The 230,453-nt window shown below is 38.1% G+C and overlaps 2 protein-coding genes across 2 annotated transcripts; both read left to right on the top strand.

The window, feature by feature from the left end:
- The first annotated feature begins 3,608 nt into the window (after positions 1–3,608).
- On the top strand, positions 3,609–152,511 carry LOC140171059 (uncharacterized). The gene is made up of 6 exons (XM_072194235.1): positions 3,609–3,866; positions 16,945–17,370; positions 69,064–69,127; positions 76,476–76,658; positions 102,562–102,724; positions 152,328–152,511. Exons 2-6 carry the CDS (start codon positions 17,176–17,178, stop codon positions 152,509–152,511), a joined length of 789 nt encoding a protein of 262 aa, XP_072050336.1. The 5' UTR covers positions 3,609–3,866; positions 16,945–17,175.
- Positions 152,512–168,992: 16,481 nt separating this feature from the next.
- LOC140171859 (uncharacterized) lies at positions 168,993–226,163 on the top strand. Its single transcript, XM_072195191.1, has 8 exons — positions 168,993–169,117; positions 176,967–177,090; positions 214,616–214,654; positions 218,217–218,377; positions 219,471–219,569; positions 220,500–220,623; positions 221,205–221,378; positions 223,746–226,163. Exons 1-8 carry the CDS (start codon positions 169,010–169,012, stop codon positions 224,300–224,302), a joined length of 1,386 nt encoding a protein of 461 aa, XP_072051292.1. The 5' UTR covers positions 168,993–169,009; the 3' UTR covers positions 224,303–226,163.
- Positions 226,164–230,453: the final 4,290 nt, after the last annotated feature.

The following is a 230,453-nucleotide window of genomic DNA, read 5'->3' as shown; positions in this document are numbered from 1 at the left end:
TCTAAAGATATCATCAAAAAACTGACTAATTCGACAGTTTTTGATGATTTCTTTGAAATATACCGATCTGAGCGCCAATATCAATATGTTTATGAGAAAAATATGAGCTTTCATCTGATACCAAAATCAGCATTTTGATGGGGATGAGGTTGTCAATCAGGTTACCCACCTTTAATTTTGTTCTGACATTGTTTTCATGTTTCTAGGATTGTTTCTAATTTATACACCCTTGTTGTGATTTGATAGTATTCCTGGGGGTTGTATATACATGGAAGAAAGAGATGAGAAGGAACCACAACGACTTCGATCGGCCAAGTTTTAATCCGCTTATCTATTGACGCATGAAAAGAAAAGCTATCAATGGTACTTACTTTCATGTATGATCCATTTACCGCGATCGATGCTTGGCAAAATCATTACTGGAAAAAATTTATAACAAACCCATCCACGAACAAACAAACGCTACCCAGAAGTAAGATTATGGAATTTCACTGATGCTCTGAACATGTATAGTAGCTTTGTTTTGGGGTCTACAGTCAAACTGTTTTCTTGATCGTGTTGTGTAGAAAATGTCCTATAAAACATCGAAAAGGTAATCAAAATCGGCCGTTTTTTTGCTGAGTTTCATCTTTAGCAAATAAGGTAAGATTTTGGTGACTTTTTCGATGAAAAATAGATGTAAAATGTTCTTAAATAATGCACAATGTTCGGTTGAGTCCGGTACATAAAACCTGTTTAATTTAATAGTTTATATGTGTATAATCGTAACTAGCTAACTCATTTCAGTGCCAAAGACTGCCAACTCTGAGAAAAAAGTCATCAAAGTTCAGAAAAATTGGGCAAAATGGAAGAAAAAGATGTAGGCCATCAATGACCGATGATCACGTCACCAAAGAAAATCCTATAGGGTGCTTGCACGGAAGGTCATTAGTTCAAATCATCCTTCACACACGCTCCAGAAGACATGCAAATACATGGAATACAATACCAATCACCTATTTAACGCGGGTATTGATCAAAGTAAATCCTCATGAATAACAATGTCAACTAAATGTCGGTAAAGGGAGTGGACAAAGTGAATGCGTTCGTTGTGGTTCCTTCTTATCTCTTTCTTCCATGGTATATATATCACATCATTTATTGAGCGCTATATCAAAAATTACCACAGTGCTGTACAATAGCAAATAACATGGTTAAAAACACAATAATATAGAATTATACAGCAAAAATAAATATCACTTACATGTACAACAATAATTATTAAAAAGCAACACGATAAATCATCAATAGACCATAATAACATGATTAAAATACAATTTTAAAAACCCCAAAGCAAATATAATGATAAAATAAATGTAGGCAAATACCAAGGATGCATACAATGTATAAGGAACAAAACATTATTGAGATGGAAAAAGGTGAGTTTTTAACAATTTCTTGAAAATATTGACTGAGGGTGAAAGGCGGATATGGAGGGGGAGCAAGTTCCAAAGGCGTGGGGTAGCAACATTGAAGGCGTGGTGCCCTATTGACAGTCGAGTACGAGAAACTTGAAGTTGAAAATTACTACTGGAGCGCAAATTTTCCCTGCTTGATTTGTACTGAATGAGTAATGAGGACAGGTAACCAGGTGTGAGATTGTTGATACCTTTGAAGGTCAAAAGTAGCACTATTACTATTGAACTCGAATCGATCGGCATCGGTTTGATTTGATTGTTAGGGAGAGCGTGTCGCAACGGTTAGGGTACTTGCCTTTAGTGCATGAGGTCCCGGGTTCAATTCCCGGTGGTGGCGATTTGTTGGGATATTGACTAAAAAGTCTGAAATTAATTGGCAACTTCTGTAGATTAAATTCAGACTTCCGCTCTCCAGCTCCCCATGGTTCATTTAGAATTGGGCAAATGAATCATGAAAGTACTCCATCCTTCGGAGGGGACGTTAAGCCGTCGGTCCCGTGTGCAGAGAGCCATACCTGTACATGTATTTACGCAGCCAGTTTCGAAAAGAGTAGGGTGTTAACCCCTGACTGTTCCCAACCCGTCCCGGTGTTCAAATGGACCCCAATGGAAATAAGCTTCAATAGAGGCTTTCAGTCTTGGGTTATCCAGGGTTGTCAGAACCCGAACAAATCAAATCAAAATCAGTTCTCTATCGTGTTCCAAGAACTCCCGGCCCCCAGGCCATAAATTTTATTTTCATTGCTGTCAAATGCATTATTTATTCTAATCACATACTTTTAAACAAAACAAATGCAAATCTAGCAAAACCAAATTAAAGCAAAATGCAATTCCAATACAATATTGGGGCCCCTCCGTAGAGGGTGCCCAAATCTGATATTTTATCCAGGGCCTAGTTTTATCATAAGGGGGCTATCATTTTCTCGGAAGTGGGGGATCCCAAATATGTTGGTGACCATTGTCTAGTTTATGACCCCCCTATCGCAGACTAAATTTTATGACCCTGCCCCATCTTGGGTTGAAATTTTTTATCCCCCCCCTTCACAGACTCAAGACAAATTATTCATTGCTGGAACAAAGCGCGAAATGCACCCAAACTTACGAACAAAGCCGTGCGTAGAGTGCATTCAAATTTCGATCGTAAGTGTAAGGAAGGCACGTTCAGCGTGGAAAATTTTGCATTATATAACGAAAAGATTGTGCGCATATTATAATTGTTAAGCTAAAGAATGCGCGCGCGAAAATTTTGAGTCACTAGCCCTTAAAGGAGTATTTCGTGATCCTAGCATCCTCTTTTTATGACATTTTTCAGTACATATCCACGAAAAAGCATATTCCCAAAATTTTAGTTGATTCCGATATTGCGTTTGCGAGTTATGCATGATTATGTGTATTACATGCACTGCTCCATAGATAATACGTTGTAATTTCGTTCTGGTGCACCAGAACGAAATTCAAATTTCACGATATCTTTGCTAAACGAATTAATCTGCAAGAAATATTTTGTACATAAACATTAGGCCTATGTAGCCAGAGGTTACCAGTGATATAAAAATCTCAACTTTTTTTGCCAAGTGGGGGGATGAGGCTGTGGATCACGAAGTGCCCCTTTAATAATTTTATAACCGGTGTAAAAAAATTGTAGGGCCTAACTTATTTTTGGCCTAAAAATTCATCCCCGTATATTTGGGACCCCTCCCCTTCCGAAGAAATGATAGCCCCTAAATGCCAATGGTATGAACGGGGATGATGAATAAAGAACTTTATTATAGGTAAAAGCTAGTACAAGGAACTTATACGATGTCCTCATTCACAAACTGATACTATATTGGCGAGCGGTCCGAATTTTGAGCCATTAAGTTTACGTGGTGAACTAGGTAAAAGCTGAGACGAATAGGTATATTCGTCAGCTTTCGTCTCAGGGTAAAAGAGACATTCGCCCTGCCACCCTGCCCCCTCTGAACTTTAATATCCAATCAATTATTTAAAAACAGCGCGTGGGCCATCCAATAGTTAGACTCTAACACAACTTGATCATTTGCTGCAATAAAATGTGCAAAATCCCGCCACACATGATGCGAGTCACGTCCAGGTACGTGGGTTAAAGGTTAATCATCATAACAAATTTACTGCTGACGGAGTGGAGTGAACGCTTTCGCAGGAGGCACTGAACTTTTGAGCGACATTGGACCAATTATACAACGATTTATCCTTTCGGAAAGATCTCATGATTTAGCCAAGTTGTGTCATAAAATCAGTTGTATATATCAGAATGCACTGTGATGGTATTAACTGTAAATTGCCTGGCTGATTCGTCGGCATAAATTCGTGCTTTCTCGGACATATCGGAATAGCACGCTGGCAAGTGCAAATGACGATGGCTTTACTACAGTAATGCACATGCTGATAGTATTAAAGTATTATTGTGAAGTACGGTACGTACTATAAAATTCATGTGCACTGCACATACAGTGGTGCAATGCTAATGTGTGTATGTATGTGTATACATTATTCTATGTCTTGCAGCTGCTGTTTCATGAAAAGTTCACATGGTTTTCAGATTGTCATGATTGTTCATGTCAGCGTGTTAAGAAATTACTACACCCCTGTGGTAAATTGTGACTATTTTTGCATTTTCTCAAAACTAATAACACACTGGTAACAAAAGTTATGTATATTATTGGGGCAAGGAATCCAATTACTACACAGAAATTTCAGTGACTCAAGACAAGCGGTTCAGTATTTATGATAGGAAACGAGGTACCTTCTAGCGGTACCTCTTTTCTTATCATAACTAACAAACCGCTTGTCTTGGGTCACTGAAATTCCAGTGTAGCAATTGGATTCCTTGCCCCTATAATATACAAAACTTTTGTTACCACTGTGTTATTAGTTTTTGAGAAAAATGCAAAATATACAGAAATTTATCGAGGGGTGTAGTACCCCCTTAAACTTCCAGGGGGTCATGATAATCATGGCTGACGGAAAAAACATGACTGAAAACAACTCTCAGACTCAGTTGATCTTCATTTTATTTTCATTATCTAAATCAATATATTATTGAAACACAACTATGTTTTGCAAAAGCTACAAATAATACTAAGAAAACTTGCTTGATTTATTGTTATTTTAAATGAGTAACTGTATACATTTTACAAAAGTGTTGTTGTTTCAGCCCTCTTTACAACATAACTCAAGAACCACAGGACCTGCAAAATGAAATGCTCACTACCATTCGCAAGATGCTGTGAACTACCAAATTGCAACAGTTAAAAAAATATTTACCATACTAACCTTAAGTGCATTTTACATTTAAAGGGGCATTTACGTGATCCACAGCCTCATCCCCCACTTTTCCCAAAAAAGTTGAGATTTTTACACCACTGGATACCTCTGGCTACATAATGTTTATGTACCAAATATTTCTTGCAGATTAATTTGTTTAGCAAAAATAAGAACGAAATTACAACACATTGTCTATGGAGCAGTGTAATACACATATTAAATCATGCATAACTCGCAAACGCAAAATCGGAATCAACTGATATTTTGGAAATAAGCTTTTTTCGTGGATATCTACTGAAAAATGTCATAAAAAGAGGATGCTAGGATCACAAAATCCTCTTTTAAAGGAGGGTAACCCTATTGGTTATGGACAGGGTTCGAATTCAGTCCATTTTTTTGCATAGCTGGTTGTGCTATGCAAAACATAGGCCTATGTTTGCGTAGCAGTTTCCAAATTTGGCATCGCAGTTATTTTTTGCTATGCAAAAGGCAATATTTAAACTTTAAGAATTACTACACCTGCCCAATTTATGCCTATTTTTGCATTTTACTCAAAAATTATAGCACATTGGGGACAAGTAAGATATGTATATTATAGGGGCAAGGACTACAACTACTGCACTGGAAATCATATTTCAGCACAGACAACAGTTGTGGAGCTACAGTCAAAAATGAGGGAAAACCAATATTTGATCAATAAATCAATAACTACATACTTTGAGTTGCTGAATTTTTAGTACAGTAGTTGTAGTCCTTGCCCTATAATATACATATCTTACTTGTCACCAATGTGCTATAATTTTTGAGAAAAATGCAAAAATAGGCACAAAATTGAGCAGGGGTGTAGTACCCCCTTAAAGCAAAACAGAAATGCCCTGACGACAATGCTGCAAATGCCCGTATTGAACAGAAAATTTTTGTTTTTAAAATTTTTTTCGTACTGATTCAGAAAAAAAGGAAACAAAATATATTTCCCCTTGCAATATGTACATACCGTATTTAGTCAAATAGTCGCCGCCTCAAATAAACGCCCCCCCCGCCACTTTTTTCAACCAAGATGTTTCAAAAATTCCGATATTTCCATGCTATTTTGTGTAATAAGCTTACCAAGTTGCTCACATGGTCGGTAATAACAGCAATAAATGGCGAAAATCTGCATCAGAAACCCGGAAGTGAACCAAAAGTCAGTGTCAAAAGTTCATAGTTCGTCATTTTAGCGTGACTTTTAAGCTCACCTAATGATTTTAACGGGAATTGTCGTGCTAAAAATGACCTCTAATAAACTGACCAACATCATTGTAGGCCCCATAGGGCCTATATTACGAACTGAATGTTGTTTTTATCCCTTCTCTCCCCCTCCCTCCCCACCTATGGGGCCTATAATGATTTTCCCTTGGGAAAATGTAATGCCCCAGGGGCGTTTATTTGACGAAATACGGTATTTCTAATGAATGTAAAAGAATTTGGGTTGAAATGGAGAGGAAAAAGAAATCTGCCGCTACCGGGTATCGAACCGGGTACCTCTTGCACAAAAACACAACGCGCTTACCAACTGCGCCACGCAGCCAGCTACAACTATCTTTGAATTTTTAGAGCTTGATACTACCATCGTCGATTTGAAGTCTCCTCAGCAGTAAGTGTGGTTCGCTCATTTCACACAATGTGAATGATGCGAAAGCAAACTAGCTGTTGAGGAGACTAGATTATAATTATCTACGATAAACCTGCCCAGAATTCCAGAAATTGGTAGCCACCAAGGAAGCTATTTTTTGCACGGGGCCATCGCCATGGGGGGTGTAGGGGGTGCGACACCGCCCCTGGCGATCCCTGAAAAAAAGGAAAAAAGAAAGAAAAGAAAGGGAGAGAGAGAGAGGTGGGGGGGGAGGGGAGAGAAGGGATAAAAACAACATTCAGTTCGTAATATAGGCCCTATGGGGCCTACAATGATGTTGGTCAGGTGCGTTGAGGTGATGGGGACACAGAACTAATGATTTTGCAAGATCGAAGGGCGCGGTACAAATCATCAGCGCCAATGTAGATTAGCCATGGGCATAGGCGTAGATCCCAGATGGGTGATGGGGATAAATCTCCAATATATTGATAGGGGGATGGTCCATACAATCACCCCCATGTGGACACCTGTATGTGGGTTTCTGACCAAATTAACCTCATATTTGGCCATATAAACCAAAAAAGTGCAAATTTTTGCGCGCTTCACGCAAATTTGTTCCACTTTTGTACCACACTGTACCAATTTAGTTTCAATATGGTAAATTTTTCCGCACGCTGCGCGTGCATTTGTAGCACAAATTTATTTCTCGACACCCCCCTGGGAAAATGGTTTAGCGACGGGCCAACGGCCCTGTTTTTGCATGAATTCTCTGATTTCTCAGGAAATACATCGACTTGGAGCATCAAATTTCAGAATAGGAATGAGAAAAACATGATCTATTTTGTGATACCAAAAACTCATTGACAATGACAAAAATCGGGGGATGATGTTGTTAATTGGATTGCGGACCTTTAAGACATAAAACACAGGTTACACCAAAGTATTATAAAAACCTCAAGAGAAAAAAGTGATGCAACAAATTGGGCATGTTATGAGTTGTGCAAACCTCGTCCATATGAGCGCATGCTTTCTGCATGTATACACTGCATGCAAGAAATTCTAGGGGTGAGAAACAAACATGTTTGCTTTCTTTTGCACAGACAACCTTGTTAAAACTACATGTAGAGCGGTTACCGCATCATAGCTGAACCACGGTGCTTCGGCAGTTATGGTATACCCACTGTCACAAAATATAATCTGAATTTTGTTTAGCAAATAATATAATGAGGATTAAGCGAATTCTGCACTTACGATAAATTCAAGGTACATGTAAAATGATACTGCTAACAATGCTCACATAATCCTTCACCAATTTTATATCACCATAAAATAAATTAAGTAAAATAAGCTGATCTCTTGGTAATTTTAACAATGACACTGGGCATGCACAGTCGGAATCGTTTTAGAAGAGTCGTTGCGAGAATCAATCTTAGACAGAGAATTGATTCTCGCGAGGACTCTTCTAAAATTATTTTGTTTGCGAGAATTTTACTCTCCTATAAAATTCATCCCTATTCCAAACGAAGTAAGTTAGGTTGATTCTTTGCACATGCCAAATTTTTGGGATCCTAATTTTCAAATGTTAAATGCCCGGGGGAGGCACTCCCTATCTGAAATGGCAGGGACGTGCCTCGGCCATGTTAAAAGTAGGGAGCATTCAGGTCAAATGTACAATTACAAAAATATGGGGTCATTCAGTACACAATCTGAATAAAAATGGGGTCATTCGGTATGAAACTTTGAAAAAAGGATGGTCATTGGGGTAACAAAAAGTAAAATGGGAGTCAGGATTGCCAAAAGAGTATCATTAAGTACACATAAATAAGTGCCAAACTGTGTCAAAACAACTTGGCCACCTTGGAAATGTGAAAAACTCATTATTTCTGGAGGAAAACACAAATACCACCTAAATTTGGGAATTAAAAGGGGGTCATTGGGTATAGCAGGAAATAGAAAAAGGGGGTAATTGAGTACGGTACATGAATTTTTTAAAGGGGGTCATTGGGTAATACATGTAGGTACATGTAGGACTATAACACAAAAAAGGGGGTCATTGGGTACAAGCCGATTTGAAAAAGGGGGTCTATCCCGAGGCACATGATGCATCATGGAAGTGCCCCCCCTCCCCCCCCGGGTTAAATGGTCTAGATTTATATAGATATATGCTGCAAGCATATACATGTAAAGCGTTTCCATACTGTTTTCCTTTTTTTTTAAAGGCGCCCCATAAATGTGTGCCAAAAATTGCTTGGCCCCCTCTCTTGGTTTGCTAAAATTGCTTACCCTCTCCAATTTTACCCTCCCACCAGGGCTCATAATTATTGCACAGCCCCTCTGGACCTTGATTGAGGGCAAAATATATATGCAACATGTTATCTTGAATCAATTTTGTGTTATAAAAATTGTATTTTTTGTACTCTAGTTTACTGGTACCTATCTTACCACCCAACCCAATTGCTGACCTGTAATTTTGAATGGAATCATTGGTTCACTGGCTTTAACCCCATTTTGTACACAAGTATAAAATAAAAAGTTATTGAGTTCAGACAATTTATTTTCAACAATACAGACAATAAAATTTGTAGTCAATAGGAAAGTATTACCCATGTATTATATTGTATACAATGGAGAACCGCATGTACACAGATCCATAGTACACAGAAATCATAGTGCACAGTGCGCAGTAGGTATCACTATCAGGTCGAACTAACCTTGACCCCATAAATGTACTACATACATGAATTGAACCATTGAACATTGTTGCCTTGGGTGTTGAAGTTGATGTGTGCGTAATTCAGAGTTGATCATCATGGTAGGCTACATTGTACATGGTAATGTATTTCATATTGCATTAAGGGGGTACTACACCCCTGCCCAATTTTGTGCCTATTTTTGCATTTTTTCAAAAATTATAGCGCATTGGGGACAATTATTGATATGTATATTATAGGGGCAAGGACTACAACTACTGCACTGGAAATGGATATTTCAGCACAGCCAACAGTTGTGGAGTTACAGTCAAAAATGAGGGAAAACCAATATTTGATCAATAAATCAATAACTACCGGTACTTGCTTTAAGTTGCTCAGTTTCAGTGCAGTAGTTGTAGTCCTTGCCCAGGGCTATAATATACATATCAGGCATGATTGGGCTATATAGCAGAAAATTACCACGATTTTTTGTGAATTTAAATGCCAGTGAAAAATGTTTTTTTACCTACATCATATAGGCTCTATAATCGTGTACTGGAAAAACCACAAAATATACAAGAAACCTCAAAACCAGTGGCGGTAAAACTACTAGAGCAGTTGAAATCACAAAAAAAAAACTTATTCTATAAAACTCTCCTGCTACATGTATATACCAAACAGTCCAAACTTTGCTTTGGAAAGCGTGCCGCACATCAAATATTAGGCTATGTGTGAATGCAAGTTTCAAAGTGTGGTGCAGGCCAAGAAGAAATGGGGAATTCAGGAATCTCATTCCTGGGACATTGGGAAATTATATGCTTTTTTTTTTTGGATAAAAAATACATAATACCAGGCATAATACATAAGTTCGATTAAGCATCATTAATTTGATCTTTTGCGCTAGTCAGCCGGCCATTGGCCTGTAACTTTTTGGCCTGGTCGGTAACTTTTCTGACTGGCATCTAGTTGCCGGCCCGGCTGGCAGGTAACTTTTTAAGGTCAAGGGGGTCAAGCCCGGCTGGCCTGTAACTTTTTGAGGCATATTTCGAACACTGTATGTAATGTGTTGTTTGTACTTTTTACCCTGACTGCTCATATCCATAAGTACCAGACTTGAGTCCTGTTTATCAGGGACAGTCTGTGTACATGTAGCTCAGTGGTTGGAGCGCTCACCCGATAAGCAAAGTCCCTGCACAGGCAGGTATGTCCAGAGTTTTTACTCTGCTATATTTACCTATGAATGTCATGTTTCCATTTGTAAATTCATGTTTAATTGTGCTTGTGTGTGATGCGTAATTCTTCTTTCCCCTGGAAAAGGAATATTGGGAAATCCTGATATGTTGGAGGGAAATTTGTCTACATTCCTTGAAAATGAACACTTTTTCCAGTCCTTGGTGCGATGATCTCCTGGGGGGGTACTCAGTACAAATGACCATACGGGGACGTGCCGCAAACATGGGTAGCATTTTCGGCCTTCTGGTATATCAATGACCCCTTTTTCAAAGCCTATTTTGGTATATATGAATGGGTCCTTTTTTCAAATTTTTTTCGAAAAACAGCCCATTTTTTCCATAATCTAGCAAAAATTTTCAAAAATTCGGCTGAAAATTTTGCTTTTGGTATATCAATGGGTCCAAATTTCTTGAAAAATTGGTATATTTATGGGTCCACTTCCAAAATCTCACCGGCACGTCCCTACCAAAACCAAACTTGAATACCCACCCCCACCCGGATGTTCTATTTTGATTGTAAATGACTAAAACTCCTTGTCCAATACTTTGTGGTTGTGTAGTACTAAATCCAGCGACTACATCGACTGCGCTGCGTTAGCGTGTAGTGTACATGTAGCATGCGCCTCAGAAAGGGCATCACAGACCGTGGGTTCATACATGTACTTATATCATTTCTGCTATAAGTAGGCGATAATGTGGTTAAATTAGTTTTGTTTGACTAATTTTAGGGTTTCAAATGTGATGGATTGCCTGGTGTTTTCTAACCACTCTTCTTGTTGAAGTGCATGGACTCTGGAGTGTAATCAATCATGTAGGCATGCAGGCCAATTGGAATGACGAATTGTGTGACTTCGTTCTACATTGTAATATCAGTAACTGTGGCTAAAGAGGCCATTTAAATGATTAGAATTTTGGCAGTGATGGTGGTATCAATGTGGGTCTTTTTTTGGGGGAGGGGACAAAGTGAAATCTGGGGGGTTCTTAAAATTTTGTAACTTTTGCATCAAATAGTGCAGTATTTGTCCCCAATTTGTAGTGATATTTTGACGGGGATGTAAACTTAAATTTTTTTTGGTGAATCACTTCCCTTGCGGCCGTGGCCATTTTTGGTAAAAATATCATAATTTACCGTAAAATTTGCTAAAATAAAAAATGCCAAAGGAAGAAATATTCTTAAAACATGATGTATGGTTAGAAAATCAAAAGGTTTCTTTTAGAAAATTCTGTTTTACTTGGAATACATATTATACTAAATAAGATTGATCGCTACTAGATCTCAAAAACACAATGCACGGTTAGAAAATCAAAAGGTTTCCTTACACAATACATGCTGTTTTACTTGGAATACATACTTAATGAAGTTAAGGTGGTACTACACCCCTGCCCAAATTTGTGCCTATTTTTTGCATTTTTCGCAAAAATTATAGAGCATTGGTGACAAGTAGTATATTATAGGGGCAAGGACTACAACTACTGCACTGGACATTTTATTTCAGTACAGACAACAGTTGTGGAGTTACAGTCAAAAATGAGGGAAAACCAATATTTGATCAATAAATCAATAACTACTTGCCTTGAGTTGCTGAATTTTCAGTGCAGTAGTTGAAGTCCTTGCCCTATAATATACATATTTTACTTGTCACCAATGCGCTATAATTTTTGAGAAAAATTTAAAAATAGGCACAAATTTGGCCAGGGGTGTAGTACCCCCTTAAATGATTAGAATTTTGGCAGTGATGGTGGTATCAATGTGGGTCTTTTTTGGGGGGAGGGGACAAAGTGAAATCTGGGGGGGTTCTTAAAATTTTGTAACTTTTGCTTCAAATAGTGCATTTGTCCCCAATTTTGTAGTGCTATTTTGACGGGGGATATAAACCTAATTTTTTTGCTGAATCACCTCCCTTGAGGCCGTGGCCATTTTTGGTAAAAATATCATAATTTATCGTAAAATTTGGTAAAATAGAAGACACCAAAGGAAAAGATATTTTGGAGATGTCTTTTAAACATGATGTATGGTTAGAAAATCAAAAGGTTTCTTTGAGAAAATTCTGTTTTACTTGGAATACATATTACACTAAATAAGATTGATTGCTACTAGATCTCAAAAACACAATGCGTGGTTAGAAAATCAAAAGGTTTCCTTACACAATGCTGTTTTTAAGTGCTTTTAATAATAATAATAATAATAATGAACATTTTTAACGCGCATAAATCTGCAAAAAGCACTCATGGCGCAACAAAGAGCTCAAGCAAAAATAGCAATGAAACCATACAACAACAAAATATTATGAAAACAAGTATTCAGAATATCTTAATATCGTACCTTAACCTTTTGTTTTGATCAAAATTAATAGTTGCAAGAAATTCAGGAGAAGGACATGTTGTACTTTTATTCATCAAGTTATTACAACGTACAAGAGAGACTTTAAGAGTTTAGTGCATTTTACATTTAAGACTGATTACATTAAACACAGGTCACACCAAAAAAGTATTTAATAAAAAAAAACCTTGGATGTTAAAAATGATGCAACAAATTTGGCAAGTTTTGAGTTGTGCAAAAATATATAACATTTGGTCATGGCGTGCACGATATCAGATGAATTGTTTTTTTAATGCTTATTCTCAAACAGATCCTTTGAATAATAGGCTACATGTACATAATTACATATGCATGTAGGCCTGCTGGCTCTTTAAAAACAAAAGGTTTTTTTGGTCTGCTAGTAAAAACATCCAAAGTTTTTGTACATTGTATTTGTAAACAAGACATCTTACTCTTACAATGCACGTGACAGCACATCTCACAATAGATGAGTTAACCTCAATGTTTATCAATAAAGGCAAGGGACTGGTATATCGCTATGCTTGAGTAAACCTCATGCAATCACTACACTGTTCAATAGCCTTATTGTGATGTTGCGGGAGTTTTAAAAATACGAGCCCTGAACAAAATATGATGCAAAACAAAATATGAAATTGTGATGATGCGTGCGCAAATTGCCAGGCATTGACGTCAGAAGTCAATTCATCTATAGGCACATCAAATTGCAATTCATTCTAATCAACAAGATCATAGTTATATTAAACTCCAGCTTCAAAATCCAGCCTTTGGCCTTTTTCGAAAGATTTATTTCCATGAATCAATGATAAACTTCATACAAAGTATAGGGTACACTTTCAGGAATATTTTAAGAGAATTAAGAAAGTGTGTTTGAAGGCATAATATTGTCACACTTATCTGTCAATCTAATTTGAATATTTGCATAACTAATTTGTAAAACATTTTACTATCAAAATGTGTAAATTAGCATAATTGTTGTAAACACTAAATGCATTCTAAAAGATAAATAGGAATACACTGACTTTCAATTACTTTTCAACAAATTATTGGCAAATAAATAATAAATTTTCTATCAAATTAGCTCATTAACCATCGATAACTTGTAAGTTATAATAATTATCAGTACATGTAAAATTAGAGTGATTTGGGAGGTTTATGGTACTCTATCATGAATGCATTTACATACAATGTACCTGTAGCTGTTAAATTTGTCAACAATCAATCAAAACACAAAATATTGTAAAAAATGTAATATTAGAACATCAAGTTTATACAATGAATTTTGTACAAATTATGAAATTTGAGAATTGAAGTCTAGAAAAGACTAATTTTACCTTTTTAGTCAGTAAAATAAAATTTGGTAAATTACCTAGTAATTACTGATGTAAAATGCCGGTAATTTGCCAATTTAGAACACTGTATGGTACAATGTAAAAATAAGTCAAAATGGCCAAAAACAGAAAAAATTATGTGCGAAAATTCTACTTCGAAAGTATCTGATAGTATTATAACTGTACATACTAGTATCATAGTGCATGTTTTCCAGGTACATGTAGGTACTTGAGCCCTCTACATTATAGCACCGTTTGCCATATGTACCATTGACAACACTAGTCCCTATATGTCTATATCCATATATATATTTACTTCTACACTCATATTGCAAGTGTACATCTGTGTGTGAACAACTGTACATGTTTGTAAATTTGCTCTCTCTCTCTTTCCCTTAGCCTTAGAAGACCTGTGTGGATGAAAGGTTACTATAAAATTTAAAGTAGCCATGTAAGCGGACTTATTTAGCCTCAGGATATATTGTATTGTACTCTTCAGATATATATATTTAACCATCGAAATTGACTGTGTGTGTGTGTGTTTTTATTAAAAGTAGACATCAAAATAGTGTATTTCTATCTTAATATTGTGATATCTGCTTGGAATAGACATTCATTTATATGACAAAATTAAAGCATTTATATTTGCGTGGAATCGTGGACATCCGTTTGATATTGGAATATTGAATGCATAGTGGCTTCAAAAGTACTGTATTAACTTTGGAGGAGACAATTGCAACTTGTCCATCTTGTCTTTCTTAAATGCTTGATGTGGATAAGTCTATTTTATGAGTATATCCCAGTACTTTTGACTTTGAAGGAATACTCTGCAACACTTCTTTGAAGAAGCCAGGTACACCTGTGCACATTTGATGTACTTGCTATAAGATGATTGATAACTTCTGAGCAGGCTTTTTGAGTATATCTCAGTACTTTGACTTTGAAGGAAAACTCTGCAACACTTCTTTGAAGAAGTCTGGTGCATATGTGTGCATACTTGCTAGGGTGATTGATAACTTCTGAGTAGGCTTTTGAGTATATCTCAGTACTTTGACTTTGAAGGAAAACTCTGCAACACTTCTTTGAAGAAGTCTGGTGCATATGTGTGCATACTTGCTAAGGTGATTGATAACTTCTGAGTAGGCTTTTGAGTATATCTCAGTACTTTGACTTTGAAGGAAAACTCTGCAATACTTCTTTGAAGAAGCCTGCTGTGTGCATACTTGCTAAGGCGATTGATAACTTCTGAGCAGGCTTCTGAGTATATAGTACTTTGACTGTGAAGGAATACTTTGCAACACTTCTTTGAAGAAGCCAGGTGCATACATGTATGTGGGCATTTGATATATACTTGCTAAGGTGATTGATAACTTCTGAGTGGGCTTTTGAGTATACCTCAGTACTTTGACTTTGAAGGAAAACTCTGCAACACTTCTTTGAAGAAGCCTGCTGTGTGCATACTTGCTAAGGCGATTGATAACTTCTGAGCAGGCTTCTGAGTATATATAGTACTTTGACTGTGAAGGAATACTTTGCAATACTTCTTTGAAGAAGCCTGCTGTGTGCATACTTGCTAAGGCGATTGATAACTTCTGAGCAGGCTTCTGAGTATATATATAGTACTTTGACTGTGAAGGAATACTTTGCAACACTTCTTTGAAGAAGCCAGGTGCATACATGTATGTGGGCATTTGATATATACTTGCTAAGGTGATTGATAACTTCTGAGTGGGCTTTTGAATATACCTCAGTACTTTGACTTTGAAGGAATACTTTGCAACACTTCTCTGAAGAAGCCAGGTGCATATGTGTGCATACTTGCTAAGGTGATTGATAACTTCTGAGTGGGCTTTTGAGTATACCTCAGTACTTTGACTTTGAAGGAATACTCTGCAACACTTCTTTGAAGAAGCCAGGTGCAGCTGTGCACATTTGATATACTTGCTAAGGTGATTGATAACTTCTGAGCGGACTTCTGAGTATATCTCAGTACTTTGACTTTGAAGGAAAACTCTGCAATACTTCTTTGAAGAAGCCAGGTGCACATGCGTGCATTTGCTGTACTTGCTAAGGTGATTGATAACTTCTGAGTGGGCTTTTGAGTATACCTCAGTACTTTGACTTTGAAGGAATACTTTGCAACACTTCTCTGAAGAAGCCAGGTGCATATGTGGGCATACTTGCTAAGGTGATTGATAACTTCTGAGTGGGCTTTTGAGTATACCTCAGTACTTTGACTTTGAAGGAATACTTTGCAACACTTCTCTGAAGAAGCCAGGTGCATATGTGGGCATACTTGCTAAGGTGATTGATAACTTCTGAGTGGGCTTTAGAGTATATCTCAGTACTTTGACTTTGAAGGAAAACTCTGCAATACTTCTTTGAAGAAGCCTGGTGCATATGTGTGCATACTTGCTAAGGTGATTGATAACTTCTGAGCAGGCTTTTGAGTATACCTCAGTACTTTGACTTTGAAGGAATACTTTGCAACACTTCTCTGAAGAAGCCAGGTGCATACATGTATGTGGGCATTTGATACTTGCTAAGGTGATTGATAACTTCTGAGTGGGCTTTTGAGTATACCTCAGTACTTTGACTTTGAAGGAATACTTTGCAATACTTCTTTGAAGAAGCCTGCTGTGTGCATACTTGCTAAGGCGATTGATAACTTCTGAGCAGGCTTCTGAGTATATATAGTACTTTGACTGTGAAGGAATACTTTGCAACATTTCTTTGAAGAAGCCAGGTGCATTCATGTATGTGGGCATTTGATATATACTTGCTAAGGTGATTGATAACTTCTGAGTGGGCTTTTGAGTATACCTCAGTACTTTGACTTTGAAGGAATACTCTGCAACACTTCTGAAGAAGCCAGGTGCACATGCGTGCATTTGCTGTACTTGCTAAGGTGTTTGATAACCTCCAATTCAATTGAAATAAGTGTCAGTGTGAGCTGAAAGTTTAATACTGAAAACATTTTATCTTCTTAACATTTGCAGATCAATTCGCTACAGACTCGGATCAATTAGCTACAGACTCGGATCAATCCGCTGCAGATTCAGATCAATCCGCTGCAGACTTAGATTGATCCGCTACAGACTCTCTCCAAAGAAATGTTCTAAAAAGGTGCTCCAAACGGATGTACCAATTGGTACTATCACTTTTGTACTTTGTAGCCGTCCTCCTCACCTAACGCATGTAATCAAAAGTGGATCGGGTACTACACCATAATGTGTGATTTAAGCATCAGCCCACGTGTCGGGGAGAGATGGTACCTGTGCGTGATCTTCGCAGCAACTTTGGCGACATGTTCCTTGTCTGTATTGCCAGATGTCAGGGCATCTACTACGGATTTCAGTCTTGCTGATGAGCTGGCGCATTGCTGCGTGTTCGACCCTCCGGCTATCACCAACTGCTCTTGGAAGGTAAGTTATATTTACTCAAAAAAATCCTCCCATGCACATTGTATAGTGATCCAATTATAAATGTGCATTTAAGCTGTTGCGATGTTCAATAAAACATCGACCATTGACATCGAAATGAAAAACATCGAAAACATCGAATACGTTGATTGTTTGTGACCCACTCTAACATAATGAGCACAAAGCCAACAAAATTATTTTTTGAGATATAATATGTATATATTTCAAATCTTTACTTCCAAGCTTTAAAATCATACCAATCATGCACCAGCCACCAAGTAGCAATGACATATAATGTGATATCATTGATTTGGTTGTAAAAGTGTTAGAAAAGTACTATTCATTTCATTTTCATGTCAAAAACATTAACAATTTGATGATTTCAATGTTGGCAATGTTAAGGGATCTGGAATCAGCGTTTTGAGCGTTTCGACAGTATTGTTTGTGGGACATGAGAGCACATCAGACATATCGAATTGCATTCTGAATACAAAGAATGTCTTTCTGATATCAAATAATTTTCATTTTTGAAATTCACGATATAATACAAATTTTATGACAAATTATTAAAATTTGATATTTTTCAAATTTTTGATATATAACAGTCCTCGAAGTAAATTTTATAAACCTAATGATATAGTCTTAAAGTGTATGTAGCTGGGAGGAAAGGCCGACGATCAATTGAAAATTTTGACCTTTTATATTGAAGATATGGATTTTTTCCCAAAAAGACCTAATTTTTTTGGTGTTTTGGGAAAAAATCCATATCTTCAATACGAAAGGTCAAAATTTTCAATTGATCGTCGGCTTTTCATCCCACCTAGATACACTTTAAGTATAAATCATCAGATTTATAAAGTTTACTTTGAGTACTGTTAAATATCAAAAATATCAATTTTTAATCATTTGCCATAAAATGTGTATTACATTGCAATTTCAAAAAATCAAAATTATTTGATATCAGAAGGACATTCTTCGTATTCAGAATGTAATTTGATATGTCTGATGTGCTCTCATGTCCCACAAAAATGTTCATACCCCACCCTTAATAGATTGAAAACATTGACAAGTCTATGTTGGTAAAACATTGATATTTTTCAATACATTGAAACATCGCAACACCATACATGTATGTGCATACATTGATAATGTTAAATTATCTGCAGGATTTTTCTGCAGAAATTGATCTCAATGGAATTTACTGTTTTTAAAGCTAAAACACCCGATGTTTGGGTGCAAACTGCAGCCCAGTTTGCTTATGCAATCAGAGATAACATTACACCATTATAATTTGCATTTTTATGAGCATGTAATAATTTTACTTTTTCTCAAAAAGTTGACTATGGTACCAACATCTATAAAATATAAAGCTATACAATGTTCTCTTTCTTTGATTAAGTTGCCTAAAAATAAATCACTGCAAACTGGTAATAATCGCAGTTTAATGTATTGCAGGGCTGGCGATTTTTTTTTCCAATTTTTTTATATTCTTTTTATTGCAAGAACTGCTATACCCCACGATAAGCATGGAAATGGAATGCTAGATATATGTGCAGTCCTATCAGGTATTAAAATCAAAACATGTTTTTACATGTCAATTTAAAGAAAGGAAATGGTAAAATCATGGAGAAAATTCTGTTGATTTCTTCATCTTGAAGATAATTTTTAGCAATAGATAAATTAAAATGTCATCATCGGTATTTTAATTGTATCCGAAATTTATAGAAGCATTAGGAATGAAGTAAAATAGTCAATTTAAGAAAGAAATTACATCGTCAAAAGTGGTAAAAAAACTAAAAAAGTTGATTTAAATCAGTGATTTAAAACAAACCAGATAATTCCAATTAAAAAACATCGCATTACCATCTGGCAGTGCTCCACAAAAATATGGGATTTCTACAAATACTGTAAACGTTATCAATAACAATGGGCCTGCTGCCACATTGATATCATGAAACCGGTGATTGATTGTTCAAATTTTTGCAGTTGTGTTTGAGGCAATAAAATGAAGGCAAAGCATGTGAATATGTGGCCATAAAGCAAAATGTGCGATTTGCACGCATCTTCTGACACACACCCATCATCTAAAATCATTGTAGTGCCAATTATTAAAATAATAAAAGTTAATGAATTGAAAGAAAATAACAATATCTTGTGTAATGTATGCATCAGTAAATCTGTTGGCTCATTAATGCTGGGATCCAGCTGGATTGATTTTTTTAAAACAAATACAGCAGTATAATTAGACCACTTTGCAGGGTATTTTAAATAGTTTTATATTGCATAACCACTCATGTATAAATAAGCCCATCCCCTTACATGGGCGATTTGACACCAAAAATTTAGGTGGGCTTTATATAACTTGATATGAATTTTTTTTTAATCTTCCCAATTTGTAAAACATTTATGCCCAGTTATTTCTATTACCTATGTAAATGTTCTATTTTGAAAAAGCTATAATGTACAATCTTAATATGATTGAAATTGGACTAAACCCCTTCCAGACAATTTTTTTTTCAAATCTGATTTTTTTTGCTAGATTTGTAATCAGTAACTGTCTGGAATTTGCAGGAGAGCAATAAATAACTCTTCTGGATCCTTCAAGGAGAGCTGTACACATCTTAACAACCAAAAATCACATATAAATCAAACAACTTCAATTTTGTGAAACATAAACGCTCAAAATAGCCAGTAGTGTTTCTTTCACTTGACCTTGTTATTTTGACTTAAAACCAGAAACCCATCCTGGACGGAAACCTTTCCTGATGGTTATTACTAATTATTTCAGCTTGCATAAGGGCTCATATTGAAATACCCTACCACGTTTTCACACAGAAAGAAGGCAGGATTCCCCTCGCTAAGCGCGCGCCTCAGGAAAGCTTCGGTCATAAAGCGGATGGATTATATGCATCAGTGATACACCCTGCCCAGGATTTTAACAAAGAAGGCTAGCACAGGAAAGCTGCAGGATGGCGCACACCTTCCTGTGTAAGGGAATTTCAATATGAGCCCTAAAGAATAAACAAAATTCAAATTTGACGGAAGTCATACATTATGGTTGTAAGGGACCGTTCACAAACACTTGTAAGGGGGGGCTGATGCAAAAAAATTTCATCGTGAAAATTTTTCGGGGCCCACCTTTACAGACCTCAAAAATTTCATGCCCCCCCCCCTTTTTGACATGAAAATTATGGGTCAAAGCATATAAACTCAATTTTCCCAGGAAAATTTGTGGTCATTTTTTTCAGGGCCCCCCCTTAGGAGGGTCACCAATTTTCAGGGCCCCCTTGCATCAGGCCCCCCTAACAAGTGTTTGTGAACGGTCCCTAAGTTTGTAATGTCAATTTTAAACTGATATCTTTTTATGTATATGAGAAAAATTTGGCCAAAATTATTACTGGGATATTTGTTTACAGAATATTTTGATAAATACGGGTATAGGCTATCTACAATGTATAGGACTATGGTTAGGCTTAGAGAGAAAACGCAATCTCGCTTTTCTCACCGTGAATCTCGCTTTTTAGTGCTTTTCTCGCTTTTAAAAGATTCATTTCTATCACGAAAATCTATTTCTGTGGCGAAAGGTTGCAGAATTCGACAACCATTGCAACTAAAAAAGCTTAAGTTTGACCTGATTTTCCAGCCTGAATGTACAAAAACGGTCCATTTTCTGGCACATTCAAGCAACAACACAAGTAATATTCTTTATTTACTACTCAAACCTTTTAAGCTGATTTATGAGGACAAAATTTGTGTATTTTTGATAGTCCGGTCGGCAGTATCCATGCTTTGTTTTGGTATCACTCAGGGGTATGGAGTCAATGAAATACTGCCCTCACTCAATTGTTTTACCTTTTTCTGATTTTCGCCAATTTTTGGGCATAAATCTCGCTTTTTTCTCGCATTTTGAAGTTGCCATCTCTCATTTTTGGTCAAAAAATTATCTTTTTTCTCTAAGCCTAACTATGGTACATTGTACCCCAAGGTAGGATTTATGCCTGCATGGTTGTATATATTACAATAGTGTCTGACTCTTGAACAAATTTTACTGTATTGGTTCAAATGGAAAAAAACAGCCAAATTGTCAGGGGAATTTGAAAATCGGGTCAGGATACATGGAAATAGTCACCAATCAGTTCAAATTTAAGTTGATATTTGAATCAGTATAAATTTCCGTTGACAGTCTGTGTTTACTGTCACATACATGTAATTGGGAGACAGTTTGTTGTATAGTCATACACTAATATGTAGGGGTGTGTGTATGTGAACTTACTGCTAAATTTCGTGGAAAAACAGTGGCATGATCGACGGGAATTATATAAATAAACATAATTTTTCACCTGGTTTTACTGCTAAATTTCATGTCATTTCAGTTTTATTTTAAACCCTAACACGCCAGGTCCTACAAAATACTATTTGATATATTCGCTGTTCGTGCGTGCATCCCATGTGATTTGATGCCGCAATCGCCCTATTGTGACCAAGACCCATGGCAAAGTGTCGCCGACCTAGTGCTTGGCATGCGAGGGGTCTCGGGTTCGAATCCCACCCTGAGCATACAACTTCTTTCTTTTCTTTCTTTATTCCTTCCTTCTTTCCCTTCCTGTTGCCAAAAAGCTCCTGGGGTGTTAGGGTTTAAAGCTTTGTGGCTCTAGGGCCAAGTTGCACATACAGCTACATACATGTATATCAACAAATTTGATAAAATAAAGAGAAGAAGTAATTACCCCCAATTACCCCCTGTATTACAAAACAACTCAAAATCTATGCATCAAATTTTATAAACTGAAATAGTAAAAAGACACCCATTTTAGTTCTACAACTTTTGATACCTAATTTGTCTGGATTGCTCAAAATTTGTAGTCACTGGGACTCTTTGAATTAAAAAGAGGCAAATTTAAAAGTTGCACTAAAAAGCTGCTGAAGTCAGTGTACCATTTATACATTCAGCATGTGTCCCTCACGGACCAACCTGGGTAAACAAACAAACAAACTATATTTTGTACATGACTGATCAAGAATGGCCTGCCCTGTGTACTACCAGGCACTCTTTGAACAACAAAAGTACATTTTATCTTTTCAGTGGGTTCAGGTGCAACTTTTGAAAATTGTCACCATTGTACAAAATTTTAAGCTATAGTGAGACATTAAAATTAAGTTTCTTTTTGTTATTGTTCATGTAGTTTTAAAATTTGATACATGGATTTTGAGTTATTAATTATCTTGTAATAAACAGTGGCATTTTGAGATGCGTTTTAATATTCATAGCCAACAATCTCTAATGCTCTGCATGCTGTCAATAGGCTTCAACATAAAAAGCCTAGGTTTTGAGATATTTTCTCAAAATATCAAGAGCTATCTCAAGAACCACTGTACCCATACTAGGCTTGTTTGCACTCATTTTAATGCATTTTTCATGCTGATACCAACTATGGTCATGAAAATGTGAAATTCTGAAATTTTTATTGAATTTTTAATAAAAATATGAAACTTGTTGTCTGCAGTCGACACCCATGTGGAGGTGATTAAGAATCGAAGAAAGTAAACAATTTTGCACAAAGAGTTATGACCATTTTTGATGCAGGTGTGTGCATCGCCATGTTAAGGAGTGGATGCACTGCACAGGCACCAGAGCGATAAGAACATACCAATGATGAGCAGACTCACAGGTTTTGTACGACTCATTTGGGCATGTGTGCACACATGCTTGTACACCCCCCCCCCCCACACACACCGGCACGTCCATTGTTCGCCTTGTCAATGGTGAATGACAACAATTGGTCAACTATGGTCATGAAAATGTGAAATTCTGAAATTTTTATTGAATTTTTAATAAAATTTGAAACTTGTGCAGTCGACACCCATGTGGAGGTGATTAAGAATCGGGGAAAGTAAAAAATATTGCACTGCACAGGCACCAGAGCGATAAGAACATACTGGTGATGAGCAGACTCACAGGTTTTGTGCGACTCATTTGAGCATATGTGCGCACATGCTTGTACATCCACACACCTGCACGCCCATTGTTCACCTTGAATGACAACAAATGGCTTGATTAATCACAATTTTTTGTCTTTGTTTGTCTGTGGTCCATACAAGAAAATACAATTTTTCTGACTTATAATTTCTAAAGCTCATGAAATTGCCAGACAATATATACAGCTAGCCGGTGTCCTGATCGACAGCCTCATACCCCTCAATGTACCTCATTGTTGACTAGATTTTGTATCATCATATTTTTGTGATATTACCATCCTGAAATTTGACATTCCAAATCGATGTATTTCCAAAGAGATGAAAAAAAGATGTTGATTTGTGGTAACCATGTTAGTGAAATGTCATACACCTATGCAGTGGGGGCGCCAGGATTGCCCAGGAATTTTTCGGGGGATTGTGGGTAGCTCCAGGAATTTCACTTCAATGAAATTGGTATGAACAAACATCTCCCTTTACCTATTGCAATACATGTCAAATCATGGAAGTTAAAAGGGCATTTTGTGATCCACAGCCTCATCCCCCCACTTTTCTACAAAAAGTTGAGATTCTTAAATGACTGGAAACCTCTAGCTACATAATGTTTATGTACCAAAAATTCCTTGCAGATTAATTCGTTTGGCAAAAATATCGTCAAATTTGAATTTCGTTCTGGTATACCAGAACGAAATTACAACAGTGGCCTATGGAGCAGTGTAATACACATAAATCATGCATACTCGCAAACGCAAAATCGGAACCAACTGAAATTTTGGGAATAAGCTTTTTTCGTGGATATCTACTGAAAAATGTCATAAAAAGAGGATGCTACATGTAGGATCACGAAATCCTCCTTTAATTAAAGCCATATTATAACATTTGCTGAGGAGGACGCCCTCACTTATTTTTTTTAATTCATTTTTTTACACAATTATATTGTACTTTATTAAACCAATATACCCTGCAAAAATCAAGACTCGGGGTGCTGTAGTTTTGTCAAAATCCGAGATTTTGAATAAAACGATGGAACTGTCGTTTTATTATTACGATGGCAATATTAGTCGAACGCGTACACGATGTTCATAACACACAGTACGTACGTGGTGTGCGGGATGGATATACACATCAAAGGATAGTACCGTAACACAACCGACGGAATGTTACACATTGGCGACATCGGTAGCTGGTAGTAAATTCAATTTTCTTTGCTTTACCTCTGTCGTACGGCTCAAAATTAAAAGGGGACATATCTGATAATAAAAGCTAACATTTTTTGGCAAAGAAATACTCATCTAATTTTGTATGGAAATGTTATAATATGGCTTTAATTAAAGTAAACATCTAGATGGTAGGTATGGGGAAAATAATTAATTGAACCATTTTCTGTAAAAAAAAATATATCATCGATCAATACCTCTTTAAAAATGTGATGATCAAAGAGTAATTTTTTAATCATTAAATGAAATGTTTTTATTGATTGTGTGACCAAAGCATGCACTGGTCTATATTACATTACAATATGCTATTAATCCGCAATAATGCAAATGATGTTAACTAGTGTTACAGATGTTGAAAATCAATGGCCATAATTGTGGTTTCCTGTGAAACACATTTTTGCACGTAGAGCTGTGTGTGCAATAATTGTGAGCCCCCAGGGTGTAAAATTACCAAATGGTGTGCAAAAGATCTTTGCCCCCCCCTCAGCCTGCCAAAATTGCTTGCCCCTCCCCCTTCTCAGCCTGTCTAAAAATCTGTGTCCACCCCCCTTTGTATATATTATCATTATGCTAAATTTTGGGGGATCCCAATTTGCAAACATTGAATGGTCTACATATATACATGTATATTGCGAACACAGCGAGCAGGTAAATTTGTGACCTAGAATATATAATAGGGCCGATTACATATTCATTGTACATATTATTTTGTGGTTATCGCTCCAAATCTGCAGCGAAGCATTATATGATCGAGTGTAGCACATCCATTAAAATTTTTATCAAAGTTGCACAAACTTAACACAATGGCTGTGTTTCACTAAATTGTACTTGAACCATTTTTTGTGTGTAACTTCTATTGTGTTGCGATTCCAAAGATATGTACAATGAAATTCAAAAATATTAACCCTGCAGAACTACCTGCCGATTGAAGTTTTCATTATCAATTGGACCAATCAGGAACATTGTTAGAATAATTTCACCACCCAAAAAAATCGGGGTGAATTATAGCCCCATTCTGATTGGTGATTAAAATTAAGATATCATGTAATTGACCAATCAGAGGAAATGTTAGATCGGCAGGTAGTGCTCAGGGGTTAAGTACTGTAAAACCACTTAATTTCGCTAGGGATTTAATTTCACTAAATTAAATACCTGCAAATTTGACAGTTTTATATTGAATTGTAAACATGAATTGCTGGATTAGTGGAATTAAATGCCAACCAACACTATGGTCCACAATAGCCTCATCCCAATGGCATAGTCCAATACCCTCAATTACATAACCATAGTGCAAAATTTGACCTCAAGTTGCAGAGTATGAGTTTGTGTTCCCAAATTTTCAAAGGTCATTCAATGAATGTGCAACTGTATTTGGGTTTAAGAACTGTGCCCTGATAGATGAGCATGCTGTGGATCCTAGTGCAAGCTCAGATAAATCACATGTTCGATTGCCCGGCGCAATTAAAAATACTGTTGGGCAAGATAAATCATCAAACACCATGCCCGATTGGGCAATTGTATAATTATTGTGCAATGATGTGCATATAACAGCAATGCAGACAAACAAAATATATTTCCAGACAAGCCAGCAACTTATTTCCACTGTTATTGATCACAGGCTATTCCGCGAAGCATACCAGTATTACATGCTATTTACAATAATGATCGTGCAATTTAAAAAAATAAAATTTATCAGAGCCTGATACCCACAAACATGGTGATCACTGGCAATTAGCGATATTAAAGGGACATTTAAGTGATCCACAGCCTCATCCCCCACTTTTCCCAAAAAAGTTGAGATTTTTACACCACTGGATACCTCTGGCTACATAATGTTTATGTACCAAATATTTCTTGCAGATTAATTCGTTTAGCAAAAATATCGCTAAATGTGAATTTCGTTCTGGTGCACCAGAACGAAATTACAACACATTGTCTATGGAGCAGTGTAATACACATAATCATGCATAACTCGCAAGCATAAAATCGGAATCAACTGAAATTTTGGAAATAAGCTTTTTTCGTGCATATCTACTGAAAAATGTCATAAAAAGAGGATGTTAGGATCATGAAATCCTCCTTTAAGTACTAGCAAAATTAAATAGCTTTACAGTACTATCAGTATCAATTCAAAAGTGGACATTTGGGCAGGGTTATTTGCTAATAGTTTCTAACAGTTGATCAAATTTGTACTGCCTTTTTACAGTCTGACGAGTAGGACCTGTTTTTTTCTTAGTAACCAACTAGAGATACTCTGACTCTGATCACTCAAGAAAGATTAACCACAAAAATCACTAACCGCCCCTCCCGAAAAATTATTTTTTCTGTAAAATATTTTTTCGACACTATTTTTGGCAGGATTCTGTTTTTGCCAGTAAAGTGGCAATAACTGGCAAAAACCTGTAGTCATTCCATGCCAACTCAACATGAAAGTTAACACATACTCATGGAATTTTTTTGTGTACTGGTAGATACTATTGGGAAATGAAAAACCTGAAAATTTGAGGTCATAACTCTCTTTTGTTTCCACGCTACAGCAATTTGAAATTTAGGGGGGCCACGCAAAAATAACCCGTCGCGAGGTCTACTTTGCTTTTGCAGTCAATTCACAGTAGAAGTGACGTAATTAATCGGATTAACTACCATAGCAATAGAGGAATACAATTTTCAATATACCACCCTGCACTGCAACGTTCACACAGTACCTATGCTTTGAACCATAGATGTCAAAGAAAGGCTGATCACTCACACCTGTAAGATTAGTATCTTTGAAAAGAGCTGTATTGTATTCAATCTATGTTTGCTGACATATACGGGTGATTAGTGCAATCTGCTTGTAGTGCAGGGCAATCTACTCAAAAATTGTATTCCTCTATTGCTATGGTAGTTAATCCCATTATTACGTCACTTCTACAGCAAGTATAACTGTTGCTGGTTGGGGTAGGCAATGGTAGGGGTTACGGTTCATTTACAGAGTGCAACACTATCATAAGTGCAGTAGAATGTAATAGCTGCCTTTTGTAAAACACCTATTGTTTGCAGCACAATCCCCTCATCATGCTCATTATAAAGTGTTGGATGTTCTGTATACTTTCCTGATGGCCACTAAGCTAACCCCAAGATATCACCTTTACATGTAGTTGGGTGTTTTTTTCTAGTGTTATAGATTAAAAGTAAGTACATTTATTGAAATGTTGCAAATGGCAGCTATTGAATTCTACTGCACTTACGATAGTGTTGCACTCTGCCGACGGGTTGTGGTGACAAAAACTTTTTGCTAGGTCACACAGTGACATCGCCCCGATATCTTCATAGTAGAAATCGCCATGGTAGGGTGAATCCACAGCCACCTATGACCATTTTATTCGGACCTTATGAGATGCATATTATTAGCGAAGTGACTTGACTAAGGCTACTGTATAGACGGGGTAATTGATTTCTCGCTCTGTGAGCAAGCTTACGACATTGCGGTCAATGGTTATACTCTCTCCACTTGAGTGAGTGCCGCTATAGCTGCGCGCTGTAGTCCATATAGGACCAACGCAATATAAAATTGAGAGTTTTGGTCAAATTTTGACTTCAAAGCGCACGGCCAATTTTCAAAGCGCACGCTAACGACTATAATATCTGTTCAACACATATTTTCAAGTGTATGAGACCACATCTGGTTTCTTAAGAAAAATTCATTTACGGGAGATATTCATCATTTTGTAACCTAGTATCCGAAGATTTTCGTCTGATATCAAAATCGTGCATAGCAATTCACGTGTATGGATCCTGTGTATTCATTTTAATGTCTCTGCTGCACCAAATAATTATTAGCCAGGCGATGTCGGTGTGGGTCAGTACATAAAGCTAGTAGAAGAGATGGTGGTCAGTTCCCGGGGGGGGGGGGGTCACTCCCATTGTGGCCTGTACACCATCCGCGATAATCAACTTTTGAAAAGCACCCTAAACAAGGATTTAACCCTTGGCTAAAACAACACCCTAAACAGGGATTTCATTCCTAACATCAAATTTCATACCCTAAATTTCATTTCCGCGTATTTAGAAATTGCAATTTTGCTACCCTTTTTTCCAATTTTTCATGTTTTTGACACCCTAAACGCGATACGCTGCCAGCATATCGTGCCTGCCCACAAAAAAAACCCTTTTTACGCGTTTTCATTATCGCGGATGGTGTACAGGCCACAATGGGAGTGATCCCCCCGGGGGTCAGTTCAAATAGTATTCACAGAAACAGAAGTGAGACTATAGGACACAAATATTGCCTGATTGATATCAAGATTACATACAATGAAGGGAGCTGAAAGTTAGTTACCAAGTTTAACTCTCCCATGATGCGGGTGTTGACTGCAGACGACAAATTTCTGTCTTTTTTAAATTCAAAAATTTTAGAATTGTAAATTGTCATATCCATATTTGGAATCAGCATGAAAAATGCATTAAAATGAGTACAAACAAGCCTAGTATTGATTCAGTGGTTCTTAAGGTAGCTCTTGATATTTTGAGATAATATCGCAAAATTTGGGACTTATGTTGAAGCCTATGGCTACATTTGTAGCAGGCAGGGCATTAATATGGATGGTTCAACCTTTGGCAGTTTGTTAGACCTTTTTTTTATACTAGCTAATTATTTAAGTTCATAAACCTTTCTTATATTTATGGACAGGCCCGTACGCAAGGGGGGGTGATGCATCCCCCAAATTTGGAAAAGTATACAAAAAGTCCCAAAATTTAAGAATTTGCGAGCGTAGCGAGCAAAAAAATCAGGTTTTTTACACTTTTTTGGACAAAAAAGGTCCAAATTTTGTCACTTTTCACAAAATTGCCCCCCCCCCCTCGCTTGGAAAAAGGTCCACTTTTTCAAAATCAGCACCCCAAATGAAATCCTGCGTACAGGCCTGTTTATGGATCTGAAGTATGAATTTTTTTGTGCATGAAATTTCTGTGATTTTTGTGAAGTTTTCATGCTTGCGAATATTTCATTTTCCTACATGTATATAGGCATTCAAAGAAATTGAATAATTCGTGAAAATGTTATACTGCGATTTGTGACAATTTCAAACATATTGTGCTTCACCACTCATGAAATCCCATGACTTGTCAGTTGTCATATATGTTGTAGTTCAATTTTAACGTGGGAGGGGGCATGATGTAGGCAGGCATTTAGGGTGTCAAAAAACAGCATAAACCAGAAAAAGGTTATTTTTGACAGGATCTCGAATATGAAACTTCAAAAATTGCATCATTTCGGGTGTGACAAATGTGGAAAAATTAGAAGAAAAATAGGGCTTGATCAAGGAAATTAAGTTCAACATAAAATATCAAAATATTTCAAAATAATGACAGTTTTTCACTGTTTTAGGGATTTGAGTTTCCCGCCGGCCATCTGCACTTAAAGTTCAGGTTTGCACTTGAATTCATTATTTTTTGGGTCAAAAGTGGTTCAAATTTTGGGAAGAAAGTCCACTTTTCACAAAATTGCTCCCTCTCCCCTTGGAAAAAAGTCCACTTTTTCAAAATCTGCATACCCCCCCCCCCCCCCAATTAAAAAAATTCATACAGGCCTTTCAAAATCCTTATACTTGATTAACCAACTTTCTAGGATTTTAAATCAGCACCGAAAACCAAAAAACAACAACATCAGTATACATAATGTCTGAAAATATCCGATATTATTTATTTTGATTGAAAGGTAATTTTGACTCGTCAATGGCCCTTTGGATTTTGTAAAAACATCTATAACATGCTAGCATATGATATATGTAAGATAATAGATATTATGTTTCTGCTGAAATTGTGGAGGCAGAGAAACTTGATCGTTAAAATAACAAAATGTAAAAAAAAATCATCAGGGTTAGAATAATAAGATCAACGATGTATAGAATTTGTAAAATATTGTAAACTTACAGATGGGTGGTCCAACATTTTCACGATGCATTTTGTATCTCACATTGAGGCATATCACAAACAAGAAATGTGTTTAAAAACACATCAGGGGGATCAAAAAGGATCGCACTTTTGCGCAATTATTGTGTTAAATTCTAAAAACTGTGGTAAGCATAAAATAGGCAAAGAAAGGCGAAATGCATCTCACTTCCCCAATTTGGGTAAACAAAGTTTGATTTATTTGTGGTGCAATTTCCAAGTTGAAATTCAAAATGGCTGCACCCATGTCATTGTCACCCAAAGATCTTCTAGTAGTAGTAAAGCTAGATCAAAACTACTGTACATGTTCACGTTTACAACCTCCTTCAACTCATTTGCATAGAATTGGATACCAGGATCGTATTCTGATTAGTTGAACTTCTAATTAGCATACTTTTGGATACCTTATCATACCTCCATATTTGGGTTTACCTAATTAATTATTAATGACGAGTATGTTGTTTACATCATGACATCATTAGAGCTTGTCACTCGTCCGATTCGAAACAAGGAAAACATTTGCACATTTCTTTCCATTAAATAGCGGAGGTGTTAGTTTTTAATAAAAAAAAATTCCTGCCGATGACCCCATGTTGACAATGGCTAAATATGATGTATTTAGTTCTGGAAAGGGTCCGGCCATCCGCCATTTTTTTTTTCTTTTTTTTGAGGTCATTTAGTAGACTTGCTTACCAGTCGTTTTCATTATCCTAACTACTACAGTTTGCACATTGAAAAGTGAACTTAGACGTTAAGTGATGCTAAAAATTCTTGCCGTACCTTTTGTATTCATTTTCAGCTGGGACCATTACGCTTATGCCATGCGTTGGTACACGATGACCAGTTCTTTTATATATATTAGAATTCTGTGTTGTCACCGCATTATTTATCGGTAAATGGGCCATGCAGAAATGTGATTAAGTAGTCTTAGTGCATGCAGGGATGCAAATTGTGCGGGAGCGGGGAGCACCGCTCCTAGGAAATGACAGTCAAAATTGAGGAAATAATGCCTTTAGAAGAAAAAAAAAAGAGAGGGAAAAAGAGGAAGGAGAAAAAAAAGAGGAGAGGAAGAGGAAAGAAGAAGAGGAGGAGGAGGTAGAAGAGGAAAACAATCTCAGCAAACAGATAATAAGTAATAGGTGAAACAGTGAAGCTACTGAATGGAAGAGAGGAAGACACTTGTGCAAAATATTGAGGAATTCAAATGATTGTTCAAGAAATAAGAGCCTTAAGTATTAAAAGAGGAAGGTGTTGGTGTCAGAATATGGATATTAGTAACAATGCATATTTGAGGAAATCGGTGGCAGGTGGTAATAAGGCACAAGGAAATTTATAAAGTGAGGCAATGAGGATTGTATGGAAAAAAAAAGTCATAAAGGAATTCAATGTATCAATATTAAAAAATCAGAAGTGCCAGTGAGAAGATGACAACCTGGAAAATTTTGAGGGAATTTTAGAGAACATAAAGCACTGAACAAGATGTAAAGGATAGTGAAATGGGCTCATCAACATTAAGAGGTAAACATATCTGGTCACATATATGGAGATACAGCGGTCAGCAAGTGGCTGCTACTGACCAGCACGATTTGAGGAAATTAAAGGGAAACAAATTGAGAGGGCCAAATCAATCAAACATGATATGCAAATTTGATTCCCTATTGATGCAAAAATTGAGGATGTTAAAACTAAGGGCATGTTGCAAACAGATGCTAGTGCTAATAAAATAATTCAATCTTTGTACCTTTCAAATGATATTTCAAATGATACAGTGGAAACTCGTTATACGAGATCGCTTAATCGCGAGAAACCGCTTACTACGAACAGAAAGTCATGGTCCCGATTTTCCCCTATTATTTACTGTACAAAATAAACTGTTTAATACAAGGTAAATAATACGAAAATCCGCATAATACGAGCACTTGCTGTCAGTCAAAGCTTTTGTTTTCTATTGTTTTTATGATGGATAAAACGAGCTAATTTCCCAAGGTAAATTTATGATTTAAATCATGTGAGAAGTTGACAAAATACTCGCTCGAGACATCACTTTAGCGGCAAATGAGGATTCCCTTTCCTATTTTTAGATGTTATAAAATCAAGTCATGACGAAATTTGCCATATAAGGCCAATTATTGCTGACGACATATCAAACTAGCCAATCGCAAACGCGGAAGTCCGCCTTGGATCGAAAGTGGAAACCCTTCAAGGCATGTTTACTAGCTGCTGGAAGTAGGGGAAATCCCGATATCGCCGTAGGCATAATTGTTTTATTTGTTTACGATAATCAGCTTGAGAAAATCATCTGAATTTCATCAGAAAGCTGTGAGAAAAATGCCTCTTACCGAAAATCAAAAACAATTATTGGCCTATCATACCGATTGAGGGAATTTCAAACTGTGACATTGCTCGGAGGCTGCAAATCTAGTATAAAATAATGAAGACGGCTATGCAGACTCGACCAGTGAAGTTTTGCTTGTACAGCCCACTGAGCCGACTTAAACACATGCAGTCTTCCGACACATTTTGTACCTGACTTTTAAAAGCGAACTCCGCTTAATCTGAGCTAAACATGCCGACCCGGCGATCTCGTGATAACGAGTTTCCACTGTATTGTTAAAGAACACTTAGGCCTATAAGAAGAAAGATCATTCCAAACGCCAAAAAAAAAGATAATGAAAAGTTGTCAGAAGGGGGGGGGGCAGAGTGACAAAAATGAAAGAGAAAAGTGCTTCCTCCGAATGAAAAAAAAAAAATGAAGGGAGGCAACAGGAAAGGAGCCCATATGTCCCAGTGAATTCACACCAATCATTGGCCAAACTAGTATAAAATCCCAAATTTTTGCGCGCCACACGCGCACACTTTCCCAAATAAACCCCTTTTGAAATTTCAAGATTTTACTTGTTAGTCTCTTTAAAAACATCCTATGTAAAGTTACAATATTATTCTCATCTTTCGAAGTGCAGAACAAACCTATTTTATGTCTGGTATGATTGAGGAAATCTTGAGCCTAAAAACCTTGCTCCTGAGGAAGAAATCACAATTTGCACCCCTGAGTGCAAGTCTTGATTGTCACAGCATACACAAATACCCTTAAACATTAAAGGAAGGTGACCTGATATATTTGGAAAATCAAATTCTTTAAAACTTACATATAACATAAAATGTCATCCCTTTCAAGCACTCATGCAAAAAGAAAATGTAAATGTTTTTTGTAAATGTGACTAATTCCTAATGGAATTACTGACATTTATACAGTGTGATATTGGTAGTCTACAGTGTTTTTATTAATGATAATCATCATGATCTTGTAATAAACTAATATATTGATTTCAAGTGAAAGGCCCTATTTTTCTCATAAACATATTGAAATTAGAAGTTCCAGCTCAGTGTATTTCCCAAGATATCATCAAAAAACTGCCTAATTAGTCTCAACTACGGTATACCATATTTGAGACAAATTCAGCAGTTTTTTGATGATTTCTTCGGAAATACACCGATTTGGAACGCCAAATTTCAATATGTGAGAAAAATTAATGGGATAGGGCAATCAAACATACTACTAGTTTTCCCAAGCTGTTTAAACAGAGAGGGATAAGCAATTCCCATGATCCATGCACTAGGATCCACAACATGCTCATCTATAACTTTAACCCCAATACATGTGTACATTCATTGAATGACCTTTGACATTTTGGGTACAAAAACTCATACTCTGCAACTTGAGGTCAAATTTTGCACTATGATTGTTCAATTGAGGTTCTTGAACTGTGCCATTGGGATATGGCTATTGTGGTCCATAGTGATGTCTTGTCACCTGAGAATGGACCATTTTGTCAAGATTGCTAATATGTTTTTTACCTAGCTGGGGTTTACACCCCCAGCTAGGTATTGTATCGCTTGGTTCTTCCATGGGCAACAAACCACTGTAATCTTCCCGTTTTCTTCCGCTGGCAACAAAGTTAGTACGAGGAACCCATACCGTAGTAGCTCTGCACAATAGGTAGATAGATAGGGCATACCGATAAATGATGTGTCTGTTTTGCCCGCAATTAACATCTGTTCGTCATCCAAGCCCAGGGAATGTGTGTATGAGAGGATTGATGGCTAATATGATTTTGGAAGGGCTCAGTGGGAATTGAAAGGTTATTGCAAAAAACTTGAATAATAGTGACAGTGATTGGTGTACACTCTAAATTAGAAAGACTTGAAATATTAGTTGAGACATGTAAATTTTTAAGTCTTTACAATTGCAAATTTCCAATTTGCGAGTGTTCTGTTTTTGGTCAGTTCTTCTTTCTTTCTTTCTTTCTTTCTTTCTTTCTTTCTTCTGTCAAACTTTTAACGAGCCATTGTAGCCATATGCTTTAGGCCAATGTAACCATATTTGGTCACAAGGACCATTGGGTAGGGGCACAAATGTTACATGACCAACTCGAGGTCAAAGGTCATCCAAAGGTCATTATGGCCAAAATGTGATTTTCACTAAAAATGCTTCTTCCACAAATTACATAATACAATGACGCCTTGCATACCTGCATCGCCTTTAGCCAGTGTCTAAAAGTTGTACAAAGAATTGGGGTCAAAGGTCATTAAGGGGTAAAATCTTACAATTGCATTATCTCGACATCCATAAGGGATATGGGGCTCAAACTCGTTAACAGCAAAGATCATGGCCAGGGGAACATTTTACAGGGGTCAGGTCAAAGGTCAGCAGAGGTCATATTTTAGAAATGCATTTTCTGTACATCTGTAAAGGGTACGGGACTCACACTCTGTGACAACAAACTTGATGACCAGGGGAATATATTGGAACACTTTGCAGGGGTCAGGTTAAAGGTTATCTGGGGTCAAATCTTATAATTTCTTTTTCTGGACATCTGTAAGGGGTATGGGGCTCAAACTCAGTGATAACAGATCTCATGACCAGGGGAACATTTTGCAGGGTCAGGTCAAAGGTCATGCAGAGGTCAAATTTTAGAAATGCATTTTTGGACATCTGCAATGGGTACGAGGCTCAATTTTGATGACAACAAACCTCGTGACCTGTTAAACATTAAGGTTAAAGGTCAGATCAAAAGGTCATTAAAGGGTTACATGCCTTGCGATTGTCTACTCTCTGTGAGCGCAAATTATCCCTAGTTAAGATTTATTTTACGCGAGTTTGGATTTAAATTTTACTTTTGGGATCGGAAATGAAAATCTATTTTAAATCTTTCGAAAGACTTAAACATTAAACCAATCACAACGCGATGGTGCGTGCACGTGATCAAATCGAAACGTTTTCCTGGACTGCTCAGCCGCCATCTTTCTTTTGCGATTTTGTGTGGTGGCGAGCGAATGAATGAAGTGATATGGGCGAATTTGTTTTGCAGAATGGCATCCCAAATGCTGTAATTGCCAATGTCAGTGACTATATCTTCCATGAAAAAGCTTACATTGTTGTGCACGAAGGGCCAATGTGAACATTATCTTCAATCGCCAAGGTAGTAGCCTGTGCTTCTGCTGTATAAGCTTACCTATACACATATATAATTTATAAATGGGTAAGCTTATATCCATGATGGATCACACTCGGCCACTGCAGTGACACTGGAATTATCATGGCACTGCAGACTATTGCTTGAACTTTATGAAAGAAGTAGTCCTGACTTGGTATTACTTCTGTGAATAGACGTATTACTTGATAAGAATTCACACAGACTTGTAATTAATATCGATATTTAAATCCCCATAAAGATTTATATTATTTTGAAATAAATCCCAGATATGCTTAAAAGTAAATCTTAAAGGACTTGAATATTAAATCCAATGGACTTGCTGTCACATTTTTAATCTTTCAATGATTTGACATTTTAAGTCTAAGGATAGTCTTATTTTTTAATCCAAAGGTTTTGTCACTGATTACAGTCCGCCTTGGATTTAAAAATTAAATCTTTTAAACTTGAAAATAAGTCTTTAAAGTATTAACATTTGCTCTTTGTAAATTTAAACTTTTAATCTGAAAGTTTTATTTTTTAAATCCCTGTGGGACTGAAATTGATAAAACTTTGTAAAGACTTATTTTAATCCTATATTGATTGGTCCTAACTACAGTCTTTGAAAGTTTTGTAAGTAAGTCTTTTGGATTTGAATTCAAATCCCTGTAATTTAGAGTGTATAGTAAGCAATAGTTAAAATAATGGCAGGTGAAAGCAAAGCTACCAGAGTGCCCTATTTTACATCTCTGTACAGAAAATATGTCAGTTTACAACCATTATTATAATAAATTATACCAGATATAGTACACTCTTAGGGGCATATACTGTACCAGTTCATCGACCCATTATGCCTTTTAGTGGGTCACTACTGCTCTGAGCGAAGACAACAAATAAAAAAAGGAACATTTCTGACCAAATTTATGGTCCCCAAGAATTGTCTGGTCAATTATCCTTTTTATGATTGAAAGAAAAACACCACATTTTATAAACTCTTGTGATAAGAACGGGGTCAACAGTGAAATTGGTTTTGAAATAGAAACCAGATTTTGAATCATATATTGGGAGAGTGAGATTATTGGGATCACGTCCATTTTCAACTACACCAACACTCTCGTTTCAGTACCATACCATCTGCACAAGGACATTACTTTGTGAAATTTTTGTAACCAGTTTTAGTTCTGCTGTATTCTGTTCAAGTATCAGTATAGATGTAATCCCAAATCTGAAATGTTTTGAGTAAGGAGTTCACGATCTTTGAGCATTTGCTATTATAACTGTTTACATATTTAGTTGATGTAAACTTGTATTTTCTGTGTTTTGTCATCTTGAATGAGCAACAAACAAGGTAAGAAAATTATATCGATTTCATTGTATTAATTTTGTAATTCTAATATTGGGTGGATGACTTAAATTTAGATTAGATCAATACGTGTCGATATTCATAAATATGTCAATTCAACAATTTAAAATGAGTGCTGTAACTTGTAAGTCCAACCATCATAATGTGTGCATCTTTTTACATTTTGTGGTTTAGATATAAAAAATGTTTTAATTAATGCAGCTCCATTTCATATTATGTATTGTACTGTAATTATTTCAACATTGCTCTGTACATTTAGGTTTTTACCTAGCTGGGGGTTTACAACCCCCAAGCTAGGTCCTGTTTTTCTATCCGATCCTTTCCTTTCTTTCTTTCTTTCTTTCTTTAGGGGTGGTGCAATAATTATGTGTACCCGTGGGGGGTGAATTCTCAAAATGGTCTGCCAAAATCGCTTGCCGCCCCTTTGGCTGTGCCAAAAACCTTTGCCCCCCCTTTCGACGCGCCAAACCTTTGCCCCCCCTTTTGATGTGCCAAAAAATCTTTGCCCCCCCCCCCCTTACACATGCAAGATTTTGGGGAACCCGAATTTAAAACCTTAAATTGTCTTAACATCTCATGCGAGTGCAGCGAACAGGAAATTTTGCATATTTGAACGTGTTCGTAACGTTAGAAACGGTGCCCAAAATATCTGTGCCAAAAATTGCTTGCCCCCCCTTTCGACCTGCCAAAAATCGCTTGACCCCCTTTTCGACCTGCCAAAAATGCTTGCCCCCCCCTCCTTTTGGCCTGCCAAAAATCTTTGCCCCTATAACTCAGCCCCCAGGGTACACACAATTATTGCACCACCCCTTACCTAGCTGGGGTATTCTAATGCTATCCGATTCTGCTTTCTTCTTCTGGCAACAAAAACTAGGAAATTTCAAAATGCTTCTCCTCCAGGTTACACCCTACAATTACGTATCTTGCACATATGTATCAGCTATATCCAGTGCCCATAAGGTGCAAACAGAATTGGGGTCAAAGGTCATTAAGGGGCATTTCCGGTATATAACCAAATACCTTCAAATGCTCCTTCTGCCACATATTACATAGCACAATGACGTCACTTACACATGTGCATCGGCTTTACCCAGTGTCCATAACTTGCACACGGAATTGGGGTCAAAGGTCATTAAAGACCCATTCATGGATCCCAGCGAAAGTGTAAAAATTTAAAATTGTTCATAAATTGCTTAAAAGGAAGGATAAGTTATTCAAATTCAGGGTCAGGTCAAAGGTCATACAGAGGTCAAATTTAGAAATGCTTTTCCTGGACAACTTTAAGGGGTACGGGCTCAAACTTGGTGACAACAAACTTAATGATCAAAGGAACATTTGAAACACTTTGCAGGGGTCAGGTCAAAGGTTAACTGGGGTCAAATCTTATAATTTCATTTTCTGGATATCTGTAAGGGGTACGGGGCTCAAACTCAGTGACAACAAATCTCATGACCATGGGGAACATTTTGCAATGGTCAGGTCAAAGGTCATGCAGAGGTCAAATTCATTTTTGAAATGCATTTTCTTGACATCTGTAAGGGGTACGGGGCTCAAAATATGTGACAACAAACTTACTGACCAGGGGAACACTTTGGAACACTGTGCAGGGATCAGGTCAAAGGATATCTGGGGTCAAATCTTAGAATTATATTTTCTGGACATTTGTAAGGAGTACAAGACTCAAACTCGTGACAACAAACCTCATGACCAGGGGAACATTTTTGGAACATCTTTCAGGGGTCAGATACCTCCAAAATACTAACATGCCCCAGCTAGGTTTGTGGTCTATGACCACCATTTGCCTCTAGTTGTATCTGGGAATTAATGACTGGAAGGCTTTGCTCTTCGTCAATCTTCCATTTCAGTATTTTCACTCTCTCCTGTGTTGTTCACCTCCATGTAATGCGACCATATGTGACCGTCCACGTCGAAATGCTCGTAAAGTCGGCCCCTGGTCAATTTAGTTTTCTTCCGTGTTTAGAAAATATATATCAAAAGCTTTACAATGATATATCATTTGACTTCAAACAATATCCAGAAGTGGAGTTATGGCTTGTTAAACTTTGCTCCTTCAGTAAAAGGGTACATTATTTTGGTGCTACACTATTTCTCTTTTTCCACATCGCTGGTATTACATATAAAACTGTTATAATTGGCGGTCACTTCAAATCATCCCCCAAGTCAACGAGGTTCAGGAATGTCCTATCATTGTTGATTGTTAGTTAACCCACCACTTGAACAGGATTTGGCCAAAGCAAACAAAGACTAGAGCTATTTACTAACTCTATACATAAGTATAAGCTTATTATCCTCTTCAACAATAGGATTAAAGATTGGTGTTTGACTGACACTAATACGCTGGCGAAGTTACGTAATTAATCGGATTAATTACCATAGCAATAGGTGAAAACAATTTTGAACATATCGCGCTGCACTACAAGCAGGTTACACTCATCACCTGTGTATGTCTGCAATCATAGATTGAATACAATACTGGTCTTTTCAAAGATACTAATCTTACAGGTGCAAGTAATCAGCATGATATGGTTCAATGAAGAGGTACCGCGTGAACGTATCAGTGCAGCGCGGTATATTCAAAAATTGTTTTCACCTATTGCTATGGTAGTTAATCCGATTATTACGTAACTTCGCCAGCGTATAAAATGAGAAACATGTACATGTAGGACAAACATTAGGTAAATATGAATACAACCTTTATGCACATTTTGCACTGTAACTCGAAATACAATTTGCAGAGTGGTTTGAGATGGATGGTCAAATATTGCTCTTCATTTCATGATGTTCCTGGTGTCCAGTATGTTAATTTAGGAGTTCATCTATCATCTTGGACATGATAATGATATGCTAGTCTGATTTATAGCTGACCTGCCCATCTCCACTTTTTTCATTTTTTTTTCATTTTTTTGTTGTAATTTCTTGTCTGACATTTCTGCTGTATTCATTAGATTTGTGGGAGCACAGTGGTCAAGCGGAACGGGCTCTGACTCATAATCGGAAGGTTGCGGGTTCGAGCCCCGGCAATGCCATCGTGTTGTGCCCTTGAGTGAGGTACTTTATCTCGATTACTCTTCTCCACCCAGGTGTATAAATGGGTACCGGCGTTCTTAAATGCTGGGAAGGTAACAGACTCGCTGTGAAGGAGGTGTGGCGATCCCCCCACAGCAACATTTCATGGTGAAGTCTGGCCTTAATGGATCTAAAATGAGCGTTTATTGCGTTTCGACAGTATTTTTTGTAGCACATGAGAGCACCTCAGATCTATCGAATTGTATTCTGAATACGAAGCATGTCTTTCTGATATCAAATAATTTTCATTTTTTGAAAATCACAATATAATACAAATTTTATGACAAATTATAAAAATTTAATATTTTTTCGAATTTTGATATATAACAGTCCTCAAAGTAAATTATATAAATCTAATGATATATTCTTAAAGTGTATGTAGCAGGAGGAAAAAGCCGACGGTCAATTGAAAATTTTGACCTTTCATATTGAAGATATGGATTTTTTCCCAAAAGACCTAATTTTTTTGGTGTTTTGGGAAAAAATCCATATCTTCAATATGAAAGGTCAAAATTTTCAATTGATCGTCGGCTTTTCAACCCACCTACATACACTTTAAGTATAAATCATCAGATTTATAAAGTTTACTTCAAGTACTGTTAAATATCAAAAATATCAATTTTTAATGATTTGCCATAAAATGTGTATTAAATTGCAATTTCAAAAATTCAAAATTATTTGATATCAGAATGACATTCTTCGTATTCAGAATGCAATTCGATATGTCTGATGTGCTCTAATGTCCCAAAATAAATACTGTCCAAACGCTCATACCCCAGCCCTTAATCGTAGCAAAGAGAGATGGAAACTCTGTCCTGTAGGTTCGACTCCTTTACTTTTATTTCTTTTCATCAGATCCAGATTGCTAACCCTTCCTTTCTTGTATGACACCAATAGTGGTGGCACCAGGGGAGGGGGCAAAGTTAGGGGGAGGGGCAAACATTTGTATAATTTCCTAAAATAGGGCAACTTTGACCAAAAAGTGGATTTTTTGTCATTTTTCTGTCCTGACTTGGCAGGGGCAAAAATTAGAAACCTTTCCTAAGATAGGGCGATTTTGTCGACCAAAAATGGTGGATTGTTTTGTCCTGACTGGCCCGAGTCTAAGTATGGCTTTCATCTTCTTCTCTAACTTTTTAAATTGTGACCCATTCTGACAATACCAGGAACAGGTCGCATTTTTGACATTTCATGATTTGAATAAAAATGTAAGCACTAGACAATAAGCTTAAAAAATGACAACAAAATTATATAAATAGCGTAAATACTTTTCAAAATATGGATAATTTTGTTAATGATACCTTGATATTTTGCCAAATTGCTATTCGGAGTAATGGGCCAATTCGTTTCCTGCCTTAGACAGGATTGAATAGGGATTATCATAGCTAGTTCAAATGTTATTTATTGATTAGATAAACCTCTTTTTAATAAGTACTTTCAAGGATTGAAAGTCCACTTAGTCATACAGGCAAATGCCATGAATTCCAAAATTTCATTTTTATTATGAGAATGCCATCTTTAAAGGCATAACTCAAAAACATGTCTGGCGACTTTACCGGGTTTTGTTGGAGCTGGTCACAATTATGTTGTCCACCCCATATGACAGACAGTTTTACAGATTTATGCACTAATTGAATACTACGTTTTTTATTTGCTTTGTGTCAGCGAAGTGAAGTCTTCATGACAAAATAAAGCTGAATCATAGACCCTAGAAAGAGTCAAGGGTCTGTGGTTGAATTCACAAAATTTACCCACAACTGGAGATTGTTACTGGGCTGTTCCATTTGAAATTCTTACACCCCTATATGCTATTAAACTTCCACAAAGGGGGTGTAGATCTCAGTGGGAGCCGCCTCTTCAGGTAACCCCATTTAAAATTCACACTCCCTGTGTCAGGCCTTGTCTTTTGAAAATTGCTGGTGAGTGACAAATCACTCTCCTCAAAACTTGTAGGTGAGTGATTTTATTCACTTGTATTATTATATATATAAATCCACAATTTAATTTATTACACCAAATGTAGGCGAGTGATAAAAAGCTCTCCTCAGCTTCATTTTAGGTGAGTGATGGCGAGTGATCGCTCTCACTCGCCTCAAAAGACAAGGCCTGCTGTGTGGAAGATTAAGGTCATGTCTTCCATAGGGAGTGTGTGCCGTTTCAACTGGAATAGCTGTATGAACAAGAAGGTATTAAACATTCATGATAAAAACATACTTGAGTTCATGTTTATGACATGATGGCGCCAGTATTGCTTTCGTAGCGTGGACACCTATTAAAGATGTTAGCTGCAAGAAGGTCCTATCTGCATAGCTGCCCTATAGACATTTGACCATTTCTGCATTCTATATTGTGCATATCCAACAAATATGACACCTGGCAGCTATTGCAGATTGGGCCTTTTGCACTAATCCCTAATTTTTGTGAAAACATGAATATTCATGAGCTGCTGTGTTTATGATGATGCCCTATGTCTGAATATTCATGAGAGGATCACTACTCCTGATTCCAGAAAAATACAGTGCTAATTTTTTGGATTAAATAAATATTATCCTATTTTAGCAAATGAAACATAGCTAAATCCTAAATCCTTTAGCTTGTTCCATATGGTAATAAAAGTCCAATTTTAATATTTGGCCCAAGTTTTGGAAATATTTGGGCTAAAACATGCATTTTAAGGTGTTATCTTATGCTGTGACAATCAATCCAAAAGACCTTATTTTCAGGAAAAAAAACATATTTTCTAATATTTTTACAACCATATATCAAAATTAACATAAAATATTAAATTTAGTAGCAAACTCGTAGTCTGTACTCCAATCAATTATTGAATGCTTAGACTTGTGCCAAATCTTTAAATTTTGCGACTGTTGTAAGAAATCTTGAAAAAATTGCATGTTTTTGGCCCATTTCTCCTTAAATTGCAAAATATTCAATTTGACTTTTATTGCCAGTTAGAAATAACAAAAGAATTAAGATTAGCTATGTTTCATTTGGCTACTCAGGATAATATTTTTTTAATCCAAAAAAATGAGTGCTGTATTTTTCTGGAATCAGGAATAAGGAATTGATACCTGTATTGATGTATAGACAAGTCAATTTACGTATATGAGCTAGACAAAAATAGAATACCAATGTTTTTGCTTACTAGTGACTTTAAGCAGTAGCACCCTCCTGAACAACATCCAAAAAGGACAAAAAATGACACGGGAAACAAATAAATATAGTACTTTCTTACAAAAATCCCATCACATGAACAAGTGATTTCAAATAGATGCACAGGCGTATGATACATACATTTGGAAATCGCAAGCTCTCTAATACATGTTCCTGTAACGTGTAGTATGATGCGTGTCACATAAGGGATAATAATAGTAATACAAGCCTTGTTGCTAAATTATATTGTTTCACTCGTGAAGTATGAGAAGAGCTTTTGTTAGACCCGAGTCATATACCGTTTTTGGCTAGATTCAAGTATAAAATTGGGTTGAAATTTGAGGATTTTTGTGCATACAAAATTTTTCCATAAAATAATTTTTTTTCCTTCCGTCCTAATATTTTCAGAGCATGTTACCGGAAACATTTTATTTTTAGCAGGTCACATGTTCATTTTACCATATATCCCGCCTCCAAAACTAATTAAAAAATAACAACAAAGAAGTGCATGTTGCATTTTGTGTTTTCAGGAAATTTAAACCATATGCAAATACTAAATATTGATGAGTTGCGGTGAATATCTATATCTGAAGTATTATTACCGGTAATAATATCTGTCATGTAGCTTCATACATGTAACTATGTCAATTAAGCTTTCATGACACAGATGTGGTCACAATCTTGTCCATTGGGAAAGAATTCAGACTGCCGGCTTATATCTAATCTTACTGTACAACTTTTCAGCATTCTGATCTGATTTAGTCTTATAGTCTTAGCCCCCCTCTAATAAGTGCCCCTTGTGATTTTTCGATGAAAAAGTGACAGAATTGCACACATTTCATGCCATATTATAACCTCCCCCCCCCAAAAAAAGGGACAAATTATGGTCTCATTTTACTTCAATTATATATTGTACAATAATGCTTATTTAAGGTGGTATTTTAATAGAAAAATCGACCAATCTTGACAGCGAAAAAGACGTGAAATCAAAGACCTTAGTTTTGTTTATTATAGAGGGCAGTATTATTATTTTGGGCAGTGGGAAGCAGATATGTTTATGTAAATTTAGGCAATTTTAAATTTACACCAAAAATGTTGAAATTTCAGTTTGGAAGCCCATACAAAAGCCCCTATTTTGCCGGAACATCATCTCAGTTCCCAAAGTTTGGCGCACTGCCCTTTACCCCCACCCAAAAGAAAGATGAGTACCCCGAGATAATACAGGGTGGTCAAGGATAGAGCAAGTTCAAAAATTTAAAGGATGCAATTGATTTCCAAAGTTCTGAACTTTAAAAATTGTCAAATACCTTTTGTAAAAGCATTTTGTACTACTTATGCATGCGCAACCAGGAGTTGATGGTAAACTTATCAAGATCAATGTTATTGCGATGTTATTTTCATGATTTTGGAACACTCTATTCGGAAGATTTTTTAGGTTTTCTGTGTCATAAATTGTGGGGCCTTTTTTGTATCAACAATGACAAAATTTTATTATGAACAACTCGGCAAAGGAAGTCGATTTAAGCTTCCGTGTATCATAAAATTTAAGGGGTCCATGCAGGTTTTATCAGACCCATTGGTTAATTTCAACTTGAAATTTAAGGGGTCCAAACTGTTCAAAACAAAAAATAAGGGGTCCCAGGACGCGCAGAAGTGCATGAATGTGACCCCAGAGGGTGGTCCAAAATGAACTTGACCCAATTTGAAAGCTTATTATCTCGGTGTTAAGAGCAGTTATTCCCAATATTGTTACATATTTTAAATAAATATCTTTCTAAAAATGTGCGGTGAAAAATGAGAGAAAAATAAGCTAAATTTAAAACAAAATGTGTCAGATGGTCAAAAATCACTTTGTCCAGATGTAATTGAATGGGATGTAAAATCCAGTCTAGATATTCAGGCAGTCACAAAATGCATAAATTTCAAATAAAAAAATTGCACCAGGTGATACCAATAATGTTGTGTAATTATTACATTCAGAGCCAGTCTCCCTTATTATGTACATATGAATAAGAGGGGTTGTGCTACAAAAAAAAAAATAGAATTGTCTCTAAAAAATAATGTTGGTACATATTAGCACCAACAACTCACATGTAAAATATGAGTGAGCACAGCGCCCTCGTTCAGCTTAAAAAATTCTTGAAATTTCAGCCTCTCTGAGCCTTACTTGCAAATGGAAAACTTTGGAGGTGCATAACATCGTGCGCCATCATCATCCCAACCTGCATTTTGCATTTTTTTAAAGTACCAAATGGTTACATTACAAAAACCAAGAAAAAAATTGGGATCTTGATGGCGCACAAAATCAGCAAATCAATGATTTGATGAAAAGCGCCTCGTGCAAACTTCAAAGCATCATAACGGGCTGCGCCATCAAGATCCCAAGTCCGAACAAGTTTGAAATTAAAGACGTCAATGGTTCATTTTTCAGCAAAAAGTTTTTGGGATTTCGATGGCGCACGTAGTTAACAGAGGTCAAAGGTCAAAATTTCCTATTTTCGCACATTTTTACATGCCTGTATTAGTGCGCGCCAACGTCACCTGACTCTCCGAATAGCATTTCATCAAAGAAGAGGTAATTCTCTGCAAGTACTGAAAAAATTAGCTTGGGATCTCTTGATCTTCATATTTTTCTGATTTTTTGAAAATGGACTTAGCCTCATTATTGAACATATTAGAAACATGTTGACCAAGTTTCAAGGCAAAAGTATTCAAAATAAAAGTACCCTGAACATATATGCATGGATTTTTAGCAAAATATTGGCAAAAAATACATTTTAATGAGCTTCTCCAGTCAATTTAGCTCATTAACTTGATTGAATATTGTTAAAAACAATAAGATACAAAGAAAATATATTTTGATATATTTTGAAAACCGTATGCCCGATTTGCTCCAAACAAAAGGTATATGTGACCGTACACCACGAATGAGCCGTAAATGTCCTCAATTGTATTCTGAGTTACAGTGTAAAATGGGCATGAAGGTCGTATTCATAGGTACCTCAATTTGGTGTTACGTGTACCTCATTTAATGAGATACACGTAGCACCAAATTGAAATACCTATGAATATGACCTTCATGCCCATTTTACACTGTAACTCAGAATACAATTGAGGACATTTACGGCTCATTTGTGGTGTACGGTCACATATTGATAAGTGTGCTTTGCCCTACTCAACTGATCTGTTTAAAATATGCTTAGAGCTGACTTCCATAATGCTTCAAATACCATACAACTGGTTGGAAAATATTGTGATTCACAGTGCATAGAGAAAGATATGCCTCATTTACAATGGTTATCATGGTAATACTACCGTACTGACGCGAGTATAGTCCCACCTTCGAGTAAAGTCCCACCCCCAAATTTTCGAAAAATTTCAGTTATTTATTTTTTCGGCTTTGGAGTGTCCCAGGACCTAGACCTAAATGCTAGGATCATTCATGGTTGACCTAAAAAAAAAAAAATTCAAGATGTTTTGTATTTTTAATATGAAAATTGATACTTGGTATTCATGTCATAATCTATTAATGATTTCAAAATGCATTCAAATTCAATGCATTTTGAAATCATTAATAGACTATGACATGAATATAAATGCATTGAATTTTTTTTTTTTTTTTTTTTTTTTTTTTTTTTAGGTCAACCATGAATGATCCTAGCATTTTTATTTTTTTTGAAATTGAGTATAGTCCCACCCCCAATTTTGAAAAATGTTCACCCAAAAGCGGGTGGGACTATACTCAACGTCAGTACGGTATATTATAAATTGAACATGGTTCACACTCCTAAGTGCATGTCAGGTGGTTAATGATAAGAACTTGATTGTTAGAGGCCTATTCAGTGATTTGCTCATCCGAAGGATCGTAAAAATCATCATAAGTCATTCATTCATTTCATTCATTCATTTATTTATTTTTCACTCATCAAATAGCAAAAAACTTTTTTTGGGTACAGTAAATAGATATGCATTTTGTAGGATTGTAGATTAAATAATTAAACATTTTGCTAGGCAAATCCAATAAATAGTAACTCACTACTTTAGCTTTCGCCGTCTGGGCTGATGGCTTGATCACACGTGGCTTGGTCCACTGCTTTTCCCACGAAACGGCTTGTTGACATTTCCGGAAGTGATGTTGTTTTTGTTTTGAGCAGTGGATCGTATATCGTGATCGAGAGAGACGATACCTTCGTCGCGGTTGATAGCTTTGGCCCCCTTGTGGATAGCTTCCTTATTCTTCTGGTGAATGCGTTCGAGTCCCTGTCAAGTACTTTTGCCCTTCCCATTCAATGACATGGTTTTCCTGAGCGATGTGGTCAGTAATGGCTGATTTGTGTTGTTCAGAAGTTGATTCTTTTCGGTTTGCTCTTGTGAATTTTCTTTCGGCTATTGAGTCTTTCTTGTGTTCTTTGAGTCTTGTCCCAAACTGTCTTCCTGTCTCCCCTACGTAGGACTTGTCACACCCTTTACACGGAATATTGTAGACAACGTCACTTGTCTGCTCTATGTCCTTTTTGTCCTTAGGGTGGACTAGTAGGCTTTTTAGCGTGTTGGTAGGCCGCATCGCCGTGGAGATGTTGTGTTTTTAAATATTCTTTGCAGCCTCTCTGCCAAGCCTTCAACGTGAGGGTATCACCACCATTCCTTTTGATGGTGTGTCGTCTTTCTTTTTTCTCTCGCTTTCGGTTTCTTGTCCTTCATTTGCTGTTTAACTCTATCCAAAGACCATTTTGGATAGCCACACTCTGCTAGCGCTGTTCTGATCTTTATTTCCTCCTCTTTCTTGTCTTCTTCCTCTGTCACGATGTTATCCATCCTATCCATAAGAGTCCGGATGACCCCAAGTTTTTGGTGAAGGGGGTGCTGCGACTGAAAATTCAAATACTAGTCCGTAAACGCAAAAAGGGGGCCAAAGCAATCAACCGCGACGAAGGTATCGTCTCTCTCGATCACGTGTATCGATCCACTGCTCAAAACAAAAACAACATCACTTCCGGAAAAGTCAACCAGCCGTTTAGCGGGAAAAGCATTGGACCAATACACTTGTAATCAAGCCATCAGCCCAGATGGCGAAAGCTAAAGTAGTGAGTTGCTTTTTATTGGATTTGCCTAGCAAAATGTTAAATTATTTTTTTGGTACCATTGTTAGTGTTACATAGATTCTCTACTTTCAAATGCATGCAACTAATTTCTGTGCTTAAAAGTAGAAAATTAGTTGCATGCATTTGAATGTTGCTTTAACTTTATCAATACTGCTGTTTTCCCTGGTTTATGCTAAATTTTTTGTTTAAAAATACCTAATGACAATTTTAGTGACTTACCCTTCACTTTTTAGGCAATTTATACACAATTTTTATTTGTACTTTCACTGGGATCACTAAATAAGCCTTTAGAGGTTAGTAAGGTTCGAATCCTGGGGGTACCATGTGACTTCTTTGTTCATCTTCTCTCCTTGTTCATCTCTTCTTTAACTTCTAATGTTTAACTTTAACTTCTAATGTAACCAAAGCAACAAAAGGCTACAGCAGCAAAAAACTGTGAGTGCAAGTATTCCATGTAATGTGATTGCATCATCATGCGAAAGCATTTGGGCACGGAACGCTTGGCCATCCTAGGTTATCCCCCGTGGCACGGTATGGTCGTCTGTGTGTCTAACCCCGAGGGTCGAGGGTTCAAAACCGCACCTGAGAAAGTGAAAATTCTCTTCATCAGCGTATTGATTATTCCCGATACATATATCACACAGAGTTAGGGTTAAAATCTCTCAAGGTGATAAAGCTTTTATAACTTGCATTAAAATCTGGCGAGGTGGTTTAAAAATTAAACTTGCATTAAAATCTGCAGGTTATGACGCCCACATATCTTGGGTGATTAAGCTTTATAATTTATCAATTAACTAGACAGAAAGATGATGATACATGCATGTGCTTGTAAGCTGGTGATCCGTGTCTGACTATCTTACATTCTGCGAATTGCTAATGCGAAACATGCTCGACAGTCCGCGAATTTGATGATGTTCTACTATTTCTAGTGAATCTTACTACCATACTGATGCTAGAATCAAGTCCCACCTTCAAGTACAGTGTCACCTCAATTTCGGGAAAAAATGTTAAAACACAAAATCTGTGAATAGGCCTTTAATACCAGATGAATAAGCAAAAAATATATATTTTATTTTGTGCAAGTGAAATTTCAGAGGTGGCAAGATTTTCATATCACTTTGGACCACAATAACCTCATCCCAATGGCATAGTCCAATAACCTCAATTAAACAATCATAGTGTAAAATTTGACTTCAAGTTGCAGAGGATGAGTTTTTGCATCCAAAGGTCATTCATTGAATGTACAAATGTATTGGGGTTAAAGAACTGTGCACTACTAGATGAGAATGTTTTGGATCCTAGTGTATACAGCCCCTTTTTTCACCTGAAAATCGCACACATCGCTCAATCAGTCAATCAATATATCAATCAATAGTCATTTATTAAACATTAGAAAAATATTATTTCAGTGATTTGATTTGAAAACTCAATTTATACGGAAAATGAAAATTGCAGCCAAATTAAGTTTCATTTTAAAAACCGGCCTCTTTTCAACTGCAAGAGAATGCCTTCTTTGAGTCATACGAAAAATTGTGATTACTGTGTTTGTGCAAATAAATGACTGTGCAAAGCAAAGCAATATATACACTATGGACCACAATAGCCTCATCCAAATGGCATAGTTCAATAACCTCAATTAAACAATCATAGTACAAAACTTGACCTCAAGTTACAGAGTATGAGTTTTTGTACCCAAATTTTCAAAGGTCATTTAATGAATGTACAAATGTATTGGAGTTGAAGAACTGTGCCCTGATAGATGAGCATGTTGTGGATCCTATGAATTATTACTGTAAAGTACGGTATCCACTTAACTCAGCATCAATAGTCAATTGGTTGACAATGTAAAGCTGCAAAAAGCACTTTATAAAATGCCAATATTCCACTTGATACCGTTTTCATCGAAAGGTAAATGACTGCGGTATGTGTTATTAATGTTGTGATACGGACGGTGTCCGCTGATGATATAATATCCATCATCCAGTGCATTAGCTCTTGAGGTAGACTCAAAAGTTTACCGTTTTCTAAAATCCATTTTCCGTGTTGTAATCCATGTTGTAAGAATTTTAACCATGTTTTATGAATAAAGTTTAAAATGTATAAACAATGATTATGAATGATATTAATGTCACAATAAAGTGTTCAATATCGTGATCAATATGCTCTGATTGGTATATTCTCATGATTATAATAGGCCGACTGTTACAATGTTTGGATAGATAGGAGGTTCATGCCTTGGTAATAAACCTTTATTCGGTATTATTAAACATTATTTTTTATCATAAAAATTGACACACACAGCTTAAGATTGTTTTTAACATTTATTTCTCTTATCTTTTAACAATTTTCGTCACGTCATACAAAAATGCCATTTTCCGTGTTGTACCTCCAATTCCGTGATTTTTTACGTTTTCCGTAAAATGGAAAACTTCGGACTCTATCTTAAGGGTTTCAAACTCTAGCCCATTTCTAGGGGTAATTTTTGCTATAAAACTTCTAAATGCGCGATTGTACCCAAAATGCGCAATTTTCAGCATTTTTTACACATCACGCATTTTCCCTGTTTTTACCTATAGACCTTTTCAAACTGATCCATTCTGATGAAACTTGAAGCATGAAGTAATTCCAATTGAGCACGCATAAAGAACACCTCTTCAGCATCGTGTACAGTGCAAAGTTCCAATGTGTAACAGGCATCATAACCACAATGAACTTTCGATGGCCAATTATGGATGAGAGAGGTACTTTTGCCCTGGATACTCAATATGCAATCATGCATGTGGTGCTATGTCTTGTGTAAGAGATTGACTTGAAACTTGGTATGGGGATTGGATATGGTGGCCTGATGTGCTAGTTTTGTGTCATGTTATTTATATATTTATGAATATTAATGAGCTGATTTGCATATTTAGCGCTTGGAATATTTAACCGCTTAAATTTGTGGGTTTTTTCAAGAAATTAGGACCCATCAGTATACCAAAAGTCAAAATTTTTGCTCAAATTTACCCCAAATTGTCTTAGTTTTTACAAATTTTTCCAAGAGATTGAAGCAAAATTGGGCTATTTTCCAAAAAAAATTGAAAAAAAATGTTGGAAAAAGGACCCATCCATATACCAGAATTGGCTTAGAAAAAGGGGTCATTGATGTACCAAAAGGCCGAAAATGCTACCCATGTTTGCGGCATGTCCCCATATATGGTCATTTGTACTGAGTACCCACCTCCCCGGGAGCTGTAATTTGTAAATGCACATTGACATGTAAATATAATATGGCTTTGTTAAGTTTGCTTTTGCCAGGCTAGTACTAATCCTTATTGTATAAGTCACTTCCGAAGCGACTAGTATCAGTTTTGTCTGATTATAATAAATTTCTGTTAGCTCATTTCAGGGCACGAACATGAGATATGGATTATCTCTTGTCTCTAGAGGAGCTTGCACAGTTAAGGGATGTGGTATGAACGTTTGGACAGTATTTATTTTGGGACATTAGAGCACATCAGACATATTGAATTGCATTCTGAATACAAAGAATGTCCTTCTGATATCAAATAATTTTGATTTTTTGAAATTCGCAATGTATTACACATTTTATGGCAAATGATTAAAAATTGATATTTTTAATATTTAAAGGAGTATTTTGTGATCATAGCATCCTCGTTTTATGACATTTTTCAGTACATATCCACGAAAAAAGCATATTCCCATTAATTTCAGTTGATTCCGATATTGCGTTTGCGTGTTATGCATGATGATGTGAAGAAGATTACAATGCGCCGTAGACAATGCCTTGTAATTTCCTTCTGGTGCACCAGAACGAAATTCAAATTACTACGATATCTTTGCTAAGCGAATTAATCTGCAAGAAATATTTTGTACATAAACATTATGTAGCCAGAGGTTTCCAGTGATATAAAAATCTCAACTTTTTTGAGAAAAGTGGGGGATGAGGCTGTGGATCACGAAATGCCCTTTAACAGTACTTGAAGTAAATTGTATAAATCTGATGATTTATACTTAAAGTGTATGTAGGTGTGATGAAAAGCCGACGATCAATTGGAAAATTTTGACCTTTCGTATTGAAGATATGGATTTTTTTCCAAAAACACCAAAATAAATTAGGTCTTTTTGGGAAAAAATCCTATCTTCAATATGAAAGGTCAAAATTTTCAATTGATCGTCGGCTTTTCCTCCCAGCTACATACACTTTAAAATATATCATTAGATTTATAAAATTACTTCGAGGACTGTTATATATCAAAAATGTGAAAATATCAAATTTTAATATCGATATGTCTGATGTGCTCTCATGTCCCACAAAAATACTGTCAAAACACTCATTCCAGATCCCTTTAGGGCTCATATTGAAATACCCTACCACGTTTTCACACAGAAAGAAGGCAGGATTCCCCTCACTAAGCGCGCGTCTCAGGAAAGCTCGGTCATAAAACGGATGGATTATATGCATCAGTTGTACACCCTGCCCGGGATTTTAACAAAAGAAGGCTAGCACAGGAAAGCTGCAGGATGGCACACACCTTCCTGTGTAAGGGAATTTCAATAGGAGCCCTTAGTTGGCCTGCAGACTCACCAAGAGCATGGATGTAGAGTAGACTACTCTCACATCCCTGCCAAGAGCTAGCTTCTTAATCATTCGGGGCAAGCACCAGATCTGATTCGCAAAATTTGTTGATTTTGCCCCCCTGAAATTCACTCCCCCCATTGCCCCCTCCCCCAAAAAAAAAAATTTCCTGGCGCCGCCACTGCAAATGTCAAAAAGAAATCTATGCCACTGGAACTATCTACACAGAAATCCATATCTTGGGCAATTTATAAATAGAAAACATGGACTTCAGATAACTTGAGGAGTGTTTTCGAAAAACTGTTGAGTGTTGTTGCCTCCCGGATGTGCTTTGGCAACTTGGTCCACATACGTTGGCAATAAACATGAAAAGATGACTGATACACAATGGGCTATTGCAGTTGAAATCCACACTACCCCTGTGGAAGATTTTGGAATTATCTTCCACAGAGGGAGTATGTTTTTCAAATGTAATTGGTCAGGGTTAATCATTTTGAAACCCATACTCCCCCTGTATTATGGCTTTACCTATATCTTCCACAACTGGAGTGAGTATTTCAAATGGAAGTTACCCGATTGTCTATTCTATTCGAAACTCATACTCCCTCTGTGGAAGAGCTTAGCTGAATCTTCCACAGGGGGAGTGTGGATTCTAAATGGAATAAACAGCCCACAATACAGTATAACATATATGTGACCAGCTCCAATAAAACCGGAACAAGTGCGCGCCAGGCATGTTTTTTTAGTTTTAGGCCTTTGAAGATGACATTCCCATTAAAAAAAATCAAATTTTGGAATTCTTAATTTCATGGTATTTGACTGCATGGCACTTTAGACTTTCAAATCCTTGAAAGTTCTTATTAAAGAGAGGTTTATTTAATCAATAATTAAGAGTTGAACTATGATAATCCCTATTCAATCCTGCATAGGGCAGGAAACTAATTAGCACATTACAACAATTTGGGAAAAATATCAAGGTATCATTTACAAAATTATCCATATCTTAAAATGTATTGATCCTATATAATTTTGGTCTCATTTTAAAGCTTATTGTCTAGTGCTTATATTTTTATTCAAATCATGAAATGCCAAAAATGCGACTTGTTCCTGGTTTTGTCAGAACGGTTAACATATGGGGAATTCCCCGGCATTGTAATTAATGTATATTGTATAATTATGTGTATTGTGTAAGTCACAAATTGAAATCTAATGCAATTTTTGAAATTTGTTTTTGTGGATATCTATTGAACAGTACAGTCCCATAAAAAGAGAATGCTATTCTGTAATTGTTTTGCTTGTTTGAAAGTCGAAACATATACTTACATGCATGGATCATCACCCACACAAAACTAGGATTAAATTCATATCTGTTCTTTACATCTGTATCCACAAGGCCCTGCGGACCTGTTGAATCCTCTCGGCTGTTCCATTTGGAATCCATCATCCCTGTGGAAGACATGACTTTAAGCTCCCTCACAGAGAGTGTGAAGTTACCTGAATGGGCAGGGCAAGATTTACCTTTTTTGGGGCCCTGGGCCAGGCCAAAATTTGGAGGCTCCCAAACTCACCTGGAGGAAGGCATGTGCACTCAAGTGACCAAGTTGTTTTGTTTAGGTATAAGATCGACAGCTGTGGCCGGAACATATGTGACATGATCAAGGGGAATGAATCACATGTCGGCCCTGGTCGAAAATGGGTTTTACACATATTTCTAAAGAGGACATTTAGGGCTTTCAGAAACTGAAAACCCCATGTTGATACGAATTTCTTTTGTGAAGTTACGTCAATTTATCAATCGCTGAAAACAATATAAAACAAAAGAATTTTAACACTTTCTTTGCCAATATCTCAAAATCAATATTAGCGACATCCGACTCATTTCCCTTGATCGTGTCACATATACAATTTAGAGGGAGACGAGCAAAGATTTTACTCGGACATTTGCGCACCAAGCACATGAAAAATTGTTGATTTCAGACTATTATATTTTTACCATGAAGTTGAATTTTGTTATATAAATGGGCGAATGCGCACAAAGTGTGCAAAATTTTGCATTTTTACCTTATTTTGGCCCCAAACATAATGTTTTTGGGGCCAAAAAGGAAGATCCTCAGGGCAATTTCGACCCCTAAATTTTGGGGGCCCTGAACCCAGGCCCAAATCCGCCCTTTTGAATGGGTGACTCCATTTGAAATCTATACACCCTTTGTGTGGGATATTCAAGTCCTGTCTTCCATAGGGGTGATGGATTTCAACAGGAATAGTTAATTCCGTCTTCTGATGCTTATTGCGATATGCATTTCTTGTGTTGTGTAAAATTCATGCAATATTCAAGGGTGCGGTTATGGCATATTTCATCTCATATTTATATTTTGATTTGACTTTGCTATATCTCTTCTAGCATTTTATTTATTCATATTTTATACCCTTCGTATCAACAGGGTGATTAAAAAACAAGGACATTTCCTCATATTCAGAATGCAATTTGGTGTGTCTGATGTGCTCTCTGGCCCCACAAAAATACTGTACAAAGGTGGGTGACCGACCCCTAAAAACAGAAATTTGGAATTTTACCATTTGGTTATTTCACTCACACGATTTTTCAGTTTTTAAAATTAAGCTTTACCCATTTACATAGACCATTTCATATCAAGATCGGAAAATTTCGGAAAACTGTGTTATTTATCCAGTAAGCTAGGGTGTCAAATTGTACCCAAACTGGGGGACAAGAAATGTCATGAATAACGGTATCCTTTTGTGCCAAAATACAGCTTATTTAGCCAATGTGAACATGGGGTAATCAATTTAAATATTTTCCTAGCATTTTCAGTCAACACCTCACACACCGACACCGCCTGGCTAATAATTATTTGGTGCAGAAGGGACACTAAAATGAATACACGGGATCGATACACGTGAATTGCTATGCACGATTTTGATATCAGACGAAAATCTTCTGATACCGGGCTAGAAAATGATGAATATCTCCCGTCATGATTTTTTTCTCAAGAAACCAGATTTGGTCTCATAAACTTGGAAATACGTGTTGAACAGATATGATAGTCGCTAGAATGCGCTTTGAAAATTGGCCGTGCGCTTTGAACTCAAAATTTGACCATTTTATATTGCGTTGGTCCTGTTATGGACTACAGCGTGCAGCGTGTAGTACAGCTGCACTCACTGTAGGCAGTATAAAAGTCGATGACCATTGACCTCAATGGGGTATACAAGCTTAATCACGCACAACCAAGATCGATTACCCGGCTATTGTGAGTAGCCTTAGTTATGTCCCTCGACTAATTATTAGTTTAAAAGAGCTTTAAAGGTTTGAACCAAATGGCTAATCGTGGCTGTGGATTTAACCTACCATGGCGATTCCTGCCATGAAGATATAGGGTCGAAGACACTGTGCCTCAGCTACTTGGTTTTTCACAAAAAATACTAATGGAAAGAAATGATAAAATATTCATCAATTTTCATCAGTTAAAATTTGTTTACAGAACGATTTGTTTATGCATCACCTCTTCCACAGGTCAGTCTCTTACACAAGACATACCACCACACACGCTTGATTGCACATTGAGTATCCTTAGCAAAAGTACCTCACTTATCCATAATTGACCATCAAAAGTTCATCGTAGTTTATGATGCCTGTTACACATTGGAACTCCGCACTGTAAATGATGCTGAAGAGGTGCTTTTACAATGTATGTGCGCCCTTTAGGGGAAATTATTTCATACTTTGGGTTTTTTCAGAGTATGGAAAGGTCTATTCTGACATACAGAGATTTCAATTGTAGTGCAATTCTTTGTCATGCCTCTTGTGTGTAGAACTGTATGAGCTTTTTATTAATAATAAATGATATATGATGCTAAATACTGTCTTCATTTATTGCTTTCCTGTATCACTTACTCGAGAATTCTAGCTTTGAATTTGCACATGATAGTTACGCATTTGATGCTGGTGTACGTTGCATTGTCATCAGCGCACCCAAGACAGAATATATGACTGCAAACTGTAATGCCCAACCAGCACTGTGAAAAAATATGTCCTATATTTTCCACCACATGGGAATTGGAAATCGGGGCGACCACGCACACTGTACTTACAGTATGCCCAGCACCTCCTGGGAGATACTGAAGGGATGCTGCAGCCAAACAAAATTGTTTCGCTTGCCCAAGATCGCAATAGTTAGAGAAAGCTTGTAGTCGCCTGCTCCACAACCGACTGATGATGATGATGATGTACGTTGCTATCATTTTTCGGTCGGCTAGCAGTGACATTTTTTTGCAACAGATATGTTATTTATTCTGAATTATTTTGATGAGTCAACTGTATCTTTTGAGTAAAGATTGCCTATTTTGAATACTTGAACTTTTGTGGAAGTGCAATTTTAGCAAAATTTTGGATGCGATCACCTGTCGTGATCGGCTGTGTTTACTTATGAACTTCCATTGCTTAACACGGTGTCGTCTTGTAATTTCGAGACGAACAATTGAGGTAGATTATAGAAAATTGGAGTTAACTACCAGCGCCAGTCACTACAGTCACCAATGTGCCACTCTGTCGGTTGTGCTATGGTACGGTCCTTTGACGTGTGTATGACCGTCCCACACGCCATGTACGTAATTGTATTATGAACATCATGTACCCGTTCGAACAATATTTCCATCGTAATAATAAACTGTCTTGTTCAGATGGTGTATTCAAAATCCCGGATTTTGACAAAACGTGAAGTCTTGATTTTTGCAGGGTATGTTAGTTTACTAAAGTACATTACAATCAGGTAAAAAACAGAATTCTTAAAAAATATTGAGGGTGTCCTCCTCAGCAAATGTTACATGGCTTGAAGACTTTTACTTCTAGTATAATAAACAAGATTAAGTTTATCATAATCCTACAATCTTGAATAAATTAAATTTTGCAAAGTATTTATTGGCTTTTTGCAGTGGCGTAACCAGTGGGGTGGCCGGGGGGGCAAGCTGCCCCCGACACAAAAAAAACTGGGAAGAAGAGCAAAAATTGGGAAGGGAAAAGGGGGAAGGAGAGAAAAGAGGGAAGAAAAAAGGGAAGGAGAAGAAAAAAGGGGGAAAAAGAGGAAGAAGAAGAAAGAAGAAGAAAAGAAAAAGAGGGGAAAAGGGGAAGGAGAAGAGAAAAAGGGAAGGAGAAGAGAAAGGGAAAGAAAGAGGAATTTGAAATTTGTACTCTGAAACACTGCCAAAATGCCAAAAACCAGGAGCTTCTGGGGCTCCGCCCCCTTGACCCCCGCCGGGCTTTGCCCCTGGACCCCACCAGGGCCCTAAGGCGGCCCCTGGACCCCACCCGTTTAACGCTTCGCGGCAAGCCGCTCTCGACTTTTGGTCAAGAATTGGGAAATTTTTCAATCTTGCCCCCCCGGAAGGTCAGGTCTGGTTACGCCCCTGGCTTTTTGTGAAGTTGGGTGCTGATATTTTGAATTTTTGAATCACCCTATATAATTGCATGCGTCATTGGATTTATTGCCAGCGCACTTCATGGTCATGGGCATATTAAATTTTATAACATTTAATTTTTATTGTTTTAACATATGTTTCCTCAATCCATTTTCATCCATTTTTTGCATTTATTAATTTGTGATCCTGTTTTGCCAAATGACACAAAGCTAACTCCTAATTCTTAGTTTGTTCTAACTGGCAAATTTTATTATTCTCGAAATTTGAGTTAAAATAGGCCACAAACATGTAATTTTGCATATGTTTTCTAACAATTGTAGTCACAAAATTGTAAGACTTGGCTCAAGTCTAAGCAAGAGTTAGCTCATAATTTTGATATTTTATGTTATTTTTGATCATTAGTTTTAAAAAAGATTGGAAAATGTATTTTCCAAAAATTAGAATGAATAACTTGAAATTATAGTCTTTGTACAAGTCTTTGGGATTATTTGTCACAGCATACAAAAAAAATGCACGTTAATGACCCTTATTTCCCTAAATTTGCCAAATACTAAAATATAACTTTCATCAGGCCGCGACAAATTTTATTTTTTAGCTTGCCCAATCGGGCAGGCAATAGTTGAAAATTAGTTGCCCGAAATTGCCCAAAAATTACCCATATTCCCAGCAACAATTGTCAGCAAAGTCACATCATGCAGTGCATGTAACTAACTCGTAGTCAGAAGTACGTCGAATTTGGCAGTTTCATTCTTGTGGAAAGCCGATGCTTTCTCGGTTAAGTTGATACATAAATGAGTATTCATGAAACCACTATAAAAATAAACATTTCATATGCATTCAATACTGTTTGTTTCTTGTGGAAAAAATGTGCATTTTATGTGAAATTTTTTCAGTAAAGTCACGGTGATTTACGTATTTTGCCAACCACTAACACGTCTCAATCTTTATGTACATGCAAATACATGGCCAGCTGACATCATTGACGTCATAAAAACTCATTATATATGCACGAAACAGTTTCTATAATTGGCTAAACTATAGTTTACTATCAATATGTCACGAACGTCATTTCATTAGCATATATGTCTGGTATGGATATGGGTGCTACATGTAGAATCGGAAAAAATTGAGGGATGTTTCAAAAAGTTTCTTCTTGGTTTTGACTGTTTTTTACTTCTGTGAACACGCCAGATTTGACAGAAATACTCCGCTTTGCATCATCAAGCTTTAATTGGTACAAATTTAGTCTTGCCCGATCGGGCACAGCTCTTCAGAGTTTTAGTTGCCCGACAAAAAATTTGATTGCCCCGGGCTATCGGACAGGCGATTTGTCGCGGCCTGACTTTCATTGCAAGTTAGAACTAACTAAAGGATTATTGCAACAGTTTATTAGCAGGTATCAACAACAATTTCCTCAAAAGACTCCAGAACATTCAACGCACTGCAGCTAGGTTGATCACCAGAAAGCGAAAATACGACCCCATCTCTGACGATCTCATCAACTTGCATTGGTTGCCTGTTAAGCAAAGAATTGACTTTAAGATCATGGTTCTAACATACAAATCTCTCCACCAACAGGCTCCTGAATATCTATCAAGCATGCTCCAGATACAGACTGACCGCGAGGCCGTTCACGTTCCTCCTCTGCACCACTATTATTCAAACCCAGAACTCACCACGAACATTTGCAGACCGTGCTTTTACATGCTACGCACCTCGTCAATGGAACCGGCTACGAAACATATCAGAAATGCAAACTCTCTTCTCATTTTCAAAAGACTCTTGAAATGCCATTTGTTTAATGTTGCCTATGGACTGTAATTTTATTTGGTTTAAGTGTTTATCAGCGCCTTAGTACAATTGTTTGGTTTTAGGCGCTATATAAATTTCAGTTGTATTGTATTGTATTAGGATTTACCTATGTTTCATTTGGCAAAACAGGGTTTTGATGAAGAAAGTTGAACAATTGCTCAAAGATTATTTTACTCAGCTGAGAGCTTTGGGAATGTATCGCTATTCCTTGTTCACTTAGTTGATGGGATTCGTGAAAGATGAAACTTGTTACTGGTGAGAAACTGTCTGGCACTTAGCAGAGAGGAAGGAACAGTCACAAGACTTCTAGAAGATCTCCAATGGGGTGATCTAAGAGTACAGAGAAAAATCAAGAGATTGACCATGCTCTACAAAATACACAACAACCTTGTAGCCATCTCTCCAACATCTCATCTCAAGTTGAATACTAGAAATACTAGGGGCCATCAACAGAAATTTGTTGAGCACAGGGCCAACAAAGATGTGTTCAAGAACTCCTTCTTCCCTAAGACAATAGCTGAATGGAACAAAATGCCAGCTTATGTAATTAACTCTAAGACAGTGGAAGCCTTCAAAGTCAACGCAACAAAGCATTTCTCAAGTCACTAAATCTTCACGCGAGTCACCAGGTCATTTCAGTTGGTGTGATATGCACATGCATTGTGCACCTTAATTACCGACTTAACCAAAAGAAGAAGAAGAGGTTTGGAAGCTCCAGAAAGTCTATGGCAACCATGGTCCCTGTTCAAGTCACTTCTGTTAGTCCTGATGTGAATAGACTCCTTTAAAACACCCCTCCAGAACCAGTCCGTTTTTTTTAATTAAAATTTTAAAGATTTTGGTGAAATTTTAGGGTAATTTAAGCCTCCAGAAAAAAAAATCTAGACTGTCCAACCCTACTTGAAAGGTCTGTCCACCTGTGGGCATCACACTCATCACGCTCTGCGTTGCTTTTGTTTCTAATTATTATTATTTATCTTTATTATCATAAATAGTATTGTTATTATATTATACCTATATTATGACTTATGTCGTGCAATAAAATAAACTATGAACTAGAACAGGGTTTTGTTTTTTTAGTTACCTTATGACATTTTAACTTTTTGAGATCTTGACAGGCTAATTTTCCTCAGAACACACTTTTCAATGATCAATGTAACATGTTCATATTGCTGGTTTGCAAAGTAGTAAAAAAAAATTGGGAAATTTGTTGGGAAATTCTTTGTTTCTAATGTTTTTTGAGAGGTTCACTAGACCATATCTCTAAACTAACTCTGCCACATTAGGGAACAAACCAAAAGATCGATGGCGTCCTTTAAACTAAACTAGTTTCGTTTAGGGGAGTGGGTAAAAATACTGATTACGTTTGTACAAAAACATCTGAAGTATGTGTCATTATTATTATTATGTCAAAATTTTCATCATTCCATTATTATGTTCCTGGCAGGGAGGGAGGGGGTCGGCTGAGAAACGAAACTAGTTACGTTTATATAGGATGTCATCGATCTTTTCGCTTGTTCCCTAATGAATGTGGATGCATGGTTACATACTGTGTCAGTGTTGATATCCTCAATAGCAATTATAGTGTAAGAACTTTGTGGCGGTAGCTGCAATTTTATTGCCTGGACTAGGTACCGGTACTTCTAAATACGAGTATATAATATGCTATCTTCTATAGACAAGCAGCTGGCAGATGCATTCATTTTTATGTTAGCTTCTAAATAAATTAGAAAACAAATTCAAATATTTTTACACTACCGGATATAAATGTATATAAAACATGGATGAAACTTCTATTTTAAAAAATGTCCTTTTGTCCTTTGTAATGGTGTTTCTCATTAATTAATCCCAGTAGCGTAGCCAGTGGGGTGGCAAGGGGGCAGGGTGCCCCCTGACAAAAATGAAAGAGAAAAGTGCCCCTCTGACAAAAAATGAAAGAGAATATCAGGAGGGCAAAGCAAAAGAAAAGGGACAAGAAGCCTGTTTTCCACCAAAATTCATCCCGACCATGGGCTAAAATACGGTAGTGTAAAATACGCTCGCACGCCGCACATTGTCTCCAATGGGCCCTTTTACCCAGATCATGGAGCAAAATAGTGTAAAAACACAATTTTTGTGCGCTGCGCACGCACGCACATTGTCCCAATAAAGTCTTTTTACTCAAAGACTTGCTCATTCTCTCTTTAAAAACCGGTATATGCATAATAATATGAAATTGTTTGCCCCGAAAATTGTATTTTGCCCCCTCTGACCAAGAAAACTGGCTACGCCCTTGATCCCTGTTGATAGTGTACTGTGTGGTGAGCTATCTTCAGTAGACAGCAGTAGCTGACAGCTGTAGTGCGTGAATCACACCAAGATTTAGCAGCCTATGAGAATAAAATTCAAAAATATATGTAAAAAAATAAATAAATAAATAAAAGCAGGCACAAAGTGAGTTTATTTTGGTCTGGCAGAAGCGTGTGTGATTTATTTATTACAAATTAAAATATTTTATTTCTTTTTTAGATGTAGGCCTACATGTAAAGTAAAATGTCAAAGTTTATGTTTATGAAATAGTACCAGGTGTCCCAAGAAAAGTTTACATGCAGATTTTAGGAAACAATCCAAGTTAAGGGTAGACAAGGTACTGTTGGTCGAAGCAGCCCAAAAATATCGATTTTCATTATGTAAATCAATATATTATTGAAAAATAACTCTTTGATGTTTAGCAAAAGTTCATTCTACAAACCATATACTTTCAAACCTTGCTTGATTTATTGTTGTTAATGAGTTATGTACGTTTATGTAAGTGTTGCAGGTGTTTCAGCCCTCCTACAACATAACTCAAGAACCACTGGACCTACAAAAGTATATCTGTGATATTTGAATTCTTCTACACACTCGTTATGAAATGAGCAATGCGATTTTTGCCAAAGCTGAGTACCATTCGCAAGATGCTGTGAACTACCAAATCGCAACACTATAAAATAGTGTCAAACTTTAAATGCTAACAAATATAAAATTCCCTTTTCAAGACTTCTACCCTCTACTACATGTAGTACACCTGTGAATGTCAAGTTCACAACTGCATACCTAGCTCATGTTCCCCGCATTCCTGACCAAGCTGTTTGCATCACAGTAATGCAACACAACATAAATCTTGTTCAGATTTTTTTTCAAGAGTACTGAAAGAAATTGACAATATTCTTACAGTATAACTCAGCAAACCCAAACAAAGCCTATGCAAAGGAGATGACAGTGCTTCATGGAAAGGCGATTATACATAATCCGTGCAAATAAATAGGATTTATAAAGTGATTTTACATCAAAACACAGTGGGTGTAGTGTTGTATTTGGGAGTGTTTCAATATTTAAACAAAGTTTTAGTTTCACAAATGAACTGTTTTCAGTGGTAACGGCATTGAATAGGTGTTTTTTGAAAGTTAGAAACTCCTCTTGAACTCTTAAAGAACTGTTTTCCTTTACTTTATGTTGTCTGTGCCAGGCTGTACCTTACTTTTTATTTCAAATTCAAATGAAATCATAAAAATCAAAATATTAACATTTAAAGATAACAAATGCAAATAAGATGTGGGTCGGCGATGTGGGTTGTATTGCAAAGTTCACCTTGCAAGAACAGACCTTTCTTAAATTAAAAGACCTTTTGAACAGACCTTTCTTAAGCAAAGCAAAGCTTAACTCTAACTTCCCAGAGGCTTTTTGGCGGAGGGGAATGAAAGAAGATGAAGGAAGAAGATGAAGAGGATTTTCATTTTCTTTTGAACCCGCAACCTCTCTGGTGCTAGACACACTTACGGCCATTCCTTACCCCGGGGATTACCTTGGCTGGCCAAGCTTTCCATGCCCATGTGCTTGATGATGCTATCGCATCACGCTGTAGCTTTTTGTGGCTTTTTGGGTATTAGGGTTTGGGAACGCCCTGACGAGGGGAAAAAAGTGGTTGTAGAAAACTTTGCAGAGGCATTTTGGTGAAGGGGGAGGAAAGAAGGAAGGAAGGAAGGAGATGAAGAGAATTGGCATTTTCTCAGGTGCGGTTTTGAACCCGCAACCCCTCCTGTGCTAGACACATGGACAGCCATTCCTTGTCACTGGGGATTTCCTTGGAATGGCTAAGCTTTCCGTACCCATTACAGGGGCGGATCCAGGAATTTTCAATAAGGGGGGGGCGCCGAGCCACCGCCGCTGTGCAAAAGTATGCAGAGTCAAGCGCCGCTATGCAAAAATTAGAGGGGGCGAGTGCCGGGTGCGCACCCTCTAAATCCGCCCCTGCATTATGTGCTTTCGCATGATGCAATCACATCACATGGAATACTTGCGCTCCCAATGGATTCCAGAGGGGGCCACTCAGAATAAATGTGTGGTCATCCTCAAGCAGAAATCCGCGGGAAAGGGTACTTTTTTCATGCATCGTCGTGGACCGCGTTTAGGGTAGCAATTCCATGCTATTTTGGAAAAAAGGTATAGTCTACATTTTAGCACAGGTCAGCGTTTAGGGTATGAATTTGACAGCCATGAGGTCAGCTATTATTTTGACAGTGCGGTCACATCTCTGTGTTATGGAAATTAGGCAGTAAAGTGAAGTTGTTAAAACTACTGGCAAAGGGCTATTCTATTTGTAATACACCCCCTGTGAAGGAATTACCGTCATCATCACATGCCGTCTTTGAGACAGAGGTTGGCCACCATAGTTTGCCATCTCTCTCCCTGTTCTCTGTTATTCTGTTCAGTTCTGCATAGCTGTATGATGCTGCTGCACTCATTTGTGTGATATCATCACTCCACTTTCCACGGACGTAGCAAGGGGCGCTTGTTAGACCAGGTCATAGATTTTAAATACCAAAATCTATGGTTAGACCTGGTCTAACTTGTTATGCACAAAACAAGTTAGACCAGGTCTAACTTTAGACCTGGAGGTTAAATTTAGGAAGCGATCCCTCTACATGTTTAATCTTTTCTTTTTTACTTTACTCCTTGCAAAGTCCACAAATTTAATCTGCAGCCATCTAACATAATATTATTAAGCTGCATGTATTTGCAATTTTAAAACAAGATCTACAAAAATATGGAATAAGGTATGTAAATATTAAACAAAAGGTTCTTTCGTCATCCCCAATACTAGGACTAATCTCCATAGTTAGACAGGGTCTAAAGTTAGACCTGGTTTTGCTTTGTGCACATCTGATCCACTTTCCCATTTTCATTTATCATGCTCCCAAGGTACTGATAGTCATGAACTTGTTCTTGGTCTGTCATTTGCAGTTATTACAAATCCCTCAGGTGTGGGCTTACTAATACACATGATCTTGGGTCTGGGAATATATATGACCTTAATCTCCCACAAAGTGGGTGTAGATTTCCAATTTAGTCACCCATTCAGGAAACCCCATTTCAAATTCACACCCCCTGTGTGTAAGATTAAGGTCATGTCTTCCAGAGGGGGTGTATGGATTTCAACAGGAATAGCCTAATATCACTGATGTGGATGGATAGCTGGCAAGCCAAAATCAATGATCTCATGTCTGAAGGCAAAATTCAATAACCTTCATTCAAAAACCATAGCTCAAAAGTTGACTCTAAGCTATGGAGTATGAGTTTTTGTACCCAACATACTCAAAGGTCATTCTATGCATGTAGAAGTCTGTTGGGGTTAAAGAACTGTGTACTGACGAATGAGTTTGTGTGAGATATAATAACCTCATCCCTAATGGCATAGCTCAATGACCTCTATTAACAAACATAGCTCAAAATTTGACCTCAAAGTTGCGGAGTATGAGTTTTTGTACCCAACACACTCAAAGGTCATTTTATGCGTGCAGAAGCCTATTGGGGTTAACAAACTGTGTACTGACAGATGAGCATATTTGAGAGGCTAGTGTAATGTCGTCTGCTTTAAAAAAATTTCATTTGGAAATGCCAGAAAAAGGCATGAGATTAATCAATAGTACAAAGTATTGCTTCCTGTAGCCTTTGTTGATGTGTGGGTGAATAAAATGACAATTTAGTTTCCTGTTGTTTGGAGACTGAAGTGACATGCAACCCATGCAGTGACAAAAATGTAGCTATAAATTATGCAATTTGAAAAACCTTAGTTGTAAATTATGCAATTTGTTTTATAATTTAGTTGAAAATGCTATGCTATTGTTTGCCACCTCACAGCTGAATATCTTTTTTCTTTTTTCTTTTCTTTTCTTTTTTTTTTGGTGATGACTAAAAAAAAACCTTCAAAAGCTGGAAAGAAATGAATTGCGCTAAAATACAAATATTAAAATCCTTACACCCGGAAGACATTGCTTTTTTTTTTTTTTTTTTTTTGGTTATGATTAAAAAAAAAACTTCAAAAGCTGGAAAGAAATGAATTGCGCTAAAATACAAATATTAAAAGCTCTTTGTGCTGTCTTCAGAAGCAAACCTTTTAAAGGGCTATTTCATTATAAATGACACGTTCACAAAAATGGCTTTTATCATATCTGGTTGATATAATTAGGGTGATAATGCAGTGTTATTAACTTAATTCTAAGTATGCCACAAACTACAAGCTACATGAGCATTTTTACAGAATTCTGTCTATTTTTTTTATAAAAAAATTGCCAAAAGGTACATTTTTTAACCCAATTTTGGAGTCCCATTTCATTTTGCCCATGTATTCTGAATTAATTCTTTGAAAAATTAGGTACATTCTATGGCAATGTGCTTGTTGCAATGAAAATATGATATGTGTGGAACATCATGCAAGTTGAATGGTGAAAATTGGTGCAAAAATGTTAAAATTCTGTAGATTCTTGCAAAATTGGCATTTTATGTTAAATAAAAAAATGAGTGTCCTCTCCAATTCATGCCTCCATTTTTGTTAACATTAAAGAGGAAATATAAACCCTTACCCTACCTGTATAATCTGTGTTATATTACCAATTGATGGGACAGGGCACTGATTGAGGAATTCATTTATTTTACATACAGTAGACCACTTGTTCTTGATACCACAGTTCCGCGTTAAAAATTTGTCCTCTCCAGAACTGAAGTTAATTACTAATTGTTGAAATAAGAAGGATTATATCATAGAATGTGAAATTTGTAGAGGAAGAGTGGTCTTCCTTCTACCAAGGTGGCACATGATTTGGTATTTGTTGCATTTTTGCAAGCCTGGATCCACGATTCTGTTTGCAATTTAACAAATGTCCTCTCCAGCACAATTATGTCATTTCCATGAATTGGTAAACAAACTAAAAAATAAAAATTTCAAAGAGCCAAACCCACAAGAAATTTTTGCATTTTATTGCAAATTATGCTTACAAACCACTTTAGTGTTCAAATTATTGTCCAGTTGTTGAGAACACATATGATATTATTCTGCATTGAACTTCGGTTAGCTAAAAATTGCAATATTCCTAATTTAACCAGAATATTAACCCTGTTTGTAGTGGATTTTAAATGCTGGGGATCTTTTATGCAATAATATTGATGCAATAATATTGATGCAGCTATTTCTAAAAGTTAAAGTATGCTTTATTATGTGTTAAAAAATGTGTCCTATCCAGAACAAATGACACAGGAGGGGTCTTTTATTTTAGGTTTTCCATGACTAGTACAACAGATTGACGCAGAATACTCACTTATGCATCAGTGTAGCTATTGGGCAGGAGAAAATGACTATTTCATGAATTTTTCATGTGAAGATAAAGTTTATCCTTAAAATATGTAGTAATTTTGCACCATTTATCTGGATTAGTATCAATTTACTAATTGTTTTATATTGAAACTGGCATATTTAAGACACTGAAGTGTAAAGGAACATACAACAATTATTACAGACTAAATATGAATAAGTATGAACCCAATGTTGGTTACATATACTCTTTCAAAGTTGTGTATTAAATTGTTTAAAAAATGTCCCTCCAGACGGCAGCTATGTTTTACACAGCAAAAATTCAATTTAATTTTTTAATGGTTCCTGAGGGTTTGACGCTCTAATATTTTGAGAATTATTGACACACCATCTGAACTTTGAAATGATAATGAATTTGCATGAAATAAATGAGTTTGAATTTTGACCCCTTTTGGGACTCAATGTTGTCATTTATAATGAAATAGCCCAAAAATTGCGGGTGGGAGGAGGCTTATCAGTGGCTGCGGAACTTCCACCCGATAATAGTGGTGTGTTTGTGGGGGAGGGACCAAGTACCCACAGGGACCCAATTATTTTAGCCTCAGATGAATACCCCAATATTTAAAATCTTCTGGTGCCTGTGCTTATATGATATCACTAGGATCCAAAACATGCTCATCTATCAGGGGAACAGTTCTTTAACCCCAATACATTTGTACACTCATTGAATGACCTTTGAAGATTTGGGTACAATAACTCATACTCTGCAAGTTGAGGTCAAATTTTGCACTATGATTATGTAATTGAGGTTATTGGACTATGCCATTGGGATGAGGCTCTTGTGGTCCATATAAGTGTAGGTGCATAGATTTGTATTGATGTAATGAGCCTGCATTTATATTGTGATTTGCTGTAATATTTATTTTGTAATAATCACCATTAAATCTCTTCTTTTTTTTTCTTCTGCAGACTGCCAACAATACAGTGAGGCATTGCAATATCATTGCGAAATATAACGATGATGGAAATTTAAGTAAGTAGTAGCATTAGCTTGTATTATGCTAAGGAAACAATTAAATGTTTTTCCTAGATTGAGGCCCGGGGGATTGAGGCCTCCTTAACTCTAACAGAACTAAGTCTCACTAAAAAGCTCACTATTAAAACCACTGTATGTGTATGTGCATGCATTCCACGTAACTTGATGATGCAATCAACCTAAGTCACAGGGAATCGCTGCCTGTGGCTACTACAGGTCGGTGATCTTCTGCATGGCATGTGAAGGGGCCGAGGTTCCCGGGGGTACCAAGTGACTTCTTTCTTCACCTTCTCTCCTTTTTCCTTTCTTCTTTCCCTTCCGATAGCAAAAAAACCATGGGTTGAGTTAAATTAATTAACTGATTTCATAAATAATAAGGATCGAACAAGCATCGATGTTCGATTGAAAGATCGAACTAATTTGTTTCCCTTGCCTTAAGCATCAGTAATTATCTCCTGTACTCCTGTCTGTGTGTATTGTATACATTGACTGCCTACATCATAGTACCCAGTTTTAACCACCGTTTATCAGTGGAAGCTGGTAGTCCAATGGATAGGGCATCCGTCTAGTGATCGGAAGGTTGTGGGTTCGAATTCCATGCTGGCACATTCCCTATTTTTTTTTTCAAGTTGGGTTGTGTGCCGGTTGGGATTTGTGTTCATTTGTTGTAGTGATTAATCGTAACACTTTATGTTTAGTAACTGTTTTTTTCTTTCTAAGCAGCATTTAGAAAGTTTAAATACCATAGTTGACTGACCAGGGCTCAAATTTCTGGGAGGCCACCGTGGCCATTGCCTGCCCTTTTCAGTTTTGGCTTTGGTTCCCCAAATCTTCCTCAACTAAGGTATTCTAATTCACTTGTTGGCCTTGGTGCCCTTTTTTGTCTTTGCCCAGTGGCCTTGAAAATGGGTGCTCCCAAAAATTAATTTACGAGGCTTGGGACTGATCAATGTTTTTTGTGTATGTATGTTTGAATGATTGCGTAATCTGGTCTAATCCGCTTCATGCTAAGGCTGGCGTCGACATGCCAATTTTTTTTACAAAGTTGGATAAAGTTGTACATTTTGATTACCTTTGCTTCTATTGAACAGTCAGGGACACATTGAATTAGTATGGATTGCTAGCTGTTCAATACAAGCAAAAGTAATTAAGGCCAGTGTAATGGGAGAGAACATGGACCTTTTCGAGCATCATTATTTCTGAATTGTATGTCAAAAGTACATAAAACTATACATTTTTGGAAAGGAAATGAGTCAAGGAATCCCATGGTGACGTCAGATTTGTTAAAAAATCTCGAGTTTTTGAAAAAATCACAAAAATTCACCTTTTTACCCCATTTTTTTTGTGACAACTTAGAAAAAAATCCGTTCGGAGAAAAAAAGAATCAGTTAGCTTTTCATGAGGAAGAGACATGAACTTAGGGAAGGTTTTTTTAATTTTTTTGAAATTCGTCTCTTTTCGAAATATTGAAAAAACATGTGAAAAAAGCAATTTTGTCACTCTATTAAGCTAAAATTGCACATAATGGTGTATATTTTTGTTTAAAACAAATATTTAGAAAAATGAGAAAACCTTCCCTGTACTCTAAACGATAGTGCAAAAAGTTTACCTTTTGTTTGCATATTTTTATGCTCCAAATTTTTGGAAGGTCATTTTGGGGTCATCTGAGGTCATCCAGGGGTCATCTGAAGTCAAATATAAGTATAAACTGTCGTATGGGCATGAAACTTGGTGGGTACAGTTAACATTTAGAGCCAAATTTTTGGAAGGTCATTTTGGGGTCACCAGGGGTCATCTGAGGTGAAATTAGTATAATTACTATATGCGCATGAAACTTGGTGGGTACAGCCAACATATAGAGCCAAATTTTTGGGCGGTCATTTTGGGGTCACCCAGGAGTCATTGAAAGGTTGTTTTGGGGTCATCCAGGTGTCATCTAAGGTCAAATTCAGTCTCCTCTTTTAGGCTTGAAGCTTTGTATCAACTTGTGAATTCCAGATCACTCCCTTTGGTGGAGGCATCACGGTCGACGCTGTGCGTCGAAAACCGCGACATCCGAGAACCGCGGTCCATCTAGTTCGAGTTATCTTGTCACAAAAATCGTGCAATATTGTCAAAAGTGAACTTTGAGAAATCGACGTTTTAGTAAAAAAATGTCAATTATGCACAAAACGTCCTTATATTTTAAAACGGTACGACTTTCACGCTTGTAAAAGCTGTATCTGGTGCATGGTCTAAATATGCATCTTTTTGCACCAATAAATCTATAATGTCTGCTTTCAGTGCGCCAAAATTCAAAATAATTAAAAAATCCAAGTGGCATTTTGACTGCAAATTGTTGTTTTGTTTACACCACATTTGCTGGTGTGAACAACATACCGAATGCGACTTGACTGCGTTGGACAATGGACATACGTGCAGAGTTGCGCCGCGTCACATGGATCGCGCGCGTAATCGCATCCGCGCATTTCTGACTCATTATTTCCGCCAATTTACTAAGCTGTCTTGAGCCATGTGACTATTTAGAGTTGAAAAGAGTGAAACAAATCAAGTAAAAATACGAGTAAATATTAGCAAGTTGTATTTTATCAGTTTCAATTGAAAGAATACATGTTAGTGTTGATAAATATCAAGAAATCTCAAATTCGGGCGTGAACGAATGTGTCTTCCATTACTCTGGCCTTAAAATGTACAACTTGATCCAACTTTGTAAAAAAAAAATTGGCATTTTTATTTTTTGAGTAGCAGTATTTCTCTGGTTTCCAACCTTGAATAACAAGTCATTTTGGGCCTATAACTTGCTTCTCTGGCCAAAAGTTTTTTTGGAAAATTAAAAAAAAATTTTTTTTTAAGAATTCTTTTTATGTCGACACACTGTCGACGTCTGTATATGAATTATATCGACATGTCGACATTAAAAAAAAAGGTGCCGATGCCAGCCCTACTTCATGCTACAGGATTTTGTAGTATTTAGTGTAGCTAGATATTATGATACATTAGAACATATTAGAAACACTTTGACCAAGTTTTAAGGCAAAAAATGCAACTGAATAAAAGTACCCTGAACATTTTCTGCATGGATTTTTAGCAAAATATTGACAAAAATTACATGATATTAATGAGCCTTTACAGTCACTTTAGCTCATTTAACTACATTGATTATTGATAAAAACAATAAAATACAAAGAAAATATAAAATGGATGTAATTCAGCATTTTTTCTCTTTTTTATCATAATGACCTTGTTTCAGGTCTGTTATAATACCAAAATTGGCCTAGAAAAGGGGGTCATTGAAATTCCAAAAAGCCGAAAATGCTACCCATGTTTGCAGCAGCCCCCCCCCCGGCTTTCAACATATGGGATAGCAATAAGCTTAAAATTGGGGGTAGCTATACTAAAATTGTTTTACACTGCAAACAAATCCCATATAAAATCTTTGTGTATGTGTGGTCTTTGTTTCTACAAGATATTTTGTGTTTTTTATCAGTAATTAGCTGATTTTGTTCCCTGGGAAAGCCCAGTTTCTGTGCATCTAAACTGAGCTCAAAAAGAAACTTATAATTTTTCACACGGTCATATCTTAAAATCCTGTCCATCAAAATGAACCAAACTTACACACATGTTTATTTAATACTCTACTCTTAACACATGTCAGTAACCAAGCAGTTATCCAACTGACACAACAGGAAAATCCACTGACATGGAACAGCTTCCTGGACCACATTCACAACCCAATAATTGGCACCCAGCACAAGAAATCTGTGATAATGATTACAAGATCCTTGCACACATGATAATTCCCAAAGAGTAAGTGGAATAGTGTGGAACAAGACCTGTTTCATGAAAAAAGTGCATGAAAAGCAGAAAGCAGCACCCGTTTATCATCTGTGCAAAGATCTTGTGTGCATTATCACAGATTTGTTGTGCTGGGTGCCAAATGTTGTGCTGTAAAAGTGGTCCAGGAAGCTGTCCCATGTCAGTGCATTTTGCTGTTGTGTCAGTTGGACAACTGCTTGGTTACTGACATGTGTTTTGAGTAGAGTATTGAAGTAATCATGTGTGTAATTTTGGTTCATTTTGATGGACAGCATTTCAAAATATGTCCTTGTGATTCACAAGTTGTAAAAAAATATAAGTTTCTTTTTGAGCTCAGTTTATAACATTGCACTAACTACACTATCAAGATGTAATGTGAATGACCTTTTGGTTTCATCATCCCTGGTTTCATTGATTATGATATCCCTACAGTAGTCTACTCACTGCCTGTTGTATCTTGAAGTACTTTGAGAATAAACGATAGGAATTTTTGTTTTTACTATCCTCTACCGTGTGATAGACGACAGGCAGGTCCAATATTTTGAGTAGTGGATGCGGCGACTACGATAAAAATATTGGACCTGCCTGTTGTCTATCATAGGTAGAGGATAGTAAAAACAAAAATTCCTATCGTTTATTCTCATTCTTAGTCAGTTAAACATTATTTTGATAACTGTAATTTAATTATTTTTTAAAGCAAAAACAAAGTTACCGTCATAAAAACTCCCCTTATTATAAAATGAACAAAACTTGTTTACAACTTCACGTATTCTGTTGCGCGTACTGCTAGCACATTCACGTATCCCGCACTAGTCTACGCATACAACGTGATACATACGCGCACCTCTCCAAGCGTGTTACGCGTTATAAATGCTCATGATGATGTGGGGTCGTCTACGGCCTGATAGACGGCACCCGAAATCATGCGATTGTCCAATCAGATTATGTGTCTACGAACTATAGACCACTCCCCACTGACTACGAATGTGCAGTGCAGTGCAGCTCTTACCACACACCAGAAAGTCAACCCACAATGCAGTAGTGAAATCAATCGGGGTGTTAGCTACTAGCTAGCCACCCGTCCACCTGTCATTTGGACAGGCAGTTTGCTCCTGGGACAGGCAAAATTAATGCTTGTGACTGTGACATATTCGAAATTCTAAGAAATGATGCTTGAATAAGTTCTGTAAACTTCAAACAAGACCAGACTAATCAATCAAGCAGTGGCATTGCCAGGGGGCAAAGGGAGGCAACTGCCCCCTGTGAGAAGTCTTGCCCCCACCCCCCACTCCCCTGTGGGTTGCTGGCTGCCCTTTTATGTAAGATTTTTAGCCCTTTTTTGTACTTTTTGCCACCTTAAAAGTTGCTCCCCTTTCCTTGCCCACCCTCTGAAAAAGTGCTGGCTACACCATTGTAATCAAGTGCTCATAATTTTCACCAAAATTTCCTGTCCAAAATTTGATCCTGAAAACAAACAAAAATTCCTTTAAAAAAGGACTGATGCATGATGTGATGTGATGTGATGTACTGAAAGGAATTTCAGTACCAATTGGCTTCCGGTTCCGGTAGAAAAACCTAGGATCCACATATTGTTCATGGATCACCAACAAAGTCAAGTCAATTACACACACATTGCCAGGGCTATAGCAAGGTTGAAACAAATGGGGGCGGCCATCAAAATGTGGGCCAGCCAAAATACATATTTTTGCCAAAATTGGAATAAATCTATAAAGATAAGCATATAAATGTCCCCAAAACAGGAGTGGCCATGACCTGCCTGGTTGCCCCACTTGCAACTGTTTTCTCACACCTATAACATTTGTATTATATCGCAATTCTTCTTATTCAGAATGCATTTCGATATGTCTGATGTGCTATCATGTCCTACAAAACTGTCCAAATGCTCATACCAGAGTCCTTAACCCATATACCATCAGATTGGATCCCACAAATAATTCCCTGAAATAAGCCGCCCATAAATATAGGCTATTAAAGTAGCATAATGTGCCTACATGCATTTCATGATTCGTAGTAAATGATTGACAGGTAAGCTTTATTTAAGCTTTAAGCTCGAAATCCCCCCTCCTTATTCCGGAGTTTGTACAAAGATATATGAAGAGCTTGTTTCCAAACCATGGGTGTTTTGTCCTGATGATGATAACCACATGTTTCTCATTTACTTGTGTGATACAATCACAATTACTTTGACAAGTTTGACATTAGCAACAATGAGTTGTTCCATCAACAAGCCTTTATTTACCACAACAACTACTACTACTACTACTACAAAGTTCTTAGGGCGCAATTCGCAAAGAAAGCATCGTTGCGCTTACAAAAAAAAAACAAATACATAAGAAAACCAGTTCAGAATAAAACAGTTCAGAATAAATAAGTTTTGAGTCTCTGTTTGAAAAGAGTGACCGATGGCGAAAGTCTGATTTCTGTTGGTAATGAGTTCCAGCGCTTAACACCAGCTACAGGGAAACGACGATCACCGGCGACACTGATGGATCTATCAGCCAGGAGACGCGTGGTGTCATTACTTGATCTGAGAGTCCTTTGAGGAATATAAGGAGTCAGTTTGTTGGAGATGTACTTCGGAGCAAGGTTGTTGAGAGACTTGAAAATATACAGCAATGCTGCGTAACAATATGCAGACTATAGTTCTCATTTGGGAACCAAAGGCCTCGCACAGTATTGTTACTGTGCATCCACTGTTTGCTTTTTACTAATGGTGCATCCAACTGAAATTGCTTTACCTATATCATCACAACCCATTGCAATATTGCACAGGTAAATCAGTTGTTTTGTGGACTTAACATGGTTGGAAACAAACTCTTCAAGGAAATAGGAATTGAAACGGTGACGACCCACATACATAGATTTTGTTTATCTGACTCCAAAGGGATTTGATCGCAGTTTCACCATAGAAAACCATTGAGGAAGAAAATCTCAGTGTTTCCGATCGTGTGGGTTATAGATAAAAACAACTAGAATCGTTGCACGCTGTGGAAGTAAAAACTATATAAGACAGACACTTCTTGATGTCTCTCTCGTGGACAACATGCTGCTTGACACGGTTTTTGATAGATTTTCCATGAAATTTTCCATTACATACATACAGCCTGTCCCAATAATGAAAATTGAAATGGTCTCAAAAGGTTTAGTTTGTTGTTGATATTCATACCATGCTATAGCTAAGATGCGCATCTTTCCAATATTACACCTTGGGCAGGGCAATAAGAACTACAATCTGTTGAAAACAAAGGTAAAATCAATGGCCTCTGGAAAGACCTCGATTCAGAAGTAAATGCTCAAATTTTTCACTGCACCCTCAACACAAGCGATGAATATTCAGGCCCATAACTTCAAACTTGGTATGGTGATAGTATATGGTAGCCTGATGTGCGGTATAGTTTTGTGTCATGTTATTTGCATATTTATATTATTTGTATTTACAAACCTTGGCCACCTGAACTACGAACTGCATAATTCTAGTTTTTTTCTTGCTTTCTTTCTTCCTGTGCAGTGGGATGTGGCTTGGGAGATTATCGGCCTGCCAAGAACATCCAGTACCCCGCCCCACCGGTAAATTTGGACGCTAAGCCATTTACTATCAAGTGCCTTCCGAAGAATTTGACGGACACCTGTTCAAAGTATCACAACCAGTATTTCAATGGACTCAACATCACAGTGGCGTTGTCAGCATACAGTAAGTATCATGTGCCTGTCTGTAGAGTGTTTGGGTGTGTGTGTGTCTGGGTGTTTGTGTGTCTGTTTGTCTGAATATTTGATCACTGCGAAAAAAAGTGATGGTGAAGTGTTGAGGCAGCTATTTCACATAGTATCATCCGGGGCATTCAACTTTAGATAAGTGACGGGTATGTGCCTACGAGTCGTGAAGTAGGGGCCTATCGGGAAGAAAACGTTATTTAAAAGGGGGGGGGCTCATTGGGTACAAACAAAATAAAAAGGGGGGTCATTGGGGATATGATTTCAAAAAAGGGGTCATTGGGTATAAGATTTTAAAAAAGGGGGTCATCGGGTAGAAAAATTTTGAAAAAAGGGGGGTCATCGGGTATGACTTTTTTAAAAAGGGGGTCATCGGGTATAGTCGACTTCAAAAGAGGGGGCCTATTGACAGGCACATACCGTCACTTCCAAAGTTGAGTGCCCCCCTGGAGCATCATTAAACATAGATGTACACCAGCACTTTGAGCAAACGCTCATGATTTGAAGCTGCGCTCAATGAAATACGCACCCACTCGCTGAGAGTAAAATTACAACAAAAATATGGTAATCATTTAATACATGGCAGCTATTAAAGTTGAGTATTTCTTGCATAAACGACAACAAAATGGGGTCATATAGAATTGGTTGGTATTACCATTGACTTTGCATAAAACCATGCATTATAATAAATAAATAATAAATTTTGGATTTATAAAGCGCCTTTCTCCAGATCTTAGAGGACTCAAAGCGCTGTAATTTCGCTGCAATGGTGAATCATCACAATCAGATCGCATCAACTAGGTTGCTGCCGAACGGCGCACACCTATCCGCATTTAGATTGTAACATCCACCAATTATCTGCGCAGCTCCCCAAATTCCATTGGGTGAAGGAAGTTTTTGATAACCAAACAACTAATCACCGATTTTTTTGATACAGGAGGAAACCGGAGATCCCGGAGAAAACCTGCGAGAGCGAGCATGGAATCGGGATAAACCAAGTGCACATGAGTCCTTGGGCGCGCCAGGCTTGAACCCGGGACCTCAGTGGTGCAAAGCGAGGAATTACCGCTGCGCTAACTCACCCTCCCAATTCTTCAACGTCAATGGTTTCTATCTAAATATGCTCATTGCAATCAGATTGTGTTGATCTGACCCGGCCAGCAATCCAGTAATTGAGATTCTGTTGTGTCAATACACTGGTGTTGCCATGGTGGCAGTTTAGCAGCCCAATTGGGCTATTTGGCAATCTGGGGCATTCTTGATTTTTGATTGGATTAGGATGTGCAGAATATACCAAATTTCGTGATGAAAATGAGACCCAAAATTCTACTGATATTTTATTTTTTCTGTTAAAAATGACATAAAATTTGCCTAATTCTTAAAAAAATGAGCATATTTAGATAGAAACCATTGACGTTGAAGAATCTTCACTTTTTTTAGATTTTTGGACAAACCAATTTTTTGAAAATATGTGTCCCAAAGTTACTGTATTTCCTTGAATAGTCGCCCCCAGGGGCATTGCATTTTCCAAAAGGGGGCATTTATTAAAGGTCATTTTTAGAACGATAATTCACGTTAAAATCATTAGGTAAGATTAAAACCTCGCGCTGAAATGACGAACTATGAACTATTTGCCAACTACCGACACCATGTGTGCACCTTAGTAAGCTTACTACACAAGGTAGCATGGAAATATCAGTATTTTTGAAATATCCTGGTTGTGAAAAGTGGTGGGAGTGTTTATTTGAAGGGGGCGACTATTCAAGGAAATACGGTTACGTTATACCAAAGAGTCTGAAATGCACTCCAAATGTGCTGCACAAGCATAACATGCTCAGGCATGGAAAAAGATGAAAATATTAGGGTCTAGGTCTTTGGATGACAGATCTAAAGGAAAAATATGGGGTCTTTGGGTGACAGAGCATGTGCTGGTAATGGGGTCTTTGGGTGACAGAGCATGTGCTGGTAATGGGGTCTTAATAGCCCTACATACGCATCACCCCCCGGATTTCAGCACATCACATCATAGCTCCCATTGGGTGCCCCATTCCTTTATTAAAGAAAAAAGGGTGGACAAATTATGAATGAAAAAGGTTTAAAAAATTGTGAAACCAATAGAACTATACATCAAATTTGAGCTTTAAGTCGCTAGCACCCCGGGCTAGCACCTATAAACCCTTTTTATTTTGTCTTCATTTTATCAAACCATCGAGAAAAACAATTGGATCAACCTTTTGAGCTGTTGATGAAGGAAGCTGCAAAATTGACTTTTGTTGCAGGGCCCGGTAGGAGCGACCATGGTAAGCAACTGGTTCCGTTAACATTTTGGGCTACTTGAGATCTCTAAATTGTCGTGGCACCAACTGTTGGCAACACTGCCCATATGGCCGAAAGTACTGCAAATTGATCTATTTCCACAACAACTTCTGTTTCACTATGGGCCACAAAGGCCTCATCCCATTGGCATAGTTCAGTAACCTCAATTAAATAATCAAAGTGCAAAATTTGACCTCAAGTTGCAGAGTTTGAGTTTTTGTACCCAAATTTTCAAAGGTCAGCAATGAATGCACAAATGTATTGGGGTCAAAGAAGTGTGGCCTGATAGATGAGCATGTTGTGGATCCTAGTGTTTCTTTATATTTGCTCTTCTCACAAATTAGAGAATTATACAACTGCATAACGGAAGGTGTTGCTGAGATAGAAACCAGAGGAGATATCTCACCCTACCCAGAATCCTTTGCAACATAATAGATCCGCTCATTTCAACAAATTACGCTCCCAGTACTTTGTACAGGTTTCCTTTGTTTTCATTTTGAGAATAGACTGGCTGAACATGGGTTGTTAGTCAAGAAATAAAAAAATGTTCAAGATCTGGATGTGCTCTGTTCATTCACTGAGATATATTCCGTCACTATCAACCCATGTGGCACAACATAGCAAATCAGTACAGAAAATTGAAATGGAAGAAATGCATTTTGGGAAGTGCAAGATTGTCTTCTCTGGATAGAAACTGAGATTGAATTGATCTACTGACACACACTCTCCGCACCTGTGTGCCTAGCAAACACAAGAAATGTTTTTAAAACGTTATAGACAGGTTACAAACATGTTTTGGTTTTGGTCAAAATATTTTGATGACATTTTTAAAATGTTAGGGTATTTCAAAAGTCATGAACACGTTTAGAATTAAACTATTCAGCTGGACTCACGTTTTTGTTGATCTGGCGGCAATTGGTATTTGATCAGTGACAAGACGGCGTTCACCAGCGGTCAGCAGTCGGCCTGAAATGTCAAATGTTATTGAAAAATATTTTTGGCAAACATTTTTGTACTTGTATTTTGGTAATTCAAAATAAATATTATTGTTACCAAGGATGGGCCTTTCTGCGGCTTACAATTGCACTGAGAACAAAATGATAGGAATTCTAGTATTAATTAACATTGTCTCCCTTGGCCTTAAAGTTTATAATTAATTATTTAAGCATGTTTAATTATCTCGTTCGGAATTGTTCCATCTATTACACTTACCCATTTCTCACATATATCAAAGGGGACAGCCGGCACTCTCACAAAATCCCTATTTTTTTCAGTTCCAGTCAGCTTTCTCAGCATAGAAAATACCAATTTGCCATTTCTTTTGTATTTTATATTGGAAATTGATTTCCCTGATACAAAAAATTGAATTTTTGACAGAGGTAGGCTTACAATGTATTTATTTTTTATGTCTATTGATTTCCCCAATTGAGTGTAACATTAGAAGCGTCCCCTTCGTGTCAGAGGGTGCGAGATGAAATAACCAAATCCTGGCAAAAGTAACCAATGCAATGAAGCGATCTATCGCACTGACTGGCTGAGTCTATTTTTTTTTCAGAGCTGCCAACGAATAGACATGTTTTCCATTGTTTTGTTTTTTACTTAAGGGATCTAGAATGAGCGTTTATGGCGTTTCGACAGTATTTTTTGTGGGACATGAGAGCACCTCAGACGTATCGAATTACATTCTTTATGTACGAAGAATGTCTTTCTGATATCAAATAATTTTCATTTTTTGAAATTCACGATATAATACAAATTTTATGACAAATTATTAAAAGTTGATATTTTTCACATTTTTGATATATAACATTCCTCAAAGTAAATTTTATAAATCTAATGACATATTCTTAAAGTTATGTGGCTGGGAGGAAAAGCCAACAATCAATTGAAAATTTTGACCTTTCATATTGAAGATATGGATTTTTTTCTCCAAAAGACATAATTTATTTAGTGTTTTGGGAAAAAAATCCATATCTTCATGTTTCGACATTTTATGACAAATTATTAAAAGTTGATATTTTTCACATTTTTGATATATAACAGTCCTCAAAGTAAATTTTATAAATCTAATGACATATTCTTAAAGTGTATGTGGCTGGGAGGAAAAGCCAACAATCAATTGAAAATTTTGACCTTTCATATTGAAGATATGGATTTTTTCTCCAAAAGACATAATTTATTTAGTGTTTTGGGGAAAAAATCCATATCTTTAATCTGAAAAGTACAATTGATCGTCGGCTTTTCATCCCACCTACATACACTTTAAGTATAAATCATCAGATTTATAAAGTTTACTTCGAGTACTTTAAATATCAAAAATATCAATTTTTAATCATTTACCATAAAATGTGTATTACATTGCAAATTTCAAAAAATAAAAATTATTTGATATCAGAAGGACATTTCTTCGTATTCAGAATGCAATTCGATAGGTCTGATGTGCTCTAATGTCCCACAATAAATACTGTCCAAAAATTCATACGCCACCCCTTAAGAATGTACATGAAAAAAATTCCAAAGAGTACTGGAAATGCTAAAGAATAAGTTGATTATTTTGTACATATGTAATTGAGCAAATGTAATGATTTTATAAATGAAATTGATTCGGGGTGAAAGTTTTAGAAAGTTGACAGTTTATGGTATTCATTTCATATCCGACAACTTGACAGATATACATTTCTTGTACATATGCAGTCACTGCCTCAGTAAAGAATTTTTTTTTTTTTAAAGCTACTAAGGTTTTGATGACTTGAGTTTCCTGCCTTACATGTGAGCAGAGAGTTCTCAATGACAATTGATGACGGATTCTATACAGACAGCAGGAAATTTTGCCTTCCCATGATGCATTGTTGAAATTTTAAATCACACATGGAACTTAGTTGTAATCATAAGCCTTCAAATGCTGCCAAAACCTTGTAACTCCAATAGCTGCTATGTTCAATTATTAGTAGGCCCTACAGTACAATATTGTATTGTACATATTTAACACATAGCAGCTATTTGGAGTTACGAGATTTCACCAGAACAGGAGCAAAATGTGTTTGAAGGCTAGTGTATGCCGTAATAATGGTAATCAAATTATTTATTTCTCAATCAGGCAACAAAAAAAAATTTTCGCCGAAATAAAAATTTCTGCATTTCTTTTTTCAAATCACACAAGTTTACAAATGCGCGCTTACAAATACAACTTTGAGACAAACCTTTTTTTTGGCCTCATGAGAGCACTGCGTACACTGCGTCAAGCTCAGTTTTTTGTGGAACAACATAAAAACATAATCGCCACCTAGCCTTGACGGGTACTCGAAGTGATGACTGGCCGTTTCTAAAACAGTCGCACTTACTCTATAGCGTATGATCATTGCGTTGCATGCTCAACACAATTGTCTGCTGGCTCAGAATCTCAGGTGATCAAGAATTTAGGTATTTTGATTATAATTCTTTGCTTGAATACATGTTGGATGGCTGTTGTTCAGGGAACATTGATCAACAAAGTAAATATTTTTATCTCAAAACTAAGTCAAAGCAAATGTCAAAATCAGTCCTATGTGCTTGTTTATTCCAGTTTATTGCACTGGTTTATTCCAGTTTATTACATAGCCTGTGCTATTCCAGTTGAAATCCATACACCCCCTGTGCAAGATATAACCTTAATCTTCCACACAGGGAGTGTGAATTTCAAACTGGGTTACCTGAAAGGGTGACTTCATTTGAAATCTACACTCCCTGTGTGGAAGATTAATGTCATGTCTTGCACAGGTGGTGTATGGATTTCAATTAAAATAGCCCAATAGAGCATGATGGGAAGGCGTGCTCCTGTTCTTTGTATAAATGTCAAAGAGAAAATAGACAGAAAAATAAATGACGGATTATTATATCATATTTGTGTCTCAGCATTCACATGCCTGGATAAATAACACTTAACGGTCATTCATGCAAGGTTTGTCATAGTGGTGTTACATCTAGAGTGATACTTTCGTTGAGCTTTATGTATTTTTTATATAATTAGACCCTCAACACCATCCGGAAAGTCACAGATTACCTTACTTGAGCTAATAAGCAGTCGAGTTAGCTCAATCGATAAGACGTTCGACTATGGTGCGAGAGATTACTGGTTCAAACCCTGGCGGTGCCTAATACGCTTTTGTGGAAAAATTGAGTTAGCTTGAAATTCCCCTGGACAAGGAACTTACTGCTAATTGTCTTGTTGTAACCTGTACGAAACTCGGGAAGCTGATCCTGGTTGTGATGGTTATTTGTGGAATATCTAGGGTGTGCGCTCTTGAAGCAGCAAAGTCCCTGGTTTGTTGTTAAATTGTTTACGGAATGATGTGGGCCAACTTGTAAAGTGTGCTGAGGCTTGTGGATCAATGTCTAGGCATTGTGCCTGTATGTAGCGCACTATAAATCACTGCGTTTTTTTTTAAATAAGCACTTCTCCCATAGTAAGTGTACCCTATGGAAATTGTCAAATAACAACCTGTCTAAGAGCCCCGTTCCATTTCCAATGCACCTTTAGAAATAAATGTCGTAATAAAATAACCACTGTCTATTTCCTGCTTATATACAGGGTGTCCCAGAATGATTTGTACCGTGTTTGCAAAAATAACTAAAAATAGAAGACGGGCAGTGTATCTATTTTTGATACCAGCATTATAATGCTGGACATGTCTCCTACTTATTCTGTTTATTTCAGCACGCTACCTTTATTTGTTTTGGCGTGGCATACAATAATGTAAAATCGATGAAAAACGACTCGCATACCTTTGAAATATGGCACGATACGTATCTGCCGATTCCTGACAGTTCCGTCAAACTTCTTTCGTTATACACTATTGTCTAATGAATCTTCTTTATGCGTCTCAACATAGCTGCCGGTTTGCCAGTAAGTTTTTGAAAGAAATCCACGCTACTGTACAGTAAATTGAGGAGCCGTCTTTTCTGTACCACAACCAGTTTGATCTCTGCATGCATTTCAAATGAAACTACCGCCAAAGAGAGAATGGGATTAGGCCACAAATCCTTAATTCCATATAATGATTGCTTCAGTAACGTCATAAATAATAGATAGATATCGGCTATTTAGTGGAAATATGAACAGGGCACAACTAAAATACCTGCATAACTTTTTCCAAATAACTTTGTGCTGAACGGTTAGTAATGTTACAGATTTTCAAAATAGGTTGCGTTGTCAAAACTTAGAATTCACCATTTTTACGCAACCTTCTATAACTTCTACTAGAAACGTCCAATTTTAAAATCTAAAAAATCTGAGAAAGCTAAATATATGTAGAACTAAAATGCAAGACAATATGACCATTCAACATGCCCTTCATATCTAAAAAATTCCATCTTTCCCGGTACAGATCATTCTGGGACACCCTGTATTAGATTATGATGATTTTGCCTTCAGATACACTGTATTTTGATTGATTATGTGGTGTAAAGTTTTTACTTGCATTTCATCACTTGTATAGCTCCCCCACCAAAGTGACAGACTTAAAGTGCGGAGGTGCAAAGAAGGGCGAATGCAGTACTCAAGTTGTCAGTCTCTAAATTGGCATGAGAAACCAGATGAACACTAACTTGCGCTATTCGCTGTCGGAAAAAAAAAAAAAAAAAAAGGAAGGTTTTATTTCAACTCTAATGGTGACCCGCAGGTCAAATGGCTAGAATTGAACATTAAACACACCTAAACAGACACAATGCAATTTTGCAGGCAACAGTTTAATCAGCGCCAATATTGCAACATAGAAACAAACAACTATACAAACATCCAATCCAACCCAACCCCATCCCCAGTACGCAATGAGGATAAAGTGCCTTGCCCAAGGACACAACACATTGGCACGAGCAGGGCTCGAACTCGCAACCTATGGATTATGAGTCGGGCGCCTTATCCATTCGGCCACACGTGCTCCCAAAGCGATGTAATAATCGGATTAACTACCACCCGGGAACTACCATAGCAATAGGTTTAACCGATTTTTGAATATACCGTGCTGCACTAGTACGTTCACGCGGTACCTCTGCATTGAGCCATAGATGTCAAAGAGCAGGGATAAAGACCAGGATAGTAATTATATAGAATATTGAATATCATACTGATCACTCGCACCTGTAAGATTAGTATCTTTAAAAAGAGCGGTATTGTATTCAATCTATGATTGCAGACATACACAGGTGATGAGTGCAACCTGCTTGTAGTGCAATGCGATATATTCAAAAATTGTTTGAACCTATTGCTACGGTAGTTAATTTGATTATTACATCACTTAGTTAGCGAATAAAGGGTGTTGGCTCTCAAAAAGTTGTTCTTTGTTATGTAAATGAGAGAGTTTCAGGCTCTGCAGCTTTTACGCAGAATTTAAGGTATGCTCTTTTGTTATGCTAAAATATTTTCCTACTTTATGTGCTCAAGGTCATGAGCGTGAAAAGAGTATTATCACATGACTGTACGCTGTAGAAGTGACATCATAATTGGATTAACTACCATAGCAATAGATGAATACAATTTTTGACTATATTGCCCTGCACTACAAGCAGGTTGCACTCATCACCTGTGTATATCTGAAATCATAATACAATACCGCTCTTTTCAAAGATACTAATCTTACAGGTGCGAGTGAGCGGCATGATATGGTTCAATGCATAGGTACTGCATGGACGTTGTAGTGCAGGCGATAAGTCAAAAATTGTATTCATCTATTGCTATAATAGCTTTATCACTTCTACAGCGAATAGCAGATGACAAAATATCGCAGTAGTGCATGCACTCAGTCTATAATCGGATTAGTTTGAGCACTATGTCTGGGCAGCAGAATCACACTCACGTGTTGCGGTCATATTTTATCAATTTATGCGATGCAGCAAGGAGCCAATCATATTGCACAAATATTCTCAAGTAAATTTGTCAGAATCTCAAGTGTTTTTAAAAAATAAGTTGAAGTGCCAGTGGGCTATTACTGTTGAAATACATATACCCCCTGTGGAAAACATTCTAGAAAGGGAGTGCAAATTTCAAATGAATGACTGCTTGCATTTGAAATCTACACCCCTGTATGAGAGATTAAGGTCAATTGCAATTTCAGTTTTAGTACATACACCCTGTGTGGAAAACATTCTAGACAGGGAGTTTTAATTTCAAATGGATGAGCGACTGCATTTGAAATCTACACCCCCTGTATGATAGATTAAGGTCAATTGCAATTCCAGTTTTAGTACTTACACCCCCTGTGGAAGACATACTAGACAGGGAGTGCAAATTTCAAATGGATGACTGCCTCCATTTGAAATCTACACCCCCTGTATGAGATATTAAGGTCAATGTATTCCATAAGGGGTGTATGGATTTTAACTGGAATAGCCAGGATATGCTCACTTCACAGTTTAGGGGGAAAAAAAGCAAGTACTGCATACTGGAAAATGTTAATTTTGCATGCATTGCCAATTTTGAACTGTTTCCTTTTTTTTTAAAAGAGATATATTTGCGAGCTGTTATTTTTGAGGGACATTTATATTTGTTACCCCCCTCTGAGCACTACCTGCCGAACTAACATTGCCTCTGATTGGTCAATTACATGATATCATTGCTTTAATCACCAATCAGAATGGAGCTTTGCAAATAATTCACCCCAATGTTTTTGCATGGTGAAATTATTCTAACAATGTTAACGATTGGTCCAATTGATTATGAAAACTTCTTTTTGGCCAATCGGCAGGTAGTTCTCATGGGGTTAACATAATAAAATAATGTATTTTGGTGCTTTATGCGTACTGGCTATAGGCTTCAACATGAAAAGTCCAAGTTTTGAGATATACGTGCTGATTCTAAATACTGTCATGAAAATGTATATTTCGGAAATTGTTGAATTTTTAAAGAAAATTTGATGGAATACGTCGTCTGCACTCCGCAGTTGACACCCGCAAGGAGAGGGTGTACATAAGAACACTATAGACTGAAAATAATGATTACGTAAGGATACTCTAGACCTTTGTCAATTACTAGTGACAAAAATAAATGTTGCGGTGATACATGATAATGTTTTACACCTTGAGGTGCTGTCTACTGAAGAAAGCATCAACTGAAAAAAAATCTCATGTCAAAATTAGATGAAAATAAATCATTTCCACCAATGATAATGACTTTCTTGACAAGCACCAGCTTTTACAAGGTCCTTTTACAAAGAAATGCTTTGATTACTTATGGGTAGAAATTTCCGGTACCACTGCTAGGTGCTTGTTTTGACAAATGACAATAGTTTCTTTTGAGTTCTTAAATGTCAAATAGAAATAAAAGTTAAAAATAACGAAGGCTGAAACATTATATTATTAGTATTACATGTAAAACTGCAATATTGAGCACTTTTTGGGTGTTGTGCACTGCTCTATACTTTGATCAGCTCGTAATCGGTGGGAATTATCAAGCTTTTGCCCGCACTATGCCGAAAAGTGGACCCACGTTAAGAGTGATATAGTTGATCTGTCTGGTCCTATATTTTGCATGTTAATGAAAGTAGACAAAGTATAGGACTTCTATTGTCACAAGACAATTTTCCAAATGAAATATATTGATATTAATCCACAATGTTATAACTTCGCCCCCGCCGATTACGAGCTGATCAAACTATAAAGAGTACTTTAAAAAAATTTCGACAGGGTTCGGACTTGAGCTTACAAACCCATTTCTTTGGTAATTTTATCGAAAATAGGGACTGATCTGATGATGCACAGGATTTTAGTACATATTTTACATTTGTAGCATAAATCTACAGCCCACTGTTTGTCAGGGGGTCAAACCAAACCCCCACCCTTTTTATTTTTCTGCCACACTTTTTAGCCATACACCCTTTTTACCAGAAATTGAACCCCCACGCTTTTGTGCCCAAAGCTTACAAGATTATAGTTGTCAAATTCAGAAGCTTCGTCGCTACAGCAATTACATAGTCACTTCCGGGTTCTCACTTATTCCCTAGGTGCATAATGGGAATAATTATTACATCAAAATATCAAGAGCTATCTTAAGAACCACTGAACTAAATCACTGGCCGGGCCTAGCCCCCATGGCTAGAGGCTGGTGATCTTCTGTGTCACATGCGAGGGGTCTCAGGTTCAAATCCCGGGGGTACCAAGTGATTTCTTCTTTCCTTTTTCATTTCATCTTTCCCTTCCGATAGCAAAAAACCTTGGGCACGGTTAGGGTTAATGATATTATTTATTTATTTATTTGTATATTTTATTTTATTGTTTTACACTACTTGCTGGCGGAAATGTCAAATTGTGTTTGTGCAGGCAGGATATTTCCCCTATATATCTCAAATTCTTCGAATTGTGGCTTGCATCCAGGGGCCGCCATTAGCTGGTATGTGGGCGATGAAGCACTTAAAACCTTTGTCATTCTCCAGGATGAAACTGTACGAACTAGTAGGTGTGTCCATACAGAGCGCTTTTTGCTGACACTGTATTTCCTCGAATAGTCACCCCTTCAATTAAACGCCCCCCCCCCCACCACTTTTTTTCAACCAAGATGTTTAAAAAATGCTGATATTTCCATGCTATCTTGTGTAGTAAGCTTACCAAGGTGCACACATGGTGGCTATTAATGGCGTCGGTAATTGGCGAAAATCTGGTCGTACACCCGGAAGTGAACGTTCCTAAGTTCATAGTTTGTCATTTCAACGTGAGTTTTAAGCTTACCTAATGATTTTAACAGGAATTATTATTCTAAAAATGACCTCTAATAAACGTCCCCCTTTTGGAAAATGCAATGCCGCCGGGAGCGACTATTTGAGGAAATACGGTATTAAAGCAAGGCAGGTCTCAAGCAAGCATAACAAGTGAGCTGGTAATGTCTTGAGGATTCCAATATTGCTCTCCATGCTGATTGCTGGCCATATATTGTAGGCTTCAACATAAAAAGTCCTAAGTTTTGAGCTATTACATCAAAATATCAAGAGCTATCTTAAGAACCACTGAACCAATACTAGGCTTATTTGTACTCATTCTAATGCATTTTTCATGCCAATTCCAAAAATGGTCATAAAAATGTACAATTCTGACATTTTTGAATTTTTAAAGAAAAATTGAAGGTTGCCGCCTGCAGTCAACACCCGTGTAGAGAGAGTTAAAGAAGTGTTGCTATTCAACTGCGATTTGAATAGTCTCTTTGTAATATTTCTGAGGAGCATCATGTATTTTAATTGGATTTGACTGAAATGCTATCAAACTGCATGTTTTGTTAATTTAAACAGCCATAGTATTAACTTTGTGATTTTATATGTGTATCTGCTGAATAAACATTAAAATTGATATCAAATTTCCCCAAAGACAACCTGAAATTACTGAACATGTAAGTATTATAAACTGACACTTCAATAATGCTCTGCGTACGGGCCATAGCCTTCAGCATAAAAAGTCCCAGTTTGAGATATTTCTCAAAATATCAAGAGCTATCTCAAGAGTCTCTAAGCCAATACCAGGCTTGTTTGTACTCATTTTAATGCCTTTTTCATGCTGATTCCAAATATGGTCATGAAATTGTACAATTTTGAAATTTTTTGAATTAAAAAAATTTGAATTTTTATAGGAATTGCAATTCTCGAGTTTATGACCATCTGAATACAGCTACTGGGTAAATAAATAACATCACAGAAATGGAGATAGATGAGACATGTATTGTGTTTTGATACAATGTTTTCACAGGATGGTGACCTGGTTAAATAGATACAGACTGGATCATTAGGAAAAGTGGGTTAAAGAAGAGTCCCTACTTGATGCGACTTTAAAAATCTCTTTCTGATATTTGTAACTGAAATGCTATCAAACTGCACAAAAGATGTAGTGACATGCATTGGCAATATTGGCGCTGGTAGCAAATCCAATTTTCTTTGCTTTACCTCAGTTGTTCGGCTCAGAATTAAAAGGGGACAAAATCTGACAGTAATAGCTAACATTTTATGGAAAAGAAATACTAATCTATTTTTTATGGAAATTTTACAATATGGCTTTAAACAGCCATGTGATTTTATAAACACAGCCAAATTAAAAAGTCTCCACTAGTTCCATCCCCATTTAATCAGAGTCTGATGAGTTTATGGCAAAATAATTCATATAATAATTTTCTATACACTTTCCTTCAAAGGTTGATACCAAATTTGATATCAAAAGTTTAATCATCGTGAGCATAGGAAATTTGTGCAATTTTAAAAATGTCATATAGAGAATTGTATCACGTAGCGGAGCTACCGTGAGTGCCAAGAATTACGTCGCCTGAATAGGCCGGCAGGTTAAAGGATTACCCATGCATGTCAAATAACTAAAACTGTCGTATGGGCATGAAACTTGGTGGGTACAGTCAACATTTAGAGCCAAATTTTGGCATGTCATTTTAGGGTCATCAGGAGTCACCCAGGGGTCATCTGAGGGCAAATTACTAAAAATGGATTTGTACACATTTTAATCGCCCCATGGTGGAGGCATCCCATTCGACGCCTTGCAAATAACGGCGCCTATGCTCACGATGATTAAACTTTTGATATCAAATTTGGTATCAACCTTCAAAGGAAAGTGTATAGAAAATTATTCTATAAATTATTTTGCCATAAACTCATCTGATTCTGATTAAATGGGGATGGAACTAGTGGAGACTTTGTAATTTGGCTGTGATTATATGTCTGCTGAATAAGAGGTTAATGACTGTTCATGAGTTGTTTTGAGGGTATTGTGAAAAATCTAAACATTTTTCATTTGGAACCAAGGAATATCCTGAAGGGCGCTGCCCCGAAGGATATTCTGAAGTATATATAGATTTTTCAATACGCGGGAAATAACTGATGCAAAGTCGTTAACCTTGTTCAATCAAACCATCAGTATTTAATGTTATCAAAATTAATAAAGATACCTATAATAGTTACCAACTATTACTCGGGAGAGGCACATCATCAATTTATTTTTTTTTGGTGGGTATGCTCCCCCGGAATTTTGAGGTGGTGGGTCTTTGGGAATGGACAGCGTACCGGTAAAAGGGGGTCTTTCAGAAGTGCAAACATCAAAATCAAGAGGCTTTCTGGTTAAAAATCGCCTGAAAAAAACAGAAATGTGAAGAATGAGCAATATAGGGATCAATATTTTCAACCAGAAAGCCAAGAAAGACCCTTGATTTTTACTATTCGCAGCTCCAAATGTCCCCCATTTTACTTGTTCGCAGCACCCAAAAAGACCTACCACCTCAAAATTCTGGGGGAACATACCCACCCAATTTATTTTGATGTGCCTCCCCCGGGACCTTGATCTTCCACACAGGGAGTGTGAATTTCAAATGGGACAACCTGACTGGGTGTTTCCATGTGTAGGTGATTAAAGGCCATGTCTTCCATGGGGGTGTATGGATTTCAACTGGAATAGCCTGGGGAATAGCCTTGATGCTGAGAGCAATCTTTGGGTAAAATAGTACACAATAGAAGTCTTGTCCTTCCTTTGATTTCCAGATATACGAGGGGCAGTCAGTATGTTTTAAGAGTTGACTCGTTACGTCATATGTGGATTGTTTTCATGGCATTTCTCAATGATTACATAAACACTGTACCTTTGTCTTTCAAACAACACATGTAAAAATTATATCATACGCATGATTACGTAACAGCATTAGCATATAATCAATATACTAGGGACACTGCCAAATCACGCAAAAAGGCGGGCTTTTTAAATTACAGAAAAAACATGTGTTTACAATGTCCGAAAACAGCAAAAGTACAAGGTGCATTTGGCTAGTTTTGGGCAGGAATAAACACTAGGTCCTCCGTTGCATTTGGTAAAATATGAGACTTGCCATTAAACTTTGGTGGAAATGGGGCGTCTGGAAACTTCAACAACTTTAGGGCTTGAATGGAAGCAAAATTATTCTGCAAAAATGGCGAAAATGAAAAAGCAGTTATTACAAATGACATTAATTATCTCCAAAATGAAACAGACTAAAATATAATGACTGGTCACGTGTGAGAGCTGGTACTCAGTGCGATGATAACTGGTGCAAATGAAACAACAATCTGCGCATGCGCAGAGTGGGATGACCGATACAACATGGTGGAAATGCACGAAAATTGCTCAATTCCATGTAAATAGGGCCTAAAATATTACAAAATGCTATGAAAATTGTAATTTAAATATTCATATGAATTTTTATGGATTTTTTTTAAAAATAAATTTCTCATTCAAACGATGGCCTCTCTCTTTGTACCACTACTTTTTGTATAAATGTAACAGTGGTACAATAACAGTTATATTTTAATTACGGATTCAAATATTTTCTAGGGAGACTCCCGTTTAAATGTTTGGAGATTAGTCAACAGAACTGGCAAAAAATTTAAATTTCTACGTTTGCTATTTTTGGCAATATCAAGATATTAAAAGAAAGAAAAGCCTTGTTTTTATCAAAAAATAAGAAGACATATTTGACCACGCATTTTAAATAAACTAAAACCTTAACAGCCCAACTAATATGGTTTAATGAACTGGTAGTTTGTGTTCTATTACTGTTCCAAAAGGCAGCATTCTCCATTCTTTAATTCCCGAGAAAATATAGAAAATACAACAATACCTCATTTCAGCCTCTTATTTCCCTTAACAAAAACGCCTCAATTTCACCAGGTGACTCTAGGCCATTGATTTTATGCTAATGATGTTACGTAATCATGTGTGTGATAGAATTTTTACATGTGTTGTTTGAAAGACAAAGGTACAGTGTTTATGTAATCATTGAGAAATGCCATGAAAACGATCCACAAATGACGTCACGAGTCAACTCTTAAAACATACTGACTGCCCCTCGTATCCTTATTTTTGCATAATGAGTCTTACTGTTTCTTCTGTCTGACGTTTCTATGGCAATTGATAAGAATGTTTACATGAATGTATTGATCAGGTTTGACAAGTGTGAATGCACTGATCTATACAACCTCAAAGGGTATGCATGAAACATGAGACATTGTGACTTACGTAAATGTTGTGCAACATAGTATAAAATCATGCTGATGAATGTTAAATGTTCCCTGGGGTGTTACATAGGAGGGGGTATCAAAAGTTTTAGAAATCGCACAGAGCGTGAAAGAGCTATATCAATGAAATTTTGTCAGTGCAATCACTGGTCCTTATGTACACTATGATGCAAAAATGGTCTCATAAGTATGTTTACCTTTTTACAGGAGCTAGATGTCACTACCTGCCTATGTAACAAGCATAACCAGCAAAATGGAGAAAATTAAGGCATGCAGCATGATTAAGTTCCATTTTAAGGGCTACAGTGCCCAGAAAATCTGTGATGAAATAAAAATTCCTTTTCCAAAAAGTGACAGTGACATATCACAATCACCACCGAAGATAACTTTCATTTCATCATCAATTTTCTAGGCACTGCAACCCTTCAAAAGCAGGATCTTAATAATGCTGCTTGCCTCAATTTTCTCAATCTTGCAGTTTATGCGCAGTAACTGGGGCAGCGGGTTATTGGCATCTAGCGTCGCCTGTAAAAAAGTAAACATACTTATGAGACCATTTTTGGACCATAGTGTACATAAGGACCAGTGATTGCACTGATAAAATTTCATTGATATAGCTTTTTCACTTCTAGGCGATTTCTAAAACTTTTTGATACCCCCTCGTACATGTTTCGTAACCACATCACTCCACGCCATACATAAATTCTCCCAGTCACATTTCCCCAATATGAAATTTTTAAAAAATTAAAATTAAATTTGGCGGAGGCGGGGTTCGAACTCACGGCGCACCGCTTTGGACACACTATGAACCCAGCGCCTTAGACCACTCGGCCACTTGTCTTGTTAGTATCCATTTGAAACTTATTTGAAGATATAATCGCAACTTCAACATAGGCCTACCACGTGACAAGCAAAGGCAGAAAACGTACCATATTTTGGAATTTTATTTGCCTAAAAACATTAATGTGTATTAATTGCGCTCAATTGTTGTTAACTGCGTGTTCTATATATAAAAAAAATCCAACAATAAACATGATAAATGGGCGTCTATATGGACAATACATTATATCGATTTTGACACGTGCTCGTGTCTCAGTACATTTCCATCGTCAGTAAAATACTATAGAGGAACCTACCATTTTTCTTGTATACACGTTCGATGTTTTGATCAAGTATGTAAATAATCGACATTAGACCCCAAATGTTTTTTCAGGAAATAAAAGATTAGATTACCATAAAAACGAAACAGTAATCTTTGGTGGGGTCTGTAATATTCACATAGAATTTTCAACGTTTTTCTATCCTTATTCTTGCTCAATTAAAAAATATTTTGGCCTATATAAAATTGAATTAAACTTCTCTGCCTCTTAAACGACATCAAATGTGCCACAATTGGGTATCACGAATCGTTATATATGATGTGCAGTTAATATTCATATTTTCTTTTATACAGAGGATGCTTCAGTTTTGACAGGAAAAATATTTTCTTGAAAACCCTCTCACTCTGTTATTTTAAAAAGGTAACCACGCTTCCCTAGAATGTGCAATAAATTAGCATTAAATTTTTTCTTATTCTAACAGCAAGCATTTCTAAAATGCAGTATGGCGAAATGTGGTGTATTTCGTAACATACCCATTAGCACCTCAGAGGAATTTTGTGCATGTTAAATAATTCTTATGAATAACATTATTACACAGGGGCTAATTATGGAGATGATTCTCCAATATGTAATTATTGGCTGGGGGGATGGGCACTCAACTTTTGGTTAGGCCAAAATTTTTTTTTTTTTTTTTTTAATTTGCGTTGAATGTGCTAGTAAAACAGTGGTTAGTATAAATTTAAAGAAAGAAAATGTAAATAAAATGAACAGTATAACATGCAGAACCATCTCAAGAGTTAAACCAGTAAAGTGCTGTGTGTTTTGACTTATTTACCAGTCTTCAAATTGTCAGTTTCAAGTGCAATATCTGTAAAAAAATTTTTTTTTTAAATCCGACCTACCTACCCAACTGTTTCATAAGCCTCTATGGACAAACAAACTTTTTTTTTTTGGCCTTTGGGAGGGGTGAGTGATCGGAGCCAAACTTATTGGGGGAAAATAGGGCTTGATGATCTGAAATGTCAACATTTGGGGGGTCAAGTGAACTAAAATTAGGCCATATTATAGGCTGTGGAGCTAAAAAATTAAAAATTGTTCCAAATTTGAGCTTAAAGTGCTATAATTATCAGAGTTTGAGGCTAAAGAACTGGAGCATGATCCAAATGTAGTTCTTAAGGAACTGCCGGAGAGCCTGAAAAAAGGGACCCTGGTTGACCGCCGCACATACCTGTACCACCTTTATATATGAGTGACCCCAGGTTATAATATTGGCCCACAACAATCTTTATTGTTTAGTTTAGTTTATTTCCTTTATTGGACAAAATAAATCAAAACCTGAACAGGCCAAAAAGCTCACAAGCTGGGGTCCCTCAAACATGCATCTAAAATAAAAGTATATGTAGAAAATAAAATACACAATTATTAAATTACAGATTTACAGTAAACCAGATAAAAATTTTATATTCATATTCCATATGTACATAGATTGATAAAAAGATTTTTTTTAATAACTCAACCTTGGGAGTCAAAAATATATTGCTCGGCAAGTGTCTGAAAGAAGACACTGCCAAGACAACCTCAAATCAATCGCAGAGCATTAGCACAGTAAAGACACCGTACATGAACAGGACATTGGAAATGTTAAAAGTCCTCTGCAGAGAAGACAAGTTTTTGCCAAGAAAAGTGAGGCAAGCCATTAAAATCAAACAAGAGGCCAGCCCCACCCTAAATAGGGACGGGGGCTGAGAACTTTCTAGAATATATGATTCTCTTCTAGAAACACCATCACAAAGGACAAAAAGGACATTGTCAACAACATCTAGAAACACTGAATAATCATAAGTCAGACCAGTTTTAAAATATACCTTTGATATATTGCATAAGTTTGAAAGATGCTAAAATTGTGAATTGTTCGTAATAGTAATTTAAAAGCTGACTCTTGAAATACAGAGGATTGATAGATTTTTTTTTAATTACTGGGATGTCATTCCAGGATTTGCATACGATTTTAAGGGGCACTACACCCCTGGCCAATTTTGTGCCTATTTTTGCATTTTTCTCAAAAATTATAGCACATTGGTGACAAGTAAGATATGTATATTATAGGGGCAAGGTCTACAACTACTGCACTGAAAATTCACCAACTCAAGGCAAGTAGTTATTGATTTATTGATCAAATATTGGTTTTCCCTCATTTTTGACTGTAACTCCACAACTGTTGTCTGTGCTGAAATAAAATTTTCAGTGCAATAGTTGTAGTCCTTGCCCCTATAATATACATATCTTAGTTGTCACCAATGCTCTATAATTTTTGAGAAAAATGCAAAAATAGGCACAAAATTGGGCAGGGGTGTAGTACCCCCCTTAAAACATTCGGCTAAAAAGGTTTCTTCTGCACTTTTTTGAGATAGGCAGTCCGAGGTTCTTAAATTGTTAGAAACAGATGAACGGAAGGTAATCCTGCCAGAGACATCGAGGGAATTAAATCAAGTCATGAATGCCTTTGAAAAACAAAACCAAAGCTTTAAACATACTATGCTGCTCAAGGCTCAAAAGATTAAGCTCCTTCAGACGATCTTCATATGTAAGAGAGCTTCTCACAATAAATTTAGCGGTCTTATATGTTGAACACTGCGCTGACTGATATCCCCAGCAAGACAGTTAGCAATGGGGATCCATGTCATTGAAGAATACTCTACAAAATCGGTCTAACATGGGCAAGATACAGTATATTTCTGGTTTGAATCACAGCAGCTAAAGGGAGTATCCCATCATGCATCTGCTTGCTAAATAAAAGTAAAAGCTGCTTAAATATTGAGAGCTATGGATAGTTTCACAATACTTAAGAGATCATATTTTTTCAAACAAGTGTTTAAGCTCCTCTGATATAAGAGAGTAATTGAAAGTTGAAGTGAGGGATTTTGTATACACTTTCTATGGCATGTGCAGTTCTACTAAACACAGCCAAAAAACAAAGTCTCCAGTAGTTCCATCACCATTTAATCAGATTCTGATGAGTTTATGGCAAAATAATTTATATAATAATTTTCTATACCCTTTCCTTCGAAGATTGATACCAAATTTGATATCAAAAGTTTAATCATCATGAGCAAAGGAACCGTTGTTTGGAAATTCGTGCAATTTTAAAAATGACAAATTACTTTAATTGACCACGCAAAAGTCAATGCATGGTATCAGCGTATTATGTGGCCCGAAGCAACCCGTACAGGAATCATTGTACACTTGCCATGCTTGCCTGCGCACAATTAAAAGAGCAGGGTATTTGATTTGCATTTTGACATGCATGGGTAAACCTTTAATGACAATGAATTTAGACTTCTCAGATGCGTGTTGATGTGTAGATGTAAAAAATACTTTTTATAATGTCGTAAAAAAGCCATTGCAGATAATGTTGTGTGAATGCTGATAATTTTATATTTTATGTTGATGATGCTTACAAGAAAACGTATTGAAAAAAATTTGTCTCATTACTTGTTTTGAAGTCTGCGCAAACTGTTTAGAACTGGATGAACTCAATTAATCTCCGGTAAAGAACTTTACAACAACGCGAAATGTGTGTAACAGCTACACATACAACCCGACATGTTATACCCCATTTGAAATTCCATGCAGTCACCTGCCGGCCTATAAAGGCGACGTAATTCTTGGCACACACGCTAGCTCCGCCAGTGATACAACTTCCTATGTCATTTTAAAATTGCACGAATTTCCAAAGAAAGGTTCCCATGCTCACGATGATTAAACTTTTGATATCAAATTTGGTATCAATCTTGAAGGAGAGTGTATAGAAAATAATTATATAAATTATTTTGCCATGAACTCATCAGAATCTGATTAAATGGGGATGGAACTACTGGAGACTTTCTTTTTTGGTTGTGTTTATGATAGTGCAGAGCATGATGGGATACACCTATCAGCTGCTGTGGGTTTGAATATCATGAATATCAAAACACGTGTAGCGATCATGCCCAAGAACACAATTACTTTACATATCCACTGTCTAATAGGGGGTTTCCAATCAAAGTTGTTAGAAACAATTAAACTATCTTAATTTAATTGTTTGTCTCAAAGCCCCCGCTCGCATTAGTAAAATCGCTCACTTTTTGGGCGTTATTCTAGCTGGATTGAGTAACTGAAATCCACAATGAATATCTCACTTCCGACATCGTCAGACTAAATAGCATTAGTCGTAAATCTCAATACAAATCTTCATTTTGAACACAGTGAAACTATATGTGCATATTCCCCGGCGAATTTTTGTCAGAAAGCCTATCCCACATTTTGATTAAAAAAATTAAAGTAAAAAAAAATGAAGAGGAAACGTGTTCCGCATTATAGGGTCTCAACTTTGAGACAAACTATTATATTTAGATGGCCTAACACCAAAATCATGATGCTTATCAACTTTTGTGTGGGGCTTATGTTATGGTGCTGTTGGTGCAGATGGTTGCTATGCATTGACTCTCTGGTTGATTCGCTTGGTAGAAGCAAATTCTATAATCCACTCTGCAGCTTCAATGCAATAACTAATCAACTTGATATGATAGGGAATGGCGGGCTGATGTGCTATATAGTTTTGTATCATGTTATTTACATACTCATGAATATTAATGAGGGTATTTGCATATATGTTCCATTAATTCACCCTGCAGCTCAGCCTACATGTATAGTTTGTGTCATGTTATTTGCACATTTATAAATATTAATGACTTCATTTGCATATTCTTTGTATTTACAAACCTTTGTTAAATCAAACCTTTTGTTATGGATCGGTGTAATTACAAAATTTTGTATCATGTTATTTACATACTCATGAATATTAATGAGGGTATTTGCATATATGTTCCATTAATTCACCCTGCAGCTCAGCCTACATGTATAATTTGTGTCATGTTATTTGCACATTTATAAATATTAATGACTTCATTTGCATATTCTTTGTATTTACAAACCTTTGTTAAATCAAACCTTTTGTTGCGGGATCGGCGTAATTACAAAATGCATAATTCTAGTCTTCTACTTCTACTTGATGATAATGCCAGGATCCCACAAATAGGATGTTTCACAGGGCAAGGTCCTCTGGCACTTAGAGGAAGTGATTGCAGATACTAGAACCGGGGATGGTCCCCCTTCTCTTTTCGAATAGCTCTGACACTTAAACATGCACAGGGTTGACTCTTATGTACACCAACTTTATGTGACTTTCCGAACCACAAGACGCCATTCATACACTCCCAATATCTGCACGTGCTAAGCAGTGCATGGTGAGAAGTAATTCTACAAACCTTTGTTAAATCAAACCTTTGTTGCGGGACCGCCATAATTACAAAATGCATAATTCTAGTCTTCTACTTCTACTTGATGATAATGCCAGGATCCAACAAATAGGACGTTTCACAGGGCAAGGTCCTCTGGCACTTAGAGGAAGTGATTGCAGATACTAGAACCGGGGATGGTCCCTCTTCTCTTTTCGAATAGCTCTGACACTTTAACGTGCACAGGGTTGACTCTTATGTACACCAACTTTATGTGACTTTCCGAACCACAAGGCGCCATTCATACACTCCCAATATCTGCACGTGCTAAGCAGTGCATGGTGAGAAGTAATTCTACAAACCTTTGTTAAATCAAACCTTTGTTGCGGGACCGCCATAATTACAAAATGCATAATTCTAGTCTTCTACTTCTACTTGATGATAATGCCAGGATCCAACAAATAGGACGTTTCACAGGGCAAGGTCCTCTGGCACTTAGAGGAAGTGATTGCAGATACTAGAACCGGGGATGGTCCCCCTTCTCTTTTCGAATAGCTCTGACACTTTAACGTGCACAGGGTTGACTCTTATGTACACAGGACCACCAACTTTATGTGACTTTCCGAACCACAAGACGCCATTCATACACTACCTATATCTGCACATGCTAAGCAGTATGGGGGTGAGAAGGAATTCTACAATTATATCTATACTGCTCTCTGCTTCAATTAGAGAAATTACATCTGATAAACGAACCTCACAGTAACTGAACATAATTGAAGGATTCCTGACCTCTGAGGAACATTTTGGGATAGGCAAATGAATTCTAACCAAAGGCAAGCCCAAAGCTCGAACCCACACAGATTCAAAATTTACCAAAAATATTGGGAAAAGTTGTTTCTTTTGACAATTTGTGTTAAATTTTGCCATCTTGGAATTGAATTGCGCTTTCTTGTCTCACAACCTTGGGAGTTCATTAACAGCTGTGACAAGCTCAGATTTCCTGTTATTTGGGGGCAAGTTTATTAGCCCTAATGGCCCAGTTGTTTTTTTGGTGAGGGGGAAGGAAAGAAGAAAGAAAGAAGAAGAGAAAACCTTTTTTTCTCGGGTGCAGTTTTGAACCCCTAGCCCCTTGGGTGCCACGCCCATGCACGGGCCTACCTTGCCACGGGGGTGTAGCTTGGCCGGCCAAGCTCTCTGTTACCATATGACTGTTTGCATGATGATGCAATCGCATCACGTGGGATACCTGCTTGTGCCTGCACTTTCTGAATTGAGGTTTTTTGATGTTTGGTACGGTTAGTTAACACTTTTGAATTTGACAAAATTGCTATCAAAACTGCATGTTTTGGTAGTTTAAACAGCACACAGAAAATAACTAAAGCATTGTCCACCCTGATGTGGCAGTGATGTCAATCGCATTTTATTGGGCGCAGCGACAAATCGGTAGTGTTTGCTCAAAGGGCTGGCATACACATGTACTACGCTTAAAGACGCTACATAGATGCGCATGCGAATCAGCTGCCTCAACGCTTTGACGTTACAACCATATTTTTATGTGGGTTGGTCCGCTGATGCACTAACTTATGCACTAACCAGTCCAAATTCTGATTACATGTAGGGGTGTGCATGTGTTTTTAACAACAAAAACAAGTGGATATTCATTTGCAGACTTGTAGTGACTCGACTACGAAATGAATCATTTGTAGTGGTAGATAAAATGATGAAAGAGTTTAACTTCAACACTACACTATTTTTCGCTCACCTTGAATGTTTTCACTAGTTCGACTAGCGTCTTCAGCAGATGGAGATGCTGTGATGATATCTTGTCAACAATCGGTATAATCTCTCACTGATGATATCCCGAGATATCATCACAGATATCATCACAGCATCACCATCTGCTGAAGACGCTAGGCGAGCTATAGCTCTAGTAAAGAGCCTCTGCCACTACCCATAAATACACCAGCAATTATGAGGTCTGTTATACTACCATATCCATAAGCAATCTCACTTCTCTAACGCGCCTCGATGTCGGCGCTACGCGCCTCCTCACGTCTCGGCGCTACACGCCTCTCTTGTATGGATATCGCGATCCGAGGGAACTGATCAAGTTCTAGTTGAGCTAGTGAAAACGTTCCAGGTGAGCGAAAAATAGTGTAGTGCTGAAGTTAAGCTCTTTAATCAGGAAAAACATTGAATTTTAAAACTATTGAAAATTAAACAAAAAAACAAACAAAAAAGCTTTTAAACAAAAAAGCTTTTAAAAAGGGATGCTGGGAGTGGGCTGGTAGTTTCAAGAGTAAGTCTAACTATGGCATTGCCTACTTGACAATAGGTTTGGATATAGCATTTGTTCAACTTTTACTTGTATCATGTAACTCAATTAAAAGAATCTAAAAAGTTGAGAAGCCGAGAATTATGATTCTTGATTTAAGAATGTTGCTATCTTCAGTAGATAGTACATGGCTGGCAATACAGTTGCCGTATTAATTTGGGTCAGCATCATACTTAAAACTTTTTATGGTTAAGATAAGTTGAGAAAGCTTCCAGATCACATAATTTGGGATTTTTAAAGAATTTTTTGACCCTTCAGATTTCTCACCGCCAAATCTAGTCTGAACGAAATGGCTGGTAAAGAAATATACAGTGTTTTCATTTCTTTTCATTTCATTTCCACACTGGGTTGATTTAATGGGGAAAAAGTTTGAAAAGAAGCCTATAGGCCAGTATCCAGTACCTCAGGAAAAATAGATCATTTGTTCGATATTATATATAGGAATACAGTTAGAACATTCCTAAACCATGTGACTTGGGGATGATTTGAAGTGACCCCCACTTGAGATGAGTCTGGTATTTATTGAAGATATAGATTTTTTTTCCAAAAAGGCCTATTTTTTTGTGTGTTTTGGGAAAAAAATCCATATCTTCAATACGAAAGGTCAACATTTTCAATTGATCGTCAGCTTTTCATCCCACCTACCCTTACAAAAATTGCTGGTTGTTTGTCTCTTAAATTTCAACTAGTTGGTGTGTACTGGTTGTTTTTAGACAAAGAATTCCAATCACTTTTCAACCACTTTCCAATCACCTAGGAACTAGTAGAGTCAACCAGTTGTTAATAACCAGTCAACTCGACTCAACTGGTAGATAGGCTAGTTGTCAACCAGTTGTTATACCACTAGTCAACTCAATTCTACCAGTTGTTATACCACCAAGTCAACTGGTAGATATACCACTTCTACTGGTTGGAATCAACCAGTCTACTGGTTGGAATCAACCAGTCGTTAAACCACCAATTATAGACCAATCCAATCCAACTGGTTGGAGGAGGGCAGAGTCTACTACTACTAGTATTAGTACATTGTATGTTAACCACACATCATTTTGCATCATCTTTATTTACTTTTTCTTGGAATATGTGCATGCATGCATGCATTCTGAATAGCTATTGAATTCAAAATAGTGTAAGAATGAATGATTGTTGAATATCTACCTGTTTATTTACCATTTTCAATTAATTGAATTTCAAAGGGAAGTGATTGACAGTTCAAACACAAGTTAACAATACATTTGTAGACTGTTGAATTTTTATTGCAGGCCTGTGGCAAAATCCAGGAAAAGGGAGGGGGGGGGGATGGGTAATATAATTAAATATAAAATTTTTGACCCTCCTAAGGGGGACCCTGAAAAAAATGACCACAAATTTTCCTGGAAAAATCAAGTTTATATGCTTTTCTATGGGTTGAACCACAATTTTCATGTCAAAAAGTTTTGCCCTGCAATTTTTGAGGTCTGTAAGGGGCTGTGCAATTTCCAAACGGCTTGCCAAAATCGCTTGTCCCCCTCTCGGCCCGCCAAAAATCGCTGTTCTCTAGGCCCGCCAAAAATTCTTTGCCCCCCCTTGAACATGCCAAATTTTTGAGATCCCAAATTCCGAACTCTAAATGGTCTAGATTTATGTTGCGAGCGCAGCAAGCAGGAAAATTTGCATATTTAAGCGTTTCCGTACTATTTTCCTATGTCTTTTTAGAGCGTTTTATTTAAAAGACGCCCCTTGAATGCATGCCAAAAATCGCTTAATTGCCCCCCCTTTTTGGCTCGCCAAAAATTTCTTGCCCCCCAGGGTTCATAATTATTGCACAGCCCCTAAAGGGGGGGGGGGGCGGGGCAAAAAATGTTCGCGATGAAATGTTTTTGCACCAGGCCCCCCTTACGTGTTTGTGAACGGTCCCTAATGACGAAGTGTTTCATGTTGAAGGTTCATGGTATGTACTATGTTGAACGTTGATGTTTTATGAAAATTCTAAAAATGTGAGCGTCCAAGATTTCACATCAAAAATAGCATTTTACCCAAGTTTACAGTATAAAAAAAAAAATAGACAAAACTTGGTTCAATTTTAAGGACTAATTGTTCAAAAAAGGGGGGTTAGCCTATTCAGTGTATGCTGCTGAAAAAACGGGGTCACCATAGGGTGTAGGATTTGCCAAAAATACCGGGTCTTTTTTCGGGCACATGACTTATGTCAGCTTATGTCAATATATCATGGCTTGCTATTAAACGGCCCTGCTTTTAATTGGTGTAATGTTTGCTTTTCCCCAGTCCAGTGGGAGAGTCCCCGTATCTAGGGATGGCGCTGAAAATATGTTTAAGCACTGGGCTGGGGGCTAGTTCTTCAGCGACCATTTTCAGCGCTTGATTTGGTATGGTACAGTATCATGATACCATGCCATACCCTGATATCAGGCCCCATAGCCTTTGTATGATGTGGTAAGTAACAATGAACTTTTAGTGCACTCCACTCCCGGATGTTGATGGAATCCCCTACCACGTAAACATGGTAAACATGAGTTTGAAGTTTCCTCCGAGCTCCGTCTTGTTATGTATTTTATTTCACAATATCATTAATATTAAAATATGTCGGTTCCGACGACGATGGAGATTTTCAAGGGGAATGCTTTACTCCTAATCTAATAGGCTGCTGAAATACCAGAGGGAGTGATTTACAGTTTGGGGAAATTTACCCCATATTTTAATCACGGCTAGACTTCGCTGAGTCTCATGGACGCCGTTCCTATATCCATCAGAATAGTATTTCCCATTTTGGATGTCAATATGAAATACACACTTAACGCTTTTCGCCGGTTAAAAAAAAAAAAAAAAATCTTTAAAATTGTATCAATGTATATAAAAGTGGTACCAACCTTATTGTGCTTGCTAATTTAAGACTCGGTTGAAACAAAATTAAGGATCGAATGCATTTTAGTGTCCAAAAGGCAAAATTATCGTCAAAGTTCTGCAAATCGGCACCCTTGCTAAGGGTTCAGAATTCAATAGTCGGGAACGAAAATATCCGATCTTTGCGATCAAACACACAAAATTACAACTTTAAACATACTATTGGCAAAAGACATTATTACCAAACAATATAGAATAGAAAATTTGACATCATTTTCTCAAAATATTGAAGAAATTTGCTCACTAGACATCGAAAAAGTACGCAATCCAATTCCCGTTCAAACGCGTGAGAAACTGAAAGTGCATAATCCCGACTAAATCACGGCCGTGGCATCGACAACGTGAGGTGCCTGACGGACCACATGATAATGCGAGATATTGTGGAAGGAAAGAATAGTAGAAAACTGGTGAATCAGAATTGTAGTTTCAAATAAATATACTCAGATTCCATACGGTTGGTTATCAGTAGAATAGATTCTTACCCATGAATGTCATCGAAGAAGGTTTCCAACTGCCAAATATTTCCTTCCATCTCGGCCTCCTCACAACACGTCTTCAACGTGAACCCTGCGCATGCGATTGCCATAGCCATGATAGCCGGTCGACTCGTCTCGACCCGGGTCGAGTCAAGTCGAGTTTCCCGGCCGTTTAAGCGCTTTTAATTAGCAATTCAGCACACAAGTTTGGCCACAAATCCAATGAATTGACTCCAAATGATAATACACTGTACTAGTCCCAATTGTAAATCAGTCATGCATGTAAATATGCATATCTTTGCATATAAATGGTTAATATTTCGATTTCCGCAACATCAACATGATCAAAATACCTCCATGATCAAATTGATCAACAATCATGACAACTTTTCAACTTCTTTAATGAGACGCCAAGTGTAGCTATTTGTAGTTGGGTTTATTGATTGAGTAATGGTAATAAAGACACATCATTAGATTCTCGGGGGTAGGAAGTTTTGGAAACTTAATTCACCCTCTACCATGACTACATCATACTACATGAGCAACAAAAAAAAGTGCTGAAATCAATGGACTTAACGAAAATTTCTCCATCCCCAATGTCGAAAAGAAATCTAGGCCTATGCCACTGTTAATGACGATATTTTTGGTTTCTTTTTAGGACTCGAAGGGGGGGGGTGTCAAAAATTGAGACCATAAAAGGGGGATAAAAAAAGTCCACCCTTTTTTTAGGGGAATTAATCATTTTTTTGAAGTCTGAGGTCTGGCACAAACACAAAAGTTAGACATTTTACACAGATTTTCTCTACTTTGTGGCATTTTCGAATTTCCGTGAGCAAACCCCGAATTCCGTGAATTTTTCCGTTTTTCCGTATCACGGAGAAATCATGGCTTTAGCCATGGCTTCTGACTGGGGGGACAAATGCCTCATACCCCTTCTGGTTACGCCACTGCATGCTAATGTCCAGCTGAGATTGACCGGCGTAGGTCGAAATCTGTATCCTGAATCTGTATCTCTACGTATACTTCATATATTTCAACCGATTGAACTACTAATCGACCAGTCGAAATACTAATTTTGACAAGTTGGAATATAGATTTCGACCACTGCCTATAGTCGAAATATCGATTCCGACTAGTTGATTGTGTGGGCTACCAGTCGGAATTGGGTGTATTTCGACCGCTGATGGTCGGAACAATTGAATGGATTGGGTGCTCAGGCTATTGTACGGTGGGTGCGAACAGTCGAAAGAGTGGTCGAAAGAGTGGTACAGTCCACGGTGTGCCGGTGAAACCATCTAGTTACTATTTATAACAGCTTACATGAAAAATGTATAACTCGATGGTGGAACCATCGGTGGAACTGACATGGTGCGCCGAAACCCATGCAGCCAGAAGTTGTGCAAACCAAATTGTGTGGATTCAAATATGAAATAAATTAAACTAGAAGTTTGATGATAAAAGAAAGTGAATCACTCTATTTTTCCATGATAGTGACAAATTCCAGTTTTCAAGTCATCATGGGCGCCAAATCGGTGTGGGTAGGCCTACATGGATATCTTAGCTGTGCAATAATTATGAGCTCTGGCCGGGAGGGTAAAAGTGTGTGTGTGGGGGATTTTTACGAGCCAAGGGGGGGGGGCAAGCAATTTTTGGCACGCCGAGAGGGGGGCAAGCAATTTTTGGCAAACATTCATGGGCGCCTTTTAAATAGAACGCTCTAAGGCTATTATTTTCCTGCTCTCTGCGCTCGCAACAATTTTTCTAATTTTTCTTAATGAGACATGGTGTAGAAATAAGAAACCTATTGCAAAAAAACCAAAAACAATTCAAATCAACACGAACTCTTTAAACAATGGGCCTACACTAAAGCCACGATTTCTCCGCGATACGGAAAAACGGAAATTTCACTGAATTTTGGGCTTTGCTCACGGAAATTTGAAAATGCCACAATAGTGAAAAACTGTGTACAATGTCTAACTTTTGTGTTGATTTGCAAAATAAAACAAAGAAAAGTGATTATTTAGCAATAATCAAACAATCCATTCTAGCATTAATTATAGGCCACGAATGCCCACGATGCAAGATTCCGCCATACTACAATAAAACGATTTAAGTAAAATAAAATAGAAATATTTTTTTTTGTTAATCATTACTGCACAACCGTTATTTTATCTAACAATTTAGGCCTACATTCATACTGATGACATGTTGTTTTAAAAATGACTCCAAAATGAAATGCCCATTTAATATTCACGGAAGATGATATTTCCCGGAGATATTTCTCGTATTTCAAACAACTGGTACTTTCCCTCATTAATTACGGTATTAATTATTCATAAGTTCATTTATACACGTGGAACCTGATTTTGTACATGCGCACGGCACATGACCGCTCCTTAGTTGGGATTCACGATTGACTGTATATGGGGTCCTCTCGCTATTCCGAAGGTCCGCCATACCAAAGGTTTTTTTTCCGAACGTGTAATTTTACCATTCGCTATTCCGAATGTAATTAGGCCTAAAGGTTCGCTATTCCGAGAAAAAAAACCGGTTCTCTATTAAGAAGGTTTTCTATTCCGAACATTCCCAAAACACAAACAGGTTCTCTATTCCGAAATTAGAAAGGTTCTCTATTCCGAATATGAAAAAGGTTCTCTATTCCGAATATTCAAATATGGGTTCTCTATTCCAAAACGAATAAAGGTTCTTTATTCCGAAACAAGTCACCGTGTTCTCTACTCCGAATATGAAAAAGGTTCTCTATTCCGAATACCAATTCCGCTTTACCAATGTGTCATGTGTTTTTGTTTTTCTTCGAGTTTAAATTACTTGGAGAACAGTTTGAGGTTTGTAATTGTGGAGTCTGCAACGTTTTGCACGTGAAGAACAATAGAAAATTAGCTACTTTGTATACAATTTGCTTATAAGGTAGTCACCTCACCGTCATCATGCATGGTCATCAAGTATTGCCAATCAGTCAAACCACAGATATTGGAACAATATCTGTGGTCAAACTGAAAATTCAACAAAATTTTACCATTATGTAGGCCTACATCCAGTGTCGCAGAGCGAAGGGGGGGTAACCTGCTGCGTTACCCGGGGCCGGGTTCTAGAGTGCCCGTAAAAATTGAAGAAAACATATTTTACTACGGGCAGTAAAAGCAAAGAAAAGGGACCTCAGGGGCCCGTAAAAGGTAAAAAAGATACCTTGTAATAAGGCATATTTTCTTTGCTTTAGGGCCTACGGGCCAACAAAGGTCTCTTTTCTTGTCCATTAGGTCTAAGGTATCTCTTCTTTGCTTTTTACGGGCCCTCCGAGGTCTCTTTTGTATGGGTCCATTAAGGGGTGGGGTATGAGCGTTTGGACAGTATTTATTGTGGGACATTAGAGCACATCAGACATATCGAATTGCATTCTGAATACGAAGAATGTCCTTCTGATATCAAATAATTTTGATTTTTTGAAATTCGCAATGTAATACACATTTTATGGCAAATCATTAAAATTGATATTTTTGATATTTAACAGTACTTTGAAGTAAACTTTATAAATCTGATGATTTATACTTAAAGTGTATGTAGGTGGGATGAAAAGCCGACGACCAATGGTCATAATTTTGACCTTTCGTATTGAAGATATGGATTTTTTTTCCCAAAACACCACAAAAAAAAATAGGTCTTTTGGGAAAAAATCCATATCTTCAATATAAAAGGTCAAAATTTTCAATTGATCGTCGGCTTTTCCTCCCAGCTACATACACTTTAAGAATATATCATTAGATTTATAAAATTTATTTCGAGGACTGTTATATCAAAATTTGAAAAATATCAAATTTTAATAATTTGTCATAAAATTTGTATTATATCGTGAATTTCAAAAATGATAATTATTTGATATCAGAAAGACATGCTTCGTATTCAGAATGCAATTCGATACGTCTGAGGTGCTCTCATGTCCCACAAAAAATACTGTCGACACGCCATAAACGCTCATTCTAGGTCCCTTAAGGTATCTTTTCTTTGCTGTTTAAGCTGTTTAACATACTCACTAAGTTCTTTTCTTTCCTTTACGGGCCTCATTTCGGAATAAAGAACCTGTTTTAGATTTTGGAATGGAGAAAACTTTTTTCATATTCAGAATAGAGAACTTTTTTCATATTCGGAGTAGAGAACACGGTGACTTATTTCGAATAAAGAACCTTCTTTCGTTTTGGAATAGAGAACCCATTTTTTCATATTCGAATAGAGAACCCTTTTTCATATTCGAATAGAGAACCTTTTCTGTTTTCGAATAGAGAACCTTCGTAATAGAGAACCTTTTAATTTTCGAATAGTGAACCTTGAATAGCGAACTTCGCCCCATATCCCGGGGCCTGGGTGGGCGATGATGTACCACGCAGCATGATTACCACGTGTTTATTAGGCTATGCATGTTGATTTTAATTTCTTAGCTATTTCTTGGATGGAAGACCACAGTTGTTTTCTGCTTAAAGTTTAATTGCGTTCAATTTTTGTTTTCTTCCCCATTCTGCTGATTCTGAATTGTCAATTTAAGTGAATTTTTAGTAAAAAAGTTCAATGTATGCTTATGTTTCATCGATAGGCCTATTTAGCGCATTTTTAGCTCAGCTACGGTTGTTATGTTAACCATGTTATTGTTAACTAGTCAAAGTCGGCAGCGGCACATTTTGTGTTAACGAAAAACAATGGAATACTGGGTCGAAAAACAATTCAAACTTCAAGAAAACAAGAAAAAAAGTTCTGAAAATGATGCTCTGGCATTCAGTATACTTGAGGAGAATGGTTTCTGTCCGAGCGAAAAGTGGATGTACCCATTTTGATGTGTGTATTTTTCACTCGGGTTGATCTTGACCTCTGAAATGCTTTTTGTGCATGAGGTTTTACCCTGAGGTTGCTGTATACTCTCCAGAGGCAAAAAGAAGTAATAATTTACATAAAAACACAACTATAATCCAAGTTGCCCGCCAAATGCATCATCCAACCAGCGCGTGTTGAGATTTTCAGATTCGGACTGACGACGTGATTTTCAGATTCGGACTGACGACGTGATTTTCAGATTCGGACTACAGACGTGCTTTTCAGATTCGGGCGAAAGGCGCTTCGGACTGAAGACTTCGGACTGATGAAGTGTTGGAATAATGACGTGTTTTGTATTTTCAGACTAGCGAAGCTTTTTTTTCGGACTGACGAACCTAAAATGACTTTTTTTTTTTTTTTTAATGTCGGGCATATCTAGGCATTAACAGCTGAAATCTAGGAGATAACGCTGACGAAACTTGCCAGATACAAGTGACCTGGTGAACGAAGGAGTCGCCATAGATACCAGCAAACACAAAACGCTTTTCGACATCATTCGCAAAAGGTTATAAAAGGTTGTCAGAAAACGTTTAAATGTCGGGTTATATAAAGGGTATATTAAGAGTATAAAACGTTTTCATAACCTTAAAAACATTTTTGATAATCTACTGCTCAGCAAACAAAAATGTTTTACAGAAAACGCGTTAAATGTCGGGTTATATAAAGGGTATAAAAACGTTTTAATAACATTCCAAAAATATTCTTGAAAACTTGATACAAAACATTCTGAACAGAATGTTATTTTGGGGTTGAAAAAATATTTTGCGAAAAATGTTTGCCCAAAATATTTTCAATAATGTTTTAAAAACGTTTTCATGACCTTTATATAACCGACATTTAAATGTTATTAAAAGGTTTGAAGAAAACATTTTAAGAACATTTCTGTGTTTGCTGGGTTCAAATATTTTAACATGTTATTTAAGTATTGACACAATATTTGGCAAAAATGTTTGAAAAAATAGTTTACAATAACATTTTTTGAAAACATTTAAAAATATTGTTGTAGTGTTTTTTCATACAAAACGTTTTAAAACGTTATCATGACCTTTATATAACCCGACATTTTAATGTTATTAAACGTGTTTACCTAAACCAAAAGCCAAAATATAACTTATTTAAAACGTTTTTAAAACGTTTTTGTGTTTGCTGGTCGGATACAGGATAGCCTAGTGTAGCCGACAATCGGGCGTTACCCTGATCGGAACCGCCTGTAAACGAGGTCTTTATCATGGATCATCTGCCCGCCATTACCAGATGAACCACGGGAGAGCGGAGATTTTTTTTTCTCTTTGGCCCTGCGGGAATCGAACCGGACCTCTCGCACCAAAGGCAAAGACGTTAACCAGTGTGCCACGCTGCTCTCGACTTTCGGACTGACGAACCCCCAGATATAGTAAATTTGCACTTCGGACTGACGACGTTTCGGACTGAAGACGTTTGGACTGACACCCTGCACCCGTACCCGTATTGACTAACCATAAGACATTAGGATACGTGATTGGCACAAACACGTTAAATTAACATGTTTACTGAAAGACATATATCTCCATGCTAGACAAAAATTTTGCAGTGTAAAAGCGCCGATGAAAGATTATTCACATAAGATCGGCAAAATCGAAACTAAAAATACGGCATCATGGCTTATACTATTCATAAAAACAAAAGAATATCAAATTCAGGCCTATTATAGCATAGGTGTTTTACTGATCATGCGGATGTAGGCTACATGTAATCAAAACAATTTGGGGAATAGGCATATACACTCATTTAACGTAATATAGTGACCATTAAAAGCGGCGGGTAGGCCTATACGTTCGCTAACAACATGAATCTTACTATAATTTGCCTTATGTTGCGTGTATGTAGGGGTGCGTGCGTGTGTATGTGGGTAAAGGCTGAAGGCTCCCTCAGTTTTGATCCCAGCCTCGCCAAATTCGCATACGGGGATGCAGAAAAATACGGGAGTGTCGTGGCTACCGTATTCTTCGGTCGAAATCGGAGGTCGAAGGTCAAATTTTAAACTTGGTCCGATTGGGCTGTAATTCATACAGGAGATCAAGGAAAATATGGGGTCTCTCCTAAGCTACCCTCGGTCGAAATCGGAGGTCGAAGGTCAAAGGTCAAATTTTAAACTTGGCCCAATTGAACTGTAATTCATATGGGAGATAAAGGAAATATGGGGAGTGTCCTACGCTACCTTCGGTCGAAATCGGAGGTCAAAGGTCAAATTTTAAACTTGGTCCAATTGAACTAATTCATATGGGAGATCAAGGAAATATGGGGAGTGTCCTACGCTACCTTCGGTCGAAATCGGAGGTCAAAGGTCAAATTTTAAACTTGGTCCGATTAGACTGTAATTCATATGAGAGATCAAGGAAAATATGGGAAGTGTCCTCGCTACCTGTAATTCATATGGGAGATCAAGGAAAATATGGGGAGTGTCTCACGCTACCTTCGGGTCAAATCGGAGGTCAAAGGTCAAATTTTAAACTTGGTCCGATTACATCAGCACTTAGAGTCATTCGCACGGGGGATGCAGAAAAATACGGGGAGTGTCGTAAGCTACATTCGGTCGAAATCGGAGGTCGAAGGTCAAAGGTCAAATTTTAAACTTGGTCCGATTGGGCTGTAACTCGGTGGGTGGAATCCTTGGTGTAAGCGGAATGTGGAGGTCACATTTGCTTGAGATCGGTAAAGAATTGGGCTCAAAATCGGCGAAAATGTGATTTTTTGTTTGTTTAATATCCAAAATCCACAGTATGGTATTGCACCCTGAATGCCCTCTAATTTAATCTATAAATAACTCTGATGATATGCTGTGATCATGCTAATACATGTATAGGCCTTGCACAATATACCAACTCTTGCTATAAAGCCAATGTCTTCCACTGTGGGTTTTATATTAACCCATTAAATGGAGGAAGGAAGAAAGTGTAGTCAGTAAAACAATAAAAATATATAAATTAATTGATTTAATTAATTACCGGTAAATAAGTGATGTCATCTGAGGTCAAAGGTCATCCAACAGGTCATCCAGGGTCAAAGGTCATAATGGGTCAACGGGGTGAAACAGTACCCTATCAGCTGGATTGGGCTTAAACTTGGTAAAATAAATCTGAGGAATCAGGCTATGGTAAATAAAAGTCCCTATTTAAATAGATCTATACCACTTTATGCTGGTATTATATTAACCCTTTAACTGAAGAAAGAAATGGTCAGTTAAATCAATCAATCAATCAATCAATCAATCAATTGTCATCCGAGGTCGGCTATGTTGCTAGCTAGCGCTGTTATGCATATGGGCATATTGAGCTTAATAATCATTTACGCATACGGGTATTAACTCTAGTAACAGTAATTATTAAAAAGAAATGTAAAAAACGCGAATTGAAGATAAAAATGTCCATTTGCATTACTTACGATTATAGTTTCCTCTCTAAATTTAGTCATTTCCTTGTTACATATCAAAACTGGTATAACATAATTTATATTATAGTAAAAGCCTACCTTTGCTAAAACTGGGTTTTTTTACAGTGAGTATTGAAGTCAAGCGACAACGATTCGATTGTAGAAAAAGAACCAACGCGAACGAGAAACCGATGCGACTGTATGAAAAAACCAACGCGGTGATGTGAGAATCGACGCGAACGAAAGAAACCGATGCGGATGTGTTAGGCCTATAGAAAAAAAAAACGCGAGAAAAAAACACAGGGGTACTTAAGATTGGTTTTGGTAGGGACGTGCAGCTGGAAAATTGAAAATAGACCTATGCATATACCAATTTTCCAATATGGGCTAAATTTTCACAAAAATTTCCCGATTTTTAAATTGGTTCAAATTTAAGAATTTTTTTAAATATTTTTTTTAAAAGAATTTAAGAATATTTTGAAAAAACGACCCATCATAGACTAAATTTTGGGGCATTGCTCTGCACTGCAACTCCTGATTCTAAAGTGTACATGATGTCCGAATAAATAAATAATAAATAGTGATTAAACGGACGCAAACCCTCCGATTTTGGAGTTTTTACGTAGCATCCGCAAAATATTACCCCGAAAGTGAAATAGAAAACATTATTAACAATATTTAGAACGGGCACAAATCCTCCGATTTTGGATTTTTGCGTAGCATCCGCAAAAACTCCGAAATTGGAGTAGTAAACATTATTAACAATATTTAAGGGGCGCAAATCCTCCGATTTTGGAGTATTTGAAAAAAAAATTTTGGAGTTTTTGCGTAGTATCGCAAAAACTCCGAAATTGGAGTAGTAAACATTATTAACAATATTTAAAAGGGGCACAAATCGTCCGCAGAAACTCCGATGTTTTAAAGCCTGTTTAAAATATCATGCTGCTTTCGTGAAGCCCTTCTAAAATTTATGTTCTGTTCAATACCAAATGCAATCGACCGTGAAAAAGTCTTGTGTAGCGTCATCATACCCACTTGACCCGATGAGCAAATGTATGTGCCTGTACCGTCCGTTTAACGTGTTTACAAACAATTTACAATATTTGTACTTGGCAAAAACAATGTTGCTAACAAAAATTGCGTAGTATATCGCAAAAACTCCGAAATTGGAGTAGTAAACATTATTAACAATATTTAAAAGGGGCGTAAATCGTCCGCAGAAACTCCGATGTTTTAAAGCCTGTTTAAAATATCATGCTGCTTTCGTGAAGCCCTTCTATGTTCTGTTCAATACCAAATGCAATCGACCGTGAAAAAGTCTTGTGTAGCGTCATCATACCCACTTGACCCGATGAGCAAATGTATGTGCCTGTACCGTCCGTTTAACGTGTTTACAAACAATTTACAATATTTGTACTTGGCAAAAAACAATGTTGCTAACAAAAATTTTAAAAAAACCCAAAAACTGATGAATTTTCCACTTTTTTTCATCTCAACTGTTAATAGTAATAATAACTCGGTCATGTATTATTTCCTTCTGTTATTTTTGATCAGCAAGATTCTAAATCAGTTCGGGGGCACAAATTCAAAGACGTCTTTGATATCAAAGACTCTTCGGTGCCGAGTCACCTGTCAATATCATAATTCAGAGACGCCTTATAAATCACATACTCCCTAGTCTCAAAACCCAGCCGCAAACAATATTAGTAAATGTTGGTGATGATGAATGTGAACCGGCGCAGCGGGATTGCGAGGGCTTTTGTCTAACACACGCGTCACGTCACGTCACGTCACGTCACGTCGCGTCGCGTCACGTCACGTCACGTTGATATCTTCTTAAAAGTTACAAACAAGTCATACGGATTCAGTTCACGATTTCGTTTAGTTTTTCCCGGGGTGTTTCCGCATCGAACCCGTCATTATCCCAGGCACAGTGAAATGGTTATCGGCGTGGCAACTGCTGACGGACGCACACCACCAAATAAGCCCCATCGAAATGCACGTAAAAGGGCAAACAGATTCGCGATTTTACCTTCCATGAATTTCCAGACACGATCATTTATTTAAAAATGACTTTTTCTATGGCAAAATATTTACTTGTATTTGTATGAAAAAATATTCCTTATTAATTTTACTTGGCCTATACAAATGTAGGTCCTACCAGCTTTAAACCACGATGAGTAGGTCAAAGGTCAAATTAGGGTCATGGTCACACAACATTAATGGGGTGGTCAGTGATTATTGTGACCAAGCCTGGTCAAAATCCGATGTAGTATACTGGTGCTAGACTCATTTTGAAATGTTGCCAGAAAGAAGAAAAATGACCTTTGACCCCTTATTTGTGTACATCCTATATGAAGCATGAGTAGGGATTCTTCTAAAATATTTTGGTGGAAATCGGCTTAATCGTCTAGAAGCCTTAGTATTTTTGTGTGAAAAAAATCACATTTTCAACTATATAATCAACTATATAAAATCCAACTTAGTATGTGGATGTTATAGCGATTTGAAATGTTGCCAGAAGAAAGAAATGCGGGTGAAAGAAAGCATTTGGCAACATTTGTTGCCAAATGCAAAAAGGGAGCAAAAGACAACCGAGACGAGAGCAAATATCCCCTACTGCGAATTATATGACCAGCTATTTACACGGCCATCAAAGAAGACCAAATAATACCGCATCATATACCTCACAGATTCTGCAAAAATGGCTAACGTGTTTTATAAGTCTGAAACACGCGAATGAGGTAGCTTATTTTGTTTTGATAGGCCATTTTCACGTGTGTTTCAGTGGGAGCATTATTTAGTGGTGTGCGCACTGTACGTAGCCTGATTAACATGATCAGTGTTGTAGCTAGCCCAAGTTGAGTGCCCGTGCTAATTTTACTATCCAATTTATGAATTAAATCGCGGGCTCGGGGTACACTCTTTCTAGTGAACGTGAGAAATCGGGGAATGCTAAAATAGTTTTAGTTGCTCTTTTTCATGAGCTTAAATGCTGCAGTATAACTTTCCTCCTCGATCGTAAATTTTGCAGACTTTCAATTCTCCGTACACATCAAAACTCAGCACGTGGTGATGAATGCACCAAACTTTTACATTAATATTTCATAGAGTATTATACTTGAACTGCACCATTACAGGGGCTCCGGAACCGCCGGGGCCTGGGGGGCCCGGCCCCTCAATAATTTTGGTGGGGGGGCCAAGTACCCTAGAGCCCCCCAATAATCTGAGGTAAAATTCATAATTTTAGGGTAAAATTCATAAATTTTCGGGTAAAATTCATAATTTTAGGGTCAAATTCATAAATTTTCTGGTAAAATTCATAATTTTAGGGTCAGATTCATAATTTTAAGGTAAAATTCATTATTTTAGGGTATAATACAAAATGTAAGGTACAATTCATGTAAAAATGTATGCATGTCAAAAGCTTCCGCGCTTCGCGCGGGAGGGGGCCACAAATTTTGGCCCCCCAATATTCAAAATCTTCCGGAGCCTCTGCATTATATGGGGAGTAGTAAATTAATTGTTCAGGCCCCGAGTCATGGAAACAATTTCAACCAATACCAAGAAGAAACTAGAAATATTTTTTGTCACTATTTCGTTAAAAGATCAGTTTTAATTTCTTAAAATTATTATCATCGTTATACTTACAGAGCGTTTCTATAGAATCCGGGACCGCCGGGGGGGGGGGGTGCTGAACTACACAAAATTTCAAAAGGTTGAACATCGTCGCGGGAGCGCCGCTAGGGGTGTCTGAGGGGCGCTGTGCCCCCCCCCCCTCCGAATTAGTCATTTTTTCAATGTGAAAGACCCAATGGAGCCATTTGGTGCAACATGTTTATTGGTTATTTTTGGAGCATATATTTTTGCAGATTTCCAACTGAGCATGAATTTTAGTTTTATATGAACACTCGTGCTCAATAATTCCTCCAATTCAGCCTAAGTTTAGCCTTTTCTGTTTTGGCGCAACACTTGAAGGGATGTGCTCATAGGCCTTTAGGCATAATATCTAAGATAGGCCTAAATTTCATAACAAATTTCCTGCGGACCTGACTTCTGGGCCGCACATTTTATGGATATGAACCTGCTCAATTAGGCCTATATGGATACTTGCAAGTTAGCCTTTTCTTTTTTGACGAAGAAGGGTGCCTCCCTCAGAAGTTGGAGAATTATTTTAAAAGTTAATGAAAGGCACAATAAAGTCATTTGGTGTAAAAGTTTACACTTATTTTTGGTATTATTTTGGGCATAATAGATTTCAACGGACCCGACTTGTGAGGGGATATTATTCTCAAACTTAAAGCCAATTGGTGCACATTTTGCATTAGGCCCCTATTATTAACTTATTTTTCCGACCATTATGATTAAGCATAGCCTATAGGCCATATAATCATGTCATGAATCATGCCCGGGGAATCATGATAATGCATACACTGTTAGAAATGTTCCGTAAATTTTTCGGGAAAATACCTGGCAGTTCTATTGCCAACCTTTTCCTGTAAAAATGACGATTTAACAAGTATTTTACCGTAAAATGAGCATATTTACGATATATTACCGTAAAATATACGATATGCGGTATAATGTATGGCCCGTAATATTTACGGTAAAAAACCTGGCAGTTCTATTGCCAACGTTTTCCCGTTAAAATTACAGTAGCGCCGTAAATATATACACGATAAATTATATGAAGTAGTCTTCAAACACAATCTGTCAAGACAAATATACGGCTATTTCCTATTTGAAAAATGTGGACGATGCAACTTATTACAAAATTATCAAATTTAACGGTACTAACATGCCTATTTGTAGATAAATTATAATTCAGTTTACGGTAAATTACAACAAAATTTTACGGTTTGTGCCGTAAAATAAACCGGTGATTTCTAAGAGTGTAAAATGTATTTTAGAACGGATTCCAGTGGATCCGTGTCACAAATTTCAAGCAAGAACCTATGATGCGCAATGACTCAGAATGTACTCTTTCTCGTTTCTTCTTGTTTTCTTCCTTGTTTTCTTTCCATTTTCTCCCTTTCTTTTGCCTAAAAATGTCGGACATTGAAATGAGCCTGGCTGTGGCAAAAAAACATTTTCAACCCAGTTTTGCTAATATTTTTGTAACATTTTCTTCCCGGTATATTTGTTTTCAGTTGTGAGGATATTTCTTTCAATTTTTAGGAAATTAGACCCGAAAAAGTAGGCCTTTTACTTTTCCTCCCTTTTCCACCCCTTCAATTTTGTAGGGGCACTATATACCCAACTGGCTATGCTCAGGCCCGTCACGCCAAGGGGTGGGGACGTCTTGATGGGGCAAAAGTACCCAAAAACATAATTTGCGACCTTAGCGAGCAAAAAAATAGGTTTTTTTATGCTGTTTTAGTCAAAAAAAGGTCCAAAGTTTGTGAAGAAGGTCCACTTTTTACAAAATCACCACCCCCCAAACAAAAACAAAAACGGGCCTGGCTATGCCACTGCTCTGTCACTCCCCCCATCCTCTCCCTTCTCTCTCTTTCTTTCTCTCTCTGTATCGCTCTTTTTTTAAGACCCGGGGCTGCAGGCCCCAAAGCCCCACCACCTGGGCACGCGCCTGGTTTACCGTAATTTGTTGATATTTTGAGCCACCTAATCATAACATAACCCCACCCATATCAATAAAATACAAGTAGGCCTATCCATATTTCTCCGAATTCATCCCATGCACGTGAGCAAGGGTTAGGCCTGAACGCTTCCTTAGGGGCCTACCATAGGGGGGCACTCCAACTTCATGTTCATGATTTGATTTGATTTGTTCGGGTTTTGACAAACATAAATAACCCAAAAAGCATATTGAAGCTTATATTTCCATTGGGGTCCATCTAAAACACCGGGACGGGTTGGGAACAGTCAGGGGTTAACACCCTACTCTTTTCGAGACTGACTGTGCGAGATACATGTACAGGTATAGCTCTCTGTATATCTATACCTATTTGTTTTCAAAGTCAATATCACAGCCAATCTCCAGCGCCGGGAATTGAACCCGGGACCTCATGCACTAAAGGCAAGTACCCTAACCATTAGACCACGCTCTCCCTTGTTTGGTGAAGTTCATGAGTGGGAGATTCCCCCCTCTCCAAAATAGGGGGTCTATTTACAGGTACATGACGTGTACCAATATGTGGGAGTACCCTCCGTTTTGGTTAAGTTCGTTAAGTTCGAATTACTACCATTTTTGTACATTATACAGTCGACAGACCTGTATTGTGCTCTTGTTTGGTTGGATAGTGTGTTCATGTTTGGTCTGTATTACTCCTGTTTGATGAGAAGGCCTAAGGGATGCACCATTTGATTTTTTGGGGCGGGGCATGCATGGCAGGTTGGACAAAGATTTGGTGTAAATTTCTATACAAATATAGAGGGTCATTAGGTGTAAGCTGATTTGCCTCCAAACAGGGGTCTATTGAGAGGTCTAATGACGTGTACCAATGATGGGAGTGTCCCCGACCGCCCGGGGAGGGGGGCACTCAACTTCATGTTCATGATTTGATTTGATTTGTTGGGTTTTGACAAACATAAATAACCCAAAAAGCATATTGAAGCTTATATTTCCATTGGGGTCCATCTAAAACACCGGGGCGGGTTGGGAACAGTCAGGGGTTAACACCCTACTCTTTTCGAAACTGACTGTGCGAGATACATGTACAGGTATAGCTCTCTGTATATCTATACCTATTTGTTTTCAAAGTCAATATCACAGCCAATCTCCAGCGCCGGGAATTGAACCCGGGACCTCATGCACTAAAGGCAAGTACCCTAACCATTAGACCACGCTCTCCCTTGTTTGGTGAAGTTCATGAGTGGGAGATTCCCCCCTCTCCAAAATAGGGGGTCTATTTACAGGTACATGACGTGTACCAATATGTGGGAGTACCCTCCGTTTTGGTTAAGTTCGTTAAGTTCGAATTACTACCATTTTTGTACATTATACAGTCGACAGACCTGTATTGTGCTCTTGTTTGGCTGGAGAGTGTGTTCATGTTTGGTCTGTATTACTCATGTTTGATGAGAAGGCCTAAGGGATGCACCATTTGATTTTTGGGGCGGGGCATGCATGGCAGGTTGGACAAAGATTTGGTGTAAATTTCTATACAAATATAGAGGGTCATTAGGTGTAAGCTGATTTGCCTCCAAACAGGGGGTCTATTGAGAGGTCTAATGACGTGTACCAATGATGGGAGTGTCCCCCGGCCGCCCCGGGAGAGGGGGGGCACTCCAACTTCATGTTCATGATTTGATTTGTTCGGGTTTTGACAAACATAAATAACACAAAAAAGCATATTGAAGCTTATATTTCCATTGGGGTCCATCTAAAACACCGGGACGGGTTGGGAACAGTCAGGGGTTAACACCCTACTCTTTTCGAAACTGACTGTGCGAGATACATGTACAGGTATAGCTCTCTGTATATCTATACCTATTTGTTTTCAAAGTCAATATCACAGCCAATCTCCAGCGCCGGGAATTGAACCCGGGACCTCATGCACTAAAGGCAAGTACCCTAACCATTAGACCACGCTCTCCCTTGTTTGGTGAAGTTCATGAGTGGGAGATTCCCCCTCTCCAAAATAGGGGTCTATTTACAGGTACATGACGTGTACCAATATGTGGGAGTACCCTCCGTTTTGGTTAAGTTCGTTAAGTTCAATTACTACCATTTTTACACATTATACAGTCGACAGACCTGTATTGTGCTCTTGTTTGGTTGGATAGTGTGTTCATGTTTGGTCTGTATTACTCCTGTTTGATGAGAAGGCCTAAGGGATGCACCATTTGATTTTTTGGGGCGGGGCATGCATGGCAGGTTGGACAAAGATTTGGTGTAAATTTCTATACAAATATAGAGGGTCATTAGGTGTAAGCTGATTTGCCTCCAAACAGGGGGTCTATTGAGAGGTCTAATGACGTGTACCAATGATGGGAGTGTCCCCGACCGCCCGGGAGGGGAACCTCAACTTCATGTTCATGATTTGATTTGATTTGTTCGGTTTTGACAAACATAAATAACCCAAAAAAGCATATTGAAGCTTATATTTCCATTGGGGTCCATCTAAAACACCGGGACGGGTTGGGAACAGTCAGGGGTTAACACCCTACTCTTTTCGAAACTGACTGTGCGAGATACATGTACAGGTATAGCTCTCTGTATATCTATACCTATTTGTTTTCAAAGTCAATATCACAGCCAATCTCCAGCGCCGGGAATTGAACCGGGACCTCATGCACTAAAGGCAAGTACCCTAACCATTAGACCACGCTCTCCCTTGTTTGGTGAAGTTCATGAGTGGGAGATTCCCCCTCTCAAAAATAGGGGTCTATTTACAGGTACATGACGTGTACCAATATGTGGGAGTACCCTCCGTTTTGGTTAAGTTCGTTAAGTTCAATTACTACCATTTTTGTACATTATACAGTCGACAGACCTGTATTGTGCTCTTGTTTGGTTGGATAGTGTGTTCATGTTTGGTCTGTATTACTCCTGTTTGATGAGAAGGCCTAAGGGATGCACCATTTGATTTTGGGGGCGGGGCATGCATGGCAGGTTGGACAAAGATTTGGTGTAAATTTCTATACAAATATAGAGGGTCATTAGGTGTAAGCTGATTTGCCTCCAAACAGGGGGTCTATTGAGAGGTCTAATGACGTGTACCAATGATGGGAGTGTCCCACGGCCGCCCCGGGAGGGGGGGGGGGGCACTCCAACTTCATGTTCATGATTTGATTTGATTTGTTCGGGTTTTGACAAACATAAATAACCCAAAAAAGCATATTGAAGCTTATATTTCCATTGGGGTCCATCTAAAACACCGGGACGGGTGGGGAACCGTCAGGGGTTAACACCCTACTCTTTTCGAAACTGACTGTGCGAGATACATGTACAGGTATAGCTCTCTGTACATCTATACCTATTTGTTTTCAAAGTCAATATCACAGCAAATCTCCAGCGCCGGGAATTAAACCCGGGACCTCATGCACTAAAGGCAAGTACCCTAACCATTAGACCACGCTCTCCCTTGTTTGGTGATGTTCATGAGTGGGAGATTCCCCCTCTCCAAAATAGGGGTCTATTTACAGGTACATGACGTGTACCAATATGTGGGAGTACCCTCCGTTTTGGTTAAGTTCGTTAAGTTCGAATTGCTACCATTTTTGTACATTATACAGTCGACAGACCTGCATTGTGCTCTTGTTTGGTTGGATAGTGTGTTCATGTTTGATCTGTATTACTCCTGTTTGATGAGAAGGCCTAAGGGATGCACCATTTGATTTTTGGGGGCGGGGCATGCATGGCAGGTTGGACAAAGACTTGGTGTAAATTTCTATACAAATATAGAGGGTCATTAGGTGTAAGCTGATTTGCCTCCAAACAGGGGTCTATTGAGAGGTCTAATGACGTGTACCAATGATGGGAGTGTCCCCCGGCCGCCCCGGGAGGGGGGGGGGCACTCCATCCAACTTCATGTTCATGATTTGATTTGATTTGTTCGGGTTTTGACAAACATGAATAACCCAAAAAAGCATATTGAAGCTTATATTTCCATTGGGGTCCATCTAAAACACCGGGGCGGGTTGGGAACAGTCAGGGGTTAACGCCCTACTCTTTTCGAAACTGACTGTGCGAGATACATGTACAGGTATAGCTCTCTGTATATCTATACCTATTTGTTTTCAAAGTCAATATCACAGCCAATCTCCAGCGCCCGGAATTGAACCGGGACCTCATGCACTAAAGGCAAGTACCCTAACCATTAGACCACGCTCTCCCTTGTTTGGTGAAGTTCATGAGTGGGAGATTCCCCCCTCTCCAAAATAGGGGGTCTATTTACAGGTACATGACGTGTACCAATATGTGGGAGTACCCTCCGTTTTGGTTAAGTTCGTTAAGTTCGAATTACTACCATTTTTGTACATTATACAGTCGACAGACCTGTATTGTGCTCTTGTTTGGTTGGATAGTGTGTTCATGTTTGGTCTGTATTACTCCTGTTTGATGAGAAGGCCTAAGGGATGCACCATTTGATTTTTTGGGGCGGGGCATGCATGGCAGGTTGGACAAAGATTTGGTGTAAATTTCTATACAAATATAGAGGGTCATTAGGTGTAAGCTGATTTGCCTCCAAACAGGGGGTCTATTGAGAGGTCTAATGACGTGTACCAATGATGGGAGTGTCCCGCGGCCGCCCCGGGAGGGGGGGCGCGCCAACTTCATGTTCATGATTTGATTTGATTTGTTCGGGTTTTGACAAACATAAATAACCCAATAAAGCATATTGAAGCTTATATTTCCATTGGGGTCCATCTAAAACACCGGGACGGGTTGGGAACAGTCAGGGGTTAACACCCTACTCTTTTCGAAACTGACTGTGCGAGATACATGTACAGGTATAGCTCTCTGTATATCTATACCTATTTGTTTTCAAAGTCAATATCACAGCCAATCTCCAGCGCCGGGAATTGAACCCGGGACCTCATGCACTAAAGGCAAGTACCCTAACCATTAGACCACGCTCTCCCTTGTTTGGTGAAGTTCATGAGTGGGAGATTCCCCCTCTCCAAAATAGGGGTCTATTTACAGGTACATGACGTGTACCAATATGTGGGAGTACCCTCCGTTTTGGTTAAGTTCGTTAAGTTCAATTACTACCATTTTTGTACATTATACAGTCGACAGACCTGTATTGTGCTCTTGTTTGGTTGGAGAGTGTGTTCATGTTTGGTCTGTATTACTCATGTTTGATGAGAAGGCCTAAGGGATGCACCATTTGATTTTTTGGGGCGGGGCATGCATGGCAGGTTGGACAAAGATTTGGTGTAAATTTCTATACAAATATAGAGGGTCATTAGGTGTAAGCTGATTTGCCTCCAAACAGGGGGTCTATTGAGAGGTCTAATGGCGTGTACCAATGATGGGAGTGTCCCATGACCGCCCGGGAGGGGGGGCACTCAACTTCATGTTCATGATTTGATTTGTTCGGGTTTTGACAAACATAAATAACCCAAAAAAGCATATTGAAGCTTATATTTCCATTGGGGTCCATCTAAAACACCGGGACGGGTTGGGAACAGTCAGGGGTTAACACCCTACTCTTTTCGAACCTGACTGTGCGAGATACATGTACAGGTATAGCTCTCTGTATATCTATACCTATTTGTTTTCAAAGTCAATATCACAGCCAATCTCCAGCGCCGGGAATTGAACCGGGACCTCATGCACTAAAGGCAAGTACCTAACCATTAGACCACGCTCTCCCTTGTTTGGTGAAGTTCATGAGTGGGATATTCCCCCCTCTCCAATTTAGGGGGTCTATTTACAGGTACATGACGTGTACCAATATGTGGGAGTACCCTCCGTTTTGGTTAAGTTCGTTAAGTTCAATTACTACCATTTTTGTACATTATACAGTCGACAGACCTGTATTGTGCTCTTGTTTGGTTGGATAGTGTGTTCATGTTTGGTCTGTATTACTCCTGTTTGATGAGAAGGCCTAAGGGATGCACCATTTGATTTTTTGGGGCGGGGCATGCATGGCAGGTTGGACAAAGATTTGGTGTAAATTTCTATACAAATATAGAGGGTCATTAGGTGTAAGCTGATTTGCCTCCAAACAGGGGGTCTATTGAGAGGTCTAATGACGTGTACCAATGATGGGAGTGTCCCCCGACCGCCCCGGGAGGGGGGGGGGGGGGCACCCCAACTTCATGTTCCTGTTTTGATTTGATTTGTTTGGGTTTTGACAAACATAAATAACCCAAAAAAGCATATTGAAGCTTATATTTCCATTGGGGTCCATCTAAAACACCGGGACGGGTTAGGAACAGTCAGGGGTTAACACCCTACTCTTTTTCAAACTGACTGTGCGAGATACATGTACAGGTATAGCTCTCTGTATATCTATACCTATTTGTTTTCAAAGTCAATATCACAGCCAATCTCCAGCGCCGGAATTGAACCCGGGACCTCATGCACTAAAGGCAAGTACCCTAACCATTAGACCACGCTCTCCCTTGTTTGGTGAAGTTCATGAGTGGGAGATTCCCCTCTCTCAAAATAGGGGTCTATTTACAGGTACATGACGTGTACCAATATGTGGGAGTACCCTCCGTTTTGGTTAAGTTCGTTAAGTTCGAATTACTACCATTTTTGTACATTATACAGTCGACAGACCTGTATTGTGCTCTTGTTTGGTTGGAGAGTGTGTTCATGTTTGGTCTGTATTACTCATGTTTGATGAGAAGGCCTAAGGGATGCACCATTTGATTTTTGGGGGCGGGGCATGCATGGCAGGTTGGACAAAGATTTGGTGTAAATTTCTATACAAATATAGAGGGTCATTAGGTGTAAGCTGATTTGCCTCCAAACAGGGGGTCTATTGAGAGGTCTAATGACGGGGTCCGATGATGGGGGTGTCCCGCGACCGCCCCGGGAGGGGGGGGGGCACTCCAACTTCATGTTCATGATTTGATTTGTTCGGGTTTTGACAAACATAAATAACCCAAAAAAGGATATTGAAGCTTATATTTCCATTGGGGTCCATCTAAAACACCGGACGGGTTGGGAACAGTCAGGGGTTAACACCCTACTCTTTTCAAACTGACTGTGCGAGATACATGTACAGGTATAGCTCTCTGTATATCTATACCTATTTGTTTTCAAAGTCAATATCACAGCCAATCTCCAGCGCCGGGAATTGAACCCGGGACCTCATGCACTAAAGGCAAGTACCCTAACCATTAGACCACGCTCTCCCTTGTTTGGTGAAGTTCATGAGTGGGAGATTCCCCCTCTCCAAAATGGGGGTCTATTTACAGGTACATGACGTGTACCAATATGTGGGAGTACCCTCCGTTTTGGTTAAGTTCGTTAAGTTCAATTACTACCATTTTTGTACATTATACAGTCGACAGACCTGTATTGTGCTCTTGTTTGGTTGGATAGTGTGTTCATGTTTGGTCTGTATTACTCCTGTTTGATGAGAAGGCCTAAGGGATGCACCATTTGATTTTTGGGGGCGGGGCATGCATGGCAGGTTGGACAAAGATTTGGTGTAAATTTCTATACAAATATAGAGGGTCATTAGGTGTAAGCTGATTTGCCTCCAAACAGGGGGTCTATTGAGAGGTCTAATGACGTGTACCAATGATGGGAGTGTCCCCGACCGCCCGGGAGGGGGGGCACTCAACTTCATGTTCATGATTTGATTTGATTTGTTCGGGTTTTGACAAACATAAATAACCCAAAAAGCATATTGAAGCTTATATTTCCATTGGGGTCCATCTAACACACCGGGACGGGTTGGGAACAGTCAGGGGTTAACACCCTACTCTTTTCGACACTGACTGTGCGAGATACATGTACAGGTATAGCTCTCTGTATATCTATACCTATTTGTTTTCAAAGTCAATATCACAGCCAATCTCCAGCGCCGAATTGAACCGGGACCTCATGCACTAAAGGCAAGTACCCTAACCATTAGACCACGCTCTCCCTTGTTTGGTGAATTTCATGAGTGGGAGATTCCCCCCTCTCCAAAATAGGGGGTCTATTTACAGGTACATGACGTGTACCAATATGTGGGAGTACCCTCCGTTTTGGTTAAGTTCGTTAAGTTCGAATTACTACCATTTTTGTACATTATACAGTCGACAGACCTGTATTGTGCTCTTGTTTGGTTGGATAGTGTGTTCATGTTTGGTCTGTATTACTCCTGTTTGATGAGAAGGCCTAAGGGATGCACCATTTGATTTTTGGGGGGCGGGGCATGCATGGCAGGTTGGACAAAGATTTGGTGTAAATTTCTATACAAATATAGAGGGTCATTAGGTGTAAGCTGATTTGCCTCCAAACAGGGGTCTATTGAGAGGTCTAATGACGTGTACCAATGATGGGAGTGTCCCACGGCCGCCCCGGGAGGGGGGGGGGGGGCACTCCAACTTCATGTTCATGATTTGATTTGATTTGTTCGGGTTTTGACAAACATAAATAACCCAAAAAAGCATATTGAAGCTTATATTTCCATTGGGGTCCATCTAAAACACCGGGACGGGTTGGGAACAGTCAGGGGTTAACACCTATACTCTTTTCGAAACTGACTGTGCGAGATACATGTACAGGTATAGCTCTCTGTACATCTATACCTATTTGTTTTCAAAGTCAATATCACAGCAAATCTCCAGCGCCGGGAATTGAACCCGGGACCTCATGCACTAAAGGCAAGTACCCTAACCATTAGACCACGCTCTCCCTTATTTGGTGATGTTCATGAGTGGGAGATTCCCCCTCTCCAAAATAGGGGTCTATTTACAGGTACATGACGTGTACCAATATGTGGGAGTACCCTCCGTTTTTGGTTAAGTTCGTTAAGTTTGAATTATTACCATTTTTGTACATTATACAGTCGACAGACCTGTATTGTGCTCTTGTTTGGTTGGATAGTGTGTTCATGTTTGGTCTGTATTACTCCTGTTTGATGAGAAGGCCTAAGGGATGCACCATTTGATTTTTTGGGGGCGGGCATGCATGGCAGGTTGGACAAAGATTTGGTGTAAATTTCTATACAAATATAGAGGGTCATTAGGTGTAAGCTGATTTGCCTCCAAACAGGGGGTCTATTGAGAGGTCTAATGACGTGTACCAATGATGGGAGTGTCCCCCGCCCCGGGGGGGGGGGCACTCCAACTTCATGTTCATGATTTGATTTGATTTGTTCGGGTTTTGACAAACATAAATAACCCAAAAAAGCATATTGAAGCTTATATTTCCATTGGGGTCCATCTAAAACACCGGACGGGTTAGGAACAGTCAGGGGTTAACACCCTACTCTTTTCAAACTGACTGTGCGAGATACATGTACAGGTATAGCTCTCTGTATATCTATACCTATTTGTTTTCAAAGTCAATATCACAGCAAATCTCCAGCGCCGGGAATTGAACCCGGGACCTCATGCACTAAAGGCAAGTACCCTAACCATTAGACCACGCTCTCCCTTGTTTGGTGAAGTTCATGAGTGGGAGATTCCCCCTCTCCAAAAATAGGGGTCTATTTTCAGGTACGTGGCGTGTACCAATATGTGGGAGTACCCTACTGTGCCTCCGCTTTTGGTTAAGTTCGTTAAGTTCAATTACTACCATTTTTGTACATTATACAGTCGACAGACCTGTATTGTGCTCTTGTTTGGTTGGATAGTGTGTTCATGTTTGGTCTGTACCGGTATTACTCCTGTTTGATGAGAAGGCCTAAGGGATGCACCATTTGATTTTTGGGGCGGGGCATGCATGGCAGGTTGGACAAAGATTTGATGTAAATTTCTATACAAATATAGAGGGTCGTTAGGTGTAAGCTGATTTGCCTCCAAACAGGGGTCTATTGAGAGGTCTAATGACGTGAACCAATGATGGGAGTGTCCCCCGGCCGCCCCGGGAGGGGGGGGCACTCCAACTCCAACTTCATGTTCATGATTTGATTTGTTCGGGCTTTGACAAACATAAATAACCCAAAAAGCATATTGAAGCTTATATTTCCATTGGGGGTCCATCTAAAACAGCGGGACGGGTTGGGAACAGTCAGGGGTTAACACCCTACTCTTTTGAAACTGACTACGAGATACATGTACGGGTATAGCTCTCTGTATATCTATACCTATTTGTTTTCAAAGCCAATATCACTGCAAATCTCCAGCGCCGGGAATTGAACCCGGGACCTCATGCACTAAAGGCACGGTACCCTAACCATTAGACCACGCTCTCCCTTGCCTGCAGAAGTAAAGTTGAGCGCAAAACTTAATGTTTTAACTTTGGCGCTCATGCACGAGAAACTGAGTCGATGTAAACCTACATGCGTTTACTGTGGGCATGAGTCAGGGTGTAGACATTGGTAGATATGGTCAGAGGCGGCACCAATTTACCATGATTTTTTAGCGGGGTGGGGAAAAATCGCAAATTTGACATTTTGGCCTAAAAAGTTAAGTTATGCTATCAAAATACCCTTTTCACGTACATGTTTCATTTGTTTATTTTTATAATTCAAAAAGTTTTTCTTGATCAAGATACTAGTATTCTTTTTTAATGTTAATGTTTCATTTGTTTATTATTTATAATTCAAATTACGCTCAATCCCGCCATCCATGGGTATTTGCAACATCAGCGCGAGAGAATTGAGATTATTTTATCTACAATGCGGCCGTGAGGGTATCCCTATTTCGACCGCAGCATTAATATTGCATAGAGTCCAGTTCCGACATATCCTATAGGCTTTTTTCAGTTATTCAGTTACGAAAAGAAATTGTATTCAAGAAATAAAATCAAACAATACTTTCACTACAGGAAACCTATTTGTGATTTTAAATCATGCTGTAGAGGTATATCGCCATGAGAAGAAAACATCAAATAAAATACCTTTAATACGACGACAGACGGTTGCGACAACACAGGAAAATCCCCATCTATACATGTACATACTTGACCCAGTGATGACCTATAAATAGTGGTAGGGGCGGGGTGGAACCATGTACCATGTTTACCAGACAATTGGCACCTACACAGGTGTGCGTGTGGTAATAATTAAAAGTCAACATCCAAAGTTTTGTGTGATGGGGAGGAGCTTTGTTGGCGGGATGGAAGTGAGACTGAAACTTCGGATTGGTGGTGGTGGTGGGTGATGAGAGTGAACTCGGGGGACGAGAGTGAACTCGTGTTGGGAGGGTGCAGTTGGCTTCACAATACACCAAAAGACCCTTATATGCAGCTTCCTGATTATTATTATTATTTATTATTGATAATCTACATGTTAAATGATTGATGACATATGTTTTGAGCATCAATTAAAAAATATAGGCCTAAATCTGTCATCTGTGCGTCTGAACTTTAAAAATCAATTTGCAAAAAATAAATAAATAAATCAAACAATTTCCTGCCAATTTCAGTTAAACTGTAAAAGCAAATAAGCCAAATTAGTTTTTCTTTCAAGTTCTGATTTGAAGTAAATATTGATAAAAGTTGATCAACCAACCCGAAATTTATTAAAATGATAGTAGGGCTGCCATCCCTTGTACAATTACGCAATCATCCATCATAAAAATTGGGGATTTGCTAGGAAATTCCGTTCTTTTGAGGGAGCACCAGTATGATACATTTTGTATGTGTGCAGTTGGCTAATGCACCATATAAAAGCAGAAAATTTTATGAGAAAAAATATATGAAACATTTTGCAATATTATGATTGAAACAGTATCGAAGAGAGATTATTTCTAACACAAGCTCCTGTATTATTTAATATTCTTGAATAATATATATACTAATCAACTTAAAAATTGCAGTATCCCTTAGAAAATTAAAAACATTTGTAGAAAACGTTCCTATTAGGGACGCACCATTAGACTTCAAGGGGGTGGGGAGGAAGTTTTTGAGAAAAAAAACTTCCCCCACTACATGAGCAAAAAAAAAACTTTCCCTACCAACACTAAAAAAAAAAAAACCTTTCCTCACCAAACTGTATAAATGCATGCCAGTAAAAATTAAAAAAAAAAAAAACTTGTCTCCTTTGGCAGCGAAAAAAAAACAAACTTCGCCCCCCTTGAAGTCTAATGGTGCGTCCCTAAACCTCTCGCAGTGACCTTTCTGCCTCTCCAGTGGCGGCGTCACGTTGGCACGGGGAATATATTCATATTTATTTATTCATCAATCAACATCTCCATACACATCCAAGTTAATAAGCAGTAAGTTACAAGAATATTGACAAAGTATAATAGTAACAATAGATAAATTATAAGTTGTATACACAAAGCAACTGTAAGCTGTATAATCCCTTCCAAGTTTTGGCAACCTTTTTTTCTTTTCTTTTTCTTTTTTTTTTTTTTTTTTTTGCTACTTTCAGCCACTTCTTGACAATTCGGGTCAATTGTAGCCCCCTCTCCCACCATATTTTGAGCCCCCCAAAGTCAAATGATGCGTCCCTAACATAATTCTACCACCCACATGTTTCTTTGCAATTGCTTACGCTCGGAAAATCCCCAGGGTCAAACGTGTAAACAAGTGGGAATTTCCGATCGTATTGCCATGGGAAATAAAGCCCCATCAGTTTATACAATCGCGAATCATATAATTTGTTTACAGATTTTTTACGAAAAAAAAAAACCCGGATGTTTTCCTACTAGGCCCGTGTTCTAAAGAAACATAATTATTGGCGACATATCAGATTTACTAAAAGAAAGCAGTATGAAGAAAGAAAATGATAATTAGGTAAAATACGCATGAAAATATTAAACTTCAATATTACAATCCCGGACTTGAGTTTAAAAAAACATTCGCAAATTTAGGGGCTGGCATTGAGGGAGCGGGTGTCTCAAATTTACAAAAAGTCGGCGTCAATAAAATTGCGACCCCCTATTTCGCAACAAAAAAATTATGACCCCCCATACACCTTGCCCCTGAACAAGCTAAAATTGTATTGAAATCAGTCTTTGAATAAAATAAACACCGTCTTTGGTCATCTTAATTCTTATGACTCCCTATTTTAGGTCATCAAAATTTACCCCCCTATTTTTTACAAAATTTATGACCCCCTCCAGTATATTTGGAACCCACCAGCCCAGCCCCCCACCCATTAAAACAATCACACGTACATACCCAACCAGTCAGTATAGCAATTGGTATAGCCACGCCCCGCTCACAGGAACATTAATTAAACCAAGGGTTCACCCAGCGGTCAAATTATGTTATTCATTTACTTTCTCACGGCCCTAACTTAGCATGCATGGAGCATTGACCTAGTTTACGACAGTCATGCATGCAAGAGCTGGGAATTCCCAGCGTTGTCATGGTTGTCGCAAACATCGCAAACAATATTTATCTCGATGGAATTCTGGTTGTGCTTGGTATTGATGTGGCGACTTGGCACCATTATACCATTCTCTCTTTCTGTCTCTCCTACCCTTCCCTCACTCAAATCTTAGTATAAGGGAGTGTTCATTAATACTTTGGTAGGGGGGGCTGGTACACCTCACATTTTTCGCTCGAAAACCTTTTTGACCCCCCCCTCGATGGACCGCTAAACTTTTTGCCCCCCCTCTTTTGACAGACAAAACTTTTTGACCCCCCTATATCGTATACTTATTACTTAATAGTGTTTTTTCCAGTGGTGTGGTATCTGTTTCACATGTCATTGAGGGAGGCAAATGTTTGAAACATTCTCGGTGGGACAATTGCGCATGAAATATATACAAGCACAAGGAAATTAAATACTTGATTTAGATTTGTCCCAAATAAGGGTGTTTATCTGATTTTACATAAATGAAATAGAGGATTTTTTTGGAGGTTTATAGGCACATCAGCATAATTTGGATCCGTGGCTATTATGATAGTACAAATGCGCGCAAACCAGCAAAAGAATTTGCCATATTGAGGCTTGCTTGAATGGTCAAATATTGTTTAAATTGGAACACATTTAATATGCAAGAAGCTAAAATGGTCAAATGTGAGATTAATTTGGTCACGCAAATGTACACAGGTATCAGTTTTGGCCCCCAAAGATCGGGCCTATGTGTGCAAAATAATTGTGCAATGAGAAATCGTAAACTGAAGTGTGCAGTTTACGTGCAAAGAAATCCAATTTATTTGCAATATTTTCTTGATCTTGATTTTTGTATTTTGATCAGATTGGTACATAATCATATTTGTAGCCTACTTTGAAGAGATATAAAATTCTATGATAAAAAGTGCCAGTATTTCTTAGACCAACCCAGATGTTGCATGTTGCTGATCATCTTTAATGTTATATTAATTAATAGATATATGTACACTAAGTCCCATCATTTTTTCAAACAAAAGCACTGAAAACCAAAACTTGCCCATTTTAAAAGTGATATAGAGGGAAATCTCAATGCAGCGCCCTTGCCAAAATTTTGGGTTTTGAAGAGGAAAACTTTTTGGCCCCCTTTTCTACCACCTAAAACTTTTTGGTCCCCCTCTTTAAGATCCAAAACTTTTTGGCCCCCTCCTTTTACCAGCCCCCCCACCAAAGTATTTCTGAACACTCCCTAAACAATTTTTTTTAATTGAAAATATTATTCTTTTGAAAATTATTTAAAAGCAAGTGTGTAAAACATGCTCATTTTTTAACTATTTGTACGGTATGCTGCAGCAGCATTGATTTACAGCTGAAGATACGCACCATTAGATACCCGTATTATAGGAGGGGCTAGGGAGTTATAATCAGGCAGAATTTGGGGTTTTTTTTGCCTCCGGATGTGGCGGAATTTGTTTTCACGGCGGCGAAGTTGTATTTTTTCTAATGCATACCTTTTACAGAATTGGGTAGGGCAATTTCTATTTATTTTTTACTCATCAGTGAGGCTTTTTTTTCATCTCACTGGTGGGCAAAGTTTTTTTTTTCGTCTCACTAGTGTTTTTTTTTACCAGCCCCCCCCCCCAATATCTAATGGTGCGTCCTTAAGTGGTAAATAGGTTAATGTCATGACATCAAAAATGCTGGGAGTGGACAATGGACATATTATTGTTTACATCATGCATCATCATGACCATAGCCATGTGTATACGATGTGCATGATATTTTACCGCATTTACCACATTCCAGAGATATTTATATACGCTGATACGACTGTTGTATATTTGGCTATTGAATAAATATAATTATTGGTCTTTCGGCATAAATCATGACAATGACAACAACATAACATTCAATAAATCAATACAGTCTGCAGGATGATCTTTCCGGGTGCGGTCTTGCAAGTCCTCGGATTCATATCTTGGCATGGTGCATTGGGTTGTTTGGACGGGAGCTGCCGGCGCTTGCGCATCCTGGGCTGGGGGTTAGTCACTGAAGACCGCCGGGCTGAAGACCAAGGGTACTCATCCAGCTTCGATGCACTTGGCAAATAGATCATTTGGATGTATAAATCTTCGTGCACTTTGCGTCCAACAACAGGTGTTTTAACTTCTATTTGAGTTGAAACACACACATCGGCATGCAATGATGCATAATCTTGAACATTGCACAGGGAAATCTAGAGCCGGGAGTCCGGGACCTAGCACCTAGATATTGGGTCTCTGGATTTCAAAACTTGAACTGGAATGAACATGGAGTGATATGCGTACTACTAGGCCCTACACTGGAATTATGCTGGAATAAATCAAAAAGAGGAATTTAAAACGGCAAAAACAAAATGGATAATTTTGAATCTTGTTGGAAAAAAACGGACGACAAAGAATTGAAGGAAATATTACACATTGTAGCAAATGATTTCAGGAATATAATTTACCGATTGAAGCCGGGGCAGATATGTTAAATTAATGGACTTGATAATAAGGTAAGATGCTGTCATTCAAGCGGTCTCAAGAGTCCGAAGTCGCGGATCGGCGCGCCAAATCTGGGGCCAAATGAAAGAAGATTTGCACACATTTTTATTATACAATTTATACAGTATCGATCGCATCATAATAATATCAGCAGTAAACTGAAATAGACCCTACTTGAACTTGACCCAAACGGGGATTTTATTTGCAGATAGCTAAAATTAAGCACTTCATTTTATGGATTTTCCGAGTGACGAGTTTTGGGGGACCAGGCATGATGAGTGAAATTGACGGCCGATTTTAAAAATAGGCCTACAACGGCAAGAACAAAAAAAGAAAAAAAAAAGAAAAAAGAATATCCAACAATATAACACAATGTGAACAATTCTACAAATAATTGTTAGCGAAATACTAAAAAGTATTATAATTTAGTACAACGAAGCCATCTCATTCAACTTGTGAAAGTGCGTCCGTGGATGAGTTGAGCCCGGGGAGTTGAGACATTCTCTACGTGCGGAATCTATGGAGTTCCCGAATCGAAACACAGGATTTTATATAAATATTGTCAATCCAAATATTGGTCGATCAAAGTACACGATGTGTATTTTCTCATACCCTTTTTGATACCAAAATTCATGTTAAATTTGCCGCGTGGCGTAAACTTGGACCAATGAAAAGCACCCCGTGGCCGTGGCTGAGCCACGATTATTGTACCACGAAAACGATGGCGGCTTATCGTGGCTGGGGCAGCCGGTAATATCGCATTACCTAAGCCACATGCGGCACGCTCAGACACGCTGCCAATTTTCTTAGACTAGAGCAGTACTGTAGAATATATTCTCTACCTCCATGCCTATACACAGTTTCAACATTGCTAGACTAGTATAGTAATACTGTAGGCATTAAACATGTTGAATACTACTACATCAAACATTGCACTATAACTTTGGCAAACACATAATATCACTCAAAATAAAATAATCTTGTCTGTGCTTTCATCCGAAATGATTGAGCCATTGATGTGGTAAAACAGGCATGCCAGCACATGGTTTGTTTTCAGATTTTTTCATTAGTATAACGACTTTCGGTAAACATGTTTTAAGCTGAACAAGTCTAGTACTTTATTTGCCAGTTTGAGGGGTTGTCAATTTAAACTAAAACTGCTATTTGCACAATGGTTGAACTACCATGACTACTGGTCGGTTCAACTGGTTGACTACTGGTAACTACTGGTCGGTTCAACTGGTTGACTACTGGTAACTACTGGTCGGTACAATTGGGTAACAACTGATCGGTTCTACTGGTTGGTGAAAATAACCACTGGATGGCACAACTGGTTGACTACTGATTAGTTCTACTGGTGGTATAAATAACTACTGGTTGTCACAACTGGTTGGTTTAAGTAATACCCGCCATTTGCTCGACCAGTTGTTCAACTGATGCATCAAGTATTCTACTGGTGAAATTGTGTATTTCAACCACTTTTCAATCAGATCCAACTAGCGACTGATTGGGAACCAGTAGGAAAATGGTTGGAGAGTCATTGATCAACCACTTTTCAACCACTTTGACAAGAGACAAACAACCAGCAATTTTTGTAAGGGTACATACACTTTAAGTATAAATCATCAGATTTATAAAGTTTACTTTAGTACTGTTAAATATCAAAATATCAATTTTAATGATTTGCCATAAAATGTGTATTACGTTGCAAATTTCAAAAATTCAAAATTATTTGATATCAGAAGGACATTTTTCGTATTCAGAATGCAATTCGATATGTCTGATGTGCTCCAATGGCCCACAATAAATACTGTCCAAAGGTTCATACCCCACCCCTTAAGTGCATCCTTTTGATATGGATTTACACATTATAATTGTACACAGCAGTTCGTTCCTTGAACAAAGGAGCAAACAGCCTTGTCCTTTGGATTTGTGTATACCATATTCTCTATAATTATCTCCCTTAGTGCAGTGCATTTTCCCAGGGGAGCATTAATGAAACGTCTTCTTAGCAATGATAATTCCTAACAGCGGTGCTACACAAACAATACGGAATTTCTACAAATACTGTAAACATGGTCGATATTAAATAATTGACGCATACATGGATAATTAGTGATGGTATTTTCAGCATTTATTGAACAGATTGAAAAAAAAAATGTGTGGGGCATTTATTAGATGGGGGCTTTAATAAGAAAGAATTTGGTATATCCTACTTCCTGTACCTTGTCGTTTCTTCTGCCTGACTTAAACGTTTCCATGGCAATTGATAGAAGAAAAGAACGTTTACATGGATGTATTGATCAGTGTTATGGCAAGTGTGAAAGCAATGATCCGTCTCAGAGGGTATGCAATACTCTTCCCATGATACATGTGGCATAATTTGCATAAATCTTATTCTATAATAAATGATTTTTAGTTTACATTTTTCTCAGTACCTTTCTCTCTCCATCTCTCTCTCTCCTCTCTCCTTCCTTCGATCCCTCCCTCCCTCTCCCTCTCCCTCTCTCTCTCTCAATCTCTCTCTCTCGCTGCACAGACTCTCCGTCTCTCCCTCCCTCTCTACCTCACTTTACTCTCCCTCTCTTTCTCTCTGCACTATCTGATTCTTGGTCTCCCTGGTCCTCTTCTCCTTCACTTCTTCCATCTCTCCTTCCTTCCCTCCCTCCCTCCCTCCTCCTTCCCTCCCTCCCTTCCTCCCTCCCTCCTCCCTCTCTCCCTCCCTCTCTTCCTCCCTCTCTCCCTCCCTCTCTCCCTTCCCCCCTCCTTCCTTCCTCCCTCCTTCCTTCCTTTTTCCAGGGGTGTGATTTTTCCGGATTTCCGGATTTTTGGGATTAAACCAAGAGCAAAATGCTTAACAGAGATGTCACATTTCGAATTTTCAGTTCGGATATGAGAAAATCTCCAATTTTAAAATGAAAATTCCTTTACTGGATGATTTATAGACACACTGTACTGTGCAAAAATGGTGATGCAATTTCTCATGTGTATGTGAATGATATGATACTGGAAGTATGTATTCACAGATAATAAATGTTTTATACTATAAAGTGAAGTATTTTAACAGTTTCTCATTTTGCATTTTACCCCATGAAATTGCATCTCCAGTGGTGCTCAAGTGTGTAAAACCCTCTGGCTTCAGGGGCTTTGCCCCTCGACCCCATCAGGGCGTTGCCCCTGGACCCCACCAGGACCCCTGGCCGCAACAGGGGCGAGCTCCGCTCGCTCCGCTTCGCAATTTCATTGCCTTGGGGTTTTTTTCTTAAAGCACCAATCACACCCCTGTTTTTCCTACCTTCCCTCCCTCCACACTCTCTCTTCAGGATGAGCATTGCATCTTGGGATTGCAAGGTTCTCATTTATCTCACCTTGAAAGTGCACAAAAATAGCTGTGACAAGCTCAGGTTTCCTGCTTTTTTTTTGGAGAAAAAATGTTTTATTTATTTATTTATTTATTTGCTTAACAAGCTACTCTTGGCAGTTTGATGCATTCAAGCTCAAAGCTGATAAGCATAAGCTCAGTTGGACTTAAGCCGTCAATGGAAAATAAAGTAAAGCTGGATGTTTTATGAAATAAACTCAGACAGAAGCATATCGTTCATCAATACATGTAGTTCAATATGAAGCTTAGTGGCTATATTTCTCCCAAGACTATTTCTTATTTAGGGACTGTTCACAAACACTTATGCTTTTCTATGGGGTTGACCCATAATTTTCTCATGTCAAAAAGGGGGCCCTGAAATTTTTGAGGTCTGTAAAGGGGGCCCTGAAAAGTTTTCGAGATGAAATTTTTTTGCATCAGGCCCCCCTTACAAGTGTTTGTGAATGGTCCCTTACTATAGTGAACTTAAATGATACCAGCAAAAGTTTTAAATTTGTAGGAATTTATTGCTTAAAAGTGAAGGATAAGTCAATAAAATTGTATTTTTAAAAAAAGGTGTTTTTTTTTCATATATAAAAATCGGCAAAGATGAAGTAAATGGCAGTGTTAATAATGAAGCTCTATTCAGTTCATGTAATTACAAGTATCCAAATAGACATCCCAAACATCGACTGAAACATGACATTTTACGCTTATTAAATTGTTTTTGGTCGCCACCATTTGCAAAAATGCAAATAAAATATGAATTTTTGGTCTCCGCTTATCATCCAAATGGTTGCCTGGTTGTTTCTTTGTTCGTTTCTTTGTTTGTTTGTATCTTTGTTTGGCTGACCGGGCGGAAGCAAATTCATTAATCCACTCTGCAGCTCCAACGCAGTAACTGGTCCAGTTCAAACTTGGTATGGTGGTAGGATATGGTAGCCTGATGTGCTGTATAGTGTTGTGTCATTTTATTTGCATATTTATGCATATTAATGAGCTTATTTACATATTGCATATTATTTGTACTTACAAACCTTTGTTATTTAGACACCTTTGTGTGGGGGCCACCCCGGGGGGGGGGGCACTCCCTATCTGAAATGGCAGGATGTGCCTCGCCATGTTAAAAGTAGGGGCATTCAGGTCAAATGTACAATTACAAAATATGGGGTCATTAAGTACACAACCTAAAAAAAATGGGGTCATTCGGTATGAAACTTTGAAAAAAGGATGGTCATTGGGGTAACAAATTGTAAAATGGGAGTCATTGGGTACAGGATTGCCAAAAGAGTATCATTAAGTACACATAAATAAGTGCCAAACTGCGAAAAACAACTTGGCCACCTTGGAAATTTGAGAAATCTCATTATTTCTGGAGGAGAACACAAATACCACATAAATTGGGGAATTAAAAAGGGGGGGTCATTGGGTAGCAGGAAATAGAAAAAAGGGGGTCATTGAGTACATGAAAATTTTTTAAAGGGGGTCATTGGGTAATAGGTAGGACCATAACACAAAAAAAGGGGGTCATTGGGTACAAGCCGGTTTGAAAAAGGGGTCTATCCTGAGGCACATGATGCATAGCTGTTATGGATGCCCCCAGGGGCACCTATAATTACAAACCACATAATTCTTAAAATCCATTCCAAAACAAAATTGTTATGTCCATTTTCCACTAAATAACTCACGGTGCTTATTTTCATAATCTATGCGCAGCTGTGTTTTTTAACATGAGCTTCTGCCTACCCATACAGTCATTGGATTGCACTCATGACTGGAATGTTAAGAACTGCTCTGATTGTGCTTAACATTATGTTACAAGAACTCATTTCCATATACCCATTTACATCAGTACTTAGAGAATAAAGGATAGGAATTTTTGTTGTTACAATCCTCTACCATGTGATAGACTTACTGTCAGATCCGCTTTGAATAGTGGATGCCAGCAACCTGTATCCTGTGGAGGCCTTTCCCAAGTTATTACAAATTACTTGCATTTTTGCACCAGGCTTACAAAAACTTACACGAACAAAAGACTGTAATAAAACAAAAATATATAGGCCTATTTGAAGTTGATCAACTAATATTTGATCATATGGCGAGTACTAATCAATATATTTCAAACGCTGGATGGTAGAAACAAGCCTCAGCACACTGTAAAGTGTGCTGAGGCTTGTGGATAAACGTCTAGCCGTTGTGCCTGTGTGTAGCGCACTATAAATCACTGCGCTTTTTTTTAAATCATAGGCGATGTCTCCCAAAAACATTCAAAGAAGGAAAAATTTTCTTCTTTCATCTTTCTTTTTAGCCAGAAAAATGCAGTGTTTTGGACCAAAATAGGAAAATTTGTAAACTTTTGCGCGCTTCGAAAGAAATTTTAAGAAGAAAAAATAAAGCAGTAATTGACCTCTGCACATTTTCCTTTTTAGCTGGAATAACACAGTGTTTTGGACCAAAATAGGAAAAATTGCAAACTTTTGCACGCTTCGAAACAAATTCTAAGAAGAATAAAAATAAAGCAATAAAACGACTTCTGCATCTTCCTTTTTAGCCGGAAAAACACAGTGTTTTAAGCTAAAATAGGAAAAAATTGCAAACTTTTACATGCTTCGAAAAAAAAAATTCTAAGAAGAAAAAAATAAAGCAGTAATTGAGCTCTGCATCTTCCTTTTTAGCCAGAAAAACAGTGTTTTGGACCAAAATAGGAAAAAATTGCAAACTTTTGCGCGCTTCGAAACAAATTCTAAGAAGAACAAAAATAAAGCAATAAAACGACCTCTGCGTCTTCCTTTTTAGCCGGAAAAACACAGTGTTTTAGGCTAAAATAGGAAAAAATTGCAAACTTTTACATGCTTTGAAAAAAAAATTCTAAGAAGAAAAAAAAAAAAGCAATAAAACGACTTCTGCATCTTCCTTTTTAGCCGGAAAAACAGTGTTTTGGGCTAAATAGGAAAAAATTGCAAATGTTTGCGCTGTTCGGAAAAAATACCATTCAAACTGGCACAAATTATGCTTGCCTCCTCCCCTTACAGCTTCCATGAGGCACTGGATACAATATGATTACCTAGCATCATTCATACTCAGGGCCGTTCCTAGGGATTTTGCCGCCCTAGGCAAAGCCTCTCCCTGCCGCCCCACCAATGCATACCAAAAAAGTGTTAAGGGGGTTACCCCCTTGAAAACTCCTCAGTTTTGACTTATTTGTATACTACCCACGACCGCTTTTCCTCAGTGGCGAGATTTCTTTTTGACATTGGAGGGATGGGGTTCAGCACCATTTGGCGACATAATAAGTTCATGGTACAAATGCGCGCGAAGCGCGCGAAATATTTTGCCATTTTGAAGCTAAACTGTTGAAATGTAGTGCAAAAGTGGAATAAATTCGCACTTTTGGGACTAAAATGGCCAAATATGAGAAATCAGGTTTTAAAATTTGTCAGAAACCCACATACATGGGTCAACATTGGGGGGGGGGGGCAGGGGGGTGATTGTATGGACCATCCCCCTGCCAATATTGGGGGAAATTTATCCCCTCCACATCCCCCGGGATCTACGCATAATGGTTTTACTTCTTTTCTGTATTTTTTATCCCACTTTTTGTTCTTCTTCGACAGTCAACAGTGTTTTCTGTTTCGTTTCTCCTCTCATCTATTTTTTCTTCTGCTTTTCTTTTTTTCCATCTGTTTTTTCACCGCCGCCCATTTTTATCTTCCTTTTCTCCGCCCGTTTCTTCTTTCTGTTCTCCGCCCCGTGTCTTCTTTCCTTTTCTGTCCGTTTCTTTTCTTTTTCTCAGGTCCCCTGTTTTCTGTTTCTCTTCTCCCCCCCTTTTTTTTTGATTTTTCCTCCCATTTTCCTTTTTATCCGCCCTAATTTTTTCTCCCCTTTTCTTTCTCCATTCTTTCGCATTTTTTTGCGCCCCTCTGCGTTTGCGGCCCCGTAGGCGACCGCCTTACCTGGCCTAATGGTCGGAACGGCCCTGTTCATACTGGAGAGGGATTCAACCACTCGCCTAGCATCATGCTAGCGAGTGATTAACCACCCGCTGTAAAAATATAGATGGCAAGACCAGGCCCGTACGTAGGATTTTTTGGGGGGGTGCCAATTTTGGTAAAGTGGACCTTATTACCAGGAGGGGGCGATTTTGTGAAAAGTGGACTTTTCCGCAAACATTTGGACCTTTTTTGACCAAAATAGCGCCACCCCCCCCCCCCCACCTGCGTATGGGCCGGGGCAAGGCCTGGCATGCAGAAACCAATGAAATTCAGCGCTAACTAGCTAAACCACAGCCACTGATTAAGAATGGGGGAGGGGGTATACATTCAGAGAAAATATCTTGCACTTCCAACAATGCATTTCTTCCATTTCAATTTTCTGTACTGATTTGCTAGCTAGTAAAACCTGGGTCGATAATGACTAAAAGTACCTCAATTTACAGATCACATCCCAAATATATTTATTTCTTGACTCGACCCAAGTCTATTCTCAAAATGAAAACAAAAGGGAGCCTTTACAAAGTAATGGCAGTGTCATTTAATGAAATGAGGGATGTATCATGTTGCAAAGGATTCTGGGAAGGGTAAGATCTTCTCTGATATACATTAGCTTAGTATTTTGGTTATTAAACCTGAACAAAATTATCAAAATAAATTGACTATGGAGGATCAAAGAAGATTTCTTTTCCTTCCCAGAATCCTTTGCAACATGATTGTCACCTAATTTCATCAAATAATACTCCCAATTGTCGCAGCACAGTGTCATCGCCCCGATATCTTCATGGCAGAAAATGCCATGGTAGGTTGAATCCACAGCCACACATGGCCATTGTGTTCCCAACTGTTTAATAGTTTTTAAATGCATAGTGGGCTGAAGGACATCCGACTAAGGCTAATAACATTAGCCTGTGACTGACCTCTGTACGGTCAGCGAGCATACATTCGCCATTGTCATCTGCTTATAGACTGCCTCTACGATAGTCGTGATAGCCACATACAGTCTGGCCCGAGACTACCTCCACGAGGGTCTACGCTGCGCTATTTAAAATCTTGAATTTGGGTCACTTTTTCAGCTCAAGATGCAAGCACAAACTAACGACTATCATATCTGTTCAAAATATACAGTAAGCCAAAAAATTAAGGTACCAGTTACGTTCACCCCTTGTATATCCTAAACAACGGCAGATATGTCATAATTGGAACAAACAGCCAATAGCTGCATCTTTTAGCTCGAATTTAAGACCTCGTTCGTTGACATTGTTCAAGAAATAAAGACACGACGATCCAAAAACCCAAGGAAGATGCACATTTAAAAGTTGCAGTTTGCCACATTGCATGCCCTATTGATTTGTACACAAAGCGTTCGCGACAAGATAACTAGCGCTGTGCTTTCATTGATTAGCACGAAAAACTAGCGTCGTGCTTTCATTGATTAGAACACAAAAGTGCAACTTTTTATTTCGTATCTTCATCAGGTTTTGGACTCCCATTTCTTTAATTCTCAACCAATTTCAACAAATAAGGTCTTAAATCAGAGCTAAAGAGTACAGGCATCGGCTGCTTGTTTTAATTTTGACACATTTGTCTTTATTTAGGATATACGGAGGTGAACACAACTGCTACCTTAATTCTTTTGCTTACTGTATATTAAAGTGCAAGGAACCACATCTGGTTTCTTTATACGAAATCATTTACGGAGATATTCATCATTTTCCACCCCGGTATCCAAAGATTTATTGTCTGAATATCAATCGTGCATAGCACATTTACGTGTATCGATCCTGTGTATTCATTTCAGTGTCTCTGGTTGTATAATGTAATTATTAACCGGGCGATGTCGGTGTGCGCAGGTTCTCTTTGTTTTCATTTTGAGAATAGGCTGGTTAAACATGGATCGATGGTCAATAAATAAAAGTATATTTTGCAAGATCTGGATGTGCTCTATTCATTGAGGTACTTTTGTCGAGGGAAGTGCCACTAGACTCTGTTTTGTCATTATCGAAAATTGAAATGGAAGAAATGCATTATGGGACGTGTACGATACCTTCTCTGGGGGATTATAAAACATGCATGAGTTAGTGATCAATCCAAAATCAAGAAGTTTGTGAAAAATATTAAATCGCACATAATAATTAATTCCAAAGTTTGTGAAAAATATTAAATCGCACACAATAATTAATTCAATGCATTTTGTGAGTGTAATACCTACATGTGGAGGGCGTTGTGCAATAAGGCCAGCATGTGCAATAGCTGCCATGTGCTATATGTGTATAGTATAGAATGCAGAAATTGTCAAATAATCAATAGAGCAGCTATTAGCACTTAGCCCCTTGATTTCATCTATTCAGGTTAATATATTCCTACTCTAGCTTACTCTTGGTCTCCTCAGAGAGTTAATTTCCATATATATCTTTTCCGTATCTCACACTTTCCATTTCCGCTCAACAAGTGTGATCTAAAGAAGAAAACAGGAAGTAGAGTAGGCAGAAAGTAAATTCATGATGCTGTTCCATTCAAAATCCATACTCCCCCTGTGGAAGACATGACCTATGTGTGAATTTCAAATGGGGTTGGGGGACTCTATATGAAATTAACACCCCTGTGTGGAAGATTTAGAAATTGAATAGCAATATTTACGCAGTATTTTATGTAGGTCTTTTTTGGGGGAAAATTATATATCTTCAATACGAAAGGTCCAAATTTTCAAATGAAATAAGCACTTTTCGTGGGTATCTACATTAGACAACACTAATTGCCCATATAAATCTGGATTATGATCTGAAACATATATATGGCCCACAGATGATGATGAATGAATATTTTTGACCATTTTTTAAAAATGCAATTGTGTAAGAATGCAATTGTGTAAGCAATGTAAAAAATAAGCCAAAGTGACTTGGTTAAACACCCTGGGGCAGGGGCGTAGCCAGCTTTCTTGTTCGGGGGGGGGGCAAAATAAAATTTCAGGGGCACAACTGAAAAAAATTGCAGACTTTGCAACATGCATTTTCTTATTTTCGGCGATACTGTACATGCCTTGAAGCTTCCCAAAAAGGCTTTATCGAGATGAAAATGGCTTTATTGTGACAATTTATTGTGACAAAAATTTTGTATTTTAAACTATTTTGACCCCTTATCGGGGTAAATTTTGATGGAAAAGGGGCTCCTTGCCCTTTTTCTTTTCCTTTGCCCTTTGGTCAGAGGGCACTTTTTTCTTTCATTTTTGCCAGTCTGCCCCCCCCCCCCATGCCCCCAGCTGGCTATGCTACTGCCCTGGGGGCGGTTAATAGAATGAATAGGGTATGTAGCTTGTATCAGCTTGGGCTCAATTTTGGCCCCAAAATGCATTGATCTACAAAAATATGCAAAATCTCTATCTTGCTAAAACAGAAGAACCATACTTGAATTACAAAAACCTGTAAGACAAAGAGAATCAAGGAAGTTCTTAATTACAGTCAGAAATAGAATCTCATTGTTATTGGTCCATAGGAAGAAGTGGCCAGTAAACCATTACAAATTCTGATATTCTGTGAATAAAAGATGAAAAATACGGAAGTAGCATAAGTCTTAGAGTAAACCTTTTAACCCCATGAGAACTACCTGCCGATTGGTCAAAAAGAAGTTTTCATTATCAATTGAACCAATCAGCAACATTGTTAGAATAAATTTTCACAACATAAAAAAATTGGGGTGAATTATTTGCAAAGCTTCATTCTGATTGGTGATTAAAGTGAAGATATCATGTAATTAACCAATCAGAGGCAATGTCAGATCGGCAAGTAGTGCTCAGAGGGTTAACAGAAAAGCCGCATGGAGGAAGTGAAAAACAATATTGCATACTCCCACACATGAAGCAAAGATTAAAGAGATACACAATTAAGAAAAGTATAACATGGCATCACTAAATCATTACAAATTCTGATATTCTGTAAATTTAAGATGACGAATACGAAAGTAACAAAAGTCTTAGGATAGACCTTGTATTCCAGAAAAACAGAAAATAATTGAAGAAGTGAAAAACAATATTACATACTCCCACACATGAAGCAAAGATTAAAGAGATACACAATTCAGAAAAGTATTACGTGCTGCCAGTCATTATAAATTCTGATATCTGTAAATAAAAGATGAAGAAAACGGAAGTAACCAAAGTCTTAGGATAGACCTTGTATTCCAGAAAAACAGAAAATAATTGAAGAAGTGAAAAACAATATCGCATACTCCCACACATGAAGCAAAGATTAAAGAGATACACAATTAAGAAAAGTATTACGTGCTGCCAATAAATCATTACAAATTCTGATATTCTGTAAATTAAGATGAAGAATTCTGAAGTAACGGAAGTAACTTAACACTAGCGCACTCTTTGGAGTAGAAAAACAGCAAATAATTGGGGACGTGAAAATGTCAATATTGTATATACTCCTACATGAAGCAAAAATAATGTACTGAATAACAAAGATTAAAGAGATACACAATTATTGAGAAAGGTATCGTGAAGCAAATAAATCATTACAAATTCATAACCTCCGCGTATCACACCATATGCGTGCCAATCAAATTGCTCATTAGATGATATGCACACCGGTGCGGAGGTTATTGATATCCATCAATGACCTCCGTGTGTGATTACGCGGTACAATGACTTCCGCGTGTGCGCATCTGTTGCGCCGGAACACTTCACATGCACGCAACTACCGTATTTGCACATGGCATGATTGCGCACTGCTGTAATTGGCAAGTCCATTTTAGCCTGTTTGATTTTTTGAAGGGCGAAATATAAGTTGTGACAAAAATTGTTTATTTCAACAAATTTCAGTGAATAAAATCTTGAGATTTGCTCCAATGATGAGTTAAAAATGACGGTTATGAATTCGGTTAATAACTTTGCATCAGTTATATGTCAGGCATTATGAAAAATCTAAACATTTTGCTTTGGACCTCGGGATATTCCTCGGTTCCAAAGGCAAAATGTTTAGATTTTTCACAATGCCCTCCAAATAACTGATGCAAAGTTATTAACCTATAATTCTGATATTCTGTGAATAAAAGATGAAGAAAACGGAAGTAGCGGAAGTAACTTAACACTTGCGTTCTATTAGGAGTACATGTAGACCTCTTTGGAGTAAACCCTTTTAACAGAAAAACAGCAAATAATTGAGGAAGTAAATATGTCAATATTGTTTGTTCTCCCACACATGAAACGAAAATAATACAGAATATTACAAAGATTGAGGAGATGCGCAAGACAAAGATGACCTCCTCTGAGGAAACAAGGAACATTAAGGGATCTGGAACGAGCGGTTTGAGCATTTCAACATTATTTTTTGTGGGACATGAGAGCACATCAGACATATCGAATTGCATTCTGAATACAAAGAATGTCTTTCTGATATCAATTTACATTTTTGAAATTCACGATATAATCCAAATTTTATGACAAATTATTAAAATAACATTTTTGATATATAACAGTCCTCGAAGTAAATTCTATAAATCTAATGATATATTCTTAAAGTGTATGTAGCTGGGAGGAAAAGCCGATGATCAATTGAAAATTTTAACCTTTCATATTGAAGATATGGATTTTTTTGGTGTTTGGGGGAAAAAACAATCTTCAATACGAAAGGTCAAAATTTTCAATTGATCGTCGGCTTTTCATCCCACCTACATACACTTTAAGTACATATCATCAGATTTATAAAGTTTACTTCGAGTACTGTTAAATATCAAAAATATCAATTTTTAATCATTTAGCATAAAATGTGTATTACATTGCGAATTAAAAAAAAATCTAAATTATTTGATATCAGAAGGACATTCTTCATATTCAGAATGCAATTCGATATGTCTGATGTGCTCTAATGTACCACAATAAATACTGTCCCAACGCTCATACCCCATCCCTTAACCTGGAAAGAAAACGAGTAAGGTATACCAACTTGATGCGGGGAAACAAGTAAAATATAGACTAGACGGTACGCAGGGGGGGGGGCAAAAAGAACTAAATGTAGGCACAGAAGTAGTAGGTAAATTTCAATAGCCAAAAGTTAACAATTCCAAGGAATGTTATTTATTTCGGCAACAATTGGATGGTTAATTGATTTTGGGGTCAGTAATGTTTGATTTGAGAGCATGAGATGGTTTTTTGATGGTGATGAGGTTTCATAATCAGGTGCCAGTTTGTTAAGACATTTGAAAGTAAGAAGCATAAGCTTTAATATGATGCGCTTCTCTTCAGGCAACCAACGAAGGGATTTAAGAATTGGGGTTATTTGTTTGCGCTTCTTAGTCGATGTAACAAGCCGGGCGGCAGCATTTTGAATATGTTTCAGTTTGCTGATCTGAACATTTGGACGCCCACAGAGAATATGTTATTGTTTGAGTCGAGTCTTGAGGAGATGAACGCGTGAACCAGTTTCTCGGTACTATTTTGATAGAGATATTTATGCACACGACCAATATTTCTAATGGGGAGCGAAGCGAAGCAGCAAGTGTTATTAACATGGGAGACCTGATGGAGAGATGTAATCTTCTAAGATTGGATTGAGGGGGCCACAACAAACAGGTACTATATATAGTTGGTTTGGTATTAAAGCTTTAAAAAAATTTCCACTTCTACAGTATTCGGCCCTAATATGGAAAAATGTGGTATCTTATATTATTTACTTCACTAACATGTTACTTCCATTTGCCGTGGTTTAGGTTAACTTTTTTCAATGACCATCACATGGGAAAAGGATGCAACTTGTAGTAGACAATAAAGAGGAATATACTTCCATTTGAGACATACGTCAGTTAATCAAGCTATGGCAAAACACAGTAACATTGTTTAACTCTCTCTTTGTATGTTACAAAATAAAGTACATTGTCAGTGTTGTAAATTGAAGATACTCTGATATTTGGGCTATTCCATTTCAAATTCACACTACCCCTGTTAAAGATTTTGGAAATATCTGCCACAGGGGGAGTATGAATTTCAAATGGAATGAATACATCAGGCAGCTCCATTTGAAACTCGCCCTCCCTCTGTGGAAGATTCTTGTTGAATCTTTCTCAGAGGGTGTATGAAATTCAAATAGAGCTGCCTAATAATGTTTATTCCATTTGAAAGTCATACTCCCTCTGTGGAAGATATTTCCCAAATATTCCACAGGGGTGGTGTGGATTTGAAATGGAATAGCACATTGACGTCAACTTTCCATTAATAGAGCGACACAGTAGCCTTGCGTATCATATTCCATGCATAAAAATGATGAATCGCAAGATTACAATCGTACGATTTATGCGTCCTCCTGTCTGAGCATGCAATCAGCAACAAGTCTATGCAAGTTGTTCTGGTCAAGAAAAAAGTATCTGTCGAGAAAAATGTGTGTGCGTACTGCATAAAGAATAAAATTGCTGATATGTAAGATTTTCAATAATATATGCTTTATAACGGTGGAAAAATTGCTTGTGTAAGATTTATGTAAGTTCTTTATACAGAGCAATCATGATTCTTAAGGGCTGGGGTATGAACGTTTGGACAGTATTTATTTTGGGACATCAGAGTACATCAGACATATCGAATTGCATTCTGAATACGAAGAATGTCATTCTGATATCAAATAATTTTGATTTTTGAAATTAGCAATTTAATACACATTTTATGGCAAATCATTAAAATTGATATTTTTGATATTTAACAGTACTTGAAGTAAACTTTATAAATCTGATGATTTATACTTAAAGTGTATGTAAGCGGGATGAAAAGTCGACGATCAATTGAAAATTTTGACCTTTCGTATTGAAGATATGGATTTTTTTCCCAAAACACCAAAAAAAATTAGGTCTTTTTGGGGAAAAATCCATATCTTCAATATGAAAGGTCAAAATTTTCAATTGACCGCTATTTTCCTCCCTGCTACATACACTTTAAGAATATATCATTAGATTTATATAATTTACTTCGAGGACTGTTATATATCAAAAATTTGAAAAATATCAAACTTTTATAATTTGTCATAAAATTTGTATTATATTGTGATTTTCAAAAAATGAAAATTATTTGATATCAGAAAGACATGCTTCGTATTCAGAATGCAATTCGATAGGTCCGAGGTGCTCTTATGTCCCACAAAAAATACTGTCGAAACGCAATAAACGCTCATTTTAGATCCCTTAAATACGACAAGTAAAATTAGCCTGAACACTGCTACAAGCAGTGAGAGGGCCAAACATGTTTTTGCATGTTTGACTTGAGACAAACTCGCAAGTCCAACAAACATCATGACTATGTAAAGGCAATCAATAAATTGGCTCTCAAGGTGAACTACCCCCACCCCCACCCGAGTGCCGGAGTTTTGCATTTGCACTCGAACTGAGGAACATATTTAGGGATGCACCAGTTCATTTTCAGGAGACATGGGAGTTTTATGGGGGGTTTTTTCCTGCTGCAAAGGGTGGCAAAATCTTCTTTTTTTTCAATTTTAATTTATATCTTTATGTAGAGTTGGGTGGGGATTTTTTTTTTCTTTTTTCGGGGGGTCTTTTTCGCCTCGTTAGTAGGTGAAATTTTTTTTCTTCAAAAAACTCCCATGCCCTCTGGAAATAAAATAGTGTGCCCTTAAAATAGACTGATAAGATATGATAATACCGTAAAAACTCGATAGTTAGCATATGTGCTTAATATCAAGCACTTTCAAAACATGCAAACATGAAAAGCCCATCCACAAAAGTGTTAAGAGCAAATCATCGACATTCTACGAACAAGTAAACCTGCAAATGTGTGTCTCAATCCCATTAGCTCAGTTGGTAAAGCGCTGGACAATTTCATGTTTTCAAAGGCGCTCGATAGTAAGCACATATGCTAACTGTCGAGTTTTTACGGTATGGCAAAGGCCTATAACTTATTCATCCTTGAATACAGCACGTCTCCACTTTACTTGGAATCTACTAAACTGTTACTTCATACCGATGTGTAGATTCCTCGTCTTGTAGACTATTACAAGTATACTTGCAAAAATATTTTGAAAGATTATGTGAGACTGCTGCAAGTTGAATCATAATTGCGCCACCGCATGCAATTCACTTGGCACTAGACTTTGAAATTGTATCCAGAAAAGAGAACAAAGAAGGAGGTTAATATGTAATTTATATGTACAAATTGAATTGAATTGAGATTTGCGGTGAGAATGGTTGTTATTTTAATAGTTGGCTAGCTTTAGTAAATCAAGTGTGCTTTGATGTACAAGGGTGCATCAGAACAATATGCCTGATTGACAAGATATGCATAGCCAGGATTTTTTAGGAGGGGGTGCAGAATTCTGCACCCTTTCCTCCTCTCCTCTCTCCTCTCCTCTCCTCTCTCTCTCTCCTCTCCTCTCCTCTCCTCTCCTCTCCTCTCCTCTCTCCTCTCCTCTCCTCTCCTCCCTCTCCTCTCCTCTCCTCGCCTCGCCTCGCCTCGCCTCGCCTCGCCTCGCCTCTCCTCTCCTCTCTCTTCAAAATCCTGCACCCCTCTCCTCTCCTCTCCCATCCTCTCCCATCCTCCTCTCCTCTCATCTCCTCTCATCTCCTCTCCTTCCCTTCCCTCCCCTCCCCTCCCCTCCCTCCGCTCTCCTCCCTCTCCTCGCCTCTCCTCTCCTCTCGATATCCTTTCCTCTCTCCTCTCCCTCTTCTCCTCTCCTCTCTCTTCTCTCCTTTCATCTCATTTCATCTTATCTTATCTCATCCAATCTCATCTCATCTTCTTTTCATCTTCTCATCTCAGTATCTCCAACTTTTCTCTGCTCTGATCTGCATGCTCTCCTCTCCTCCCTCTTTCTCTTCTCTCCTCTCCTCTCCTCTCCTCTCTCCTCTCTTCTCTCTCCTCTCTCCTCTCTCCTCATTTAATCTCATCTCGATGTCACATCTCCTTCTCATCACCTTCTCATCTCCTTCTCATTTCCGTCTCATCTCCTTCTCATCTCATCTCCTTAACTTATCTCTGCTCTAATCTGCTCTGCTCTCTTGTCCTCTCTTCCACTCCTCTCCTCAACTCTCCTCTCTTAAACTTGAGGTAAAAATTAGTAAAAATGATTGTATTTTCACCAGACTATACAGCCACTACATTTTGATCCATATTGTCAGTAATCATTACATTTAAGCTCATAATATATAACATGACAGAGCTGAGTTTCTGTTGATGTTCAATTTATGACACATGATACATTGACTACAGCATTAACTTGGCAGCTTCATAACCACAGACAGGGAAATGTGACAGGAGACTACCTTCTTGGATTGAAATCACAGCAGAGAATCACACCTACCCATAATGCATTTCATGTGTCGGAGAGGAGAGGAGAGAAGAGATGAGAGGAGAAGAGATGAGAAGAGAGGAGATGAGTTGAGACGAGATGAGGAGAGGAGAAACGAGAGGAGAAACAAGAGGAGAAAAGATGAGGAGATGAGAAAGAGAGGAGATGAGATGAGTTGAGATGAGATGATGAGAAGGAGAGAAGAGAGAGAAGGGATGTTGAGAGGAGAGGAGGAGAAGAGAGGAGAGGAGAAGATATGAAAAGGAGATGAGAGGAGACGAGATGATGAGAGGAAAGAAGGGAGAGAGGAGATGAGAAGAAGAGGAGAGGAGATGAGACAAGATGATGAGAGGAGAGGAGAAGGGAGAGGAGAGGAAAGGAGAAGAGATTAGAAGGAGATGAGGAGAGGAGATGAGACGAGATGATGAGAGGAGAGGACGAGATGATGAGAGGAGAGGAGAAGGGAGAAGAGATGAGGAGGGGAGATGAGATGAGATGATGAGAGAAGGGAGAGAAGAAGGAGATGAGATAAGATGATGAGAGGAGATGAGAAGGAGAGAATAAGAGTAGAGAAGAGAGGAGAGGAGATGAGGACAGGAGATGAGACGAGACAATCACGGCTACCCATAATGCATTTCATGTTTTATGCCTTGTTCAGGGCGGTTTGATAGCATGTATAACTGTATTTATCTTTAAGTTGAACACTGATGGTGCTATTTACCTTAAATCTTGCTTGCATCTTTACAAGGGGTGGACACTTGTATAATGACATTAAAACATCATGAAAATGAGTAACATATGTGACCATCCAGCACAACCATCTGCTGCATCTGGATTTTTGTAAACATGTATAAATATGTTACTTGGGAGTTGGGACCCAAACAACATGTTAGGATAGGTGGCACATTGTCTTCAAAAAAAGGCCACGGAATTTAGTTTGCTGCTTGACTAGGTGGCAAAATCTTTTTTTTTTTCAATTTTAATTTATATCTTTATGTAGAGTTGGGTGGGGATTTTTTTTCTTTTTTTTTTTTCGGGGTCTTTTTCGCCTCGTTAGTAGGTGAAATTTTTTTTTTTTTTAAAACTCCCATGCCCTCTGGAAATAAAATAGTGTGCCCCTTAAAATAGACTGATAAGATATGATAATACCGTAAAAACTCGATAGTTAGCATATGTGCTTACTATCAAGCACTTTCAAAACATGCAAACATGAAAAGCCCATCCACAAAAGTGTTAAGAGCAAATCATCGACATTCTACGAACAAGTAAACCTGCAAATGTGTGTCTCAATCCCATTAGCTCAGTTGGTAAAGCGCCGGACAATTTCATGTTTTCAAAGGTGCTCGATAGTAAGCACATATGCTAACTGTCGAGTTTTTACGGTATGGCAAAGGCCTATAACTTATTCATCCTTGAATACAGCACGTCTCCACTTTACTTGGAATCTACTTAACTGTTACTTCATACCGATGTGTAGATTCCTCGTCTTGTAGACTATTACAAGTATACTTGCAAAAAGATTTGAAAGATTATGTGAGACTGCTGCAAGTTGAATCATAATTGCGGCCACCGGCATGCAATTCACTTGGCACTAGACTTTGAAATCGTATCCAGAAAAGAGAACAAAGAAGGAGGTTAATATGTAATTTATATGTACAAATTGAATTGAATTGAGATTTGCGGTGAGAATGGTTATTATTTTAATAGTTGGCTAGCTTTAGTATATCAAGTGTGCTCAGATGTACAAGGGGGCATCAGAACAATATGCCTGATTGACAAGATATGAATAGCCAGGATTTTTTAGAAGCGGGTGCAAAATTCTGCACCCCTTTCCTCTCCTCTCCTCTCTCCTCCTCTCCTCTCCTCTCTCTCCTCTCCTCTCTCTCTCTCCTCCTCTCCTCTCCTCTCCTCTCCTCTTTTCTCCCTCTCCTCTCCTCTCTCCTCCTCCCCTCCTCTCCTCCTCCTCTCCTCTCTCCTCTCCTCTCCTCTCCTCCCTCTCCTCTCCTCTCTCTCCTCTCCTCTCCTCTCCTCTTTCTCCTCTCTCTCCTCTCCTCCTCTCCTCTCCTCCCCTGTTCAAAATCATGCACCCCTCTCCTCTCCCATCCTCTCCCTTCCTCCTCTCCTCTCCTCTCATCTCCTCTCCTCCTCCCCTCCGCTCTCCTCTCCTCTCCTCCCTCTCCTCGCCTCTCCTCTCGATATCCTTTCCTCTCTCTTCTCTCCCTCTTCTCCTCTCCTCTCTCTTCTCTCCTTTCATCTCATTTCATCTTATCTTATCTCATCTCATCTCATCTCATCTCCTTTTCATCTTCTTATCTCAGTATCTCCAACTTTTCTCTGCTTTGATCTGCATGCTCTCCTCTCCTCCCTCTTCTTCTCTTCTCTCTCTCCTCTCTCCTCTCCTCTCTCCTCTCCTCTCTCCTCCTCTCCTCTCCTCTCCTCTCCTCTCCTCTCCTCTCCTCTCCTCTCCTCTCCTCTCCTCTCTCTTCTCTCTTCTCTCTTCTCTCTTCTCTCATCTCATTTAATCTAATCTCATCTCGATGTCTCATCTCCATCTCCATCTCATCTCCTTCTCATCTCATCTCCTTCTCATCTCATCTCCCTAACTTATCTCTGCTCTCCTCTCTTGTCCTCTCCTCCACTTCACTCCTCTCCTCAACTCTCCTCTTCTCTTAAACTTGAGGTAAAAATTAGTAAAAATGATTGTATTTTCACCAGACTATACAGCCACTACATTTTGATCCATATTGTCAGTAATCATTACATTTAAGCTCATAATATATAACATGACAGAGCTGAGTTTCTGTTGATGTTCAATTTATGACACATGATACATTGACTACAGCATTAACTTGGCAGCTTCATAACCACAGACAGGAAAATGTGACAGGAGACTACCTTCTTGGATTGAAATCACAGCAGAGAATCACACCTACCCATAATGCATTTCATGTGTCGGAGAGGAGAGGAGAGAAGAGAGGAGAGGAGAAGAGAGGAGGAGAAGAGATGAAAAGGAGATGAGAAGAGAGGAGATGAGTTGAGACGAGATGAGGAGAGGAGAAACGAGAGGAGAAACAAGAGGAGAAAAGATGAGATGAGAAGGAGAGGAGATGATTTGAGACGAGATGATGAGAGGAGAGGAGAAGAGATGAGAAGGAGAGAAGAGATGAGAAGAGAGAGAAGGGATGTTGAGAGGAGAGGAGGAGAAGAGAGGGGAGAAGAAGATATGAAAAGGAGATGAGAGGAGACGAGATGATGAGAGGAAAGAAGGGAGAGAGGAGATGAGAAGAAGAGGAGATGAGATGAGACAAGATGATGAGAGGAGAGGAGAAGAGAGAGAAGGGAGAGGAGAGGAAAGGAGAAGAGATTAGAAGGAGATGAGGAGAGGAGAGGAGATGAGACGAGATGATGAGAGGAGAGGACGAGATGATGAGAGGAGAGGAGAAGGGAGAAGAGATGAGGAGGGGAGATGAGATGAGATGATGAGAGAAGGGAGAGAAGAAGGAGATGAGATAAGATGATGAGAGGAGATGAGAAGGAGAAGGAGAGAATAAGAGTAGAGAAGAGATGAGAGGAGATGAGGAAAGGAGATGAGACGAGACAATCACGGCTACCCATAATGCATTTCATGTTTTATGCCTTGTTCAGGGCGGTTTGATAGCATGTATAACTGTATTTATCTTTAAGTTGAACACTGATGGTGCTATTTACCTTAAATCTTGCTTGCATCTTTACAAGGGGTGGACACTTGTATAATGACATTAAAACATCATGAAAATGAGTAACATATGTGACCATCCAGCACAACTGAGCCCTGAAGTCGCCAATCATCATTTTTGAGATATTCAACCAAAATATTCTGCTTGAAATTAGCTTTAAAATGATGTATATCATGTCTATAGTACTTGACATTTAAGTAGTGAAAATCAATAAAACAGTCAATAAATCCTTTGTTTCCTATTGTTTATTGTTAAGTTCAATGGAGCATATCTCAATAGTGGCACTGGCGACATCCGGGCTCAGTTGTGGAGGATGGTCACATATAGCAAGGAAAAAGAAAATCTAAGTAGCTAAAAAATATATGTGTATATTTGTGTGATAGCTGTTAGTAATTGTATAGGTCTAGAATTTTCGAATTTTTTTTTTTGCGGGGGTCGGTCAGGAAAGGGCAATCAAACCTCTTTTTTCAGACCTAAGAGGGAGCAGGATACCACTATGTATCTTGTAACTCAATGTCTTGCAATGCATCATGGGAACAGTTGATTTTTTTGCTGTAGAATGAATAATTTGTGTCTTAATCAAAAACCGATCTGTACTGTACAAATAGGCTGTTCCAGTTAAAATCCATACACCCCCTATGGAAGACATGACCTTGATCTCCCACACAGGGGCTGTAGATTTCAAATGGAGTCACCCATTCAGGTAACCCTATTTGAAATTCACACTCCCTGTGTGGGATATTAAGGTCTTCCATAGGGGGTGTGTGGATTTTAACTGAATAGCCCAACGTTCCGCACTTTTTGAGCACTTTTATAAAGCTTGCGTGAAATTAACAGCTCATCAAACATGTTTCTTTTAATAGTGTGCTTACAAGTCCATGCACTAAATTTCAAATTAGGGAAGTTAATCGAGGGAAGGTTTTGAAAATTTATAATGCTGAAATTTGGAGGCGTGTGATTCTTTACCGTGTAAGTCAGTGGAGAATGTTTTCAAATTTTACAAAGCTGAGGTTTGGCTAGTCTTGCGGGATAAGTCCCAGATAATTTGTACTCCTTCATCACTAAACAAGCCGTTTGGTGACAATAATGTTTGTTGATTGGTTGATAAATTTCCAATGACGCACAAAATGATTTTTGATTGGCTGAATGGAATCAGGTGACTGCGGAGCCAGGATGTAGCCTGTGTGACTCTCGAAATAACCACCCAGAATTAATTTGAAAAGGGCTTCGCTGGATAACTTTGAGCTAACTTGAAAACCGCACACACAATGTGCGGATAGTGAATGTACATTTTAGTATTGCCTTGTCTGGGTTTATATGTGACCCAATCCACTCAGGCCAAAAAAATCTTTGCTCCCTAGAGGGGTGGGAGGTAGATACACATAATTATTGTGCCACCCCTAACCATTTGGTATATAATATTCCTGTCTATTCACTGCTTTGCTATACATTGTCAATATAATCACAGTATTGCCCTACAGGGTAATCTTTGACATTTTGCATTCCTAGAAAAAAACGTAAAATTACACATCTTAACAAGTTTCTGATAAATAATATCAACCCACTTTTTACCGTTGCTTTGTATTGAGACCCACTCATTTGCCAAAGCTTTGTATTGAGAGGTTCTGGCAAGCAGGTTCTACTCTGCAATTGCTGCCCTTTTAGACATTTCATAATTTCAAACTTGGTACAGCAGGGGTGTGAAATCTCCTCTTTTTAAGGAAATATCTTTGAGGCAAAATTTCAGCTTTTTCTTTTTTTCAGCCCATTTTGAGCATATTTCAGTGCTTTTCCTCTTTCTTCCTCTTTTTTGAACAAAGTTCCTCTTTTTTCAATAGAGGTCACTCACACCCCTGGTACGGGGATAGGGTATGGTGGCCTCATGTGCTGTATACTTTTGTGTCACATTACTTGCATATTTATGAATATTAATGAGCTTCATTAGCATATTTTGCCTACATTGTCATTAATCCACTCTGCAGCTCAAACCCAATCACCGATCAATTTCATTATTATGTTTTCAGGGTTATTAGGAGTTAAGAAAACCTAATAATGATAATATTGGATGGCTTATTTCGCATGATACCATAACATATCGGATTAAGTCATACAAATATCGAACTCGCCGTTGGCTCGTCCGATATTTTTATGACTCATCCGATATGTTATGGTATCATGCTCAGCCATCCAATATTATATCAAACTTGATATTGTGATAGTATATGGTGGCCTCATGTCCTAAATAGTTTTATGTCATTTTATTTGCATATTTATGAATATTAATGAGCTCATTTGCATATTTTGCCTTCATTTCCATTAATCCACTCTCCAGTTTAATATTGTGATATTGTTTGATATTGTGATAGTATATGGTGGCCTCATGTGGTGTATAGTTATGTGGGGGCCACCTTAATTACGAACCACGTAATTCTAGTCTGCATTCTATATAGTACATTTCTACAAATGTGACACCTGGCAGCTATTGCTGATGGACCCTATCTGCAGTAGCTTCCTTACATCTGCAATAGCTGCCCTATAGACATTTGACAAATTCTGCATTTCTATATTGTACACTTGTACAAATATGACACCAGGCAGCTGTTTCAGATGGGGCCTTCTTGCTAACCCATCAGTATTCTATGTTCGTGTTTTTATAGTATAATACAAGTTGTATCAAGATGATTAGTACCAACACTTCCATCATTTTCAAGGATATATTAAACAAATATTAAATAAAGATTTTGGAAATTGTTATAAATAATAAATAACAAAGGCAATTTATATATAACACGCATTTTGCTGATGACTCTGAAGAAGCGGAAATCACATACAATAAAACGTTAATACAATAAAAGCACCATATTACAGCTAGGATTTAATACACATCAGTATATTAAAAAGTAATATTAAAATGGATAATGGTCAATTTAAGTGAAATTGTCTGGGAAATAGTAAGCCTGAAATATGTTTTGATGTTATGTATGAACACCTGATAGCCTCATCCCCATAGCCTCATCTCCCATATCATAGCAAATGCCCCCAGTCAGAACTCTTGCCCTCCCCGACACCCCCAGTAAAAAACAAAATTGCCACTTTTTGCAGCAATTTTGCTCAACATTGTTGATTTTGCCCCCCCTGAAATTCACTTTGCCCCTCAATGCCCCCTCCCCTCTGCCCCCCAAAAAAAAAATCCTGGCGCCTCCACTGTATGAAACGCATTTTTGATTTTAAAATTTGATATGTTTTGTACAGGCGCCTTATTGTGAAGTACAAAACACAAAATTAAAAAATCTGACCACCCACCTTCTTGTGCTATTCCAGATGAAATGCATACACCCCATGTGAATTCCCGTGTGAATTACCTGAATGAGTGACTTCAGTTGTGATTTTCTTTCAAATGTTTCAAATCAAGGTGGATTGTGGTCGATTATGATGCTTTGCGTCATGAACAGTACAAGCCGAAATTCTGGTGTAAGAGAATACCAAACAAATCCCAACTCTAATCCTCACCCTAATCCTAACCTTTATCTTAGCCCTTGTACCCTAACCCTTACCCTAACCCTAACCCTTAATCCTAACCCTAACTCTAATCCTATTAGTATTTCATGCTCTCTTACACTAAGGATAAACCAAGGACATGGTCTTGCTGTTACGAACCACCCTATTTTGGGCTATTCCAATTGAAATCCATACACCCCCCGCCCCCCTTTATGGAAGACATGACCTTAATCGCCCACACAGGGGGGTGTAGATTTCAAATAGAGTCACCCGTACTCCCTGTGTGGAGGATTAAGGCCATGTCTTCCGTAGGGAGTATGTATTACAACTTGAAGACTGACAATGAAATATATTATATACAAATTGGACAATAACGGACAAAAGAAAAATAGGACGGGAAGGAATAGCACTAAAATACAAAAGATATATGTGTGGCACAAGATGCTTTGTTCTCCATGTTGGAGGGCACGGTGGCTCAGTGGATACGACCTTGGACTCATAATCTGAGAGCTTGCTCGGCGTGCGTGGGTTCGAGTCCCGTCCCACCACCGTGTTGTGCCCTTGGGCAAGGCGCTTTGCCTCACTTGCCTCACCTCACCCAGGTGCAATGGAAAGCTGTTAGGGGTAGTCACAGTCGTTGTACTGATGAACCCTGCGCCATTTGTAGGTTGCAAATGTGGTTCCGATTATTCTAATGACGGCGGAATAAATGTAAAGCGCTTTGAGGCTGTTTACGGCATAAAGCGCTATATAAATATCTACATTTTTTTTTTTTTTTTTTTTTTTTTTGACTGCTTGATTTTATTATGAAAAAGCTGTAATTTTTGAGGTGGTTATATTTTTGCAAATGTCGGGCATCAGCATTGAAATGCAAATATGGATATGTGTAGTTCTATATTATATTTTAATGCTACAGAGTTATATTGTACCTGATAATATTTGGCACAAAAAAGCACACAAAAAACATGTAATTTCCTGAAACTTGCAAAATACAAACAATTTTGTACAGAAAAATAATGTGTTATTTAGTACAGAATCCACGCCACTAAATAGAGTAACGTAGCAGATGACACAATCAATTGGGTAAATAGCCCTAGCACAATTGCCTGGTCAAATTAAGAAAAATGATGTTCTATGAAAATGTGTGTTTTGGTGCAAATTTGTTATAAATAATCATAAATAAGGGCCTATTCCATGACAATTTGAATTGAAAATACCTTCCTTGGATTATTTTCTTGGAACATGCGGCTTTTTTAAATGAATTTGCTCAATAATATAGTAATGTCAGCACTTTTAAGTGCTGACATTACTATATTATTGAGCAAAAAGGTCAGCACTTACAAATCATTGATCACATTTGACGGTTGTATTTCAAAATTTTACCTTTCACCATACACTTTGCCAGGGACTGCCTTTTGGAGAGCGAGAGCAATCACTCTCTACTGCTCTCCTTAAATCTGATAAAGAGTGATTTTTAGCTCTCCTTAGTTGACCATTCTCTCCTTACATTCTTTTGTAAATGCTAAACTGCTCTCCTTGAAAGCCCAAGAGCTATTTAATGCTCTCCTGCAAAAATTTCAAAAGACAGTCCCTGCTTTGCTTCATCATTTATGACTAACCTAGAGAAGCGTAAGAAGCGTTCAGTTACGTAATTGCTGAGAAAATTGCATCTGAACGATTGTGATTTTACACAGTAACATATAGGGGAATGTATAATATAACTAGCTGAGAAGATTGTATTTGAACAGCTGTTATTACACAGTAACATATAGGGCAAAGGTATTATAGTGGTGTGGACCCTACAAAAAAGTTGCATTTTATGATCTCAACTTTGGTATCAAGTTATGCAAACAATATGTTGTCGTTGTGCAGGAAAAACCTCCTATGTGTTATTGGCCCCTGAACATGTTTAACACAAAATGTCCTATATGTGTCACCCTCTTGGCAGTTTTGTTTTATACATGTTCAAGGGCACTAGCATATAGGAGGTTTTTCCTGCTCATCTATACGATGTTGACATTTACACAAATATTGCAGACGACAAGTTTCAAATTTTCTCTTACTGTTCAAAATTTCAGACATTTTTGTGACCATATTTGGAATGAAAACTGCATTAAAGTGAGTGGTTCTTGAGATAGCTTGTGATATTTTGAAATAATATCTCAAAACTGGCCATTTTACAAAACATTGAAAGATATGGAAGAATTCATCATTTCTGTTCATGCATTAAACTCCCTGGTGCATTCAAATCGCCATTTTTCTGAAAGTTAATATTTTTCATGCCACAAACAGGTCACAAAGTATATCATGTAGCAAAATTTCTGCATTCACATCACGTTATTGGCTGTAGAAGTAATAATGTAACCGGGTAATCACAACAGGTAATTTCCATAGGGATGGGTCTACACTGATTTTGAATGTACTGCCATGCACTATAACCAGGCTACACTCATCACCTATATGTGGGGGTGAGTGTGCAATCATAAAGCTGTTACAAACACGTCTATAGCTTCAGAATAATTAATCGTATTCACAATATTTTAACATAGAAAGACAGATGGTATATGTACACGCATTTTGATTCCCCATTTGTCCAATTTCGTTCAATATTAACAACACAACAGTATTTTCAGAGAAAAACATCAAATTTAAAAGTTGTAGTACGTTGTATTGATTTGAGTCCAGTACGAAGATAATGGCAGGTTTTACACGCCACAATGCTTACTTTTAATTAGCCATACTATAGGGCCTTTAGACTGTGGTGATCCAAAACCATCGACCCTGGCTATATCCAGAGAACTGCTAAACCCTGTGAGTGACCGCTCCCCCTTTTTTTCCGGGTGGAGCGGTCACTAGGTTTTAGCGGTTCTCAGGTATAGTGTGTTTAAAAGGCCATATACAGGGTGTCCCAGAATGATCTATACCGGAAAAGATGGAATTTTTTAGGTATGAAGGGCATGTTTATTGGTCATATTGTTTTGCATTTTAAGTTCTACATATATTTAGCTTTCTCAGATTTTTTAGATTTTAAAGATTGGACGTTTTTAGTAGAAGTTATAGAAGATTGCGTAAAAATGGTGAATTCTAAGTTTTGACAATGCAACCTATTTTGAAATTCTGTAAAATTGCTAACCGTTCAGCACAAAGTTATTTGAAAAAAGTTATGCAGGTATTTTAGTTGTGCCCCGTTCATATTTCCACTAAATAGCCGATATCCATCTATTGACGTTCTAATCAGTTAAAGAATGAAAGTTGTTTGATTGACATTAAATGTACATAAAAAGATCCATGAGTTGATCAAGTGTGTTGTGCCATTTTCAAGGGTATGCGAGTCGTTTGCGCTGAAAATGAAAAGCAGGTTTTTCATCGATTTTACATTATTCCATGCCACACCAAAACAAATAAAGGTAGCATGCTGAAATTAACAGAATAAGTAGGGGACATGTCCAACATTATAATACAGGTATCAAAAATAGATACACTGCCCGTCTTCTATTTTTAGTTATTTTTGCAAACACGGTACAAATCATTCTGGGACACCCTGTAGTAGGGCTACTTTTAATAACCATTGATCACTGTATGTGTAACTGGGTTTGTCACTAAAAATACTACTGTGTTGTTAATATTAAACAAACTTGGGCGAATAGGGTATCAAAATGTGTATACATAAACCGTCTGTCTTTCTATGTTAAAATATTGTGAATATGATTAGTAGTTCTGAAGCTATAGACATTTATATTGGCTGTGTTACTTTTTATGAGGTCTTTAGACTGAATTCTTGATTCAAAGACTCTAATTTCTATGAAAATTTTGATCCAGGTCTTTATCGCTGTTCTTTGTTCGTCTTTGGTGCATTGCAGAGATAATTCCAAAAATAGTGTGAGCCCATCGTTATATGGTAATTATTCCTGTCACATCAATACTTCTACTTTGAATTGTTATCACTAAGCAAGCAGGGACATGGCTGTTAGATTCATGTTTAACTGGTTATTAATAACTAAATGCGAGCACTATTTTCTTTGCTGTTTGCATATAACAAGTAGTAGACATATGTTTACTGCATAGCATTAAAATCAGAAATTTTCTAAAACTTGTTATCACAAATTGAATCGAGGAGTGGCTAGTAATTGAATTTTTAGAAAAAATAATCCTAAATTTGTATATACCGGGGTATATTCCTGATGTACCGGTAATTTCTGTCATCTATATCAACATTTCAAGTATAGAATGTCAATTTTTAACTGATATTTGTTTAAATATATTTATTTTTAAATGTTATAGCATTGATTTGATTTTAAGCATTTAGCCAGAATTACTCTGACTTATATCCAAGCGCACCCTTATTTCCAGAATAGGGGTGGACTTTTAGAGCTGAAGGTGTGCTTTAACTTGCATGGTTATGATAATTTAAAACACTGGTGACTGGCTGCCCGAGGGTGACATGGGGATGCAATTTTTTTTGGGGGGGGTACTCAAGTTTGGTTTTGGTAGGGGTGTGCCACTGAGAATTTGAAAGTGGACCCATCAATATACCAATTTTTCAAGGATTTTAGACCCATCGATATACCAAAAATCAAAACTTTCAGCAGAATTTAACCCAAATTGTCTTAATTTTTACAAATTTGGGAAATTTCAGCAATTTTGGCTAGATTGAGGCGAAATTGGGCTATTTTCCAAAAAAATTGAGGAACTTATGAAAAAAGGACCCATCCATATACCAAATTTGGCTTAGAAAAAGGAGGTCATTGGTATACCAAAAGGCCGAAAATGCTACCCATGTTTCCGGCACGTCCACATATGGTCATTTGTACTGAGAACCCCCACCCTCCCCATGCAATTATTTGTCTGTGCATGTAACAGTGGCACAAATAATATTCTTGTGTCTGCTTGTAGGCTAGGTTGAACAAACTACATGTGCTACTACAGCGCTAGTGGCTTTTATTTTCTAATCAGAAGTCTGGATGTACTATTATGACACCAAGCCACATTGGGCTATTCCATTTAAAATCCACACTACCCCTGTGGAAGATTTTGGAAATATCTTTCACAGGGGAGTATGTTTTTCAAATGTAATTGGTCAGGGTTAATCATTTGAAAACCCATACTCCCTCTGTATTATGGCTTTACCTTTATCTTCCACAAATAGAGTGAGTATTTAAAATGGAAGTTACCCAACTGTCTATTCTATTCGTTACGCATACTCCCTCTGTGGAAGATTTTAGCTAAATCTTACAAAGGGGGAGTGTGGATTTTAAAAGGAATAGCCCATTTTGTGATCAGAACATAAAAAGAAATCTGCTATGCTCATCTCCATTGCAATTAATAGATAAGAGTACAGGACTCAGTCATTGCACCCAAGACAACAGTCTACACTCTGTCCATTTGTGTAGTATAGAGTAAATCAGGCATGAGAATTTTCAGGCTCTTGCCTGAATTCAGGCAGTTTTCTTGTCCAAATTTACACATTATTATCAGCCTGTTTGGGGGCTTTTAAGGCCGAATTCACATATTTCTTCAGGCAGTTTTCAAAAAAGCCATTCTCATGTGCTTGCAAATTTGTGATGCGATCAAGCTGAATCAGTGGGGTAGCGATGGGGAGGCAGGTGGGGGCACGTGCCCTGGGCTCCACCTTAGAGGGGGCGCTGAATTGACCAATTCAGCATCAATTCTGCACCCCCTCCAAGCGACAAAACTCAAAATTTTCGCGCGCTTTGTGCGCATTTCAGCACAAGTAGCCATTTACATCAATTTAAGACCAAATTTATAACCAAAATTAATTAATGGTAGGCCTATTTGTGCAAATTTTCTCTCGCTACGCGCGCAAATGTTTCAAGATTTTTTTGGGGGAGGGGGCACCATTATGTGTCCTTAGCCCCAGGCACCACAACCCCTAGCTCAGTTTTCAATTATGGGCCTTTATCAGAGCAGCTTTATATAGTTGAAAACCCCATCATAATAAGACTTACGATTCCATGGATATGGCCATTTTAATGTTGCTCAGAGCCGAGATTGGAATTCCAGTTTCCTTTCTCACGTAGTAAGGGCTAAGAGTAAAATTGTACAATTGTGTTTGGGAGTGGCCTTCTCTCTTTTCTCTTTTTCCTAGCTATTTTCTTCCATTTCTTGCTTTGTTTATCAAAGCTATCTAGGCCAGCATGCATATATTAGCCTACACTGGCTATCCAGGCTTGTGCATTTGTATGAGCTTGGAACGGTCCATGGTTTTCCATGGATTAGCATGTGTTCCTCACGGACCAACCTGGGTAAACAAACAAACAAACAAACAAACAAACAGAGCAATAAGATATAACAGAAGTTGATGGAATTCTTTGATACACATGGGCATTAATAAATCCTGGGGGTACAGGGGGATGTGTCCCCCCCCCCTTTTGGCAAAACTTTTTTTTCAGCCACTTTTTGATAATACATGCTGATTGCCCCCCCATTTTTCAAGACGTATTGCGTATTGACGGTAATGATGATAGACAATGTGATTTTAAGAGTTTGACCCCTTTTAGGGGTGTTATGTGCAGTAACCAGAAGCAGCCGTTGGCTATATTTAATTTATTTACATTAATTGTAATTAATTGACCAATCGATGACCAATTTATGAAGTGAATGAATTGGGCTTTATATTGATTAGTTAATCATTATGTATTTAATCAAACTGAATTATTTGGGATCTTTATTGATTTGTCAGTCAATTAATTTAATTTTGTATCAAATACAGTGATATGCTATTGTTCCTTAGTAATTTGATGAGTGTAATCTTATCATACGGGCTTATTTTAGCACCAAACGATCATACTTACAATAAAAAAGATAAATTAAAGTCATATTGTGTCGTTTCTATATGTGACATGATCAAGGGAAATGAGTCGGATGTCGCTAATATTGATTTTCAGATATTGGCAAAGTAAGTGTTAAAATTCTTTTGTTTTATATTGTTTTCAGCGTTTGATAAATTGACATAACTTCACAATGAAAAGTCGTATCAACATGGGGTTTTCAGTTTCTGAAAGCTCTAAATGCCTTCTTTAGAAACTTATGTAAAACTCATTTTCGACCAACGCCGACATGTGACTCATTCCCCTTGATCATGTCACATATTAAGAACAAGAATGGTATACGGCCATGTGTCATAAGTTGGGACCTTCTTTTGTGACATTCTATTTTCATAGGTGAAAACATCAGTTTTGAGATAAATGGTTAGAACATTTTATGTACCAATTACAGGTATGTAAAAGTATAGGCTACATTGCTGGAAAGCATAAGGGGACAAACCAAAAGATCGATAACGTCCTATAAACGTAACTGGTTTCGTTTCTCAGCCGACCCCCTCCATCCCTGCCAGAAACGTAATAAAGAAATGTTGAAAATGTTGACATAATAATAATATTAAATGACACATTCTTCAGACCGATGTTTTTTACAAACGTAATCGAGTATTTTTACCCCCTCCCCCCTAAACGAAACTAGTTTCGTTTATAGGACGTCATCGATCTTTTGGTTTGTTCCCTCAAGAACATAAATTATAATGAGCTTAACTTGAAATCAATATTCAGGGTGTGCGAGAAAATATATAGGGTGTACCAATTATCTTTTTACTGAACATGTTGTAAAGTTTTAAAATTGCCACAATCTGAGGAGGTCAAAATCAAACAGGTCTTGAAAAGGCCCACCAGAAAATATACAGTTTGTAAAGGGTGCCATGCTTGCTTATAGGGTGATCACAATTTTCCTTCATAATTTTTTCTCTAATTATTTTGGCCAAAGCAAAAGCAAGTTCCTCCATTGCGGCAATGTGAATGTGAATGAACACTGCCTCAAAGGGAATCCCCCATTTTACTTTCTGTTACATCAGTAGCTGTTCTGACGAAACTTAATCAATACTTTGCCATATTATGCCAGTACTGTGATTTTATTAAGATTGGAGTGAACCCAGGCCATTATTGTATCAGGAGAAATTGGAATTTTTATCAAATCAGTAACTGAATATGGGTCCTTTCAGCTGATAAAGAATAATTTCTGGTAACTCAATATTTTCTGCTCTTTTTTTAGCCTTTTGAGGGGGAAAAGTCACATGGTCCAAGACAGCTACAGCATACTGTACATGTGTATAGTGGGATATTCTCGCTGGGTTAATTTTTTGTCATTTGACAATTTTGTCATTTCTGGACAGTGTAGTGGGTGTTTAATTTGCATTTCCAAATATTTTCACATTAAGGGGGTACTACACCCCTGTGGTAAATTTGTGACTATTTTTGCATTTTTCTCAAAAAATAATAACACACTGGTAACAAAAGTTAAGTATATTATTGTTAAGTATATTATTGGGGCAAGGAATCCAATTACTACACTGAAATTTCAGTGACTCAAGACAAGCGGTTCAGTATATATGATAGGAAATGAGGTACATCCTAGCGGTACCTTATTTCTTATCATAAATAACAAACCGCTTGTCTTGGGTCACTGAAATTCCATTGTAGTAATTAGATTCCTTGCCCCTATGATATACATAACTTTTGTTACCACTGTGTTATTAGTTTTTGAGAAAAATGCAAAAATAGACCCAAATTTATCGAGAGGTGTAGTACCCTCTTAAGTGCTACAATGTGTAATAAATTTTAGCTAATAATAGCTTCACTCCACCAGGTGTAAAATGGGGAGCTGCTGGGGGTAAATCACAATCTAAGTCGCTGATAGTGCCTGCGCATCAGTTGCAGATTTGGTGAAGAAGAAATGATTCTGAAATATCCTAATGGCAGCGGATATAGTAGAAGTGTGCTGGTCCTTGGGTCATGCTTAAGCGCACATTAAATCACCAACATTTATTTTATTCTGTTATAATTTTTTTTTTTTGCTGTATCATCAAACCAGCTGTGGTCTTTATGATATGGCGGGTGATAAAACTCTGTTGTATGTATCTATGTGTATGTGTGGTATATGAGATGGGAACAAAAATATTAATGTGTTGTTTTTTTAAGATTAAAAAATAAATCGATATAAATTACTAAAAATAAATCTTATTATATATAGTTCATGATGTACGAAGTGGAAAATAAATTGTTGATTGGTGATGATCACCCGAATCTATTTTAAATACCATCTCAATTTTTATTTCAGTGAATCTAAATCTATTAATAGATGGTCTATGGTAATATCAATTAATCTAATGGCGATTGTATATGTGACATGATCAAGGGGAATGAGTCACATGTCGACCCTGGTCGAAAATGAGTTTTACATATTTTTCTAAAGAGAACATCTAGAGCTTTCAGAAACTGAAAACCCCATGTTGATACAACTTTTCTTTGCGACGTTACGTCAATTTATCAATCGCTTAAAACAATATAAAACAAAAGAATTTTAACACTTTCTATCTCAAAATCAATATTAGCGACATCCGACTCATTTCATATGTGTTTTTATCATTGCAGCTGCAACGTTTACAGAAGGCTTAATGATATCAGTGTATGGGGTCACCCCGTCATCGCTTCATTTTAGCAGTACATTTTGCCGCATGTTTCAATTTGAGTCGTCCCCGGACTTTCATGAAATCAACAATGGGGTGAGTATGGAATGAAAAAAAATTTGTGGAAAGTTCTTTGTCAGAATTTTGTGGAGATAAATTGTGCAAAAATAGCATTAATTGGGCATGCGATGACCTCGTACGTACTCCGCCATTGGTTGGTTGGTTGACATAGATCCCTCATATGATAGAAGCACCAGGGTAGTTAAAGTCTGTTTGTTAGGTAGACTAGACCCTCCCCTCCCTCCCCTCTCCCTCTCCTCTCCCTCTCCCCTCCCCCTCCCCTGCCAAGACAGTAAGACAATTTGCTTGGCTGCCCCATACCTTTCCTTGGTGCCCCTATTTGTAACCTCCCTCTCCCCTCTCCCGCCCACTCCCTCTGCCAAGGCAGTAAGGCAATTTGCTTGGCTGCCCCATGCCTTTCCTTGGTGCCCACTATTTGTAACCTCTCCCCCCCCCTCCCCTCCCCCCCCCTCTCCCTCTCAACCTCCCTCTCCCTCTCCCCCCTCTCCTCTCCGCTCCCTCTGCCAAGACAGTAAGGCAATTTGCTTGGCTACCCCATGCCTTTCCTTGGTGCCTCTATTTGTAACTTTGGACACAGTCTTTAGCATGTGATTACCTTAATGCTTTAGCATGATTTAGCCAAATTGCCTTTAAAATTGCCTGGGTTTAATAGTATAAATTAACTTTATTAACACAGCTGCGTTAGTCCAGAATGCCGGATGATAAAGTGTTTATGTGAATGCGCGCTGGTTGTACAATGACCAAATTGTCAATAATGGGCTATACCAGTTGAAATCGCTACATCCCCTATTTAAAGACATGACCTAAATCTCCCACAAAAGGGGTGTAGATTTCAAATGGGAGTCACCCATCCGGATAACTCCAGTTGAAATTCAGCACACACCCAGTGTGGAAGATTAAGATCATGTCCTCCATAAGGGGAGGGGTGAAATGGATTTTAACTAGAATAGCCCAATGCACTACACTTGCAAGGGTTGCCAAAAAATTTCAGCCCAAATCGTGTGTCAAATAATCGAAAAGTCACCCAATTTTTTTCTTAACCATTGGTTTCTATGGGACAGGAAATTGTCACATGTCGCGGGATAAATCTTCAAAAGTCGCCCAATTGGGCTACCAAATTGCAGGTTTGGCAATCCTGTACACTTGTCACAGAGGAAAAGGAGATTAAACAGTAACTTTTGAAACTATTTTTACATTTTAAAAACGGGTAAAAGTTGCATTTTTGGTGCAAAAAAATTGAATATTTTCAAAAGTGACTTGTTCCAAAATTGACACTTTAAACAGTCCTGTACAATGATTTTATAAAGTCGATAATATATTATCGATTTCGTCACATGGGCGCAGCCATTTGCAGTTGGCGCCAGGTTGTCTGGCATGTGGCTTGAAGCTCTGCGGGTGGTCTTCCTATAGTTTTCAATGGCAAGATAGGAACTGTGGCCATTTTTCTGCTTAGAAAATTGTATTTTGTGCTAATTTAAAACAATATTACAGAAAATTCTCTCGATAAGTTTTTAAATCTCTCGACAAAGATTTTACAAATATTGTTTTGTACATTGTATGTGAAATTTAGAATCACCTAGTGCTCAGAATTTTTGCCGTAAGCGGTTTATCAAAAAGTCATGATTCATTTGTGTGTGCAGCTGAAAATCATCCAGCTATCTGACAATGGGTGGTCTGCTAATGGCTGCCTCCATGAGCTCTACTCGATAATATATTATCGACTATATAAAATCATTGTACAGGATATACAGATATGTATATGATATATATATAAGGGATTCCAAGAAGCGTGTCCTTGCAGGAAAATCACATGTTATTTTACACGTGCGTGTATTTTGGCCTCTAACGGAAATTTGCATTTAGAACATCCACTTTGTTCGGTTGCCACGCATATTTATGTCCAATAAGAGTCGTAAAAGTCTGCGGCTGTACCGATTATAAAAGACAACAATGACATATGCCATAATAAAAGTTTTATTGGCATATAAAAATAAATTGTTTGTCATGTATTTTGTATGCATGATCACTTGAAATTCAAATGCCAGTGAAGTGGGCATTTGAATTCAGTATGGCCTTAGATCAGAAGATATTTTAAAGCCATGTTTAATAGCATGGAACTCAGTGCTTACATATACTGAATAGATTCATCCGGTTTTGTAGGTAAACAGACTGAATAAATTTCTTTTGCACAAAGATAGAATTTTACTTGCGATTGATGGTTTTGGTCTGTCATGGTCATGGGAACAGCATCAGAATGTTAGAATATACTAGTTAAACCTGTGTCTATAGTCAAGAAATAAATATATTTGCACGATCTGGGTCCTCTGTTCATTTTGTCACTATCGACCCATGTTGCACTAGATAGCAAATCAGTACAGAAAATTGAAATGGGAGAAATGCATTATGGGAAGTGTTTGATACCTTCTCTGGATGTATACAATACAGTCAGCTTTGGAGAGTGTAGTTTTACCCCATGCTATTCCATGTAAGTTTACTAATCATGCTTATAACTGACATTTGCCATGTTTGCTGGATGTCTGAATCACAGGAATCGCATGGACAAAATTTATTGTAAACTTGCCAAATTATAGTAGAAATTTTATTTATAGAACTATTTTTTGTTTGAAAATACACTCCAAATGCAGCTTCCGAGTGATAATGTTCCGTTTTGTATCCTACTGATGAAATCACTGCAAACAATCCACCAATTTTCAAAATGGTGGACCCTGAAGTAATTTTTGTATTTCGCCTGCAGATATTCAGTTTTTTTGTCCAAACATGCAACACATAAAATACGATACTCATATGTTACACTTTTTTTGTAAAAATGAATATTTTTCCAATTAATGCTCTGCATGCTAGCCATAGGCTTTAAGGCCAGAGTAATGGAAGACACATTCGTCCACGCCCGAATTTGAGATTTCTTGATATTTATCAACACTAAGATGTATTCTTTCACTTGAAACTGATAAAATACAACTTGTTAATATTAACACATATTTTTGCTTGATTTATTTCACTCTTTTCAACTCTAAAAAGTCACATGGCTCAAGACAGCTTAGTAAATTGGCGGAAATAATGAGTCAGAAATGCGCTGAATGCGAAATATTGTGATTACAGCGATTCGCGTCAGCGTGACGCCAAAAGCGCAACTCTGCGCGTATGTCCAACGCAATCAATGCGCATTCGGTATGTTTTTAACGCCGGCAAATGCGGTGTAAACAAAACACAAATTTGCAGTCAAAATGCCACTTAGATTTTTTTATTATTTTGAATTTTATCGCACTAAAAGCAGACATTATAAATTCATTGTTGCAAAAAGATGCATATTAAGACCATGCACCAGGTACAGCTTTTACAAGCGTGAAAGTCTTGCCGTTTTAAAATATAAGGATATTTTGTGCATAATTTTGACATTTTTTTACTAAAACATCGATTTCTCATAGTTCACTTTTGACAATATTGCATGATTTTTGTGACAAGATAACTCGAAAAATATCCAAGCAAAAGGTCAACTTTTTGCACTATCCTTTAGAGTACATCAAAGTCTAGGGAAGGTTTTCTCATTTTTTCAAAATATTTGTTTTAAACAAAAATATACACCATTATGTGCAATTTTTAGCTGAATAGAATGACAAAATTGCTTTTTTCACATGTTTTTTTCAATATTTCGAAAAAAAGAGATGAATTTCAAAAAACCTTCCCTAAGTTCATGTCTCTTCTTCATTAAAAGCTAACTGATATTTTTTTTTCTCCGAACTGATTTTTCTTTAAGTTGTCACAAAAAACTTGATTGGGGTAAAAAAGTGATTTTTTGTGATTTTATCAAAAAATCGAGATTTTTGAAAAAATCTGATGTCACTATGGGATTCCTTGACTCATTTCCTTTCCAAAAATGTATAGTTTTATATACTTTGGAGATACAATTCAAAACTAGAAGGCTATATATTTGTACACAAATACGGCTATACCCGCATGTTATCGGTGTACCCAAACTTACAGTCCTTATTTGCTGAGGACTTAAAATAAAGAAATTGTAAAAAGTCGCCCAATTGGGCAGAAAATGTGTAAAAAGTGATCGTGAAAGTCCAAGTCACAAGCTTTAGTTGAATGTAGGTCGCACTGTCGTAGCAATTAAAATAAAGAAATTATTGTAAAAAAGTCCCCTCCCAGGGGAGTCGTCTCTCTTACTCTCCATAGGTTGCTGTTGTCAGTATCTCTTACTCACAGTGAGGCTATGCAATATGATTAGGGGAACTTTATGTAAATTAAATGGAACAGCCATTTCAGAGGGAGTATGTAAATTAAATGGAACAGCCTTTTTGGGGGCCATTTCAGAGGGAGTATGTAAATTAAATGGAACAGCCAATGGGTATGTAATTTAACTGGAACAGCCTTAACGCTTCACGCTGGTATTTCCAATTGTGATATGATACGATCTGTCTGTTTAGTCCTACGTGTGTGTGGGGTGGATGGGTGTGTGGGTGTTAGTAACAATATAATACACAGGTGCTATCTGTGTACATATTTTGAGCCCTTTGTTTTAACATTTAGGGCCCTGGGGCCCATAATATTTGACCTATGAGGCCCATGTACATAATTATGTTGAAATATAATTCTCTAGTGCTATCAGTAGACCCAAGCTGGCCACTGTAGCTACTTTATTTACTGAGTAACGGCCGGTCCTATGTTTTAGCGTTTGGGGCCCTGGGGCCAATATTATGTGATATATGGGGCTCATATGTACATATAACAATGTAATTCTCAGGTGCAATCTGTGTACAAACTCTGAGCCATAAAGCTGCTTTATATGATGAGAAATGGCCGGCCCTTTGTTTTAACATTTGGGGCCCTGGGGCCCAATATATATGGGCAAAAGGCACATCTACAACTTAGGGCCCATACATATGCCACATATGAGCCCTAGTGATCTTGTACTTTTAGAGCTAGCCTTGTCAATTTGTTGCCCCTTATTTTTAACATTTGGGGCCCTGGGGCCCATAATATATAACATATGGGGCTCATGTATACTTGTAAATATAGAGTACCCCTGGGGCTATCAGTGTACCAACACACGGCCCTGAGGCTGCTTCATTTGATGAGAAACGGTCGGCCCTTTGTTTTAACATTTGGGCCTCTGGGGCCCTTAGCCTTAAATATCTGGGACCAAAATGGGCAAAAGGCACATCTCCCAGTTAGGGCCTATACATGTGCCACATATGAGCCCTAGTGCCTTTATAGTTTTATAGCTAGCCTTGTCAATCTGTTGCCCCTTCTTTTAACATTTGGGGGTCTGGGGCCCACAATTAATGACATATGGGGCTCATGTATACTTGTATATATAGAGTACCCTGGTGCTATCAGTGTACCAACTCAGGACCCTGAGGCTGCTTCATTTGATGAGAAACGGCATGGTTTGTGTTTTTACATTTGGGTCCCTGAGGCCCGTGACCTTTGACCTCTGGGGCCGAGATGGGCAAAAGGCACATCTACGGGGTAGGGCCCATACGTATACCACATATGGGCCCTGGGGCCCTTGTAGTTTTAGCGCTAGCCTTGACAGAATGATGTGTTTGATGAAAAAGGAGGAGGAGGAAGAGGAGAAGAAGAAACCATAGGATGGCAATATACCCGTCCATGCTTCGCATGCGGGTATAAATAATGATGCTCGAAAAGGTCCATGTTCTCTCCCATTACTCTGCCCTTAATATAAGAAGTCCAAGTTTTGAGATTTTTTCCTAAAATATCACAAGCGATCTCAAGAACTACTGAGCCAATACTAGGCTTGTTTGTACTCGTTTTAATGCATTTGTCATGCTGATTCTAAATGTTGCCATGAAAATTTACAATTCTGAAATTTTTGAATTTTTAAAAAATTGAAACTTGTCGTCTGCAGTCAACACCCGCGTGGAGAGAGTTTAAGAAATAACTATTCGGGTCTAACCCAGATAACTGTCCAAAATAGTGAACCAAAATGACATTTTTACATAGACTTAACTGTTTAACAACCAGGGACCATGTATAAAAGGACTGTAAATGACTTATTGATGACTATTGTTATCGGATTATCTTTTACAACCTTTAATTACACTCAATGCGTGAAATATAGAATGCTAGAACAAACATTTAAAATTTTCCTGGAATGTGTGCAGCACTTTCTGTTCCAATTGATTTTTATACTGAAATAATTCTTAAATTATGTTCTTTGGTGATTTATGTTGGCATTTCTAGAGTGTCTCATTATAGGCAAAAGGTTCCATTTGCATCCGGGGGTTGCACTCACATTCCCCAGCTATACGGGTATGTGCCGCGGCGACGACCCCCTTTTTCAGAGCCGCTAGCCGTTCCTTAGACCCCACTGAATTCATTGATTGCCGCTCTTGAAGCCCCAAAATTTTTCTAGCCGTTCCATAGACTCTCAGATCACCGATCTCCGCTCTCATTGGCATTTTGATTGGCGTGTTTTCTGGCCTACTATTTCAAGCCCAAAAGCTACTTTTGCGAGCCAAAAAGCTTCAAAGGGAATTTTCCATCAATTTCTTCCCCATTGAAACACATTGTAAGGAATAAGGTGGATTTTGGGCAGGATTTTAGGCTCCTTGTAGCAGTGGCAACACTGGTTGGTTGTTGTAAACAGTGATTGCAGCACTGTCGCGAGTGCCGAGGCCTTCAGCTGATAAACGTTTTGCTGGAAATAAATGATTTTGAGATCTCTTTTGGGAATAAAATTGCCAAATATAAGGAAAAGTACCTCAAATAATTATGTACACATCATTGCAGCTGGCCATAACAGTGAATTAAAAGGTAATTTATGATCTACTGGTTTAGTGCCAATAGTGGAATGGTTGTCAAATTCTGCATACTTCACTTAATCGTGTCATGTATGCATGGCAGTTCAATGTAGCCTAAATGTTTTTCTTTAGTTACGGCACTGAAAAAATATTTTTGTGGGTTTGTTTTTATGGTGGGCTTTTATGTAATGCTGCTCGCTGCTGCTATAATTATCAGTAGGCTAGGCTATAGGTAGGTCTGCAGGGTCTAGTAATTTTGATCCGAATGCTGTTTTGCTTTGCTGAGATTTCCATCGAAGGCCACCCCAGACCAATTTTGCATTGATGGTTTTCTTGATTTAATAATTTAATGTACAATTTAAAGTGAAATTTATTACTTCAAAAATCTGTGGCAAAAATGCAACAAAATTGAGCCCTGGTTTGGCCTGCATGGTTTAGTTCCGAGACCCCCATTTTCAGATTTTGGCCGGCCGATCAGTTCCTTAGACCTCGAGCTCAAAACTGGCGGTGGCACACCCCTACCAAAAAAAAATTTGAGTGCCCCCGGTTTGCATCACACAAAACAGCCACACACCGTCTTATGACTGTGCTGAGATTCGTACCAGGGTGTCTCGATAAGCATATTATTTGTAAAGTTGCTTTGTTTTGCTAATTTCATTTGATTTTGGGGAAAGGCTGGCTTTCAGGCCTTTTTGGTCTTCCAGCCTTTTCCTCCACATGTATTGTGTTTGTATATTTTTTGATGTAATGTAACATTCTTTATTTTTATGGAAATAAAATATGAATGCATGCTTGCTCAACCAAGGATAATTTGTAAACCAGCAACTCGCATAGTACAAAATTTACAATGATTGGAAGTCGTTTCCAGTCCTTTCATACACGTCCCTGGTTTAATCCTGATTCAAGTGACCTTGGGGAGTTACACTGCACATCGTAAAAATAAAAAAAAGCATTCATGCAGATCGAGCTAAGCCAAGTGATAAAACCTTCCATGTGGAAATATTAAATTTAATCATTCCTGTTGCACTCTCATCAATTTTGCTATTCTGTTCTACCAATTCCTCTTATTCCAGCACATTTTTTTCTACGATGGATTCCGTTGGCTGGAGCCAGAGACCACATACCAGGTGACCGTGAGAGCGTTACCTATTGACAACGAAATCAAGCCCAAAACTACTGGCGTATTCACTCTACCGTGTAAGTATCACAAAAGATATATTACTATACCTCATAAATATTTATTAGGTAATCCAAACATCTCATAGGTTAATAACGCCAGTGTCCGAGTACAGTATTTTAACTGCTTCCCCGCGCCTGTGCAATTACGCGCACGCGGGGAAGTAGTGAAAACTTCCGCACCCCTACTACCACACGGTGTCTCGCCCTGTGCGTCACCGTTCCATCAGATGTAGCATTATGCTCACAACGGCGATTCTGCAGCTGCGCTTATCCTGAAAATGGCGTCTGCTACAGTTATTTTGACGATTTTACCGATGGACAATAACACACAAATTTGACGTTTTATGAAACAATGTTATTTATGGAGTGTTTAGTGTTAAAAAGAAAATTAGAAAAATATAGGTCTAAATGTTAATTGATTGAACAGAAATCCTGCAATGAAATCAGGTAAGCAAAATATTAGGCCTAAGCTTATTTACCATGCCTGCACACTGACTGGTAGGCTACCGCGGTACGGTGTGTTTTGACTTTTGTTAATGATTTTACTGTGATAGTGAAAATATTTATGAGGTATAGTAAAACAAATATAACATGTTCCATTACGGGGAAGTATTCAAAACTACTGGTCCATCGGTGTTGGATGATTTGACTGCTTCGACGAAGACGACGACGACGAGAAGAAGAAGAAGTCAAATCATCCAACACCTCGGGACCAGTAGTTTTGACTACTTTCCCTCAAAACATGCTGTATTTACAAGCCGACGTCAAACGTCGGCTTGTGCTGTCTCTTTCCAATTCTTCTTAAGTTAGGCGGGCAGCCTAACTTATTTCTTTCTTGCCATTTCTTTCTTTCTTTCCTCTTTCTTTCTTCTTTCTCACAATTTGCTACTACTGCCACATGCTTGATCGGATTTCGACCAAACTCAGTCACAAGCAGTATAGGGTAGCTGGCTACAAAAGTTATGGGTTGTTTAACGTCAGAGGTCATCCAAGAGGTCACAGGGGTCAAAAAAGGTCATTTTAACTGAAAATGCTCTGATTGAGCTGAAATTTAAATGCAATGATCCTTATGACATTCTAAATATGTTAAAAGCATTTTAGAATTTATTGAAGGTCATTAAGGGGTCATAAAGGGGGTCAAAGGTCAAGTTTTTTTCAAAATGCTCCAATTGAGCTGAAATTTAAATGCAATGATCCTTATGACATTATAAACATGTTTAAAATATTTTAAAATTTATTTAAGGTCATTAAGGGGTCCTAAAGGGGGCAAAGGTCATGTTTTTCAAAATGCTCCAATTGAGCTGATATTTAAATGCAATGATGCTTATAACATTTCAAACATTTTAAAAATATTTTAAAATGCATTCAAGGTCATTAGGGGTCATAAAGGGGTCAAAGGTCAAGTTTTTCGAAATGCTCCAATTGAGCTCAAATTTAAATGCAATGATCCTTATGACATTTAGGCCTACATTCTAAACATTTTAAAAATATTTCTTAAAAATATTTTAAAATGCATTCAATGTCATTAGGGGTCATAAAGGGGTCAAAAGTCAAGTTTTTCAAAATGTTCCAATTGAGCTGAAATTTTAATGCAATGATCCTTATGACATTCTAAACATATTTTTGAAATAAACTGCTTCAATTGAGCTGAAATGATCAACCAGAAATCTGGGGGCACATCAAAAATTGTTGGAGGGTATGCTCCACGGAATTTAGAGGTGATGGGTCTTTGGGAGCTGACGGCGTACCGGTAAAGGCCGGGGGTCTTTTGGAGCTGTGAACAAGTAAAATGGGGACTTTTGGAGCTGCAAACAGTCAAAATCAAGGGTCTTTCTTGGCTTTTTGGTTGAAATCGCCTGTAAAACAGAAATGTAAAGAATAGCTATTTTTGGGTCTTTTAGAGCTGAAATTATCAAATTCAAGGGTCTTTCGGAGCTCTATTATGGTCAAATAGGCCTATAGGGGGTCTTTTGGAGCTGCGAAAACCAAAAAGGGGGGTCTTTCCGGGGGAGCATACCCGTATGGTCAATGGTCATTTGTGTTGAGTGCCCCCGGGCCAGAAATAAGGCAGAAACAGATCGAAAGTCTTGATTGCAGTTTCTCATTCATTTCTATGGAACCAAACCCATGCACAAAGTATACATGCATATGCAGATCATGACCTGATTGCACCACTTCCAAGTAAAAGCAAGAACAATTTTTTGGCCTAGTGTCTGTGGTCTGCATCATACATGCATGAAGAAAATAAATTGCTGGTCCCATCAATCAGTGCTCCTAAAATAAGAATGATTTCATTTGTTTAGGGGCTGTGCAATAATTATGAGCCAGTGGGTAATTTTCAAATAGTGTTCCAGAAATTGCTTCCCCCCCCCCGGCCTGTCAAACAATCTTTGCCCCCCCCCCCCCCTTTGAACATGCCAAATTTTTGGGTTTCCAATTTAATAGGGGGCCTATACAGACCTGTCAATTATGCGAGCGTACGCGTAAGCAGGAAATTTTGCAAATTGAACGTCTCTGTCGTGTTGTCTGAAGCCATTTTGCCATATTGTGCCCCGTATTAATATCTGCCAAGAATTACTTGAAATGTGTGCTTGATTAATTTTGCAAGGGGTCAAATGTTACAAAAACAACAAGTTACCCCAACTTGTCCGAAGAAAATCACAGCCCCCTAGTAGGGACCCCCGGGTGTGGGGTGGTAAAATCTCAAACCAGTCTGCCAAAAAATGCTTGCTGCCCCCCTTTGCAATAATGAGTTAATAACTTGAATTGGGGGGTCCAATGGGATAAAAAAAAAAGTGTGATGTCCAAGGCTCCAACTTTTCCAACCTCCCTCACCAAAGTATATTAACAATGATCACTCCCTAATACTCATGCAAGAGGAATGTGCCAGTAACACAGAAATAGCTAGGTCATGACCTGAATCAATAGCCCAAACTAGCTAGAACTTGCACAGGATGAAAGGTGCAACTTTCGCTGGCAATGTACTGAGTACATGTACAGTATACTATCATGTCTAAAATGATTTCATTTGTTTACAATTTTGACTAGTATTACAATCGCTTGTGCAACTGGTGGCTTAACTGCCATTCTGGGAAATAGGTTCTAACTGTCAGTATGTGTTAGTGCATCAATGAGAACAGTACTACATTAGTATCATAGAATGTAAAAAGAAATTGTATTTTAGAAGCTGAAATCTTTTCCACAGAGTTGTGCTGTGCTGAGGTGCTATAAATTTGTGCTTGGAAGAATAGTAGTACATTTAAGCTTAAGGGGTGCAAGTAAAAGAACACTACTCCATAGAATTTGTGCTGAGTTGAAGTTGACTGCAGCAGATACCTTTTATAGGATTGGTAGTGCCATATACTCTGGAAAGTGTGAGAAACTTCGAATTTTGAGTGACTTAAGAAGTATACTCCAGAAGAAGCTGAAAAGTTTCCTGAAGAGTTGTGCTGTGCTGATGACTGACGTGCTATTATAGGAGAAATATATTAATTATAGTACATTGAAGGGGTGCAAGTAAAAAACCACTGCTCCATAGAATTTGTGCTGAGTTGAGGTTGGCTGCAGATTTGATAGGATTGGTTTTGACAAACTCTGGAAAGTGTGAAAAACTTCGAATTTTGAGTGCCACTGTACTGGGTAAGTAGGAATCTCTTCATTTATTTTCTTGTTGTAGGCCTACATCAATTTTGAAATCTGACACGATCTGGTTCATGGGGGCCAAAGGAGGCATTTTTGAAAACTATAGGCTATCATTGACTGAAAACACCATAGGTCTAGCATACTTGGTTCTTAAGTTATGAAGTGTTTTGATGTCTATTTTCTTATGTATTTTATTGTTTTTTACTCCATATTTTTACCTTTATCTCAGTTTCAAATATGCCGTCTTTGGCCCCCATGATCATGTCACATAATAGTCCTAGTCCTAGGAACTATAAATTCAAGGCTCAAACTCCCATGCCCCCTGAGAATAAAATGGTGCATTCTTAAAGTGTAGGTGTTCTACCCCAGGGCCTAGATTTCGACGAGATTCACAGAATCGATTCTCATAAATGATTCTCGTAAAAAATTCGGTTGCGAGAATTGTGAAATAATATTGCATTATACAGTATGTGACTATGATGGATTTTCATTCTCTCATGTAGGCCCTGCAGTGTAAAAAGGGTGCATACATTGTATTTTAAATTCCTTAAAGATATCGAAGCAGCTCTTTTGATGCAGTACGATGTCCTGAGCATTAACATTGACACCATTATTTATTATTGAAATAATGCAAATAGTGATAGTCTATAAAATGTTCATGTTTCATACAGCTTGGGGGACTAGGGGAGAGTCTTATTTGAAGCAGCCCATCCTCTTGGTGGACAAAATTGGCTGAACAAATTACATACAAGGGGAGGGGGGCAAATGTTGACCTTAAAACCATATTATAACATTTGCTGAGGAGAACGCCTTCCAATTTTTTTTTTTTTTTTCTGGTTTTTACACGATTGTAATGTGTAAACAAAGATACTCTGCAACAATCAAGACTTAAGGTACGTGCTGTACAGGGTGTTAGCCAGGATTCAGAAACTGCCTGTCCAAAATTTTTGGGGTCCAATATCGATCATGTGTCAAGATCAATCACATGCAATTTGATTTGAATATACCAGAATTCAGAAATCGGCAGGACATGTCTGCATTTAAACACCAATATTTTTATCTCTATTTGATAAAACTAATACATGTACATGAGACATCACTCACGCAATACTACATGTACCATATTCATTCATAAGCGCCCATGCCACAATAAGCACCCACCCAGGGTCTAAAATTTCAATTTGCTAAAGGGTATACCATTAATGTTTAAGTGACAGATAGACGTCAATACAGTGAAATAGCTGGAGGACTACAAGTCCTGTGTAAACTTGCAATACATTTTCTGCATCAGAAAAGCTACTAGAACGTCTCAGGACCCTTTTATAACCTACATGTACAATCAATTTGTCTCTAATAAACGCCCCTTACGAAAAAAAAAAAAAAATTAGGTAAACCAGGTAAAAATAAGCGCCCACGCAAAATGACTTTGTTAAGCGCTCTGGGCGCTTATTGGAATGAATACGGTACAAGGTATTTCTAATGGTAGTATTTTCATAGACAATATTATGTAAGGGGCTTACCCGGGAGGGGGGCTTAATATTATCATATCAAAATGATATATGAATAAAGGTGAAAATAATTCAAACTAAATTTTTCTGCGCATCTTCGGGTTGATGATTATTCCACCAGTGCACTTTTCACCTTGCCCATGCAAAAGACGGGTGGACGGCTCTCTAGCTAACACCATGGTGCTGTAGTGTTGTAAAAATCCAAGATTTTGAATGAAACGCAGGAACCGTCGCTTTATTATTACGATGGAAATATTAGTCGTACACTTATGCGATAACAGAGTATGTACACAGTGTGCGGGACATGCATACACACCCCCATCAGAGGGCCGTACCCTATTGGGTGAGGTAATGAGGTCTACTTCTCGTAAATGTGCCTTACAAAAACAACATGTAACGTAAGCATGTGAGGGGCTGTGCAAGAATTATGAGCCCGGGGGAGGGTAAAATTGGGGGCAAGAATTTGGGGGGGTGTGACATGAAATGGCATTTTTTGTGGTTGTATTCTGGGTTTAAATCAGAGTGTCGAAAGTGGGGCAGGTTGTTCAGTTCCCCTGAATGGAGTCTGATTAAGAGAGACTTGCCGCATAGCCCCTCACAAGCAGGGTCCAGGGGGCCGCCTTAAGGTCCCTGGTGCAGTCCAGCTCTGGAGTTTTAGCATTTTAAAAGGCCAATTAAGGAATCCTATTTTGAGGGGGCAAATTTTGATGTTTTTCCCCCAAATGACCAACAGATCGGGGCCTGTGGCCCCTGCCCCCCCCCCCCCTCCGCGCATGCCACTGATTTAAATGCAAGATGCTTGCGGTGAGGTAATGAGGTCTATTTCTCGTAAATGTGTCTTACAAAAAAAAATGTAACATAAGCATGTATAAAGGGGCTGTGCAAGAATTATGAGCCCGGGGAGGGTAAAATTGGGGGCAAGAAATTTTTAATGAGCCAAAAGGAGGGGCAAGCAATTGTTGGCCAGCTAAGAGGGTGGCAAGCGAATTTCAGCACACATTGATGAGGAGCCTTTTAAATAAAATGCTCTAAAAAGGCTTAGGAAAACAATACGGAAACGCTTTAAAGGGCAGATCTATTGCAAAAACAAGTTTATCTCCATTCGAAGAGAATAACTATTACATTACAAGTTGACACTCGTTGCAATTTTTTATGCGTATTCCTCCTGAAAGAAAAGAAATTGTGTGGGTAAAGTTCGGGCTCGTACATGCTCTTCCTCTGTTTGAAGCGAAATTAATTTTCAAGGCAGCGGGCTGATGACGTAAGTAAATGAAGCAGACACTAGCATGCTCTCATTTACTTGTGTGATACAAAATCATACTATCACAATCACTTTGACAAGTTTGACATTAGCAACAATGAGTTGTACTATTATTTACCATAACAATGCTGCATAACAGTATGCAGACTATTGTTCGCATTTGGGAACAAAGCCTCACACAGTAATGTTACTATGCGTTTCCTTTTAAGTTTGCACAAAAAGAAACTTAGCTGTTATAAATATGCCTATAGCTTCAGCTAATAATTGTTTCTACAATATTTCTACATAGAATAGAAAGAAGGATGATTTATTTAGGCGCATTTTGATACCCCATTTGTCAAATGTCGTTCAATATTAACAACACAGTAGTGGTTTTAAAGAAAAATACCTGAATTTAAAAGTTGCAGTTTACAGCGATCAATGGTTACGAGGGGCGGTCAAAAAGTTCGTAGAACTCGGTATGCTACTTTGTCGCACGGTATTGAATTTGGTCTCATTTGAAAGCTTGTTCCTTCAAAACATTACTGCAAAGATATTAGATTTTTACATCACTGTATGTAGGCAGGACACTTTTCAGAGGAATTAAGCCTACCTCCATGAATTCACAGGTACTACCAGAAGTGAATACAGGGTCATTATGGAAATTTTTTCGGACGGCGGTGAAAACTCAAATGAAATTTAACAATGTACAGTTGCTGTAAATGGTAATGAAGTCCTTGGTATTCACCAGCAACGAAATGGTTCTTAGAGTTCAAGAATGAAATGAGCATCCTTGAAGATCATCCAAGGTCCAAAAGACTTGCTGACGTCATCACTATAGTTAGGGGAAAAAGTTCACTTTGGTGACCACTCTCTGGCTAGTAAGGTTTGACGATTGATTCGACTTCTATGGACCATTTAGAAAAAAAATAGCCACCATGTCCCTCGCGAAAATCCCGGCATTTTTCGCTATAATTAAAGACAAAGATAAAGACAATTTATCGCGTCTGACGTCACCTGTCAATCAAACTCGAGCACGGTTTGTTTACAAGTGTCGTGATGATGACTTGCTGAACGCGGATTTATAACCGGCCGGGCGCCTTATTGTTAATTTTGCACCTTTCGACATGCAAACCATCTCAAAAGTTAGGTCTTTATAGTAGGAAACTTTCTTTGGTGAATGCACCATGTCCACAATGCCTAGAAAAGCTGCTTTTTGCCTTGTAAAAGTACTGAAATTTTTCGCCATTTGCTGCTATTCCTTTTCTCCGATCAGCACCAGATAGATCGGCCTTCCTTTTTACGCCGCTGATTAACCTGTGTAAACCAATCAAGGATCGTAATTGACAGTGACATCAGACGCGATAAATTGCATTTATCTCTGTCTTTAATTATAGAGGCCAAAATCCAAATGGCCGCCACCACCATTTTGAAAATTTAAGTTTTGAACCAGAGCACCTATAATCATGCACAAAGACACTTTTTCGTATATGTCGAGTACATGGATTCTGATTCTGACATTAGTTTGACATTACGGCATCATTTTCACCCAGAAATCCAAGATGGTGGCGGCACCATCTTGAAAAATGTGTTTTGAACATCTGAGGTGTAAATGGTGTATGACTCTTTATGGATAAACTGCCTTATCTTGGGTTTACATCCCTTGACATTCTGATACTCATATTATCTGTCCAAGATTAGTGGCCTTATCATGGGTTTACGTTTTACCAGTTACCTAAGATGCCTTAACCTTAGCACTTTTTCGCAGTCTAAACCCAGATAAGGCATCTAAACCCCAGATAAGTCTAAACCCAGATAAGGCATCTAAACCCCAGATAATGCGCCGTAACCCCAGATAAGGCGGAAATGACACATTTATGCTTCTGCTTTCATTCAAAATCACATTTACGCTTCTACCAAATGGGGTTTATCTTGGATTTCTGGGCAAAAATTATTTTGTAACGCCAAATTAATGTCAGATTCGGATTTCTTGGGGTCGACTTACATGAAAAAGTGTCTTTGTACACCATTTTAGGTAATCTGGTTCAAAACTTATTTTTCAAGACATACCATGGCCACCATCTTGTATTTCTGGGTAAATATGAGTTCGTAATATCATCGTAATGTAAAATTTGAAATCCTTGTGGTCGTCTTAACCAAAAAAGTGTCTTTGTACACCATTTGTCATCTTGTTCAAGATGGTGCCGCCACCATCTTGGATTTCTGGGTGAAATGATGCCGAATGTCTAACTAATGTCAGAATCGAATCCTTGTACTCGACATATCCGAAAAAGTGTCTTTGTGCATGATTATAGGTGCTCTGGTTCAAAATCTTAAATTTTCAAAATGGTGATGGCGGCTATTTTGATTTTATCTAGCTAAAAAAATGCCGGATTTTCATGAGGGACATGGTGGCTATTTTTTTCTAAATGGTCCATAGAAGTCTAATCAATCGTCAAACCTTACTAGCCAGAGAGTGGTCACCAAAGTGAACTTTTTCCCCTAACTACTAATGATACGTGCTGGTACAGTGGTATTGAAAATGAATAAAGAGGCAAATAAGAAAGATGAGATAGCTACAAAATATAACAACTCTGATTAATGTGTTTTCAACATTAATCCAATAACATTGGGTATTCCAGGGTGTCTCCTAGATGGAGTCCCAGAATCTTCATGTGTAAAATTGACACCAATTGACATATTCAGGTCCACACCTTCTATACACTTAGAATGAGGACCGAGGCAAGTTTAATCTATTATATGTAGCTAACGGTGATAAGACTTACATTAATCACTGGAATTATGATTGCATTTATTTGAAGCACCTAGATCTCCCGCCCCTAAGAAGATCATCACTCGGTCACCATAGTGCAAGGTCTTCATCGCTGTTCCTGAGATCCAGGGAGAGTCTTGATGACAGATCATTTGCCAAGTGAAAGCACAATCATAGGCATATATCATACAATTTTGATAGCAAAATTGAGGCAAGCCATCATGTGAAGGTTGATGGTAGGAATGTGGCTGTTCTCGGATTTTGTCCCGTACGCTATTCTTAGTTTGTCAAGCTGCCATTCACGACAGAGGAGTCAATTAACTAAAGGAACCACATTGTGGTTCAGGCATGGCCTCCAATCAGTGAAACCTATTTCAGAATTTTAAGTCCTACGTTTATAATATCAGGTTTGCTGATGATCAATGATGGTGAGCCTTCACTGAAGGAGCTATCGGAAGACTTCCAGTTTGTTGACATAGAAGGTTTCAAGAAAAATTGCGATGGGTACATTAAGGTTTGTAGTGACCATGCTCAAGAGTGAGATAGAAAAGAATTTGGCTAATACTCTTTCAAATACCTTGTTCTACGAACTTATTGACCGCCCTCATATTACGCAATCATTGTGGCACGTAAAACCCGCCATTTATCTTCGCGCTGACTTCAATATGGAAATTTTCCTGCTTGCTGCGCTCACAACATATACATGTATAGACCATTTAAGGTTTGCAAATTGGGATCCCAAAAATTTGGCATGTGCAAGGGGGGGAATAAAGATGTTTTGGCGGGCCGAGAGGGGAAGGGCAAACGTTTTTTGGCGGGCCGTTCGAAAATGACAATGTTGACGTCCCCAGGGGCTCATAATTATTGCACAGCCCCTAAGCTGATCACATTAGATTAATGTTATATTTCCTGTCACTTGCACGTGTAAATGTGTTTTATATAAATTATGTGAATTTTGGTCACTAAAGGCAGCATTGTTTTCAAGGTTGGAAATGCAATCCTTTGAGTGATAGCAATACTGTATCACTTCGTTTGAAAGTACCGTATCAGTGTGTTTAGGTATTATTGATGGTGATGGAAGGACGGTAAGGGGCTGTGCAATAATTATGAGCCCTGGAGGGGTAACATTGGGGGGCGGGGCAAGGAATTTAAGGTTTGTAAATTGGAATCTCAAAAATTGGGCATGCGCAAGAGAGGCAAAGAATTTTTGGCTGGCCGAGATGGGGAGGGGGCTCATAATTACTCATAATTATTGCACAGCACCTAACATAAGGATAAAAGGTTGACTAAATTATACATATCAACAAAAATTATGGAAAACACCATGACATACTAACTTTTCATTTTGAAATAGGGATATGATTGTAGGTCTATACAGGGTGTCCCAAAAAAAAGAGAACCCTCATTGCAGCCTTTTTTTTCTCCTACATATATTCCTGAAAAGTTTACCAAATATATTTTGGTATGTTAAGAAACCTTTTTAAATATTCCAATCGGCTCACAACTTTTGCAGATATCCTCTTTTAAAGAAATGTACCCGTTTTTCACTCTGTCCACAGACGAGGTTAATTCAAAGATTGAAAAGGAGTCCATGTACCATGCATGAATATCAAATATTCCTCAATGATAACTTTATAAAATAACAACTTCATATCCGGAATATAATGGGCTCTACCGGATGGGATATGGATTTTGTTAAGTATCATTTATTTTTGGGCAAAATTGATGTTGGATGGGACTTCTTTTGCCATACTTGCAATGACTTATCTTTTCTAGGTTATTTATGCCTTTCTGTTTTATAAATGTTTCTTACTTTCTTACTTAGTTGTTTCTCATTTCTCTTGTTTGGATAAAATGTAGCCCTCAAAAGGCCTGTTTGGTTTGTCTTTGGTTCTTCTCAAGTAAGTTTACTGTCCTGCTCTGCCCTTTACCTGGTTGCCTCCTTGACGAATACAGGTTTCAGCCCTGGTCCTCATTGCATCAATTGCGTTGTGTGCGATCCTTGTGCGCCAGATACTTACGAATGCAGCAGTAAATTATGATTGCGAAATGCGAAGAACTTGCGAGGCTAGCTGGTGGTCCTCGCTCATAGACATTGCTTTGGATTTTGCCCCAATCATTGCCAATGGAAGAAATCAAGTGGTGTGAGATCTGGTGATCTTGCATGCCACTCCACAACATGACCCATCCCGTGGACAGAGTGAAAAACGGGTATATTTCTTTTAAAGAATATCTTCCGAATTTGTGAGCTCACTGAAATAATTGTTTTGGTTTATAAAAGCTAACAACTGAAGGTTTCTTTACATACCAAAATATATTTGATCAACTTTTCAGAAATCTATATTACGGTACTAAAATAATAGCCGTGGTATGTGTGTGTGTCTGTCTGTCCGGCTATGCGTTCCGCCGCGCTTCGACGCATCGAGCCGATGCGCACAAGGGGCACATTCGCCCTTTTGAGGATGGGGCATGTTCGCCATATCTTCCCCGGGCGGACTTACCCCAAACTGGAGGGCGGACCTGCCCCATCAGCGTATTATGCACAATATTGATAATTATACCATTAAACAAGGTCATCGGAGGTCAAGGTCAAAGGTCACAGATTTTAAACTTGGTCCGATCGGACCCAAACTTGGTGGGTGGGATCCTTGATAGGAGGGAAATATATGTCCAAAATAAAATCAAGGTCAACCGAGGTCCAAAGGTCATTACGGAGGGGTCAAATTGCAAACTTTGTGCGATTGGGCTCAAACTTAGTGGGTGGAATCTTTGATATGAGGGAATATTTGTGCGAAACAAAATTGAGGTCAACCGAGGTCAAAGGTCATCTAGGGGCTAACTTTAAACTTTGCCCTATTATGCTTAAACTTGATATGAGGGAGCATGAATTAGAATTACATCAAGGTCATGCGAGTTCAAAGGTCATCTGGTGTCAAAAAAGTATCTCTATCATGCAGATGGTGCCCTAATAGCTACAGGGCCATTACAGCTGCAGGTGCACTAGTAGAAGAAAAAGAGGGTGCAATGAGGGTTCTCTTTTTGGGGGACACCCTGTATGGGCCTACAATCATATCCAATTTCATAATGAAAAGTTTGTATGTCATGGTGTTTTCCATGATTTTTTTAGTGAAATATTTTTTGCAGTGTATTCAGCCAAACATTAATAACAACATGCTTTGTCAACTTCCAAAATCATTATGGAATATAAATAATGTTTCCCGAACTTGTTTCAAAACATCTTTAAAATGTTTGAAAACATTTTGTAACTTTTATTATTAACATTGAAACGTTTCCTGCTTACAATCTTTGTCAGCTTCGAGCCCTTTAAAAAACAATGTTACAAAGAAAGCTAAAAACCTTCTTGTGCTAGTAACTTATCTTATTCCCAAACTTGGCATACTTATAATGGCATGTAATATCGTCTTAAGTGCAATGCTCTCAGAGAGGGTTATTCGATGAACCAAGTTTGCAACATTTTTATTTCTTTTCATAGGATTTCAAGATCAACTGCTGTATACACTCAAATAGGAATATATGCTGTAGAGGAACTGACACCAACAAACCAAAAATCCTAAATAGTTAGTGGACAACTATTATATGATAGCATACCAAAGCATATAATAGCAAATCAAAGCATATAAAAGCAAATAATAGCATATAATAGCATATCAATGTCTCGATCAAACCAATCTTAGGTTGTCATAGATCAACCTAAGAAGCCAACCTGCCTTGAAAACAACCTTACGGTTGTAAGCCTAAAGAAAACATTGAGAAATCAACCTTACGGTTGCAAGCCTAAAGAAAACGTTGAGAAAACAACCTTACGGTTGTAAGCCTAAAGAAAACGTTGAGAAAACAACATTACGGTTGTAAGCCAAAAGAAAACGTTGAGAGAATACCAAAGCATATAATAGCAAATCAAAGCATATATCATTTGTGTTATATTCTGACAATCAGAACAATGCCTAGACGATCAAAAAAATCTCGTGCAGCTACGCAAAGAAATTTAGACAAACATAAACCTGTACACAATGAGGATCAGTTAGATGCAAGATTTCCAAATCTAATAAGACATGTAAGAGGTACTTTTAATCAAGGTGATTTCAGATTGTTTTCCGCGCAGTCCGTTGGTCGCCAGTGTTCTTGTAATGCTGTTGTCATGTTGTGTATAATTGATAATATATTTGATACATTGATGCCATGTCATCTAGATCAAGTACTACAAATTGGAGATCAGTTATACACAACTAGACGACTTGAACTAGAGACAACTAATGCACTGCATTCAAGTAAGATGCTAGATCAGACTCAGTTACCTCATGAATTTACCATTGATGAATCTTCTTACACAATCCCGATTACAAACACGAGGATTTCAGACACGGTAGTCTCGATGACAACCCGTTACAATCAGAATTAAATATATGGTTGCAATATGCATTTACTGTATCAAACAAGAATATACTCATTCTTGATGGATATATGATGGCTATTTATCGGCACAGTGATACTGGACAATTCCTATTCTTTGATTCTCATTCACGTAATGAAATTGGGTTAGTCATAGCAGAAGGCACTTCTATAGCATTGATATTTGGAGACTTTCCAAGTTTCTTAGATTATTTGCTTCGACTGATTACCTCTTTAGGAGCTAGATTCTTTGGAATTCAACCAATTATTGTAGCACAGTCAAGGATGAAACAGTCTGCCACGAATCAGATGAGCTTAAATACAAGTGTAAACACTCCGAAGACCGATAGCAACAATCAATCAGAGTCCATTTTAAATTCAGAAGCTGATGAACCAAGTTGTTCCACTTGGAATGATCGGTGCTTTGATCCATCAATTAAGACATCCTCATACACGGAATGGTTTGACAGTCTATCAGACGAAAGGAAAAACGAGAGATTACATTACATGCGAACTCAGAAACAATGTGATTATGCGGTACCAGAGAAAAGAGCTAGGAAACGAGAACATTCCAAAAGCAAGCAAAGACTTGACTATGCGGTACCAGAGAAAAGAGCTAGGAAACAAAACAAGCAAAGACTTAATTATGCAGTACCAGAGAAAAGAGCTAGGAAACAAGAACATTCCAAAAGGAAGCAAAGACTTCATTATGCAGTACCAGAGAAAAGAGCTAGGAAACAAGAACATTCCAAAAGGAAACAAAGACTTGACTATGCGGTACCAGAGAAAAGAGCTAGGAAACAAAACAAGCAAAGACTTAATTATGCGATACCAGAGAAAAGAGCTAGGAAACAAGAACATTCCAAAAGCAGGCAAAAACTTGACTATGCGGTACCAGAGAAAAGAGCTAGGAAACAAGAACATTCCAAAAGGAAGCAAAGACTTGACTATGCGGTACCAGAGAAAAGAGCTAGGAAACAAGAATATTCCAAAAACAAGCAAAGACTTGATTATGCGGTACCAGAGAAGAGAGCTGCAAAAAATAGAAATGTCATTAACAGACGATCTAAGCAGACACAAAACATTGAAACTGTAATCAAAAAATTCAAGGACAAGTGCCAGAAAGATAAACCAATTTACAATTGTAAAGTATGCCATCGTATAATGTTCAGATCTCAAGTCGTACAGCTCAACCGTGCCAACTATGACGAGTCTTCACTCATGAAAGTGATGAGCAAAGATGATTATTCCAAACTGGGAAGCACTGATGCATATATCTGCAAAACATGTCAAAGCAATATAAAGAAAGGAACTATCCCAAAACTAGCATCCGTTAATAACTTGGGTATTTGTAAACAACCAAATGTTTTATCAGAATTGAATATGCTCGAAAGGCATTTAGTTAGCCCAGCCCTACCATTCATGAAAATGGTCAACTTAATTAAAGGTTCACAAAAAGGAATACATGGCCAAGTCGTTTGCGTGAAAGCTGACGTAGAGAATACCGTAAATTGTCTTCCACGATTACCGACAGACGACAGTCTAATAAGAGTTAAACTGAAGAGAAGGTTACAGTACAAAGGTCACCAAATGTGCCAAGATGTAAATCCAGCTAAGGTTCGAAATGCCTTGATATGGCTGAAGGCTAACAACCCATTATTCGAAGATATAGACATTGATTTTGAAGAATTCAATGAAATGATAGATGACCAGCTAGTTCACAACGATCAACTGTCAGATAATGAAAAAAGTTTAGAAGAGGAATCAGATCATGAAGCTGATGATGATGAAGTTCACGATGAAGACAACGTCACAAACACTTCAGCCCCACTCTATTCATTTTTACATCCAGTTGATTTCACTCAATATATTGCAGACAAACACAACGACACAATATTGTCTTTAGCACCTGGTGAAGGTAATAGTCCTCAAAGAGTATTAGAAATGGAAGGGAAATGTTTCCCAGCAGAATTTCCAGATGCTTCAAATACCTTTCAGGAAAACAGACAACCAAAAGTATCTCCATTGGCGTATTTTAAGACCAGGTTGTTTTCTGCTGACAACAGATTTGCTAGAAACCCTGAATACATATTCTTTGCTCAATATGTCACAGAAGTCTACAAAATCAATTCAGGTATATCTATAGCAATGAGAATAGGAAATACCTCAACCTCAGACGGTAGAAAGATAACTGCGTCCATGTTTCATGATCAAGATCAAGTGAGAAATCTCATAAAACGAGATGAAGGTTACAAATTTCTTAAACAAGTGCGTGGTACTCCTGCATATTGGGAGAAATCAAAGAAAGATCTATTTAGTATGATTAGACAATTGGGAATACCTACATTCTTTGTAACGTTTAGTGCAGCCGATAGACGCTGGTCTGAGATAACCAATGCCATTCTGACTCATCTAGGTAGACAGCCAATGACACAAGAACAACATGAGAACATGACATGGGAAGAGCACTGTAGAATTATCATGGAAAACCCTGTCATAGCCACAATAATGTTCTACAATAGAGTCAAGTCTTTCATCAAAGATGTCCTCGTTCACCAGCAAATCCCATCGGAGAGATTGTAGACCTGTTCTATAGAACTGAGTTCCAGCAAAGAGGTTGGCCTCACATTCACATGATTGCTTGGGTAAAAGATGCACCTTTGCTAAATGAGGACGATGATGACGCAGTAACCGAATTCATAGACAAATATATATCATGTGAAATGCCACCACAGACCGATACAGAATTACGTGAAATTGTATCCAGTGTGCAGACTCACAGTCAAAGACATACCAAATCTTGCAGAAAGACGGGGGAAAACTTGTCGTTTCAACTTTCCACGCCCACCATCCACCCGTACATTTATCTGCAGAGGAACACCCAACTCTGAAACACATGATCAGAATAGTGAGAATAGTGATGATGACATTGGAAACGAGCGAAACAATGATAATGACGCAAATGAACAAGAACAAGAGGCCGACCAAGAGAATGCAAAAGAGACACTGAAACAAGTATTCAACCTATTATTGGATACGGAAAGAGACTTTGATACGTTTGACGATGTGTTAAAAGCTGCAAATATATCACAAGATGAATTGGAGGAGAATCTTGCCACTATCACAAACAGACAGACCATATATCTTAAGCGGCGTATCGGAGAGCAATGGGTAAATAACTACAATCCACATTTAATACGTGCATGGAATGGCAATATGGATATACAATATGTGATGGATGCTTACGCTTGCAATGTACATACTCTCGTACATCACAAAAGCTGAAAGAGAAATGGGAGATTTGCTTGAAATGCTCAAAGAGAAGCATCGCAAGGTAACGATGAAGCCATAGCACAGTTACGGAAACTTGGAAGCTTATATTTGCAGCATAGAGAAATTAGTGTCATGGGATCAATCTATTTCATATGTGGCCTGCCACTTCAGAAGAGCACACGAAAAGTCATATTCGTTCAGACAGATAAAGATAGTCACAAAATTTCAAAGCCTCTTCGCCTATTGCAAAACAGCGCCGATGCATGTGAAAACCCCTGGCAAAATACTAACATTGATAAATACATCGCCAGACCTAACAACAAAGAGTTCAACAACATGTGCATGGCTACATTCTTTTCACTTTATCACTACATGGCAACAGATAAAGAAGAAGATGAAGACACTGATAATGAAGGTGACGAAATTGATGATAACGATATCGATGATGATGATGAATCGGCTGTATATCACGCACTCCAAAACAACAAGGGAAAAGTGAAGAAACGAGAACAGAATAAGCCTGCAATCATTCGTTATTACAGAGTTTCAATCAAGAATGACAGAGAAAGGTATTTCATGAATATGTTGCGTCTGTATCTGCCACATAGAACAGAGAACTTAAAGCCCAACACATACCCAACGTTTGAATCATTACTACCAAAAAGGATGCGAAATAATTAATGAAGAAGAAGTGCCAGTGAAAGACATCGTTGAACAGAACATGAAAGACTTTGAGCCAGAGACTGAAGACTTAGACAGAGCATGGAAAGCACTAGAAGAAGCAGCAGATATGCAAGATGCATGGGCAGCTATTGCTCCACAAGCTGAACAAGAACGATTAGATGCAGAATTGAATAATCCTAATATTCAAGACTCAGATGATGATTTAGCTGAAATTCCAATACCAGAACTTAATCCACCTGAAACTAAAGGGCAGTCTATTCTCAAATGTGACACTGAACAACTTCGAAAAGAGCTAACTGCAGCTGAAGCACTAGCTATGCAAAGGCAGCTCAATGATGAACAACGTCAAATTTATAATCATGTGAGCAAATGGTGTGATGAAAAGGCAAAAGACAGCACTGTCCAACCATTTCAAATATTCTTGACAGGCGGAGCTGGAACTGGAAAATCACATGTCATAAAGTGCATAAGACATCATGCTGAAAAAGCATTTGCACAGTTGAGAGAAACCTCTGACGATACAACAGTTTTAGTAGTCGCTCATATGGGTACAGCAGCTTTTAATATATCAGGTCAAACTATTTGTTCGGCTTTTAAGATAAGTCCAAAGGCACCCCCAGATTATAGACCACTGAAGGAAGAGGCATTGAACACGCTTAGAGTTCGATTTCACCATCTGCAGCTTGTCATTATTGATGAAATTTCTACAGTGAGTGCGAAGCAACTATCATACATACATGGTAGGTTGCAACAAATCAAAGGGCATCAACTATGTCGTTTTTTGGCAATGTTTCGATCCTAGCTGTTGGAGACTTCTATCAATTGCCACCAGTTAGATCAGGTCTACCAATATGCTATCCTTACAAAGAAATGCTGAAAGACTTGTGGAATCCACATTTCCACAAATGGGAGTTGACACAAATTATGCGACAACGCGACGACAAAAAACTGGCAGAAATGCTAAACCGTCTTCGAACTAGAAACAAGGGTCAAGCACTTTTAGAAGGCGATGAGAACTTTCTGCAATCGCGTGTTGTACAGGAAGGTGGTGCGCTTGTAGCTCCAGCTAATGCCTTGCACATATATGCTCGCAATGACGATGTAGACAAACACAATGCCACTAAGCTACATGAATTGAATGCAGACATTCATACAGTAAGAGCTATCGACACTATTCAAGACCAGGGAACACACAGGCAATTAGAAACCCCTCACAAAACCACCCGAGATGACAGTCCTCTTGTACCTGAATTGAAACTTGCAATTGGCGCTCGAGCTATGTTAATCACCAATGTCGATGTTTCTGATGGCTTAAGTAACGGAGTATCAGGCATCATCAAAGGAATCAAGTATGGAAAGTCAACCAGTATGCCAGAAACGGTATTCGTGCACTTTGACAATCCTCGTATTGGATCAAAATTACGTTCTACAAAATCTATAGGCCTGCCATCAAAATATTCCAATTGCGTGCCTATCAAACCCCACAAAAACAACATGGAGGTGAGACTAGATAGGAAGGCTGTAACCCTGACACGAGAACAGATCCCTCTGAAATTATCTTGGGCAGTAACAGTACACAAAGTACAGGGTCACACGACATCTCAAGCCGTCATCTCTATGAAACATCATACAAAAGCTATGGCATACGTTGCTCTTAGTAGAGTAAGCAGCATCGATGGAATGTACCTTCTTGATTACGATTCCTCAAAAATCTTCTGCGACCAAGGTATAGCTAAAGAGATTGCAAAACTGCCTCTTTGTGACATGTCGGTAGCTAACCCCTTGACAAATATCGACCACAACAAGTACTTCATATTAGCTCATCACAATGTCCAAAGTCTAAATGCACATATTGATGACTTAAAACTGAATAAAGAACTTCGTCAAGCACATGTCATCTGCGTATCAGAAACATGGTTGGGAGACATCACAGAGTACAATCAGACGACTCCTATGGTCATTGATGGATATGATCTGATCATTCAAGAATCATCTGGAAGAGGAAGAGGTGTCGCTATGTACATTCAGAAATCAATATGTCATGAACTTAAGGAGATAGGTTTGGATACTTGTGACATACTTGTAGTGAAAACCACAGGCAACCCAAAACTAGCAATTTGCACAGTATATAAACCAGAAGGTAATACTGTAGCATTTACGCAATGAAATGGATAACATATGCATCCAACTCAAGCATTAGATACTGATCATACAATTATTTTGGGTGATTTCAACCATGATCTTAACAAACAAAGCACCCTTTCTTGCTTCAAGGATTACCATCAGGTAATAACTCAGCCAACAACTCATGCAGGTACACTGATTGATCATATTTATATCAAACCAACCCCAAGAGAGTACATAGCAGGCGCCTTGTGGACATACTATAGTCATCACCATCCAGTAGCTATTTGTATCAAGTATTGCAAATAATTGACAAACTCGCAAATAGTTCAAAAATGCCAGCGTTCTACGATTATAGTTATGTTATATAACAGCATGGTATGAGCGTCCAACCAATAGTTCACACGGCCCTGGATAACCAACCAATCCTGCCACCACCAAGCGCAACTTACCATCATGAAGTTTTCCATCATGCCCAGAATCGTCAAAGGAAGTCCAAGCAGACCTTTTCTAAGGCCTGCTTTGACAGTTATATTACTGAATGTTGAAGGATTCTCTACTGCCATGCAAAATGTCATCAGCGGATTGTGTAACAATCTCCACTGTGATGTCCTGTGCCTACAGGAAACCCATAGAGGAGCGACTAACCACCGCCCAACCATACCAGGTATGGTCCTTGCCGTTGAGAGACCGCATCGTCAATACGGGAGTGCGATATTTGTGAAAGAAGGTACTGTGATTGAAGCCACTATATGATGTCTAACAACAACAACATTGAAGTCCTCACCATTGAGCTCAGTAACGTAACAATAACATCAGTCTACAAGCCACCAGCAGAAGACTTCAAACTCCCTCTCTTCACTTCTAACACTGACACCAAGCCATGTATCTTCATCGGCGATTTCAACAGCCACAGCACTCAGTGGGGTTACAAAAGAAACCAACAACGATGGAGTCGCAGTTGAGGAATGGATAGACAAACACCAGCTGAGCCTTATTCATGATTCCAAACTTCCTCCTTCGTTCCATAGTGCCCGTTGGAAGAGAGGATACGACCCTGATCTAGCTATTGTCACCAACAACATCTTTGACATGTGCAAGAAGATTGTACTGGATCCAGTTCTCCAAACACAACACCGGCCAATTGGGATCCATGTTAACACCATAATCTCACCAAACAAAGTACCTTTTCAGCGACGCTTCAATTACAAGAAAGCAGACTGGAACGGATTCTCAAAAGAGCTAGATCAGAAGGTGAAGAGAATTACTCCAACTCCAGACAACTATGACACCTTCGCCCAACTAGTTTCTAAGACTGCTCGTAGACATATCGTCGGGTGCATTACATAGTGACGGATGTTGATTTTTGTCATTTTTATGAAAATTGGCCAATGAATTTTAAATAGTGAGTAGTATAATATTACCAAGATTTGAAGCTCAAGTGACGGATGTTGATATATTACATTACCCGACGTTTTACATAGTGATGTATCTAAACATCCGTCACTATGTAAAACGCTGTTTACTCGGAAAAACAACTAAATTGTATGGCGTATCTGTCACATCCGTCACTATGTAAAAACATTATTTTTCAATTTGAACGTACGTAATTCAATATTGTTCATTGAAACCTACATGTATGATTTCTTGACGGATGTTGATAACTGGGTATAAACCAAAAACGTTTACGCAGAGCAGATATTCAATGGATCATTACTTAGTAAAATATCACTTTTAATAAATTTTTAATGGTTCGAGTTGATTCGACAATTATTTAGAGACATTATTTCAAAGCTTTACAATATAAAAGGGATGATTAAGTAATAAAAAATGAAAATATGATCCTTTTTAATGAGTAGGTTATTGAAAGATGATCAAAATATGTTCAGAGGCGTTTAGAGGCGGCTCCAAATTGACAGATAATACAGTGTAAATTGGTAAAACCTGAATACAATCATTGGCGTTTTGTAAAAAGAAGTTATAGCTTGTGTGATTAGCTATATCATGAGAGTGAGAACTAGTAAGATCAGGAGTAAATACTCAAATACAATATGCCATGTATGTCGTGGGCACTCGTGACGAGTCGGTTTTATCATGAAAAAAGCGTTTAATAATAAGCGTAAAGAACCGACGGATGCTTCGAAGTCTTTCCTTGATCCGACTTCTATGCGCAAGACATAGTGACAGATGTGTGACGGATGTCCATAGATCAACACGAGAGACCAGATTAGCGTGCGCGATATTGGCGCAAGACATAGTGACGGATGTGTGACGGATGTTAGGGTACAACATTTTCATATTTTTACATACTGACGTATAACTTTGTAATCATTTTACTGATTTAATAGCGAATAATTCTTCATGTGATAGATGTTTCAAGATACTTTAGATACTAGTTTTTTAAAATACAGCAACTTTTGGAGGATTTTACTTCTTAGTGTTCTGCTATGGTTGATCACAAATCGGCGTACTCTTTGATCGCGTCTAACTCGAAAACTTTTTTTCTGGCGAAGTTTAACATCCGTCACTATGTAATACACCCGACGATATACCAAGAGGCTGCAGGGAGGAATACATACCAGGCCTTTCAAGGAATGTGCAGAAGAATACCAAGAGTATGTAACCATGTTTGAAGCTCACCCTTTAGCCGAGGAAACAAGAGCAAAGGGTGAGGCAGTTATGGAATCCATCTCCCATGAGCGTAGTAAGACCTGGCATACCCTCAGTCATAGAGTCAACAGACATGACCCGCAACAGCAAGAAGGCATGGTCCACCACCAGCAAACTCCAAGGTGATCCTACAACAGCCCCACAGCAGCCCAAAGTCACACCCAACCAGGTTGCCCACCAACTACTCCTGAATGGAAGTGAAGAAGTGGCAAGAAACATAAGAAGACTAAATTAGACCGCAAGAAATACAGCGGAGATCCCGGCTTCACCAAGCCCTTTACTATGCAGGAGCTGGAAGTAGGAATTGCCAAACTCTAGCCAGGGCAAGCAATTGGCCTTGACAACATCGCAACTGAGCAGCAGAAGAACTTTGGTCCAGAGGCAAAGAAATGGCTCTTACAGCTCTACAACTCCTGTCGTACCAGCCACAGACTCCCCAAGATCTGGAAGAAGTCTCATATCATCGGTCTGTTGAAGCCTTGGAAAGATCCATCCATCCCAAAGAGTTATCGACCAATATCGCTTCTCAGCCATACCTACAAGCTATTCGAACGCCTCGTCCTGCTCAACAGACTGGCACCTGTGGTAGACGCAACAACTCATTCCAGAACAAGCGGGTTTCCGCCCTGGCAAGTCAACAACAAGCCAAGTTCTCAACCTTACCCAGCACATTGAGGATGGATTTGAGGAAGGATTGGTAACGGAGTTGTTTTGTCGACCTGTCAGCAGCCTACAATACCGTCAACCATAGATGTCTCCGCAAAATCCTGGAGCTAACCAAAGATATCCACCTGACGGAGCTCATCGAATGCATGCTTGACAACAGAATATTCTTTGTTCAGCTTGGAGACAAGAAGAGCCGGTGGCGAAGACTCAGGAATGGGCTACCCCAAGGCAGTGTTCTCGCACCTCTCCTGTTCAATATATACAGCAATGATAAACCGAGAAGTGAAGACACCCAACGCTTCATATATGCAGACGATCTTGGCATCAGTGCACAACACACCGACTTCACTCTTGTGGAACAGAGACTCTCCAAAGCCCCGGATGAGCTCACGCCATACTATGAGGAAAACTACCTCCGTGCCAACCCATCCAAGACACAGGTGCTTTCCACCTCCGCAACCGTGAAGCTAAACGTCATGCTCAACTGAAGGTAACCCGGTCTGGAACCACACTAGAGCACTGTGAAACACCCCGTTTATCTGGGAGTCACTCTCGACCGCACACTTCGCATACAAGACCCACATTGAGAAGACAAGGAGCAAAGTTTGTTCACGAAACAACATTTTGAACAAGCTCACTGGATCCAGATAGGGAGCTCGACCAGACACTCTCAGATCAACAGCCTTGGCCTTATGCTACTCTAGTGCTGAATATGCCTGCCCAGTGTGGGGAAGATCAACTCATGCCAAGAAGGTGGACCCAGAACTTAACTCAGTCTCATGCTGCCGACTTATCACTGGATACCTCCGATCAACACCAACGGAGAGTCTTTATACCTTAGCTGCTATAGCCCCTCCAGATGTACGTCGGCAAGTGACCAGCATGCAAGAGTGTGAGCGTCAGACCACTGATATGAAGCACCCCATGTTCAACCAGACTGCTGCACCCAAACGCCTTACATCCAGTTCATCCTCTTGGGACAGTCTCCAAGGAAGTGGAAAGACTCACCCTGTGGAAAGAGAGATTTCCCAATTCACAAGCTATGGGACTGCAACCCAGTGAGCAGCTACCACCTGCAGCTGATTCCACATGGCCTGAGTGGCGGTGTCTCAACAGACTAAGATCAGGGGTCGGAAGGTGCAAGGTCGCTTTGCAGAAATGGGGCTACCTACCAGAAGGGCAAAACGCTACCTGTGAGTGTGGAACGGTTCCTCAGACTATGGAACACCTGTTGGTGTGTCCACAGATGGGGCAACACTGCACACATGAGGACCTAGCTGAATTCAACGATTCTGCTCGTCACTGCGTCAGCTATTGGCTCGGGCGCATTTGACCCTGCGCTTGGACACGCTAAGAAGAAGAAGATATAACAGCAATCAACGAAAAAGTCTAAATTAATCCTATCCAGGTTATGGGCTGTTTAACGTCAGAGGCACATCAACGGGTCACAGGGGTCAAAAACGGTCATTTTACCTAAAAATGCTACTCCTCCTACAGATAGGGTTCGCATGTTTTTGAAACAGGTGGAAAAAATCCGCGGTTTTAACCGCTTGGCACAAATAGTTTTTGCCGGCAAAACTTACAAAAACTAAACACATGATAAATATTTCACTTCCTTCATCTCAAAACATTATTCAGTTACAAAAAGACTTTCCTGAGTGTAACAAGATCATATTTAGTAATTATAAGTAACATATTAAGATATTAAAGGCATGGGTTTTATTGCTCACTGGTGCCTTAAATGTGGCATATAAAATTCATAACTTTTTTCATTTGAACAACTTGATCAGACAAAAAAATTTTCGCCACTTTGTCGGCGAAAATTTTACCGGCAAAATCCGAACCCTCTACAGATTGCATAGCATATGAACAAGCTTTACACCCTATACAAAAGTTATGGGTTTCCAGGCCAATTTGGGGTCATTAGTAGAGGTCACAGGGTTAAAAATGAGGTCAGGTTTTCAAAATGCTCCAATTGAGTTGAAATTTGAATACAATGAGCCTTATTACATTCTTAACATGTGTAAAATATTTTACAATTCATTTAAGGTCATTAAGGGTCCAGTTCAAATTTTCAAAATGCTCCAATTGAGCTGAAATTTAATGCAATGATTTTAAACATGTGTCAAATTTTGAAATTCATTTAAGGTCATTAAGGGGTCAAAGAACAAGTTTTTAAAATTTTCCAATTGAGCTAAAATTTAAATGCAATGATCCTTATGACATGCCTAGCTCCTAAGGGACTGTTCCCAAACACTTGTTAGGGAGAAGCTTTACACCCTATACAAAAGTTATGGGTTTCCAGGCCAATTTGGGGTCATTAGTAGAGGTCACAGGGTTAAAAATGAGGTCAGGTTTTCAAAATGCTCCAATTGACTTGAAATTTGAATACAATGAGCCTTATTACATTCTTAACATGTTTAAAATATTTTACAATTCATTTAAGGTCATTAAGGGTCCAGTTCAACTTTTCAAAATGCTCCAATTGAGCTGAAATTTAATGCAATGATTTTAAACATGTGTCAAATTTTGAAATTCATTTAAGGTCATTAAGGGGTCAAAGAACAAGTTTTTAAAATTTTCCAGTTGAGCTAAAATTTAAATGCAATGATCCTTATGACATGCCTAGCTCCTAAGGGACTGTTCCCAAACACTTGTTAGGGAGAAGCTTTACACCCTATACAAAAGTTATGGGTTTCCAGGCCAATTTGGGGTCATTAGTAAAGGTCACAGGGTTAAAAATGAGGTCAGGTTTTCAAAATGCTCCAATTGACTTGAAATTTGAATACAATGAGCCTTATTACATTCTTAACATGTTTAAAATATTTTACAATTCATTTAAGGTCATTAAGGGTCCAGTTCAACTTTTCAAAATGCTCCAATTGAGCTGAAATTTAATGCAATGATTTTAAACATGTGTCAAATTTTGAAATTCATTTAAGGTCATTAAGGGGTCAAAGAACAAGTTTTTAAAATTTTCCAATTGAGCTGAAATTTAAATGCAATGATCCTTATGACATGCCTAGCTCCTAAGGGACTGTTCCCAAACACTTCTTATAGGGGGACAAACAAATTTCATCGCAACAATTTTTTCGGGGCCCCCTTTACAGAACTCAAAAATTTCAGGCCCCCCTTTTTTGACATGAAAATTATGGGTCAACCCCATAGAAAAGCATATAAATTCAGTTTTCCCAGAAAAATGCGTGGTCATTTTTGTTAGCCCCCCCTCCCCCTTAGGAGGCTCCCCCCTTTTTGCATCAGGCCCCCTAACAAGTGTTTGTGAACGGTCCCTAAACATGTTTAAAAGATTTTAAAATTCATTTGAATTTCAGGTCATTCTGGGGTTATAAAGGAGGTGACGGATCTGGGGACGAATGGCGGCGTAAAGTTTGCAACATGACTGTTTGCTGTGGAAACTTGTGGGGACACATTTGACGCAAACTTCCATGTCATCGAGGCTACGAGACCAATGAGACTATGGTGAACAACTTCAGCGATGCTGGTGAAGGAATGCTTCTACTGCTGTTGGATTTTTAACTTGAATATTTGCCCATTTGATAAGCTTACTGAATACTGGTGTGTGTGGATACCACAGCATGGAGGATCCATGCGACAGTGATTTGACACAAATGTGAACTTATATAGCTGATCATGCATCCCAGGTCATGCGTACATGCACCATGATTTGAATGACTATCAAGACTAAGAAGAAAATCAAGACTATGACGAAGAGCAAGACTAGTATGATTATGAAGAAGATCAGACTATTCACTATAAAAACTATGGAATTATCGACACTGCGCATGTGATATGTATTGCAGACCTGTCACTCATTGCCACTCAGTCTCATACTCACTTCAAGTCTTATGAAGACTTAGGCCTACTGAGTGAACTCTAAATTTTGTGCTTATAAAATTATGACGTGTAGTGTAACTTGTTTAAATTTGTAGGGTAAGTGTAACTCGCTCCCATTTTCTGCTATGCTGTGAAATTGAATTTGGCTTATATAAAAGTACACATTTCGATTGTTTTGGCATATTTTTAGCATTTTCTCCTTAGGTCCAGCTGCTCTTCTTTACCAATCTCCTTTGTGTGCATCCTAAATTGATTGTTTGAATTTTATAGAGTACCAAAGTGATGACGTCACAGAGAACTTTTTTTTGCATTTCAGCATTGTGAATACCATGTATCGGTGGAGCATGATGAAAAACATCCACAGTCCAAATTTTATGGGCATCGGATCATGAGGGCCCGAGATATGGCCGCATGAATACAATACCTAATTAGCCCCATTGAAATCAGTGTAAATTGGCCTGGTTCATAACTGTTTGGAACCAGGCCAATTTACACCTATTTTATGACGTCACACTTCAGTACTCTATGAAACTGTATTAAAGTGTCATTTAGTTTCAAATCTGTGGACAACAGCTAGCGAGTTACATCTACCCAAAACCTTAGGCACCGCTGACTTGACAGAACTCAACATTAGGCCTTTAGGTTGAGTTAGGCCACTGTTTTAGGATATCAAATTTTAAATTGATTAATACAAAATTTCCACATTTGTAGGCTATCCAAATTTAGGCCCGCTTTTCAGTAAATGTTTTTTTGGCACACTTTGTTTTATCACATAATCATGCATGGTTTACTTTTTTTGATGGTGACAGTAGAGCCACAATTGTCTAATGCACATACTGTTTATAATGTTTCATACATGATTACTTATAAATTTCAATTTGAAATTTTGGCCACTGTGTGAGCTACAAAATTATTGTATATTTCTATGGAAACCACAGATCCTGGAAATCAGGATCTGTGATGGAAACACAAAAAATGAATTCTTTATCAAATACCGTCACATGAAACATTTTGTTTTCACAAAAATTGATTGCTTTCCAGCATATTGACATGATTAAAAGTTTTGGAACTGCCAAATTTTAATGATTATGTATGCCTAGGCTTGGTCTACATGTACACGGAGAAATTTCTTTATTGTTCAGATTTGCGAACAAATCATTTTTATAGACCTTTTTTGGCCTTCGGGTGTCTTCCCATCTTTTCTGGTTTTAGTGTTTCTTATTTTTGTAAGATAAATAAGCTTGACTTTGTCGATGCAATTCCTTCAACTCTGCATCGCCAGTGACCTGGACTTACATGTTGACCTGGACGAATACAAATGATTGACAACTTGACATTCGACAACGAAGTCAGCACCTCTTGTTTACAGTGCTACACAGGGCGCACATCCTAATTCTCATGCGTATTTTAGGCCATTATCTACTTGTAGAAACCAAATTATCCCTGCTTTTCTTTCTGTTTTGATGTATTCTTATTGCCAAATTATAGCGCTAATTGTCTTAATTAATTCTCCTTTGGCGTTCCTCTCTTCTGATTGCTGTTGCGTCTCCTTTTGTGGTACGTACAATAATATGGCGGAAGGGAGACGCAATAAGGATGGAGACGAGGACCTGGCAACGTATCTCGTCCGCAGATTGATGCAACTCTCCCATTGGTCGACTAGCAATTTGAGCATGCGTATGTGAGGATAAGCCTCAAGCCTGTCGACTAGTGGATCACTTATGTTTTGGAGCTTGTTTAGTTAGGACATACTTTTTCTGTGCTGCACTGTTTGACGATTATTTTACTTTATATTTAGAGACATGACTTTCATAAATAAAGCGGCAGTCTGTGTACGATAGGTTAATTATTTAATGAATAAATCGTGTTCTTAAGTTTGTGAATATACATCTGTTTGTCATCTAGCTCCATGTCTTCTGTTCTCTTTACATGTCAAGTTTTTAAAATGTTTCAATTGTGCTGAAATTTAAATGCACTGCTCCTGAAGACATTCTAAAAATATTTTAAAATTCATTTAAGGTCACTTTTAAGTGACACTTTAAAAGGTGTAATATTAAAGGGGCCAACGGTCAAGTTTTCAAAATCTCAACTTTCCACGATCAAAGTATCTTTAAACAGCAATTAATGAAAAAGTTTCATTCAAATTAATCCTATCCAGCACAGCTCCAATTGAACTTTATTAAGGTCATACCGCGGAATCATGTCATGACATGTTGCCTGTGGAAATCGACGCTTCGTCAGGTACTGTGTGAGCAAACTCAAAATAGTGCAAACAGCGTGGCGTACACAAAAGAAACTTCGCTCGTAAGATAAGCGAAATCGCCAGGTCTGAAAGCTGTACCAGCGTCAGCTGAATTCTAATACGCCTAGGGGGCACAGGCATGGAAAATTCATATCTGTTTATTTATTCCTCAGATTAATAAGTAAACAGATTGGAATTTTCCATGCCTGTGCCCTCTAAGCGTACTGGCAACTTCGCGTGAAGTTTCTTTTGTGTATGCTCGCGCTATTTTTGAGTTTGCTCACGCTGTACCTGACTTAGCGTCGATCCCCATGGGGAAGTTGCCAAGTTTCCACGATATGATTTATTCATATATGTTTAAGGTCATAAAGGGGTCAAAAGTCAAGTTTTCAAAATGCCAGCTTCCCACGATCAAGGTATGTTACAACAGCAGTTAATGAAAAAGTGTAAATTAAAATTAAAGGGGGGTAACCCTATCGGTTTAGGATATGGATTCTCTTCAAACTTACACACAATGTCAAATATTGTCCCCTTTATCAATCTATGTGAGAAAACGGGAACAATTTCAGCATAAATGTGAATAATTAGCATATTAGCAAGCCAATACACTGGTACGCGTGCATTGCATTCTGGTCAGGCATCTCGAAACAACGGCCGGCGCATGTCCCGTGGAAACAGGAAGTGTTCGCTTGGTACTGAAAACCGGCTCGCCCTGTACACTTTTATACCCTCTATTCATACTGATTAATCTTAAAAACATTACATATCACTGCGCTCATTATCATTCTTGACAAGATAGCCCATGCTGTATTTACTTAAGCTTAATTATTTCTTTATTTTTTGTTATTTTATGCACATTTTCACATTTTTATGATTTTTGTTTTATTTTTAACTAATTTTTTTAATGGGGGAGGTGCTCTCATAATTTTTTCATATTCCTCGTATCATGCTTGACAATATAGGTCATGTTTCCTTATTTATTTACGCCTCTTATGTATTTCTTTATTTTTGTTTTTTTTTGTTTTATATCATTATAGCGCCATCTATAGTTTGACATTAGGGGCCTATTTGATGTATTTTTTATGACGAATTGGTACTGGGGTGAAGTCTTCCGAATCTATTCCGATTTCATTCTATGACTACCCAAAACTTTTGCGTTTTGTGCTTCAAAACGTGTAAAATTTCGTCTGGATTCGTCTATTGCCAGGTGGTGAGTGCCGTGCATTCTCTAAATTCAGTAAATTTCCATCGTCAACCGTGTGGAAAATGTCATACGGCCGGGCGGTTTCACAAGTTGCCGGCTCTATCATAGCAGTCGCTGCCTGGCTATTGCAGCTGCAATCCATACATCAAAACGTGTAAATTTTGGCTATTCCAACTGCAATCCATACACCCTTCATGCAAGACATGACTGGAATCGTCCACACAGGGAGTGAATATTACAAACGGAGTCACCCATTGAGGTAGGCCCATTCGAAATTCACACGCCCTGTGTGAGAGATTAAGATAATGTCTTCCGGAGAGGTTGTATGAATTTCAACTGGAACAGCCCAGTTGGGGTGTATGAAACCCCAAGTGGGCGATTCACACGAAACAAACTGAGGTATGTTCAGATGCCAATTTCGTTACATATCTTGAGTGTAACTTGTGATGTGATGCCTGTATGCTAGATATAAACAGCTACATCATTTCCACTGATGGCTATAGGGTGTGGGGGTGTGTGTGTGTGTGGGGGGGGGTGATATCTTGGCTAAAACTGCATCACGCCTTCCCATGATGCATTTATGAAAATCAATAATCCCACTATATAGTTTCTACAGATGACGCCTTAATAATGGTGAATAAGGGGTGAGGGTAAGTAAAATGTTGAAATATGACCGCATTAAACCACAAAGGTCATGTGAGGTCAAAGGTCAGGTCAAATTTAAAGTTGTCCGATTGGGCTGTAACTCGGGAAAATGATCCCTGACACTTGGGGAGTATGAAACCGCAAAAGGTCATGTGAGGTCAAAGGTCAGGTCAAATTACAAGTTGCTCGATTGGGCTGTAACTCGGGAAAATGATCCCTGACACTTAGGGAGTATGAAACCGCAAAGGTCAAGTGAGGTCAAAGGTCAGGTCAAATTTGAAGTTGCTCCAATTAGGCTGTAAGTCGGGAAAATGATCCCTGACACTTTGGGAGTATAAAACCACAAAGGTCATGTGAGGTCAAAGGTCAGGTCAAATTTAAAGTTGCTCCAATTGGGCTGTAAGTCGGGGAAATGATCCCTGACACCTGGGGAGTATAAAACCACAAAGGTCAAGTGAGGTCAAAGGTCAGGTCAAATTTGAAGTTGCTCCAATTAGGCTGTAAGTCGGGAAAATGATCCCTGACACTTTGGGAGTATAAAACCACAAAGGTCAAGTGAGGTCAAAGGTCAGGTCAATTTTGAAGTTGCTCCAATTAGGCTGTAAGTCGGGGAAAATGATCCCTGACACTTTGGGAGTATAAAACCACAAAGGTCAAGTGAGGTCAAAGGTCAGGTCAAATTTGAAGTTGCTCCAATTAGGCTGTAAGTCGGGGGAAATGATCCCTGACACCTGGGGAGTATAAAACCACAAAGGTCAAGTGAGGTCAAAGGTCAGGTCAAATTTGAAGTTGCTCCAATTAGGCTGTAAGTCGGGAAAATGATCCCTGACACTTTGGGAGTATAAAACCACAAAGGTCAAGTGAGGTCAAAGGTCAGGTCAAATTTTGAAGTTGCTCCAATTAGGCTGTAAGTCGGGGAAAATGATCCCTGACACTTTGGGAGTATAGAACCACAAAGGTCAAGTGAGGTCAAAGGTCAGGTCAAATTTGAAGTTGCTCCAATTAGGCTGTAAGTCGGGAAAATGATCCCTGACAGTCTTTGGGAGTATAAAACCACAAAGGTCATGTGAGGTCAAAGGTCAGGTCAAATTACAAGTTGCTCCGATTGGGCTGTAACTCGGGGAAAATGATCCCTGACACTTAAGGAGTATAAAACCACAAAGGTCAAGTGAGGTCAAAGGTCAGGTCAAATTTGAAGTTGCTCCAATTAGGCTGTAAGTTGGGGAAAATGATCCCTGACACTTGGGGAGTATAAAACCACAAAGGTCATGTGAGGTCAAAGGTCAGGTCAAATTTAAAGTTGCTCCAATTGGGCTGTAAGTCGGGGAAATGATCCGACACTTGCGGAGTATAAAACCACAACGGTCATGTGAGGTCAAAGGTCAGGGCAAATTTGAAGTTGCTCCAATTGGGCTGTAAGTCGGGGAAATGATCCCTGGGAAGTATTAAACCGCAAAGGTCATTCGAGGTCAAAGGTCAGGTCAAATTTAAAGTTGCTCTGATTGGGCTGCAATTCGGGAAAATGATCCCTGACACTTGGGGAGTATGAAACCGCAAAAGGTCATGTGAGGTCAAAGGTCAGGTCAAATTTGAAGTTGCTCCAATTGGGCTGTAAGTCGGGGGAAATGATCCCTGGGAAGTATTAAACCGCAAAGGTCATTCGAGGTCAAAGGTCAGGTCAAATTTAAAGTTGCTCTGATTGGGCTGCAATTGGGGAAAATGATCCCTGACACTTGGGGAGTATGAAACCGCAAAGGTCATGTGAGGTCAAAGGTCAGGTCAAATTTGAAGTTGGTCCAAGTGGGCTGTAAGTCGGGGAAAATGATCCCTGACACTTGGGAAGTATTAAACCGCAAAGGTCATCCGAGGTCAAAGGTCAGGTAAAATTTAAAGTTGCTCTGATTGGGCTGCAATTCGGGAAAATAATCCCTGACACTTGAGAAGTATGAAACTGGAAAGGTCATCTAGGTTCAAAGGTCAGGTCAAATTTAAAGTTGCTCTGATCAGGCTGCAACTTACGGCAAATGATCCCTAACACTTGGGGAGTGTAAAACCGAAAAGGTCAACCAAAGACAAAGGTCGGGTCAAATTTAATGTTGCGCAGTATTGCTGCGTGATGATGTCATCACAGTCATACGCCTAACTTACCTCGTGCCCTTGCAAAGGGCACAGTTGCTCTAGTTCTTTCTTCTTTCTTCTTCTGGCAACCGCAATCAACTGCATCTAGCTCCGCAAGGGATTGACAGATTTCAACCAAACTTAACCCAAAAGACCACTGGGCTAGGCCAAACCTTCCATTTGACTTTGACCTTGCTGTGACCTTTGACCTAGCTATAATGGTCAAAATGTGATTTCACAAAAATGCTACTCCTTCCACAAATTTCATGCGATGAGGACATGGTTATATCATGTGACTCAACTTTAGTCGGTGTCTATAGGGTGTGCTCAGATAAGGGGTCAAAGGTCATCAAGGGGTCATTTTCGGTCAAAGTCTAAAAAATATTCAAAAATCACTGTCTTTACAAATTACATAGCAGAGAGTCGCCATTAGCACACATGCATTGCTACTAGCCAGGGTCTTTAGGATGCCTACAGTTTTGGGGTCAAAGGTCATTAAGGGGTTACTTCCGGTCAAAACCAAAATTATCAAAATGTTCAAAAATTTTTATCTCAAAATGTAAACAGACCAGAATAATATAACCAACATACTTGAATTAGTGTTCCCTGATGTATGCATGGTATTTTTATTTTGGGGTCAAAGGTCATTAAGGGGTCACTTCCTGTTTTTAGCTGAATAACTTCAAGAATTTTTATCTTAAGAACTGAACATGTTAGAATTTTTAAATTAAAATTGGAACAATACATTTTGTCGGTGTACATAAGATTTTTTTTTCATTGAGGTCAAAGGTCATTAAGGGGGTCAAAAGGTCAATCAAAAATTAAAAAAATCAAAATCCATGTATAAGTTCGATTAAGCTGAAATTGACCAGGAATATTTCTTATGACATCCTAAGCACAATGCAAGAGCAGTTGACCCCATCCGTGACCCAGGGGTCAAGTTAGAGGGGTCAAATTGCGGCTTGTACTCAGCGTCTGTTGACTCTAGTTTCTTCTTTCTTACAAGCCGACGACGGAACGTCGGCTTGTTCTGTCTTCTTCCAATTCTTTCTTTCTTCTTTCTTTCTTCTGGCAACCAATCAACTGCATCTAGCTCCGCAAGGGATTGACAGATTTCAACCAAACTTGACCCAAAAGACCACTGGGCTAGGCTAAACCTTCCATTTGACTTTGACCTTGCTGTGACCTTTGACCTAGCTACAATGGTCAAAAATTAGATTTCACAAAAAATGCTACTCCTTCCACAAATTACATGCAATGATCATGTGACTCATGCATATGAATCAACATGTGGCAGTGCTTAAAACTTACCAAAAATAATTGAGGTCAAAAGGTCATTAAGGGGTCATTTCGGTAAAAGTCTAAAAATATTCAAAAAATCACTGTCTTTACAAATTACATAGCAGAGAGTCGCCATTAGCACACATGCATTGCTACTAGCCAGGGCCTTTAGGATGCCTACAGTTTTGGGGTCAAAGGTCATTAAGGGGTTACTTCCGGTCAAAAACCAAAATGTTCAAAAAATTTTTATCTCAAAATGTAAACAGACCAGAGTAATATAACCATCATACATGAATCAGTGTTACCTGATGTATGCATGGTATTTTTATTTTGGGGGTCAAAGGTCATTAAGGGGTCACTTCCTGTTTTTAGCTAAATAACTTTAAGAATTTTTATCTCAACAACTAAACATAGTAGAATTTTTAAATTAAAATTGGAACAATACATTTTGTTGGTGTACATAAGGTTTTTTTTACGTTGAGGTCAAAGGTCACTAAGGGGGTCAAAAGGTTAATCAAAAATTTAAAAAAATCAAAATCCATGTATAAGTTCCGATTAAGCTAAAATTCACCAGGAATATTACTTATGACATCCTAAGCACAATGCACGAGCAGTTGACCCCATCCGTGATCCAGGGGTCAAGTTATAGGGGTCAAAGTTCAAGAGTCGGCTTGTACCCGTTCTATGGAACGGCGGTTTCTAGTTTCTTCTGGCAACCAATCAACTGCATCTAGCTTCGCAAAGGATTGACAGATTTCAACCAAAGTTGACCCAAATGACCACTGGGCTAGGCCAAACCTTCCATTTGACTTTGACCTCGCTGTGACCTTTGACCTAGCTATAATGGTCAAAAATGTGATTTCACAAAAATGCTACTCCTTCCACAAATTTCATGCAATGATCATGTGACTCATGCATATGAATCAACATGTGGCAGTGCTTAAAACTTCCTAAAAAGAATTGAGGTCAAAGGTCATTAAGGGGGTCATTTCCGGTCTGAAAGCTAAAAATATTCAAAAAATCACTGTCTTTACAAAATATATAGCAGAGAGTCGCCATTAGCACACATGCATTGCTACTAGCCAGGGTCTTTAGGATGCCTACAGGTTTGTTGTCAAAGGTCATTAAGGGGTTACTTCCGGTCAAAAACCAAAAATGTTCAAAAATTTTTATCTCAAAATGTAAACAGACCAGAATAATATAACCAACATACATGAATCAGTGTTACCTGATGTATGCATGGTATTTTTATTTTGGGGGTCAAAAGGTCATTAAGGGGTCACTTCCTCTTTTTAGCTGAATAACTTCAAGAATTTTTATCTCAAGAACTGAACATGTTAGAATTTTTTAATTAAAATTGAAACAATGCATTTTGTCGGTGTACATAAGGTTTTTTTTACATTGAGGTCAAAGGTCATTAAAGGGGTCAAAAGGTCAATCAAAATTTTCAAAAATCAAAATCCATGTATAAGTTCCGATTAAGCTGAAATTCACCAGGAATATTTCTTATGACATCCTAAGCACAGTGCAAGAGCAGTTGACCCCATCCGTAACTCCAGGTGTCAAGTTATAGGGGTCAAATTATGGCTTGTATTCAGCGTCTGTTGACTCTAGTTCTTTCTTTCTTCTGGCAACTCGTGACATTTTTATGACTTGCCACGTTTACGCCCTAGCTCTCTTATGCTTCGACAGATTTCAACCATACTTGGAGCCAAATGACCACTGGACTAGGCCAAACCTTACATTTGACTTTGACCTGACTGTGACCTTTGACCTTGACCTTATGGTCAAAAATGTTGATTTCACAAAAAATGCTACTCCTTCCACAAATTACATGCAATGATCATGTGACTCATGCATATGAATCAACATGTGGCAGTGCTTAAAACTTCCTAAAAGAATTGAGGTCAAAGGTCATTAAGGGGTCATTTCGGTCAAAATCTGAAAAATTTGTAAAAATATTCAAAAATCACTGTCTGTACAAATTACATAGCAGAGAGGCGCCATAAACCCACATGCATTGCTATTAGCCAGGGTCTTTAGGATGCCTACAGTTTCGGGTCAAAGGTCATTAAGGGGTTACTTCGGTCAAAAACCAAAATTATCAAAATGTTCAAAACATTTTTATTTCAAAATGTAAACAGACCAGAATAATATAACCAACATACATGAATTAGTGTTCCCTGGTGTATGCAGGGTATTTTTATTTTGGGGGTCAAAGGTCATTAAGGGGTCACTTCCTGTTTTTAGCTGAATAACTTCAAGAATTTGTATCTCAAGAACTAAACATGTTAGAATTTTTTAATTAAAATTGGAACAATGCATTTTGTCGGTGTACATAGGGTTTTTTTTCCATTGAGGTCAAAGGTCATAAAGGGGGTCAAAAGGTCAATCAAAAATTTAAAAAAATCAAAATCCATGTTTAAGTTCGATTAAGCTGAAATTCACCAGGAATATTTCTTATGACATCCTAAGCACAATGCAAAGAGCAGTTGACCCCATCCGTAACCCAGGGGTCAAGTTATAGGGGTCAAATTGCGGCTTGTATTCAGCGTCTGTTGACTCTAGTTGTATACTACAGCACAGTTATTTGATAGTATGTAAAAATACATCATTTTTAAGAAAAGGTGAACACTGATGGCGCTATTTATCAGGAATAACTTATCATTTGGCTGAATTATTTTTCAAAATATGTAAATAGCGCCCTCAATTTGCACACAAATATACAGTTTATAGAATATAAATACCACTAAAAAAGCAGAAAAAGATGAATAAGTTGGAAAAGAAACAAATATCTCATGTTAAAAAGAGCTGGAAATATATGGACATATTAGTGTGATAGTTGTTGGTATTGTCCAGGTCTAAAATTGAACACTCCACCTATTTCAAGTGTAAATGATAGAAACATAGAAATGTAAAACATTTCTTTAGTTGTGAGTAGTAGATGCAACCCCATGCTTTTCTTTGTTCTTTGTTCCCCTCCCGAATCCCCCCTCCTCCATTCAGGACAAAACATCACAGGAAATTCATTATTTTGGGCCAAAATGCTTCTATTTTGGACCAAAATTTTGTTCGTCTCTGTGTACCATCGGCAGAGACCCAAATACCCCAATTTTCTTCCCATAGCTGACGGTAGCGGTATAGAGAGTCCCGGTTCTCCTTCTCTAATTTTAAGTTTATCTTTTATTTTGCTGGTTTGTCTTTTCAGCTTGCAACGAAGTGCCTGAAAGCTACTACTGTAAACTGGGTAAGTTTTTATAGGATTTTTCAAGATCAATCGATGAAGAGGTCAATTACCCAAGTTGGCTATTGGGCCTATTATCATTTCCTGAACTTTGAGATCAACTGATAAAGGCACCCTTTCACTGATACTAAAATGAAAGATGGGTTCCCCCTGTCTTCCGACTACCCTGGGCTCAGTAGCATGTGCAAAGGGAGTGGGCATGCCCCTGATTTTAGTCAATTAGTCAGTTGATATGCAACTGTCTGTTGGAAAATTTATGCGGCCTCCACTTAAGACCTTCACACCTTGTAGGGTGAAATTGATGGGGCTAATAATGAAGAAATAGAACTTATGAACAAAAATGGTCTCACACCACCCCACTTTTTAGATTCTTGAGTGAAGTGGCAAAAATCTTTTGTTTAAGTCAGGCCTGTTTACGACGATGGAAGCCAGCTAAAAATTTATGAGTAGTCAGGTAATCAAGACCTGTGGCCCTCCCACATTCGAAAAACCTGTACACGCTACTGTCTGGTTTTCGTTCCAAGGTGCTATACGCGGATCAGAAAATAGTTTACATGATCATCAACTGAGTCCTCATGAAAATTTCTTATAGCAATAACATTTTAAATGACCGTCAACTGACAGCATTAATGAATACGGTCTTATCTCAGTCCTTGTGAAATTATCAATCCTGAAACTAAACAAAAACAAATTTTTTATGTAGTAAATAAAATACCAGACTCATCTCAAGTGGAGGTCACTTCAAATCATCCCCAAGGCACATGTTTTAGGAATGTTCTATATATTCCTACACCATGTGATTTGGGAATGGAGGCACAATGGACCATTCATGAAGGACATCTACTGGCTTGTACAGGTGCGCGGCAAACAAAGGACATCAACTCAGTCAGTCAGGATACTTTACGCTCATTTTCATGGTATTTTCACATATGTGCATGTTCATAGGTTGTTTTTTTCTATTTGCAATTTTCCCTACATAATTAAATTACTCATGCATATGAAAATGATTCTTTCCATGGCAGCAAAGCAGGCAATTTCTGTGTACTTTGCAATAGTAATGCTTATCTTTTATTAGTTTGCCATTCACTATCGACAGGTGGCTTATATAATCCAATTATAATTATTAGCACAGGCTGGGGGGGGGGGCAAAATCAATAAATTGGCGCAAAAAGTGGAAATTACGTAATTTTGGGGGTTTCGCCTCAAAAGGGGGGGGACAAGAAAAATATTTGGGGAAAATTCCCCCTCCCCAAATCAACAAATTTTGCACAAAATTGATGCAAAAAGTGGAAAATTTATGTAATTTTGGGAGTTTTGCCTCAAAAGTAGGGGGGCAAAAAAAAATATTTGGGGAAAATCCCCCCCCTCAACAAATTTTGCACAAAATTGATGCAAAAAGTGGAAATTTATGTAATTTTTGGGGTTTTGCCTCAAAAGTAGGGGGGCAAGAAAAATATTTGGGGGAAAATTCCACCCTGTAGCACCTCCACTGTGTGCAAGGATCCCGGGGCAAGGATAAGTCAAGCAGATATGAGATCAAAGCTTCCTGATTTTATGCATAATTTATAGAAGTTCAGGAAAATAACAATACATGCCACCCTCACGTTCATAGAAGAAAGGAATCAAAACTTCCGGCTTATGCATATTCATAGAAGATAACAAAACAAAAGGTTTGGTGCCGCCCACATGGGGCTCGTGATCATGCATAATTCATAAACATTGATTTGTCACGTTTCACACCAAAATTCCTTCACTATTAGCACAAGGTAGCCAAATTAAGTCCAACCATGTCACATAGCATCCAGTGGCGGTGCCAGGGATTTTTTCGGGGGGCATTGAGGGTGCAAAGTGAATTTCAGGGGGTTTTGCTCACCATGACCCCCCACCCGTGGCGCCGCCACTGATAGCATCATTTGTGCATTACATCACTTGATTCAGGAGAGACAATCGTTTTCTACAAAGCTGACTCCGCATGATAAGGCCAAATTAAAAAATAAACATGTTTCATGTCTCCTCCCGCTTCCTTTTTTGAGGTTTCTTCAATTCTATTTGTATTTTTTGAAATTCAGTTATAACTATGTCTTGGAAGTTGAGATGCTTTCTAGAGCCTTGCAATATACAAGAAACACTTTGGGAAGGTTTTGTGATCATTAGAGGGGACCTACCTCTCAGAACAAGAAAATGAAAAAAGTCCTCTTCCTTTTTCCAGGCAAAAAACAGCTCGAAGTATGGGTATTTACACAGATTTTGTGATAAAAAATAGAAAATAAGAAGCTCCTCTTGCTCCTTTTTACGAAAACATGTGTTTTATTTTACTTGGCCTAATGACAATTATTCTGCAAGCTCACTGCCGGCATGCTGATTGCTTTGGTATCTTTCGTTATTGAGCAATATATGGTTAGTCCAACATACAATGACAGAAGGGAAAAGAAAGACAAGTGAATTCACTGTGGACCACAATGGCCTCATCCCAATGGCACTGTTCAATAACCTCAATAAAACAAACATAGTTTAAAATTTGACCTCAAGTTGCAGAGGATGAGTTTTTGTACCCAAATTTTCAAAGGTCATTCGGAATGTGCAACTGTACTGGGGTCAAAGAAATTGTGCCCTGATAGATGAGCATGTTGTGGATCCTAGTGGAAGTGGGAATGGTAAAATGATAAAGAAAACATTCAAGGACAGACAATTGTAAGTGCGGGAAAGACTTTTGATTTGATTTGATTTGATTTGATTTGTTCGGGTTTCGACAACCCTGGATAACCCAAGAAAGCCTCTATTAAAGCTTATTTCCATTGGGGTCCATTTGAACACCGGTACAGTTTGGGAACAGTCAGGGGTTAACTAACACACTACTCTTTTTGAAACTGGCTGCAAGACATCAATATTTCCATTGGGGTCCATTTGAACATTGGGACAGGTTAGAAACAGTCCGGGGTTAACACCCTACTCTTTTTCGAAACTGGCTGCTTTGAACTGGCTAGAATTTGTTGATTTTTTTCCCCCTCCCTAAAATTCAGGCAGGGGCAAAATTTACAAATTGTGCACAAAATTGCCGCAAAAATATAAATTTTCATTATTTTGCGTTTTTACTGGGGGCTGACTGGAGGGAAATGTCCACATGCGCTGCCACTGGTAATTGTTAAAACTATGGGTCTACTTCGTAGAGGCACAGCCCTACCCAAGCCAAACTTGAGGTATTTGAGGGCTGACCTTAGTCGCAGAATTAGTGATTGACTAAATTGAGTGTATAAATTACATTCATTAGGTTTCACTTCCCTCCTGAGGTTGGTATCTGTCAATAATACGTTGACCAGATCACCAGACTATCATTATAGCTAGAGGCAGTATGGAACACAAATGGGTCAATGAGTTACATAAAAATGACCTTGTGTGGTATCTCAATACCACACCTAAGGCAATTTGTGGTTAAATGTTGATCCCTCACAACAAGAGTTATTACCGGTGATTTGGTTGAAAAAGGAGGTGAGACATGATCAATTCTTTTCAGGCAGTGAAACCTAATGTTTTATTGTTTACTCTTTTGTCCCTCCTCCCATTACAGCTTCGCATTGGAAGCCTCAGTTGTTGGATGTGCAGCCCCATCTTCAGGCAGTGAACGTGACCTTTGACCTTGCACCAGATACCTACCAATTTGATAAGTACTGCGTCAGACTGAAGGATGCTAAGAACAATATGACAACACAAACCAAGAATGTGGTCCCAGTAAGTATGAATAAGTGAACCCCATGAGAACTACCTGTCTATTGGTCGAAAAGGGGTTTTCATAATCAATTGGACCAATCAGCCACATTGTTAGAATAATTTCACCACGCAAAAAAATTGGGGTGAATTATTTGCAAAACTTTATTCTGATTGGTGATTAAAATTAAGATATCAAAATAATCATGTAATTGACCAATCAGAGGCAATGTAAGATCGGCAGGTAGTGCTCAGGGGGTTAATAGAAGGCAAAATGAAACTTTTATACACTACACAAATTTGATGCGCTCACTGGAGCGCTTTCACCAGCGTCTTCAGCGGATGTTATTGCTCTGAAGATTTGTTGTTATTAGTGATGTTGAGACACCTCTGATGTCACAGGTGTAGATGGCATCAAACCAGAGAATGCTGTGGTGCCCCATTGGTTCCGGAGGTGGGGGTGAGGGGCTTGTCTCAGACAGGGTTAATGTCTAACCCTTTGACATCTTCTTGTTTGATTTCAACTACACCTGAGATTAATGTCATATCATGTCATAGGGAGTTAACTAGGGTAGGTATTTTTCACCATTTCACAAATAAAGAGCAGTTGATATTTGTTTTATTTCTGAATCCTGTCATTATAAATTTAGGCCTACAATTTAATAAGCTACCACCTTATAGCCTAGGTCACAGCCGATCATGACCTAGGCATGCTCAGGCTAGGCCTGTGCCTATGTTGTTGGAGTTCTGTCCGAGCACTTTTCGAAGAAAGTTCAGGTTGGTCTCTAACCATTTCCAAGAAAACATCAGAGCAAACAACATTGGCTGAGGAAATTCCTCGAAAGCGCTCCCTATAAGCGAAATAAACGAGTAGTATTGAAGTTTAATTTAAATTACTTTCAATATAATGATTGTTATAACAACTTGGTATACAGATATGTATTTATATCGACTGCTCAGTGCCAGAAGTATAAGTGGTTAAGTGCAATAGCTGCCCTGTGAACATTTGGGAATTTACACACAGTATATTGTACTCATCTACACATGGCAGCTATTGCACGTACCCACTTCTGACACTGAACAGTCGATATATATATACTATGATTTGATTTTTCAGGATGCAGAACATGTTATAAAGAGACTAATGAACGGGACCAACACAAGCTGTGTCAGCACCACTCTAGGAGGTATCGAACCTGGCAAATATGTTGTACAGGTAAGCAGTGTTGCCATACATGTTCTTATTACACCCAAAATAACACAAGGTATTGAACCTGGCAAATATGTTGTACAGGTAAGCAGTGTTGCCATACATGTTCTTATTACACCCAAAATAACACAAGGTATCGAACCTGGCAAATATGTTGTACAGGTAAGCAGTGTTGCCATGCATGTTCTTATTACACTCACAGAATTAAAGAAAGAGAACCAGGACTCGACCACCATCTTGATACGGCATGGAGCAAAAATTGGGGGTATTCGGTCTTTCTCAGAATGCACTCGAAGCATCCATTGTCATTCAAGAACTTGATGCAACCTGCACACGAGTACCAAGATGTTTCAGATGAGATGCAGAATTGTTTTCGTTCGTCTCTGCGCACCGTTGGCAAGGACCCGAATACCCTCAATTTTCTCCCCATAGCTGACGGCGCAATTGTATGTGTTGTTATAAGGAATCCCGGTTCTCCTTCTCTAATTCTGTGATTACACCCAAAATAACATAAGCTGTGTCAGTACTACTGTAAGCTGGGATCAGCTTGTAATGCTCGCGTAATTCACGAAAGCAGCATCAATACGCAAAGAGCAGCTTGCGTAGGTGCTGCACCCAGCTGTGTGTACGCAATTATATATCAATCCATGATGTTATGAGTTCTGCATATTACAAATTGATCATATAGTATCCACCTTTTTCGTAATGGAAAAATCAAATCAAACTTATCAAATATGACGAAGAGCAAATAATAAATGAAAATCTCTCATATCAGACCAAGTATATCCTGTTTACAGAAAATTTTCTGAATTAAATCCATCATATCTCCGGTATATTTTTATCACCGAGGCCATCAAAGTTAATTGAAGCTTATTTATAAATTTGTAACAATTCATTTACAATATTTTATGTTCTCTATCATTTTGTCATCAACAGGTGCAACCACGGCCAAGCAGTCTTCAGGTATGCGTGAATACCATCAATGTGCCAGTGAGTTGTAGAAAGACAGGTTCAAATGTGTTTTACGTAGCTGGGCCAACAACGCCTCAAACAGTGACAGGTAATTGCATATTTGATTGCAGTGGTATAGCCAGGACTCAGCTGACCCCCTCCCCCTCCCCCCCCCTTCCAGCGAGCACTCTTACCTACACTCTTTCCCCCTATGGGATGCTGTTTTGCCCCCCCTTGAAAGTTGCCTTGCCCCCACTGAAAAAGTCATGACTATACTATGCCACTGGTTGGATTGTTATGTTTTATACAGTTGTCATACAGTTAAGGGATCAGATATCAATGTTTGCACAGTATTTTTTGTGGGACATGAGTGCACATGAGACATCAAATTGCATTCTGAATACGAGGAATGTCCTTTTGATATCAAGTAATTTTGATTTTCTACTTTTTCCAAAAAAAATAGTAGCCAAAATTTTTTTAAAGTGCCAATAGTTTCAGGAGAACAAAGCTGAAAAAACCTTTTTTACCAAACTTTTTATTAACTTTTGGTATAGCCATGGGTCCAAATTTCTTGAAAAATTGGTATGTGGATGGGTTCGCTATCACATCCCTACCCAAACCAAACTTGAGTAACCTCCCCTCCCCCGGAATAATTATTTACCGCTGATGTTCAATTCATTTTGTTACCAGATGGGACACAGGTTGGTGAAACCCCAAGAGCAGGTGCACCCTATGCTACAGCACCTTTGGCAACCAGACAGAACCAGATGTGGCTGCCCATATTGCTTGGTTGTATAGCAGGCATACTGGCTTTGGTGCTACTGTTCTTCATGATTCACAGGTCACAGAAACGGGAACAATCAGGTGGGTACAGTGGCAGCACCAGGAATATTTTTATGGGGGGGGGGGGAAAGGGAATTTCAAAGGGGGCAAAATCAACAAATTTTGTGCAAAATTACAGCAAAAAGGGGAAATTTTTTTAATTTTGGGTTTTTACTGGTGGGGGAAACAGGGGACAAGAGTTCTGACTGGGGAGCATTTGCCCCTCATCCCCCTCGTGCCGCTGCCACTGGGTGGTTATAGATTCTACTCATTGCCTACTTTCTGAGAACCTAGTAAAAACCCAAAATTAGGAAAATTTTCACTTTTTGTGGGAATAGTGCACCCCAGTATGGTTTTTATGCCTCCACCGGAGGTATTATGTTTCCTGGTTGCCCGTCATTCTGTCTATCTGAAGTTTAAGTTCAATTTCTCGGAACTGGTAAGGCGTATAGTGATATGATTTGGACGACATGTGACAATTAGCAGTCTTCAACCTCAAGTAGGTTGTCATCACAAAATATGCTAATTTGGTAGCTCATTTGCATAAATTTCCTTACGTCCAATTTCTAGGAACTGGTAAATGTGTATAGTGATGTGACTTGAATTGGTGGAGGGGTGGCAATTGGCAGTCTTCAAATTCCACTAATTTTTCTGGAATTATTTTCCCTGCTCCAAGTAAAATTTCCCCCATTGAAATGTGCGTCAAGGTGGATGCATTGCGGCTGATGCAAAACCACACAATCAGAAAGCCGCAAAATTGTAGTTCACTATTTATGGTGTGCGTGGCTACAATATGTTATGATTATAAGGCTGTCTTAATTTAATAGTTTGTTTCGAAGCCCTTCCTAATTTGAAAACCTAATGCGGAATATGGTTTTTTTTAAGGTTATTTTTTTACTTAGATTTTTTTTATCTGTGGTACAAGCTTTTTGACAATAGACCAATTTTTCATCTCTCAAGGAGGTTTTTCTGTGGTCAACATGAAGAATTTTCTTGAGATTTATGATTTAGACTATTTTGACGTCTGACAATGTCAGACGGGATATTTTGGTTTGTGGATTTGGAAAAAAAAATAAAATGGCGGAAAAAACTGAAATTTACTTAATCCAGCGGGAATATCACGCAAAAATGCGGGCGATTTTACTAATGCGTGCGGGGCTTTGAGACAAACTATTAAATTAATATGGTCTAATTAAAATTTTATTGAGGAATGTTTGGGAAGATAGTCTTGTAGTTGCAGCGTTCGCATGGCTTCTGTGAGATTTTGACCCGAAATTATGCTCCAGGAGCAGATGCTCCAGGAGCATGCTCCTGGAGCAGCTGTTCCTGGAGCAGGAGCAGCTGTTCCTGGAGCATAATTTAGGGCCAAAATTTCACAGAAGCGTTCGCCTGTCATGTAGGGGAATTCTTTTTTGCTTCTATCCATTTGTAACCCTAAATTGTTTATTTTCATGTGAAAATGTACGTATTGCACTTGGAAATATATTTTCTGCCTTTTTTGCTGGAACAGTACTGCATAAGAGCCAAGAACCCATTATTTTCTTTGGTTTCACATTTCGAAATACGATTAATATTTATAGGCATATCAAAACGGATGAGTTAAGATCCGTCTTATTTTAATACAGCGTGTATCTCTCGGCGTATATCTCCAAAAAAATTGCAAGCCAAAAAAAATATTATTAAAAATATGAGGCTTCTCTTTCTTTTCCCAATTCATCAGTAAAAAGCAGAATTATTATACAATGTATTTCGTCCCATTCATGCATTGGGCTATTCAGTTGAAATCCATACACCCTATGGAAGACATGTAGTTAATCTCCCAAACAGGAGTGTGAATTTCAAATGGAGTTACTCATCCAAGTAGTCCCATTAGAAATTCACACTCCTGTGTGGGAGATTAACATCATGTCTTCCATAGGAGGTGTATGGATTTCAACTGATCTAGCCCATTTTAAAATCATTTACATGCAAAGTTATGCTGATTTACATTTAAATTAAAAAAATCCTTCTTGATTCACTTTTTTATAAAGATATTTAATACTTTGCATTGTGATCAGTTCCACCTGAATTGCCTATGGATGAATTTATTGCGGGAAAAAATCATAGAAATGTGTACAAAACCAATGCATTTTGTATCTTTAATAGTTAATTTTAACAGATAACTTTTTCCGATTTTTTTTTAAACAACCATAAATGATTGGCTTGATTGCAGCAGTTCACTCTCCAAATCAGTAAAAAAATTAAAATTAAAAATTGCCAAAAATAATAAAATAAAAATACAATTTTCTTTTCTTTTCTTTTCTTTTTTTTTTAGATTTTGCACTTTTGGCAAGAAATTGCATATTTTTGCTTTTTTTGCATATTTCTGTCTATTTATATGACTAGCACATTTCTCATTTCATTTCACAGAGAGTGCGTCAAAGTGTATATGGAAGATCCCGGTCACCATGTCAGATCCTGCAAAATTATCCCAAGAAAACCTACAGAAAGGCCTTGATCTGACGAGATTAAAAGAAGAAGCGTACAAGCTGCAGGCGAAAGGTCAGGAAGATGTGAGCGAAGCCGGAGATAACGTGACAAGTGAAATGCAACAGACTGCCGGCAGAAATCAGCTAGAAATGGAGCCACTGTTATCACAACATGATGAGCGTTCTTTACTCCAGCAGCAGCAGCCGGGAGACTTTTTCCAAAATGGAAGCTGTTCAACGCTGGGCTGCTTCACGGCAGAGTTCATGCAAGTCATGTCGACGACAAAGAGCATATCGAGCTTAAGAACGATTGAAGCTAGCGTGTACAGAGGCAGTCAGAATCGGTTACAGCGAACCAATTCAAAGCCGGATTTGGTCAGTTTATGGTGGGAGAAATGTCCGATGCTGAGCAGCCAGAACCCGGGCAGTCTGAGAAGGAATGCAAACTCGTGTCCTGACATGAAAACTCTTGGAGAAGCAGGGAATTCAAATTTATGAAGTGTGTGTGCAGATTGGATGCCTTTGTAGGTACCGTAAAAACTCGATAGTTAGCGTATGTGCTTACTATCGAGCGCTTTTGAAAACATGCAAACATGAAGAGCCCCATCCACAAAAGTGTAAAGGGTTTTGAGCAAATCATCGATACACATAGAACTACGAACAAGTAAACGTGCAACTTTGTGTCTCAACCCCATTACCTCGGTTGGTAAAGCGCCGGGCTTCGGTACAATTTCATGTTTTCAAAAGCGCTCGATAGTAAGCACATATGCTAACTATCGAGTTTTTACGGTATATTATTAGAAGATAGGAATTCTTATCAGGGATTAGTGAACTGAGATGTGACAGTAAACGGACAGATTTTTATATTTCCTTGTTATCGTTTTGCATGGTATTAAGATATACATGACCACAGGTCTTGCAGAATCCCCTGCTTGACTGTCCAGGAGAACCACAATCGGGCAACCAAAAACACTGACGTCTCACTCCAGTGGGCAGCTATGACAGGTACGATTAAAGTTATGCAAATAAGTGTTACTACTTTAACTATAAGGCACCCTAAAAAAAGGGAATGTATATCATGCTGATTTGTTTAAGGTTTATTGTGAAAAAATGTGTGTAACATGCAGGGCAAGTAAAATATCGATTCGGGCAAGTGGACTTGCTTGGCGGACAAGTGGGAATTTTAAAATTCTGCGAGGCCTGCACAGCTACTCTCCTCTTTTATGGGATGCTCATGGGTACCTATTTACCTTGCAGACTATAGAATACACCAGAACCTATTATCAATACAGGGATCATACAGCTTACGGAATAAGGCTGCATAATCCCTCGGTCTTAACAATAGGCTAATTTGGTGTGTGTCTGCATGAAGGATAGGCCTAGAAATACTGTGTACTTTATTGGGCGTTTTAGCACTAGAAATTGTGATCTTTTTTTTTAAGATTTCATAAAACGGGTGCTGCTGTAATGGGCTTTTCCTTGAATCCGTACACCCCCCTCTGGAAGAAATGACTTTTAACTCCCGGGGTGTTAATTTTAAATAATATCAACCCCATGAAATCCACACTCCCGCTGTGTGGGAGATTAAGGTCATGTCTTCCATAAGGGGGCGTAAGGTTATTAACTGGAACAGCCCATTGATAATGTGGTTTGATACTCTCAGGCAATGTAATTATTAATTATTCAGGATCAGAAATTTTAAGAAGTGTATGGCTTCTTTAAAAAGTGAATTTTCACTGCCAATTAAATTTTCACATTTTTTGTAAATGGTTACTTTTTCACCAACTTTAATCTTTACATTTTTTTCCAATTCAATTCATCAGATTTCAATGAAATTTCAAATTTTACTTCAAATTCTGTAATTCTACAATCTTCTCATCTTTTTTGCGCTTAGTCTTGAAGCATGTGAACTTGATAAAATAGTTTCCACTTTTTTATATATCATAGTAGCTAGTTTATTGCTGATATGGCCAATATTCAGAGGTTAACTTTGCCTTCTGATTCCAGGCAATTTCAGAATTAAATTTCTCAAATATTTACATTTTCTTATCTTGGGTAGAAGAATTTCTGAAATGGAAATGGTATGCAAATGTAATCCTTTACTATGAACTGACTGGAATTGTATGCAGTTATTTTAAGGCATTGCCAACTTTTTGAGAAAAAAAACACTTAGCATCTTCTGTATGTTTTTTAGTAGGCATGAATATATACCCATGCAGACTGTGCAAGAGACTAGTTTTATGGCCACTTACGATTAACGCTTGGGAGGTGTTGCCAACTTGTTTATAGGCCTACTTTAGGACAAAAAAAAGATTTGTCTCCGAGCTTGTCCGACGTTTGTAAAATCGCGCAATTTGAAGAAAAAGAAATGCAAATTTTTTTATTTCAAAAAAATAATTTTTAGATTTTTCTGGAAAAAAAAAAAAAAAATTAGATTTTTTTCCCTCAAAATACCATAAAAATACCAAGTTGGGAATTTTTTTTTTTTAATCGCATTTCGCATTTGTTTTCAAACCGCTCGTGAGCTTAGAGACAAACCTTTTTTTTTTTGGCCTTATAATCAGATAATGACATCAAAATTGAGCCAAACAAATTGCCACTATATTCCTAGCCATGTGGGCACTACTGCCTTTCTTACAGAGCCCCTGATTGGTTCATTGCAAGATATAATCATCTGAGTAACCAATCATGATAGAGGTTTTAGATCCCTCAGCACTTTTGAGCTTTACCCTTCAGTCCTACTGATCATTCTTACCATATATCTGATTGGCTCAATACGTGATATGGCCCTGCTTACAACCAATCACAATAGTCCTTAGAGGCTGATAATTCGGCTGGTAGTGCCCATGGGAGTTAATACACAGTCCGCATTATTTATGGCTATAGAGAATCTGTGTCAAAAGACTTAATCATAACTTTCCAGTTTGGTATTATCTTATGCATACATTCCCAGTCAGTTCTCAATGAAGCATTAATGTCAACTCCATGAGAACTACCTGCCGATTGGCCAAAAAGAAGTTTTCATTATCTATTGGACCAATCAGCAACATTGTTATAATAATTTCACCACACAAAAAAATGGGGTCAATTATTTGCAAATCCCCTTTCTGATTGGTGATTAAAGCGAAGATATCATGCAATTGACCAATCAGAGGCAATGTTAGATTGGCAGGTAGTGCTCAGGGGTTAAGTTACGTAATGGACCAATTCTTCAATTTGACATACAACGGGTAATTGTCTGTGGTATATTTGCTTAAATTTCATTAAATATATTTGTAATTGTGTTTAAAAAGTGTGCAATACAAGTATGCTCTGATCAGCTCGTAATAGGCGGGACTCAAAACATCGTGGATTGATATAGACAACTTGACATGTGACGTCATTGCCCGGCATTATGCATGCAAATTATGGTAATTTCCATTGTTCTATGCCCTGCAGTGTGCATACGCATCGTAGTTTGCTCAGGGCATGTGCATTTCAAATCGCCCACCACATTTCATATAGTACAAGAAAGCCATTGAACAGTGTAGCGGCTCGTTCAAGCATATCGATAGACGAGTCCCTCGCCTTTGTTGATAAACATTGATGTCAAGTGGTCTATAGAATGCCGTAAACACAGCTGAGTGCAGCACCTACGCAAACTGGCTTTGCGTCATTGCGTGACTGATCCTTGCTTTTGTTAATTTATGTGGGCGTAAGTTGGGACTTTATTGACTCACTCAGTAACAAAAACTGAATAATTCTCCTCTATAATGAGCGGATCATAGAGTACAGGATAATTGTTTCTTAAAATCTGTCACGTGTAAAGTTGCATCGATCTGTGGGAGCAGCTGTGTGGACAACTATCGGTAAAAGATGTGCTATAACATTTTTCACCCTAATGTGGCAGTGACGTCAACGCATTGAGGGAGCTGTTTCACGTGCACATCTATGCGCGTCTTCAAGTGCTGCCTGCGATTTGAGCTATTTTAAAGCTGTGCCTAAAGAAATGTGCACTGACATCACTGCCACATCATGGTATAGTGATGATACAGTGCAACACATGCTTTTTCCCACCGTGTTGTAAGTAGAAATGTGCTAAAATTTTAAACAAGCCCTGATTTCATGAAGAGTCCCAAATGCATCATAAATACCCCAAGCCACTTCAAGTCCCACACAGAAGGTTTAGGGACACATGTAGATATTGGACTTTGTATGGGAGGATGAGGTTTTGTAACCAGGGATGTTGTACTTGCAGTTAAAAGGCAATCTCCTCAACCAATGCCTCTCAAAGTTTCACAAGGTTGACATATGTTTCATCAATGGAATTATTTTGCCACATTGGTGATGTCAGCCCTTGGCAATTCAGAAAAGTTGAGAAGCATGGCTGAGGAATGTGTCACAGGTAAATTTTATTCACAAGAAAGCCAGTTAGTAATGTAAGTTTATAATCTCCTTACCAAAATATTCTTACAGAAGTACCTTAGTGCTGACCACAGAGTTAGAGAAGGAGAACCGGGACTCGACCGCCATCTTGATACATGCATGGAGCAAAAATTGGGGGCATTTGGTTTCCTTCAGAGGCATTCATTGTCATGTAAGCACAACATGGATGATGGGCGCATTTGAGAGAGCGCTCTTGATGCGACCTGCATGTGAGTACCAAGGCGCTTCAGATGAGGCGCAGAGTTGTTTTCTTTCGTCTTCGTTCACCGTCGGCAAGGACCCGAATACCCCCAAATGATGGTATAGGGAGTCCTGGTTCTCCTCTAATTCTTTGGGGCTGACACACTAGGTGGTTGTTTTTTTCCAAGCTAGTTCAAGCTGATTTGTGGTGGAAATGATCTGAATGTGCTATTCCAGTTGAAATCCATACCCCCTATGGAAGACATGACCTTAATCTCCTACACAGGGGGTGTGAATTTCAATGGATTTACCCATTCAGGTAACTCCATTTGAAATTAAGGTCATGTATCATGGGCGTATGGATGTCAACTGGAATCCGACTTGTGTTATGGCAAGGTTGTGGTAGCAATGTGCTATTAACCACTATATTGGATTCAGTTGCTGCGTTAAAACAAGTCCGCTAGAGTACCACTGTATTTTGTATAATTATGAAGTAAAGATTGCAATGTGCCTTTGTCAAGTTTGTATGGCGATTATAGTTCTACATGGAGCTATGTGTATGTATGTAAAGTATATATGGGATAAAGTATTATATAGATCAACATGGGCATTAACTTTCATTGATCTGGAATGGAACTCGTTTAAAAGTGCTATGTATAATTATTATGAATGAGTGCCTGTCTTTACTGTGATCCAGAAAATGATAGTATTGTATTTTCTTTTGTTAGGTGACATTACTGTTAATTTCAGGGATGATCAAGGGCCAACCATAGTTAATCAACAGGCCAGATCTGGCCCATAATCCCCATATGGAGAATCTTTAACCCCCTGAGCACTACCTGCCAATCTAACGTTGCCTCCGATTGGTCAATTACATGATATTTTCACTTTAATCACCAATCAGAATGGAGCTTTGCAAATAATTCACCCCAATTTATTTGCATGGTGAAATTATTCTAACAATGTTGCTGATTGGTGCAATTGATAATAAAAACTACTTTTCGACCAATCGGCAGGTAGTTCTCATGGGGTTAACCTAGCTTGTATAATGGCCTTTATGTCACTGTGTCAGGGAATGCAAATCAATCAGGTATAGTAGGAATAGGTGTAACTATAGGCTAGTCTAGTGATTGAAAAAGTGCCAACACTTCTGTCCTACCAAATAAAAGTGCAGCATCACCAAATAATGAAAAACAGGTGTTTTTGAATACCATATTTCCTCGAATAGCTGTTTAAAAAAAATGCTGATATTTCCATGTTATCTTGTGTAGAAAGCTTACAAAGTTGCTCACATGGTCGATAATAGCAGCAATATAATTGGTGAAAATCTGCATCGGAAACCCGGAAGTGAACCAAAAGTCAGTGTTTCTAGTTCAAAGTTCGTCATTTTAGCGTGACTTTTAAGCTTACCTAGTGATTTTAACGGGAATTGTTGTGCTAAAAATGACTTCTAATAAACGCCCCCGTTTGGAAAATGCAACGCCCCTGGGGGCGTTTATTCGAGGAAATGCGGTAAGGTCTAAAAAAACAATTTTGTGCTCCGGACTTTGCACCTGTCTTGCTGATTTTATTTTTGTTAAATGGTTAGCACACTATAGTCCGGTTGTGGTGTTGGTGAAGAATACTTGTATTTCTTTTGGCAACTTGCCTTTCTAATCAAGGATATGACTTTTTTTTAACATTTTATATGCATATATGTATCGTTGCTGGAGTGACAAAACCTTGTATCGCCACAAAGTGAAAGGAGCGCAAAAAGCACGGCTGTCTTGCCATTAAGCACTTATGACTGCATTTTGTTGTCAATAAATGGTGTTTTGTATGCACTTTGCTATATGACTGACAAAAAAAACACAAAAAATGTTACATGGTTTTGATTTTTCACAAGGTTTTTGCACAATATGTTTAATAACATTCCATAGGGATGAAATCAAAACTCAACCGACAGTCAACCGCCGGTTCCAGGCGATTACGTCCGGTTTCCATTGTTTAGAACAATAGCAACCGGACAGAACCGCCCGGAACCGACGGTTGACCGCTGGTCGAG

This window comes from Amphiura filiformis, chromosome 15 (assembly GCF_039555335.1).
Source record: "Amphiura filiformis chromosome 15, Afil_fr2py, whole genome shotgun sequence".
Taxonomy (NCBI): domain Eukaryota; kingdom Metazoa; phylum Echinodermata; class Ophiuroidea; order Amphilepidida; family Amphiuridae; genus Amphiura; species Amphiura filiformis.
This window is presented reverse-complemented; position numbering and strand designations above follow the sequence as displayed.

What these genes read in the sequence shown, in the direction of transcription:
- LOC140171859 (XM_072195191.1), top strand. Translation starts at nt 169,010, where the DNA reads ATGATATCAGTGTATGGGGTCACCCCGTCATCGCTTCATTTTAGCAGT. An exon ending in AAACCAAGAATGTGGTCCCA is followed by an intron (nt 218,378 to 219,470) that starts GTAAGTATGAAT and finishes TTGATTTTTCAG; the next exon opens with GATGCAGAACATGTTATAAA. An exon ending in ACAGAAACGGGAACAATCAG is followed by an intron (nt 221,379 to 223,745) that starts GTGGGTACAGTG and finishes TTCATTTCACAG; the next exon opens with AGAGTGCGTCAAAGTGTATA.
- LOC140171059 (XM_072194235.1), top strand. Translation starts at nt 17,176, where the DNA reads ATGTGTGATTTAAGCATCAGCCCACGTGTCGGGGAGAGATGGTACCTG. An exon ending in TCACCAACTGCTCTTGGAAG is followed by an intron (nt 17,371 to 69,063) that starts GTAAGTTATATT and finishes TTTCTTCTGCAG; the next exon opens with ACTGCCAACAATACAGTGAG. An exon ending in ACTACTAGTATTAGTACATT is followed by an intron (nt 102,725 to 152,327) that starts GTATGTTAACCA and finishes TTGAAATCACAG; the next exon opens with CAGAGAATCACACCTACCCA.